The 286859-nt window shown below is 47.2% G+C and overlaps 2 protein-coding genes across 2 annotated transcripts in view; one reads left to right on the top strand and one right to left on the bottom strand.

Annotated features, from left to right (window-relative positions):
* Positions 1–93679: 93679 nt before the first annotated feature.
* Positions 93680–267981, top strand: ZNF618 (zinc finger protein 618). Its single transcript, XM_074161371.1, has 16 exons — positions 93680–93780; positions 109495–109843; positions 179272–179315; positions 196017–196273; positions 203245–203322; positions 210176–210214; positions 229848–229937; positions 232145–232222; positions 233206–233295; positions 240665–240823; positions 244217–244300; positions 245395–245451; positions 253336–253380; positions 259835–259912; positions 265178–265279; positions 266427–267981. Exons 1-16 carry the CDS (start codon positions 93680–93682, stop codon positions 267938–267940), a joined length of 3165 nt encoding a protein of 1054 aa, XP_074017472.1. The 3' UTR covers positions 267941–267981.
* Positions 267982–280518: 12537 nt separating this feature from the next.
* Positions 280519–286859, bottom strand: part of LOC141473760 (cholesterol 7-desaturase nvd-like) — a 14857-nt gene continuing 8516 nt past the window's right edge. The window contains exons 3-7 of the mRNA XM_074161370.1: positions 286698–286859; positions 285078–285203; positions 284673–284792; positions 282084–282260; positions 280519–280680 (exon numbers count right to left, since the gene is read on the bottom strand). The exon at positions 286698–286859 is cut by the window's right edge and continues 17 nt beyond it. Of these exons, the coding sequence (XP_074017471.1) occupies positions 280519–280680; positions 282084–282260; positions 284673–284792; positions 285078–285203; positions 286698–286859 (747 nt within the window). The remainder of the gene's footprint in view (positions 280681–282083; positions 282261–284672; positions 284793–285077; positions 285204–286697) is intronic.

Genomic DNA, 286859 nt, shown 5'->3' with positions numbered 1-286859 from the left:
AACACTTGTGAAACATAAAGAAATTGGTATTTCTTAGTATCGTATCAGCCACTTCCAGACCCCCAGAAGCACAGGGGTTTGTGGTCCAGCTGGCAACCTGCACTTAGTAATGGGTGCAGGCCACCAGCCTGCTCTGCCAGGGGCACCCCAAGCCCTGCCATGAGCCCAGGGCCACCACTCTGGAGAGCTGGGGCCCATCACACAAAGGGCCTGATGGTCCCCTGGTCCCATGAGAGGTTGGCAGTCACTGCCTCTAATGAGCACTGTCATCTGCTGGGAACAAAACCTCAGCTAATGGCAGCCATTAGCACCTGTCAACACAACAGCCCATAATACAGGAGGATGTTTTATAGACAGATGCCCTTAATTACAGAGGAGTTGCTAAGATGCAGGAGCTTAACCGTTTCTGAGCCACGTCAGAACCCCCAGCACTCCTGTTAGCTGCAAAAGAAAAATTACCTCAGTTTATTGAGTAAGTCTCAGTGCTGATCTACATGTTAATCATAACAGAAGAAATAAAAGTGTTTTCCCCTCCTCAAGATAAGGGATGCAGTATATCACAGGTTCTCATGCAGTAATTGCTAGGGTAGGTTAATAATGTAAGTGCTTAAAAATACAGATTTACACTTCTGTTCTGATGTAAGTAACTACTTCAGCAGAGACAGAGGTACAAGCCGTACTGCTTCAGCACTGTAAAACACAGTATTTCAGTGAGAAAAAAAGCAAATATTGCCACTGTCATTTTACTGTGTCACAAATCAGACCCAACAGTGTAATTCATACAAACTAGATCGTGGTGAAACTTCCGTGCTGGTCCCTGGCAGCATCGGTGCTTGTTCCTCGTTTAACTCTTCTCCAAAAACTCAGCTTGTCAAGGCTCAGATAAAAGGTTTGGGAAAGCACAGCACCACTGACAGTCCAAATACTCATCACAGCTCTGTAGAAAAAAATGTAAATAGTAGGAATGCAACAAATGCAAATAACTGAATGGCAGGAAAGCATGCTTTATGCTAGAACCTCCTCTGGCTGGATCTGAAAACTGTCTGCTTTCCTGCAAATATAAGCTAGTAAGAAATGAGAGCAAGAAGGGGATGAAGAGCTCAGCAGCCCTTGGGTACTGCAAAAAATTCTTGACCTTGTGACTGTAAAACCCTCAGAGGTGAAGCTGAAGGCAGTGGCAAAGTCTCCCACTTGCACTGATGACCTTCACATTGCTGCTCTACAACACCCAGTGTGAAGGAGGGAACCAACACAGGTGGTCTAATACGGAGCTATGTATGGTAACGTGCCGTGAGGTTTGCACTAGATAGGTCAGGGAGTGATGCCATGCACATCCAGCTGCCTGACGATAAGGATATCTCATACCATTCAATTTCCAGGACACTCACTCCAGGTTGAAACTGCTGTAGCTGTAACAGCACCACATGGTACATTTGCAGAATTAATGCGATTTCAGGAGGAGTTTTAAAACTATATACTGTAAAAATCTCATTAGAATGCCAATGTTATTGTCTTGAGTGCAGGGGCTCAGGCCTAGTTCATGGTGGGCAGCAGAAGCACACACTTTTAGGGACAAAATAGGCGGGATGGGACAAAATGATTTTGTTTGACCCAAACTGCATCATGAGACCACCAGACAAAGCACCATTGTTGTGCCCTGGTGAGGATCCATTCACTGTTATATGCTGATTCCTGCCTGAGCAATGCCGATGCTGATCAGGAAGGTAGGAGACCACTTCTTATCTGCAGCAGAAAAGACATATGCTGAGCAGGCTGCTCTTGACTCAATACTGGATCTTCCAGGGCTGAGTAGAAAAGAGAGGGTCCATGACTCATATACCGTGGCTGAGAATATAATTCACTGGGCCCCATTATGGATGCTTATGCACTTAGTGGGCACTAAGCAGATGTAGAACCATTGATTCCAGAACAAATATTTCCACTCTGGCTTACTGCAATTGCTGGAGATACCGTCTTTCCTAACGACTCTCAAGGCAGCAGCAGGCACTTTTGTAGGATTAAGCAAGCTGTTGTTTGTCCAGAGTGACCAGGGTTAGGTGGAGGACTGTCTTCTGGGTGCCCTCAGGAAGCTGTCCCTGAAACCTGTTTCCCATCAGACCCTCTAATAGCATACAGCTTCATTTCTGGTCTTATACTGAGCAAAATTCCCTCTGGGTCTCTTAGAAAGGCTGTTTTTCATCATCTTTCAGGGCATTGCAAAGGACCACCAGCATGTTTTCTCTTTTTGGCTTGTGCCATTCTAATGAACCTATTAAAAAAAAAAGAACTAAGCAAAAGACTTCAGCACACCTGGGTGACAGGTAAGAATGAAGAAGCAAAAGGTGGGTTTGTTCTGTCTCCATTTGTTTAGTTGATTGCTCAGAGTTCAGTGGTTTCCAGCAGAATCCATTGTTAGTCCTGTCAATTAGAAGATAATATACTGCAAGAATAACCCCAGACTTTCCATAGCTTACTGTGTGCTGTTCACACCAGTAAATCTGTGCTTGAGGGGGTCTGGCTTGTATTCTTTTGGACAAGCAACATCTGAGGACAATTAAGTAATCTGAAAATCTGCCTCCGAGTTCAGGGAAATCTCCTTCTGGGAGACACGTTAGCTGCTTTGTGCAGAGTTTATGCAACGTGCTGGCAGCACCCAAAATCCAGTGCTTTTTCATGGTCACTATCACGTTGTGGTTTGGGTGATTGTCAGCAAGGAACTGCTGGAGCTGTCTTTCTCTTCTGCCATCCACTGTAAGTAAATAAATTTAGTTAAGTAATAAAGTAATTTAGAAGTATGTTAGTAAATAAAGCAATTCAGGGGATTTAATGAGCAAAGCACGACAACAAATTAAATGTGTCTTGCCCAAAGTCATCAGGCTTAAATTATGAGGAAGAGACAGTGCACTTTTCATGGGAAAAGGCAAGGACCAGCTGTTGCTCTCTGGCATGTGCCCTTGCAGTCCTGATTTGAGTAGGGTTATCCAGCACAAGCTTAGAGGAAGGACTTTCCTCTAAAGTAGGTCCAGCCTGGGGATCTGTGATCTCTCTTCTTGTGGGTGCAGCTATCGGCAAACGGACAGGGTAATGTTAGAATGAATGACCAAGCTCACAGCAAGCCATCTACAAAATAAACACTCCAGGGACTAACCTGAAATCAATAACTCTCCACATAAGCAAAGAAACAGATGGTGTCTAAATCGATTACAATGTACTTAGAGGTGTTTGCCTATCATTTGAAGGGCGAGGAGACAGGATTGTGGGAATCTTAATTTCTCTGTTTAGACAGACCTCTGAAATGTTGGCCATGCTAACAGCTGAGGTTCAATATGTTGGCTTATACAAGATGAGCTTAGGTTAGCCATGACCTACACATGGGGAGAGCTGTTCCAGGTCTCCCAGATGGCTGCATGAGATAAAGTCCTCTCTGCAGGGAGAGGTGAGGGTGGAGGGAGTATCACAAGCTTTATGGTCAGCACATGGACTTGGCATGTCAGGCTTTTCATTTTGCTCCTCGTGCTTTGGCAAGGCTGGTGGGGTGCACTTAGCTGGGTATCTGACACATGCTGGAACTTTAAGGAACACATCATCAGGTTCCAAATCACCTTCCTTGGAGACACTTTTCTGTTGGGATGCTTGTTAGGGTGGCTCTGTGTGTTAGCTGTATTTTGGGACATATATGCTTCCTTTTGCAGCATGCTATCATGGTGTGACTAAGGGAAGGCGGTGGCACAATTGCAGAATCTGGGAGGGGGTTGTTAATACTGAATTCCCAAATGTTCCTGTGTGAGGGTCTGTGTGTGCATCAGCCTCTTCCAAAGTTTGTGTCCAGCCTTGCTCTGCAAAGGAGCTTTTGGAGAGCACAGCAGGACACCCCGAACTGTGGTGAGCTCAGAGGACACAGCCAGGTCCCAGAGGAGCAGCAGGTGAAAGCACCTCCAGCCAAGTGAATCTGTCTGTGGCTGGACTAAGAGGGGACACAGCTCGACCCCCAGGAAAGTGGTGCTGCGCAGCCCCTGACCCCTGCCCTTTTGCTGCTGTCAGGGTGCTCTGCCTGGCTAGGGCAGCCCCATCCGGCTGCCACAGCCCCATCACAGCTGGTTTAGGTGCTCAGGGAATATGGTTCGGGGGCAGATCTGGAGGCTTGGTGCATCTTGGCCAAAGCAGTTTGTCCCCGAGCTGTAATGAGGCAGGGAGGGACAGTTACTTTCTAACTGCATCCAGCACAATATTGCGCTATTAGAGTCACTCATTCGATCAGTAATTAAAATATTTCCATTTGAGTTTCATGTAGCCCAATCCTTTATTTTATTCCAGATCTTTTCATGTTTCGTCTCTGTTTTGTGAAATAAGACTTCAAAGGAAGAAAGACACTGAATCCAGTTTGACCTTTTATGGGTCTAGAAGAGCCAACGCTTTGCTCTTCTAGCCCTCCGAGCTCCAGCAGCTGGAGCCTGGCTTGCAGGGATGGGAACTCTACATCTGCTCTGCTCATTAAATGCAAAGAGGTTGGAAGCTCCCCCTTTCTTGTTAGGTGGGCTGGGTCCTGCCAAGTACCAGTGCCAGGTGCTGCTGAGGCAGAGTGAACTCCCCCCCCTACCTCAGACACAGCAGTCTTCAGCTCCGCAAGTTCATTAAAATCCAGCTGGATCTCAGACTGTTCCTTTGTGCTGATCCTCTTTGTGAAGGAAATAGCATTTTGCACTTTTCTGGTCCCATTCAGAGACTTGTGAAAGAGCTGTGTCTGGCTGTAGCCTTGGCTGCAAGGGATGGAGGCACCCAGCTTCGAGCAGTGAGGGGTTGGCCAGACCAAGGGAACCTGGGTGTGTAGGTCATGTCCTGACCCAGCCGGCACCATCTGAGCTGAGAGGCCCTGCTAATTCCCTTTGGATTGTCTCATATGTCCTGTGTAATGGCCAGTCCTTCATCTCTGTACATTGCTCCTGGCCTGAGAACCGTCCTGATGGAGCTGGAGCAACTCTTGGCTACTCTTTTGAAGTGCTAAAATCCTGAATATTTCTCCCTTCCCGTTAGGTCAAAGGTGCCCATGGTTCTGGTGGTGCCAGGCAAGGCTGGGTAGTAGATACTGTGTCCCCTGGTGCTTCTTAACAGGGAGGGCTTGGGACTAAATGTTGCATTGGCTGTGTTGTACCATCAGTCTGCTGAAAGCTGCCCGCATCCTTTTGAGCACAATGGGACTAACCCCTCTCCTCCACGCATCCCCCTTTGTACATGGTGGTAAACGCAGAGGTCACAAGCTCAGGCTGAAGCCAACATAAGTGAACAAGTCTGCAAGATGGCTGGGGAGGAAAGGACATCCTGATAGTGGTGGTCTTGTCCCTGTCTCTCCAATCCCCATCTCATCTCCAGCCTTTCCCATCCCAACTTCTATCTCCTTAAAATAGACTCCGAAATGTCTGAGGAAATGGCTGGTGGTTTGGGCAGGAGGTTGGCTTGTGCTCTACTCCAGCCCAGACGCGTCCATCCCATTGCGGAAAGACCAGAAGCAGGCATCTGGCTGGCTGGAGGAAGGTCCTTGGAGCTCTTCTCCAATGGCCTGAAAGGACAAGGAAGCCCAGAAATCACTGGTTTGTGAAAGCAGGTACTGGCAAGTAGGAAACAGAACCTGGGGGATGGACAGAAGACAGTGACCTCTCAGTGAGGAGGTGAAGCTCTCAGCAAGGAAAAATAATGATCAGAAGAGAAGAACTGTCATATCAGAGAGAAACAGCGTCTGTGCACAGCTATGGGCTCCTGTTCTTGGGACTATCAGCTGAGACAATCTTATTTCTTTCCTCTCTGAGCAGGCTTTTGTATTAAATCCCTTATCATACGGATTGTGCCAGCACAGCACAACGTGTGTCTGCGCAGCCTGAGCTGGCAGAGCTCCTCGGGAGAGAGGTGTTTCCAAACATCCAAGGGTAGAAATCAACCTTGGAAAAGAAGGTCTGCAGGTGGGTTTAATGAAAGGAGCTTTTGCAGAAGCCCAGAAAGCGGGTTTGCAGCTCCATCGGAGGCTGCGATGTGGAGGATGTGACTCCCTCAGACTCAGAGGTGGGGGAATAATGGATCAAGCACAGCCCTAAAAATCCTTGCAGTAAGGAACACTTGGGCCCATGAACTCAATATTTACCTACTACTTCACACACCAGCCAAGGCCTGTTTTGGCTTTAGGTATAGAAATTTGCACGTATCGATCTACCCCAATGACCCCTCTGCCTGTTGTACACACAAACCCCTGTCGCTTATTCAGCAGGAACCGAGTCCTGCCGCTCTCCCTAGTGCAAGCACGACCCATTAGGGGAAGCTCAAGTTTTCTCAGTTTGCGCAAAAAGTGTTAATAATGAAGCCATTCAGTCAACATAGTTTCCAGCTCCTTGGAAAACTAAAATGTGATCCTTTTTTCTTCTTTATTAAAGCAGCACAAGGATTTATTATTCTATCCCTAAAGAAAGGGCAGGGCAGAGGTGATTAAAGCAGAATTTTCAGGCAGCAGCACCAGGCTCCAAGCGGCAGCCCAGACGGATCGGCCGCCTCAATAAATAAACTGGCTGCAGACAGGAAAGTTGTTGTCTAACGCTCAGCAGTGCCCTACAGAAGATGTGACATGGGGAGTGTATTTGCCACACATATTTCACATCATCTGAACTAAACCCTGACAGCAAGTAAAAATAGCACCGAGGAATCTGGTCACCCTGGGACTGGATTTTGTCAGCAAACGCAAGATCAGGCACCGCGTGTGTGGCAAGAAGTGCGTGTTGTGGGGGCGACATGATGGTTCCTGCCACAGAGGGTCTATGTGGTATCAGCTCCTGCTGGAGATTGTGGGAGAAATCTGCTCCAGTGGAAGAGAGACTTTCATACTTTCATGATAATGTCTTATTCCCAAATGGTGGTGAGCCTGGAGCCCCTTGAGTTTGTCACTCGTGGTACCACTTTAGACTTATCTACACCAGATTTCCTCTCCCATTTCATTGCCTGTTCACACAGTCTGTTAATATCCTCCTAAAGCTAGTCACATTTTGCTCTTCTCCTTACTGCTTTGAGTAACTTGCTATCACCAGTGAATGTTGGCACTTTGCTGCTCTCTGCCTTCTCCAGGCAGGGTCTGCTGGAGACCTCCCCACCATGAGAGTTGACCATTCACCTCTGCCTCCTCTTCTCCACCTGCTATCAACTACCAGTCCATGCCATGACCTTCCTTTGTCCTCTGTTCTCTCAATTTCCTTAAAACTTTTGATAACGATTTTGTAAAAAGCCTTTAGAAATCCAAGCAGACTTTATCAACTGGGTCAGCCTTGATCCACCTGTTTGTTGGCCCTTTTGAAGGTCTTCAGAAGGCTGATGAAGCAGCATTTCTACCCAGGGCAGCCACATTAATTCTTCTCAAGCAGATCGTGTTTACCTAGGTGCCAACTCATTTCTGTCTGAATGGAAGGAGATTTTGGCAGAGAGAGGAAGGAAGGAAGGAAGGAAGGAAGGAAGGAAGGTGTATGGAGGTTTCTCGACTGCAGCCACTTTCCCTCCTCATGGAGCAGCCGTGTATCTCCCCTGTGCCCTCTGGTCTGACTGCAGCCTTGGAAATAGCCTGTATTTCTGGAAAGCATCAGCACGAGTTTTGCATGGCAAGAGTGCCCTCTAGTGCAGACCCAGAGCTCGCTCTCCTTCACCCCGACCTTGGTGCACCTCTGAAAAGGGGCCCTCAAACCTGACCCCCAGGCCTTAAAGTGAGTGAACTCCCCATGGACCATCTTCACTGACCGAGGTGGTGACACCTTTACCACAGTAATGGCAAGAAGGAAGAGGAACAGGGAATAGTTGTTTTAGGAGTTGTCCAATGCTTTAAAAAAATTCAAGTTGTTTTAATACTTTTCAAATAGGTCTGAGATTTCAGCACTGTTATGGAAATGTCCTTTCTGACTATTTCTTCCAAATTTTGCACACTTGATGTCTGGGGAGAAAGCCAGATGAGAAATGTCTCCCATTGGGTGTCACTGAATAGTTAGACAATACCAAAAACATGTCACATCTGCCAGATGTCACAGCAGAAACCCAGATCATCTCCTGAAGGAGAAACTCCCACTGAGATGAGCCCAGCTCATGCGGCAAGGCTTCCCTAAAAAAGGATGGCTGGTGCACCCACGGCAATCACAGCAGAGCAGATCAGGGTGCCAGGGCACCTCCATCCCACTGTGAGTACTGGTATCAGAGGCATCGTGCTCCAGTGACGGTGGACAGGACTGTGATCCTGGGACATAACCTCAGATGAAGCGTTCAGGCACAGGGGAGTGTGTGGCTGTGAACAGGAATCACCCTCTGAAGCACCCCTCACTCAACCAGAGCACGTTGCACCAGGTCAGGTCAGAGTTTTACTGAGACAGGCATATCGCCAGCCTTGAAGCCACCTACCTGGGCCAGGGTAGAAGTCCTCAGGATCAATGATTTGAGTCAGTCATGACCCTTTTTATTTTCTGCTGAAATGATACTTGCAGAATGGTATAAACTCTCCATATGGAGAGTGTCCTCCAGGCTGTTTGGAGGGCATGTGCCAATGGGTGTTATCAACAGGTTTCGGGGGGGGTTGGTTTTCTTTGCCATGCCAGGTGCAAAGTGTGGTGCTGCGAGTGGACATTGCCTAGTTAGAGGAAAGGGAAGACTTTTAAAAAAATGGCCAGGGGAGGCAGGCTGAGGGGAGGTGCTTTTCTTTCAGAGGACCTGTGTGAAGCTCTTTTCTACTGAGCCCAGAAGGCTGACCTCGGAGCAGTGCCATCAGATGAGTTCAGGCGGAATGAGGTAAAAGCAGCCTTTCCCCCTAGAATATGGATGATTTGTCTACACTGATTTTTGACAATTCCTTCAAGCTGAGTTGGCTTTCAGGGAAAATGCTAATTTTCTTTTTTTTTTATCTCTTTAATCAGAGCAAATTCTAGTCTGTTTTCCATTTTGTGAGCTGTTTCTCTGTGGCTATTTCTAATATCCTTCCTTATCCAGCTGAGACAGGACAGAGATGCAGTACCATACCAGCAGAGGTGGTGCTCTCACCCTGGTAGCTGTTGCCTTGGGTCCCAGCCTGGGATTAGGGCAGCTGGAGCATCCCACGGGTAGTCTGCGGAAGCCAATTTCTCTCTCTCTGTCTGCCTCATTTGCAAAGTGGGATAATGGCCCAGTCCCATAGCCCAAAAGTGATTCTCTGCAGCAGGAGTCCAAGGGCTTTTGCTAAATTTCCTTCAAAAATCCCTAAATGCAGCTGCCCTAAATTATACCATTTAGACTAATATGACAGTGTCCGTGAAAATTGCATTTTCCCAATTGTTGGCTCCTCCTGAATTTGGGAGCATGCTAATTTTCTAGAGCAGCTAAATAGTTTCCTCTGATGATTAAAAAATGAATAATAATAGCAGTGCCTGCCTTCCCGAGGCTCATGTAGGACTTACCAGCAAGAAATTAAACACAGTAGGAAATTCCTTGAAAGAGTTAGAAAACAAATGATTGATACAATCTCTCCCTCCCTCCCGGCTCTGTGATCTGCTTTTAGAATGATTATTAAACACAGCAAAATTCATTTGGTGCTGTAACATGAACAAGACAAATTACAGTCTCTGGAGCTCAGTTAATTGCTAAAGAACATACTGACCCTCTGCGGGTTCATCAGTTATGGTAACTAATGAAGAGAAACGTAAGCCGTGCTACGTGGGTCTGCAGCACGACTGCCCTCCTGCTGCACGCAGAGACAGGTCCACCTCATCCCTGACTGCTCTGGGGTAAATGGTGTGAAACAGAGCCTCTGCAGCACCTTACTGGGAAAAAATAAAAGGATGAGGATGCCCAGGACCCATTGAAGGGACGAGCCATTCAGTGAGCAGACTCCCACCCTCAGTGTGCTGCAGCTACCCTGAAGGATCTTGCTAGGACATCGAGTCTTCCTGAGGTGGGGATCATCTCACCTAACTTTAAAATTTTGGAAATAATCCAAATTACCCACTGGCTTCACCAACACCCAGCAAATCCCATGGGCATTTTCTGTACCCTGCCAGCCAAGGGCAGGCAGCAGCTGCTCTGGCAGTTTCACACATTCCTGAGGGTTTCCCAGTGTGATCCCAAATCTCATGGCAAGTTGACCTTGAAAGGTCACAAGATTGAACTAAAAATCTCTGGGTAATACATAGGGTTGGGGGGGTTCAGGCCAAATTCAGGTGATCATTTTGATTTTTTTGGCATCATCACAGAGGTGGAAGTTTGAGATTTGTGTGTGGACTCTCAGAGCTCAGTGCAGGCACTGCATCACAGGAGTCATGATAAATTCATGAGTGCTGACAATGCTGCATGCAGTTTCGTAAACAGACCCATTGCTCTGTTTTCATCAAAACATGCCAAAATTATCTTTTTCTTTTTTTCTTCTTCCCAGTTCTATTGTATTAGACCAAGATGTAAAATTATTAATAGAATAGTCCATTAATTTTATGATATTTCATTATTCAATTATTTCCTCCATTATTCTTCCACATTAAATCTGAATAATTTATTCAGTGAATTTTGCAAGCAAAATGTTCAGTGCATAATTTTCTCCTTTGTTAATATTCTCCCAGTTCTAATTGTCCATGAGAATTTGATCTAATGCTCTACAGAAGAGCAACCTGAAGACAAAAGGCCCAACACAGTGCAGTGCTGAGCACGACTGCTGGTGGTCGTTCCCCATTTAGGCTCTCAGTGCACTAAGTGTGTGCTGTGAAGCCAGCAGAAGGAGGCATCAGGCTGTACCTGGCATGGGAGCCAGCAGTAGCTCACACTGCGTGTGAAACAGTGTTGCTGCCTTTGGGAATGCAGTACAAAGCCTGGAGAACAGCAGAGTAGGAAAGTGGGGATGTGCACAACTCCCTTCTCCCAACATCATCCTCTCTGACCCCATGCAAAGATCTCACAACCCCTGGGGGGAAGTTTGATTGGATATTAGGAAAAATTTCTACACTCAAATGGTTATTAAGCATTGAAACTGGCTGCCCGGGGAAGTGGTGGAGTCACCATCCCTGGAGGTATTTAAAAGAGAGGTAGATGTGGTGTTGATGAACATGGTTTAGAGGTGTTGTTTTTGTCAGTGTTAGGTTGATAGTTGGACTAGATGATCTGAAAGGTCCCTTCCAACCTGGGCAATTCTATGATTCTGTGACATCAAAATGAGAGAGAAACAACTTCTTTCCTGCCCTGTGTATCAGATCTCTGCTGATCTCCACTGGAAACCTTGGGAAGAAGAGGCAGGTTGACTCCCCAGGCTTCCCTGGGGATGCACTCTGCACATTACCTGCAGCCCCCAGCCCATATAGGACCCCAAACTCACCTCATATCACTGAGCTCCCGTGATGGCATTTGGGCACGCTGGAGATCCCTCCGTGCAGTGTGTGTGGATTGAACACCCTGTGCCCAGCCCAACAGACAGCTGTCTGTCCCCTGGTGCCAGCGATGGAGTCCTGTGGTTGTGGAACTGCTGGAGTCTGCAGCTTGGGTTCTCCTACAGCAGACACACACAGCTGGAGCCACGGGCAACCTATGGAGGGTGATGCAGGTGTGCAGGACCATCTCAGAGTGTGATGGGCTACAACTCACCTCCTGCACGTGCAGGCTCAGGTCCAGCAAGCACAGGCTGTGTCCATATCGTACCTAAGTCCTCTCCTGTGGAAAGCAGAACCTACAAGCACTAAGTAGCGATGATGTTAAGGGCAGGATTAGCACTCTCTGTATTTGGCTGCCTGACAGGCTGGTGGCTGCCCAGAGGCCCTTACAATCAACTGTTAGAGAGCAGCTCCTTCTGCTGGTCATTCAGACCATTTGACTCATGTCAGGATGGACTAACAGCTCTCTGCAGGTACATCTGTCTTTCCTACACAAGGAGCCTATGCAGGTGACCAGAGCCCAAACTTTGAGAAGGCAGAAGTCAGGTGACCGAAACCCTACCCCATCATGAGTAACAACCATGATTTCTTTGCTAAAAAAAGCAGGTCAAGTTTTAGCTTCAGTGAAGATTTTTTGCCAGTTTTCTGTTGTGCAGTTCTCAAAAAGACCCTCACTCTGCTTGGTATCTGCTAGCAGTTACCAGTTTGCTTGGAGAACTTCCAGTCCAGAGAGTGCCCGAGAGCAAGGACTGAGCTGGTGGGAGACCGGCAGCACACGGGCTGCTTCCTGACATCAGTGAATGAAATGGTTTCAAATGACAGAGTAGAAAATAGTAAATAAGGAACTTTTAAGTCAGAGTAATCTTTGAGCCAAAATTTTGGGGAACTTTTGGAATTCACCATCATTTCCATGAAAGCCTCAGCCATTGCTGGAATTTTTTTAGCAAATGAGGTGAAGTCTCACAATTTCCCAAATGAAAACCACGAGCAAACTGAGCCCTTTTGTTTTCATTGAAAACCATTGACCAGCCAGTCACCTTCACTGTTTACTCAGCTCAGCTGCCCGTGCTGTTTTGTAGACAATATTCAGTTAAAATGGAACACAGTAAGTCCATGTTAAGAGACTGCCACGATGAACTCAGTGTTGGCATCATAACAGCTACACATCAGAGAACAACATTTTTCCTAGCCTAGCCAATAAATTAGTGGTAGAAATAGTGGTAACATGAAGTAGTAAAAATAGTGTCCCACAAATGCAAGTTTTCCATGGTAAAAGCTAATAACTACTATTTTCTAAAATAACATATTGGTGCTTACCAGCTCAGCAGAAACACATGAACTATATCAACCCATTGCAGAGTTCCCACCAACCCACATGAACGGAGATTTTCCGATTCACTTGCATAAAAGTCTCCAGAAATAGATCTACCTCGAGTCACCTAGAAGTAAACGCACCTGAGACACAAAAATAATGAGGCTACAGTGAAACACAAGTGCTCCAGCAACCCGAGGAGCCAAGTCACCAGTTGGAAATGTCCATGCCAAGTCCTGCAGATTGTGAAGGCAATAACAGCTTCAGCCCCTGCTCTCCAGGGAGGGGAATGTCACCCAGAGACTTTGCTGAACTGCAGCTGCATTGTCCCTTGGTGGTTTGCGGTTTATAATGGCCATTCGGAGGAGCCAACAAAACCCAGCCTGGAGCCTGTATCTCCCCAGGGAACTCTAGTTTCTGCCCAGGGGTGTCTGGCTGAGCCATAACTGGTGTCTCTGGGTTGGTCCCAGTGGGTGTTTCTCTCAGCAGATCTAGGGCTGCCCTAAGCTCTGCCGGGGTGACCCAGAGAACTTCATTCATAAAGGTTTGCTCAGGCCAGGGGAAATAGTCTTTACTACTGGCAGCAAATGTTGCTTCATCCTTGTTTATAGCACTGGAGATCCTGGGCTGGATGGAAAAGAGGGGCAGGGAGACCAAGGGAGGTCTTTCACATGCCCCAAGACAGAACAGCATCTTGTTTTTTCACTCCTGTGGAAGACTCATCAGGGCAGCATTAAAAGTGTTGTCAGGTGGTTGGAGTTCCCCTTCCTCCTGCTGTGTCCAAAACAGATGTAAAAAAAATCAACCGAAGAAAGAATGCTCATTTAAAGGTTTCACACATTGTCCCTGCCAAAAACAAAGTGTTAGGATTGCAATCAACTACAGCCCATACACTAGAGGCACCCAGAAATAATGAGCTGAGTTCCCTTAGTAGGAAGCCTTGTATTTTTAGGAATCGTTAAGAAAACACAAATTGTAGATTGAAAATAATATTTTCCATGCAACACAGAAACCACCTTAATTCTGACCTTGCTGCAAGAACTGAGCAGAGGACTCAGTGGCCTGAGCAAGGAGCAAGGAGCATGATGGAGCAAGGTGTCTGCAGTGGGCCTCAGATGGGGATGTCACCTCTGTCTGCAATACCTCTGAAAATAGTTTTCTTACCCAAGCCTAGACATGGAGCTTATCACAGGGGGGAAAAGCCAAGAAAATAAATGAAGGAAAGATTTTTTTTCCTTAAAGTATTATTTCATGTGCAGAACAAGTGAGACACTGCTGTAATAGTAATGTCTGATGAGTACAACGACCACAGACACAAGGACACTAAAAGGAAATATTGCCTTTTTTTTGTTGAAATCAAAAAGCAGAAAGCAGACTTTATAGTTATTGTATAGTGCAGAGAACTTGGGAATCCACCTAGTACTTTGCAGCCATTAATTATTGCTTAATTAGAGCAAGGAGCATTTGCAGGATATGTGATAGCAGTTAATGGCTGATTCTCCTGAGAGTCACAGATCTGGGTACAGAAATAGCAAGTTCCTTACACAAAGGGCAGCTGATTTTCTTGGGAATGGAAGAGAAGTGGCTGATCAAGTTTGTATTGATGGACAGCCTATATGATCCTGCAGTAGAGCCACATGAACATCCCTGTGCCAACACCAATCCCAGTGAATGTTTTAGAGAAATTAAAGGGAAGAGGAGGTGGTCTGCAGGAGAAGGTGTGGTGCTGGCACTGAACATACATCCCTGTGGAGGACAGAGAAACCTCTCTTCTTATCAAAGATGTCCTTTAGGGAAATTGCCACCAAACACCTGAACTTCTGAGTGGTCACCCCAATTTGGGGCAGGCTCCCCATGCTGGGGATTTGCTGCCCGGCGAGGGGTTTCCATGGGGTGAATCCATAAAGAGCAGCAAGCTTGGGTTTGAACTCATTCCTGCTCAGCTCTCGGCAGTTGCACAAGAGAAAATCCTTTCCAGACTGTCATTTTGGGTTTGCTGGTGGCTCCCAGACCTGGGCAGATCACAGCAGGTGATGCTGGGTTGGGTGGACATGGGACAGGCACAGGGGGCTGGACAACAGACCCCATGCAAATTGCTGGGCTCCAGGGGCCAGGTACCACGCTGCACCCATGAGGACAAGCCTTCAGGGGCTATTTTGCATCTTTTATGATATGGCAATAATGTTAATGTAACAATCAAAGCAGATGATCAGATAAAAGCCTGCAAGGACCAATAAAACAATCTTTCACTCAGAGTCAGCTACAGCTGTTCTCTACATCCCAATGTATAGAGACCATTTGGATTGTGGCCGCCAGGAGATGAAAAAATATTATTTCTTGATAGCCCTCAAAAACCATCCATTTAAAATTGGTTCTCTCTTGCGCAAAAGTCAGACATTTGAGTTAAAACAAGGCCTTGATTTGCTTTTTTGAAGTGTGTGCATATACTTTGCACAGTGTTTTTTAGAATCGGAAGGTACAGCTCGCTTTGTCCCACCTGCTCTGTCTCTAGCCATCACCTTTATCCCTTTAATAGATGTGTTTGAACACAATGATGTGTCCTTTCACCATGGCTCCTGTTGGCAGACTTGACTCCAGCTGTTCAGGACTTTCTTCTAACTCCTCGCCAAATCTGTTCACTGTTGTCTATACAGCTCTGTTCTTGTGCTATCATTGCTCTTCAGAGATCCCTTCCTTCCCTAAAGTTTACTCTGCTGTTTAATTTATAAAGATCAATCACTCCTCTTCCAGCCTGGCTTCACAAGCCAAGCTTTTCATCTCCTCCTGGAGAACAGACTCCTCATGCCCCTTTGTTGCACTTGCTCCAATTTCTACTCACCTTTTTGAACCGCAGGAGTACACGGTGTTTCAGATGAGGTTTGATCAACAGCTTGTGCAGCAATCATAACATGCGAAACCTCCTGTGGAAACACTTTGTCTGTTACTGCCTCATACCTTTCAGGGGTTTCAGTTACATCATGATAGTGGCAACACAGTGACTGTATTTGAGTATTTCTGTACCTCTCTTGCTTCCAGCTGGAAGCCCTATAATATAGCAAAATTCTAGTCCTGAGCCCACAAATGCATGACGTAAAGCCTTACTTGGGAACTTCAATACATTTCTATTGCTCCAGTCCTCAAAGTCACCAAATTCTTCAGATCCTCCACTGAACCACCCTTGCCTTCCAGTTCTGTGTCAGCAGTAATTTCATGACCTCATTCCTGCTTCCTCTGCCGAGGGTACTGAGCAGGAGATCAGTTTGATCCACTCCAAGGCTGAGTCCTGAAACCTCAGCACCCCCCTCCCCAAGCCCGACAGCTCCCCTTTCAGCACAACGCCTGTGTGTTTTTTCCATCTAAGTCTTTAGCTCCTTACAATTCTTGCACTAATCCTCATCTTTTCCAGCTTAAATAATAATTTCCCAGGAGGCACTGTGTCAAATGCTTTACTGAGGTCCATGCAGATGAGATCTGCATTTCCTTTGCCCCGAGTATCTGGTATCCTGTTGAAAGAGGGTACGGGGTTAGTCTGTCTTGAGCTGTTTTGGATAAATAGGTGTCCCTTTTCTCCCGGTCTCTACCTTCACATCTCTCATCTTTCTTTTGAAATTTGTTTTAAACTTCCATGTACTACAGGGGTCAAACAGCACTATTCCTGCAGTTTCCATACTACTTTGTTCAGTTCAGCACAGACATTCAGTGTATTACGTGCTCTAATTCAGGTTTAGCCTCAGGCGTGGGAATGTCCAGTTCAAAACTCTCATTCATCAGCCTTTTCTAATCAAAGTTCATCTACTAGCATGGAGGTGTTACACCTCATCATTTTAAGCCTTGATCCAACCTTACTCTCTGGTGGCCCCACATCTTTCCTCATCCTTCTGCTATTCATAAACCTAACACCACCTTTTCTATTAGGGCCGCACAACATTGCAGCGTGGTGTGATCCTCCTCTGCTGTCTGCTCTTCTCACTTCTCTCACGGAGCCACCTTTACTGCTCAGCCCTTTGCTCCCATCCTCAGACCTCACCACTCACTCTCATATCCTTCCTGAGGTTATTTGTGGAGAAGGGAGACTTCCCGACCATTTCCTCCCCCCTCCACTAAGTTGCAAATTCCATGTTTTTGGACCTTTCACTTAAAGAAACCCCACACTTCCTCCACATTTAACTGAGTCTCTGTGTCCAGTTGATTTCCTTAAATAGTTTTCTTAGTTTCTCCTAACTTGCTCTTTTTGAAACCAAAACCCCACTTATAGGCTTAGTCGTTTTTTTCCTCTTCCCTTTAATTCAAACTGAATAAACTCCTGATCACGCAATCCAAGGTTATTTTCTATAACCAGTTCCTCTATACAGTCTTCATCCCTTGCCAAAACCACATTTAAAATAGCATCCACCTCTTATTGTTTCCATGACTAATTGATGAAGAAAGTGGCCACTGTTCCATCCAGGAATACCTGGCTCCTTCTATTAATAGGACCACTTATCCCCCAATCTATAGCCTATACGATGATGCTTACTGCTATTTTCTTGCTACCAGACTTTTCAGCTCTCAGACTGAGATCTGTAATTTTCTCTACAGAGAATCTTGAATGGATTTTGACTCTTGCTATGTAGGGATACAGGTTTAAGGAGATCCACAAGATCTACAATTGCTATCCAATCCTGTAGATCTATCCAGATGCTAGAAAACTACTAAAAAGCATGTTCAAATTTACTTAAATAACCTGTCTCCCTATTGCAGCTTTGCAGTGAGATAGATGGTTACAGATGAGCTTATCTGTGAAGAAAATTCATTCATCGATAGCTTTGAAAAATTATAAACCATATTTCAGGCTCTGAAATGTGCAGTGATTTTCCAGTACAGCGCTTAAACTAAACATGCCCATGGTTAAGTCATTTGCCCATATTGTCCTGTGTTGGACATAGTCTCTGGGAGAACGTACGGTGTGTTAGTACAGGAAGGGCAGCTGGGCAGGAATTAGCTGCTGGCCTCTGTTGGTATTGTGTCTCTAAATATGGTATTTATTAGCAGCAGTACCAGGGGAAAATAAAGTTCAGGTACAATGACCATGACTGTGTAATTTTAATAGACTCCTAATTTCAGTTTTCCCAGCTTAACAGTATTTTAAATCACACTTTAACTTTACAGTCAAGTGACTTCTACAACCACAGAGTGCAAAACAGAATTAGATTATTATTCCATGTTTACTGAGCCTTGTGGTTTCAGAACGACAAAACAGGGACCGAATCCAGCTTTGTCATGGGATGTCATCTGCCTATTTCCATATTTTCTGAGAAAAGAATCAGTACTTGAGGCAGATGGTGAGACAGTTTCCCAGCAAAGGGCTCAGCAGCTGGAATGGGTTGGGGTGGTACCCAAAGGATGCTGTTGTGGGTATTTTCATAGGTGATCTGCCCACCCATCATCCCCGCACACCAGTGCCTGTGGAAGCCGGATGGACCCAAAACACCCAGAAAATGCTTCACTTTTTGAAAAACTGTGATTGCCTTTGGACCACTAGAGGGAGGTGCCTGTGCTGATGAAGCTCCGAAGCCAAGCAAGCGCTGCAACTTTAAAGCGTTTGTAGATAACATGAAAACATCAAAAAGGAACTTGAATCCGTGTTACTGGGCTGACAAATGGCAAATGAAATATAAAATAAAAGCTGTCAAATAACAAATGTGCTGCTGAGGGTATGGAGAGCTGTTGAAGGAATCGGGCGGGAGGGGAAGGCTGCGGGGCTCAGCGCTGCTGTTGGTGATGGTGGGAAAGAAGCTGGGGGGAGCGTGCCACGGAAGCGGTCAGGAAGGGAGATGGATTTGAAGGAGAAAAGATGCCAAATCCCTAGAAATCGCTCTGCAAATTTCACTCTCTGTCAAGTGTCTGGTCTCGAGCATAGAGGGTCCTCCAAACACCAGGTTTTTTCCTGCCTGCATCCCCCAAGACATGGCAGCAAAGCTGTCCCCCAGGGGTGGGCTCATGGGGTGGCAGGGGAGCTATGAGATGGCTACAGGGCTGGATCAACTTGTGGGAGCAAATGGGCTGTTGGTCCTGCTCTGGTTTATTCTCAGCTTGGAGCAGAGGAGGAACCTCACCCAGCAGCACGTGCAGGGAAATGATTTGGGCAATTGCATTTCTCCCAGCCTCCAGCACAGCAACGCTGAGAAAGAGGAGGAAGAGAAAAGAGGGCTGCAGTGAGAAAGGTCAAGAAGAACTATGGAGAGCAAGTCCCACATTTCAAAACTGCTCTGGGGAAAGAATTTTCCAGTTGTGGCATCTGCCCCTCAGTTTCATCAAACTGTACATAGTCATTCACCCGTTCATGTACTTTACCCCTCTGGCATGGGACAGTATCACTGTCACTGTGTGTGCAGGGGGGTGAAACATGGTGCTGCTGTCACGTGCTGCCTGCCACATCCATCCCAGCACCCAGCCTTTTCCTGTCTGTCACTTTGTTATGGGGAATGTACGGCAATTAGCAGCTCAGGCTTCTGACTGTTTCCTGGTTTTTGCTTTTTCTTTCATATATTATTCATTTTTCCTACTTGTATTAGATGTTTGCAAGTCTTCCTGCTTTGAGCTGCGAAGAGAGTATTGGGCTTGAAATGCTTGATGGTGATGACATCTTGGATTTTTTATGCTAGTGTTTGCTTGAGCAATTTTGTGTATGAAAATGGAATTGATGAGCCAGGACAAGAGGGGTGAGATCTGTGAACCAAGCTGCGTCGCTGCCATGGGCACTCCTGGCTCCCACTGAAAAACGGTCCTGGAGGGTGCTCCCAACCTGCTCTGTGCACAGGCTCCTTCCCATCCCAGGCCAGGTCTACCTGAGAGGTGTAGGATGCTGTGGAAGAATAAGGTCTGAATGTATTAATATGATTAAGAGTTTTTTTGTATACTTTCTGCAAAGTATCTGTCCTAAAAGGCCCCTTGTAATGCAAAATACCCAAGCTTTGTTCACCCAAAATAGAAAAGCCTGAGCTCTGTGTCCCGTGTCATTGAATGAATTTATTAATTGTTTCTAAGAAGATGCCTCTCACTTCTGCAAAATCCTTTAATCTATTCCCATAGGATCTATTAACAAAAACGGATAAATAGTTTTTTTAAAAAAATTATTTTAAATAATTAATAATTAAAAAAAATATATTTTAGCAAGTTAGCTCATGCTAGCTCGCCTCTTAGCATTTCCAAAAACCTCTGTGTGAGCATGCATTTCCATCAGCACCCGAACGAGCTGCTGTGAAGTGCTGGGGTGAAGTATTTCCTGGAGAAGACTGACTGGACGGGCAGCGTGTCCAGCCAGAATGGCTGAGAAGCATATTTCCAGATTCAAATGCCAAAGCTAAGGTGATATCAAAAGGAATATTAACAGCACAGACTCCAATATAACTTTTATTTGGAAACTGCTAGGCAGTGATTTAAAAATGCAGCATCTAAAAAGATGTCTGCCTTTCAGCATTTAAAAAATGATTTTAAATTCAGTTCACACATCAATAACATCCTTTGAACACAGGACCTGGCATTTATTTCACCTGGAGTTGCAAGTGCTGGGCTCTTGTGAAAATAGGTTCTCAAGAGCAGAGCTGTCCACAATCGTATTAAAAAATCTTGCTCTTAAATTTTTGAAACATGCAACATGAGTTTTGAAGCCTTCGGTGCTAGACGTATTCAATTGTCCTTTAAAATCTGATTATGGCCCAGGCATCAACATCCTGTTGTTTCAAACAGAGATTGTTAGAGAATGGAAGATTTTCTCAAAAAATTTTGAGGAAGGAACATACCTACAGGGGCAATTCTTGCTTTTTTCAGAAGAATGAAACCCCAAATTTCAGCAGATTTAAGACAAAGAATGGGAAGTCAGAGCAGGATAACGTGTCTTATTTTTCAGAATAACCAAACCAAATTGCTGCAGGTGACTCTTCTGTATAGTGTTTAATTTGATCAAAACAGAAAAAGAACACCCTCAGTCAATATTTTCCTTCAATAAAAGTACTGGTGGTATTTTTTCCTCTTCCAACTATCCTTGAAGAGTACAGCGCCAATTTATGGCTATAAACCTATTTGTGGTTTTAACCTAAACCTAAAACCTATAAATAGGTTTTAGTGGTATCAGTGTTTTATCATGGGTTTGGAGTGGGTTTGCCCATTCTTACTGAGATTTTGCTTAATTCGGGTCTGGTGGACGCTGTTGTTGTATCCCCAAAACCTCCCCCAGGAAGAACTGATGCCCAGGGACAGGTATGGAGAAATGCACCGAGTCGGTCCCTACACACTGCTTGTAGAAACCTCCACAGGGACTTGGCTTTGGTCAGACCTGTCCTGAAGGAATAATTATTTCAAAGTGGATCAGATCATGCCACGCAGGATGGACTGAGATGCAAGACGGGGATTTTTTTGCCATTCCACAGAGATTCAGGCCTGTGGGGAACCATTTCTAGAGGGGTCAGCAGGCTGACGGGCCAGTGCTGCCAGGCAGATTTGGGAGCAGCAAACATCAGGGGTTTTTGAAGGAGATCAGTTTTATATCTACCACTTGTCCAGATGCATTTTATTACAGTTGCTTTGCAGATCTGTAGGAATTTTAAGTAGGATGGAGACTGGAAGGACCTGGCGATGATAATTAATGTGGGAGCTGGGACTCATCTGTGTGAGAAAACAATAACAAAGTTAAAGCATTTCAGCTCTGTCTGGAGCAATCTGCAGGCTTGGGATAATTCTGTTAAAAGACCTAAAAAATCTTTAGCAATAACGCTCTGTGTCATTGTATCCACACAAGAACCAAGGAGGAGGAAAAGCTGTCCTAAACAAACTGAAACAAAAAACAATAAAAATCTGCATTTGCTTTTCTGATGGAAAATAGTAATGAGACCAAGAGAAATGTGGGGAAGTTTAAAAGGATCCTGCAGTGAAGGGCAGAGGAGGTGAGGCAAGTGGTGAGGACTTCTCTCTGTGTTGTACAATTTGTTGGGCATCACAGGCTTGGTCCTTGCTCTACCTGATGAGTCCTTCACTGACCACACTGGAAACGGTTCCTGGCCTGTTGGGGTTGTGCCCATGTAAGAGGAACATCACCTGATCTTTAGTTTCACGCAGGTCTTGCACCTTCCTCCCACCACCTGCGGAGTGAAAGTCAAGGTGATGGAGAAGGCCAGCAGCAACTCAGCTCCTGAAAGTCCTCAAAATGGAGCAGCAGCCCAGCACTGGAGGGATTCCGAGGCTGCTTTCCCATCGCTAGGAGAAACCTGAGGGGAAAAAACCTGCCTTTATCAAAATGGGTAGGCTTGGTTTGAGTCATGGCACAGGTCCACGGGCTCCATCAAGCAAGGCATGATGGCAAAAATACACCCTCCTCTACTAGGGGAGCCCAAACCTTTTAATATTAATGATCATCAGGGTTTTGTACGCAGTACAGACATGCCTGGAACTACAGAAACAGCTCCAGGGAGTTGCAAGGTGTACAAAAAAAAATTACATTAAAAACTGTCCAAATTGGAATAATTTAAAGAGAGTTAAAAAAGGGTATTCAAGAATAGACTTGTTCTAAATGTCTCCATGCTGATTTCACTGCCTCCAAATGTGAGGTACAGGTATTTGCGGAGTTATAAGTAGGTCAGTTATTTTTGTCACTCATTATTACTTGTGAAAAATGTGTGTAGCAAATGTACTAACATACTGTAGCAGCTGAATTTGGGACGCTAGCATTTCTTCTACACGTTTTTAGGATATGTCTAAATGACACGATTTCCTGATTGCAAAGTAAAAGCCAATTATTTCCAAAGTCCAGTGTATTGGGACATGCCTTATGAAACCCCATTTTACTGTCACCAAACTGCCTCTGAAAATACCTATGTCAATTTGCTGTTCTGTGGCTCTCAAGGGAGCTGGATGCACCTTGCTGAAGCCTGGTGAGCTTGAGTCTCACCTGAGCTACAGGACTGGTTCTTTTGCTGTTATTTACAGAAATGTGTTCAGCCATACAAAGCCCACAGTACTCAAGACCCCTCCTGGCAGGGCATGTGTAATGTCATGGTGGGATATATATCCTCTCGCTTCGTTGTCTGCCTCCATAGTCAGCAGAGACTTGGGCACCCTCAAAGGGGAATCCACCTTGTCTGGACGTGGCAGCTGAACCGTTTCGATGCAGCTTTTATCTCTATGGACTTGAGATGGAGATGGGCATCTTAGATGTTAATGTTAGGGGAGATGAATGTAGGGTCTAACAACATCAGCAGGGATACTTCCACCAGCTGAGTGATGACCTTGGTTCTCTTTACAAAAACCCTGTTGTAACCAGACGCCCTTGTTAAAGCATGAAGAAGCTCAAGTAGCAGTGTCCAGGAGTAATTCCTGAATGTCCATCCACTGCAGAGGCTCAGATATGGCTGGAAAATGCACACATACCTTTAAAATAGGACTGGGTTGGATACAGAGGCTGGAGAGAGCTCTTGGAAGAGCCCTAAGCTGGTAGCGCAGCTGAGCATCTTGGGTAGATGAGGTGCAACTCAGGGATCATCACCCTTGCACCAAGGGACAACGGCTGTAGGGACACGAGGTGATGCCTCCTGAACTTTCCCAGAGCAGAAAGGGACAGATCAGTCTGCAGGGCTGTCCCTACAGCGTGTGGATAGTCAGAGGAGAAAAATGAAATTCTGGGCCAGGTGGTGTGCGTGTTGAGCTGGGCTCATGGGTAGGGCAAAATGAAAATGGCAGATACACAGATTTCAGAATAAATCAACTCTTTTTGGAAAGTTGCTGAATATGCTGACTCATGCTCTTTGTTCCTGCTTCTTTCCAAATGGTAGGTCATCTTCCAGCATCCTGCCTTGAAGAGGCAACTGCATCTGTCTGTTCACAGTCAGGAAAGAAAATTTTTGCTCCTTTTTTATTTTTCTTTAAAGTACAATGGATGACAAATATGTGAGTGTCTCCTGGGTTAGGAGTATCCTGATAGAGAACTCCCTCTTGCTCTCTGACTGCATTTGCTTCCAGCACTGCCAGCTGTGGCTGATACATGGAACATTCCAGCAAGAACAGAGTCACTTTTGGGTACAGAATATGCCTGGAGCTCATGGGGACACCTACGGGAAGGTCAGATCAGGCCCACAGGGCTTCACTGGGATTTCCCTCATGCTCCTTGGAGTGTGCAGGGGTGATGGAGGGAGGATGGGACTGAAGTCCCAGCTTGCACTTGGAAATGTCAGTAGCAATCCATAAGTTCTGTCAGTGTTTATGCTCCTGAGCTGGCAATGTCCCCTACAACAGAAAAGAAAATTTTAGATATTTTCCAGGTAAAATGAAGAATTTTTTTTCCCCCACTTCCTCATTTCAGATAAGCTCTTTGGGTTTTTCTTCTTCCTTGGGGAAAAAGAAAAAAAATTAAAAAGTTTTTTCCACTTCTTGCACTGTAGTCTCTGCTAAAAGTCTGGCCTCAAGGCTAAATTGTGACACTGAGTCCCTCAGAGTGATCATTTTATTGCATTTTCTTTCAGTATTTTTAAATTTCATGTCATTCAACTTCATAGAATATTCTTTGGTGTTCCGAATATGAAAATAATGAATCAAAAAATTACTTCTTTCCTCTAGTCCATTCATTATTTCCCATTACCTTACCTAGTCCCCACTTTTTTGTGTGTCATTCAAAACTTAATACTCCCCATCTTTGAAGTCTGTCTTCACAAGAGAGACCTTCTCTTTCTGCAATACCTGTTTTGAGATGGAGTTCTGCTATTCAGAGATGCCTAAGGGTGATCCTCAAAGATGTTTAAACATCTAAATTCCACAGATATTGAAGGGAATGAGCTTTCTAAATGCTTTTGAAAAGCTGGGGCTTGTACTTCTCACATTAGGTGTATTTGAAAGTCCAGCTCTGAGCAGAACTGAATGCAGCCGCAGGGATGACATGCAGACAATCTGGGCAGTGGTTTTAAGATGTCCTTTGGATTATTTTTTTTTCATTTGCTCCAAAAAATCAGTCAAAAGGCATTTACAGAAAATTGTTGGGTCCATTTGGACACGCTTTCAAAGTGAATCTGTAATTTCATTCTAACAACTGTGTATGAGCAATACTTTGAAATACTGCCTCACTTAAAAATCAGAAAAGTTGACCAAAACCAGAGAAATCACACACAAAATTATAGAAGATATTCAGCAGGCAAACAAGGTGTTTGCTGTTGAGCAGGTAAGCTCTTGTGAGGAATCCAGAGCACTGCTGCCCATTGCCTCATTACAACACTAACCTGTGGATCCAGTTATCCATGGGAAATTTCCCATTCTCCTTCAAAAGATTTCCATCTCCCAAATCCCCCGTCTTGTTTAGACCTTTCTACTCATCTGATTTGATTTTTAATAGGTCTGAGACAGAGAAGTTTAACTCACTTTAAAACCTGGACTCTTAGTGAGGTAGTACAGTGCCAGCAAGAATTGGATTTGGCTAGATATATATATTATATATATTATGTATTATGTATTATGTATTATGTATTATGTATTATGTATTATATAGTATATAGTATATAGTATATTTATATTTATATTTATATACACACACTTTTTTTTTTCCCCAGCTCAAGGAGAACACAAATTACTGTGTGTCCAAACCAGTGGTAACCAACCCCCAATTAAACCAACACAGGCAGGCAAAAAGATAACAAAAGATAAGCACACCTACAGTGCTGCTGTAAGAGTATATTTAAACAAAGCCAGAGGTGCAGGACTGAGAAGTGAACATCACCTGCACAAGAAAGGAAACCTGGAGTTTCTTTATCTGAGCAGGAAAGCAACACTCCTCTTAATTATGTACGAGCCCTGGTTCCCCTGTGGCTTGGTCCCAGGAATTCTATGTAAAAGCAAAAGGTACAGCCCTCTGAATGCTATGGGAAATCACTGATTCCACACAGATACCAGCTTAAATCTGGAAATTACATTTGAAAAAATAAAAAAAAAAAAACAAACAGGAGGGTGGGGAGGTGCAGTGGAATAAAGGAACACTGTCTTTATAAAAACTGCCCTCTTCCGCTATTTGCATTTTTTTTTCTGTGGCTTTTGCTTTGCTGGCAAGGGGCAAAAAGCTCTCACCACCAAGGATGCCCTCTTGGCCAGGGGCTCCGTGCGTGTGTGATGAGTTGGGGGCTGAGAATGCCTCCAGGGGAAGGGACCAGGGCTGCTGCAAGGAGCCTGTGCTGGGCATGGGGGGGAGTGGAGAAAATAACTCCCTTATCCACTCATCAACCCCGCTCTGCCCACAGCAGGGCCGACAAACGACCCCGTCCCAGGAGGAGAAGTGCTCGTGGACCTTCTGTGTGTTACACGTTCCCCACCCGCGTCCCCAGATAAGGGGATGTGGAGGAATGGAATAATCCCCTGTCCAGAGGAGGAATGGGAAAGATTATTTTGTGAAATGCCCACTACTGGTGCCAGGAGACATAACTGAGCAGCCATGTTCAGAAGGAGCTAGAAACACTCTGAATTGTGGACGTGTTATTACCTCGATTTAGTGTCTTCAGCCACTGAGTGGTTTGAAACATGTCATGTCCTTCTGCTGGGCTGGCAGTGTTTAATGGGAGGCAAAACCTGACTTGAATCTGTATTTTGCTATGGGTTTTAAAAATACAAACAGAACAGGCTAATTCCAGACATCATTCCTCGTTTTCAAACCAGGCTTTCCTTTGCTGCAGCTTTACAAACCATTTTTAATAACTGAGATGAAACATCAGACTGTGACCTATCACATCACATTGCATCAGTCAAATTGTGTTACATCCAATAATAAACTATTGCAACTGATGTTACCCAACATGACAAGCCAAATATAAACCTAGAGCTGGAGAATTCAAAGAAAAGTGCAGTTTTGATAAGCCAAGATCTTAAAAATATCTGAGCTGCTTTTGATGGTGATTCTTAGATTTATTCTGAAGTCTAAAACCCTTGGAGAAATTGGACCGGCTGTGAGCAGGCATATTTTTCTACACAGTTTTGAGGATATATGTCCTATAATTACTTTTAAAATAAACTTCAGCTACTGTTTCTACAGAAACAGCACTTTCTTGCATGAAGCAGGAACAACAAGAAAACTAGGACCTAGAACTCCCTCTTGAAATTTAGGGTGATAATTGTATCTGGATTTTATTAATCCAAACATCCAGTTTCAGGATGCTCCAGGCTAGTGGTGAATGCCTGTCAAAAGAAGAATGGGTGAAAATGTATGGTAAAATCAGAGCATTTCTGACTTTTCATTGTCATGGGGTTCAGTTAGAAATTTAGTTGTATGGGAATTTTTACTAAAGGCATGAAAATCTCATCAGTCAAGCCAAACCAACTTGCTCTGGGTGAAACATTTTGGTGATTTTGCATTTGGAGAGCTTTATAGTTTTAGGACACAGAAAATATACTTTAGATAGATTTAGTTTTAGATGGAGTACAATAAAAATACGAAGTCATTCAACTTGGAACTGAAATGAAAACTCAGTTATTTGCAAAGTCCTAATTCTTTTCCAAGAGGTAGCATTAGCTTCTTTTCCTACATCCACTGTATTTCAAGGGTGTGCACAGGAGGATGAATGACAGGCTCAGATCCGTGTGTAGTTCAGAAAAGTCATTTTCAAAATGTGAGTGTCTTGGCATGGTGTAGCCCAATTTATTTGTGGTTACTTTTGGTCTGGTTTAGTTCTATATTTTGTCATGACTAAAAAAATCTGTACTTTGTAGCAGTAGTATGATATGACTTGGAATAATTCCATATCTAGTAGGCATCAAGAATAACTTTTCAGAAGAGGTGCTTATGCATTCAAGTTACAGATACTTACTCATAAATACCTATTAAAAGGTACTATCTAAGAGTCTAAATCTCATCGGCGATACTTTCTGGTCCCTCTGACCAGGAGGCCAATCAGGATCACCAGCTGTCACAAAACCATCATTATTTTGAACTGTGAAAAAGTCATGAGCTCAGTCAATTACATTGGTAAGTGCTGTTTTGGGTCAAAAACTCACGGCAGCAGCTGCTTCCCTGAAAATTCAGCCAGAGCCCAGTTCCTGCTGTTCTGGAGTCCATATTCTCCACATCAGTGTGTGACAAAAAATGCTTTCACACAGTGTAGTTGAAAGACTGGGTGATAAGGCCATAAGGATTTTACATAACAAGTCATGAGTTATTCAAAGGAAAAATCACATTATAGCTCAAAGTATTTTACTGCTAAAATGAAACAAAAATTGGAAACCCCCAAATTTCAAAATATCTCAGTCTGTTTACTGGATGCTTTGATATTAAACAAAACTCTATCAAGTTGCATCTACTCTTAATATTTCTGTGTTCATGGGGAAAAAAAATCACATATAGTATATCCACTGTTTCTTACTTCTTTTCCTTTATTTCACACAGAAAGAGAAAAGAGATTGATAGAGCTGAAATTTGAAGCCAATCTCAGGGGATTAGTTTCATATTCACTTAGTTTCCTGTAAAGCTTCTGCATTTATAGTTATTTTTAAAGAAAAACTAAGCTGAAGGTTGAAAGCCATTAGCAATAACTCACTTGGATTTTAACTCATTCTGATGTTTACTTATTTTGATTTTAATGTATTCTGATATTCTTATCCCGTTTGTTGGCATATTTCCATGTCTTCAAGGAGCTGAATTGTTCTTATTTGCAATACTGCAAACAAGAAGGAATACAGGGTACCAGACCCACCGAATCACCAAGTTCCTTAAGACTCCATCTATCCATTTAATTTCTACTGATAAAGATTTAGTTTAACCCCTTCAGAAATTTTGTCTTTGTCCAGTCTGGGGGATGGCAGGAATCGGTGCTCAGCACAAGAGGTTTGTAAAAACCCTACAAAAGCTGTTTGTGAAATAATACTGCAGGTAACTCAGGCTATCGGTGCTCACCAGCTTCACCAAGAGCAGAGGATGGTGGCTTGTGTCCAGCGCTGTGACTCCAGACCACGTGCTGCTGGAGGGTAATTCCTGGCACTGCTCATGAAAACACCGGGCATTAGAAAGCTGTGGGTCTTGTCACACACTGTGGGCAGCGATGATCTCTTCCTTACTCAAAAGGTACCACAAAGCTCACAGGGGATCCTCAACTGCAGGGCTGACAGACAACGCAAACTCAGCACTGCTCTGCTGAGATGCAGGGGGAGCTATTTTCAACCAGCAAAAATGTTGACGGTGTTAATGTTTAGACAAAATGCTGAGACAAGAGGTCCCCAGACAAATCCTGGGTAAAGGCCTGTGCTTCAGATGCTGTGATTGCATGAGAGTTTTGTATTTCAAGGGAGTTTGAGGCTTTCTCCGCTGCCTTACTGGTGTGCCGAGGGCTGGATTCACAGCTCAGCTCCTGAGGAGGGGCAGAAGGATCTGCTTCTTCTTAGTGCCAGGAGGGTTTGAGCAAGACTGTTAAAAGCAACGCCTCTCCTCCACTGCATCACCCAGAGCGGTTCCTCCCGCTCAGACCCTGCGCAGCTTTCACACGGGTCTTCTCCAGGTCTGCCTGCCCCCAGCATCCCCTCCATGGCGTGTTAGAGGAGAGGGACGTGTGTGTGGCTCATGTACACCATGGGTGCATGTCCATGCCCAGCGCGCACCCTTCCAGACACCACCGATGTGTCTTTCAGACATAGAATAGTAAAATACATTCCCAATGTGCCCATTCGCACCAGCACACATGTGTGAGTACACACCCACCCACCACATTTCCACTCACTGACTCATTCCCACCCAAAATCCCCCAGTTGCCCTGACAGGGAGTAAACTCAAGCCTACAAGGCATCCAGACTTCCCTGGAGAGATCCTTGTTTTCTGCTTGCAATCTCCATCAATCTTCATGCCTGTGAAAGTTACTCTTTTTCTTCAACTAAATAAAAAGCTATCATCAAAAAAAAGTGAGTGGACTTCTGGCTGGAAAGACCTTATTCAATTCCTCTTGTATGAGTGGCATTTCCAACAGATTTCATCAGGATAAGAGCCAGGTTTGACTTTCATCAAGATTTCTTTCATAAAGCACATGGTGGCATTCAAAGTGTACTTGTGAAATCCACCTCTGTGCATGAGGCTGGGAGCGCTTCATGAGACAGCATTAGTGATCCTGAGATGTTGGAAGAGGAATGTCAACATCTTGGAGAGAATCATGAAAAAAAACAGTAAAAATGATGAGAGATTGGAAATTATAACCTCTGAAGACAGGTTAAAAGAACTTGATTTCTGTGGTGTAGAGAAGTGGAACAGTCAATCACTTCTCATGCTGCTTTGGAATAATCTGGTTATCCTCCCCCTCTACTCTGCCCTGGTGAGGCCCCATGTGGAGCACTGTGTTCACTTCTGGCCTCCCCCATTCAAGAAGGACAGGGAACTGCTGGAGAGGGGACAGCAAAGGGCTATGAGGATGATGAGGGGCCTAGAACATCTCTTTTACGAGGAAAGGCTGAGGGACTTGGGTCTGTTTAGTCTGGAGGAGAGAAGACTGAGGGGGGATCTCATCAACGCTTATAAATACTTCAAGAGTGGGTGCCAGGAGGACGGGGCCAGTCTTTTTTCAGTGGTGCCCAGTGACAGGACAAGAGGTAACGGGCACAAACTTGAACATAAGATGTTCCATCTAAACATGAGGAGGAACTTCTTCACTTTGAGGGTGGCAGAGCACTGGAACAGGCTGCCCCAGGAAGGTGTGGAGTTGCCGTCACTAGAGACATTCAAAACCCGCCTGGACATGTTCCTGTGCAACCTGCTCTGGGTGACCCTGCTTTGGCAGGGGGCTTGGACTAGATGATCTCCAGAGGTCCCTCCCTACCCCATATCATTCTGTGATTCTGTGATTCTATAATTTATGGGGAAAAAAAGTTACACTTTGTTTAGGATTTAATATTGAGATGGTTTTGCATTGGACTAGAATGTCTAGAAGACTTACAGAAGGTCTTTTGTTGGGATATTGAGGCATGGGGGAGTGGTACACAGCACTTCTCAGAGCAGTGCAGTGCACCCTTGGTCAGAAGGTGTCAGCTGAGGTCGCACTTGCAGGTTCCCGGCTCTCAGGAGTGGAAGGAGGGTGCCCCTGACTTGCACTATTCTTCAGGAAATCGGGACCAAGTACATATGCGTGGACACCAGTAGCTTGTAATTGGCCAAAGGTGATTTTCCAAGGAGGCAGCCCTGGCTTGGAGACATCAGGAGATGACAGAACCACCACTTTCCACTGTAGTTTCTCCGGTAGTTTATGTGCATCACAGTTAGAAACTTGAGCTTTATTTTTCATTTCAGTTAAGTCTGATTTCATCTTCCAGCCACTGCTCCAAGCTAAGTCTTTGTCTTCCAGGTTCGTAACCTCTTGCTACATAATCTGTCTCCCCATGAATGACACAGTTAAGTCACTTAGCCATCTTTTATAAACTGAGACCCAAATCCTACTGGACACGTTTGCTTAGATGTTGTTCCTCACTGGCACCTACTGCATCTCATCTTTTATTAAAGGAACTGATAACACTAAAAAAGAAAACCCAAAGTTGAAACAAGAATTTGAGCCATCAAAGCCATAAGACACTAAATGTTCAGAACAGAAACCTGTTGTTTGGATCTTTGGCTGTCATTGCCTGTAACCACTCACCATGATCCTTCCCCTGCCATCTCCAGGCTATCACAGCCACTGTATTACTGTTATCTTCCATGATTGCTCAGCATTAGTGATCCTCTTAATACACACTGATATCCCCGAGTGCGGTGCTTCTTTCTGACTGCCACACAGCACTGCAAGCTGCGAGCACGATCTGAGCTGCAATCTCACCTGACGGGAGAGCGGTGTCACCAAAACAGAAACAAAGCTGAGAAATCTGCTTGGAAACCTGGTGAAATACTTACAAGTCTTCCAAGCTGAGCTTCGCTACCAATTCTTCATCTGCTTAATGCAAATTAGCTTCGCTTTGACTACACTAACTCCATTGCTCCCCTGGGTTCCAGTGTAGACACTCTGACACACTCACTCCATCCATGCTGTCAGCTACAATCACCTCTGCAATGTGAGAAAAGGAGGAAATCAGGTTTGTTCAAAATCATCTGTTTTTCCATAAAATCCTGTTGATTGACATTTGCCATATTGTTAGTTCTGCTTTCATTAGCAGCTGGAGCTGATTCTGCCTTTTCCATTATTTTTCCAGAACTGATATTGGGTTGCGGTTTCCTCAGGTATCCTCCCTGCCCTCTTGTCATACAATTACCACTGTTTTCTGGATTTTTGCATTGAATGAGTCAAAAATTAACATCTGTAAGACAGGGACCTCAGTCAGCTCTCTTGGGGCTTTTTGGTACAAGCTACCCAAGACTGCTGATCTTAAAATGTTCTTGCACAGCAGATGTAGCGTAATGTTTTATCTTGGGTTACTGATGGTCTTGGAAATACTTCATTGACTTTATGTGGGAAAAATACATCAACCTTCTTCTTTCCTACCATATAACAAATATTTCTTGCATATAACCATTCTCATTTTTAAATATCCTCTTGACAGTAAATAACTACCAAAGTAACAAGTATTTTTAAAGTGCCACTGCTGGGCAATCTGCTGGAAAATAAGCACGTGGGTGGTTGTCTCCAGGCAGTGTGAACGCAATTAGCTCCTCTTCTTTTTGAGATGTCCAGATCACTGAGGCATCCCTTGCAGAGAACACAAAACTGTATCCTAAGTCTGTCCCACGGCCTCATGCGGTGGTAGAAACACTCTCCAGAGTGGTATCGCCAAAAAACCACCGTGCCTGGGGTCATTGTCTGCAGCACTGATTGCTGGAGACAGAGGAGGATACCAGAATGCAGCATCTAACATCAATAAGGAATAAACAGCAGGGCTGCTAAAAAACAAATTGTGCCAGGCAAACCTGATGGCTTTTATTTTGCTGTATGGCTGAATTGTTCCAGCTCTGTGGCTTTTTTTGCTGGGAAAATGCATCTTTTTCAAGCTTTTTAGAGTGAAAGTCAAAACAGAAGATGTTCAGGACAAGGCTTCTCCATACTGGAATGATCTGATAAACTCAGGGAAGAGAAACAAAAAATTGGGGGGAAAAGCATTTGCAGAGATTTGCTCTTGGAGAAAGAGTGAAGGCATTAACTGCATTAAAATACTTAAATGAATACAGTAGTATCACAGTGTAGATTCTGTCCTCAATATGTGCCTCCAAACACGAGCAGTGAAATAAGTTACTGAATCAGAGTTTTGTGGATTTGCATCATCAGCCTCCCACAGATAAGAGAGAATGGGATTGAGTATCGCTCTCCTAAAATATTGTTTAAATGATCTGCTGCAAAATTCTCTGCTTGGATTTTGGCAGCAGACCAGAACTTGGATTTGACATCAATGACAGCACGATACAATGGGTTTTCCCAGCTTGAGAAGCCAGTTGGAAGAGACAGTCTTTTGTCTAATTGGTTCAAGAGCAAAGACTCACAAGAGACACCAGAGCATACTGATATAAGACGCTCTAGATGTTTAATTTCTGACTCCTTTCTTCCCATTGCATAGTCAGGATGCTCCACCTACTGATAATGGTGGTTTTGCCACAGCAGCTTTAGCGAAAGTGCATTCAGGTACCATGAATGGACTGCGCTGACTGAACATGTTCATGCTGCAGATGAACGAACCCACAAACTTTCACTTAACCTGCAGATTTTCCATCCTCTGTCTATTGTATTGAGTTTGGTTCTGACTAAAAGGGATTTAAACTGTCCTCCTTTAGGCAGCAGCACCTCCGGACAAGCAGGCACCCTATGGAGTTATGTGCATAGCTCCCAGTGTCTTGGTCTAAGATCATACAGTGTGTGCACTCAGAGGCTCCACCAGCTGAAATTAAAGAGGTTTGCACATTTGTGTGGACATCATCATCAATTTTGACCTTGCTCTGTCACTTTGGCATGAATAACGGATGCTCAAATTATCATGAGGAAGGCTGAAACCCATTGAAGAGTCTGTAAAAATTGGATCAATTTAATGAAAAACCATATAAAATTGTGCCTTTCATTGTCAGAGTCAACTCAGCATGCAACAAACCCCACTGATAATGGGATAGACCATGTTGGGGCAAGGATAAGGTGTGTTGCCTCAGAGGTGGTATTTGGGGGCTTCAATCACCTTGAGCAAGTAACAAGTGTCCTCTGGTACAGCCGTCCTGATGTGACAGAGGTGAGGACACGACCTGTTTGCTTTTTTCTCAGAGTCATCCTTCTTATAAGCAAAAAATATGTGACGTTACCAGTTCATGGAAGAAATCTGAGTGTCTGGTTTTGTTCCAATACAGAACATGAACAAAATGTTGAAACATCAAACGAACTGGAAATTTTGGCCAGCTGTGAGGGGGAGCTCCTGCTGGTTCAGTCCAGCCTGCAAGCAGAACCACAGACATGGTGCCAAGAATAAGACACAATTAGTGAGTGGTATTTTGTCTTGCAGTGTGATTGAGGATGTCCCCCTGCTGCATGTGGGACGGTGAGGACGTCTGCCATAAAATAGCATGTCTAGAATGACAATGTCTGTCTCCAAGGTTTAGCAAGTCAGAAAAGGGAAATTCCTGCCTTGACCCATGAAGAGCTCTGTACCTCACCTTTTAATTCAAGGCAGTTTTATACTTCAGTCCCTGTCCTGCTGTGAGGAGAGACTGAAGCTGCCACTCCCAAACTTATCACATCCAAAGAGCTGAATCCAACCTAGTTTCAACCTTCTGATCAAGTGCAATGGGAAGGAACAAGGAAATCACTGCTGTTGGGAGCATATTTACCTGGTATTCCTTAAAAATACACAGAAAATGTACAGTGTTTAATGGCAGTGATCAGCACCAAAGGAAGATTAGGAACTTGCTCAAATATGATGTTTCCACCTCTGATACATGCCAATAGCTTAAAGAACTGTACCTATGCACTACAATGAACGAGCTGTGATCTTCAAGATACTTATTTTGGATGGATCTTGGTCTAATCCATTTTTGTTGTGAATTATCAAACCTTACTTTTTCCTTACTGTCTTTTGGTCTGCTTGTGATCAGCCCTCAACCCATGGGTCATAAAATTCCTCTTCGGGCTGCTGCTATGGGAAATAGTTGGCACACATTCTGCTATTTCTATCTAAAAAATCCCTTGTCTAGATGATCACCTAAATCATAATTGCAGGACTGTCTAGTGACCTGTGACACACTGAAATAAATGGGAATTGCAAGTACCTCTGGTGCTTCTGATCTCCATGACCTCTGGAAAGCCAGAGGAGGTCAAAATGGCTTTGGAATGGAGCAGAGGCACCAGAAGGGCCTTTTGGAACATCTTCTGTCCATATGAACTCTCCCTGTGCTTTGAGCCCAGCTGATCTCAGAATCAGCCCTGGCTGACCCTCCTTTAGGCAGGGGAGTTGGACTAGCTGGTCTGCAGAGATCCTTCCAACCTCAATGGTTCTGTCATTCTATTCTCCTGTATACTTGCACTCTTTCTCTCTCTTCATCCCATCCCTTCTTATCCTGCCTTCTGGCACAAATCAACTAATATGCTGAGATCAAGCCATCAGGTTGCTCTAAGACCCATCCCTAGTTTGTAAAATGAGCATAATAACAGTTTTCTACATGGCAGGAGAAGGTTAGCTCATTACAACAGTGTCCAAGCCACGGTGTCTCTATATCAAAATGTGGAGTAACAGCTCATGCAAAACACTGAGTTGGCACAAAACACTCTGCTAGTTCAAATTTCTTGGAGATTGTTTAGAGGGGAAATTTGCCTTAGCAGGCTTTCTGCCTCATCTGGTATCGCCCAAACCACAGCCAGCAGAAAGACAGCTTTAATACAATGTCACATGGTCTGGTTAATCCAACAGGAATGCAATCAATGCTCATACTTGATCTGGACCAAACTTGGAGTGAATGGTGAGCTGAAACTGCACAGATTGCACTACTACACACAGCCTAGGAAATGTCACTCACCTTCAAATTCAATTAGAGTAAACCTATTGTTTTGTTGAAATATGAACATTGGGAATCCCCCCAAAACATTTCATTAACCCTCAACTGCAATGACAGAGAATTATCAACAAACATCCTGCAGCTGCATACTATTACCTTCAAACCTCCATCATTTTAGGACAAGGTTGGCAGAATGTCCGATCACCCCATGGGGCACCTGTGGTTCATCCATATTAACTATTTCAAAAACCCTCCTGTCACCCAGTCACATGTGGGCAGATCCATCACTCTGATCATAGAATCACAGAATAGTTTGGGTTGGAAGGGACCTTAAAGATCATCTCGTTCCAACCCCCTGCCCTGGGCAGGGACACCTCCCGCTAGACCAGGTTATTCAAAGCCCCGTGCAGCGTGGCCTTGATCTCTGCAAACAATGTAAAAGCTCAGCTTCTCGAAGTGCCCCTTTAGCACACAGGCAAATTTGCTAACATCCCGAAGAGAACTGAAGTGTACAAAATAAAAAGCAAGTCGCAAACCCAGCTGCAGCCGTTGTGGCTGGGAGGATGGTTGAATGCTTTGCTTCTCCTGTGAAGTGCTGTCAGTTCAAACTGAGGCTGGAATCTCAAATAAAATGAACTAGTTTTTCCTGTCTGGAAACACCCCAGGACTTCCAAGTAATCTGGTGTCACATTGCCAGCAGAATTGGGCAAATGATTTATTCCACAGTTTTGGTCTCTTTTTTTTTTCCTCTTGCAACATCTGTGAGTAGTTCAGGATGTCTTCAAATATATTGCTTGATCAGATTTCTTCAATGAAATTATGGCAGGGCTTTTTTCCAGTCGGTGATCGTTATGCTAGGAAAATGAGACTTCTGCCTTATTGTGAGCCCTGTTGCAGTTTCTATTCTTGTATAGTTCCCTGACACCCTTGCAGGCTGCATTAAGAGCCTTTAGAAGTTACCCCAGGTGTGCCGGGGCAATGTGTGCTGGGATTTAGGTTGCCTAATGTAAGCAACTCACAGTTGCTCAAAGCAAAAGGAGCAGTTGTCTGCTTTGGCTGAGCCAAATACTATCCTGGTTCCCCTTGTGGGACCATTTGGGACGCATGGATGGTGTGTACCTCACCCAAAGAGGAGAGCTGGTAGAACTGTAATGGCAGGAGGAGAGCCATGGCCACCTCTAGAGTGATGCCCCAGAGACAGGGGTGTTTGCGCAGCTGGGAGCAGGAGGGTCTGTCCCTCTCTCAGCCTGAAAGGGGGCTGAACTCGTTGATCTTGCACCTCAATATCCTGCCCCAACAGCCAACCTAAGTGTGAAAGACCAGGGCTGCAAACACATTGGGGCTCCAGATGCCTACTCAAGCTTGTGAAGTCCCACTGAAATATTTGCAGAACTGAGATATGCTTGATGGACTTGGCCCAACCACCCATTCAAAAGACCTAAGAAGTTATGGCAATGTTTACTGCACAGCTCCAAAAAAAGTGATGTAAGTACTCAAAAGGACATTTAACGAGTCTGTGAAGTGAGGGACAGTGCACATGGACAGGTGAATATCAAATTTATGTCAAGGTGGGGGGAAATGGTGGAGGCAGCTGGAGGTTGCCAGTTCTAACTCAGAAGAGTTCAGGCTTTAGAACTAGAAAGAAAGAAATGTTACAGATGTGGTGGAAAATGCGCTTCCACACAACAAGGAAATTGCCTTAAAAATAATTCAATCTACTCTTTTAATGCTTGGTGTATCAGACAGTAAGTTGCAGGAGAGTGTTTCAGAAATATATTTCATTGGAAAAAAATAATCATACAGTGCAGATAAGTGTTTCCCTCTTGGCAGCCAAAGAAAATTCACTAAACAAAGACCAGAGAGTGGCCTAGCGATAAATGTAACCCAGGTGAACAGGTTTAAGGTATAAACCAACAATAGCTGCAGGCAGCAATGCCTAAATGTGCTGACACTTCCCATTACGAGACTCAGTTTTCACTTTTTGATAACTTTGCTACTTTAATTCACTTGGGCTTCAGATCTCCCAACTAACATCTGCTTCAGACTTGGGTTTGAAAAATTGCTGCTATGGACCAGGGCTAGGGGTAAGCTCTTTATGAATTTATTAGCCCTGACTCATGCAAGAATGACTCCACTTTTTTTCCTCCAAAATGTTTTAAAAATCAGGAAACTCATCCAAACATTATATTAAAAGGAAAGTGAGGCTCTAAAGGGGAGCACCAAAGAATTTGAAGATGGCAGTGAGAAGGTTGCCCTGATCTGTTTGCCATATGGCCAAAGAGCCCCAGCTTGCCGGCCAGGCAAAGCGGTTGTGTAACATCACTGCAAGAAGTCAAGAGATTATAACACCATATAATACCAGATTTTCCATTTTAGCCTGGGAGAGAAAAGATCTGTAAAAATATGACTTTCACCTTAGAATTTCATTTGAAATATTTATTGCTGTTTGCGCATAACTTCAGCAGCGGAGAGTATCTCCCATTTCAGGTTTGTTATGACTATTTCAGTGGGGGTCATCAGTTACATCCACAAATGGGTTTTGGTGCATAAATGTCTCTTCAGCTGTTTAAATCCAATACGCAGGCTCCCCTGCAGTCATCATCTTCTGGAGAGACTCAGACCTTCTGTGCTTTATGGGCTAACCCACCCCAAGTCCTGGCCCTACCTCTCTGCTTACAACCCCGATTGGAGTCTGCTTCTGGCTGAAACCCGGGTTAATCTCTCTGTCTGATCCAGTTGCATGTTCAGAGCTTTCCCAACTCTGCCAGGAGGCCCTGGACCCAGCAGAGAGAGCTAAACAAGTGTCTTTGATATCTAGAAGGGTGCCCTACTCTGGACAGGCTTTTTTTGGTCTTCCACACTGGACAAAACTGGTCAGGAAGAAAAAAAATCTTTAAATGCTTCTGCTACAGCTCAATGGTTTTGGCTTTTGCCAGGAATCAAGGATAGCCAGGTTGGCACCTTCCTCCTTTGTGACGGTGTGAGTCCATCAACACCGGAGCAGGTTGCCCAGGCAGTATGTGAAGTGTCCATCCTGGGAGACATTAAAAACCCAGCAAGACTTGGTCCTGAGTGCCCTTCTCAGCCTCAGTGATTGTAATACTTCACAGTTATTTCAGACTCCTGTCTCCTGAAGACCTGTATCCCACTGAGGACTGAAAATATGAGATCCTTTATTTTACACAGACTAGATGAATTCTCAAAATTTGAGGTTTTTATGAAAAGCATATGCTAGCGTTAGATGATAGGGTTCTGGGATAATATGAGATAAATTTGATTTTAGGTTAGTCCTTGGAACAAATGCTTTGTGACGCTCAGAAAGCTTTTAAATCATAGGCTGACCTTGCTGAGATTTTCAGATTCTTGCTTCTTTTTGCACACACTCCCACAGTGCAGACGTGGGTGGACAATATGTGACACACTTATTTCCATCGGTTTGTTCTGTGTTTCGGCATTGTTTGGATCAAGAGTGGCAGGATGTGGCCCTTTATAATCATGTTAAGCTGCCTGCCAGTGCTCTCATCTGCAGAAGAGGTCCAGTCCTGTCACTTGTGTGAATATTACCTTTACCTGGCATGTATTCTTAGATGAAGTTTCAGTGCGGATCTCACTTTTCCTCAAACAAACATGTTCTAATCTGTTACTCAGAAGGCTTCTGACCTCCAAATGTAGCTGAGACACTTCTCAAGCAGGTCATGTCCATTAGAAAAGCACAAACTGGTACTTGGAGTCTGAGGTGTGCTCTAAAACACACACACACGCCCCCCAGTAAGAAACAATAGTGGCTAAAAGAGTTGTTAGAAGGTGCTCAATCCTCCCAGAACCTGTTCTTATCACCAGGAAGTCAGAAGAAATCTCAGCACTGCTGCTGCAAATTTCAAAGGAATCCAGGGACACACGGATGTAGGCACACGGATTTAGTCTGCTTGCAAAGGAAAATTCAGCAACTTCACTCTACCAGGGTAATTATACTCCTACAAGTACAACTCCTCACATGAGCACTTGTATTCTGCACCATTTTCTGTTTTATCTTGTGTTGCATTCAAAGCAAAGCAAAGACACTAAACTGTAAAAAGCATCTGTAGGAAGGGACGTGAGTGGGAGTTGTACTGGCAAAATTATAACGGTAGTATAATTATCCTGATCAATTTTCCATATAAAACAGACTTCAGAAGAACTCATTTGTTAAACTATGTAAGCCTCAGCCTTTACTCTAGTGGCGGCTCTGTTCACCAATCAACATAATGAACATAGGCAATTAAGGTGCACCAGAAACCTGGTTACATTTCCTAAAGGCATTTCCCAGTGTCCAAATGCTTGATTTGCAAAATTAATGAGCTGCTAAAGTCCCTTGGTATAAATCAGCACATCTCCACTGACTTCAGCTGAGATCCTTTTATACTTACCAGCTGAAGGCTGGGTCCTTTGTAAGCCATGGACTGCTCTGGGAAGCAGAATTATGGTTATTTTCAATATTTACAATTTGATCCTAGAAGTTAATTTGGACAATGTAACCAGTGATTGAATTAAATAGCAGCCTCGGCACAACTGCAAGCACTTATGCTGAGAAAAAAATGGCAGTTTCCTATGGTGTGAGTTCTGCATAGTGAGGTGCCATTCAATGCCCTGCCATAATGACCAGGCTTACAGCCCCCAGTTTTCATCCAAGCAAATTTCTTCCCAGAAAACTGCATAAAAACTGCAGGATTTAGCCCCCCAGAAATCAGGAACCAGCACTGCCTCCTCATTAGCAGTAGGATATAATAGTAGCTGTGGTACATTTGCCATTTGCTAGGTGAATACCATTTAAATGTATAAAAGATTCTGGTACGTGATTGTTCAGCAGCAGAAAGTGAATGGATGTCAAGTCTTTTGCTCACAACTGTGTTGGCTAATGCTGCCCTCAGGGGGTGAGACTCTTTCTAAAACCTGAAGTGATTTAGGGCTGATTTGAGTGAAAGTGATTTGCTCAAAAACCTCCCTGTATTTAGTGGTTTTAGTGTTAAAGGACCAGCCCTACTCCTACAAAGGATCTGATTTCACTTCTCTTACCAGCATGTTGTTCCAGAAAAGTGTCAAGAGGAGAAAGAGTGCAAGGAGCGGTGTCAGAGAGGCAGCGAGTCCTACCTTGGCAGCAGTGTGACCCCACAGCTTCATCACCCTGTCCACGGTGTGATGACATTCAGGAGCAGCACTGATTTCCAGGCAAAGGTGCCACTCAAGGAAAGGAAGGAGTTTGGGATCTCAATTTGCTCCGTAGCTGCTGGCTGCATCCCTCCCCAGGGCTGCTGGCATTCCTCAGGCTTATGCTTAGGAGGTATCATTAGGACAAGATTGATTATTGGGCCGCCTTCACTGCTCTTTTCTTGCATGCTTATTCCTATTGCAGGGCTCCAGGCTACGCTGTACTAATCAAACATCATGCAAAGTAGGGCTTGTGTATCCTGAGGCAAAATCCCTAACTTTGGAGGCAAGAGTTTTGGCCAACTAAAGCAGTTGTATGGAAATCCTAAAAGAGACTTGTAATTTTAAATGGATGATGAATTATGACTTTCCCATGAACCTGACTATGTGTGACTGCTGGCATGTTGGTCTTGTGCCATATCAGAAAGGTGACTGAAGCTCTGCAGCTGAGCTACTGCCATCAAATTGAATTGAATCAAATCGAATAGAATAGAATATTTCAGTTAAAGGGACCTACAATGACCATATAGTCCAACTGCCTGACCAATTCAGCCCTGACCAAAAGTTAAAACATGTTGTTAAGGGCATTGTCCGAATCTCCTCTTAAACCCTTACAGTCTTGGGGCATCAACCACCTCTCTAGGAAGCCCATTTCACTGTTTGCCAAGTATAGTGAGGCAGCTGGGGGACTTCCAAACTACATTTAGGGATGAACATCCCAAGCAAAGCCAGCAGAGCACTTCTGTTTGCCAGCTCTCAAAATAACCTGAAAATTAGGGTGCACGTGGTGACAATGAAGGACAAATTCTCCTGTGCAGCTGACTGCCCCAAAATATCACCGAGGCCATGGGAACAGAAGACCGAAAAAGAATTAGAAGCTACCCCAAACATTATAAAGTGACTCAGTAAATATGATTGCAATAAGCATCTATGTTTCTCGGCACATTAAATCACATTTAGAGGCTGGTAGAACTTCTCTAATGTCCTCATGGTTGCAGTCATCCTCTTCACCTGGCTCATCTCCTCTTACACATGTGCCTCCTTTCAACTGGTATCAGACCTGGTGGATCAAAGTCTGAAATGTTGGTAAATAGAGACTTACACTGTTGATGTTGGGGCTTATTTCCTATTGAAGAAACCATTTCTTAATTACTTTGACAGAATGTGAGGGGTTGGACTCTAAATCTTATACTAGGTCAGGATATTTTATTGTTTTTCTGAGATACCAGCCACGTTTCAGAGAGAAGTCAGAGCATATTAAAAAAAAAAAAAAAAAAAAAAAGAAAGAAAAAAAGAAACAGTGGCAAAATTTCAGTTTGCTTTTGATAGCAGCTGTTAGATAGACGCTCCGAAGGCCGGGCTATCAGGAATAACTCCATTAGAAAAGATGGGTAAGCTGGTGGAGAACAGATGAGACAGTCAGTGCTAGGTAACAGAAAGACATTTCCCTTGTACATTAGTCATGAGAAAGATCAAGGAAAGGTTTGATCTGCTATTTGAGTAGAGTAGGAGATGTCAATAGGTTACAGGAAGGTGACCAAAACATTTAATGACTCTTTGGCATTCACTGAAAAAGTCAAACACAGTCAGACAGAGATCACAATTAAAACCGATGTTAAATGGAAAGTCCTTAGCCTTAAATATTTGCAAGGAGTTGTAAGAGAAGAAGATATGTATTTGTATTCAACAAGAGCAAATTGTCTGCCATTTATTTAATTTCTTTCTGAAACTGGGAAAAGAGTTGTGTGGACAAAAAAGGAATTGCATACCTGTACTTTAAGGACATGACTTTCAAGTGTCCTCATTCCCATTCAAGGTCAGAGTGAATCCATAGCAGGCGGGCACCCATCTGGGTACTGAGGGAGTTGTCACCACACACAGAGGGATGCACTGAGAGGGTCTCCATTGACATCTGCCCCAGGAACTGGTTGATGAAGTAAGAACGTGCGTTTTAAAGCCATGGAAGATACCAAGTCCAAAGAATCTGTTAATATGTCAAAAGACAGGGTTCATTTTCAAAATTTCTTGGTAAACTTGAAAAAAGGTCTACGAAAAAAAAAAGAGAAAGGGTAATACTCAGTAATGCTTTGGCATCAGTGGTCCTGGGTGGAACAGCAGGCCGGAGAGCAGGATTTGGGAAGAGATGGAGGGATACCTGAGCAGTGATATTCTGCTGCTACAAAAAGACCAAGATACATACAGGAACCTCTAAATGAGTGTTTCACCTTCTAGATATGGATCACAACCCTGATGTTCTTCTTAGCACTGGGGAGGCCTCAGCCAGAGTTGGGATCTAGGTTTGAGCTCTGCACTTCAAGAAAAATGTGGGACAGTTGGCATAGAGGAGAGTGATGAAGGTGACTAGAAGTCTAGAAAGCTGTGGGCTGTTTAAGCTACAGTAGAAAAGGAGGAATGGGAACCATGCTGAGCGCATTTTCAAAGAGGGAGGATGTGGACCAGTCTCTGGGGCAGGCAGGATTGTCTGGGGGCTGAATTTGCTCCAGGGATTATTTGAATTAGCTGCTGGGAAAGCCTTCCTAAGGACAACCCAGGGAAGTGGTGGAATTGCCGTCCATGGAGGTATTTAAAAGCTGGTCAGACGTGGTGCTGAGGCATATGGGTTAGGGGTAGTTTTTTCCAGTGTTAGGCTGATGGTTGGACTCAATGATCTTAAAGGTCCCTTCCAACCTAGGCAATTCTATGACTCTATGATTCTATAACTAAGCACATAAACTGCTTTTGTTGGAGACTGTTAAGTACGTGTCTTCCTTAGCCTTAACAAGAAGAATAAACTTCTCTTGAGTTTCACATAGACTGAGCTCACCTGGCCCTAGGGCAGAGGATGGACCAGGCAGGTCCATGAGGACCCCAATGATCTTCTGACTGTAATTGTGAAGCGCTCAGCAGTTTGCCACAGCACCCTAACATGAGTTTTGTGCTCCTGTCCCTGTGCATAATCGTAGTCATAGACAGACACACTTGCATGTATGGCTTAAGTGTTTGGCTCCACATGGTGTCTTCCAGCAGAAAAACCCGGGAGATCTGTCTGTTCAACAGCAAAGGGACTACGAAGAAGGGTGGGGATGGTGCAGGGAGCAAGAGCAGAGCTGTTGCCCCACTGTGAAAATGCATCCTTATAGTTCCAGGAGAAAGTGAGCCACAGTTTGGCCAAAGCTGTTTGAAGAAGCCTAATCATTTCCAGAAAGAGTTGCATTTCTTGCAGTGCACAAATAGGCCAAGCTGAATGTCCTTCACAGAGCAAGGACACTGAAGTATTTCAGATGCAGGATTTAAGGCATTTTTAATGACCCATTCTTTACTCACATTCATTATTTAGGTCTGTTTCAGAAACCTGACTATTTCTCCTTAAAGACAGACACTGATGCTGAGCTGGAAGTTTTTCTTCTTGTATTTACATTGAGTTGACCTCTGTCTCTCCTCCTAACATGAACACTGAAATACAGGAAGACAAATCCAGGATCCTCATTCTGTTCTGAAGGGCACAGAGGCTAAAGCCTTTCCTATCGTTGATAAATCGGTGTAATACAAGTTATGACTTTGTCGTACTGGGCTTACTGGATCAGGCTTATCTCTTGGTATCATGAATGTCTCATAGCTCTGCAGAGTTCACCCCGCTCTTCCCCTGTGGCACCCTCAGACCTCTTCTAACACTCGTCTGTTTTTGATAAAGCAAAACCAGCTCTAAATAATGACATGTTGTTCCTCAGTGAGCACCCCGAGAGTAACAGAGGGCCCTACCTCCTGGAGAAGGTTGTGCCAGACCATGCAAAGAGCCATCCTGGCTCTGGAGAAGCTAAATCAGGAATGGGCAGAGGAGCATAACATGCTGTACTTTGAATTAACCAGCTCAGTTCATTAGTCCAGCACACGGACTAACTATCTTTTGCTGCCACAGTTTGCTCTTTGCAGGGCTGGGTATGTCCTTTTCTCTTGCAGGGCTGGGTACGACTGCACAGCAAGGTGCCATCAAACAGAGGGTCTGACGCCGCCGAGACTTTGAGATGTTTCATACTGCAGTGACAGATATATTAAATAGTGCCTGCTCAGGAGGGACCAAGCTCAGCTGGAGACATTAATGTGTCATGGTTACCGTAATCATCACACATGCTGAAAGCAAATATTCACCCATCTCTTTGAAAATAAGGCTTCAAATGAAAGTCAGCCTCAAATTTCCTGCAGCAAAAGCTCAACAGGCAGGGATGAATCCTGCCACCAGCTGCACCTCTGGGTTTCTGAGGGTGATAGTGGTTTAAACGGGGCAGAATTTGGTCTCTGACATGCTGTCAGGAGGGGAGCAGATAGAGAGTGACACTGAGGTTTCCATGTAGAGACAGTTGTTTTAGCCCACGTTTCTTATTTTACAGGTTTTAATGTGTTCATTCTAATTTCTTGCTCTGGTAAAGCCTCTAAAGGTTGCACGTCAGAAATGCGTGTAGGAGAATGTCAGTCTTGCCATCTATTCTGTAGATAGAGTTTTCTGACCTGCATCTGGGAGGGAAAGACAGGGACAAGTCTCATCCTGCATCTGCAGGTACGTAAGAAAAAGCCTCTTACCTTTATAACAAGTCTGAGCTGCAGCCTGAATTCTGGAAAAAAAATGACTGATGGGGACCTAGCAACCTTTGGTATTTTAGTTCTCATTTTACAGTATCCATAGGCAATTAACATTCTGCAACCTCCTTTAGAAGCTCTTGTGCTCCTTTAGAAATACTCATGTTCTTTTTGGGAAGCTGACAGGTTCTGCCAAGTCGCTGCGTCACTTCAATTCAAAATGTTCAGAATTGCTCTTATCCAGTCAGGAGAAAATAATAAAAAAAAAATATATTCTTCCTGTTTCTGAGGCACAATCTAGCTCCGGGGGTATTTTTATGGTCATACTCCTAAAAACCACAATGGCAACTGGGGGTACCTACTGTGGAGTAGCATTGACACAACAGCTCCTTGGCTGTTCAAAGGACGTTGCAAAGGGAAATAAATCTATTTGTGGATTTACTTTTTTTTTTGGTGGTGCTTTGGTTTTGTCTCTTCTGTTGCCTCTATTTGTTTTTTATATTAAAAAGTCAAGTCATGTTCAGTCCACAAAAATCCTCTGGGGCATTTGGAAGTAGATTAATAGGTGTAACAGCCTAGAGAATGGAAGTTGAGTGGTCAGGAAAAGAAAGCAACGCTGAAAATGTTTTTCTATGTGTACAAATAAACTGAACTGTGCACTAGACCTTGAGATCAAACAAGAGGAAACATTACATTTTGGTAAAAGGAAAAGAAAAAGGCATTCCCCCCCTCAACTTGTCTCTCTGTGACTAATATTGCTTCTTTGTGTGGGTCAAGTGGCCAATTTGTGACTTTGAAAATGCGTACAATTTCATATCTATGTGGATGTCAAATTAGACAATATTCTGCAAAGTCATTGTGAAGAGGGTGTAGGAAAAACACTTGAGATTCCACAGTCAGTAAGTGGAGGTAAAAAGCCTACAAGAAAATAAAATCTGTAAATAAAATTTAAGAATTTAAAGTTGGTTTTGTTTGGTTGCAAATGAAAATCATGTGGAGGCACTGCAGAAAATGTTCTGTGGATATTTTATTTCTTCTTTTCTTAGGCTAAGTGGTGCTTCAGGATTAAAAGGTGGGGAAGCCCTCATCCATGCATGCAAAAGGGAGGCACCAGCTTTGATAATTTGGGCTGGAGAGGACCATCTGGTGAGAGAAGATGAGGCTGTGGGCAGTACAGGTGGCATCCAACAGCATGAACAGGTTGCTCCCCCGTGTGCTCCCCAAATTACAAGATCAAGGACTGCAGTACCTCCCTGATAATAGATTTTCTGAGAAACCACTATCTTTGCAAAAGGCTGAAGACTTCAGAAGCATAGTTGAGAACGAGACATAGCCTGCTGTTGTCACTTTTTGATTTTGCTTAATCTTCCCAACAAACCTATAGATGCCTGAACCTGTGACTACACACCTGGGGTGAAAGACCTGAAGGCTGTATTTCTAATCTGAGTCAAATGTGGCTGAAGCTATTTCAGTCAGATCCATTTCAGGATCTCCAGCCTGAAATGTTAGGGGGAAAAAAATCCATAATGATTTCTCCTGAAGAAATACACCAAAAATAAAATGAAAAATAGAAGACAGGCTTCACACATGGTGCAAGGAGCTGAATGCTAAAATCCCTTCAAACAATAAGCAAAATATTGCGCTCAGCTCTGTCTCAGTTTTATGTGCTGAGCAGTCAAGGTGTGCACCTTGGTGTGCCGTGGCGGGGCACCCAATGGCCGGTGGGGCTGTGCTCGTGGAGGTGGTGTGTCAAGCACATGTGGCTACAGGATGCTGTTGGTGTGTAGCCACACTGGCACGTCCCTTTGGGTCATTTGCTTTGTGCTGTGGGACCTGAGAGTGCCCAGTGGCCCTCCACCCACCAAGCACCAGCCCATTGCTTCCACTGTGGCAATGACTGGTACTTGGGCAGCTTCTGAAAACTGAAGGTGAGAAATGGATAGAATAACCTCTAATAGGTGGCTTCAGTGGAGCCATCTTCACATATGGATCCATACCACAAAAATCTGGGCTGGACCAGGCAGGTGTTCTCTGGTACTGGAGGCTGCGACCTCATTTTCTTAGACTGATCTGCTGCTCTCCAAGGATCAGTGAGGGTGATGTTCCCCAGGGAAGGTGTAGATGTGGAGTCCAGGCACATAGTGTCATGCAAAGAATTAATAAAGTCTGGGAAAAGCTGTAGAACCCTGGGCCAAGTTTGGTGTGAGTTGTATGGCTTCAGCTTTAGGATTTCTTGGCTTTGGCAAGGTGTTTGCCTCGTATCAGGAGAAGTGTCCTCTCCACCATCCCTCTGCTCTGCAGGCTTCTCAGATTTTCTGTTTATGTATTTCTGGAGTGCCATCTTTTCCTCGAGCTCTGCCTGTCTGCCCTGCTCACTAAGAGAGGTTCCGGAGTTTGACAACCCACAGAAAATTCCTTTCCACCCTGATTTCCTTAGGCAGCTTTCACTTAACTAGGTCCTCATTACAGTGTCTTTGTCCAGACAGCACCTTAGATCCATGCTCATCAGATTCTTCCCCTGACTCACAGGTAATGGGTTTTTTAACCTTTAAGCAAACATTTATATATATAAGGAAAAAAGCTAGGGAGGGAAATGACTTTTGAAGCAGAATTGAAGGGCACAGAGTGGGAAGGGGAGCATTTTAAACAGGTTTTGCCACCAGGTTCTCCAGAAAGTGAAACCTTGCCCTAAGACCAGCACAGAGATCACAGTAAATCCACCCAAGGCATTGCTTGCTGGACCCTGCATCCCAAAGCATGGGCTGAGGAAGCTGGGGATGTCCCTTGATGTGGTGGGGCTGCAGCTTGGGCTAATGAAGGGGAGAAGCAGAGGAGAGAATTGTAGAGGAGCTTGTGAGGGAAGAAATCGAGAGGGAGAAGCTTTAACTTGGCAAATTGAAAGGTCTCGAAGCAAACTCAGATCCTGCTAATCCTGACTCTTGCCTTGAAGTTTCTACCCTGCTCCCCTCTTCAGTGGGCATGGATATCCCTGAGGGAGTCAGAGGCTTTTGACTTCAGTGGCTGCCCTGCTCCTCCAGGTTTGTTTTTCACTTGCTAGAACTAGCAGGGAAGTGATCCAGCAGCTCCAAGCCCCATGCCCCTCTGCAGCTCTGGCAGCATCTTTTCCCTTCTGCCTCTGAGCTACAGAAGGGCATTTTGGCAGCCCAGGGCAAAGAGTGGAAGTGGGATTTGGGGGTGCAAATGGATCAGATGGATTGAAAGTATTTAAGAGTTAGAAACACAGTCAATTCTTGCTAAAGCATGTGTCTGTTTTATATGGGCTTTCTGAGACCTCAGATACAAAGGGAGATTCAAGAAACGAGAAGCCAGGAATGTGAAGTATGTGCGATGTCAGGCAGAATGGCATTTAATACTCTGGACATTTGATGATGCAGTTTGAGGCGAGAGGGTGCAACGCAGTGTTTACTCTGGAAAGAGCGAGGCGGGTGGGAGGCAGAATAAGGGACCTCTCAGCGGTGCCAGGGGAGGTGGTGGCATCGCTGGCTCCAGGCTGCGCTGTGGAGGATGTGCAAACACCAACTGTACAAGCTGGAAACCCCCGTGATGGGGATGACCTCTCCTAGCAGGACTGGGTATCAGTTCTGTTTGTCAGGTGCCTGAGAAGACGGGTAACCCCAGCAGCTTCCCATTTCACGGGCTGTGCTAGCCCAGACCCTGTTGTCAGCCGCCCCGCACCGGTGAGAGCTTTACCTTCTGTTATCAGAGGTGAGTTTTGATGCTGCTGCTGCGTCAGCGTCGGGTTGACAGCGACATGGCATCTGCCTTTGGAGAAAACGGGCTGCATCGCTTCATTAAATACTAACCCGACTTGAATTTGGCTGTTAGTAATTCCTGTACTTTTGCAAGCATGTGCCCCGCGCCAGCAAAGGTGTGGGTTTCCCCCTGTCCCCTCTGCCAGCAGAGATGTTCTGCACCGCCGAGCTCCGCTGCCATGTCTGCTTAACCAGAGGAAAACTGCCCCATTCTCAAGACAGGACTTATTTCAGAGGGAGCACACAGAAGCCCCGAGACTCACCCTGCAGTGTTGTACGTGTGAATTCAAACACAGAAGGGCAGATGCTGAGGTGCAGCAGGGCCTTGGCATTTTGGGGTGAAGCCCAGAGTGGGCAGGGTGCCGTTCCCCCGTGGCCCTGAGCACCCCATCCCCACGGCTGCCCACGGGGGACACCGAGCCCCCTTGGGTCACGGGCAAAATCTGGTCACTGCTGGTCCCAGCCCGTGGGAGCAAGAGGAGCAGAGCACCCCAGGTGATAATCCTTCTTCAGGGGCTGCTCATCCCCAAAACAGACACTCTTTGGAAAAGCTAGATATTTTTTGATAAAATGCTGGTTTTGTCTCACGAAGGTCCGTGGTGCCCCCCAAAACAGGTGCTGTCAGTCGTCAGGTTCACCGTCGCTCTGCTGCTGACACAACTGAAGTTGCCCAAACTAGCACAGGCTTTGTGATTGCCACTAATTGCTGTGCTGTGGTAATCAGAGGTGTTTTGCCTTTCCTACAAACCTGCTAACTCTATTTGCCTGCCTGTTTGCCTTTTTCACATTAAAGTGTTTAGTGGTTGTGCTTTCTAATTCTTACCGCTTTTAGAAAATAGATTAATATACAAAATAACATCATAAGCAGCAGGGATCTGATAAACTCAATTGGCTAAATGACTGATGGCAGTGTTTGTTCCTAAATCGGAAATCATTATGTAAGGTACAGGATTAAATGAACAGTGAGGCTCAATGGTATGCTGTCTATGTGTGTGTGCAAATGCATGTGTGTCTATATAAGCACTCGCGGGTGTTTTTTTTAAAATCAGCTCAGCATGCAAATATATATTTCTGCTGAAATTATGTTCAAACAGTCAAAGTAGAAACAGATGTTTTGAAAATATAAATACAGAGCTTAATAAATATTTTATCATCAAATATTTCAAAAATGTCATCTTTAAAAACATGAAAATTCAGCCTCAGGAGGACCAAAACATTTAATCATTCTCAAGAAATTCTTGAAAGGGAATCTCTTTCTACCATATTCCTTCTAAATAGAAGAATGAATTTCCAGGTGCTGTGAGCTATATTTATTTTAATCAAAATCAGTCACTCAGTTAAAGGAGATAGAATAATCAGTGAGGTCATTATTAAGTGAGATAACAACTTCTGAATGAATGCTCTCATTAATCTAATTATAAAATGGAATAGTATCTTACTAATCAGGCTGTTAATTGAATCACTGAAATTGTAAGGCTGTAATCACAGTTATTTGAACCACGCCAGGCTCCCGACACCGATGCTGTGGGAGATGAGCAGGAATCGCGCTCACGGCAGCCGTGCGGGGACAGCCATCCCCGTTCCCACCGGTGATGCAGATCCTTCCGGTGGGGTAACGCTGGCAGCTCATCATCACGCAGCTGAAGGCCATTTAAAAATTGTCTGAAAACCCAATAATTATGAAATCTGCGGGCAGCAGCGCCCAGTGCCTGGGGCGAGGGCTGAGTTTGGGGGATAGACACCAGATCACGCTGATGGTCCCTTCTGAACCTTCTGCTCCACCCCTAGTGTCACCCCATGCCTTGGACATGTAGCAAGACCTCATGAACGTTCCCAAGCACCAAGGGTCACCAGGACCTCCAGCAAGGCCCATATCTGCTCTGCAGAGCAGGGTTTGTAACTGGGGCACTGTTGGAAAATGCAACATTTTTTTGAGGAAGCAGGTTCAGCTGGGCGCAGTGGGGTGAGGAGGGCTCTGGATGGCCATCTGGACACTGCCTCTCTGCGAGGGGTTTCACAGCCGGGCTTCTGCCACCCCAGCTTCTGTTTAACCCACACACACCTTTATAGGCAGAAATACCTGCATTTAACATTAGGACTTCAAAGACCCTGGTGGTCTTCATACAACACACCGGGCATGTTCATAGAATCATAGAATCATTCAGGTTGGAAAAGACCCTTGGGATCATTGAGTCCAACCATCTTCCCTACTCTACAAAGTTTTTCCCTACACCATATCCCCCAACACCACATCTAAACGACTCAAACACATTCAGGGATGGTGACTCAACCACCTCCCTGGGCAGCCTGTTCCAGTGTCTGATCACTCTTACTGTGAAGAACTTCTTCCTGATGTCTAGTCTAAACCTACCCTGTTACAACTTGAAGCCATTCCCTCTTGTTCTATTGCTGTTTGCTTGTTCAGATCCTCCAGTGCTCAGCTCCACCTACCCCAGCAGCCTTTGCTTCCATTTTATGTCATCTTCCCATTTTCTGTGTATGTTATGCGTTAAATCAATTTCTAAGGGCTTTCATAGTCCAACCACTGTCATCCAGGCAAGCTGTCCCCTTGGTCTCCCTCACCAGGGGCATCCAAACCCACCCTCCCCTGTCTCAGCAAGATCCCTCCCCCCCATTGTTGTGAGAAAACAGCAGAAGGGTCCTGGAGAGCAGGGTGGGCAGCTCTGGGCCGGGCAGGCCAGCATCAGCTTCCCAGGGGCTCTGACCCCATGGGTGCTGCAGATTGAGGGCAGTTTCCTTCACCAGCTTTTCTCTCTAAATTGGTGGTTGCTGGTAATTTACCAGTGTCGGCGTTCCTGGTCCAGGTAACACCAGGGTGAGGTTGTCTCAGCCAGAGTAAGCAGGCACGCGTGGAGTATTGACTCATCATTTCAGTCATATTGAGTCTTCCTCAACCATACTGGCTAGAGGAACTTGTGTCTTCCATTGCCCAAAGCCAGCTGGTCAGTCCTGACCTGGCTGGTCAGTCATCTTGCAAAGTGCTGGCACCTCTGGTTTTTGAGGTGCAAACAGACCAGCTTTTGTGAAAGTCATTGTGTTTCAGCTCTAAACCTGTCCTCCAGCCTTGCACCTGGGTATTGTCCCTCTTCTCAGCTCTGTGCTGTTTGCAGGGCAGGACAGTCTGGAGCAGAAGACACTGCCGGAACATCTCACCCTGATCCGAGTCACCCAGTGACCCAGCAGTGGCGGCTCTCTGAGATCCCTCTGCTCAGGGGAGAGAGCTAAAAACGCTGCATCTCCAGCTGATGCCAGGTGAATGAGGAATGCTTGCTTGCTTTAAAATGTATACTAACAAATACACGCACTGGAGCTTGATGAAAAGCTAAAATGACATACCCCTGAGTGAGCTTTCCAAACAGCATAACAGGTTTTTAAATATTTGAGAAGAAAGATAACATTGTACAAATTGTATAAAATGTATGCAGCTGTACCACTGCACCAAAAGGAATGCATTTTAAGGGGAGCAAAGGTTTATTTCTTGCCTAGGTGTTTTCATAAAACTCACACAGTATCTGTCTGCAGTTTTAGTTCCTAAATTCCTTTAAATTCTAACATAATCATTTATTTCCTTTGGGGAAAAAAAAGAGAGAAAAGATTTTTCTCCTACTTATTAACACCTGCTAAGAATTTTCACAGCTATTAGAAAAAACACAGTATTTTATTTCACTTCAGCAGACAGAGGAGCCAAGTGATGTCCTACCAGACATGTTTTGAAATTTCCAGTAAAAATACTTTGCCACAAATAATATGGAAAGTGCAGTTCATTACAGCACTCTATTTTCTGTTGTCCATATAAATGTTCTACAGCCAAGTGCATTCAGATTTTGAAATATGAGATAAATTTAAGTTCAAATTAAGTAAGAAAGGTTACTTGGAACCTGTTGCAGAAAAAGTCTTCCTTCCGAAAAATTTCCAGTCAGGTCCCCTGGATTATGGGAAGAAGGTTGTCAGGGAAGTGGAGCATGTGAGGAGAGAAGTGCAGGGGTAGGCTGAGAGATCAGGCTGGAAGTTGCACAGAGGTAGGGCTTCTTTTCTAGGGCAGTAATAGACATGGTTATTTTATATTTTCTTAGATTAATAGTAAGAATTACTCAGGTGGTTCAAAACAAGTGCTTGTTTTTGAGACTGGCCAGGACCAGGCACGCCAGATGCCTTCGCTGGAGGATGTATGTTTGCACATGGAAGATTCCACATGACAAGGCAGCAGATCTGGTCCTGCACATAGAACTCCTCCTGTTTAAGGTCTCTGTGTTGCTTCCAAGATCTTTTTTGAACTTTCCATTGAGGGGAAATTTTCAACCCTTCATAGTAGCTCTGCTTTCCGTAATTTCATGCATCATGTCATACTTGGACAACATCTTGATCATGAGTTCAATGGAGGATGAATTTGCTGAGTGACTTAGGGAATTTTCATGAACATTTGGGAAGTCATGTGCCTGAGTTAAGAAAGAAAGCAACCAGTGTCACCCTCCTGTGATACCGCATTGGTGCACATCACTCTCTAATATTGAAGTCGCCGTCACCCAGGCATTTCCAGAGGAGATCAAAGCTACGGTTCAGGAACACTCGGTGCAGTTTGAGAACATTGAAATTCAAGATATGAAACTATGAGAGCATTAGCCAAGATGTAAGCCTGATTGCCCAAATCAGTGCTAATATATAGAGAGAATTATAAGTGCAGGTTTCTCTTGCCAAGCTATGCCCCAGACCCCGCTGAAAGCTTGAATGTTTCCATGGAAAGTATCCAGAGGCAATGGTCCAAAATCCAGGCTGATTTCATTTGGCTTTTTGAGGGAATGGACTTCCAGGCTGTGGCGGTTTCTTACTTACGATAGCTAGAGATGGTTTTAGTCTTATTACAGTCATCTACCACAATCTCCTCGGCTCTTTGGGAATTGGTACCATTTGTGGGTTAATGCATAACACAATATCTGAGGGTGGAAATGTCATCACCCTTAATGAGTTGGAAGATTCCACTCAAAGCAACCTGATGACTTGCATTGTCATCAAGGTGCCATACAAACACCTCCCCCATGTGGTGGTGAGGCTGAACAGACTGTACAAACATCAAAGATGCCTCAGAAGGGATTGCTGAGGCTTGGTGCACTCTCCATCGCTCATCAGCCAGTCTTTGTCCGACTGTTGGAGTGAACCAAGATCGTCTGCTCATAGGTTGGTATCTGCAGTGTCAAAACCCTCATCTATCTAAGCCCTGACTCGAACAGGGTGCTTTTTAGTGTGTTTGTCACCGTGTCCTTTGAGTTCCTCTGCATTGCAGCCCTCATGTTTGGGGGAAACTACGGATTTGGAACAAAGTAGACTCCTCCACCCTCTAGCATGGCCTTCACAGCTGTTTCATTAAGATGTAAACCGAGGAAGGCAAAATTCAAAGCTACTACCCTGGTCAGGGAAGAGCATCCTCGGGCAGCACTGTTCTGGAGGAGCACCCAGCCATGCTGTCTGAGGACACAACACAAACAGAGCCTTCCTACATCATTTTGTGTCTGCTTTGTAAGCAGAGGAAAAGCATATGCCCTGAACTCCCTTGGAACCAATGAAGAAGCCGAGCTCAGGTGTGACACCACACAAAACTACCGCTTCCCTTGTGCAAGATGGAGGCAGCATCCCAGTGTCCATGTCCCAGTCTCTGAACTAGATCACTCCAGTGGCAAAGAGTGTCCCCCAGTAACATCAGCCCCCTCTGGCACATCCCTTTGTACCCTCAACCCCACCAGCCGATGCCTCCAGCCCCACTGCAGAGCTCCATCCTACACCTGAGTTTATTGCCACTTCGTTACACCTCTCTCCTGCCCCAAACACCCTCCACCCATGGATCCCAACCCCTTCAGTGCTCCCGGCCTGCCCCCTCCCCTCATTTCCAGCACAGCCCCCCTGCCCCAGGTACCCCCATAGATGTCCCGTGCCTGTCCTGCCCACCCAGACAACACTCACAGCAGCACTTGGGACATGCATCACCCTCATCTTGCCTCATATCCCCCCCATCCCACCCCTCCCCACAGCACCAACGCACTGGTTCCTGCTCAGAGGAGGGGAACCCCATGGTAGGCTGCACCACAGGGACTGAGGGTAACCATGGTGGGGCTGGCACCAGGCAGGGATGCTCCACCTGCAATGGGCAGGCATCAAAGTAGTGGAAAAAATACTGCAGAAGGCACTGAAAAGTCACTTGGGGCTGAATCCTGGTGTGTTTGCTGCCATCACCTCAGCTGCCTCACTGGGGCAGGTGTGCGTCTGCCAGATGAAGGGTGAAGCACTTAAGATAAAGAAGAAAATCCACCATTATTAAACATTCCCTTCCACCGTTTACCAAATCACATAATACTGATACTCTCACTTTTTTTGCCTCAGGAAAGGCACGGTGGGTTAAAATTAACAGCGATTCTATATTCATTGCAAGCTCCTAATTAACCAGGCTGGGCCGTACTGCTCCAGCCAGATAATTCCCCAATATTTAGCCATTAGTTCTTTCCAATTTGGCCTGCTGCTGCTTCTGGCAAGTTTTGTCTCATAAACAATTATGCTGAATGCCAGATGTCCCAATGGACTGCTCGACTTTCACTGGCGGCTGTCTCATCAGGCCAGTTTTGCTGGAGCTAGGAAGACAGTTTGACATTTGACATCCGTGTGTGTATAAAGCTAAGGGTCAGCCAGAATCCCAGCAAGGACTTTTAATTACAGCAGCCTCACGGGCTGAACACACACGTATCCATATCACAGCGATTTTCTGACAAGCCAGCGCCCACGTTTCATGCTCCAAGGAGACCCACTGCGCATCCAAGCTCCCACCGTCCTCTTCTTCAACTTGAGTCTGATTTGCACTGGAGAACAATTTGGAGACAGTGACCTGGATAGGGGGACAGGGCAGAGTGTGTATCAGTATAAAGATCATATTTTACTCTGCAGAAGAAAATAAAATAAAAACGCAAAAACCAGAGGCCCAGGCAGACTTTTCATTTATCCCCCTGTGTGCAAGAGCCCTGGAGGAGCCACAGCTCTTTCACCTGCAGACCCCAGCAGAACCACGCATAGGGTCATCTTGTGGGCAAGATTTACTCCTCCAGCATGGGAGGTCCCCAGTCCAGCTCCACGTACAGTGGGGCTGAAACTGGAGCTCGGGGGCGGGTGGGGGGGGCGCATCTGAGTGGGGTACAATAGCAGTAGATGGTACCTTTCAAATTTCATGACACCACCCCAGCCAGGCGGATTTTGCTGAGGGTCTGGGACATGTGCCATGGCCATTTCACCCCACAGTGGGAATGCAAAGAGGTGCTGGGATCAGTGGGACCCTCCACTATGCCGTCCCCCGGGAATGTCCTCCATCCATCAGGCTGCTCCCGATCTCCACCAGCACCTTTTGGCCTCATTTCTCTAGCCCTGCTTTGGTGGACCAGGGTGTGTGATTGCAGCTTTTACCTCAGGAACATAGGAGGTGGTGGGCCAAAGAACTGTTTTATTGTTTATTTCAAGGCAAACTTCACTAAAGGGCTGTGTATTACATGAAGAAACTTTTCTAGTTGAAAAGGCTTGATTCACATTAATGCAGAGGAAAGCAGTTGCCAGCCGAAATTCACTGGAAGAGTCTCATGAGATTCAGAAGAGAAGCAAAGAAATGTGTATTTTAATATAATATTCTTTCAGATTCCCACATAAATCGCTGCATGTTTTTATGCTCAACATGGCAGCTTCCTTTTATTTTAAAATAAACAAGTGCAGGTTTAATGGAAGGGCACTTGTTGACAGACACATTAATTTCTCACTGGAGAAACAGAGAAAAAGCACAGGTAAATTCCTGAGAAAAGTGTATTTTCAGATAAAAGCCTAATGACGTTTCATATTGCTGAGTTGCTGGTGTAAGAATCAGAGATGAATTGATCAAGGTGGAATAGTTGAAGCTGGCTCGAGGGAAAATAGTGTAGTGGCACCAATGGGTACCAGCTGTGGAGATGCAGGGGTGGCACCCAGGAAGAACAAACTCTTAAGAGATAGGGTTTGGCTGTGACACTTTGCTGTGATTTTTAAGCAAGTTGAGAAACAGAGGTGCTTTTCTACTCTGTTGTCATTGCTAAAATACTCCACTGGTGTCCACCCCTGTCCTGTCATACTCCCAGCAAACAGAAGTTAGTAACACTTGCTTCTAATCATGAGCATCTCTTAATTTAGGTCCTATTCCTGCTCTTTGTTATTTGCAGAAAAACAGTGAGCCTCTTGAAATGGCACTAATTGCACTTCTGAGGAAATTTAGGTACACTTCTGTGGTCCTTCCAAGCGGCTGTCCTTTCTCTGCCTCTTAAATCAGGTTCTTATTGGAAAGCACTGACGGGACATGACATTTCTTGCTCCTGACACTGGAACTGTTTCAGTACAAGCAGAGAGGTTGGGCACCTTCCATGGGAGTCAGCATCGCGCTCTGGCAGACAAGACACAGTTCACGGCATCTTTCTTCAGGCTGGACCACCCCAGACGTTCCTCCCTGTGACCGACAACACACCTTCTCCACAACTCCTTTATCAACAGGGAGTCATACAGCATTACATTTGGATTTGACTAGCAGAGCCAGTCACTAATAAATTGGTTTATTTTGAGTTATTTTAGCTCAGACTAAATGGAGGGCTCACTTTATTATCTGCAAATAAGGCTCTTGATTTCAAAAAGCAGAGCATAATAAGCCAAATGAACGAAGATGACTGTCCTAAGCAGCTCAGGGACACAGGTGAGGAATCTGTGGGAATGTGTTGAAATCAAATATGCAAAAGTATCTGACACAGGTTTCCAAAGCAAGTGGGAAAATCCTGGAGGACTGGGCTCCACATTTAACACAATGAATAACTTCATCCAAAAGTCTGTTAGGACCAAACAGAGAGGCTGCAAGGACAGGAAGAAAGAACTGAGCAGCAAATAATAAACCTACATCTTGAGTCTTAGAAAGTGTAGAAAAAAAGTGAGAATTAGTCAAGCTGAGCTAAAACTGAATTGAAGCAAATTGTAAAGGACTCATTCGTGTCATGAATAAAAAGAATGACATGGGTTTGCTGATCGGTTACAGTGAAGATAAAAGATCTTCTGGATATAGACCCAAAGCTACCTATATATTTTGTGTAAGTCTTCTCTAATGAAGAAAACGTTGAATGTGGATGCAACAGCAGGACGCTGCCGCCAATGAGGGCATGAAAATGGAGCTGATCACATCCACGGAGGAGCAACTTTTGAACAACTCAATGCACTGGAGCCAGGGGGGCCGATAATCTCAACCTCAGACATCTAAAAATAACCAGAACATCAAACTTCAGGTGCAGTAACGATTATTTCAAATAAATCTACTAAGTTGAGGGTGGCACTGGAGGAACAAAGAGTAGGCAGGGGAGCTCCCAGGGCAAAGGAAAAGAGCGAACCCGCACCTATGAGCCAGCTAGTTTGATCCCTGTGGTATCTGAGCTGTTAGAGCCAATTTGGACAGAGAAGAATTAAAGATGTGGGATAAATGAAAAGAGGTTAGAGGTCAACATGGGTTTATTAAGCTATATGGTGCAAGGCTAACCTGATAATTTTGAATAAAAAAGTGGTTTTCTCAATAAAGAAATGTAGTATCTCTAACCACACACACTGGAGGAAAGCTCTTGATTCTGCATCATATAGAAAAAGATTATCTAAACTACAGTAAGGGATAACCAGGACCAGTCTGCAAAGGTTCTTAGGAGACAAGTTAGGGAAAAGTTGCAAAGGCTGGCTGGAGGGAAGCCCCTAGGGAAATTGTTCTGAATTCAAAAGTATTCAACATCTTTGTTAACAAATAGCACGAGAGCCAGTATGTGATGTGATCATGGAAAAGGCAAATGTGAGGCTGGGATGGTTTCAAGAGAAGTCAGGAATTACAGGTGTGATGTGACCACACACGCTGGTCATCACCCGCAGAGCTGGGTTCAGGCTTTCCCAGAGCCACAGGGGTGACCAGCTGCCTGAAAAGAAGAGATGACACAAACTTGTGTTGCCACAAAGAACAGAAACTGATAAAGGGTGGGGTAATTTTCCCTAAAGACAGTGGGGAAAAATAGTGAAGTAGGAGATGGACAGCAGCTACGGAGCAGATGGACATCAACCAGGGAAATATTTGTCAGCTGTGTACTGGAGAAAGGTTCATTCTGCAAGGACTGAGCTCTGTGCCCCATCCTGGGGAATTGGGGACACAGTGGGGTCTGGAGGGAGATATGCCATGGCACAGGAGGCTGGTGCCTGCCCCATGCTCCCAGAGCCTTCACGAACCTCAAACCATTTACATCACCATCTCATCATACTTCAGCTGGGAACTGCTCAGCCCTCCACCTGGATTTGAACCATTTTCCCTATACTTTCTCACCCTAAGCCATGATCCATGTGTCCCCCTGAACTATTTCCTGTATCTGCTCCATAACCTTGCTGTGGGCTCACCCACACACCCTACTGCTGACACACACCTTCTCCCAACTCCTCACCTTGGACTTTCTCAGCCAGTTCATCTCATTTGCTCACTGTAGAATAATTTTTCTGCTTGCACTAACACTGCTCTTCTGTTCTTTTTCATTAAAAAAAAATGCTCTGTACATGCTTATCAGCCTATTTAGCAAGTCCCCAGCCCAGACCCTGTCCTCTCTGTGTTATCTTCAACTCTTCCCTGGAAGGTCATGGTAGGACCGCTCTGAAAAGCCCCAAAGCCTGTGTTTGTCTTCCACATACTTATTTTGAGACTACCTTGATACGTTCATCATGGCAGCTGAGTTTTGTGAATCTCCTTATGTGATGCTGATGCATTTGTTTAGCAAACCAAATGCAGTATTTATTAATAGTACCTCAAGAAAGAGCTGATCACATTTTTTACTGTATGTCTCCGTATGAGAAATCACTTTGCTGCAGAAGTTGCCTCTGCACTGAAAAGACACCTGGATGGAAAAAAAAAAAATAGCCAGTTCTATTTCCAAATCTGTCATGTTCAGCCTCTGATTATCAGTGTTGCAAATATTTTGACTTCTAAATTTCTCCCTAGGTAGCTCATCTGGCTGCAACACAGTTATGCAGCCTCATCCCTTGATATATCCAGGGTGTTGGGTTTTTTAAGCTGGGCAGAACCCATCATTCATTGATCATGGCTGGTTTCACACCCCTGAGGTTATGGCAGTGTCCAGCTGGTGGAATTTCTTATGAACACCTCTCCAGCTGCCCCAAAATGTTGCTGCTGGAGCATTAACTTCTGCAGAGAGGTGAGTTAAGCAAATCCCTGGACACCCTTGTGCCCAATGCAGGGCAGATTTCAGAACTGCTTTTGATAGCCGCTGTTGCAGCAACTGGAGGAGGCTGTCACCCAGTGGCAGAGGTCCCCTTGGGCGTCACTGATGTCATTACTTCAACATATTCAAAAGAACTCCTGGCTGGATTTTGGGAAACAATTAAAAAACAATATTTTTTTTTTACCCTAGGATTGTTTTCTCCCAAACTTTCTGTTCGTGCTGGTCTTCTGAAACCTTATGCTCAATTCAGGAGCAACTTCCATTTCTCAGTTAACAGCTCCTTCATGTATTGGGAGCATTGAGGGGAAGGAACCTGGAGAAAAGCCCCTGATTTCAAGGGCACATGACCACAGGGCAGCCACCAGCAATGAGGACCAGCACCATCGCAGTGAACTGGCCACAGTAGCTATCTTTGCCCCTGTTTTCTCTCTGTGAATATTATCTTCTTATTAAAAGAGGGAGAAATAATTAATTAACCAATTAATTAAACTTTCTTTGCTCTTTATTCCAGTTCAACTTGCAATTTAGAACTGGCATAGTAGCTAAGATAACAGTAATTAGGAAGGCAGTCAGGTATATACTGGGATTTCAAGATGAACCTTGCGACTTAGAGAGAGAAAAAATTAAAACAGAGGCCCTCGTCTACTTTATCTGAGTCATTTCATTCTTATTCTTAGGGCTCAAGCAGCATTAAAGTACCTGTATCACTACAGGAGGATAAATAGAGAGGGGACCGTATCTACTTTTCTGCAGAGAGGCTCAACAGAGCACGTAGGAGCAGGAAAACTCAGTCCAAGCATTTGGTAGATGTCGGGCATGTTCCTCAGTAAAAGGCTGGTCCCAGAGCTGGGCGCATCCCAGTAGGAGATCCATCCCTGCTCCCTCTCAGCCAGAGCCAAGTGCCCCATTCGCCTCAGCTGGGCACTGTCAGGGAGAATTTCACCCTGAAAATTTCTCTTCAACACCTTGTAATTGGTTCCGTAAACAAATTTCAACCACTACTGCAACCATATGCATTTTAAACATTTTCAGTATCTCTGCAGCTGGAAAAACTAAGGATTTCCCCCTCCCCCCAATAGTTCCATGTTAGGTGAAGGTTCCTGCCGTGTCTGGTGATAATGAACCTATGTCTGTCACAACTCTGATATGCTCAGAGCCGACTCACTGATTAATGTCAAAATAACAATTCCCGTGCTTTTTGCATGCTTGAAAACTTTTCAGAATTATGCTATCATCAGTAATTATTTTCTTACCCTTATATTTATGCAACATATTATAGTGACTTTAAAATTTAAATGAAGATGGAGTTTAGGACATAGGACATTGTATAATATATTCACTCATCTGCATATTACAATTCAGAAAGCAACAAATGATCATTTATTTTTATTACAAGAGGAGTTGGCAGAACTGCTTTACGCTTCAGGTTGCCTGACAGCTCCGTTTTAAAACATTGTTCTGAATTGCTTAAAACCTTGCCAGATCTTGAGCATTTTGTCTGAAACTTTCCAAGTTGAGTTCCTGTCTCAGATTGATGTTTTTGTATATACTTTTTTGGAACCTGAATCTCAAATACGTCGATCATTTCTTCGGATGCAATTAAAAAAAAATATATTGCTATGCTAATGTTTAAAAGCTCTTAAGTTGTTTTGTTGAACAGCTTAATACCTTCCTGGTTTGGAGCAATGTGAAGGTTGGGAGGGATGGCAGTCTGGTTAGGTATGTGTTTTATTGCTCCTGTGGACAACAGCCAGATTTATATGTATCATGGAACACAGGAAAGAAAAAAAAAATCTTATTTTTTACAAGTTCATGAAGGTGCAGCTAAACTGTCTGAAAGTCCATCTGGGCTGTACGTGCTGTCTGCAGAGCTGCAGTGGAGGTCTGAGACTGCAAACCTTGTCTCCAGGGGCAGTGAATGGTGAGGTGAGGATGGGCATCCCTCCCCCTGCATCCCTGCAGTCCCCATCAGGGGGGTGGGACCCCAGGGGACACAGTCAGGACGTGAGCCTGTGGGAAGGACAAGCGTCTGCAGCTCCTCCATGCAGGCTCGCCGTGTTCCCAAGGCACGCAGGACAGGAGCACCATGGAAAACAACAGTGAATGATCACATAATGGAGGTCTTCTTCAAATGGGTGGGGGAAAATGGCAGGTTGCCAATTCCATATCAAAATAGGGATTTTTGGATAGGTGAACTATTCAACAGTCCCCAGTTTCTCGAAGGCTCTGGTCAAGGGAGAAAGGATGGGATTTCTTCTGGAAGCTGCTGGTTTTGCTGCGAAAGCTCCATCCTGTTTTTGTCTTATTGTCACGCAGCTGATGACAGGGTCTTCCCTGTCGAGGCCAGAGTCAGGCTGGGCAATCACAGCTGTCCCTCAGCTTTGAAAACCTTGAGGGAGAAGCAAACACAAGCTGGTGGGTACTGCCAGTGGCTTGGATGCCCACTGCCGTCTTGCTGCCACCTCCACAGGTGGGCATGGAAACCCCCAGAGACCACCAGATAGGACTTCACCACCCTAATTTCCCCGCAAAAGGGAAAATCTTCATTAGCCATTCAAAGCTGATAGAAGCAGTGAAGGGCTTCCTTGGAGTGCATAGAGGGGGACAGGAGAGGGGATGTCTGGGCCAGAATGTGACATGTGGTGGGGATGGCACTGGGACTGCAGCAGGGCACGCACACGTATGGGTTTGCTGGGGATGAAATGCACTCCTGAAGGGCGTACCTTTTTATTTAAAAACGACAAAACCACTAATTAGAATTTTCTTTCTGCATTTGGCTTTGGAAAAAAAATTAAAAATGTATAAGCCCCTCTGTACTGGGTATGTATATTTTATTGCTGTATAATTGGGATCTTCATTAGTTCCCTGGGTGGTGAAGTGACAGGCTTTTCATGTGATACAGACACTAATGCACTGCGATACAGTTCTCTTTTTTTTTTTTTCTGAGATGCTCCTTCCTAAACACATGCAATGCTCCCTAATAAGGACTTATGTACAAAGCCCCTTTTTGGGGAATGTTATCCACTGTAGCGTCACTGAAAGACAAGACTCTGATTGCAGCAGAAGCGGGGGTGGGGGGACATTTGGAGATCGAGAAAGTATTAATCATGTTAATCCCAAACCCCAGGGTATAATTGCTGCTGCTCTCAAACAAAATGCTACTTTTATCTAAATTACTAAAGTGGGAAAAGTGTGATCCGGTTTAATTTAGCACTGGTGCTCCCAAGCAGATGCGCGAAGCCTGGCTGCCATGGGAAAGGGGCTGCTGGGGCTCTCAGCACAAACGCTGCTCCCTTCTCTTCAAGGAGCAGCAATCTTCCTGGTTCCAGAGGTGGCCGACTCAGCTCCATCAGAGACAGGAGGGGGAGATGTGGGTGGAGTAAATTTCCAGGTGGAAGATTATAGAATCATAGAACAGTTTGGGTTGGAAGGGACCTTAAAGAGCATCTCATTCCAACCCCCTGCCCTGGGCAGGGACACCTCCCACTAAACCAGGTTGCTGACTGACCCTGTGAGGAAAAGGATATTCCCAGCCCTCTCCTTTTTCCCTTTTTCTGACAAAATTCAAGACCCTCATTCCCTGAGAAGTCTTTCCCCTGCAAGCTGCGGAGAGCAGCTCTTGACCTGTCAGGTTTCATATTGCTCCTGGTGGCTCATGCCTTTTAGAGGCTGGTCACTGACTGGTGATTTCCCTGTTCTGAGGCAAAATAAAATTATACATATCTGTGGCGCAGAAGTGTGTATTTTTAGGCAGAGGGTGGTGAAAAATTCACCTCACCCTCATAGGGATGTTGAAAGCCAGCTCATAAGGCAGTCCAGCCTGGACTTTGGGCATCAAGTCCCTGGATGCAGCAGCATCTCCATGCTCATCTCCCCGTACCGGGAATGCTGGTGATCCCAACTGATGTCCTCTCTCCAGCTCTTCCTTCAGCCCAGCTCATCAGGCTGTTGCCTCTCCAGCCTCTCGCCCCAGGCCAGGTCATAACTGAGCTCAGATCTTCATAGACCTCATTGCTCATCTCCAGGCATAAAAAGTGGAGAGGACTTTGCAGCTGGGGCAGGCACAAGCTAGACATTGAGTAGGAGGAAAGTGAATTGTGAGCTGGTCTGGTCACAGTTAGAGGTGGTGAAGGGCACAGCTCTGCACATGTACAAGCTGGGTCACCTATACGACTAAGGAGCTTCATCCATCTAAATCTAATAGACTGCTGGGAACGTCAGAGGCAATTCATTGGGTGAGATTTAGATGCTTCCAAGACCCACAGATGACTGACCGACCATGCAAGAATCTGACCCTTTATTTATTATTTCAAGTGTGTTTGAATTTGGCGGGGTTCTGATATCCTACTGCATCAAATTTTTTTCAATTCATTGTGACAAGGTCTTAAAATAAAAGATACAATATGCTTATGCGAGACATACTGTTTTCCTGACCAGACCTGACTATGTCTCACCAGGATCAAACAGCCCGGTAGAAGGAGCTTTCAGTGCAACAAACAGCGTGAGGAGTGAAGAGCAAAGCCAAGTGACTGTGCAGACACTGTCAAGAGCTGGTCCTATCCTCAAAGCATGCGTCAGTGATGCTTGTTCAGCGATTCATGATAAGCTCATTAGAACATGGAGTTACTGGGAAAAAAAACAAACCCTCCACACCAAGAAATACGCTCATGTCGCTGTTGAATCAGATGTGACACCAGCATACATTTTAAAAAGTGCATTTTTTAATTCTAAAAAACTGTTGACAAATACGTGTCCCAGTTTTTTAAGATACTGATCGTATTTTTAGTTCTTTAAACAGAATAAAGATCAGCTTTTTCCTTTGTTGTTAGAAATTCTAATTCACCGCTGTCCACTACTGTAACTTCCATTACAGTCCTTCTGTTAAAACACCCAACTGAGAATCCCTGCATTGTGGAAGTCGCCGAAATTGCACCGGGATGTAATGGAAGAACGGACATCCTGGGTCAGATCTGCCTTCCCCATTACCTGTCCCTCCCAAGTGTCCCCATGGGATGCTCAGAAGCAGCAGGACAAACATGGAGTGGCGTTTCCCTGACGAGCCTCCCTGCTGCCAGCGGAGGGGGGCTCGAGGATTTTTTGCTGAACATTGTTCTGCATCAGTAAGTTTCAGACAACATCCTTCTCATGCATAAATCAGTTTTCTGCTTTCTGAACCTATTTGTACCTTTGGACCCCACGACATGCTCAGACATCATGTTATGAAGTGCAATTATGCATTCCCAGGGGATCTTTCCTTTGCTGGTTTTAGACTTCTTGCCTGATAATTTGAGAGGCTGATTGCAGTGGTTTGTGTTTGGGAAAATAGGGAATAACTGTTCTCTACTCACTGTTTCTGTGTCACTGATGATTTTGTAAGGCTTTGTTCACCACAGTCTTTCTCTTCCTGTGCAACCATCCTTCCAAGTTAAGGAGTGGTAGCCTTCCATGATCTCCTGCTATGAAAGTTGTTCTAAATCTGGTTATCCTTCTTGCCCATCTCTAAAGCTCTTCTAGTTTGCCAAAAAATTTTGGGGCAGTTTCAATAGGAACGTACATCATATTCAAAATGTGGTCATTCCGTGGATTTATACATACAGTAAGTAGTTTTTTCTTGCTTCTAATATTTGCTTTTTTTTCCTAACATTTCCTTCACAAGTGCTACCAAGGATTGCACTGATGTTCCCAAGAGCTCTCTATAAAGATTAAATCTTCATACATCTTCATATTTCACTTTTATGCATCCTTATATCACACCTGGCATAGCTGACACATGTCCATATCTTGTATTAACACTCTTCCACCCTCCAGAAAAGGCTGGACGAACCCACACTGACCATTGGAAATTACCCTGGGATGCACCCACTGCCCTGCGGTGCCTGTGAATTGTTCAGTGCAGTGCGAGTTAGCTGGAAAAAACCAAGCCAGAGGCCAGGCTAAAAATTTAACAGTATAATGTCATAATTAGCGAATTCCACTGCCCAGGAAGGCTCCCTGGCACTATTTACTGTCGTAGGCACATTCCCCCGACTCCAGCATTACTCTCTTGAGACATGAAGGTTGTTATTCCTGCATTTTTTCCATGTCATTTAAGTGGTCATTATACCATACAGGGACCTTTCTTTTTATCCCATAACTGCTTTTAGGGCTAACTTTATTGAAAGCTTTTTAGAAATCCACATACTCAGGGCTACATCCGTTCCTGCCTGCAGGATCTAACAGTGCTTTCTTGGTCAGTTTTGGATGAGACAACATCTTGTTCTGCCTTATGTGCCTGCTTATTTTGCTCTTTATTTTAGTGTCTTCCAGATTTCCTTGTAAAAACATCAGGCTTGCATTTCATGGCTTTCCATATTTCCCCTCCTATTCTTTTTAATAAATTGGCAAGAAATTCTCCACCTTCTATTTTCTGGTACCTAGGTAGATTGAAGCGACAGATTACCCAGAACAGTTAATAGACTGGAATTTCATTTTTTGATTCCTTTACAGCTCTTTGGAAAATACCATCTGGTCTTGATGAATTTTTATTATTCAATTTTTAATTTTAAGCCTAAAATATAAAACAGTTCCTTATACTCATCTCTTGTAATGAAAATTTCCCATGAGGGAACATTACTGAATTCCTCTGTTTATTTAACTTTCCTGCTGTGCCCTTTCTTTCACAGTTCTTCCACTGAATTCTGATCTTCCATGAGCTGTACTAGCTCTATGGTATATACTCACTTTCTAATGCTTGAAAAAAATGTTATCATTAGTTTTCATGTCTTCAGCAAGTTCTTTCTCAAACGCATTTTTGGCCTGTGTTAATATGATTTTACATTAACTTGCCAGAGTTTATTTTCCTCATTTGAAAGATACCCTTTTAGTTCTGGTCACTTCTTTTATGCCGCTGTATAACCATGGACAGAATTATTTTTGTCCATTTAAAGTTTTTTAATAATGTTCCAGAGATTCTAATACAATGTCTTTCAAAAGTATCCCCTCCACTTTCAATCATTTGCCCTTCTAACCAATTCCTTTAAATTCCCTTTTAACTAGTCCCCTCGTGTTGGTTTTTTTTGTAGTTTCCCTTTAAACTTTATCAGAGTGATTTCCGCTTTTTTCCTCCCTCTTCTATAAAGTATTGAACTTCAGTCTATTACGGTCACTCTTATGGAGCCATTTTTTTGATGGTTAGACCTTGAACCAGGTCTCCTGGACTGCTCCATATCAAATCAAAGGTTGCTTCTCCTTTTTCCTATTCTCCGAAGAAACAGTCACTTACTCTGCCTGAAAATGTAGTCTCAGCACCTTGCCCCTTTGTAACAGTCACTAATCACCATGGGGGTAATTGAAGTCTACTTTTATTTTCATGTTTTCAGCTGTGAGAGACCAATGAACACTACTCAGTGCTTGATGACCCCGTGCACCATCATGAAGCTGTTGCCTACCCACGGAGTACAGCGTACAGCCACCGTGCCATTTCTTCCCACATATGCGGGAAATTTCAGTCCACAGGAATTGCACACTGCTTACTGATACAGTGAACTTCTTTACCTTATTGACCTTTAAGATCTCCCCAGGGTCTCTTCTCCACTGACACCATTGTTACTATATGAATGGCGCCCAAGTATGAATGTACCTCTGGTTACTATATCACTGTCAGGTATCTAGAAAGCCTGTTAAGTCAATACCTTCCTTTAGAATTGAATCTTCAGTTCACTTATCTTAATTTTTACAGCATTCAAACAGATACTTGCAAATATTTGGGATTGGTTCAGCTGTTGGTATTTTTACCATATTCTTAAACGCCACCTCCAGCCAAGGTCTGCTTTGGTCATGTGGGAACATGCATCTCATGGGCACATTCCACCAATTCAGAAAATTTATTCAATTTCTAGCAGGTCCAGATTCTGACCCCATACACATTTTTCTCATATATACCTTGGGACTTCAAATTCATCTGCTGCGTACTTGGTTCTGAGAACATTTCGGAAATTATACTTGCTACACAATATCCTCATTAGCAAATTAAAATTTCTCTCCCATTCCTCCTACGGCCAATGATTCTCACACAGACCATTCCCATTGACTTTACTCAGCACAGGAGCCTACCTAGACACCTTACGGGGTCTGCACTGTTGTGTCTCGCCCTGTGGTCCTCCCAGAGCATCTATCTACACACCCAACAACGGGGTCCTCCCTGCTGCATCCTCCATCCAGGACATCACATCCTACAGCCAACATTTTGTTGTGTCCATTGGGCAAGTAACCTTCATCTCTTGGATTTCCACATATATCTCTCAGACAGTGATAATGGAACAGAAATCCAAATCCAAAAATGAAAATTATATGTGTGTTTGGGCTGGATTTGTTAAAAGTTATTAGGAATGAATGTGACAAATCAGAGTTAATCCTCAAAAACGACTAGCTGCAGCTTTCTCAAAAGCACTTGATAAGATTGCTTGAGAATTTTGGTGTCCTGCCAATATTTTTTTTCCAGCAAAAGATAATTTAGAAATTGAGCCAAACCACTATAGAAAACTCTGTGCTATTTCTAACAGTTTTGTGAAGATCAGAACCCTAACCAGTTTCACCAGGGAAAACACTCTTTTCTTGTATCTCTATTTTTATATTTTTAATATTATGAAATGAACTCTTGCCTTACCTGAACCAAATCACCAAGGAGTAGAAGAAATTAAGTCTGGAGACCGAGTACCAGAAACTAGTATGTGTACAGATGACTTACTCCTGATACTAGGGCCTGAGGAGAATCAGATGCAGTGGAGATGGTGGAGGAATTAGATTCCCAGGGAGGTGGAGAAGCAGGAAATGATGCCTTTAAGTGATATAACACTAAGATTTAAAGGGAATTTTTTTACAAGTGAAGGTATTGACACACAAAATGCATGCCCCAGCACAGTGTCAGGAACAGAAATGGTCAAAGACTTGAGCAGGTGGGAGGTTGCCTCTCAAAAACCTCTGCCTTGTTTAAAACAATCCTCTTGCGCTGCCCTGACCTTTCTGCTGCCACCAGCAGACAACTGCAATAGCTCAATCTAGTGGTTAAACACTGTGATACTGCCTTTCTGCGGCAATGGGCAGGGTTTTTGGTAGCTCCCTAAAGCAGCTGGAGTGACACAAGGTTAGCCATTTATTCCATTAATGCTGAATTTCTTTTCCTCTCAGAAATTAACTCTGAACAGTTTGTTTTGTATAAATGTGCTCTGTTACTACAAATGTACTTATCATAGGAACATATTTCTATCCACTGATGGCTTTTGAACTATTCACAGTGGCATTTTTCTTCTACTACTCATTATTTATGGTGAATAAACCATCACATAAGTCACCTGGTATTGCTTTGGCTCTGCGACTGGGTGACTGAAGTGTTTATATGTAGGTGGAGGGATAGCAGAGTATTTTCAAGCTGGCCAAGCCACCACTTGCAGAATAAATGCCAGCGGATGCGTACTACAAAGGGAGTCACGATAACATCGCTGCTTGGTGCTAAAGAAATTGGAAACACTGAAAATCTCACAGCACAACAGCAAAGATAACATCCTGCATACAACTTGGGCAATAAAAGCTTCTTTTCTTGTTTTTGTTTTCAATAGTAGAAGATTTTAACATTAACCAGTATGGAATTAAAAGGGGTCAACAAAGAAAAACATAAACAGGATTGAAGCTGGATCTCCAGGTGGCATGAATAAGCCCAGCTCAGTCCACAGCCACATTGCTGGACTGGCCCTGGTTTACCTGGGCCTTGGCCTTGGGAGTGGAGACGTGTTCATCTTCTTGTAGGGTTCAGGGAGAGAGTCAGCTTCAGAGGACCACCAAACGCTCCTGCATAGAAGATGATGAACCTCTCTGTAAGCCCCAACAGGGATATCTATTGTTGCAAAGGGAAGGTCTGAGCTGGAGAAGACGTGGGATGATGTACCACATAATGAGTGGCCCCAGATGCTAAGCTGCATCACTCCAACGAAGACACTGGGCTGGCAGCTCATCAGCCACCTCCGTAATCCCTGTGGACCCAAATGTGATATTAAAACATCTGTTATTAGGAGAGATCCCTTCACCCTTGGCACATCCAGGTGGGAAAGCAATTTTCCACAGCAGTTTTCAGCCGGGAGTTCCTATTGCGTTGTTGAGATCCGATCCTTTCTATGAGAAAGGGCTTTACCCCTGCCAAAAAGGCAAATCCTTGATGTTTGGGTAGACAACGATTCCCAAAAAGAAGCCTGGGCCTGAAGAGAAGCTATCAGGAGACAGAGGGCTCTCACCTTCCCTCAGGACTTTGTGCCAGTGTTTAATCACCTCCATTGTTAAAACCTTGTGGCTTATTTAGTCTGAATTTCTCCAGCTTCAGCTCCCAGCCATTAGTTCTTATTATGCCTTTCTCCATTAAATTAAAGAGCCCTTTAGTACCTGGTATTTTCTCCCCATGAAGGTACTTACACGCTAATCAAGTCACCTCTCACTCTTCCTTTCTACAATCTAAACAGATTGCGCTTTTTAAAATCATTCACTGTAGGGCATTTTCTCCCATCCTCAAATTATTTTTGTGGCTCTTTTCTGAACCTTCTCCGGTTCCTGCACCCTTTTAGAAGTGTGAACGTCAGATTGGCATCTCATGATCCAGCCTTGATGTGAGCACTTGCATGTGGAGAGAAGAAATCTTTCCTTACTCGTCCCTGGGTTAACACACACCAGACAACATTAACTCTTCACGCACTGGCAGATTATGTTTGCTCACCTGCCCACAGTGGTCTTCACTTTTGTGAGCCACTAGGAGGTCCTTTTTTCCTGTAGATGGATAAGCCTGCGCTTGGCTTCATGTTAATACATGTGAATGGGCCCATGTGATCCCAATCACTCAATTAGCTGCCTTGTCAGGTGCATTGCAGACATCTGCTGCATCCAGGCAATGTGCTTCTCAAATCAACTTCCAATTCCAGAAAAAAAAAAAGAAAAAGCAAATCAGAGTTGTTTGACAGGATCTAATTGCTACAAAACCATGTGGACCCATATTTGTTGATTTTCTAGGTCTTCAGGGGGTGGTGGTACCATTATTTTGCTGAGGTCCCGTGGCAGGCTCACTTGCTTAGAAATAACCCAGAGTAGCCCGTTACCCCAGCTTGAATATCAACACATCACTTGCAACAGGTAGTAAAAATGAGCATCAGAGTACGAGAAATCTCCTCAACCTGCTATTTCAGGATGCTGAAGTATAAAGTGAGAGATATGCCAGTGTTAAAATGATCAGATCTAATGATCAGATCTGCCCCTTCACCAAGGGCAAATCGTGCCTGACAAATTTGGTGGCCTTTTACAATACTGCCACAGACTTGGTAGACAAGGGCAGAGCGACTGACGTCATTTACCTGGACTTATGCAAAGCATTTGACACTGTCCCGCACGACATCCTGGTCTCAAAATTGGAAACTCATGGATTCGATGGATGGACCACTCGGTGGATAGGGAACTGGCTGGATGGCCGCATCCAAAGGGTTACAATCAATGGCTCAATGTCCAGGTGGCGGCCAGTAACGAGTGGTGTTCCGCAGGGGTCGGTACTGGGACCAGTACTGTTTAACATCTTTGTCGGTGACATGGACAGTGGGATAGAGTGCACCCTCAGCAAGTTTGCTGATGACACCAAGCTCGGTGGCGCAGTTGACACGCTGGAGGGAAGGGATGCCATCCAGAGGGACCTAGACAGGCTGGAGAGGTGGGCTTGTGCAAATTGCATGAAGTTCAACCAAGCCAAGTGCAGGGTCCTGCACCTGGGACGTGGCAACCCCAGGCACAAATACAAGTTGGGTGGAGAATGGCTGGAGAGCAGCCCCGAGGAGAAGGACTTGGGAGTGCTTATGGATGAGAAGCTCAACATGAGCAGGCAGTGTGCACTGGCAGCCCAGAGAGCCAACCGTGTCCTGGGCTGCATCAGGAGAAGTGTGGCCAGCAGGTCTCGCGAGGTGATTCTGCCCCTCTACTCTGCGCTCGTGAGACCCCTCCTGGAGTACTGTGTCCAGCTTTGGAGTCCTCAACACAGAAAGGACATGGACCTGTTGGAACGGGTCCAGCGGAGGGCCACGAGGATGATCAGAGGGATGGAGCACCTCTCCTATGAAGACAGGCTGAGAGAGCTGGGGTTGTTCAGCCTGGAGAAGAGAAGGCTCCGGGGAGACCTTATAACAGCCTATCAATACCTGAAGGGAGCCTACAGAAGAGCTGAAGAGGGACTCTTTGTCAGGAAGAGTGGTGACAGGACAAGGGGCAATGGTTTTAAATTGGAAGAGAAGAGATTTAGATTAGATATAAGGAAGAAATTCTTTACAGTGAGGGTGGTGAGGCACTGGAACAGGTTGCCCAGGGAAGTTGTGGATGCCCCATCCCTGGAAGTGTTCAAGGCCAGGCTGGATGGGGCTTTAAGCAACCTGCTCTAGTGAGAGGTGTCCCTGCCCATGGCAGGGGGGTTGGAACTAGATGATCTTTAAGGTCCTTTCCAACTCTAGCCATTCTATGATTCTATGATTCTATGAATAGGTGTTGCTTTAAACAACCCTGACATACTAAGGGACAGGAAAAATACACCTGCACGCCTTGGCATACGTTTGCACTCAGGGATTCAGTGTCCACTCACGCTGCCTGAGTGCTGTTTTGCTGTTCAAATGTGTATTTATTTTGGGCATCTGAAAAGGAAAACAGCCAAATGGAGTCATCCTCTATGTCATTTTTTAATTCTTCACTTATAAAACGAGGCTGAGGTGACGGACTGCATGGCAGAGTGAATGTCAGACCAGCTAATGTGAAGGTGATGCTGCTGGGGCTGAAACTATGAAACGACTTGCTGGTTCTCAGCCGAGCAGCTCCTGGAGAATAAGGTTTTCATGCAGCGCTACCGGCTCAGTCTCTTCAGATTTCTCTCTCTCTCTTTTCAAAAAAAAGCGTATGTATGAAAAGCATTTGTAATTATCATACAGTGCAGCACATTAGCACAGATATAGCTACAGTTCTGTCACTTTGTAGTGATAATAGTGTGTTGTTGGTGTTGTGTTTCTCCTACAATGACAGCACTAAAGGAACGCTAATGCCTGGCAGCCCAGATGCAAAGATACAACATTATTTTACTACAAATATGGTGGTAAATACAACAGATTTATGGTGTGTACAATGTACAGTGTTGGATTAGAGCACAACACAGTCCTTCCTCCTTATGCCACAAGTAAGGCTGTGGGAAGAATAGGTGAATATTCCATGTATTATAGATCCCAATTACTGCAGAATAACACAGTGGAGCAAGGTCTGTATTGACCTCGCACTCAAATTACAAAATAAATGCGTGTTATGCAGCTCACTGTGCAAGGCTGACATGAAAGACCCACGGAGGTGGCTGAACAGGAGAAAGAACTATCACTGCAGAGGAGAAGAATAAACCCAGACTGACAAAATTGCAGCCCTTGGTGCCCAGCAGACCCCCCCTCTTCTCGGATCGGGAGGGTGTGGAGACACCCCACTTGGCCTCTTCCTTCTGCTCTGCCCTTTGATGGACCGTCTCTCCACTTCTTGTGTGTCTTTGACCATCCTTCTGCACCCACTGCCAACCTGGGTGCTTCCCTCGAGCCTGGCTCAGAGAGGAGTCCTCAGGGATCTTCCACAGCAGCCGGTTTGGGATCTCAAGATCCCACCCCAGTGCTAGAAATCTTACTCTTAAGCAGGCTGTGAGATCTTCATAGGATGATGACAGCACCATCTGTGCAAAGTGTCTGCCTCAGCTCCTGCTTTTACTGAAACGGATTATACTGAATGAAAAGCAGCTCCACATGAACGCTGTGTATAAAGCTGCAATAATACAACTCTAACGAGATACCTACTGTGTCCACCAGACTCCAGGAGAGCCCAGAGACAGTGATCTATTCTGCAGCCAGTGCTGGTATTTATCTTACCATCTTAGCACCAGGCATCCTCAGGACTGATGGCGATTATGGTCTGACTGAGAAAATTAAAAGATTGACCCTTTGCAAAGAGGGAAGGTGGCTGCTGGCAAACAGGAGCTGCTGGAAGGAGCAAGCCCCAGCCTGGCTCAGCACCGCTCACTGGTCCCCAGTCCCAGACTGGGCAAGGGCCCGCAGCAGCATTTGTATCGAGTGACCCCCTGGAGAAGGCAGAAACACGGCATGAACAGCCTGCAAGGGAACCCCAGACTGCATTTTCCCAGACTTTCCTTGCTTCTGTAAGCAACAGGGTAAAATCCAGACCGTCCTGAGGAAATTCCTCGTACTTATCTCCATCCAGACCAGTGGCTGCTGTTCCCCATCCACCTGTTCTGCCAAATAACTGAGATACATCAACCATATGCTTTTACAACACTTTGTAGAGACTTGCTGAGAGTTCAACTGTATCGTCGGATGCAAATTTTCTACAGGACCCACCCTGGATCTTCAGCCTAGCATTCAACTCCCTGCTTCTTTCAGCCTATTTCTACACTTTCAGCTGCAGGCAAGGTCGTCAGGACTCGTTTGATGGGCAGGGAGTCACTATTTTCTCCTGAAACTTGGTGCCAGCTGCACTATTTTTGTAATATTTTCAGAGGAAACCCACCTGGGAGCAGAGACAGAGCCCAGAAAAATATCAAACCAAAAGGTGTTCAGCTGTGTCCAGCTACAAGGCTTGGGAACAGGAAGTTGGAAAGACAAGGTATCCATACTCTATGGACTCTGATACCAATATTTGCTGGTTTAGTGACATAAAAACCACAAGGTGTCTAAAAAGAGAAAAAAGAGGTGAATAAATGCCAGACAGCTGCTCTGGCCAGCTTTGTACTCAGTCTTTGATGCCTCTAAGAAAGCCCTCACATAGACATCACTGACAGCTCTTGGGTCTTCACTCTGTTCACAGAACCAAGGAACTGTCAGAGCTGGAAGGGACCTCTAGAGACCATCTAGTCCAATTTCCCTGCCAAAACAGGGTTGCCCAGAGCACATCCCTCAGGAGCATCCAGGCGGGTCTTGAAGATCTCCAGAGAAGGGGATTCCACACCCTCCCTGGGCAGCCTGTTCCAGGGCTCTGCCACCCTCACCAGAAAGAAGTTTTTCCTCATATTTGAACAGAACTTCCCATGTTCCAGCTTGTGCCCGTTGCCCCTCCTCCTGTCACTGGGAACCACTGAAAAGAGTCCATGTCGACCATACATTTCCCTTCAGTCTCGCCTGGCACACTCCAGTTGCCTGATGACTCCATGGGCCATTGGCTACAGCAAACAAAGGGAGCATAAGACATTTTTAAATTATTTGCCTCTGATATCAAGTGAGCTCTCCTTTCTTGTACCCTCTGAGACAGGGTCATCTCTGTGCACCTCACCTGCATGGTGCTCCAAAATCTCCTCTCAATTGCTCCTTCACATGTGTTTTCCTTCCTTGTGGAGCAGATGAGGATGTCTTTTTAAGATCTAGGTAAAACAAGGTGGCTTGGCATCCTCATCATCCCATTGTAAAAGTTGCATTTTCCAGTGGCAAATTAAGAAGACTGATTGATCTGGCATTTTCCAGCTGCTTTATCACACAGGGTCACTTCTTTGCCACCCTCATGCTAAGCCTTCATCCTGAGACACTGCTGCTGGGAAATTCATTATTTAACAAGGGAAATTCAAAGCAAGGTCCGTGGTTCCCTGTGTCATGGCCTCTGACGGGTTTTCCAGCCAGCTGGTGACATTTTCCTCCTGTAGTTCGTCTGAGGAGAGCTGCAAAGGGAAAAACACCAGGCAGCTTTCCTGTCTGAACTGCCACAACCTGCTCCAGGTTTCCAGATTCAGGGAAGACTGAAGAAATGGAGGTGCTCCACACTGGTCTTGCAGACATCCATCCTTCATGCTAATGTGGACGAGCACTGCAGTTCCTTTGCCGTTTCTCTCAGCCGCAGCCTGGTGACCTCTGCATACATTAAACATAAACATTAAGCAAAGAAAGCTCAGATGTACCTACTCAGTGGTCTAGAGCTGCTCTACATTGCTGTAAGTAGGAGGAGGGGATGTCACAATGAACACTATTTGTTTTGCTAGTGCCATTAGACAATGGCTGTTACATTGGAGGGATGTCCCAGAGGCCTTGCCCATCAATATCACCCCTTGCTCTTGCAAACCCAGGTCTCTATTTCAGGGTGCACCCAATGACTCATTTTGCCAGTCTGCGGGGAGATCGGGTCTGTGTGTGTGTCACACATCAATGTGCAGTGCAGGTGAAACCAACATATCCCCAGGACATGTGGGTGTATGAGCTATGGAGGTGGCCAAGCACCCTGGGGCATCCTGACCGACAGTCCAGACGTGTCCCAGCAGGTCTCGCAGGCTTGGTGACCCCCACTTGTTTCAGGACTCCCACATGATGCAATCATCACCAGCACAGCCTCCCTACCAATTTCCTACCCCATTTCTCCCTACCAAGCCATAGCATCACAGTTCTGGGACGTCAAGGAGAACCCATCTCAAATTAACATCTGGATCAAAATGATAGCTGTTTGATGCTTCCCACCATGTTTCCTTGTAACTTTTCCCTCCAGAAAGATGAGGCAACTGCAGCTGAGCTGTTCCAGGCAGTTTTTCTTAGCCCTAGACTGCTAGTCTGGGGAGTAATTGGCCTATATTATGTCTAACTGCTTGGTGTCTTTGTGGAGGGGGTGGTCATGGAGATGCACAGCCTTTTGAGGCAGGCTCTTACCCCCAGGTCTCCCTGTGGGATTTAGGGAGCCAGAAAGAACACTCAGATCTGGGAAGCCCATTTCCTCCCACCACAGGAGATACTCTTAGCTCCTCTTCTCCATGGGATGTCAGGTGAATGTCCCCTTTGGGGCATGTCTGTGCTTGGAATTGTGCCCATTTAGCATAAGATGTAATGCCAACACGATTCAGTTCAACCTGAGGAAAGGTGCAGCATGTACTCTCTTCTCCATATCAGCCGGGCCTCTTTCAGCTCACCTAAGATAATGAGGAAGAAGCTTAAGCTCATTGGAAATAGGTCAAAGCAACCACACTAAAAATGCCTCTGCATTGGTTGAATGGATTTAACTGGATTGGTTTATCTCTACATGCTAACAGCAACCTAAATCTTCCCAAGTGAGAATTTTTGTTTCTCCAAATGTTCCAGAGCAGAGAAAAATAAGGAAAGCAACACATCTCAGTGACCTTCAGACAGATGTGTATCCTGTAAGTAGTCTGTAACCTAGAAGAGACTGTATACTGAGCCATAGCATTATGGTGTCACATTTTGTGCTCCTATAATTAAAGTGTTTCCATTGTAAACTCAATTTTTAGGGGTTTATAACTTTTCTTAAGAGAGTGAACAGCAATGACCTGTTTCTGCATTCTAAGCAGGTTTTAAGGTCATTATGTGAGTGTTAACGTTCCGTTACAGTATATTGCAATGAAATGAGTCTTTCAGAGTAAAAGCATTTCACAGTATTGGCAAAAATGAGCATATTCATCTTAATTTTCACATCTACTTAATTTCAGGAGCTTTTATAATTAAATGTTTGGTTGCACTGGCAAATAGAGGAAGCAAATCCTTGTCATCATGAAAACAATCCTACCCCATCTGCATGCTCTGCTGGGGAGGAATAAAATAGCTTTACATGGAACTTCTCCTTAGAAAGCCAAATGATGATTTTTCTATACTGGAGGAGCAGATGGGTGTTATTTTCTCAATGTACTCACAGGCGTTGGATGCTCTTCCCCAGCTGGTATCCGGCAATCACCTGCCTGAGAACATGTCCTTTCCCAGGTAATTGTATGTTTTCCTGCACTGCTGAATAGAGTTCTGCTACAGCACTGAGCGTGGCCAAACACCCCCAGGGACCTACCACCCTGAAGTTAAAATGGAACATAAGGAGGTGGTGAGTGAGAAGCAGAGTGGTGGTCATGGGCACCAAGCAATGTCCTGCTCCTTACAGCTGCACAGGGGGATCTGGACACACAGAGTCTTCTGCTTCCCATGCGTGAAGGATATGAGACACTACACATGAGCCACCACCCTTCCCACAGGCAGGTGGCTGCCTTCTCTAGGCAACAAAGCTGCTCAAGTGACCACAAAATACATTGAGAAGAGCCTGGCTCACAGTAACTACTTTTTTCTTAGGAGGAGACCATCATATTTTGTAGGATTCCCATTGGGATCATTGCTCAGGTGCTCAGACTGCAGAGTAATTCAGGACAGTGCTTAAGAAGTTTAGCTTCTCTCAGATTCTACCTTCACTCATAATCAGAATTTCTTTTCCTTTAGGAAACCACTACTCCAGAGTGAGGAAAGTGGACTGTTCCCAGGGATACAGGTCTTGCAACAGGGTCACCCACCTGTGACTGGTGAGTCCACAGCTGGAAATCATATCCCATTGGGGTGCTCCTCTATCAAAAAGTTGTTGACACGTTGGACAGGTGAGAGAGAATAAAAACAATTCAAAGGCTGAAAAAATAGTATTATAATTAAAAGTAACCACTCAACCCTCTTTATGAGTCCAAAAGATGTAACTCATAGATTTCAAGTTCTTCCATGGGCAGAGGAGCTTGAACAGTGGATGAGTCTTGGATGGAGTAGGAAAAGGCAGACAGCCAGCCAAAGGTTCAAAACTAAAGGTAGACATGTTCGGGCCAGAAATAAAGTGCAATTTTTAATAGTGAGGTAACTGATCATGGAAATATCAGTTTGGCTGGGGACACAGTGGACTTTTCATCACTTGGAGCCCTTAAATCAAGTCTTGCCATCTTTTCTGAGGCATTAAAGACAAGTTATGAGTTTGAACTATAAATTATTGGCAAGAGTCTTTGGCCTCAGTTAAGCAGACAGGTCCGACCAGCAAATGCGATGGTTCTTTATGGCTTGATGTCCATGAATCCCTGCCTTTCAGCAAATTTTTCAGTCCAATGATGAGAATATTCACATCTTTTGAATACATCTAAGAGAAGCTAAACTTCTTAAACACCATCCTGAATTGCTCTGCTAATAATTAGGGTTGGAAGTAGCTGAACTGAAGGATTTGCAGACACAGATCCAGTTCAGGAGAGCACTGCAGTATGGGTTTCTTCAGAAACATGTCCCTGAATGTACTACAGTGAGCTCAAGTCTCCACCATCTGCACAAGAGAATACACACACCCCGGGTGCTGCTTGGGGATGGGATGGGCCATGAGCTGCCTTCATCCTCCTCCTACATTGGGGCCAACACTCAGGTCAGTGGAGACTGCTTAAAAATTATGAATAAGGAATGAGGAACAGGAGACACAGTGACAGAAAAAAGGGCTTGAATGGTGTCAGATCCGGCTGTTGGGCTGTAGCTGGTTGAACTGGACTATGAGTTCTCCTTGGTCATGTTCAAGAACCTGCACTCACAGCTGCCAGGGAATGGGCAGCCTTTCTTACAGGAATGAGCTAAAAACCTCAGTTTGAGAAGGCTAGCAAAAAAAATGTTTCCTGTTTATAAACCTACATAGGGGACATCAGAGAGGGAGAGTCCATGGTGGCACAAGAACAGATGCTCTGGCCATAGATGGATATATGGATGCTGTAACCTAGAAGGATCCAAGCCCCCAAAGAAGTGGGGTTTGGGTGGGACAGGCAAGAAACCAAACTGATTTCCAGATGGGAAGGAAAACATGTATGAGCAGGACTGTCATGAACATGGTAGAGCCCTTGTATTGAGGGATACAAGCTTAAGATCCTTCCATTTTATGTTCTCCATTCCTAAATTTTCCAGTCGCCATCAACGGAGATAAATCTCACATGAAGCAAAGGGTTTCCTACTTTAATACAGCACAACAGAACAAGTCCACCAGCAAAAGAGAATCACAAGAGACACAGCTCTGACTTCAAAACCCAAGCGTGTCAGAGTTGGGGGAAAAAAAAAAGAAGAAAGAAGAAACTGGACCTGAAGGCAGATATTTCAACACTTCTGCTGAAAAAACACCTGGTGTGCACTGTCAGAGCCAGGTCAAGGATGTACCTGCCCTTCCAGGATGGTCACCATGTAGCAATGCTCCCCCCACACCCTGAACCCGGATCTGGTGCTGATGCTGCTCATTTGTTTGATGTCACCACCTCAGTTGTCTCTCTGTTTCCCATACACACCTGCAAAGGCACATGGGAAACATTGTAAAGGAGATTATGACAGGACATGCATTCCAACATCCTTAGTTTTACCAAGAAAAGCTTAGAATATTTTGACACCTCTTCAAGATAGAGCACTTCCTGAAAATGAAGCGGTTTATTGACACAGATCAACTGGAAGCAGGCAGAGAAACGCTGTTTTTCCAGTGGATAAGAAAAAAAATTGTTAGGCTGGGACAAAATCACTGAACAAATCTGTTTGTCACCTCCAGTTCCACAGCCCCTGTGTTTCTGTTCATGGTGCCACCAAGGTCATAGCGACGATTTGCAGTACAAGGGTCAGCAAGTGGCTTGTAAGAATTAGGATTTTTCCAAGGAAAGTGAGAAGAAAGCTATTTCTGTGCCCTCCAACTCACTGCCTCCCACAACCCCACATTTCTTCCCTTGAGCATCTTTGCTCTCAGCAATGGGCCAGCTGGGTGTTGCTGCAACCCCGCGAGAAATGAGCCCACCGCTGGGGAAGGGATCACCTTTTTCCCAGTGCAAACAGCAGGGAAAGGAGTAAAGAAGAGTCTGTGGGTGAATGTACCAGACTCCTGGGTGCGGGGTGGGGGCTGTCTCAGGGTACAGTCCAGCGTGGTTTTGTAAAAGTTCACGCTAATGCCCTGGGCTGGTGTTGGGAGCAGTGCACAGCACAGTCTCTCCTCAGCCATTTATCAGAGTTCACATGGTTAACTGAAATATTTCTGCTTCTACAGCTTTAATTCATTCAGTGTAGTTCAGAAGCTTCTGATAATAAGACCTAATTTATAATTAGGCTTTATCAGTAATCAGTTAATTTATAGAACCCTAATTCTCACGAAGGTATTTCAGAGGCTTTGCTTATTATATTGTGGAGCTAATGCCCATAGACAACCAAACCACAATGATAGGATGGAAACAAATTTCAGGGTAATCCTGCTCCATAACTACTCTAGTTATTTGCTTCAAATTTCATGCAGTGAGTGTAATACCCTGTATCATTTCTGCAAGCAACCAGGGACAAAGGTACTTCATTCCAAGATGTCAGGAATAGCATATCAGTAACAGGTAGCCTTCCCTGTGCATTTACCCAGCTCTTGCTTCCCGGGGATTTCCAGAGGTGTGATATGTGCTGAGAAGCAAGTCCCACAGGAGGGACGGGAAGATGCTGGTGGGGAGGGATGCAGCCAGGGCTGGATGGAGACAGACATCGCCTCCAGGACTGAATCAACAGCCCATGAAGAACCACAGGAAGCTTCTCACAGGCTTCAGGTCTGATCGTTCCCACACTGCCAGTCCAGATCAGAAGTTCCCCAAAATTCCCAACTTGTGGAATATTTCTGGTGGAGCCAGTTCCCTAGAGGGACTGTCACTGCTCTGTGCTGGCTCTTTGGGATGCATTCCCAAATTGTGCCAGCCTTTCCTACAACCATATCACACTGCAAACCCACCTTCACCTTCCCGTCACCTCTCTCCATGCTTTCACACCTTTCCACAAGTCCAACTCCTGGTTTCTCACCCAGGTAGCACGTTGATCTCCACATCATTCCCTACAATGCACTGAGAAAAAAATCAAGACAAACCCTCTATTTCTACCTCTCTAGGCCCCTTCAAATCATATTGTTGTCCATTCATGCTTATTTCTCTTCCAAATTAAGTGCAATCCACAGATATTCTTGCCACGCTTGCTTTCAGAGAATTGATAACTATTTTAAGATCGAGCCCAGACCCTAATGAGCCCAAATTGTCACCTTGCAGTGCAACACTCTCCTTGGTTGACTGTCATTTCTCCAGCCCGCAAGCCCTCTGAGAGCTGCTAGCCAACCAGTTTCAATTAAATTTCAATTAACGTATCTGAGCAAAATGTTATATGCTACGAAGTCTCCAGGAGGGCTGAATTAAAGTACAAACACGAGCAGCTCACCCCTGAGGCACTCACTTCTGGGACTGTGTGGCCATAAGAAAAATCTCACTTTGCTCTCAGGAACATGGTCATTCCCAGCGGTGGCAGGCTCAATGGCAGGCGTGCGAGGGCAGAGCTGGTGGGAACAGAAAGGGGTCACCATCCCACCAGGGACCTCCTGGCCTGCAGAAGTCCTGGACCAGCACGTTGGGTGATGCTGTGCCTATGGCTTGGTATGGCTGTTGCACCACGGCGCGGTCCTGCCCTCGCCCTGGGAGGATGCAGAGCCCTGTGAGGACAATGAGCCTTGGAACACATCTTCCAGTGCATCCCTTTAGCTCCTGACTTCCCTTCAGTCTTGTCTTGTGGCACTCGTCGCTTCTATTTGTTTCACTGAAACTCCCTTCGTGAAGAGAGCTTTTATTAAGTCACTCAGGTTCTCGGCTCCAGCAGCCATGATTCACCATCCATTTCATCTTTCTTCCAAAGGCACCGCTTTCCCCAATGTCCTTCTCCCACCTCATCGGCCCACGGGATATTTCTGTTCTCCACATGTGCCATGCCACTGCAGCTTGTGCTGTTGTTTTCCAGCCCCTGCCTTCTCCCTTTGAAATCCACTGTTCCTCACTCACATCCCTCCTGGTCCCCAGTCCACTTCTAGGACAGTTTTTCTTTTATCTTCAAATCTATGAGCTGCCTTTTCCTGATGCCACATCAGCCAATTCTCCTTTCTTGTAATTGCAGAGGAGCTGCAGTCTGTTGTGCTTTAATTAAAGTGTATTAGTAGTGGCATGTTATTGATTTACTATACATTTGCATTAGCTGAGTACTTTACACTCTTATCTGATGGGCAAAGGATGGATACGGTGCACTGAGCCTCCCTTGATGAAGCACAAGAGGGAGATGCAGAAGGCCCACCTGGGTAGATCTGCGGAGCGCCAGCTGGTTGGCAGCAGCTCCTGTTATTGCCAGACGCAAACCCAGATGATAAGGCATGAAGCCTGAAAAACAGTTTTATTTAGACTGGCAGAACTTTCCAATCAAAATTCTTCACATTTCATGCTTCTGTCTTTATTTCCCTGCTCACAGAACAGAAAAAATGCTTTGGCTTGTGCCCCTTCACACGGGGTGGGAACTGCCCAGCACAGTAAAATGCACAGAAAATTGCAAGTAAGTTCCTCCCTTCAGAGCAGGCTCACAGTGTGGGGAATCCGCATTATCAAGGTTCATGCCTTATGGTTTTGTGACCGTGAGGATATCCTCTAGGTCTTCAGGGAAACCTGGTTTTGCCCCCACCGAGATGAAAAGGCAGCTCCTGTGTTCCATCAGCAGCACAGCTGAGCCAGAGCCACCTTGGTACCACGCCATGGAATGGAGCTCTCTGCTTCCTCCTTCACCCCAGAGCCTTTGCAGAGATGGGGACACTTCAGTCTCGCCCAGGGAATGTCCCCTCTTTTCTCCATCACATGCCACACTCAGCAACCTATTCATGTGGCAGAGAGAGGAAGGGGAGGAAGGGAAAGGGGACATCCCAGTGAGCTCAATGAACCCCACCCCACACAGATGAGACAAGTTTGGCAAGAGAAAGCATAGAAACTGGTCGTTGCACTGTGATTTAAGTTCATAGATGGGCCAGGGCGTGCCAAGCTGTGGATGGGGATCCGTAAAGGATCCCGGCTGATCAGACCGGAGTACCTGGATCTGGGCAAGTTGCGCTTTACAGCTTTTGTTGGGTGTCATGGACATCTGTCATACCAAGCCAAGCAGAAGGTCCTGGTCGTGTCTGTCGTGCTGATCTGCGCAGCCTCGTGGGAGCACGTGGTGGAACCATGGCTGTTTGACGACCCATGAATGTGCCCAAAGAGGAAGCCAGGAGCACTGGCTCTAGCAGAGAGTCAGTGGGTCTGGTTTCTAGGGGTGGCTAAATTGGACTTTGCTCCATAAGGGTCCGCACTGGCTTCCCAGTCCCACATGCCCTAAGCACATCTATCAGCAGAGGTGGATGATGCTGACCACGCTCTGGAAAGGCACTTCTGCCCCACAGCAAGGTCTCCCCGACAGTCCTTAACATCACTGTCTCCACACAGGCACTATCAGCTCCTGCGTGCCAGGTTCTCTGACTGGAGGTTTAGACTGGATATTAGGAAAAATTTTTACACTGAAAGGGTTGTCATGCATTGGAACGGGCTGCCCAGGGAAGTGGTGGAATCACCGTCCCTGGAGGTATTTAAAAGACGGGTAGATGTAGTGCTCAGCAATATGGTTTAGTGGTGTTTTTTGTCAGTGTTAGGTTGATGCTTGGACTAGGTGATCTGAAAGGTCCCCTCCAACCTCGGCAATTCTATGATTCTATGAGTATATAATTCTATGATCACTTGCTGTAGGTTGAACCTTTCCCCACAGTCTCTTCTGATGGCATCTCAGGGACAGCTTTCATGTGAATCAAGCAGGGACTGGAGCCAAGCAGCAGCACATGGCCATGGTCAGACATTGGTCCCGCAGCCCAGTGGAGCAGCTTTTCTGGTCTTTTCCACTGCTTTGCTACAGGAATGGCCTATTTTGCAGCAGCGGCAGTCACAAGAGGTGCACGGGCTTCTCTGCAGCGTCCAAGGGACCAGCTCACACAGGGCTCAGGTATTTCAGCGTTCCTCTCCTCCCAGCTCTTCTGAACATCCCAGCAACACTGTGAGGATTTTTGCAAGTACCAACAAGGCCTTGTGACCTTTTTACAGCTCTTTATTCTTACTTAATGAGAGATTCTACCTTCTAAAATAAATTTTACCTTCTTAAAAGTACATTCTACCTTCTTAAGGTGCATGAAAACCGCCTCTCCCTGCATGAGCAGAGCCTGGAATTCCCCGTGCTTAGGCTGGCAAAGGTGCTTCCCTGAGAAGTACCCGAACCCAGAGTGATGGCTTTTCTTGTTAATGTTAGAACTGAAAATTGTGTCTTAGAAAGCAGATTTATCAAGATCCAAAAGTGTCATAGAGTTGTATAATTTTCAATAGATATTTGTGGTTTAATTCATTGAAATATTTGAAGAAAGCCATAACTAATTTTTCTGTTCAAATTTACTACTAATAATTACTGCACAACAGCATTTTTCATCTACTGGCAAGGTTTTTTTCATTTTCTTTTTAAAAGGACTACTCATTTACAGTTTTATTTTATACAAGTTGCAATGTACTATTCATTTATAAAATACACCTTATGAAATAGAGCATAGACTAAATAAAAAGCTCAAGTAACAATACTCAGCAAATTGCTAAATTTCTTTTTGCCAGACATTTTTTTACATTTAAAATACTGAAAGGCACATTGCAGGGGAGGTTTACTTGCCTGTCCTGTTGTAGTTACTGTGTTTCCCTGCACGCACATTTCATCTTAGATGGTATTCTTCAATTTTAAGAAATCAAATTTGTTAAATTCTCCAGCAAAAGAGAGAAAAGGCAGCAATTTGCTCTGCACCTGAGCGCTGCCTGGAGCTCTGCCCCAATACTCGGAGCCAGAGCAGGCACGTCCCTCCCAGGTCCACCAGTTGGGGTTTCTGCGCTGTCAGGTACTGCATAGGTCTGGGAGCACATTTCTGCTGCAAGGGACAAAATCTCAGCATCAATTCTTCCAGTGACAGCCACTGGCTCTCGCTGCTCCAGCATGACTGGCGTTGCTAGGAACGGCAGTCTTTGAGCTCTCCATCAGCCCCAGTTCATCCTCTGGTGTCTGATTTTGGGCACCTTGAGGAGCAACGTGACACCCCCCAGGTGGTCCATGGGGCTGAGGTGGACACGGGGCATGTGTGCCGCACCACCCCAGATTTTAATGCCATTTCACTATTGCACACCTGGACAAAATCAGAGCTGGTGATGCTCATTGTACCTTTACCATGGATTTTTTTACAGCTCATTAGATGATCAGGGACAGCATCAGCAGAAAATGCAGAAGAGAAAGCCACCCACAGGACATATCCCAACATTGATATCTCCAGCAAGGACAAGTAAGACTTTGTCTTGCAAGAGGGTTTGCACTTCCCAGCCTGGTGCAAAGTTCAAACTCCCGGGGAAGGACCATGTTCGTGTGCTGCGGCTGAGCCCATCTCCTGAGCTGAGCCTGGAAAAGGACCCAAACAGCCCACGTCTACAGGACCTCACAGCCCGAGACCAGGGCTAAACCCCAATGTTGACTGAATGACATCTTGTGCTCTGGTTCCAGCTGACCTTGCAAGAGGAGAATAACCCTCTGTTAAGCTCCATACCCATTGACAGCATGGGCATGATCAACATGCCCCTCAGCACAGGAAATTTGACCTCAGACTCAGGGAGGGCTCCCAAAAACAGTGTGGGAACAACAGCTTGTCTATATTTGAGGCACGGAGGGTTTGTGGCTGGTCTGGAGGTGGACACCGGCTTTCCAGATAGCACTCTGTGCACTGGTACAAGACTCCTGCTTCGAGCCAGGTTGGTCTGAGCATGTCATTCCCACCAAGAGAGAAGATGAACATTTGACTGCTTTAAATCTTCAGGGTTTCAGTTGTACCTTGTGCCTTGGGGGAACAATTTAGCAGCAGAAGCCAACCCCACCCTACTGGAAAATCCCAACACACATTGGGAAGTCCCATATAACAGGTTATCTGCAAAAAGCTTGTTGACCTGCCTGTGCAATGGCATGGTGGAGAGTCCGCTCTGCTCCCTTACCTGGTGGGCTCCCTGCCCACCTCAGGGCAGCCTCCTGCCTGCATCCATCCACGGCATTTCCACACTTGCTCTCTGCCAGTGCCCGATCAAGCAGTGTCCTGATCTAGTGCCTGCTCCTCGTGACATGACTGAAGTCTTGGCCAGCCCTGCTGTCCCAGTAGGAAGGAGATGGGAGGTGATGCCCAGCCAATAGCACTCCATGATCGATCCCACAAAATTTCACATCCTGGGCTGCATCAGTAGTGTGGCCAGCAGGTCGAGGGAGGTGATTCTGCCCCTCTACTCTGCTCTGGTGAGACCCCACCTGGGGTCCTGTGTCCAGCTCTGGAGTCCTCAGCACAGGAAGGACATGGACCTGTTGGAGAGGGGCCAGAGGAGGCCATGGAGATGCTGGTAGGGCTGGAGCCCCTCTGCTGTGAGGACAGGCTGAGAGAGTTGGGGGGGTTCAGCCTGGAGAAGAGAAGGCTCCGGGGAGACCTTAGAGCCCCTTCCAGTCCCTCAAGGGGCTCCAGGAAAGCTGGGGAGGGACTCTTGATCAGGGAGTGGAGCCATAGGATGAGGGGGAACAGTTTTAAATTGAAAGAGGGGAGATTGAGATGAGATCTGGGGAAGAAATTCTTTGCTGTGAGGGTGGTGAGAGCCTGGCCCAGGTTGCCCAGAGAAGCTGTGGCTGCCCCATCCCTGGAGGGGTTCAAGGCCAGGTTGGAGGGAGCTTGGAGCAACCTGGTCTGGTGGGAGGTGTCCCTGCCCATGGCAGGCAGCTTGGAACTTGATGATCTGTAAGCTCCCTTCCAACCTAAACAGTTCTATGATTCTATGATCTCCTGCCATGTGAACTTTGGGGCTGAATTAGCAGCAATCAGGCACCCTCTTGCCACCCCCATAGATGTTCTGCTGCATTTAGGCAGACCTTTGGGAACTGTAATATCTCCTGCTTGCCCATCTAGGGCTTCCTCACAGCTTGGGCATCTCATCCCTGCAGTCCCCTCTCGCTGCTCCAGCCAACTGCACTCCTCGCTCCTTTTCATAGTTCTGTCAATGCAGAGTCCAACTCCACCTACCTTGCAGCGATATCAACTGAGTGACTATATTCAAATGCTCAGGTAGTTGTAAATAAACAGATCTTCACAGTAATTCAAAAGAAAACTGAAATGAGAGAGAGTTGCCCTACATTAATCTAAACTAGTTTTCAGCAAAAATGTATGCAAAAAGCACAATTCCATATGGAGGCTGCTTCGTTAGTTGACAAAGATGAGCTAAATAACTCAGTCTCTGTTCTTTGCTATGGATGTGGCAGCTATTTTAAGTATTTGGGAGTTCAGAGTTATCTGCTCCTGCACCTTTGTTTAAATTGATTTGCAATGGTGCTTTATTGACCTTGCTGCACAAAGCAGCTCAAAGAAAATAAAAATGTTAGACCCTCACCAGAAGACCCAGAACAAGCATCAGCCAAACTGTGAGCATTATTCATCCCACCACCTGGAGAGAACTTCAGCCTGTGTTTCCATCTAACCGAGATTATCCTTTCACTTGTGTTGGTTATTGCAGGAGTCTCCTTTCGGCTCTGTGGGGGCAGAGATGTCCCACACTGTTCCCCACGGCGATGCCCAGGCTGAGGGGTGAATGCACAGCGAATGCACGGCTGGGACTTGCAATGGACACAGAAACGGGCTCGGGAAACCACCCAGCAAGAAACTCTGCTGGGAGACTCGCCTGCTCTTACACTTCAGCCCACGCGTGTATTTCTGCTTTCTATGATTCTATGATTCTGCTTGTCACCACGCTGCTGAGATCTCTACCTCGTGCTGCATTGGGAGGTGCTGATCTGCCTAGTAAATCCTTGATTACCATCCTCTTTGTTCTGTGGTCCCATTCAGAGGTATTCCCTACCCTAATTTTAATCCCTGCCTTTCACAGGCCATGTGCCACAAATGTTCTAGCTAAAGTAACTACTTCAGCCTCCATGAGAACACTCTGTCTTCACAAACTTGTACCTTTTCCCAAAATTCTCCTCTTGGAATAAATCCGTTTTATGGAAAGTTGGAGGGAAATCAATTTGGCCATATTTGCATTAGGAGAGAAGGGGAAAAACATACTATTTTCCTACCTTGGAAAAAAAAAATAACCTACATTTTTCATACAATTCAAACAGCTCCAAAATCCTGAAAGTCTGCATTCTGCTCAACCCACCACAGCGGGGGGTGCCAATAGGAGCAGGACAGCAAAGGGGCAGAGATGTAGAAGAGGAAGAAAAAACATGGGGCTGAGCGTTCTGACGTTTGTTGGCCACCGATCTGATAAATCAGGAAAAGAGAAGAAGAAACTGTTGAACAGATAAACAGACCTTTACAGGCCCAAGCGGAGCCCTTTTCTTCCAGTTCCATAGTTTCTACAGTTATGTCATCAGTGTATATACCTATTTGTCTTTGTATATTCCATATGTTTTAAAGGATTGGTTGTTCTACCTGGATGCAAGCAAGTATTCTTCCAGCAAACCAGATAAAAATTCCAGTAACCCCAGTCCTTTCCCAAATGTCAGAAGGAAGAAAGCATGGAGAGATTGAGACAAGCCTCCAGTGGTGAATGATTATTTGAAGACACCTAAGTCTTGTTGTACATCATCTGGCTTGACCAGCAGACCAGGACAGGGAGTAGCTGGGAGATCTTCAGGGGTGTCTTTCTCACTTCTTTGCTCTTTGTGTGCTTTTCCTGTGTTTTCACTGCAACAGCAGTCTCATATTCCAGGTATCCCATAAAACCCAGGTGGTCTTGTGGCTTACTGCAGTAGAGACTGTCAAGCCAACTTCAAGCTTTCTTCAAGAATGTGCTGCTCTGAAGAAAAGTTTTATTCTACATTTAAAAATCTCTGCTCAAGTCCTGGGGAGCAGCATTTCCTCTGGTGGTTTAAGAAAAAGACTCCCTCCCTCCATGTTTTCTGTTCTGTTCCTTGGTGGTTATTAAATAATGCTGTTCTCCTCTCACTGCCTGCAGAATGCTGTTGGTGTCTCGCTCACACAAACAGATCTGAGTGGGAGATGAAGGAAGACTTCAAGACTTCAAAAATTTCCCCACTCTAATCTGACCAACCCAAAAATTTACAGTGTTTTGTAGAAGCCCTGTAAAACCCCTCACCTCTCTTATGGCCAATAAGCACTTCATTCAAACAAAGTAGAACAACTTCAACCCAACAGGCAACGCAGAATGGCACAATCGTGTCTCTGGTCACAAAGTTTGTCTCTGATAGTCCAAACTAAAAGCTGATTCTTGGTGTGAGTCAGAGAGCTGGGAGATCTGAGTGGATGTTTCAGCTCCAGCACAAATGTGTGCAAACCAGAGGCGATGTGGATGTGGTCACGGAGACTGTCCCACCACACTGTTATGCCCTGGCTGCATGGGAGCACCATCTCAGATGGGATTGATCTGGCTTACAGTCCCATGGCCTGTACGAGACCTTCTGCTGGGGAAGGAGGCTGTGCTCAGCGCTGGCCAGAAAGAAGTTTTTGTCCTAGGTCCCACACATCCCAGTTTCACCCTGTTTCCATTGGGCTGGGACCAGTGAGATGTTGGACTTGCATCTCCAGAAATGAGCCAGTCCTGAGCCAAAAGGACCAAGAAAGAGAGAGCTCAAACTCTTTCTTAAACAGTTTATTCCAATGAATAATTGCCCTCATTGCTAAAATTTGTGCCTGGTTTCCAATGCAAATTTAACTGACTTCAGCTGTTGGTTATGGTTCTTTTCATGCACTTCTCTACTGAACTAAAAAATCTCTCTAGTACCTGATAGTCCCCGCATGCACACACCAGTACAGAAAGTCTGGACACTCTGTAAGTGAATCAGCTCAGTTTTGGTTCTGATAAACCCAAAATTGCTGCAACCAAAGTCAAATACTTAGCTCACCTCACGGAGTGGACTTAGAGCACACAAAATGGTGTCCTGTCAAATTAAATTAAACCAGAAAATGTGCCCCAGCAACACTTGGTGCTCTCCGTCCACTAATGTGCCACAGGACTATGCTACAGATCGTCCACAATAACTCCAGCAGAACACACACAGTTTGGGTGCTGACTGCTCCGTGCCAGCTGTGTCACTCCAACATCTGCTCATACTGAGCTGCACAACTTGTTGGTGTAACAATTCGCCATGCTCCAGACAGAGAGGAAATAGCTCCACTTTATTTGGGCAGGGTCTCTTGCAGAGTAGTTTTAAATGTTGGCAAACATACAGTGTGCCACAGGACACTAAAACCCTCTAAATATGACTTTCTGACTGGTGGGCAAGCAACATAGCGGTGTCTTGAAGTGGTACTACCTGGGTTTGGGCACAGCATAAATCTCCACTAGTCCAAAGAGCCTGGTTGTGTTTTAGGTTTCACCTTCTGGAGAGGGTGAAGGTCCTGTCTGCATGGCCTTGATAAGATTGTAAGGTTTTTGGAAAAGCTATCTTCCTCTGGTCTCTTCCCTCTTCAGATGGTTTTTTCTTATGGGCATCATCTTTTTCATTGGAGGTTTACTGGCCACCCCATCGGTGCCCACAGAAAAGGCTGTTACAGAAGGTACTGAGGGACTGCCCTGGGTTACAGGTGAGCAATGATGGGGTTTCCTGGCAAGCAAGCGCAGGCAGATGATTACGGCCTCAAGTTACGCCAGGGGAGGTTCAGGTTGGATATTAGGAAGAACTTTTACACTAGAAGTGTTATCAAGCATTGGAATGGGCTGCCCAGGGAAGTGGTTGAGGCACCATCCCTGGAGGTGTTCAAAAGACGGGTTGACGTGGTGCTGGGGGACATGGTTTAGTGATGGTTTTTTGTCAGAGTTAGGTTGATGGTTGGAGTAGATGATCTTGAAGGTCCATTCCAACCTAGATGATTCTATGATGGAAAGGGTGCTGTGGTGTGTGGAGGTGCAGAGGGATTCAGAGGAACCACCAAGGGGACAAACCTTCAGCTGTCTCCAGTCACAACATGGGTGACCTGGGATGTAAACTACCATTGGTAGGCCTACACGGCAGTGTCCATCTGGCTCATCTTTGTGTCTGTCACAAACAGGTATGATTTTGCTTTAATTTAAACCAGTTTCTAATTGGCTAAAAATAAACAAAGGAAACTATTTAATGAAAGGGTCTATAGACAGACATTCATCATTTAAAAATGTCGGGTTTAAGCCACACGATACTCTAGATGACAAGGTTTCATCAGCTTGACACAGTTCAAAACCTTTTGGTATGTGCCCTGTTTGGAAAAAATGGTTCACAAAATGTGATGCTCCAGCTGAGATGTGAGTAAACACAGACCTGCCAAATTACTGCAGCTTAATGAGTTACCCCTCATCAGCTGAGCTACAGGAGCTGGCCTTGTGTGTACCCTCTTTGAAGTGCAACATACTCACGTAAGCCACCCTAAGAGGCTTTAGGTAGGGATTCTTGTTTGGGCAAAGCTTCACAATGGCTGGTGCTGGGATTGTCAAGAATTAGGTGGTTGCTTTGCTAATATTTTTGTCCTGTCCTCGCCTCCAGTTGAGTCCCCACTGCATAGACTAGCTCTAAACAACATCCCTGAGCTTTTATCTGCAGGTGACAAACAGAGGCATACAAACTGGATTGGCAGGAACACAAAGAAGGCTTTCATCTCATCATTGCATGAGGCACTTACAGTAACTTCTCAAGGAAAAAAGAGATTATGCATCAACATTGTGAGCATAAAGACAATTTAAAAGGGATGTTAAGAAACTTCATGTCAGGAAAATATAGAACATCTGCAAACAGACGAGAGTTCAGTAATAAGCTACGTCAACAATCTTGGAGGAAAGAGCCTGTTTTCTTGCAGTGACAGGCCCATAGAATATCCCAAAGGGGATTTTAACAGGCTAAAGTGCTCCTTGTGGTCAGAAAAATTAGCTGGCTGCGTGCCACAGTTGGGGTTCTTTGGCTGGGTTTGTTTCACCTGCTCGAAGCTCTTTCCTGCCACATCTCACAGGGAGGTTCCCCCTGGGTGCAAGACGGTGTGAAGGTCTGCCCCAAGACGGGGACAGCTATCGGTCCTGGAGGATTTCTGGACTTGTCATACACACTACCGCTTGGTTTCGTGGCAGTTTATGGTATTTTGCCCCCACGCTGGGCAGGGCCGGGGTTTCAGTGGGGGGTGAAAGAAGCGGCAGGATAGTCGCAGGCTGTACTGCACTCCCTTCTGCATGACACCGTGACCAGTGGTGCTACGCAGGAGCATGCATACTAATTGTTATTATTATCATAACCCAGGGTGACAGGGAAGACTCCACCATTAAATAACAAGCTGGGTTAACTGGTTACTAGTCCACTAATTAATGGATAACTAATGGTAATACGTATTTATTCCCATTTCTCAGTAAACACTACTTACATTTCTGCAGCTGATGCTTCCATCCACCAGGAAAGCACCGAGCTGAGCTCCTGTGCTTGCACAAACACTGGCAGACCTGCCAGGGCGACACGGTGCTGGGTTTCCCTGGCTGTCGTCACCTTCTCAGGGCTCTGTGCTCTTGCCTCTGCCAGCTGGATACAGCATGTGCGCCAGCTGGTGGGGTTTCCAACTTCTCGGAGATGTGCCTCCATCTGAGCTTCTTGCCTTCTGCTGCGTTAACAGTAGATGGAGAGCTGGCTCGGAGGTTCTCTGTGGTCCAGGCTGTCACCACCGGGCTCAGGTGAGACATCCTGAGGTGGGCCATGCCCCACTGCATACAGCATTTTGCTTATATCTCCACTGATGACCATATACAAGTCAAAAGGGGCCTCCTTGGGTGGAGGTAGCCAAACGGCGGCTGCTTTTGCAATATCGTCTATTTGTGATGCTCTTTTCAAACACCTCCCTGCTCTCCCAGGATGCCAGCTGGGACAGGCTCTCCTGCACTTTCTCCTGCTGGTCTTTTAACTCAGGGCAGCATAAATGTCCTGGCAAATGAGAACCTGGGGAAGCCGGTGGATTTTGACCTGTGCTACCTGCAGTGTCTTACCTCTCGAGCTTGAGGCCAGCAAGTGGGCACTGTCACCGCTCCTCTAGTTTTAAGATGAAACCTTGTGAGATTTGGGACTCAGCACAGTCTGGAGCCCGTCCCACCAAGGTGCGTGTCTGCAGTGCTGAGGAAGGTAGTTAAGTCCAAGGTATATCCTGCTCTTTAACATCCCCATGGCATGAGGCAGTGCTCAGCCAGTACGTTCTTGCCCCAGAGCTCTGCAGTGTGGGCATCTACCACAGCATTGCAAAGCCCACTCTGAACTCCAGGTGCTGAATTTCATGCACTGGTGGTTCTCACGAGATCTCTTGAGTAGTACCTGCCTATTGAGCTCCTCCAAGTGAAGATCCTGTCACCTCCAGCCACTTGTCCCTCCCTGTTTGTCCCTCCCACTGCCACTCTGGTGGCAGAGAGCAATGTGTCACTTGCCTTTGCCTGCCATGGGTTTGGGGGTGACCCCACTGCCCCTGCTTCTAGCAGGGCTGGGCGATGGGCAGGAACCTGGGGAAGTGGCCACATTTTTTGCCACTTCAACCATTTGAAAGCGAGCTCATACCTTGCGAGGCGGACAGGGAGAGCTGGGGGAGCAGCGGGAGGGGGGGGACTACACAGACCATCTGAGCGCAAGCTGCTTCCTGCATGAGTTGGCTCAGCAGAAAGCAATATTTCGACTGAAACATTTTAAACTGCAGTGGGCATGAAGGGTGTGAATTATCTGACTCACAGCAGATGCCTGGTGCTGTTTTAAGCACCTAGATGTTTGGCAGGGTTTCCTCTCGACTACCCCAAACACCAGCAAGATGCTGCTTCTGTGAGTGACTGCGTTTAGCACGCTCTGTGCCGAAAGATGTCCACGCCGTCTGCCGCGGGCTGGCTCTCCGCACACAGCCCAGGGTGAGACCTGCTGAGACTCACCTCCTCGAGGTGTCTCCCAGTCCCTGCTAGTTTCCCAGCCACCTACCGCTGCTTGTCAAAATAGCCATTTCTCCCCAGATCATTTTTTTTTTTTGCTTTAGAAGTGCCTTCTTTTTTGCTTAGGCTGCAAAAAAAAAAGTGATCTTCTCCCTGGACAAGGCAGGCTTGTGCCTTCCCAAGGACGCTCGGCTCACCAAGAAGGCAGAAGCTGTACTTGTGCCCTCCACGGGGTGAGTGTGTGACACTAACCGACCGTCCCCACCCGGCCCCAGCGGTGGTATGGAGCCTGGCTGCAGGAGGGAGGGATGCCCAGCGCACAGCGATGGCAAAGCTGCACCTGATCCTGAGGCCTCCCTCCTGCCACGGTACATGGTGCCAATGGCTTGTGGAGCTTGTCTCATCTGTGAGCCCTGGGAGACACTTCAAAGGTCTGGCAGAAGTGGCTTATGTCAGGCGTGATGGAGGAGGAGTGTGTGGAGAATAGAGTACGCAGGAGACTGCGTGTCCTTGTGTCTGTGGTCTACTGACTTTTGACCACCTTGTGAGCATCTTCTATGTGCAAATTGCTGCTGGTGTCCCCATGAGGCAGACTATTTGGTCTGCATGGGAACCTAGACAGCCGAAAAGCCTTTTGTGGGCCAGGTGGTCGATACATCTGGATCTGGATCACAAACAGGCATCAAGTTTGAAAAAGTCATCTCTGTCAACTGGGAGAAATTCCACCCAAGACAGTTACACACACAGGCACTGAAACATGGGTGTATAAACCTCTTCCCTGATTTGAATCGTTTGGGGCTCTTCCTTTCTAGACTGAAATGACATAGATGAAGATCTTAAGTACGTGGTCCTTCCTGCCATCAACTGCCTTTCCCAAGTTTTGACTGAATTTCTACTTAATGAATCCAGCTTTGTCATTTAGGGGATGTTCCGGCAATAAGATATGACAAGGTGTGAATTATAGTACAATAATTCATGCCTGGAGCATTGTCAGGCACAAGGCTGAAAGCCGAGTGCCGTCCATGCAACTCAGCGTGAATTATTGCACCATAATTCAAGCCCTGAGGAAACAATAAGGGACTAGCCAGAGACTATCAATATGAAAAAAAAATGGGTTAAATATATTAATTTTATTTAGGTTGCTGGATTAAAAGGGAAAAATATGCTCTTTGCAACATTCCTTTCTGCCTGTCCCCATGTTTTCTTCACAGAGAAGTCAAATTAAAAAAAAAAAACAGTTTAATGTGAAGTGGGAGAGAGGACAAGTTGTGGGCTCCTTGGGGGAGAGCGATCAGCTGTAGGCAGAGCAGCTGGCAGCTACCTGCTCATTTTTCCCCATTCCCTGCTTTAAATATTCAACACCTGTCACTGGATCCTAAAGCACTTTACAAACTTAGCCCAAAGTACGAACAGGGATGGCTTCGGCTGCCAGGGAAACGGGGCAGAGCTCCCAGGAGGGGACAGAGGGCGCAGACGGGAGCATGTTGCACGAGATGGGCCCTCAAGTGATGGTTGGTCACGCACAACATAGATGTGCTGGGAGCTGTGTCTCCTGCTGGACCTGAAGCTGACCTTTTCCTTCAACCAGGCAGAAAAAAACCCCAGCGACCCTGGAAAATGGGCTGAGAATCTGCAGCAGCAAAAGGGACATCTCAACAGAGCCCCTGCCTTGGGTCAACTGTTGGGCTTCTTCCGTTTGTTCCTGCTTTTGATGCCCAGCAGGGTAAGCAGCAGAGACTCTAGAAAAGGGTTTGCTGAACATTTTAAGGGCTGGTTTTGCAGTTTTTGTATAGTCAGTCCGTAGGAGGTCACACTTGTGAAATCTTTTTTTTTTTTTTAATCTGAGAAAACAGCCCTCAATTTTATTCAGCCTTTCCTAGGAACACGCTACAGTTCAAAAATAAAACACCAAGTTTTCCAGGGCTCTGTGAGAGGTGATCTGCCACCAGGAGCCCCTAAACCTAACTATTTTGCAGTAGACATGATCCAGCTTGCCCCTGTTTGGAGGCTACAAATCCAAATGCTCTAAAATTTCCTTCCAGGATTTCTTCTGTTGAACAAGGAGGTAAGTCCTCACCCTGCAAGGTGTCCTTCTCTCCAAATGACTCTTGGTTTGTTTGTAAGTGTGTCTCCAGCCCCTCCTCCACAATGACAGACCTGGGACAGCCCTGAACAAGAGGAAGCCCTCTCCTTCCCGTCTCTGAAACCAGGGCAGTTGGTGATTCAGGGTTGGTGCTGACTGTGGTGGACCTCGAGTGAAGGGCAATTTAAGGTTATCCAGGGCAAATTTGAAGTCATCATTTGGACCTCAGTTGCCCAGTCAGTATAGATCTCATTTTGAAATGTCTCCAGGTTAATCGATTGCTGTTTCAGACAGATATTGATTTTCAAATAACTATTCTAATTATTTTTCATCTAGCTACCTTTCTGTCCCTCTGCCCAGGCGATCTGACAGTCTTGAAAATATTTCCTTGCAGAGTCCCACACGAGAGGCTGATTTTTAGTATTTCCATTTGACAGAGGGACACTGAGATACAGCGATGCTCAAGGGCAGAGACCCAGCTCTAACTCTGCCCCTGGAAAGGACACAGGACCCACCATGATGTCTACCAGCAGTGGAGCAAGGGACAGCCCCACATCCTCTGCCACAGGGCTGCCAAGCACCATGCAGTATTTGTCATGAGTAGAAGCGGGTGACGTGTCCATGTCAGCTCTTTGAACACCCAGGACAGATGCTCTGCATGTTGGTTTCCACCGTCCCTGGGAAGACCAACCTTCTGGAAGCTGGAGAGCCCAGATGATCTCAGCTGCTCCTCACCCACTGGGATTGAATGCGTCCCTGTCCACATTTGGACAGAAAGCCTCAGCAGATTCACCCAAGCCTTCAAGTCTGCAGGAGATAGCAGCTCTGTTCCAGCCCTGGTTCTGCAGATAACAAAGGACTCCTTGTGAAACTGGGTATTGCTATCACAGATTTATTTGCTATTTTACTTACAAAGCTATTTAAATATGCCAAACAGGAATGGAGCTTCTTTCCCAGGATCTACACAGATATAAGATGCAATCTGAGCTCCAAAGACTAGAGACAGTCAGTCTTTTTTCAGTCTAAAACCAACCAAGAGGAAATAATAATGGACAGAAATATAATGACAATGTTGATTTAAAAGTCAGTTGTATTCAGTAAGATTGATTTTTTAAATCACCAGTTTTCATTGCACTTCTCAAAATTTTGCATTACCCTAATTGATCAAAAATATTTCAAAACATCTTTATAACTTATCACGTTACAAGTAGGCTTGTAATGTGATAAGTCCCCTCCATTATTGTGGTGGGGACACAGTTTTGAAGCTCTTCCATTCGTGCCCACAGATTTGTGCTTGCCTGGCATTGCACGATGAGGGGGATGGATAAGTTGGAGGGCCTTACGAAGGGTTGGAGGATCTTCATCATAAGAAGAAATGCAGGGGGTCATGAGCATATGGAAGCAAGACAGGAAGGAATATAAAGAGAAGAAACAGTTGTGAGAGCTTACCTGGCCATAAATTAGAGGACATGGCAATTTTCGCTGTTTTGATAAGCTTATTTGCATGTCCCCAGTGCAGTGTGTCACTAACATTGTGGGGAGCGGATGGTTGTGGGCTGGTCCGTGCCATCGTACCCCACGCTGGGGGCATCGGTCTGCGGGGTATCAAAAGAAAACTTGCCCTTTTCCGCGGGACATTGCTGTGGGAGGTGAACGCGGGAGACCTCCTGCAGGCAGTAATAAAACATCAGTGGCATCTCTAAAATTTATATATGATAATTTTCTAACACAAAAAGGATGGCACCTAACGTGAGGTAATTCTATTTTAGATCTTATTATGATGGATAAAGATGAATTGATCACTGAACTAGAAATCGGTGGTTGCCTAGAGACCAGTGATCATGACCTGATTACATTAATTATGGGATAATAAAAGACAGTCCCAAGCAGTAATATATACCTGGTGCTTCTCCCTGGATCTGTGGAGCTGAATAAAGAGATGAGTGAAACTCACTGGGAAGAAAAATAAACACATAAGCAAATGAGTGAAAAATGAAAAGTTCCCACTAAGAGTTGACAGCCTGGCAAAAAAGTTGTATTTCTGCTATAATTTTAAAAGAATGGTGGTTGATTTTTTGAGATGTTTCTAGGTGAAAATGAAAGCAGCAATTAGAAAAAGCAACAGCATATAAAGAATGGGAAAAGAGGGGAAAAAACTAGTAATCAAGATAATTTAACATTTCTGAGTGGTAGAAAATTGATAAGGGAAGCCAAATGCATTAAAGAAAAATGTAGCTGATGAGTTATAGATAATAGGGACTGTTATTACCAACAAGAAAAAGAACCCTAATTGTGGTATATACCGACTACTTGAAAAAGATGATAAAAATGATAAAATTAGATCATAAAATTAATAACAGTGACACAGAGAAGATCCAAAAATGTCAGAGTGTCGTTATCTTGGTCAAGCAGCTCATAAGCTCCTCAAGGCATTAGAGGAAGCTTAAATTTAGAGAATCTACAAAAGACTTTTTTCCTTTGCGGGCTTTATGGCAGTGCTGCGAATGGTACCTTGCACGGGGCCTGGACTCTCAGAAATACGGCATTTCCCACCCTTCGGTCACGGTTGTGAACCAGGCCACAGATTGCCATTTTTCCTGAGCTTGTCCACTGTCATTGTAGTTACAGTATGTAAACACCATGTCTTTAAAAATCATGGCAAATTGCCCTTTCTTACTTTGTGTAGATTTTATCTAGGGACAGCTGCTGGCTGGTGGCCTGCTCTTGCAAAACATTTTGTAAAAAGCAGACAAAATTATGATTACTTTTAATCTAAAACCACGATTATGTGTATAACCACCATTATAGAAATAGCTGAACCGCTCGCAGTCTCTGGTGTATTCATCCTCGCAAGAAGCACTGAAGTGGAGAGCAGGACTGGAGTAGTCTCCACTATGGCTCACGTGGATGAAACGGAGGGTTTGTCTACAAGTAGGACGGGTCCCACTCCCCGTGAAGCCACAGCTGTGTCACCGCCAGCTGTGTCCACGGCCAAGTGTCTACCTGGGCAGAGGGTGGGATGGTGATGGGGTACGGGGCCCTTGCAGGTGTTTTTAGTGGTGTTCCCACACTGACCCAGCATGAGCCAACAGCCCCCGGGCACACAAGGAGCTTGCAAAATGGTTCAATCTGTAAAGCCCACAACCACATCACCCTCCCACTGTGGTGATCGTACAATTGTCCTCCTGCAAAACGAGTGGAGTCAAGGTGAGTCCCGCAACCACAGACAGCCACAGCTCTCCTTTTAAGTGAAAATTTTACTGCTGCCTTATTTATTGTTTGCATTTCTACAGTATCAGGAGACCCTTGTGGGACCAGGGCTTCCTTACCAGCCGTTGCACAAACATCAAATAAGATGGTCCCCGTCTCAGAGAGCCTCCAGTTTCTCCTGCAAGTGGAAAAGGAAGAGAGACAACTGCTTCAGAAATCAGCTGCATTTAGTGAAATTTAAAGTTGCTGATTTTTGCCAACCTGTTCAGCTCTCTGGATAATCCAAATGAATCCAAAGCATTTCAGAGCAGGTTTCAGCTCCGCTTGCCGCAGGTGGAGCCAGTAGCAATGCTGTACACCTTGGACCGGTGGGACAGGTCTCCTGAGCCTGATGGACCTCCCTGCTCAGAGGGAGGTTTTCAACTCAGCAGCTTTGGGGACCTTGAGCTTTTGGTGCCTCCCCAAAGACATCATCTACGGGCCTGACTTTTTAGTAAATACTGAGATGTGCTGGTCTCCACTTGAGTAAACTGACCTGATGCTTGTGTTTTGGAGTCATGCCTTTTTCACAGAATCATTTTAGGTTGGAAAAGACCTTTAAGAGGTCTTTAAGAGGTCTCTTAAAAGACCTTTAAGAGAGAAAAGACCTTTAACATCATCGAGTCCAACCATGAACCTAATGCTGCCAAGCCCACCACTACACCATGTCATCACTAGGTGCCACATCTACCTGCCTTGGCAACACCCCTGGCAGGGGTCCCCAGGACAAACCCGGGGGCAGAGACGCGGAGAGCGAAGCTTCCCGGCCACGGGACGGGGTGATCCCTGTACACACGCTGTGTTGGCGCCTCATCCCCTGCGGGCCCGGGCAGGTTTATAAACACTGCTCATGGCTTCCGAACTCATCGCTCCGTAGCGCTGCAGGGGCAGGAGAGCCCCAGGGCCCTCGGGTTGGGGGGGCCGCAGCCGGGGGGTGCAAACCCCGGTGCCCAGAGGCAAGGGACCAGCCTCGGCTCAGAGGCTGCAGCTCAATTTCAGCCCTCGATTCGTAATTCGCCCCCTAGAGGCGGCGGGGAACCGCCGGGGGCTGCCCGCCCCGTCCCCACCCGCCCGGCGCTGCCCCCCGGCCCGGAGCATCCACCGGGGGGGGTCTGGAGCAGCCATCGGCGGGGGGGGGGGGGGGGGACGACTCCGGGCTTGGCGCCGGGAAGTATTTGCCTTGCTCTGGAATGGAAAATACAGGTTTCCAGAATGCCAAAAAGGTAATTTAAATGTTAAAACATTTGTGATTGCATAAATTGCATGTATTATTCCAATTGAATTGTAGTGGGATTAATCTGACCTTAATAGAATACTACTAATAATTTATATTATTATCTTTAATAATATTAATTCTACTTAATTTTTTTCCATTTACTTTGTTCATTTAAGGGCAGCTCCATTGAGCTCTGGAGCATTTAGCTCTTGGTGTGCGGCAGTCACTTATCATTTGCACAAGTGGGGATTCCACTAGGCAATTTTCAGAGAAATAAAGATCATCTTTCACTGAAAGGAACTTTAAAAAAATTATAGTATTAAATGAGTAGATATTAATGTGTCATATTTAGAATATAAAACAACCCATAATCTGTTCTGAAGTCTCTTCCACCTAAACATATACTTTTTTTCCTTCTAGAGGGATCTTTTATTCTCCTGTTTAACTTATTAGGCACTACCATTCTAACTGTTAAAATAAAATTGTTAAGATCATAATGTCAGGGAAATAAAAACCTTGGCAGTATGATAGTGCCTTCTGAGCAGAGCATCACAGTTTGTTGGTGATGAATTGGAATTGCGCATTTCATTAGAATTTATATCACAAGCCAAGGGATGAAGCATTATTTCATTAAGTATCTTGAAATTTCACCAACCTAATGAAGCTGTCAAAATTCTATTAATAAAGCACTGGAAATATTTATTTGTTTGTTTGTTAGTATGCATTTGCCATTATTTAATGTTGTATTTGCAATTTGTTAATTTACAAGCACAGGCTCGGCGGTGCACGGGGAGGACGAGCGCCGAGGCTGGGAGAGGGGCTGGGGGCGAGGGGCTCCTGGTTCAGGGGGGGAACCAGAGGGTCCCGCACGGCTGAGGAGCTGCTTCATCCCATGGTGGGATGGGGCCACCAGCCCTGCTTCAGAGGAGTGGCAAAAATCCCAAATTTCTGCGCACTGCTGGGGCACAGGTGCTCGGGGAAGGAACGGGACTCTTTATCGGAGGTGATGTTGTCGGGGAGCCAAGCACGGTTCAGTCAAGGAGAGCTACAATCCACCACTTCATTTTTAAAATGCATTTTCAAATGTGCCCTCGACTTACTCAATTTTACCATTTTTTTTTTCCTTAGTTCATCTCTGAGGGGTCACAAACTTCAGTGAGAGCTGAGTAATGTCAGAGACGATCACCATGAAAGAACTCCCAGGTTTTACTGAGTGCCCTTTGGTGAGGATCCGTGATTTTCTGCCAGTTGCACAACTGGCTTGGGCACAGCCCAGGCCTTCCCCAGGTGGGTCAGCAGCCATGGCAGGATTATAAATGACAATATGTTAACGTCTTGGTCAGGCTCTTTGTCTGGAATAAGCCCGTGGAAGTTTACGGGCTGTGTTCAGAGGTGATGCTGTGGCACAAAGGGTTTTACTGGCGTGTGTCTGGGATGGACGCGTTACTCATGGGTGGCGAAGCTGTGAGGGGGTGGTTTGGAGCACCCCAGATGAGTATTAATAAAATTAATTACACCCGTTCAGTCATATATTTAGTATATTCCATTTGTGACGGTAAAAAATAGTCAGGAAATCTTTCACTTCTTCAACCTCCCATCCCACAGCCCACACGCAATGTGCTAAAGGTGTTATAATGACTTTAAATGACAGCGTGTGGTCATTAGTCAAACTAATGCTTATGGCCCGGCTCTCCCATGTGTCTGGCTGCCTCCCGAGCTGCCCCAAACCCCTGGAGCCCGCTCTCCCTGCAGCCCCGCTCCCGCGGAGCAGCTCACGCCGGCTGCTCTTGGGCTTGTGATCCTGCTGTGGGGGACCACAGGAGCTGGGAGGGGGCAAATCCTTATGGGAAACCGAAGGAAAACTTTGCAAACCAGCCTCGCTTGATAAACTTCCAGTTATGAGGTATCATCTCGTCAGAGACCATTCGTTGTTAAAAAAAAAAAATTCTCCGAGTGAAATTTATATATAAGATTTCAGTGAGTATTAATTACGCAGGAAGGTTGCAGGGTCTGCATTATTCTGTTAATAGGATCTTTGGGAAAAAAAAAGACAGGTCTGACACAATGCATTAGATTTGTTAAAGGACCGATTTTTAATTTGTTTTAACTGATAAGTTAATTAATGAATTTGCAAATACATACCCAGGACATGTATTCGATATTCAAAAAGTAGATGCTGGGATTTTGCAGGGAATGCTCTATAACAAAGAGATTGTGTGCCTGCCTGAAGTGCAAAATTCAACATAGCCATAACTACAGATCCTTAAATAGTGATTTCCATAATTACACAATTAAAGTAGAAAGACTCAATTTAAGGCATGCAAATATTCTTAATTCTGCTCTGCCATGACAGTAAAGAAGAGACAGATGAATCTGATTATGGGCCAGAAAGCTGCAACTCCCCTCTAATACCCGGTGGATGGCTGCGTGTTATGGCAGAGCAGGGTTCGGGTTTCCTCGGTGAACTGCGCGCACTTCTTTTAAGTACAACTTTAACTTTCAATTTCTTCCGTTTATACTACTTAGCATGGGGATAACTGCAAATCACTTTAATCTAATTTACCCCAAAATAGCGATGATCCATCTCTCAGTATAAACTCCTTCTTAACATAACATCTCTCTAGGAATATCAATACCACATACGATTTTCAATTAAAGCAGAAACTCAACCTTTTCTGTCTGAGGAACGGTTTGTTATCTTTTTCTAAGCTTACAGCACCTGATGTGTGGATAAAAAATCCGTCTTCTGGGGATTTTCAGCTAAATCTATTATTTAAATCCCGTTTATTAAGGCTCTTTGCTTCAGTGTCTGAATTTTCTTGGACACCTTTTTCCTGGCAAATGCAATGCTCGGCACAATGCACACCCTGAGCTGTGTCCCAAGCACACAGCCCGTGCAGCTGCTGTGACGTGCCAACCCTGGACATCTCCTGGGGGCTTCATCCACACAACGGGATGTTCTCCTTTGGTCCAGCATGTATTTCCCGGGCCAGGCAGATCTGCTCAAGCTCTGCTCACAGCCCTGGCACCCCAACATCGCCGCTGGTGCAGCCCCTGGGCTCCGAGCATCCTCCTCCCACCAACGTAGGTGGCCAAGCAACTTTCAGCTGCCACCGCATCTGGTGGACCCACAAGTGGGGACCTGCTGCCACTGCACCTCTGGATAAAGGCAGCCGGGTAGATTCCGGGGCTGGGAGGTGGCTGTTGCACTATTTGGCGGAGGCAGAAGGAAGCTCTTTGTTGTAGCAATAAACCTCTCGCCGTCAGCAGAAACGTGTTGTGCAGTCGTTAAAGAGTGGGTAAGAGGTGCCCCACCACTTGGGATTTTATTGCTTTGCAGTTTGCTCTGGAGAGCGTTGTGTTTATACAACCTTAATGCTTTTAAAACCAACGGTTTCTTTTTTTATGTAGGTAAAATACACGCTCACATGCGTATAAATGCTCCCACACCCTTGCATTTGCTCCTGAAATTCAGCCGCATCCCGAGACATGCGCCCTTCACAAACCCACTCGCACCAGGGCGAGTAAAGCACCTTGCACATCCGAAATCACACCACCGGCTCCACAGCCTGAGGCTTTCACTGGGATTTTCCCAGGACAGGGGTTTATTGTCATCACCCCAACAGAGCCCATCCTTAACGACTGGGCTGCTGTGATTTCTGAAGAGGCTTTGATGCAAATGAAGAACTTGTTAATCATCCTGCAGGGAAAAGTATCGGACCTAACTGACCTTGAACTGAAAGAGGGTAGATGAAGAGTAGATATTGGGAAGGAATTTTTCACTCTGAGTGTGGTGAGACCCTGGCCCAGGTTGCCCAGAGAAGCTGTGGCTGCCCCATCCCTGGAGGGTTTCAAGGCCAGGTTGGAGGGGGCTTGGAGCAACCTGGTCTGGTGGGAGGTGTCCCTGCCCCCAGGACAGGGAGTGGAATGAGATGACCTTTAAGGTCCCTTCCAACCCAAACCATTCTGTGATTCTATGATTCTAAACCCATGTGTGTTTGGGGCTCCTGTTCCACCCAGCTGGTTGTTCGGTGCGTTGTTGGGATCAGCCCATGGCAGGGAGCACCAGGCTGTGCTGGATCTAAGATCATCGCAGGCTCTTTTGAGGGACCCACAGGACTGACAGCGAGTGCTCAGAGCACACACAGTCCTGGCAAAGGAGGGGACAAACGGGACCACAGCTAGAAAAGGAGGGAGCAGTTCAGTGCTGACAAGGACAAATACAATCCAACACTTCCTTTTATATAACCGTCGCCAAACATCTCTGATGAGCTTTAATGCCTCAGAGTGAAGCAAATAGATGGTCAGGAAGAGTGAAGTGGGGATTTTTATTATTTTGTTTTTGCTGGTCTCACAAATATCTTTGCAGATAGCGGTGATTATAAATAGTCCTTTTGCCATTTCCTGACTGTGGTTTGCCGACTCTGCCTTATTTATGGCAGCGCACGAGAAGCGTTCAGCGTTTCGCCCCGGCGCGGGGCTCAACTTCAGCAGTTCAGGGTTCAAACTTCAGAGTGGGCACCGGAATAGAGGGATCCCCCACGTCCCATCAAGAAAACCTTTGGGGCAGATGAGCGAGCGCTGCGATGGGATTAATGGGATGCTGAGCTCCACATTTACTTGAGCAGACTGATACCAGTAATTTCCTCCTCCAGACTATTGAGCACGTACCCTGCTGAGAGGCTCCTTGCTGGAAACAGCACAAGTGCCTTATGGAGCATCCTCATCACCTCACTGGGCTTCGCCTCCAGCGTGTCCTAACTTCATCCTCACCTGTGCTTTTGGAGTTAGTTGTGCACGTAACACCCTTCTCAGGGGCTAAGTGGCATCTCCCCTTGCCTCGTCCACCCAACGGCCTTCTCCTCTTACCACATCCTTCACACAACAGCTCGAACAGAAGCCTACGCTACAGCATGTGAACTCCCAGAGCTCTCCATTGCCTGGTGACAGATGCTGTGCGGATGCGACACTCGCACAGAATAGAAACTCCTTACGTTGTTGCCTTAAAAACACGCTGAGATAATTCATGCAAATACAGTACGCCGAAAGGTTATCAAGTTTGCAGAACCAGCCCTCGTACATACGTGTGTTACAACAATCTTTAATGATATTGTCACATTGGCTTATTGCAGCTGGGACCTCACCTCCTCCAGCGCATGGAAACCTACATTCCCAGTCTGCAATGACTATAGATCTTCCCTGGGAACAGGGGAGCACTGCTTGACAGGTAGGAAAGCAGAGAGAAGACATTGAGTTACCCAAGGCAAGGCTAGTGCCTTGTGGACAGCAAGGTCCCAGCCCAGGAGGAATTCAAGGCTTCCAGGCTGGGAATCCTGCGGAGGTGTGAGCACCACTGTGCCCTCAACCTGCAGCCACCGGGAACTGGAATAAGAAAAGAGATTGATCTTTCTTGGAAAGTCAGTTTTGAAATGTGGTGGGGAGGCCTCCCAGCTGGAAGAGGCCCATCAGTAGTTGTCACCCAGTGAAGGTCTGAGGGGACTACAGAAGTAAGGATGTGGGTTTTCAGGCTCTGGTCACTGATCAGGGGGAAGTTTTGAAAGATAAAGCAAAAACTTGGTACCAGGCAGGACAGAAGAGCCCACCGAATGCTCCCAGAGTGGCAGGCTGGCACGGCAAAAACGTCTGGCCCTTATGCGCAGGAGAAAAGGCCACCTCATCACGAGGGACGTCAGCCCGAGTGACACAATGGATATCTCATCCTGCCAGGATTAAAACATCCTTGGAATTCCTTAAACCTAATCAATGGAAATTTCCTAACTCAAAATGTCTCTAGTTGCAGAAATTCAGCATTAGCCCTCACTCCACCGGAGGAGGACGAGTTGTCCTTCAGGCAGAAGGGATCTCCATTTGATGGTATTTGTTACGTGCAAATGGCATGAAATCCACGCTCGGCATATGAAACACATGCTGGTTTTGGAGGGGTGGTTTCACAGAGCCAAGACCAACCAGCAGCCAAATCCCTCAGGAGGAAGGCTTCAGATTCCAAGATCTGACCAAGAATTGGCTACTCTCTCCTGTGGGGTCCCAACCCAACCACCCAGTGCCATGGCCGCTGTAGTTGTACAGCCAAAGCAGACTGCAGCCATTGAGAAAATATATATGAAAAAGAAGACCTGGTTGGTGTCTCTGGCAGTTTCCTGGTTGCTGCTCGATTCCGGCATCTGTTCAGAAGGAAAGGGAGAAGGTTGGGGCTGAGGAAGCTTGGAGAGCTCAAATACCATCCTTTCAGAGGGAATATGGACCCTAAAAGAAGGCAAAGGGATGATTTACATACACGGCTCATGGACATGGGATGGCAGGAGGCTCCAACACGTTACCAAACCACGTACCAAACGGCAGCAAAACAGGGTGAAGCTTGAAGTGAGTCACGGTTGCGTCTCTCAGCAGCGTGGGTGAGGACGGGCTGGCCAAGTCACCATGAATTGTGATGGATTCTCCATAGCTGAAGAGGCTTCAAGGCAGCAGCGACCGCTTGGAACAGGCCCTTGGACGTCAGGGCCTGTTCACAGGGGGGTGAAGGTCTTCTCTCTCCGGGCTTTGACTCCAGGAAGGACGGCAGTGAGCAGGTTTCCCAAAGGCCATTGAGGACATCTCTCATCCTGCAAACTCCACATCAAAACGGAACCTTCCTCAAACTATATTATTTGTTAAACACCCTATTTTGCTTATTTCTGATTCGCGGGGGATGCCTTCTGGCTCCTCTTCATGCCGAGTCGGGGGGAGAAAGAGCCTTACGAGTCATTTTTGCCTCTTGACTTCCCACATCCCTTCTAAGCTCATTCGGAAAACATCTTCCCTTGCCCAACATCTCCACCAATTCCCCTGCCCCTTTGTTTTTATTTAGCTCTGTAATTACATTATCTGACTGTACAGCGTTTTGGAATGAAATCTGCATGAAAGATATTAAGAAAAATAAATTTGTGTTGTTGCAATATCTTTGAAGCTATCTTTAGTCTGGGCAGCAAGAACAAAATCAGCCTTCGAATCTCCACAAATTTCTAGCTTTGTGGAGCTCTTGGGAAAGAGGGTTTCATGGGCCGGGGCAGGGAAATCCATGAGTTCAGGTTATTTTATTAATACTATTAATAACTATTTTTTTGGCAGCGCTTCACAAGGCAGAAAAACACCAGGTATGCAGGAGGTGTAATTATGACTATAGTTAACGCTGTGTGTTTTCCAGGGGAAGAAAAGCAATGGTTTTTTGTTTTTTGGTTTTTTTTTTTTTTTGCTTTTTGGGGGAAAACAGCAAAGTTTGCCGGGGCGGCACCGAGCATCGTGAGCACGTGTGGAGGAAGAGCCGTGTGCGGAGGGAGCTGGTGTGGGGCTGAGTTTCACACGGGGATGGGGAAAGACTTCCCCCCCGGTTTTGCACCATGGTGAAACGGGGGGGGGGGACCCCTGGGAGCTCCGGGATGCTCGGGGGGACGGCCCTGCCGCGGGGCAGCGGGAAGGGAGCGATGCGGGAAGCGGTGATGCTGCCCAGGTCCTTCTGCCTCCCCCGCACCCCCTCGGTCCCCGCTTCTCCCCAGGGCCCTTCGCCATCACCCGAGGGCCCGGGGGAGGCTCGGGGGGACCGTGCCGGTCCCCGGGCTTTCACCCCCAGCCCGGCCCGCGGCCGCCGAGGCTCGGGGGGAAGCCGCTCGGCCCGGGGGCCCGCTCCGCACCCCCCGCCCCGCTCCACGGGGGGCGCCGCGGCGGCCCCACGGCGCGGAGCGGCCCCCGCGCCCGCCGGTGGCGGCGGCGGCGGCCGGGCTGGGGCGGCCGCGGCGGCGGCGGCGGGGCCGGGCCCGGCGCGGGGGCGGAGGGCAGCGGCGGGGCCGGTCCGGCGGGGCGGCGGGGCTGCCGCGCTGGGCCAGACTCAGCCCCTTTCTCCCGCCGCCGCCGCTGGCTGCGAGCGCGCTGCGGCGGCTGGAGCTGCCCCCAGAGCGGCTGGTGATGGCGGCGGCGCGGGCTCGGCAGCGGGAGGCGCCCGCCCAGCCCTGCGCGCCGCGCCGCTAGCGGCAGCGCCCGTGCCCGCGGCGGCCGCCCCGGCCCATGCCCCCGGGGGGAAGGGGGGCTGCAGCAGCCCGGCGAGCCGCCCACCCGCGCAGCGGGGGCATCGCCCCCACTCGCCGCTCCTGGGAGGGCGGAAAGGAGGCAGCGGCGGCGGCGGCGGCGCCGGCATTGTGCGCGGCGGATCGCAGGCCCCGGCGGCGCGGGGCTCGGCTGCCTCCCGCCCCAGCCTCATGAACCAGCCGGACGGCTCCGCTCCGGCGGCGGCGACGGGAGCGCAGGTAGGCGGCGGGCCGGGCGGCGTGTCCCCCGGGGGGAGGCGGAGGGAGCGGGGAGGAAGGGAGGGAGGGCGGCCGCCGCAGCCGCCCCGTCGCGGAGCCCCCGCCGGCGGCGCTTTGGCGCAGTGCGCGGGGGGCGCCGGCGGGACGCGGGTTTTCCCCCCCCCCCCCGGGCCCCTCAGCACCGGACCCCGCACCGGACCCGCCGCCCCCCCCCCCCCTCGCACCGGGGCGGAAAACAAAGCGGCGCCCAGCGGCCATGGCGGCGGGGACCGGCCGCGGCCCGGCCCGGCCCGCACCCCCCGGCCCGGCGCTGCCCCCGGGCCCGCCGCCCGCCCGCTCCCCTCCCCTCCGCGGGGGTTTTTCTTCCCTTTCTAATTTTTTTTTTTTTTTTCCCTTTTTTCTCCTTTTTTTTTCCCCCTTCTCTAATTTTCCTCCCGAACGGTAGTTTTTTTTTTTTTTTTTTTTCCATTAAAACGACGCCACCTAGAGGAGACTATTTCGTAAATAAAAAAAAAAAAAAGAAATTAAAATTGAAAAAAAAAAAAAAAAGAGGAAATATTCAGCTATTTCTTATTTTAGGAGAAAGTCGGGGGCGGCGGAGCGGTGCGGGGCTGGGTGTCCCCCCCGCAGCCCCCGCCTCGCCCCGCACATCCCCGGTTTGTCCCTTCGGAGGCAAAGCCCAGCGAATATGTAAATGAAAATTAAGCTGGAATTTGAATGAATTCAGGTTCCCCCCCCCCCCCCCCCCCCGCTACCCCTTTTCTGGAGGCAAAGGGAGCCGGGGAGCTGCAGGGTTGCCGGGGGGGCGAGATCCCAGTTTGAGGTGGGCACCCCCGGATGGGCTGCGGGAAAATGATGAGTTTGGGAAAAGTGGGAGAATTGCTGTTACAGAGCAATTAGGAATTGTACTTCATTGTAATTTTGAACTTGTGCAGCACGCTGTGCCAAAACTGATTTTCTTTTTTTTTTTTTTCTTTTTTTCTCTTTTTTTTTTTTTTTTTTTTCCTGCAGTGCTTAAAGTTATTTGTTTCAAACGAGGAGTTTTGCAGGAAAATTAGAGCATAGAAAATTTGCTGTGGACACACCCAAATTTTTTTTTTTTTTTTTTTTGGGTGATTTTGGATTTCATGCAAAACTGCTCTTAAACAATGAGGTTCTAAACACAGTCCAGGAAAACACGAGGACAAGCAAAATTAAGAGTCGAATGTCAGTTTTATTTTTGAATTTCTTGGCTTTTCGGATGGTTTCTACTGGCATAATTAAAACATAGTTTCCAGCATTTAATTTCCTACTTCTTTTGTACAGAAAAAAATTTCCATAGTAGGGTTTTTTTTCCTTCTTTTTTTAAACACACACACTGTAACAACTCCAGATACTGTGGATCATATAAATATAGTATTTACACAGGTTTATAATAAAGTCCGCCATGATATTATGAATATGCATAATTAACAATATTGTGAAAAAATAATTGCAGATTTAGTGATTTTGTTTTTTTTTTTTTTAAACACTAAAACTAAAGTGCTGTCAAGGGGCTCAGCCATGATTATTTTTCACAATTTCAAAATCCTTTTTCTCTTGGACTCTTACTGTAAAGCCTTCCTGGAGTTTGAATCGAAAAATCTTTTTTCATAATTTTTTTTTTTTTTTTTTGGTTTTGTTGTTTTTTAAATGCTGTTCTGTGCCTCTTCTTTTGCTGTTACGGGGTGCCTGCGAGTTCTGGACTATGCACACACTGGTTTATTATTGTAGGGTTGCCCTTGAATGCTGGGGTCTTGGTATTGATCTTTTTAAAAATAAATAACAAAAGAGCACTGAAACATGCATTGTTTCAAGAAAAAAGCAATATAGGAGAGATACATGGCCTTTCCACCCAAAAGTGGGGGAGGGAGAGGAAGGGAGAGATTAGGTCAACATTGAGTTTTACCAACCTTGACACAGTCTCCTCTCTAAAATGGGGACAAAATAGCAAGATGGCTGGCTCCACAGCTGCAGCAGTTTTTTTTTTCTTTTTTTTTTTTTTTTTTTTTTTTTGAAAAAGGCATTTTTAAATTTTTAACTCAGAAGTGAGTTTCTGGAGCTGCCGGGCACCTACCCGCAAATGCTAAAATCCAGGTGCTTAAAAAAAATAAAATTTCAATCCAAAATGAATTTTTAAATCTGAATCTCAAACCCCTGAAAAGTTTTTTTTTTTTTCGTTTTTTTTTTTTTTTTTTTTCCGATTTTGATTTTTATTTCACTGTAACTTGGTATTTGCTGGAAATTAGGCAGGAGTGGCTGTTGAATTTAGGGTTTTGGGGCTGTTTTTCACCCTCCTCCCCTTTATTTGTTTCACATTTTGGGTTGCTCAAAGTGGGGGGGCGATGGAAAAAAATTTGCAAAGCAGGATAACTCTTGGGTGGAGGAGAAAATACTCTGAAATGTCAACTTCATATTTTTATTTCTGCATTTATTTCCATATCCCCCCCTCGAACCCCCCCCCAAAAGACCCACCCTCTTCCTGAATCTTTTTTTTTTTAGCAAATAATGAGGCGAGCAGTGTGCAGTGAGAGCGGGGTGGCGCGGATGGGTCAAAATTACACACGATGCTCTAAATTGGATTAAACAATCCTGGAGAATATTTTATTCGTGGTTTCAATCCAGGAAGCTTTAACGTGGTGGCTTTTCCATATTCTTATACTCTAAAAATTCCCTTCCTTGAGCTGCATCCCGTAACTTTCACTTACTCTGTGATTGTACCCAAAAAAACTGTTTAGCTGTAATTTTTTTTTTTATTTTTTTTATTTTTTTTTTTTTTAAGGTTTCATAATTTTTTTTCCAAACGGAGATCTTTTGCTCGTGCTTTTTCTCTGCCCAGCCCCACACCCCGGGATGTGGGGAGCAGCAGCGGGGCCGTGCCGTGGGATGGGGCAGGACACACACACACACACACACACACACACACACATTGATGGGTGCTGCATTTTCATTACAAATAACGAGATACATTCAATTTTGGGTCAGAATGCCCACATTTCGCAGGTTGTATCTTTCAAGTTGATCGTGCTATCCTAAAATAGAGGAATTGAAACTTGAAAGGCCCGAGCTTGTGTCTGGTTTAACCTGTTTTCAGCTGTTGTGGGAATAAGTGAATTTTTTGTGGGTGTTTGCGCGTGTGACATCTCTGCAGAGGTGGGAGCGCGGTGCCGTAGCGTGGGGGGACGCTGCGCGCCCGAGGTGTGCCTACCGCAACCTTTCCAATCTTTAACTCTCTCTATATCAGTTTCTTTTTAAACAACGGCTTCCATTATCCCTTCCGCCGGGGATGAAAAGCTCCTGTTGAGGTTATAATGGGTTTGTGAATCTAACCTTTCTGCCTGCCTGTGTCCTTCCAAGGGGAAACCTCCTCCTGCTTGAAAAATTTTTCATAATTTTTCATCGCAGTCTGCTTTCAGGGGGATTAATTTTCTTTTTTTTTTTTTCTTCTTTTTTTTTTTTTTATTCTTGGAAAGTTGATCAATATTTATCATTTTAAAATTTGCTGTTTGGCTGCCTGGAAGGGGGAGGGGGAGGAAGGGAGCCCGGCAGAGCGATACCAACAGATTTCTTGTGTTATGATTGAAATTAAAATTAAATTTTGGTTTTTTTAAAAAAAAATACAAGTCTCTCGTCCTCAGTGAGGATGAAAATAGACGTATTTTCATTCCTGGATGAAAACAGACGTAATATTATTAAAGTAGTAGATAATATTTACAGAAGTGCCGTATAAAACCTTAGGACGCTGTTCGCATAACTCCAGAATAATTTAAATATATGTCACTGCCGTAACGCAACGCTGTGAATAGTTGGGTTCGTGGGTTCCGTCACGTGGCTCTGGTGATGCACAGTCAAGTTTGCAACGATGCCAGTGCGGTGGTGAAATTAGCGTTTGAAAAGTTAGATTAATTTAAATTTTTAATTTTTTTTTTTTTTTTTTTTTTTTAAATTTCTTTGGGTTGAAACCTGCTGCCAGGTTTCCTGATTTTCCCGGATTCGGGATCCGTGCTCGCTTCTTCGGATGCTGTGCCGCGGAAGGGATTATTTGCGTGGGGATGGTGCTGGGGCAGTGCCGTGGAGGGGGATGGTCCCGCGGTGCTGGGGAGTTTTGTCGGGGGTCCCCGTTGGTCCCCGATGAGCCGAGGGGGGAGACCCGGTGCGGAGGCCGAGGGGACGGGGTGCCGGGGCTGCGAGCGCGGCTGGAGGCTGTGGTTCCTTTTTGGTAAGGGACACGAGTAAATGCCGCCATGAGATACTTATTTCTTGTAATTTCTGGATTTCTGAGTATCTAGCGTGGCGTATATTTAGAATTTCGCATTTACGGATTCAGCTTGGCCACACCGTGCTTTCTGGGGAAGAAGTTTCTAATTTTTAAAGGTCTTTTATGGATTAATTGCTAGTCATCTGCCTCCTTTTTGCTTTTGTTTGGTTCCTTGAATGTCTCTTGATTATTTTGTACTATGTGATGCCAATTTAGTGGTTAACTAGTATGCAAACTACATCTGGACGTGTTGACTTTGCATTAACAATCATTGATTTGTCTGGAGCGAGGGAATAGAAATGAATGATGCTGTTTGCCGTGGATGGTATATGAAAAATAACCGTTTGCCGTGTGTCTTTCATCGGTGGCGCTCGGCTCTGCCTCGGGGGCGGTCGCGTGGGAGCTGGGGTGTAAGCCGTGGCACCGGGGGTGGGAAGGGGGGGCACGGGAAGGCGGTGGCGCGGGATGGAGGGTGGAGGGGTTGACTCCGTGCCCTGCGTGGGACAGGCACGGCACAGGGCTCCTGGTGACCTTGGCTGGCTCTGGTGACAGTGGGAGCGGGGTAAAGTTGTAGCAGGAAGAGAGTGGAAACAAATTATTATGTATATAATACATGTAACATATAGTATATAATACACAACAGAGAGAGCGAGCTTTCTCATGGGCCTGTTGCGATGGGACAAGGGGTAATGGTTTTGAACTAAAAGGAGGGAAGATTTAAACTAGATATAAGGAGGAATTTTTTTACGCTGAGGGTGGTGAGACCCTGGCCCTGGTTGCCCAGAGGGGTGGTGGATGCCCCATCCCTGGAAACATTCAAACTCAGGTTGGGCAGGGCTTTGAGCAACCTGGTCTAGGTGAAGATGTCCCCGGGGGGTTGGACTAGATGGTCTTCAAAGATCCCTTCCAACTCAAACTATTCTGTGGTTCCGTGATAATCAAGAGGATGCAAAATTTAATACTTCTAACGAATAAGCAGCGGATTGAGTTGATGGGTGGCTTCAGCAACAGTTGGTTTTCTGCAGAGCCTGTGGCTACAGCGGGCACAGTTGGCTCTGGCTGGAGCAGAGTTTGTTGCTTCCCATTGCTTCCTGGTCATGGGGAAGCTGAGATGGACCTGTGGGTGCTGCACGTTCAGGTGAGTTGTGGGACATAGGAGGCATTGCTACAGGCTTGTGTCTTCTTCAGAAGGGAAGGGGTGGAGGACATGCCCTTTCTGTGGAGCAGGTCCCTTCCCAAGACACATGTGTGCTGAAGATACCAAAGCTGCTTTGCCCCGCTCCTTGGACAGTGTTCATAAAGGCCGGATTGCTTTCCCTGGGTTGATGTGGGATATTTAGACCTTGCATCTGTCCTCCCACAGTCCTGGGCCTTGTTTGCTGTCTCCCATTGAGTGCTTTTGTTGCTGTTGGTGGGACTGAGGTGGTGGGTGAAGTTGAGTGTGAGCGTTGGTCTTTCTTTCGGGCTGGGGTCAGCAATCTGTGCTCTTCCCATGCAGGTTTGCTAGCCTATGAAATGTGCTTGTGCTGGTTGGGTACCAAAATAAGAGATACAGGGGATTTCCTGTAATGTGGGTTTTGCACACCGACGCTATTGAGTGTGTAAATGCACGTGGAGGTGCTGGGCAAGCTGCATGATGGCTCTTCTGAGGTACTAAGGTTTTACTTGTTTGAATCTTTCTTTCTTGCTCCCAAAGTGGGCAGTGTAAGACGTGGCAGAAAAAGGAGGTTAAGTAGAGAAAATCCTCCTCCGTACTCTTTGAAAGCACAACCGCAAAGAAGTTTCTTATTGTATTTGGGGGAAGGAGGTCACATCAAGGGTATGAGCTGTGAGAAGTGGTATTACCAGAGTAGACTTTGGACCCCTACTCGGACTACCTCTGGACCCATAGAGAAGAGCTTTTGTGGTCTACACAAAACTCTTGGATGAGGTCAGGGCAGAGTTTCAGGCTCCTACAGGGTGGTGAGACTTGTGGTTGATGGAGTTACGCCGCCCCCAGAGAAGCTGGAGGTCACGCGGCCTGTTTTGGGGTGAAATTGCAGAACTCTGGGTCACCCCAGCATGCGTGATGCTTTTCAATGGTGGGACCAGTGTCACGGTACCAGTTTCTCTGCTGGGGTAGCTCTTCTGGGGAGTCTCTCCTTTGCCTTTATTCTTCTCCCCTGTGTTGCCCAGACCTTAGAAAGGCTGAACTGCTGTGCTCTACCTGCAAAGATTAATTATATAGGCAAGGCCTTCCTTGCTTGTAATTTACAGTCCTCCTGTTTCTTTTGCATCTATATTTGGCTGGTGTAATGTGAAAAATAAGGCTGGAAGTGGAAAAGCGGCGACTGTAGATTTTCCCTGCGCTGGTAACGAGCTCACCCAGGGGAACGGGAACGTCGGCTGGGGGCTGCCGGAGCTGCCGTGGGGTCAGTACGTGTGTGTACGTGTTGGTTGGTGCATATGGACGTCTCTGAGGGACTTGAGTTGGCGATGGAGAGAGCAGCTCTCCCGTGAGTCTGGGATGCTGCGGGGACTGTCGGGTTGGTGCTGGCAAGTGGCTCGGCAGCGCTGGGGTCAGACCCTCAGAGCCATCAGTGTCCTCCGTTCTAGAAATTCGGGGTGTTACCATGTGAGGTTCAGCATCTCAGCACCCGGTAGGAGTGAGACCAGGCATGTTTGTCAGACCTTTCCACCGGGGGCGAGCTGAGCAGAGCTCTCCTCAATGGCCACGACGGGCCAGACGTGGTCACGACCTGGTGTCCTGATGGCACCACCGTGTTACCAGGGTTTTCAGGTTTTAACACTTGTTGTGATTTCATTTTACTAGATACTTGGGCAGCAAGTCATTTTTTGCAAGTTGATTTTTTACGCTGTGTGGGTGTAGGTATCCTCTCCTGCCCGAAAATAGCAACAGAAGTGAGTTTTCAGAAGAAGTTGGGTGTGCTTGTGTTGAAGGCTCATCATTTAGGTTCTGTTTCCAGTACGTTGAGAACAATTTTAGTACAAGTATTTAATTGCTTCAGACCTATTTTTAGAAGTATTAAACCTCAGTTTTCAAAACTCTGCAACCAAAGCCAACGGCTCTGCCGGGGCGGGAGAGCTGGGAGGGGAACCTGGAGGAAAACCCGCGGCGAGGTGGGTTGACCCTGTTGGGAGCGGAGCCTGGTCGTGGTCCTTGGGGCACCGCCGAGCCTTTGGGGGGCACGCTTGGAATCGAGTTGTCCCTATTTTGGTGAGGGTTTTTTTAGTAGGATTTTAATTACGTGGCTACACAAGGGGAGAATGAATGAAACCCTATTCCAGCAGATTTGTATGATTTTTTTAGATGAAGTCCGTGGACTGTTGGGTGTAGTTTGGAAGCTGAACGGAGAGCACCCCAGTGAGCAGCGTGCAGGCGGCCTCGGGAGGTTCGGAGCATGAAACCCAAGAAGAGCTACTGCTTCCTGGGTGTAAATCCGTCACTCGAGGTCTGAGGCGCTTTAGCCTCTGGGCTGCAAATCCTGAGCTTTTACTGGCATTTGTGATATTTGTAATTTTGAGAGTGGGAAAGGACACAGGATAATTATTTGCTGGAAACAAAATACCTTTTTGAATTTCTGTATGCATTTTTGAAACCGTGTGGGGAGGCACAGCTGGATTTAGATTGGGCTGGTACTGGAGGGGATTTGAAAATCCCCTTGGGAATCAGCAGGATTTCTCTTTGCAATCAGATGATGCCGTCGACAGGAGCCCATGTCGGGCGCTCGAGATGCTCAAGTGCATCCTTGGGATGACGACAGTGGTGGCAGCAACACTGGGGATGCATCGGTGGCCTTGGGGTTGCCGGGTGGGTGCTTGGCAGTGGGCGCCAGCTGGTGGGACTGGTGTGGGCTGGGGATGAACTTTGTCGGTGAAGGAATTAATGATTGAACACTGGGAAGACCATCCCTGGTTGTATTTTGACTGCTTGGGGACATGTGGCTTTGGCTCTCTAGTTATGGTTAATACCACCGAGGCACACTACATATTAACTCTGAGGGAGGGATATTTTTACCTTCTTATCTGTCTTTATTTCAGAGGCCTATAAATTTGGCTGGTTGGTGATAACAGCAGTTAGAATTAGTGTTTCTCCTTAATGGGGTTTGTTAGGACACTGCCAGGGAGACAGCCTCGGAGGGACCCGCTCTGCCACAAGCCCGGGAAGACGCTGGGTGAGAAATAAAAAAATGCAAATATATCTAAATAAATTGCATTAGGTGGTGGCAAAATACAGCTGGAGCGAGTTTGCAAGGTCCAAGTTGGGTCACGCGTGGTCTGAGAGCAGGGATGCAGTTCCTGCTCCCGGAGGCAGCTCGTGGACGTTGGAGGGATGTAGGCATGAGTCCATGGGAGCATCCTCTGTGGAAACAGTGGTGCCATTCGTAAATGGGGAAAAAACACCCCAAAACGGAGAAAAATTAGAGACCCTTTTCCAGAAACCTTGCATGTATTTGTTTTTTTTATTTTTTTTTGTTTTTATACCGTAGTCTTAATTGGTTTGGTTGGTAAGAAGTAGATTTGCTGGGAATGCTCCAGTTGCGTTGGTTTCTGATAGCGTGGGGAGATGGCATCACACCTTGTGGGTGGGTATTTGGATGACTCCTAAATGTTTCTGCTTTCCTCCTTCTACAGAGAGCTCTTTGGCCTTCCTGCTCCAGCATCAACAGTGTTTGTGGTTGTAGTTCATTATGTGATATTTAAAATGTAAAAAATGAAATGTTCCTGTCTACTTTAAGCAGACATATGTCTACGTTTTACAAATTAACCTAATTAAATATATATGCAGAAATTTATGATACTCAGCTCCTAGCATAAGGTACGCAATTAGCATCCATGGAGCCAGGGAGGAATTTTCCATTTGTATCTTGACTTTTCCTCATAGGATGTGTTGTTTGCTTGGGTTTTTTTTTTTTAAATCTTCAATGCTTTAATTTTTATTCTGCTTAGGAATTCACTTAGGGGCCAGTCCTGCAGGGATCTAGGCTTGTGGTTAAATTTTCCCGCAAGGAGCTTTCACTGAAGTCAGTAAAATGGTACCTAATTCCTGTGCTTCAGCCTCACCCCTTGGACTCTGCAGGACAGAAGGATTTTGTTCTGTTAAGAGACTATTATCATGAGCAAAATAGCATTCTGGAGGAAAAATGGCATTAGAATATTTACATTTTTCAAGCCTCTTCCTTCCTCCCACCCAAAAATAGCAAAAAAAAAAAATTATCTGTCTCCTCTGGATTTGTGTAATTTTCAAGTGCTCGGCCAACGTTGTTTCCAAAACATGCGATCCCTCTACCTTAACTCTCTCCATGGCAAGAGAGCCCTTACGCAGTAAATACAAGGAATATATATTCCATTAATACATGCTTTCATTTAGAAATATTCCGGCACTGGGAATAATACATTTTAGTTTCTTTTCTGCCAACGTGTTGAGATATATTTTTTTTTTAAATATTTAAAGTTTAATCACATTATAGTAGTTTGTTATATAAAGAATCATTTGGTCTATTTTGCATATGAATAGTTGAATCCGTTTTATTCGCCTTTTTTCCCCCACAATCATCCCCACTGTTCCATCCCAGAAGGTACTCTTTCTTCGCAAAGCCAACGAAGTAAATGACGTTCCCAGCTCAGCTATTTTAATGATCCCACAAACCCAAAAAAGCAGGAGGAAATTTTTCAAAAGCAAACTGCAGAAACTTTTTTTTTTTTTTTGGTGGGGGGGACATCATAACTTTTAAACTTTTTCCCCAGTTATTTTTCTTAGATTTTTCCGAGTAGACGTCGCAGCGAGCTGTAAACTCAAAGAATTTGGGGCTGTTCTCTCTTTCTGGAAATAGTTTAGGGGTTTCAGATGTGACCTGAAGCTGACTCGAAGAGCATCCCCCAGCGAAGCCGAGGACCCAGCAAATTCGCTGGGTCCGTTACTCATTTCTGTGCGGGAACTATTTAATAGTTCTGCGTGAGGAAGGTGAGATGTTGGATCAGAAACGTTTTTCTCCTCTTGGACACCTCTATGAGTCCATACTCCAGTATTTTCCCTCGACTTTCCGCACTGCTGCGTTTCCCCATCTCTCTGTTTGAAGGCAGAGGATGTTTTGCTCTAAGCCCCGGCTCCGGATCTGTCCCTTTGCAGGAGCTCTCTCCTGGCTCTGGTTGAGCTTGTGGGTTTCTCCCACCCTCCCGAGATGTTTTTGTGCCCTCTCCCGGGCATGGGGGATGCCTTTTTATATGAGGTGCTGAAGCCATCAGCAGCTTTGGTTCCCGTTTCTCCATCACCAGATGTTGAGTGGCGACAGACTTAATAAATTAGGAGAAGAAAACGGTACTGCAAACTCTTTTCTGGGTTTTCTTGTGAGGCTGCAGCCTTGCCAGCAAGCTCTGCAGGGCAGGAACTATCTTACACCCGTGTCCTGTGTAACTCCAGGTACGGGACAGATGATTTACTAATAATAGCTTTATTTTCCACTCCGGCAGGGGTGGCATCCAGCTGTTTCTTTCTCACCTCTGCTTCACAGAGCTGTGCCCACCTTTTGGAGGCTCCTTGTATCTTGTCCCCAGGATGTGCTGCAGCCCCTCGTTATGTGGATTTTCAGTAGCCTGGTGTTACTGACCGCCGAGGCAACGATTTGGATAATTGCAGCGTCTGCAATTTATTTAGGCAAATAGGAGCGTGAAAAAATATTTGCTTTCCTTTGCTTGTAGGGTTTATTTTTGGGGTTTAGCTTTGTGCTTTGGGAAGCAGCAACCTTGCCGGTAACTTGGTGGTGCTAGGTTAATGGCTGGACTTGACGATATGGAGCGCCCAACATCAGAAGGACATGGACCTCTTGGAGTGGGTCCAGAGGAGGCCATGGAGATGCTGGTAGGGCTGGAGCCCCTTTGCTGTGGGGACAGGCTGAGAGAATTGGGGGGGTTCAGCCTGGAGAAGAGAAGGCTCCGGGGAGCCCTTAGAGCCCCTTCCAGTCCCTCAAGAGGCTCCAGGAAAGCTGGGGAGGGACTTTTTACAAGGGCACAGTGATAGGACAAAGGGTAATGGCTTCAAACTGGAAGAGGGTAGATTGAGATGAGATCTGGGGAAGAAATTCTTTGCTGTGAGGGTGGTGAGAGCCTGGCCCAGGTTGCCCAGAGAAGCTGTGGCTGCCCCATCCCTGGAGGGGTCCAAGGCCAGGTTGGATGGGGCTTTGATCAACCTGGTCTGGTGGGAGGTGTCCCTGCCCGGGGCAGGGGCTGGGACTGGATGGTCTTTAAGCTCCCTTCCAACCCAAATAATTTTGTGATTCTATGATCTTAGAGGCCTCTTCCAACCATAACAATTCTATGACTCTATGACCAGCTGTCCTGCATGCCCGTCCTTGGGATGCTGCTCCTCGGGGCAGTCTGTGGACCCCGCGGGAGTGTCCCTGGATCACCCTTGTTGCCCTCCTTTGCTTCCTTTCTTCCCATTTTATTTCTGCAATTGCTTTCGAGATGGGCACACTGGAACGATGCGCAGTGCTATGGACACAGCTTTATGCACCGGCACATTTTCTATTTCTTTACTCACAATTCGTTGTTCCTCGCTGGCTGCTGTGGAACGCCGCGCTCGCGCCGCTGAAGTGCCCTCAGTGCCTCCTCCATTGCTTTTTGAATGCTAATGTCTAATTTAGATACCTTGATTTTGTGTATGTCGTTGTTTTCCCCCCTGGTGTATTCCTTTCTCCAAATCTTATTTGGTGCACGGAGCAGATGTCTGCGGGACCCCACTGTGATAACGAACTATTTCTGCCCTTTATTTTCCATCTTTTAATCAGTTGTTAATCAATGAGATGACTTCTTACTTTATCCTGTGCATATGAAAGCATTGTGAGTGTACTTGCTGTAAGAGCCTTCATAGAGGAGACTTGTGTAAGGCTTTTTGGAAATCCGGGTACCCTTGGAAAAGGGCACCGCTCACTTGCCCTTTTCTGCTTGCACGTTGACCCTTGCCAGGGTCCTCAGCCCTCAGGGAGCTGTGACCCTCTACAGAAGCCATAGCGATTCCTGGTGGGTTTTTGGTTGGTTGTTTCTGTTTTTTTTTTTTTTTAATCTCTGTGAACACTAATTTTTAGTTTTTTCATTTTTTAATTGCTGCTTATATGATTTTTTCTACTACAGAAATTAAGTTCTGCAGTTCCTAGTTCCTTGGATCTCTTCTAAAACGGTGGAATCTCATGCATTCTGATTCTTAGGTCCTGACATTGATACCAGTGATTTTGTAGTAGCTAGGTAATTTTAATAGCTCAATGCCTTTCAGACTTTTGGATGGATACTGTCTGGCCCTGTAGATTATTTTTTTTTTTTTTCCCTGTTAATTTTGCTAGGCGGGTCTGCATCTTACTCTGGTGACCCTGCAGTTTGAGGCAGATGCTCAGCTCATTCCTGATGAAGGAAGAGTCCAGGAGGGGAATTGCTGAGCCCTGTCACAAGTGAGCACTGGTGCAAAGAAGTTGAATTTTTATCCCGTGGTTTTAGCTTTCTTCAGTGCTTGATTTATACCAGAACCTGGCAGACTTCTGGTGCTTGTGTGTTTGATTTTTTTTTTTTAATTAGGTTTTATTCCTTCAGTGACCTGTTTCTCAAAATCTTTTTCTAGATTGGCTTTTTATGGCTTCAGGTGAAACTTCCTTGAGTTTACATTCTCCTAATTTTGATTTCTTTCTGAGGGTGTCTTTTGTTTCTAATGGCCTTTTTCACTCTGTTGTTAAGCTATGCTTATTTGTTTAACAAGCGCCCTTTGGTAGGTGATAACCGTCCTCCCCAAGTTCTCCACTTCATGTGCAAGCCCTTTTAGCTGCTCATTAACACTCTTTTAAAACATTTTCCTATTTAAATATCCTTTTTCTTACTTAAGTGTTAGCGTAATGGACTTTTTTTGTGTGGCTTTTGTGTTCTGAAGACTTTTGGGGTTGGCTGCATGGTGGGCTCTACAGCAGGGCTGAGTTTTGGTGGTTATCTGCTGAGTCACATCTATAGGACCAGCAGGGCTGAGCTGGGGTTGAGGGGCTCCACAGAGCCTTTATCTCCATCCCTGGAGACGCCTGGATTCCTCCTGCTTGCGCTAAGGCTGATGGTCCACGAACAGTAGAGCAGGACTCACAGACAGCCGCATTTCCCAACATGTGGAGGGAGGCCCTGTGTGGGCCCCGGAGCATCATTTCTGCATCATTTCTGCTCGCACAGGTTTCACAGAGGGACCTGCGAGTCTTGTTGGACGGCAAGTTGCCCATGAGCCAGCAATGTGCCTGTGTGGCCAAGAAGGTCTCCTGGGGTGCATTAAAAAGAGCATGGCTGCAGGGCAAGGGAGGCCATCCTTCTCCTCTGCTCTGCCCTGCTGGGGCCACATCTGGAGCACTGGGTCCAGTTCTCTGTTCAAGAAGGACAGGGAACTACTGGAGAGAGTCCAGCAGAAGCTATAAGGATGGTCAGGGGCTGGAGCATCTCTGTGCTGAGGAAAGGCTGAGCGCCCTGGGGCTGTTCAGCTGGAGAAGAGCAGACTGAGAGGGGACCTCATCGATGCTGAGCAATAGCTAAAGGGTGGGGGGCAAGAGGATGGGGCCAGACTCTTCTCAGTGGTGCCCGATGACAGGACAAGGGGCAACGGGCACAAAGTGGGACATGGGAACTTCCATCTCAACATGAGGAAAAACTTCTTTGCTGTGAGGGTGGCAGAGCCAGGGAAGAGGCTGCCCAGAGAGGTGGGGGGGGTCTCCTTCTCTGGAGACGTTCAAACCCCTCCAGGACACGTTCCTCTGCGACCTGCTCTGGGTCTCCCTGCTCTGGCAGGGGGTTGGACTGGATGATCTCCAGAGGTCCCTGCCAACCCCCACCAGCCTGTGATTCTGTGTGATTCTGTGATTCACATTTACATGTCTCTGTGGGATTAACTGAATTCTCCTGTTATTGAAATTGTGTTTTCTGCCTTGGCAGAGATCCGCAGCCTCTCTGGTGTTCTTTGACATTTTGATCATCTCTCCCTGCTCACCGGTGCTGGAGCTGTACTCTGATTTCTTGGATGGGCTTCCAGTCCGTAAACGTTCTGTGCTGCCTACTGGCCTAATAATCACATTTAATTAGTTGGGCTGCACTTTGGTTCTTTGTCAATGCAGCTCCATCGTTCCTACGCAGTTTGGATATGGACTGTAATGCCTTGAGTCTTCTGTTTCCTACCTGAATTTTTATAAAGTTTTTCAGGGATACAGTACATTTATGACCTCATCAATAGAAAATGCTTCACATAAACTGGATGTTCTCCTTCCTTAGTTTGATTTTCTCAGGATTTAGTTTAAATAGGCCTTTATATGCCGGCATCTGTTTTCATTTTGGTTTTGATGGCATCTGGCTTTCTCGTAGGGGCTCCATTGCCTTCGGTATAACCCCTCCTTCAGATCACGCCTTGCAGCCCCTTTAACCTCCCTGCCCGCACTGGTGGGTCCTCACGGGAGTTCAGACAGCCACCTTCTGGGTCCTGGGTTTTACTTCTTCAGGATCTGTTGTCCTCCGTGTCATTCACGGGTGCTTTTTAGCCAAGGGTGGTGGCTGCCATGGAATGAGAACCTTGGTCTGGGTTTAAAATTGCTCTGGGACGGTTGTGCAGGACCCTGCGCTCCCCTCTCCTGCCTCCTGTCCCCCTGGGCCACCCTCCCGCACGAGCAGGCTCAGCTCCTCCGTCAGCCGGGCAGCGCCGCGCTGGTGAGAATTAAGGAAAAAAAAAAAAAAAAGAAAAAAAGGGAATAATAAAAGGAAGAGATGACAGTTATCCTTGAGTTAGAAGTTATCAAGTGCAGAAAATTGATAAAGGAAGTTAAAAACACAAGGGAAAAAAATCTGTGACTGTCAGTGGAAGGAACAGTAAGAAAGTATTTGTATTAGGAACAAAAGAAATTCTAATAATGGTTTGTGTAGACTTATCACAACTGAGGAGAGGTAAAATGCATAATAAAGCAGAAAAACTAGACATGTTTAATAAATATTGCTGTTCCCTATTTGTAAGGAAGAGGTATGATACATCTACAGCCCAAGAGCTCCCGGGTCCAGCGCGGTGCTGAGCAGAGGCTGAGGTGGGAGCGTTTCCCAGCCCCGTATGTGGATGATGTTCACTGGGGACTCCTGTGGGGTCTGGCCATTGGGTTTCCACCTATTTTCTCCCCCTGTGCCACTTGGATATAGTGAGAATATTCCAGGAAAATTGGCGAATGCTGCTGTTGTGTTGTCTTAGCCTGCCAGCAGTCCAGGGCTGGGGACTGACCAAGCGAAGGAGCCCGGAGCGTAGGGGAGGAAGGAGGTGATGGGAATATCAAACCGAATTTGTTCTTCCGTTGAAGTGATGGAGGATGTGTCGTGTGCCAAGCCGGCAAAATGTTCTGGTGTCATGCACCAAAACACCCTCTGGTAGCATGAAGCTGGTGTGAAAGAGGTTGTGAATGGGGTTTTGGATGACCCCATGCAACACCAACAGCCCTGTGGGGTCCAGCCCCACAGGGCTGGTGGTAATGGTTGTGCTTGGGGATGGCCGAAGGGTCGGTGGAAATGGGATAATGAGGGAGTGTAGCTGTTCGAAGGGATTTAGATTATTTTAATACGGTGAATTATAGGATTTGTGGAGGTGGAGGGAGTGCTTTTGGGATGGGGAGACCAGAGAAGGAGCAGAGTTGCCAAACCAGGCTTTGGGGTGGGAAGGGGACAACTGCTGCAGCAGGAGCGATGACACCGAGTGTGGGAACGGGATAATGCAAACCATGGGTGTGCAGAACGAGAGGGCTATGTGAAAACAGCTATTCTGTCTTCTCCTGGTCCTTATGCTTTAATACAATATCCCTGTTTTCAGTTCTGTCATTTTTTTGAGAGATGTTGAAAAGTTGGAGAAGACACAGACGCTGTGAGTGGAGTCAAAGGAAATACTCATTGGTATTTGTTCCTAAACATTTGGGGATGTGCACCGTAATTTGGGAAACTCTCCCTGACAATAAGAGCCTGAAAAAAAAAATCTCACTGGTTGATTTTTATCTTCATGGAACCAGTTCTCCATGGATTTAAAAAAAAAGAAAAAAAAAAAGCAGGTACCAAAGAGCCCTTCGTTCTAGCAAACTGCGTAGCAAGAAACAATACCTGGAAGCTGGATCCAAACATTCAGATGACAAAATGAAGACGCAAAAATATTTTTAAGAGTAGGAGGTGGAAATTTTGAACAGCAGGGGAGATTAGCTATCGGAACACACTACCAAGGGAAACTGTGGACGCTGCATATCTCGATGCCGTTGCTTATTCTCTGCATCTATGGAATATGTGTTTTCAGAGTTTTCTGGCAGAGCTTAACAGTTAGACAGGGAGAATTGCTGTTATGTTACAAAGAATGGCTATTCTGTGGTTTAAACAAAAGATCTTGCTTTCTGTCTCTCTCTTTTGGTATCCTGTTTCCCAGTGTCCAGTAGCAGATGGTTGGGGAAGGATTATAAGGAACAGAGAAAATATTGAGTGAGGCTTCCTTTAATATACCCTCCCGCTGAATGGACCCTACGTTACTCTCCTGTCCAGACCCTAAGGGATGCTCCAAAACCTCCTCTGCCAACCTCGGACCATTGCACGTGCGCACCCTCCCCAGCATAAGCCCTCGCGTGAAACCAAAGCACTTGCAACTGTTTTTTTTTCCCCCTAGTAGAGATATAACTAATGAAATTCATAGGTAATCTCCTGTAACATTGAGCACAAAAGGCTATTTGTTTACTTTTTCAGGCAGGAAATGATAATGAATAAGGTAGTTAGGGAACACATGGGACGCAGTCATTAATAATCTGCTTAATATTCCTAATGCAAAAGCGATAGGCAAAGCAGTGGAGAGAAGTGTGCCTAAAGCAATATATAAGAATATAGATTTTTCTCCGAGTGCTTCGTGGTCTCGAGGAGGCTTCGTTCCCTCTCCCAGATATGAGGGAAATGTGTTGTAGAAAAAATGGGAGGTATTTACAGACTGATGTAGAGATCAGAGAGGAAGTTTCCCCTGGTTAACTCTGAAATCAGGCAAAAAGCAGCAACTGAGCTGAGGTGGCTGAGTGAAGATGTAAACAGTATTAGAAGCAGTAAGCAGTAGGCTTTTAAAAAGTATAAACAGTCTGGTAAGGAGGAGGATAGGAAGATCTATTAAAATAAGCAGAAGGCAGTTAAAAGGATAATTAGGAAGGCAAAAAGAAATAGAGAAGATCTAATTGCTAAGAATATTTTGACTTCAAAGGGTTCTTTAGATACATTCAGAGCAGACAGAAGCTCGCAGAGGAAACTTGTCCACTGAAGCTGATGCTGGCAATTGGAGGCAGGAGTTATGGGAATCGTGTATTGGTAAATGAGCTATTTAGTGCCTCTGGTAGATGTTTGGTGCCTCTGGTAGGTTTTGGTGTACCTGCCTCCAGGACCTGGGTTGTGTCACGTGCTGGAAACTCCATGACCAGCAAAGGGAGTTGCAAAACACTCGGGCACGTTCATTTTGAGTGGATATTGTTTTTAAACTAAGAGGTATGTGCTTGCCAAGAAGCTTGAAGTCTTCTCGTTGCACAACAGAAATGCTTTGTTGCTGCCCCACCTGGTAAGGGTAGAGGTGACCTCATGCCACAGACAGTCCTGGAGGATAACTACTTCTTATGACCTTCACAAGGTACATATATACACATGTGTGTGTATATATATGCATATATTTGTATATATGGTGTGAGTGTGTATATAGAAATATTTTGCACAGAAACACAAAGCTTGTCACCAGGAAGTGACTGGTCAAAATGACCATTTTTGTGTTTGGTGTGTGCTTTGCCTCCAAAATCCTCCCGCTCTGAGCTCAACAGGCACATAAATCAGAAGTAAAAAAAAAAAGGTAATGCCACAAACAAAATGCGTTCTGGCTGGAAGTTCGCAAGTCTTATGCATAAAAACCTGGGGACAATTTATGCGTTACTTGGTAAGCTCGCTGGATTTTCTTTTTTATGGTCTACAGAAGGGGCCTGGAAGCTTTGATTGAAGTTGCTTTTCTCAGCAAGCTGCCCTTGCAGCAGGGCTGCAACTCCAAAGGAGTTACTAACTCCTTTGTATATGTAATTAAAAGCTGTCTTCTGTCTTGATATCACACTGTGGTTAATGTTTCATTTGGAAAAAATGGGTTGACTTTAACGGGCTGGGAAAGTTGGTGATTCTTCTGGTGGCTGCTGCAGGGGCGGCCGGGTCTGTGGGCTCCTCTCTGCCTGCGTACCCTGGTTGGGAGAGGAGGGTTAGCAGTGCCAGAAGAGCTTTTTTCGTTCTGCTTTTTGTGTTTATGAGGATGGATTCCATGTGTCACTACGCTGGATAGTTGTCACAGCCTGCGGCGGGGAGGCTGTCCCAGCAGTGGGCACCTCCTGCTGGGTCCGTGCCATCATCGCTGGCTGGTCAAAGACATTTCTGGAGTCCAGGGTTTTTGAATTCTTCCTTTTCACCCAGCCGCTGCCGTAATCTGAATTTCAACAAATTTGGGAGGAAATTAGCAATGTTTCAGGCGGTGGCTCCTCAGTTCCCTTCCCGGGGAGCTGTGGTTGCACGGGCAGCGCTCGCCAACGGGCCGCCTTCCCGCGTGGGCGAGCGCCGGGCGGCTGGTGTCACATCCTGACTGCAGGGTGGAATTCGCCTCCTTGGGAATGTGACCAGAGCTATTGTTCCTAGATTAGGGCTTGTCCCTTAAAACATGACAAGGTTTACGCAGAGCCTGTCAGACTGGCAGCCTTCCCTGCCTGTGTTTGGCTTGGGGTTGCCAACTCCATCTGCTTGAATGAGGTGTCCAGCTGTGCATGGTGGTGATGCTGCTCTGCGTGGCCCACGCTCCGTGTCCTCGTCCCGGAGAGGCCCTCGAGGGGCCTCCTGGTTGCTCTTCCCCTCCACAACCTTTCCTTCCTTTGCAGGCAGCGGAATTGCAAGATCCTTCCTTGGCATAAATGAGCTGGTGGGGTGGGAGAGCGGGATTCGCACCTTGGGGGGTAACCAGCAGAGTAGTAGTGCCAGTAGTTCTGTGATGGCAACAGGATGGTATTCTTTAAGCTGTTACGTTTCTAATGGAGTGGAGAAATGTCCTAAGTATCTAATACTTAAGTTTTCAAATGGAATTTGAGAGGTTTCATATTGAACTTTATTAGCCCAGATAAGAAGTTATAGTCTTCTAGGAGTGAAAGAGCTCCTCAAGTAGAGAAAGAGCTTAGCATTGATGGTGGGCAAGTTCCAACAGGTCCGGAGTGGATGTTTTCTGTGTGCCCGCGCTGTTTTGATATTCAACCCCTTTATTTTCACCTGCATCAAGTGCTAATGAGACCAGGGTGTCTTTTGGGCTGAATGGGAAATAAAGCAAGACAAGAGCGTGCCCCATCTGTCGTCGTGCTCTGCTTTTTTCCTCTGTCCCTCAAATCTGATGTCCTTCAACTTTGTATTTCATTCAACCAAATTATGATCAGAGGAAAATGGTAATTTGATTCAAGGGGAGAAAAGTTAAATTAAAGTCAAAAACCAATATGTGGGAGATATTTGTGCAAAAGTAATGTAGATCTTGAGGAAAAGCTTTTGTAAACCAGCAGATGTAATCGCTGGCAAAGGAAGTTGTGTGTTTTACTGGGAAAGAAAAGGAGGACTTGGAGTCCTGGAGACATCAGCCCAGACAAAGAAGAGATGAAAGTGGGAGATGCTGGTGAAGGGAAGGGTTTGCTAACGAGATGTGGGTGCCGCACCAAGCCTGGCTTCTGCTGGAGCTGGCACGGCTGCTGTTTTCAAATCACAGCCCGCTTTGGAGAGGAAAGTGAACATATTGCTCGTGCGCGTGCCCGCAGCAGAGGACCTGCTCTCATCCCAGCTTCTCTGAGTGTGTTTGTGTGGGGCATACTCAGTATCGGTAACTCGCTTGGATGGAGGATGAGAAGACCTTGTGGTTAGTGTTCAGATGTGACAGGACGTGGACTCACATAATCCCTGTGTCTCACGTAGCTTGTTAGACCTCGGTCGCATTGCAGGAAAATCAGAAATCAGTCCTGTGAATAGCGAAAACATTTGGCAGACCTGGTCTCAAATTCCTCGTTTGCCTTGCTAGGGGTTAGCTAGCCAGCTCCTTGTGTCCATCCCAGAGCTGTGGCTATCAAACTGGTGGTGCCTGTCTTCAGGCGATTTCCCCTGAGAGCGGGAGTGACCATAGGTGATGGTTTTCACTTGAGACAGGGGCTTAGGTTGAAACAAGAGCAAACCAGATGATGTGACTTGGTTGTAGAAGTGCAGAAGTGAAGCCGTGGGGAAGAAGTGGCAGGGCTTGTTGTGTAGCTTGGCTTGGATGTGCTGGACCCTGCCCTTTCGTATCAACCCTCCTGGTTCATTACATGGGAAAGGAAAAATGAGAACCAACCCTAAAGAAAGTTTTGGATGTTGTGACCTGCCTTTGTTCCTCTTCATGGAAGATAATTGAGGGAAGAAGCTGGAAAATGAGATTAAGTCTGTTGTCTAGACTCTGTGAGAGCTTCTTTCCCTCTTTATAGCCTCCTGGGAAGTTCATCCTTGGTATTTGCTGTGGGATTATGGAGCCACACACGTGCTGTGGAGGGGCACCGTCAGCTGGATGGGGAAGGATCTCATCTGATACACGAAGATGCTTCTCCTGTTACAGCAGCAGCCAAGGACTTGGCTGCACCGGGGCTGGGAGGTTTTATTCCTGTTCACAGATGGGCAGTAAGAGGTGCCCAAGGAATCCTGTGTGGTTCATCAAGACGTGAAGACTCTGTGCCTCAGAGTAGCCCCAACCTGTCCACGTGGCACTGAGCCATGTGCTGTGTCACACACAGGCTGGGCTGCTGGCTCAGGGTCCCAGCTGGGACGAGCATGTTTGCAGGGTCGGTGCAGGGAGAATATCTCTTTCCATGTTGCAGGTTTGCCATAAGCACCTTTCCCAAACCATGCAGACTCAGCTCTGAGGTCGTTTCATCAAGGTCCAGATCACCCCCAAAGCTACAGCTCTTTGCTCTTTGGGGTAAGATCCCACCAGCGTGTTCAGATGGAGGATGGATCTCTGTGAACTTGCAGGATCTTTCTGCTGTTTAAATGTCTGCAGTTGCTGCCTGTGACGAGACAAGATGGGCTGAGTCTTGGTGTAGAGTCTGAGTGGTGTTTCTGCTTTGGCAGTGGTGCCAGTGATACGAAGCAAAAGAAGCAGCAGGAGATACCAGTCTGTTTTCCAAAGGGTTGAAGGACAGGGATGCTCAAGGACCTCACCTCATGGTGTGAGGTATCTCAGAGCGGGCACGGGAGGAGAAGGGAGAACGTTCATGGAGGCGGTGGAGGAAAATCAAGCGTGAGACAGATGGACAATGGTGCTAAAACGTGATGACGTAATTCATGTTTTTGGGGTCAGCCTTGTTGATGGAACTCAGCAATTTGCTTGGCGTTCAAAAAGAATGGAAAAATGAAATCTCTCTGCCGTGCTCGTATCTGTGGTCTGTCCCCACGCACTTCAGAGGGAAATGTCCCTCCCATCAGAGTAAATGCAAACAAAGAGGGGAAGGAGAAGTCTCTTAATGTGCCTTTGGGATCATGGTATGAGTGGCTGCAGCAACATCACCTTGGATGATGGACAAGACACTGTTGGGACTCATTGCTCTCAGGAGACCCTTGCTCTGGAAAAATGTGTCCCTGGAGCTCAGGTCCTGGCAGAGGAGAGGTGGTTGCATAGACCTTTTGCCTGTAGGAGTAGTCATGGTGGATGAGACCAAGATGTTGCCTAAGGTGCCCTCCGTGAATTGTTCTGTCTCTTCTTCTCTGTTTTACTGGTGAGAGATTTTCCAACAGTCCTGTCCTTCGAAGACATTTAGTTTGAGATCTTGCTGGATTCATCCCAGTTACTGGATTTTTAGTGAAATGTTATTCCTAAAAATAAGAAATTCTGTTCTTTCTATTTCTAGAGATTAATCTTATTTCTGTGCTAGTTTTGCCATGGAAGGGTTATTGGGAGCCTTTAAAGGCTGGATAACATAATTCTCACTCCAGTGAGCTTGCAATAGTTGACCTGTTCGCATCAACTCTTAGGAAAGCAAGCGCAGAACTAGCGAGACCCACAGCCTTGTGCATTGCTCGGCGTCACTTGCGCTGCGTCCTGACAGCCATCGGCACTGCGCTGTGTTGGGTTAGTGATTCCTGACCTCCGGCGAACAGCTGATGTGTGTGTCCTCTGGAGATCCTCCTGCCATGCTCCTGGCTACGCTCTTGTGTCTTTTGGCACCCGTCGGCAGGACCGTGGCTTTGGCCGGCTCTCCAGCCCCGTTCCCTTCTTGGCCGCTGCCGCTGGAGCGGCGTAACGACGTGGTGTCAGGGTACCAGATCCAGCCCATCCACTCTTGGCTGGACGTACCTTTGCGGCTGCCTGCTGCATTCGCATTCAGAATCCTCCAGGATTTCCTTTAAAAATAGCTCTGCACTTTTTATGAGGAGTATTTTCCAAGCGCAGTCTGAAGGCAGACCAGCACGTTATAGTCTCCTTGAGTTTGCCGGCAGCGTTACCAAATAGCTCGAGGTGTGAACTCCCTTAGCCCTCGTTTGCTGGATGTTAATGACACTGCTAGTCATGCTGTGGAAGGGAAGAGTGGGTGGCGAGCAGAGCCTGCAAGATGGGGAAGGGAGCCTGGCCAAGAGCATGCTGTTGCCAAAAGACGGAGGTGCTGGTCTTTCTGCCTTCTGTCCATGCTCTTCTGCTGCCGATCTTGTGGGCTGGTGTTTGCTGGAGCCTTCTGGGAGTTAATTTATCTCCCTAACCCAGGAAAAGCACATTAAAAAAAAAAAAAAGCTACAGAGAGGAGGAAAAGGCAGGGCTTTCTGCCAGGTGGGTGAGTAAATTGGCTTATGGAAGGGAGCAGTGAGTGGGGAAAGGCACAGGAGAGGAGGAGGATGGGTGGGAGGAGGAAGGCACCCCACTCTGTACCATTAGACCACTTCAGCTGCTCAAGGGCTCGCCTCCAGCACCATGAAAGGGCCTGAGGATTGTGATATTAAAAGTAAAAGGATGACTGAAGTTCAGCAATGGTGCCTATGTGAAGAAGGAAAGTTCCTTCAGCAGCTCTGCCATGGTCAGCAGTTGTATTGCAGCTCACGGGGACATGGTTGAACCTGCTGTAACACAGCTCCTGGAGTTGCTGTGACTGTGGTGGGGGTGTCACCGCAGCATCGTTCAGCAAAAACCAACATCTTGTGTCTTGGTGACCCACTTCTCAGACAGGCTCTGCTGTCCTTGGACTCGCTCTTTCTCTGCTGGCATCTGGGGACATCTGCCTGTCCCAGCCACAGTGGCCACAGTGCAGAGCAGAGGGCTCAGCTCCATTCCCACCATGTGGAGTAAGGCTTATCATGTTCAGGCTCAGCACCAAATCTGGAGTCATCGTCCCTCTGTCGTCACATCAGGTGTCCGACACCCTTTTCTGGCTCGATTTGATAGTGGTGGCTCTTTGGCTTGAGTTACATCAGCTTCTCAGCATTGCTTTCTGAGGTCAGGTCTCTTGGAGCTGAGCTCCGTAGAGTCACACAGTTTCTGATCTGGTTACAAATGGTTGAAGAATAAACTGTTCCCAGGGGTGCCAGAGCCACGGGCAGGAGCAGGACCTGGCTTTCTCAGCCCTGGAGCAGTCGCGGTGCCATCCACCATACGCTACCTCCACTGAACTTGGACCAGACCTCGTGCGAGCTCCGGTCACGCCACGGAGTCCTGGGACAAAAACATCTCCAAGCCACACAGTCACCCTTCCAGCTGCTGCTTGGCCTCCTCTGGATTTTTGTCACATTAACTGTATTTTATACCTACAGGTGCCACCGCAGTGTTTGGTAATTGCTGCCTTGCAGACAGTCAGCTGTAACCCTGCAGCGACCATTGGGGTCCTTGTTTTCCAAGAAGCTGGTGGATCTTACTCTTAAGATGGAGCCAAATGGAAAACTTGGTTTAGGCACGTGCTATATAGAAATACTTGTGTCTCAATATCTTCCTGCTCCCTGGAGTCATTGACGTGCCAGGGCTTTCCCTGAGCTCCTTCGCAGCTTCAGGGAAGTTGTAAAAGATTCTGAGAAGACACATGGAAACCCTTGGGCTCACTCGCGTCATCGTTGCTGGCCCTCTGCACTCTCCAGACATCTGAGAATCATAGAATTCCCTGGGTTGGAAGGGCCCTTCAAGTTCATGAAGTCCAACCATCAACCTGACACTGCCCAAACCACCACTAACCCATGTCCCTCAGCACCACGTCTCCCCATCTTTTAAATCCCTCCAGGGATGGTGCCTCAACCAGTTCCCTGGACAGCCTGTCCCTGGACAGCCTGTTCCAATGCTTGATTACCCTTCCAGTGTAAAAATTTTTCCTAATATCCATCCTAAACCTCCCCTGGTGCAACTTGAAGCCATGTCTTCTTGTCCTGTTACCTGTTACTTGGGAGAAGAGACTGACCCCCACCTCTCTACAGCCTTACAGCCCTGCTGCACCCTTCGGATGTTGGCTTTGAGCAGTTGCACTCGCTCGCAGAAGTGATTCTGGAACAGGTTCCTCCAGATGCAGTTTGGTTCAGACAGAGCAGAACCGTTGGGTGGCTCGTGCGGGGCAGCCCGTCCCTGTGGGCAGGAGCCCGGCACTCCTGTCTCCTGGCGCTGGCTGCTCCTCCCAAGGATGATGGCTCTTGGCTGTCACCCACGAACTCAGAGGCCGTGGGACCTTCCCTTCCTGTGGCCTGACCTGTCCTCTCCCAAGGGACTGGGAAAGGAGGTATGTTCTGCGCAGCTCCAGCTCTGATGCTGATGTTGGAAAATTTTTCTTTATTTCTTCCAAAGTTTGCAATGGCTTCCCAAGCTGTAGCTCACCGGAGTGTATAAAAGGCTGGTAAGAAGAAATGAGATGAAAGCAAACCTTCTCTTCCCGACTTTGGAGGAGGCCGGTGTGCTGCTGCATGCTCTTGATCGGCACCATACCTTAGGAAAAAGGGTAAAATCCCAGAATTAGGGAAATCGGGTAGTTTTCCTGAGACGCTGTTCTTCTTTATGCGAAACCTCTTTATCAGGAGAGTGTCAATGGAGGGCAGCACCTAATTTCACCTGGGACCAAACTCATTTCTGAGCAAACTCCGCTCTGTTTGCCTGTGTTACCGCAGGGATGGACGTGAACGAACCAGCTGGGCTTTTCTGCTGCGGTGAGAATTTATTACAGTGTTTTATTTAGCCTGGCTTGCAGTGTCAATACCTGCCTTTCCCTGTAATTCTGGCTGTGCCGTGAGGAACTGCTGGTCCCCAAGTGCTGGAGGTGGAGGTAAAGGGCCTTTTGCCTCCTGAATTTTGAAGTAAGGCACTCTCTACTTCTATATTTTAAGGTTTTTTCCCGTAAAATACTAGTGGGAAGAGCTACACGTGGCTGCCCTGAGCATATGGTACCTCAGGTATCGTGTCTGATGGTTTATTGAGACACATCGCGCTGCTTGAATTTAAGTTTCCAGCCTGTTACTGAGATTCTTTAGAGTGAAACTGAAAAACATGAAAATAGCTATTACTGGTTTAAAGCATTATTATGTAAAAAATTCTTTTTAAAAGTTAAATAAATGGCTTGAATATTTAAGAAGACATGTTTTGTACTTCTGTACCCTATTTACCAAGTAACAAATACTTCAGGCTTCTGCCTGAGATGCCATCGCCGTGTCCTCCTGTGTCTCTGCACCGGTCCTGGCAGAAATCCTGGCAGGGCGGCCGGCGGTGCTGGAGCGATGGAATAGTGAAACTCGATGGATTTCCGTTCCCGAGGTCAAACAACGCATAATTCACCCCCGGCTTCCTTTCCCTCTAACTCAGAGGCCGTTCCCCAGCGAGCTGTAACGGGACCGGGTGGTACAAATGCTGCACCTCCCTCCAAGTGAGGCGTCTCTGTTCGGATTGGGGGGCGAGTGGCAGTGCCTGGGTCTGCCCTGGCGCCGGGGATCTGCCCCACTGTGGACGTCAGCTCTGGTCTGTGCCACCTTGGTGATGTCCAGGCTGGAGCCGTGCAAGCCCCAGCCCTCCTGTGCTCACACCTGGGGTGCTGGAGGATGTGTTGAAGCATCTTTTGCCCCATCCTGAGAGGTCCCATCTCCTTTTCTCCCCCGTTGCCTCCTCTCAGCTCGAAGGTTTTGGTTCATCTTAGTTCTGCTGCCCCTGGTTTTACTCTCTGCCTTCTCCGGAGGTGGCCTGTTTTGGGGACCGGGTGGCCAAACCATCAGGCTGTGTTCAGAATGCAGGTGTGGTAGGGACGTGTACACGGCACAGTTGTGTTTTCTGGATATTTTGCCTTTTTAAACAATTCCTTCCCTTCTCTTTTCCTCTCTGACTGCTAACGAGCACTAAGCTGATGGTTTCCCTGCATATCTAAGACATAAAGACAGAGGTCAGGTTTGCCCCTTTCCTAACACAAAGCACAGATCTATTGCTTTTTTTGGTAATTTTACTCTGATTTGAGTGGTTTGCTTGATTTCAGTAGTTTCTGCTCGTTGTCCAACTGGTGGTCTTTGGCCCCCTTGCATCTCCACCTGCAGAGCTGTGAGAAGGTCCCCCGGGGGGGGTGAGTTTACATCTCCTGTCCCCCCGTCGGCACGGGGGATGCTTCAGCCATTTCATGTTTGCTTTGCCCAGGAGGTTTTCCTCAGTCCCATCTGGTCTTGGCAAGTTCTTACCACTCGGTTTATCCAATTCACTCCAAAAGCTTCTTGGCCACGTCATGAAGATCTTTGCTAGTATTTCCATGGGTGTTTCCATTGTTTGTGGGGATGAGGGGGCAGACAAGGAGTGAGCCAGGGGAGTGTAAGCCCCAAAGAGACCCAGACCATCAATTCCTGGGGCGGTTGGAAGGCTAACCAGTTTTGTGAAGGAGAGGTTTGGTTTCCAGATCCCAAAGACAGCAGTGCCTGTGTGGGAAGGAAGCATTTCACACCTTTTAACGCAGTAATTAGAAAAGCCTTCAGGGGGTTAAAGTCTGTATCATAAGCTTGGTCTCTATCGGCAGTGGTGGTGGCATGGGGAGGTGCTCGATACCTGCTGGGTGCCCCGCGTTGCCACCAGTCAGAGAAGGAGTAGCCACATATGTCCTCGATGCTGCTGGAGATCCTGCTGCTCACTGCAGCTGCCTTTGGGCTACGGGAAGATCTATGTGGTGTTTCGGAGCCCATCATGTCATCGAGCTCTTGGTGGCTTCTGGGCTGGTTGTGACCAGGTCTTGTTGATGTCTGGCAGGTAGTACGCGTGGCTGCACATGTTGGCAGCTGCCTCATTGGCTAAGAAGTTTTATTCTGGGGACAAGATCAGCCCTTCCTGCAGTCCCAGGAGACTAGAGAAAACCCCTATTGATTTGTTTGTTTCTGCTTATCCCTGCTTGGGTCAATAAGCTCTATTTGCAGCCTTGGAAGCTGGTTGTTCTCCAGTAACTTGTTGGTTTTGCTCTGGTTGAAAATGTAGATCATGGATGATCACATCAGGTGGTGTCCATCCCTGTTGGGGAGTTGGTGGGATTTACTATGGACAAACAGACCGTCAGTTTATTGAAAACGATGTGGGTCCTGGAGTTCATTCTTGGATTTTTTCTGAAGTATTTCTCTTTGACCAAGCCAGAGGCAGTGGTGTTGGTGTCCTGCTCTGAGGACCTGTTCGGTGGGGGTGCAACTCTGCAGGTGTTGCCTGACTTCTCCCACCTTTGGCACCTCTTGTGTTGGTTTTGAGGCAGCATCTCATGTAGAGTAGGGGATGAAAGCTGGCTTTGACTGCTGCCTTCATTGCTAGCTGAAGCCACCGAGGCTGTGGATGGACATCTTGCTGGAAGGAGCAGTGCTAGTGGAAGAGCTGACTTCACTTAATTTGAGCAAAATCATCTGGGTTAGCGTTTATGTTTGATTTCTGGTCTGAGCTAGCACACCTCGTTTCCTCAGAGCAGTTGTGTGCATGCCATGGGCTACTGACCCCACAGTCCTCTTCCTCGGGCCCTTCTGCTGGACAGGGGTGGCTGGAGGAGCCGTGCTGAAGGCAGCGCGCGAGCCCCACTGCATGCCCTGCATCCCCGTCACCATGGTCCCACCATGGCCGGAGCTGCTGGCCACCGTGGAGGCCACGGCGGAGGCAGTGGTGTGTGAAACTGCCGTCCCGTTAAGCATTAACAGAAAGGCAGCCTTACACCCAGCTGGGCGGGTGAGCCCGCACGAGGCTATTCCTGTTTTCTTGGAAGAGCGGATGCCTGTGCCCGTGGTTGCATTGCTGCCTGCGGTCTGGTGTTTGCCAGGGCTGGGATGCAGCGTGTGCTGGTTGGAGCTCATCTGCTCTGGTTGTGCCCTTCTGCTCTCCCGCAGGGGGGAAAGAGGCTCCTCTGATCTCGGACACCCCCCAGCCGAGGGGGTGATGCTCCGTCCCACTGGCCGAGAGCAGACACCTTGCTCCAGCCGTGCCGGCACAGCTCGGCGTGTGGGACCACGCACAACCCTCACATGAGACGGCTGAGTCTCAGCGCTGGTCCTCTCGATGCTGGAACAGATGCAGTGATACCAGCAGCATCCGTGGGGCTGGTGGCACCTTTCCTGCTGGGAACCAGGCACCCATACTCAATTTGTGCAATGCACCGTCTAGCCATGAGCTCACAGAGGTATTTTTCCCATCTCCTCCTTGCATGGAGGGGCAATTAATTAGAAATATGTGGTGGCTGTCCATAGGAACGGGCTTGGAGAGTGGCCGAAGGGCAGGGGATGCAGGCAGGGAGAGGAGGCGTCTGGCTCCGAGTGGCTGCTGTTTATTTGGGAAGGGAAACGCTCCAGGTTGGGTCGTGTCCTTTGAGAGCGCATCCCCGTACGGGTGAAAGAAACTGGTTGAAAAGTTGGATTTTTCTGGACCGCACTGCAAGTGGTTTGAAACTGTTCTTGAAGTTTTTATTTGACTAGAAAGCATTTAGGAAGTGATTTTGAATCCATTTGGTTGATTCACTGCTATTCCTGCAGTAGGATGCAGAGCAGTGATTCTGTAATTAATTTAATTACATGCTTATTCAATCTTTCCTAAACTAGTAAAATTTCAGAATGCTTTTGAATTCAATGAAATGTGATTTTCAGGGACAGGAGGAAGGCAAGGCAGGGAAACGGAAAGTGATTTTCCCTTGCTCGCTGTGCCAGCCCTCCCTCCCTGCTGTGGCCGTGGACCCACAGTGCCGGTCGGCCGTCGGCACCCCAGCCCCTATTTCGTTTCTTTGCTGAATTCCTGCCTCGGCTCAGTGCTTCCCGGCCCAAGGGAAACCTTTTAGAGAAGCTTCACAAATAAAATAATAAAAAGCCTTTTTCTTTTTCTCCTGTCCCCCACCTCTTACATATTTGCCTAATATTCGTTTCTCTCGCTGCTTTTATTGCCTTTGGATTTGGCCAAAACAGTATATTATGTAATTGGGCTAATGAGTTCCAACCCACTCTCCATCTTCGCATCGTGGTGCAGCAAACAGCTAATGTCTCCCCAGTTTACCTCTTTCCCCCTTTTTGGTTGTTAATTTAAAAGTATCATTTCCGAATCTGCTTCTCCTCCTCGCTAAGTCTCATTTTTATTTTTTTTTTAAACTCTGCATAAGGCCTTGAATGAGTAACCGAGTATCTCCTGGGCTCTGGAATTTAGCAGTCTTTGCCCTTTGTTCGGCTGGGTCAATGCATGAATTCACAAGTTCCTAAATTAAAAAGGAGGAAAAAAAAAAAAAAAAGGTAAATGTCTGGTTGTGGATTGGATTTGTATTTTTTCCCCTGAAGAAATGAAGTACAAAGAGGAACTAGGATTTTCAAATAGTTTAAAAAGTAGCAATTTATTTTAAAATCTAGTTGTACTGAGGCCAATTTTTAATACAGAACTAAACATTGAACTTTTTTTTCTAAAGGGAAGGTGGTAAAATTCGACTTCTTATATTTAAGAAGTTAGAAAGTGTAAATCTACTTACAGCAGAAACACGGGTAGACCGGGCGAAGGTGTGATGGGCAGAGGTTGTCGCTAGAGCATGAAGTTACCACGATGTCGAGATGGTTTCCTTCATTTTTCCTGCCTGAGGAAGGAACTAATGTCAGGTGTGCTTTGCAGGAACTTGGGGCAAAGCAGCAGAGCACCAAGCGCACGCGGGTCCTGTTGGCAGGGACGGGCTGCGGCAGCCGGAGCAAGCCTGGAGAGGCCTCCCGTCCATTTTTAATGAGAGTGTCTTTATAACAAATGAAAAAAAAAAAAAACAAACAACAAAGTTTGCATTAAAAAAAGCATTGAGGGAGCAGCGCTGGCTGGTGTGAACAGGTCTGGTTTAGACCAAGCTGAGGGTTTGGCCTTGGCTGTAGCTTTATTCCTAGATTAGGAGCCATCCCCTGGCCAGGAAGGCTCCTGATGTGGGAGATGGTCTGGGCTGGTGACGGGGGCAGGAAAACAGGGATTGCTCCGTCTTTGTTGCTGCTCTTTGCAAACGTGAGGATGCTTTTCCATACCTTTTGGTGAAGAGCTGCCCAAGCAGGGATTCCTTGGGAGGGACAGGAGGAGCTTCAAGCTGTTCGTAGGGATCCCGCAGTTGCACGAGGTGGGCTTTGTAGTGCTGTCAGTCTCCACAAACGACTTCTTTACAAATAATGGGACTCGCAAATCTCAGCCAGCAGGTCACTGGGTTTGATAATTTTGGGGAGGGATCACTTTGCTTTTCTTCTCGTTCCTGTATGGCAGCGTGAGACGGCTGAGCTTTGGGTTCGGGCGCCCAGGACGGCTGTGGGAGCTCCAGCAGCACCTTTCAGGGCGGCCTCCTGCTTCACGGCTTTGCAATATTTTCCATGTTTGTGGGAGAAACCTCCCACCCTCCTCCCGGTGGCCTTTGAGTCAACTCTGAAACACGCCGTCCTCTGCTCCAGCTGCTCGAGAAGATGTCTCCCATGCTGCCACCGCCTCCTCCTCCTCCTCCTCTTCATCATCTCGGGGTTTTTGAGCTCTGAGTGGAGGATTTCCAGAAGCTGAGCTGGCTGGGGGTGGCGAGCAGAGCTGGTGGCACTGGTGCCTGGTGCTGTGTGAGCCCCGATGAGTGGAAGTTTGACTCCAGGACCATTGGGTCTGCCATGGGAGATGGTTCAACCCCAAACTTTAGTTTGTTTTGTGAAGTGATGGCAGTCTACGTCTGGTAATGTGTGGCAGGAAGAGACTGGAAGCCTGGGTTCTCTTAAACAGAAATGCATTTCAGTGTGTTAAAATTGGTGGCTGTCTCCATTTTGGGAGAGTTTGGCTGTTGGCTCCCTCAGCATTGCCTTTGCCTTGGGAACTTTTTGTGTTCAAAATGATAAATGTGACTAGAGACCTTAAGTGACCTTAATTTCTCCAAATTGGATGCCTCATGCCCAGTGTGACACCCTCAGAGTTAAAATTAATACAAATTTTGTAAATCAGTAGACTGACCTTTTGGTGAACTGGAAAGAAATGTCAAATTTCTGTTTTTTTCCCCCCTGTAATCAGCAGTCTGTAATGAATGAATTATTCCTAATTTCAAGATTGTAGCTCAAAAGGGCACTCAAATGGCTGAAATCCCATAAGAAAGGCTGACCTTTTGGTTGTCTCTGATGAAAATTCAAGATTTTCCCCGAACTTAGCAGTTTGTGGTGGACTGCATGAGATGCTGCTGTGGCTTGGCGGGAGCAGGTCCCCGTTTCTTTTCTTGATATATTTATAGTAACACTCTGTGCTCCCCCAAAGCGCCTTCAGTCTTGTAGGAGCATTCAAGGTATAGTTAAGATTTGGTGCCAAAGCTTCTCTTTAGGTACAAAGCAACTATGAAATAAATGATTCCCCTCCTACTCCATGAAGAATTGATTATTTGTCATCCCCTGCATCGCACACAGTGACTGCATTTTCCCTGCCTGCTCCGCGTCGCTGCGGCAGGTTTGGTGATGCTGGGAATGCACAGGAGGGTCCTTCAGCTCTCTCTTGCTTGAGATGAGTGGACTCTGAGGTCTACAAGGAGCGATAAATCTGTTCCCCACAAGACGTTACCAGTGACTGTAGATCTGTCTTTGCTCAGAAATTGCTGGAGAGAGTTCTGGATTTGGAAAATGCATTTCACAGAATCAAGACTGGCAGGGGCTGGCAGGGACCTCTGGAGATCATCTGGTCCAACCCCCTGCCAGAGCAGGGAGACCCAGAGCAGGTCGCAGAGGAACGTGTCCTGGAGGGGTTTGAACGTCTCCAGAGAAGGAGACCCCCCCACCTCTCTGGGCAGCCTCTTCCCTGGCTCTGCCACCCTCACAGGAAAGAAGTTTTTCCTCATGTTGAGATGGAAGTTCCCATGTCCCACTTTGTGCCCGTTGCCCCTTGTCCTGTCATCGGGCACCACTGAGAAGAGTCTGGCCCCATCCTCTTGCCCCCCACCCTTTAGCTATTGCTCAGCATCGATGAGGTCCCCTCTCAGTCTGCTCTTCTCCAGCTGAACAGCCCCAGGGCGCTCAGCCTTTCCTCAGCACAGAGATGCTCCAGCCCCTGATCATCCTTATAGCTTCTGCTGGACTCTCTCCAGTAGTTCCCTGTCCTTCTTGAACAGAGAACTGGACCCAGTGCTCCAGATGTGGCCCCAGCAGGGCAGAGCAGAGGGGGAGGATGACCTCCTTTGAGGTTATCCTCAAGGATATCCATATGCAGTGTGTCCTCTGTGTGGTACCCAGGTGTGCTCTTGGTGGCGATGGCTTACCTGCCTTACTGCTCAGGTGTGTGGGTGATGGATAGGAGAGGAATCACATGTGCTTCATAGCTTTTTTTACTGTCTGTGTAGCACGGGCTTCCCTTTAGGTACAGAAACATGTTTTGTAATAGAAAACAACTGAGTTTAATTTATGAGTTTAATTTATGGAGAGAAAAAGTTTCATAAAACTTGCCCGTGTTGTGAAATGCTCGGCCCCGCGGGGCCGGTGGAGCTGGCTGTCCGGCTGGCATTGTCCCCGGGACGGCAGTCGGTCCTGCTGCGGTGTTTCAACACCCTCAGTCACCAACCCCCAGGGCCAGGGCCAAGCCCCCAGAGTCCAGCAGAGCCCCCCAAAGTCTCCAGAGCCCCTCGGAGTCCCCTCGGAGCCCCCAGCCTTGCTGGCTGTTCTGCCCGATGGTGCTCCCTGCCCTGGGGCTCGGAGCCGGTCCCATGTGTAGCGGGAGCACGGGGCTGTCGTGGCTGGGCATCACCGAACCTTTAAAATTCCCACATTTATTTGGGAAAAAGGCAGCGCTGAAGTGGACTGGATAACTCCTTCCTGACATTGCTGGCAGAGACAAAGGTTCCTAAAACCAAATGAAGCCACACATCCATCCTATAAAACTCTTTGCATCCCTTGTAGAGATGAAAGCAGCCTGAGATCACTTTTGCTTTTCATTTTCTGTTTCTCCTCCACAACTACAGCACAGTAAAATTTTGGAGGCCGCGATGTGAAAGCAATATTTAAACTTATGCCCAGTTTTCATTTTAATTTTATTAAATCATGAAAATATTTCTAGTGGAAATAGATTTTGAAATAGATTTTGCAAATTGTACCGCCAGCAGCTTTAAAAGAATAAATGTCAAGTGTTAAATTATTTGGCACTGTTTCTGAAGTGTCCAAATGCTGGGTAATGGTTTAAATCCTGCTCTCCTGTCGGCCTTTTCAGCTCCTCTCTCAAATAATGGGGACCACGAGCCGCTCAGCAAAACACATGGCTTGGTGAAGCGTTATCACATTGAGCCTTAAAAAATAATAGAAAAAAAAAAAATAGAGCAGCAGGTCTAATGTCCTTAAGTTTGTGTAATTCGTTTAAAAATTAAAGAAACCCCAAAAAATCCTGATTTTATGTTTATTTACTCTACTGTAAGTTGCAGGTACGTAATAGCGTGTGTAGGGGGACGGGGACTGCTCAGCCCTTGGCTTGCACTGAGGGCTGCCCGCCAGCTCGTGACAGCCTCTCAAATCTGAGCACTGGGTTCAGAAAAGTTCCTTACCCCACCCACCTCCTCACACCTCGGAGACGTTTCTTGGCAGCCAAGTGTGCCACAAAGTTTTGGTTTGTTTTGGTTTTTTTTTTTTTTTGTCTTATGCGGCAAAAAAAAACCCCACTTGCTGTGCTACTGCTTAAAAATTAATTCATATTTCTAATTATGCTCCCGACCAGGGGCTCGGGGCTCGTGCGTGGAGCGGGATTTGTCAAGCCGTGCACCAAGCGGTGGGTTTTGATGGCTCCGCGCTCTCCAAGTCGCCTTTCGGTCGCTCCTTCTCCGTTTCTCGTACGCCTGTGATGTGTTGGCACTTCAGCAAGCAAGGTGCTTCCGATGGTTTTTGTGTGAATGCTTCAAGCTTCTTCCATCCTGGCTGTTTTTGAGAGTCTGGCGCTAGGTTTTATACTTACAAAATAGTAAAAAAGGAGCAACTGGACAAATTCATGAAAGAATTTTCTGCCAACGGCAGCCAAGCGCCTCTTGCCCATGAACACCCTGAGCTGCAGCTCGCTGGAGGATGGGAGATGATTCTGGAGACGTCCCACTTAGGCTTTTCCTGAATTTTTATGCTTTTCTAACCCAGCTGCTGCTGTGGCCAGTGTGGTGGCTTATGCGGACCCATGGTCTGACCCCACTCGGTCTTCCTCACGCAGACACAGGGGTGGCCCAGCTGCCTCTCAGACCTTTTTTCCAGGGCCTGATCCTGCAGGAAGCCGGGTGACAGAGAGAGGGTACAGGAGCCGGGTGACAGAGAGAGGGTACGGGAGCCGGGTGACAGAGGGTACGGGAGCCAGAGGGAGTTTCATGTGTGGAGTGACAGGTCTGGAGCAGGGCCAGGACTGCTGGCATCGTGGAAGGTCGCACCCTGAATGTCTGCCTGCGCCGTGTGAGCTCGGTAACGATGCTCTCCTCTCCGAGAAGGGCTCTGTTCATCTAAGAAATGCCAGAGAGGCGTTTTTCATTCAAGTCTTCTGGGATGTGCAGCTCCCATTGCTTTTCCTTGCCCTGTTCACAGCACTTGGGGAGCGTTGCTGGAATGAGGTGAAGAGCCCGAGCCTTCATCCGTATCCAGGAGAGTGTACCTATGTGGGGTCCACAACCTCAGCTGGGCCCAGCAGCTTTTGTTCTGGTACAGGATGTCTCCATTCGTCACGGTCATGAGAGTCATGTTGGTTATGGATTCAATCCATGTTCAAAACTCTTTGGGTGTTGGCCAGCTGGAAAACATATCTCCTTGGTGGTGTAGATGTGGTGTGGGGAGTGAGGTACGCTCAGGGAGGTGGATGCTGTGCAGAGGGATGGGGCTCTGAGCAGAGGTGGTGGCCTCCGTGGAGGTGGATGCTGTGCAGAGGGATGGGGCTCTGAGCAGAGGTGGTGGCCTCCATGGAGGTGGGTGCTGTGCAGAGGGATGGAGCGGTGGCCTCTATCCACATCCAGGGTGCAGCAGGGAGCCCTCCTCTTCCCTTCCCTGAGATCCTGCTTGCTATGAAATTAGGTTTTGAAAATGGTCTTAAGTTGCCTTTGTCTTTCGGTTGGGGATTGGACGTCACATTTATTCATAGATTCAAAATTTGTGTTTCCTTTTTCCTGTGCCTTGCTGGGCACTGGGAAGCACGTGTCAGGAAGCCGTTGTTACTGGCAGCTTTCAGACTGATAGCATTGCTCTGCAAAGGGGAAAAAAAATGATTACCATCCCTGATCCTCCAGAGCCGGGCACAGGTTTGGGTGGAAATGTTACTCCGAGCCATAACCCACTCTGCAATGTTGTTCTGAGGTTTTACCAGGCACTGAAATCATCTGAGCCCATGGCTTTGAGTGTGTAGACGCAGGATGAGCTCAGTGCCCTGGTTCCCATCCTCCAGGGCTGAATTATGGACAAAAAGTCCCAACAGTCTTACTGGTCTTAATGGGTAACTGGTCCAGCTGAGCCAGCAGGGGTGTAGATGGACCTTTGGCTGTTTCCTGGTTTGTAGCCCAGCAGCCTGGATCATCCCTGCTGTAAACACCGATGTTCGTGCTCCATGTCTGCTGGGGAGGGGATGCGGTGGCAGCGCTGGTTGTCACTGGGATGGCTGTAGGCACCCCTATGGGCTGTACATGGCCAACAGAAGGTTACTGGGAAAGGGAGCTTATAGGAGTGCTCACACCTCTGAAATGTGTGAGAAAACCAAAAAAACCAAAGACAGAAACCTGGCCAAAACCAACCAAAGTGTTGGGCATTGAGCAGAGCAGCCCATGGTGGGGCTGGGATGAGCTCTCTGGGGAGGAGCACTCTTGATTTAGCAGGTCCTCTCCTGCCACCCAGCAGCTTCCTGGGCCTGTCTCTTTTGGCAGTTCAGTTGGTGTAGTTCTGTGCATCAGGAGCTCTCAGTGGGTTTCTGTGGGGTGCTCCAGGTGGAGCCTCTTATTATATGACAGTCTCTGCTTCTCCAGAATTTGAGTTGTCAAAAGCTCCCGTCCTGCCATGCCCCTCTGCCTCCTCTCTGGTGAAAGATCCAACTGTGTGAGTATCTTGAACTTCTCAGGTGTGCCCGAGAGTGATGAGGTATCTGGAGATTGGGAGCTCAACCTTTGCCGTGGTATCACTTGGTGCGTGTCCTGAGAGTGCTGGGCAGTGCAGGCTGGGGCTCTACAAAGGTGGTGATACCTCCTTCAACCTGTGCTGAGCATTGCTTGGAGGCTTTCCTTCTCTGTAAAGGAGAGAGTGTGTCTTTCCTGGAAAGCACATGTCTGTGTGGGAGTTGGTTTTTCCTCTAAGCACTGTGAAAGATGAAGGTGCTTCCACATCATACTTGTATTGTCTGTTCCATAAATGAAAGAAAAAAAGGATAAAATTCCATTTTTTGGTGCTTCCAAATGTATGTCCTTATATGATAAAAAGCTTTTGCTGTCCAGCCCTTGTGCATAACTGCTTGAACATAGTCAGCCTCCAGTTTTCTTAAAGGCAAAGAACTTCTGCTGGATGAGGGCTCTTTCTGTTGGCCTTGCAGCTCATCTGCGTGCCCTTGCAAGGGATGTCTCAGCAGTAACAGAGTTACTGGCAGAAGAACAAGGACCACTCGTGTTATCCAATAGTCCAGACTCCTGATGGTGGCTGCAGGGTGATGGGTTTGGATATCAGAGAGCCAATAAAAGCAAAAGGCCTTTGACCTGAAGTGTCTAATTTTGAAAATGTCTTTCTGGTCATAGAGTCTGTGTTGGCTTTTGTAGGCCACCTCATCATAGAGTTCCTGGTGATGTTCATCTGTCTGTCTTAAAACTAGCTGGGATGGGCAGTTTCTCAGCTAAATGAGTAATGTGCCATTTGAAATAGGATTATCCAATCTGGTATTCCTGAATTTAAAGCTTTAAAGACAGGAGCTGTGTAGTGCTGCAAGTTAAGTACATAAAAATAAAATGTGGAATAAATATTTGGCCCTGAAAATTAGTGCATGGGTAAAATGCTGAAGAGCGCAGGTCTATGTGGCAGGTGTAGTTGCTCTTTCCATCAGCTTATTTTGGTTGCTTTGTTCTACAGTTCATTAAAAAATGAGTTAGTGTTTATTCAGACTGACAATAACAAGGAAAACCCAGCATTGTGGGCCCTCAAAGTTGTGGGTAGTCACAGACAGTGGGAACCGTTTACTGTCTTCAGCAGTGTTTGCCAGTTAGCTCAACGATATGGAAGGAGGTCAGAGAAAAATAAATCCTGTGTTCACCAAAGACAAGTGGATTGAGATTTATGCTTTGCATTCAGTTTTTATGTTTCCCTTTGCTGGAGGAAGACAGTAGTTGCATTGGCTTTGCAAAGACATGGATTAGAGCCTTAAGACCAGAAGTACTTGATCTGGCAGTGTGCTCATCATGCCACGTGTGCTGGCCAACACTCCTTGATGCCCGGCCAACGTGCTTGGATGCCCAGCCACCGCTTCAAGTGTCATTGCCTGCTGTTGCTATAGGAGTACTGTCACTGCTGGCCGTGACAGCTCTACAGTTGCATGGTATGGCTGGGCAGGAACCGAGGATACCTCCAGTTGCCTGAAGAGCAAATCCGCTTGGTTACTTACCAGAATGGGGTGGGAAGTGTCACTTCTGTCACAAGACTTGGAGCCTGGGCTCTGGCTATTTGAAGACTGGCCGTTGGTGGAGAACCAGAGAGAGCTCGGTGGATGGACTGCAGGGGTAGAGTGAGGTCTGGACTCTCGTCTAAGGAGAGGCCAGAACAGGCTTTTGAATCTTGGGCAATCGTGGTTTTTCCAAGCTCAAATGTCACAATTGGTAGAAGTAGGAAACTGTGGGAACTTTTTGATATTTCTGCTTGTTGAGTTTGTGTTTCTGCTCAGCAACTGATCACAGTGTCTGGTTGTATTACCTGCCACGTCGGAACACTTCAGGAAACCTTCTTTTTTTTTTTTTTTTTTCTTTGAGAGAAAGCTAAAGACCCCAAAGAACCATACATGGTGCTGTATTGTAGTTGGTTGCGTGTCAGTCTGCCCAAACGCTCTTTGGATAGTGTTCTCCATCACAGAGTTCACCACCTGGATCCCTCCATCCTGGAACACCCTTCTTAGCTTTGGAAAGCAGTCAAATGACCCTGTTTTCATTTGCTAGTAATTACAGTAGCAGTAAGTGGTTTGGAGTGCTCTTAGAATTTTTTCTTCTACTGGCCAGGTTGTGTCTATTGGCTTTTTGATGTCTTGACTACCCAGGAGAGGCTGGGGGATGACCCAAGGCACTTAGATAATCTCTCCAAAAGGAAGGAATGATTTTTTGAATAAAATGCAAGACTGAAATTCAAGAGATAAGTGTCTGGTTCTCACAAAATCTTTTTCTGTGGCTCTGGGCAAGTTGTATAATCTGATTTCCCAGCACAAGAACTGAAGAGAAATGACTTCATCAGCTCGCATCAAAATTGTCAATAATAACTAGTGTTTGGGAGACATCAGGATGTTTTAGACGTTTTGGTTGGTGTTTCTCATAGCTTTGAATGGTTGGAGTGATTGAGTGAAGTTTACGTGAGCCTCTGGAGCCCTCTTTCCATAGAAGCTATTTTCATTTGCCTTGTTCTTGTCCTCTTTAGAGGTAGAAAAAAATACCATCTCAGCTCCAAAGTGGCTTTGTCCTGGTAGACTTGACCAAATTTTTTGTGGGCTGTAGATAAGCAGCCAGTTGGCCATCAGCCAGTAGGCTTAACAGAAGTGCTGGGGATTTTGCTACACAAGGAGATCAATTGCTGTGCCGCTATAAAGGTGGTTATTTCCAGGTCAGAATTGAGGTACCCCAACAATAAACGCTCAACACCTTGAGTATATATATGCTCAGTCTGTGGATAAACTCCTTTATTGCTGTCCGTCTGCCATCTTTCACTAGCGTTGAATTTTCTTGCAAAGTAGGAATAAATAATAATAAAAAAGTTGCTTCTGTTTTGTTTTTTTGAGTGCTGACAATAGCCTTTGGAAAAGTCCAGTTTTCCTTTCCGAGAAGGTCGCCATGGCTACTCTCCGTGCAGCGTTTAACAGCCACACTGGCTAATGCAGCAGAAACAGATTTGGCTTCTCCCCTTGGATGTAATGAATAGCAAACTGCTGCGTATTCATTAAGAGAAGCAACTTGCAGAGGTTAAGTGTTTCATTTCTGGAGCTGCCGTCTAGGGCAGTAATAAAAAATAAATTGGGCAGCCAAGGAGGAAAAGGGGTTTATAAGACATAAAGTGGGAAGAAAATAATTGCTGCCTCATTCCTTCTTTCTTTCCTTGGGTTCTGCAACTGTAAGTCAGGATCCCTGCGTCCAAGCTGTGCAGATTTTTGTTAGATGCAATCAAATTTGCTGGAGAATTAGCTTTGTTTTTTGACAGGAACCCATCTGACTAATTCAGCAAAAATAAACAGGCTCTTGGACTGCAGTCATCCAGTCCAGGAAGGACTGAGGAAAATAGGGCTGGCTTTAATGTCTGAGCGGCGCTAGTGTGAGTCCAGATGATGCTCTGTCCGCCTTTCAGGGTCTGGTGCCTTTCAAGTGTGGAAGTGCTGGTGGTCATCCAGCCGCAACCTCCTGCAACTCCCGAGTCAAACTCCATGGGTTTTGTTTGGCCCGAAGCTTATCTTTAGGGAAAGGTCTGTAACCCTGGAGACAGTAGTTCTCCCTCCCAGTTTTAGATGTCCATCGTCAACAAGGATGGGCACATTTCACATACTTCCTGTAGGATACGAGGAGTTGGGTGGTGGATGTGCCTCTTTCTCTCCCATCTCGTTTGTGATTGTTGCATGAGAAATAGAAATAGCACAAAATACTATTGTCACTGGTGGTGTCAGTACATTGCACAGCCTCGTTGTCCTCTTCTGTACACCCCTGGCCTTCTTCTCCACGGCCGTACGTGGGCAGCAGGAGTGCCTTTGGCTTTCACCACGACAACTGAGCGGTTTCCAGCCATTCTTCCAGGACACTGTTGATCTGCTGGTTTGGGTTGATTTTTTTCCTAGTTACTCAATCTCATGTTGGGCTGCATAAAAATGCATATTGTTTAAATGAGTCCAGCACACCCATCGATCCAGATGGCATTGTATTAGTGACCTGTCCTCTTTAATTATGTGCAACTAATTTTTAATTTTATGTTCTCTGCAAACATGACTGGGAATGATTTTCTGGCTGCTTGTAAATCATTGATAGATATTGAACCCTTTCAGTGATTGCTTTCTCTTGGAAGAAATGAGGATTCCTCCATTACAGTTAGTTTTCAAAATTTATCAAATAGCTATTTTTTAATCCACTTAGTATGTGTTTACATTGATTTCTCTTCTAGGGCTGATTGTTTTGAATCAACATCTTGTGCAATAGTAAGCCCTGCAAAAATCTAAGTCTCTTATGCTAAAATAGTTATCTTTCTCAACCAAAACTGTAAATCTTACTGGGAAGTAATGCCAAGTCTGTTTGAGGAGGCTGGTTTTCTTTCTTCTTTCCCAGATGAAGACATATGGGCTGAACGTCTTGCTAAGACTTTTTTAGCCAGGTTGGCACAGGGTGTTCACACCTGCAGAAAAATCATTTTGAATCCTTTCCCCACATTTTTCTGTCTGAGGTGTGTTTGTTGTATCTGCCATGGGTACGGAAATCTCTCTCTCTCATCTGGCACCATCACACAGTAACTGCCATTTCTTCGTAATTATATTTTCTCCACCTTTTTTGTTAGGGAGGACAATGTTATGTGATGCTTCTAGAAACAGACTATGAGCTGTTCTGAAGCTCCAGCTGTGTTAAAAGTCCGTGTTACTGTTTCCTTGTGACCTGACCTGTTGATATTTGGTGTGGTAGGATGTGGTAGGGATGTCCATCAAAAACCTAGTCCTTGTTCAGGAGTCTGAAAGGAGTATGAGGAGGAGGACCTGGACCTGGGAATAGTCCAATGGAAACGAAGTGATGGGTGTCTCTCCACACTGCTCGTGGTCATGGCCACATTTTCACAGATGGGTCAGCCCCAGCTGTTTCATGTCCATGGAGTGCCTGGGCGTGGGGTGGCATGGCTGTCCCCAGGGCTCCTGGCAGCAGGGACAATCAGAGCTGTCACCTACAGTTCCTGATTTGAAGTGGGTTGAAAGTGGTGCGGAAAGTTTTAGGTGTCTTTAAGGCTTCTGCCCAGATCCATGTTTTAAAGTGTTTATGACTCATCTGAAACACTGTCATGGAGGGGATGACATGAGTTGGGTCAGCTCTGTGCCTCCCCCTGGTTACAGCTGGGGTCTTTGGTGATGGAGTTTCAGTGGTCGGGAAGGAGTTACCTACTTCCAGCCATGCTGGCAGCACCCATAGGTTGGTTGATTGTGAAAGTCATTAAATCACCCTCCCCAATGAATTTTCCCTCTTGAGCACTGGTGTTTAGGAGTCGGTTGCTTCTCTACGTAGATCTTGCGGTGTTTTCTTGGGGAAGAATGTGGTTGGTGTTGTTGGATAACATTTGATTCATGTGGGCGGTAGACCAGGCTTTGAGGCAGAGCTGCCCTGCTGTCAGACCAAGGTGTTGTCTACAAAAGGTTTTGTTAGACAAGAGCTACGTGTCCTGTGGAGCATCATTAAGAGACTCAATGAGCCTTTTACAGAGGCCATTGAAGTCAAATGAGAGATTCGATAAGCTAAAAAACCTTGAGACAAGATTTAGAGGGCAATAAGACTTTCTGAGTGTCTCTGTATGGGTTTGGGGTAGTGGTGGAGGTGTGAGACCTATTTACCCTCTTCCCTGAGTTCTGGGGCAGGAAGCTGTGAAAACAGCAGAGGAGAGGGTGGGCAGTGGGATCCCATGGATGTGGTTGGGAGGAAGATGAGAAACTGGAGGGTGGAGGGTCTGTATCTACATTATCTGCCTCTTCTGGCATCAGGCTCCTTATTTAATCTGGTTTGGGTGTTTCTCTGGTGATGTTCTGGGCAGGTTGTGGGATGTCTATGTGACTGCCCTTAGCAAATCCACAGCTGTGGAAGGGATGGAGAGCCTGGTTCTGATGGATGTTTGCAAACTGAGATGTGAGTTCATGGGCTGGAGTAGGGGTCCAGGTCCTGCGGGGTCCTCGTAGGTCCATGGTGAGCAGCTGCTCCTACTCCGTGCTGCAGACCTGCCAGGAATCAGCCCCGGCGCTTGATATCTAGGTTTAAGTAGGACCCCAAGGCACCGAAGAGCTCAGCAGGAGGGTGCCCATCCTCAGCACATGCCAGTTTCTGTGAAGGTCTGTGAATATGCATTTGTTTTTCATGCACTGGGCTGAAATGCTTTGGTGCCTCTATGGGTAAAATGAAGCCTGGTGGTGAATCAGTCCCTTTGAAATGACACATAGTGCTGGAGATAAGAGCCTACTGCTAGAAATCAGTGACGATAAGCACATCAGAATTTTTAAACATCTTTATTTGGATGCTGAAAGCCTCTGTGGTTAATATAGCTCAGGTATGAAGGTTTTTATTAGAGAGAGAAAGTTGGGGGTAGAAGCCAGCCACCGGCTGATCAAGTGAAGCAGAAGCGTCCTCATGCATGGGATGGTCACTTCAGAATTTCTTCCCCTCTTTCTGCCTTCCAGCCTGCGGTGGCACTGCCGCAGCCAGGGCATCGCTTCTGCTGCCGCGGCTCGTCCCCACGGCTGGTCTGTGCCGCGGGACAAAGTCTCGGGAGGTTCATTCTGAGGATGCTTTAAAGGGGACAATAATTGACTCGTGGGCTGGAGGGATGTAACGAAAGAGAGGAGTTCGGGTGTACGGAGGTTTCAGAAGAGGTTCTCTGGGTGCCCTGAATGAGCTAACGCAAATGCTAGTTGGGCAGAACTTGTATGGTTCTGAAGAAGGACGGACGGAGCAGAGAGCAGATCGGTGCAGAGCAGCGCGCCGTCTGTGCAGGAGTCACTGTCACGCTCCTTGGGACGTTGCCAGGGAGGTGGGCTGGGTGGCGAGAAGCTGGGATAAAGGCTGGAGAAGGCTTTAAAACCCGTCTTGTAGCATTTTTTTCCGATGAAGCAGAGGGAGAAATGCAAAAGAGTTTTAGGAAAAGGAGAGTTGCAAAATTAGGATGGTGTGGTATGATGCGGGAGAGGGACAGTGGCCTCTTACGGGAGGTGCTCGGGAAGATCCTGATGCTCGGTGAGATCTGAACTCAGAGCTGACGTCAGCGATGACACAGACCAGAAGTCACCAGAACTTGCCCATCTCCTACCCGGTCATGATGGAGATCGGTGCAGATGCTCTTATCCGAGTCGTGAACAATACTTTGCCATATTCAATTTTTGCTTTACTAAAATGGATATCATGGGCTTCTTAATAGTCATAGGAGCATAAAAATCTCAGTGTATCACAATTCATCATCCTTTAAAAATTGAATTTCTGTTGAATTATGCCTTGCCGCTGTAGTGCTGTGGAAAAGCTCTTATTATTCATAACTATAAATACAATGATGTCGAGATTTAACTGGTGCCTGAAGGCTTTATGCTGTACTTTGGTATTGACAAAGCAAACAGTCTTATGGATCGGTTTGAGTTTATGGGATTGAAGGCGGCTGAGCCCTTCCCCTCCGCTGGAAGGAGCAAACCTCCTCCTCTCTGGTCTGGAGACATCTCCGAGTGGACAGGAGGGATTTGGGCCATTTTGGCCTTTAAGGACTGAGATAGATGGCCACCAAAAAAAAAAAGAAATAAAATCCCTATTGGGTGGATGATTGTCCTCCTGGGTACTGGTCTGGTTGGGCTGCTGGAGGACACATTTTGGGACCAGCACCAGCTCGTAGGGAGTGCTTGGGTTTGTGGTAGAGGAGAGCAGGTTGTGTGGGCTGAAGGACAAGAGGGAAGAGCTGAAGAATGAGGAGAATCCCCAGAAACCACCTGAATCTTCCATGTCAGAGCAGAGGAACAATTCAATCTTAATTAAAAAGACTTTCCATAGGAAGGTTCTGACACACTCTCCATGATGGGCATCAATAAATACTTTCAAGTTTGTCCTTGTCCCATCTGAATGTTCAAATAGATGTTGGCCCAGTCCTGCGATTGTCAATGAGGACAGACCTGGCTGGGGAGAAGTTTTCTTGGGTTTACATTTTTCTTTGTGAGCATCTATTTTGGGCCTGAAATGTGGAAAAGTCCCGTAATTCAGCTGGGGCTGAATTTGAGCCATTCTCATGGATTTTACTGTAACACAAAAGCGAAGTGAGTTAATCTTTTACAGGAAATAATTAACATATGGAAATAATTTTTAAAACCGTGATTGGGTAAATTTGGTCTCTGGGGACAAGGTGGGAAAGATTCTGATTGGATTCGGAGGGATTATTTTTTTACTGTGGTTATAATTAGAAATTTACACATCGCGAAAGAAGTATTGCTGTTGGATGTTGGTTATTGTGGCCCGTAGGTTGTTCGGAGTTTTGTTTGTTTTATGATCTCTTTTCTTAATATAGTGATTGGGCCTTGCAGAAGTTTGGCAGTGGCATGTTTCACTTTTGACTTAGTTTGGACATTCAATATTTTTGTTACAAAATAACTCTGCTGCATTTTTCTTTTAAACAAAAATTAATAATCTCTTGGGAACTGAAATTCTGCATTTGAGAAATTGCAAAGGCTCCATTTTGGGCTTTCTTCCACTGAAAACCAGGCAACAAAAATGGTGATCATGGTAGTTGTATTTTCTAACGCATTTCAAAACAAGTTTCCATGTAGCCATTCAGAGAGATACAGAAAAGTGTTAAAAATCAGATTCCTTACTGTTTTGCCCTTCAGCAGGTCTAAAAAACGGACTGGTCCTTAAGTGATGGTTGACATGTTGAGCCCCTGAAATGCAGGGGCTCCACGTCATTTGTGTGCCTTGGAGTTATTTCAAAATCTTGCTGAGTGTTCCAGAACGTTGCTGCCGTCACCGGAGCTGGACTCATGAGATGGGGCTCATCCCATCTGGGTCTGACGTCCCTGCATGGTTTTGGTTGAGGATGAGGATCAGGTTGAGGATGAGGATGAGGTCAGGGTTGGGTTTGGAAGAGGATGAGGATGGTGTCAATGGCAGGACAAAAGTTCCTCCCTTTGTTTTTGCGGAAACATTGGGTTTTTGCGTGGAAATGGCCGGTACCTGAGCAGAAGTCGTTAACATGGCGGAGTTTCTTTCCTAGAGAACACCTTGAACCTTCTGGGTGGTGACTCCTGAAGCAGGAGCAAAGGGGTTCTGTGTGGCTATGATTCTCAATTTATTGTGATGCTGCTCGAACAGGAGGAGACTCACTGGGCTGGACCAGACCTCCTCCTCCTTCTTCTCCTCCTCCTCCTCCTCCTCTTCCTCCTTTCTGCTGCTGTGGCACTGCCAGGGAACAGCCCCTACCCCTGCCTGGGGGGACCCTGGGGCCCTGAAGGCACCGATTTGGGGGGACCATGGGCACTTCCCCAGGGGGGACGGGACACTGGGGCTCCTGGAAGCTGCCCATGTTGGCACAAGGACTTGAGGGTTGGCTGTGGCAGGGGCCAGCGGCCGCTTTGGTGTACCCTCTGCGTGGGGAGGAGAAGAGAGGTGCTGGCGCCAGCGTTGAGATCTGGCACCCAGGGCCCCCCAAGGGCGATTTCGGCAGCATTTCCTAGTGCAAACACCCAGGAGATGCTCCACCACCCTGTGCTGCCTCCTGCCTTTGGTGGTGGTGACCATTAATTTGAAGGAAAACGGGAAAAACTGGTTCAGTGTGCTTAGGAAACTTGAAAATGAGAGGGTGAACATACCTCTACCTCTAGACATGGATGAGGTGGGGAGTCCCCACACCGGCCAGGGTCCTGGACCTTCCTGACTCATCCTGGGCTCGGCCACCCCACATTTGGGAGGTTGAGAGATCAGCTAAATGGGTAAATGCTGCCGAAAGAGGGGCTCCGGCTGCTCCCGAAACCTCACTCAGACATTTTTAGAGGTGCTTTTTCACTAATAGACGTGCGTTTTCTGACTTGGAGGACCCCAGAGCCACAGGACACAAGTCCCAGTGTGGAGGAAGGGCAGGCTGATTAAATGAATCCCAAATAAAAGGGGAGATGTGGCTTGTCCTGAGCCTGGCTGATGACGGGGAAGCCATGGAGGGGGAACGCTCCGGTTCCCGTGGGGGAGATGCGGTGGCAGCCGCCAAGACCCCGGTGGTGGCTGTGCTCGCTTCTTGCTCCCAGCACATTGGGACAAGGTGATGCACTTGTGTTTTGCACGCACTTACTGGGGTTTTTCCATGGGAATAGTCACTTTTATCACTAAATCAGAGCCTCTCGGGCTGGCGAGCGGCACTGGCTCCTGAAGGGTGTTATTTCACATGACTTTCCCCAGGCGCGCAGGTGCCTGGACCCGGCGCCCGTTGGCCTCCCTGGTTAATGATTGCCCTGCGACGGCTCATGACTTGACTCAGTGAATGCCTGGAGCGAGCACGGAGCCGGTCCCGAGCCGGGGGACCACGTCCTGGCGCTCATCCCACATCCCGGCACAGCGAGCTGTGCTCGGGCAGGACAGCATTTGGGTTTTATCCGGCTTCCTTACAAAAATCGGAATAGTGAGCCCCGGTGCTTGGCTCAGCTTCAGAGAGCCTGAACATGAAAGGGATTGGAGAAATGGCACCCTCACCTGCTTTCCAGAGCTGAGCCTGGGGTGGTGACACCTGCGATGCCGCCCTGGTCCCCGGTGCATCAACAAGTAGATGGAGGAGAATGCCCGTTACACCTTGATTTGCAATATCCAGTTTAAATACAGACTTTGCTCACGGCAAGTCTCCCTCTTGCAAGAGAAACTCCAGCTCCAAGAGCCAGGCCCCCAAACGGATTTTTTTATTTATTAAATAAAATGCTTATCGCTAGAGAGACACTTATAATGGTGTCTTTTTCATATATCTCTGTCCTCCTTGAGGCTCTCGGGGGTGCAGATGCGTGCGGTGGGGACCCCTCGCAGCTCAGCGTCCCCCATGCCAGGTCCTGGCTGAAACCAGCCCCCCAGCGCCCAGCTCTGCCTTCAAATTACAGTCACCAAAGCCCATTTTATTTTTGTCGATTTACCAACAAACCGGTTATTTCAGCAACGAGTGGCTGCTGCTGTTGGTCATTTCTGGGTGACCAGTTGGCTCTGCGTCGCATGGTTTAACGATTGCATACTTTGTGCTGGTTAAATAGTGCTCAACAAGGAAACAGGAGAAAAACCACACTGGGATAATCTAAGAAAAACAAGGATTATAAAAATGGCTCCAAGGTGCTGACTGTTGGAAGCGAAACCTATTTTGTGTGTTTGTTGCTGCACCTTTGCTTCAAAAAAAAAAAAAAATCGGAGCAGTTGTTCCACTCGTTTTCTCAGCAGATGGGCTACTCCATCGCCGGCACGTTCACCCGTCTGGAAAGTAATTATGTCGCTTGGCCCGGTCTTGATTTGCACTTCTATTAGCGCGCGCGCTTAACTATTACTGCCTTCAGAAGAAGACTTGGTAGATTAGTTCCCCTTTAAAACCAAAAACGAAAACAAAACCAAGCTCGTGATGCACTGCAGAAATATTTCTTTAAAGAAAAAAAAAAAGAACAAAAAAGCCATTTTGATTCAGAATGTTTCAAAACCTATTGTAAGATGACCTTAAAATTCAGGTTATTGGTGCCAATGCAAGAGGAAATTTAAAATAATATTACTGATTGCTGTGTGCCATCTCCACTGCCTTTTTTTACAACATCGGCGGCCGTGGGAAGTTCTCCTTGTGTAAGTCAAGAAATTCACTGTCGCTCTTTTATGTTTAATTCTCCTCTTGTTATATGGAAGGACACGATTCATGACATGGGCATTCCCATGCTGCCACCATGAGCTGCTGTAAAAAGCTCTGCTCTCAGCATGCTTGGAGGTCTCCAAAACTGACTGGGACTGGGACCGGGACCGGGACTGGGACCAGGACCGGGACCTCTCTGCTTCCCATGGGGCTGAGTTTGCTTTTCTTCCCCAAAAAGCCTTGCAGTTTTCTCTCTGGTGTCAGCCAGTAACTCAAAATCTGGGTGGTGTACCACGGGGGTGAAGCTCCAGTCACTTAATTTAGTGTATTTGCTAAAACTTTAATAGAAACAACAAAAAAAGCTCGTATAAAACCCTAAATGTTTTCTTTATTATTTTTTAAATCTTTTTATTTTTAGTGTAAGACTTCATGAGCTTGAGCTATTAAAGGCTTTCCCAAAATTCAAATGCGCTGGTGTGTGGGATGGGATTTGCAAAGCACCTGTGTGGCGGAGCCGGTGCCCCGGGCAGGCGGTGGGTTTGTGCTGGGGCTGTTTGTTTAAATTCTTCCCTACTTCCTTATTGCCCAAACCTCTATTCTTTTTGTTCTCCTGACAGCAGCGTTGAGAAGGACGCGGGCTGGCGATGCTTTTATATTTATTTCCTAGTTCTGTTTGAAAAATAAATGAGCGGGAGTTGCTGGTGGCTCCTCAAGGTCACGGGGCACGGGATGTGCTCATGATTCATTAATGATATTTCTTCTTCACTTCATCAAAAAAGAAAAAAAATTACCCAAACAGCCCTGAAAAGATCCTTTTGACCTCAGTTTGCTCGATCCGTGCCGTCTTGTGCCACCGGTTGTTTCGTCCTCACTTTGCCCTTCCTCCTGCGAATGGTTAAAGGGATTGGAATTAACTCCCCCGTGTTCAGCCAAATTTTGACTTTATCTTTATTTCCCTGGTACCACTGGGCATGGGACGAGCCGGGGGGGCCGGCCAACCGGGCGTTGGGTGCCGGTGCTGGTGCCGGTGTTGGGTACCAGCATTGGATGCCGGTGTTGGGTACCAGCGTTGGATGCCGGCGTTGGGTACCGGCGTTGGGTGCTGGTGGCATTGGGTACCGGTGCTGGTGCCAGCATTGGGTGCCGGCGTCAGGTACCGGTGCTGGTGCTGGTGGCATTGGGTGCCGGTGCTGGTGCTGGCGTTGGGTGCTGGTGCCGGGTACCGGTGCTGGTGCCGGTGGCGTTGGGCTGCGGAGAGCCCCGGGCTGGTGGCTGGTGGTGGGACGGCCCGTTTATTTTTGTGTATAATAAAAATACGACTTTGTTCATTACCCGGGGAATATAGACCCTGACTGACAGCCATTTTGCTCATCATTAATAGCTCTACTTAATCTCCAAACAAGACTTTTCCTGTGATATATCTGTAAAACAAAGCAAAACAAAACAACCTTTCTTCCTTCAGTATCTCTAACGCCATCCCCCTCCCAAACAAACAAAAAAAAAAATCCTCCTCTCCTCTGACGAACAATGACTCATTCAGCTTATTTTTTTTTCTTTACTGTTTGTTTTTTTTTATTACTTTTTTTTTTTTTCCCTTTTGGCCTGTGCTTGCCTGGGGTGGCCGCCGTGCAGGCAGCGCTGGCAGCCGTGAGCATTGCCCAACTCCGACGAGCCCCTGCGTTCGGCTCTTTATAACTCTGCCAAAACTCCTGAAGTGTTTGGGATGAAATTTTCCAATCCAGGTGTCTGCCTACGGGGAAAAATTTGTGTGGAGAAATTGCAGCAAAACCCACCGCTGGCTGGTGAACGGGGTTCGGAGGCAGATGGGTTTGCCTACGGTGAGCCCAAAAAACTGCTGTGGGTGTTGGGGAAGGCGCGTGGTGCTGGACCCCGGCGTTTCTGGGTCCCAGTCCTTTGGGGTGTCTTTCATCTTTTATTGATCTTTTGGAATTTTTGTGGATTTTGAGACCTTCCCTCCTAAATGGGGTTAAATGACCCGCCGGGCTGGGGCGGTCACCCAGCGCTGGGCTCCTCCGTTGGGCGTCGAGTGGAAAATTTGGAGAACTTTTTAGTATTTCAGGGATGTGGCACTGTGGAAAAACACCCTGATCTGGCTGAATTATTAACCTCGGGAAGGATTTGAGCTGTGAGTGCTCAGCCAAGCCTGGAGGGGAAGGGGCAGCCGGGGTGGCACCCAGCAGGGCTGATGGAGCATCCCTCCTGCATCCTCGGTGTTCCCACATTGCCCAAACCCCAATACGGAGGAAAGCACAAATATAGGAGGAAAAAAATTTAATAAAAATAAATTCCTAATATTTCTAAAAACTATTCTAAAAATTTTAATTCTAAATAAAAAAAATTATGCACAAACACTGCAGAATCAACGACCCAGTCAGTCAGGTCATCTGGCTGGTAGAAATTTTCTTTTTTTTCCCCCTTTCTTTTAATTTTTTTCTAAGTCAGCCTGAGTGCTGGAAGCCTCGAGGGTCCCATGGAGGAAGCGGGGTGGGTTCAAGCATCTCGGGGCTGTGTCAGCGCGGGGGGCAGGCTGGCGGCACATGGCACAGGGTGGATTCCACCAGAGTGTTGGCATTTTCCAACTTCTGATTTTGCAGGTGTGTTATTTTTCCATGCGGTTTCAGTGCGGTCTGTGCACGGGGTTAGGGTTCCAGTGTGGGCTCTTAAACCCGGGTTTTTCCGATGGTGCCCTTGGTCGCTGCTCAGTGGCCGCGGTCGGTTGCACTCGCTGTGGGCTCCCCAGGGGATGAGCCTCTCTCATCCTCTTGTTTACTTTCTCTCGCTTTATCTGCTAATTTCCAAATTCTTTCACATTTTTCCTTTCAACCTAATGTCTTAATTCTGGTGCTTTATTAATCCATCTAATTATGTTGAGTTCAAGTTGTTTGAAATCCACTTATGTCGGTATAGGAAGTACTTACTATATTAATCAAACGATCCGAGGTGGCTTCTTCTCTGAAGTCCTTAATTTGTGCTATACATATTCCTCCTAATAATATCGAACTTTGTAACAACGCACGTTTCCTCTGTGTTCCCAAGGAGACACTGAGATGCATTAACTCCATGATTTTTTTTGAGCGCACCAATAACTCATCCCGGCGTGTGACGTTCCCTCGCGCAGCCACATCAGACGGCATCAGTCTCCAAAGTCCCAGCGACAGTCCCTCTGCGGGGTCTGCAAAAGGCTGTAGGGCAAAGAGCTGCTTATGCCATAAAATAGCTTTCTTAAAGATTTCAAATATAGTTGAAACAATATATTGAGTATTGAATATTTGAATAATATAATAAATAAGTATAATGAAAAGTTTTCTTAGAAAAGATTTGAAAATTTTATTTAAATAAGCTTTTAGAAAGGAGATTAGGCGAGAGAGTGAACCCTGGGAGGGCTCTTGTTTTGGGGTGAAAAACGTCACTTCTGTGATCACCATTTTGTTTCTCTTTCTGGGAAAACAAGAAGATGGTGGCGCTCGGCTTTGCTGGGTGTGTGTTTCTGAGCAGACGTGGTGGATGAAGGTTTGCTCCATCTCTGCAGGAGCAGAACGGTGTTTCCCACGTGTATTTGTTGGATTTTCATGAGTGTTTTCCCTTGCTGGGTCATACGGGCAGCGAAACCTCCTAAAGCTGGCGGTGGGGTTTTCCCCCAAATTTTGTGCCTCCCGCGCGCGCTCCGTCTCCGTGGTGGCCACTGGATGGGGGGAAGGTCCGCAAAAACCTGCAGAAACTGAGTTTCTGAGTCAAACTGGAGGTTCAGAGCGTGGGATTGAGCTCTGGTTAGAGCCGTACTTTAAATAAAGCAGTCGAGCCGGCGAGGGGAAGGCAGCACGGAGAAGAGCTAAGCTTAATTCTAGGTCTAACAAAACCCAGCACCAGTGAAGCTAAATCTATAGGCTTTCGTTAGAGGAACCCAAAAGCGCTGGAGAGGCAGCCGCCAAGACGGTGGAGACACCACCAGCCACGGCGACTCTCCACAGGAAGAGAGGAGAAGTGTTGAGAGTAGAGGCATTTAGGACCACGAATGAAAAAAATCCACCAATTTTTGCTTAGAAGTCCCATCCAGAGCCATGTCATCCCATCGGGGACACGAGGGAAGTGGTGGGACTGGCACATGGCTGGTGGCTCTCCAGCCTCCAAAATCGTCTTCCCGTCAGCAGGCTTTGCCCTGTGTTTTTTGGGGTCTGGCATAAAATTATTTAAACTAGGCATTGTAAAGCTTTGAAGATTTAGTTTGGTGTTTTTAAATCAATACAGAAGAGGGCTGGTGCATGAGAGTGTGGCAGGAGGAGGGGTTGGCTCGGAGGGGCCATGAGCATCCTTCTTTGATACCGGTGACATTTTTTAGACATCAGCTCCCAGAATGAGGGCCGGGTACCAGTTTTTTCCCCCCCCTTGTCCTTTTCGTCCTCCTCTGTGGGAAATGGTTGTTTGTCTGTTGGGTGATTCGGGAGCAGGAGTTTTCCCGGTTGGACTGGTCCTTGCGGCATCGGGCGCGTAGCCGATCACAGCCCCCATCCTGAGCGTAAGTGTGTCACACCATTAATAGCATTAAGGGTTCGAACCGAAGGAGGGATGCTTTTTTTTTTTTTTTTTTCTAGTAGTGGTTAATAATTAGGTCAAATTCTCCAAAATTAGACCGCTGGAGAAGGAACGGGCCAACAGTTTGCATTTTGACAAAACCTTGCGACAGATGGGGGCTGATTCCACCTCCTCCCCCCGCACTGTCCCAGGCCCCAAACTCACTTCTCCCCAGAAGAGGCTCATTTTAAAAATTGTATCCATTAATATCCCAATTTCCTTTTTTTTCCCCCCCTTTTCAAATCTTGCATTAAACCCCTGTAGATTCTGCTTTAAGTAGGCAATTAAGCTAACAACATAATTATATCCCTTAATGCTCATTTTAACCAGTTTAGAGAAGAAACAAAAGGGGAAAGCAGCTTCAAATATATGGAAATAAAAGCTCCGTTGTAAAGATATTTTTGATCCTCGCGATAATTTGTGCGAAGTGCGGAGTTTGCCCATTAGTGGCCGCAGGGAAGCTTGGAGGTCACGGTTAAGAGCCCGGCAGCCACCGTGGAGTTCCACCTTCTGAACGGCCTTTTCCTGAACCTTCTCCCAGCTGCGGATTTGGGGGGATCCCAGGAGACCCGGGAGTGCGTCCGCTTCATGCTGCCGTACAGTGGCTGCGTAGCTGTGGCCTGATAGGTTTTTATTTTTCTGTTATAGTCACCAGAGACCAATGCACCGAGTGGGCAAGCTGCTGCCCTGCCGTATGTATGAGTGGAAAATAGAGCGCTGTGAAGTAACGGTGGTGGGGAATTACTGCAGTGACCGGCTGCCGAGGAGTGCGGCTCCATCATTGCCAGGGCAGACCCCAGGGTTGGCCGTGCCCTGGTGGGACCATGCAGAAGAGCTTTCCTGGTTTTCTGCAGAGCACAAAATGTCCGCAAAGATCTGTTTGAGAGGCACAAAGTTTTAGGAAGACTCTCCAAGCTTAGGGCTTTGGCTTCTCAGATTCTGCCGGGAAACCCAAGGGCTTGGCTGGAGCTGGACTTTCTGAGGTTGGCTGGTGACTTGGGGTGATGCTGCAGAACAGGGACAAGTAACTGTGGCCTTTGCAGAGACGTGTTTGTTTTCTCTCCCCTTTACCCACACTAATTCCACTAAGGACATGGAGGTACCGTTCAGGCAGTTTGGCCCATGTTTGTGGGTCCTGGGGTAAGCATCTCAGAGCTGTAAGAATCATGTCCAAGTGTGCAAGTGGCAGTGATCATCTAGATATTGTGAGGAGCACCAGCTTGACCATGTTTTTTGTATCACACAGGTGGACAGAAAACAATATTTATCTCTCTTAAGAAAAAGAGCTAAAGAGGATAATGAGCTAAACCAGCAGGGATCCTTGAGCAGAGCCACACCATGGTCGTGTTGCCTGTCTGCTCACATTGGCCATGACATGTAGGCGCCTCGGTTTCTGGGAGCAGGGAGCTTAGACAGGAAAATATTCAGACAGTCACTTCTTCAGGAGCTGTGATTAGACCTGCAAGGTGTTTTCTCACACGTTCACCAGGCCCTGGGTGATATCAGCAGATATTCACCTGGACAACACACTCTTGTGCTTCTCTGCAGATGCTGCCCACCAGGAGCACAGTGAGCATCGCTTGGAGCTGTGGCTTCATGGGCTGGAGCTTCTGTGAGCTCAAAGGAGAAGGCAGTTTATAGTTTACTTTTCTTTACACCAATAAATAACCATTAGTTAATAAGAATTTTCCAATTTTGCTAAGGTGGTCTGGTTTGAAACCACCAGTGTAGGAATTAAAAGTTGTCTGTGTCATTCCTAGTGTGTAGGGAGATGGTGTCCCTTCCATACGGGGTTTTGGGATGGCAGTTGGCAAAGGAATACAGTATAATTAACTGGGTATTGGCTCTCTGTCTTTAAAATAAATGCTCGGTGAAGAGGTGAAGGAATTGGATGGAAGGGTGGGTGTTCCTCTGGTTTGGATAACACCTATCGCATGTCTTGCTAATGTGAGAGGAGGGACTGTTTGCAGTGTAATGTCCCAGGTCACCTCCAGTCCCAGTCCGGTCACCATCCCGCAGGTGCTTGGCAGGTTAACATTGTCCCTGGGACATTTACTGGGCTCTTGGGCCTGTGCCCTGACACGCTGGGGCAGTTTGACTTGACTTTTTCTTGCTGGTTCTTAGCCAGGACCCAAGGCCCCGTCTGCATTTTGGGGAGATGATCTCGCCCACTGCCTTCCCTTTCACGAGACTTCACAGCAGCTGCTGGTAGAGGAGTAATGGTGCCGCCTGCGAAATTCAACCCAAAATGGGTCCACTAAGAACATTTGTACCTTTTTTCACATCACATCAGGCTGTGCAAATAGTAGGTATTTTGGTTTCCTTGAAGCTCTGACAAATTGAAAAATTCCTTTTCAGATTGAGCAAAAAAACCCTAAAAATACTGAGATTAGTTTTTGTTGACTGGCAAATAGAGACTATCATTTGGGGTTGCATAGTTTCGAGTTGGAGAGTATCTGGAGTTCCCAAGTTCTTCGTTTAGATTTTGAACAGAGTTCTTGCTTTAAAAAAATAAATAGGACAGATATTTTGCCTGTATGAATCAGAAAATTTTAAATGTCAGACTGTGTCACTTCCACTTTTTGAAAATGAGTGTCATATTCTATTGTGTGAATGGTTCAGCAAAACTGACACTAATCCATGCAATGGCCGGTCTCGCTGTAGCTCCACTTTTGGCTGAAAATAATTCCCTGCAGCTCCGTGCCCTCGTTTCGTGCAGCTCCGTGAACTGCAGAGAATTGAAGGTCACACAGGTCGGGTCCGGGTGATGTTTGTCCCATGCAAAGTGCTCAAAAAGCGGTTTCTTTGGCCCAACCGACTGCTCGGAAAGTGTCGATTTGGGAGTGATGAACGCGGAGGTCGATGGTGGGGAGACACGTCCTGCTCTTCCCAGTGCCCTGCCCGGTTGTGGGTCACCATCCCCTCTGTCCCTGGGCAATATGTGGGTTATCTCAGGGAGAGAAGCGGTGTCTCAGCAGGGTCTGCTGCATCCTTCATGGCTCTACATGTACCCAGGAAAAATTGTTTTTCCTTTTCCCTTATTTTCCAAATTGCCCTCGTTCTCGCTTTTGTGTGTTTTTTGGTCTTTTTTTTTTTTTAAATTTATTTTAGTTTCATTTTTCTTTTTTTTTTTTCTTTTTTTTTTTTATCTTGGAGGTTTGTTTGTTTATTTATTGATTTATATCTGCTTGGGGAGTCGATCTGGTGATATTTATAGGATTTGTGGTTGGCTGATGGGAGTTATTTTGCAAGCAGAATTTCTAAGATTTCTGCTTTAGCCTGCTTTTTCTCCAGCTTCCTTCATTCTCCCCCTTCCCCCTCTTTTCTCTTTTTTTTCTCTTTCCTCTTTTTACTATTTTCTTTTCTGGCTTTTTTCTTTTTTTTTTCATTTTTGAGGGAGCCAGGCAGACTAAACTCTGAATTTTTCCCCCTGTAATTACCGCTCTTTTTTAAGTTTGAAAAAATTACCCGGCTTTGTGTGCCTTCCCCCCTTCTTACTTTTAGATCGATGTGGTTTAACTTTTTTTTTTTTTTTTCCCTTTCCAAAGTAAAATTACCACCATTTCATGCTATTAAAAAAAGCCAATCGTACAAAACTGGGAGAGAAGGTGACGTCCTGTAGTGAACTTCCCAACAGTAAATGTTTGTTTAGTTTCAGCCCCTTAGCCCATCTCTAAATGCTATAAGGGATTTTATTTATAAGGACAAAAATTACATTTTGCAGATGGACAGCCTTCCCTGCTCATATGGGAAAGGATGTCACGTAGCCTCGGGTTCTGTCTTCACAGGGGACCCTTGGCCAATGCTGGACCTCTTTATGTCTATTCCTAACACCATTTCACTGCTGTATTTACCAAATAACGCATTTTTTTTAATTCTAGATACTAATTTTCTGCCCTGGATGATCGTGTGTTTGACAAATGTTGAATTTTTCATTACCAAAAAGCTGAACATTGTCAGCAACTTGCATCTGTGCAGTGCTGTTAGTCATGGAGGGACCCAAAGCATTTTCCAGAATGTAAAAAAAAAATAAAGAAGAGGTAACACCAACTCCAAAATGTACAATTCTGCCCAGGGATCACGTTTCTCCCACTGAAACGCAGATGACTTAACCATGAGCTGGAGCAGCTCCTCTGGGGACATGCTTCAACGCCTCTGCAGATTTAAAGGGCAAAGTTTCAGTCTTATGAAAGCTTCTTCCAAGAAATGCTTCATCGTGGGGCTCCTTCTTGACTCTGAGAGCCACGATGCTGTGGCCGGTGGACGTTCCACCAGTGCAAGGGGACCTCTGAGGTTCTTAACATGGGTTGGTTTTGGTTTTAATTTTTCTAGCGTCTTGGACTGGGGTTTCTTGAAGGTCACAGACTCTTGTGAGGGACCAGCAGGATGATCCATGTAAGTCTCTGTCCTTCTCATGCTGGGAAGCTGCAGTGGGACTTTGGGCAGATGGGAGGTACCCAGTTTGGAGGTGTTTTTTCCTCTAGATACAGGTTTGGCTCCCTCTTTCTCAGCATCCTTTTCAATGCTCAGAGAGCAGGATTCCAGCGTCTACAATAGCTCATGATACAGGTGGGCCTCTCAGGTGTTTGACCTGCTTTACCATGCATCAGGAGCACAGGGTAGTGATGGCAGAAGATGCTCCCACGTGGTGTCCGTGTTGCAGTGTTGCGCCTGAAAGTGCATTTGGATTCGGACATCCTGCAGTCTGAGAGCTTGAGGTGTCTCCTGGCTGGTCTTTGCTTTGGCCAAACCGAGCTCTATGCCCACCACCTCCACACCGGGACTGCCCATGAGGCTGTGCTCCCCGCCACGCATCTCCAACCACTGCAAATGCCTGCTCTTGCTGTGATTGCACAGGTTGCACTATTTTGGGGTAAATTAAACTGTTCCTGGTCAACTTGCCATCCAGAGGGACCTGGACAAGCTCAAGAAGTGGGCCCCTGTGAACCTCATGAGGTTCATCAAGGCCAAGTGCAAGGTCCTGCTCCTGGGTCGGGGCAACCCCCAGTATCAATACAGGCTGGGGGATGAAGGGATGGAGAGCAGCCCTGTCAAGAAGGACTTTGGGGTGCTGATTGAGAAGCTCAACATGGGCCGGCAACGTGTGCTGGCAGCCCAGAAAGCCACCTGCACCCTGGGCTGCATCCCCAGCAGCGTGGCCAGCAGGGCGAGGGGGGCGGATTCTGCCCCTCTGCTCCGCTCGGGGGAGACCCCCCCCCAGTGCTGCCTCCAGCTCTGGAGTCCTCAGCACAGGAGAGACATGGACCTGTTGGAGTGGGTCCAGAGGAGGCCATGGAGATGCTGGGGGGGCTGGAGCCCCTCTGCTGTGAGGACAGGCTGAGAGAGTTGGGGGGGTTCAGTGTGGAGAAGAGAAGGCTCCGGGGAGACCTTAGAGCCCCTTCCAGTCCCTAAAGGGGTTCCAGGAAAGATGGGGACAAACGTTCTAGCAGGGCCTGTGGTGATAGTACAAGAGGTAATGGTTTTAAACTATAATAACATAGATTCAGGCTGGATACAAGGAAGAAATGTTCCACTGTGAGGGTGGTGAGACCCTGGCCCAGGTTGCCCAGAGAGGTGGGGAGGTACCCCAACATTCCAGGCCAGGTTGGATGGGGCTTTGAGCAACCTGATCTAGTTGAAGATATCACTGGTCGTGGCAGGATGGTTGGACTAGATGGTCTTGAAAAGTCCCTTCCAGCCCAAACCATTTGGTGATTTAGTAACTTCTGACAAATTCTTCCATGTGCAGTGGAGGTAAAATGGTTTCTCAGGTTGCCTTCCATGATCTGAGCTGTGGTGAGAGCCCATGGACATTCTCCCAGCGCCTCCGCTTGCCAGGTGGCTTGTCTTAAACTCAACTTTCAGGTCTTTCCCACCGCGTCATGTGGACGGGGAAGGGCTGGACCTCTGCAGGTGGGTGGTTCCTGGTGGCTCCTGCCGGGGGTGGCTCCTGCGGTGGGGAGGTACCGCTGCCCCATCAGAGGTGGCATTTCAGAGCAAAGCCGGGCCCACGCACAGCCAGGAGATGTGCCTGCTCCCAAACGCCTCAACAAAATGTGTTTAATGGCACTTCTGTAGTAAAATGTGTGGGATTCCGTGTGTAAATGAGGCCTTTTTTTTTTTTTTTATTCCATGTGCACTCGTAGCTTGTGAGATATGTTTGTTTTATCAACTTGGAAAAGTGCCTGTAACAGGATTTTTGAAAAATTGATTTCCTGAGAGTTTCCTGTGAAATTGGAAACCTGGAAAATTGGGTGGATTTCTGAAATGCTATCGCGTGGCTCCTTCTCCCCCCCCTTTTTTTCCCCCCACGTAAAAAATAATAATCCCCTCCTCCACCCCAAGGTTTCATTCCATATACATTTATTCTTTAAAAATATTTCCAGCTGTTTCTTTTGCTGGGAAACTCATACCATCTGTAAACAACTGCTTGATGCAGATAATTCTGTTGTTTTGCCCGGTCACTCTTATTTTCCAGCTTTTATAATATGAGAGTTCAGAAGTAATCAGTAATGCCTTTTCTCCTCTTCACCCTCAATTTGATTATTTTTCTCGTAAAGAATGGAGTAAGGAGAGCACTGAGCAACAGGAGATGGAAAAAATATTTTGATTACATTTCAGTTGCTTATAATCAAGGAGTAACTCTTTAAATCCAGACCAATTTGCTGCAGTGATTTAATTCATAATTTTAATTTCGTGACTGTTTTGAAAAAAAAAAAAAAAAGAAAGGCACATCAGGTTGAAGCTTTTTAATACTAGTTTGAACATTTTGTAGTTTTAGGTTGAAATTTATTTAATGTTCCCTTTTTTTTGGTCTGCTTCTGCTGGTATGTGCTACTTGAATTTCCCTGGACTGCCACAGGAGAAAAATTGAAATTCAAAGCACAGATTCTGCCGGTACTTTCAGCAAGTCCATAAAATGACTCCTCTGAATATTCCCTCGACTGGAAGGCGGCTGCTGGCAGCCCTTAAACGTGGCTGCGACGACGTGACGTATCGGGAGCCGAAGCGAAGGGCAGGCGACGGGGAAACCTGGGGTCCTTCGCAGCCGATTTTTTCCCGTTTCGGGAGGGAAAGGCGCTGGCGAGGTTCAGCGCCCGGCCCAGGTGGTGGTGATTTTTTTGGGAAGTCGTGAAAACACCAAAACCCTGGAGGCAGCGAAAAATCCCGTGACGGGATTTTTCGCTGCCTCCAGGGTTTTGGTGTTTTCACGACTTCCCAGTTCACACAACCCCACGTGTGCCTTTTCCAGCAGGGATTCGACCTTTTTCAGTTTGAAACCTCTCCGGAGAACTTGTAATTACGAGTTACTGGGAGAGCTCGGAAATTGGGCGGATGCAGGCAGCACACCCCGGTTATTAAATTAAGATTATAAAATGGGAAGATAATAAACAGTAGGCAAGAAGTAAACACAATGAATCTGAATGAGAATAATTTCTAGATTTTAATTGTGATTTTTTATTATTATTATTCGCCTACTTACAATTTTCCCCTCCGTGCTGCAACTTTCTCTGCCTGAGATAAGAGTTTGGGGAGAAGTTTGAGCAAACCCAATCCTGCCGTTTGCAAAGATGAAACAATGTTGGGGGCGGGGGGGGGGGGGGGAAAGGAAAAAAAGAAGTTAAAAGAAAAATAATTCTCCTGCCAATACAAAGAGAATTGAAATCAGTGTGGAGAGGGCCCCCGGGTGAAGTCAGAAGTGAAACTGCAAGAGCAGAGGGGATCATTCCCGTCTCGGCTTTTCCAGAGAAATCCCATGCTCGGCCTGACCTTTGCGTTGGGCTGCTCAACCTCCTGGCTGGTTTCGTCATTAGTGTTTGTTGCTAATTTGGATTTGGGAGGCACCTAGCGGCTTCGCGGCGACTGGGAACCCGCGGGAAGGTGAGCGGTGAGAAATGTCATCAGTTGTTCATTCTCCCCCCTACTGCAGGGACGGGCACCGGGAGAGGGGGTGGCTCCGTGGGTGGGACTGGAGGAGACCCTTGGTGTCACCTGGTACGGTTGGATGAGGACCAGAGCATCTCCTGGCCGCTCTAGTGGTCTCTTGTGGTGGGAGGTCTTGGGTGTCCATGCTGAGCATGGCCATCCCGAGGTACCATCGCCCTTGGTGGTGGTGTTTGCTGGCTTCAGGTCTCCCTTGACACGCGTGCTCTTTGAGGGTTGGCCACCAGCAAGAAGGGTCATGACCAGGGGCGTGGCTAAACTTGGGTGATGCTGTATTCCCATCGAGAAGCCACTCTGATTTAATTTTTAGGCTGAGCAACTGTCTCCAGCAGGCGTTTATTTGCATGTGTACATGTGGTGGAGGTGTTTGTGTGAGGGAGGTGGCTGCTCAATAAACCTCATGAATTCTTTTCTGCTCAAACATGCTCTGGACATGGGGGTTCAGAGCAGCCACGTGGGGAGTGAGGGGCTCCTCATGCCCCCCAAGGGCCGAGATGTTCCATCTGTCCAACATGGGCGCGCTGGGGGTGGGTTGTGTCCCTGCGGGTCACAGTCACCTCAGCACCTTCCCATGAGTGAACCGGGGAAGTCTCAACGATAAAATAAGTCTTTCTCAAGCTGGGCTTCAAAATGCGTGTGGCCGGGAGTAATGTTCACCCTCCTCTCAGGCTGGAGACTTACCCCTACGCTGCGTTACAGCCCACACGAGATCTTTGGTCTGCACAGCAATGGGTGGTCCATGGGCTTTTGGTACCACCGTGTCTCAGATGTCCCAGGGGCTGAGCGTTGCCAGTGCGTGTCCCCAAGCAGGTTTGGTTTATTCCCATCGTTGGTGGCTCCGTGGCCCTTCTCACCTGCTCGGAAGCTCATCCCTGGCTTAGCTGGAGCCAGATGTGCTTCTTCGGCTGGGATGGGAGTTGCTGCCTTTTTCTTCTGATGACCCGAAGTCACAAACCCTCCCGCTGTTCTCATCTCAGAGGGGTCAAAAATACCAGATTTTTTTTTTTTACTATCAGGTTTCCCCCCTCGCCGCGGGAAGCAGCACTGACCTCAGCCCATCCACGCACTGCTTTTTCCTGTGACGAGGCTGCTGCCAAGTAAAAGGGTGAAACTCCTCACAAATAATTTTGACGCTATTATTTTTTAAAGCTGCTGTGGCATCCCCACCCCGCGTCTCGGGACTGGGGTGTTTGCAGCCCCCACGATGGGCAGGGGGAGGGGGGGAACCTCGCTCCCAGGGCTCAGCTCTGCCGTGGGGCCAGAGAAGATGCCTCTGGTAGAGCTTGGATTTCTCCTTGCAGATATATATATATATATTTTTTTTTTTTTTATCACTATTATTATTATTTTGGTTATTTCTTGAGGGGGAGCTGCAGCTGAGGAAATAGGCAGCGCATTCCTCTGGCCCAAGGAACTTAACTTGTTCCCTGGTGGAAAATCCATCCCTTTTGGAGGCTGCCCGTGGATCTGCGGAGGGAAAGGATGAGGACGGGAGGGGATGCCCTGGCTCCTTTCGGCAGGGGATGCCCTGGCTCTGGGAATCGCTGGGACATGGCTCCATCTCAGCTCCCCCTTTGGCTCAACGTAGCTCAACGTGGCTCCCTGCTCTTTATAGACTTTGGGGGACGTTGTGGCCAGCAGATCGAGAGAGATCATCCTCCCCCTCTACTCCACCCTGGTGAGGCCCCATCTGGAGCACTGTTCTGGGCTCCCCAGTTCAAGAAGGACAGGGAACTGCTGGAGAGGGTACAGCAGAGGGCTACAAAGATGACGAGGGCCCTGGAGCATCTCTCTGATGAGGAGAGGCTGAGGGACTTGGGTCTTTTTAGTCCGGAGAAGATTGAGGAGGGATCTGATCAATGCTTATAAATAAAGGGTGGGTGTCAGGAGGATGGGGCCGGTCTTTTTTCAGTGGTGCCCAGTGACAGGACAAGAGGTAACGGGCACAAACTTGAATATAAGAAGTTCCATCTAAACATGAGGAGGAACTTCTTTCCTGTGAGGGTGGCAGAGCCCTGGAAGAGGCTGCCCAGAGAGGTGGTGGAGTCTCCTTCTCTGGAGACATTCAAACCCACCTGGACACGTTCCTGTGCGACCTGCTCTGGGTGACCCTGCTCTGGCAGGGGTTTGGAGGAGATGATCTCCAGAGGTCCCTTCCAACCCCATAGCATTCTGTGACTCTGTGATTCTGTGACATCAGTGATCTTGGTGGAGGAGGAAGGACGAGGTGGGAGTGATGTAGGGGCCAGTGGTGCCACGCAAAAGCCATTGCTTTGGGTTTCCTTAGCCAGGGGCAAGCGAAGACCCCCCCAAAAAAAGGGGCACAGGCTTATTTATGGGTCCTTGTGCTCTGCAGATGTTTCAATGTGATGCGGGGCTTCTTTTTTTTTTCTTTTTTTTCTTTTCTCTTTAATGAAAATTAAATAGGAAACTGCCAATGTCTTGCCCTTTGTTTAAAAAAAAAAAAAAAATCAGAGGAAAAAAAAAGCACTTCCTGCATTTTCTGTTGCTCTGAAGTTAATAATAACAGACAGCGCAGGTAGGCAGGCCTGCAGTTATTTTTATGGCGCATTCCTTTGTGAGACCTGTTTTCAGTTGCTTCTCCTGTTGCCAAATTTTAATTATTTGGGGTGAAATTTTTCCACACTGGGTGCTGCCGGCTCGTTTCTAAACTGTACGTGTGTTTTTTTATGTTTCGCCGAAAATTATTCAGCTGTTCTTCGGGAAGGGATTCAGGGAAAGTAGGTTGTGGGTTTTTTCTTTTTTTTTTTTCTCTTTTTCCTCAGGTAAAACAAACAATTCAGCCCTTTCACAAAGCATCTGGAGAATAAATCTGATTTTCCCTGCTCTGGGAGAGGAGCTGGGGTGAGCGGCTTCTGCTCCTCCGGCAAACCCCGGGCAGAATTAGGGGCATGTGCCCTCGGCAGGGCTGGGATGAAGTTTGAAGGCAAATCATGGGGGGGGTGGCTGTGTACAAAGAAATAAAGGGATTTAAACACTTTTTTCCCCCCGGAGAAGGCTTTAGTGGTGGTGGAAGGGGGATCCTGGCACCCCCGTCCCGCGCTGGGTGTCACACCCGTAGGAGCAGATCCGCGCGTGGCATACGTGGATGCAAATCCAAGTGATTTGAATAATTGTTTTTAATCATCATTTAAGCGATCGGGCAGAAAGCCCGGGCTTAAATCTTCTGAAATCTCATTTAACATTTTTATAGTTTTTAGTTATTTTGTTGTTTTGCAGTAACTGTTAAAATGTTGGGGTTTTTTCCCAATATAGCGTAGCCCTTTCTATAAACATGCATTTCTCAGGTCAGTTCTACATCTGCTTGGACTCCTAATTTTTGACACTTTATGCTGTTAGGAGATGTTGACTGATACATTTCTTCGTTATCACACAATTTACTTTTCGCTTATGACTCGAGTCGAGGAGCATATGGCCAGAAACCACATTCTGCTTTCGTGCATTTTAATTTAATAGATATTTATTAGCGTTAGTTAAACAAAACTACCTTAAACGTACCCGATAACGTACAAAAGCAGCTTTAGGGAATCGTATTTTGAATTGTAAATTATTTTACGTGAGAGATTGTGTGACTAATTATCCAGCCTGTGTTTCGCAGCCCCGCGCCCACCCTCCCCTGCTCGCCGACTGGCAGCAGACGCAAACTCTGCTTCTCTGCTTTTTCAATTATAAATGAAGAAGTCCCCGAATTAAGTCACCTGGGTAAACTGGGGCGCAGGAGATTTCTCTTCGCCCTTCCCAAAGACGCTACTTTCTCCAAAGCTGCTCTGACACTATTCAGCCCGGTCTGGTTGCTGGTGGTTAAAGGGTGATTTCCAGCAAATCACCCCTTTGACTTGCTTACGATATTCATAGTCCTTAAAACCCACTTTTTAGAATTTAAATGCAACGTTTTATTTCAAATGGATTAATAGCGTGGCCTGCAAAACACATCATCCCTTCACATTTGATTCCAAATGGGCTTACTGCAAAATAAAAGGAAAAAAGCTTATTTCAGCCAGATTTTTAAAAATATGTGTGTAAACCTCTCCCAGTTTTTCCCCATGCTGAAGGTGAGCCCCGAGTGGAGCGGGAGAGGAGGAGGTTGACTTTCTGGAAGGGTTACAGACGAGATGTCCCCATGGTGCCACCACGGGGTGGAGATGTTCTGCTGAACATCAAGTTGGCACTTGCCCAGGTTGGTCCAGGGGGATTCAGCCAGGCGCAATGGCTGGTTCTTTGGGCAGCGGAGTGGGTGCTGCCACCCAGCCCCACACCAAAGACACATCCACCAATTTGAGTCCATCAGTCTTTGGTGTCAAGGTTATTTTTGAGATTTGCTCTGCAATTGCTGAGGGTACGAGCTGCACAACAGGGTCTTGGGCATCACACTGTGGTGGCCCTTCCTATTTCCATGGAGAGCTGAGGGATGTCAAATGGCTCACTTACAAAATCATGGAATGGTTTAGATTGAAGGGGACCTTAAAGATCATCTAGTCCAACCTTCTGCCCTGGGCAGGGACACCTACCTCCCACCAGACCAGGTTGCTCAAAGCCCTGTCCAGCCTGGCCTTGAACCCCTCCAGGGATGGGGCAGCCACAGCTTCTCTGGGCAACCTGGGCCAGGCTCTCACCACCCTCACAGCAGAGAATTTCTTCCTGAGATCTCATCTCAATCTACCCTCTTCCAGTTTTAAGCCATTACCCGTTATCCTATCGCAACAAGCCCTGCTAAAAAGTTTATCCTCATCTTTCCTGGAGCCCCTTTAAGGACTGGAAGGGGCTCTAAGGTCTCCCCGGAGCCTTCTCTTCTCCAGGCTGAACCCCCCCCAACTCTCTCAGCCTGTCCTCCCAGCAGAGGGGCTCCAGCCCTCCCAGCATCTCCGTGGCCTCCTCTGGCCCCGCTCCAACAGCTCCGTGTCCTTCTGATGTTGGTGGCCCCAGAGCTGGAGGCAGCACTGGGGGGGGGTCTCCCCAGAGCGGAGCAGAGGGGCAGAGTCCCCCCCCTCGCCCTGCTGGCCACGCTGCTGGGGATGCAGCCCAGGGTGTGGGGGGTTTCTGGGCTGCCAGCGCATGGTGCTGGGTCACGTTGAGCTTCTCATCCACCAACTCCTATATAGACTTTCCTGCAATAAGAACACGATGGCACTTCTTTATTGTTACACTTTTTCACTTTCACATACCGTGTACAATTGGAGGAAATTTTCCTCCTGTGCCGTGGCTGGACACGCCGTGGTCTCGGGCAGTGCGGGTGCTGGTGATCTGTGATGAAATCATCTCGCAGCCTTAGGACGGGCCGGGATTCCCTGCTCCTGGCGCTGAACAAGTGCTGAACAAAACAGAGCTGCTCTGGAGAGTTTTGTGACCAAGACGAATTGCTGGCACAGAAAATTTGCCAGTTAATTGCGTGTTTGGAATCGGGAGCGTGAAGGTGTCTCCTGTCGGCACCTTTGGTGATGATGGGCTTATTTAAGCATCCAGGAACCTCTAGGGCAGCTAGGTCTGATTTGGGTCAGACTTGCCTTGTTGTTCAGGTCTAATGGATCCACAGGAACTAGTCAGCCGTGGGCTTGCAGCAGCCCAGAACCAACTGCGCCAGCTCTGCCCATCTCCATGGGTGGGTTTTGAGTGTCTCCCCCATGGGAGAAGCCCAGGAGGTGCCTCCTCTCCAAGAGCATCTTGGCTGGTGGGAAACCATCTAGATTGAGCACTCTTACTTCTTGCAGTTCCTTTTGTTTCTTTTTTTCTTTCAAAATAAGGACACCCCCCCCCCCCAATGCTGGTGGAATCACACCGTCGCACATCCCTCTCTGTGCTCCTCATGGACTTCCTGTCCTTTGCACTGGTGTGTGCCATGACTTGAGAGAGTTGCTCATGAGAATTGCTCATGAAAAGAGGTCAAAAAGCTAGAAAATTGGCATTAGAAAAATCCTTTAAGGAAAAAGGGACAGAAGGGGAAAATTGGGCAGGGCAGACACACCCAGAATGGGGAAGGTAAACAAAAAAAGAAGTAAATAATGAAATAGCTTATTGGCCCCAGAAGGTGCTGTGCAGGCAGTTGGTGATGGTCGGGAAGCGCAGAAGCTGCAGTCACCATGTCACCTTGTCATTTATTTCCAGGAATTCACTCGCTCTACTCCAAATACAAATGCGAAAAGGAGCATAAAATGAATTGCACGCGTGACCCTTCGCAGAGTAACGCTTGGGTTGGGTTGGGTTGGGTTGGGTTGGGTGGTAAATCACACCAGGGCACCAGCCAACACCGGTGTGTGACCGGGAGTGAAATACGGCATCAGGACATGGATGTGCTTCAGGTTGGGAGCGTGGTCCCTGCGCGACGTGTTCCCAAAATGAATCTATATGTAAAGAAATCTTGCTTACACGGGGGGTGAATCACTCGGCAGTCTCAGTTTTGCAAAGTTGAGGTTGGCTACCTGCTTCCCAGATGGAAATATTTTAATTTTTGGTAATATTTAGGTAACGTTTGGTGTCATGGCTGGGTTGGTCCCGCAGATGGTGTCGAGGCAGAGTCAAGGTGGTGCCTTTAGCTTTGGTTTCTGCATTTTGGGGCTTTCCCGAGCACCCGTCCAGGTGACCTGTATATTCAGTGGGTGTTTTTCACCTGGAATTGTAATTGCAGGAGCCGGGGCCATTTCCCTGCCATTGGGGAACGTGGCTCCTGGGGTGATGCCTCCGGCGAGGGAGGCTGTGCAGAAAGCTCTTTAAGAGGAGGGGAACCCCGTCTCTGGGGGATCTCAGACAGCACCAATGCCCCAGCACCCCACGAGGTTTCTGCTCTGGCTCTACATTAAGTCTTCTTTTATTTTTTCCCTTTTTTTTTTCCCCTTTTTTTTCCCCCCTTTTTTTTTTTTGTACACACAGATCTAATCTTCTAGAAAATGCCCCGAAGGTTTGAGCAATCTACCAGTTGCAGGAACCCATAAAGCTTTTTTTTTTTTTTTTTTTCCCCCATTGTGTAAGCATGACAAATCATTAATTTTTGATTGATTGCTTTGAATTATGGGTGCTCTGACATCCTTTCTGTAGCTGAACAGCTGTATAACAAATGAACATATCAGTGCTCACAAAAGATTGGAGATCTAACAGAAGCAATTACATTGTCAGCTCCTCCCTTCTGGCTTTTCCCAGGCAATGGAGGGAGGAAATTTTTTAACAGAAATTCCTCAAGTGGCTAACAATAATAATAATAATAATAACAACAATAAAAAAAATTAACTTTTTGTAATTGAATTAGATTTTTATCTCTTCATTTCCAGTGGATTTCTTAAACCTTCAGAAGGCAGGATGTGTTTCTGCTTTGTGTAACTCAGAGAATCCCTTTGAACAAAATTTCACATGAAGAATTAAAAAAATAAAATCAAATTGCAATTTTTGGTTGCTATTCCTTTAAGATTTCAGAATTGCACCAGTGCACTAAATGTGACCTCCATAACTTTTAAATTAAGAATTTATGCTGGCTTGAAATTTATGAAATATTTCAGCATGAAAGAAAGCCTTTTTCCCTCAGGAAAATTGAGCAATAAATCACAGCACTCTCGATTTACTGCCCTACAGCCAGCCAAAGATAGGATTTTTTTTTTCCTTCCCCCCTTCGTTCTGAAAAAAAAAAATATAAAAAAAATGTAATCATATAAGACAGCTTAGCTGCTATCCTCCCACTCTCTAGAATTTTTAATTTCAGCTGTTTCTGCTTGGATTTATTTCCAATATTCCTGCTCGGCTTTTCAATTTCCTCAGTTATTAAATTTTAATTCAGTGCATTAGCATTTAAATTAAAAAAGGGTTTATTTTATCGAAATCGTTGGCTAGCCCCCATCCTGCTGCACATGAATTGCCTGTTTCTGCCATTTGCACAAAATGTGAAATGCAGCTAATATCTTTTAACTTGTATTTGCACAAATTCAGAAATAAAATTTCTGGGTTTGGAATAATATTGTCTTTCCAAGGAAGGCTCTCATCAGAGGAGGAGGCGAAAAGGAGGAGACCCTGGTTACTCCGTGCTGATGGCCCAGAGGGGCTCAATTAGGCAATTCGTTGCTAACGAAGGGAGGTGGGCTGGACCTGCCCCTCTGATCCAGGAGGACACAGCATTGAATTTGGCTATTTTTGCCTTATTTCCCTCTTGCAAATTGCATATTTTTGCATAGGAGGGATCATTACTTTAAACTTCGGTAAAGCGTGATAGAATAATTGCACGGGAGCAACTGGAGGGGGTCGGCTCAGAAAGTGGCCTCTGTGGTGGGGCTGGGGCTGAAGTCCTGCCTTGGGCTTCTGCAGACCTTCGGGGCACGACGTGTCCCACCAACACGGGGCACGAGTGGGACTCAGAATGGAAAAAACCCAGGTATTTTGGTGCAGCGAGCTGGCAAGAGAGTTTGGAGGATGTTCTTGCCTTTCTTCACCTAAACAGCCTTTTTTTTCTCCATGTTTTTTGCCCCTGTAGGCCGACGAGAGCAACAGCAGTGGGCGGAGGAGCTCTTCCAGCAGGTAGGTGGATGGTTTTCTCTGCTGGGGTGGGACGTGGTGGGCAGATTGGGTCTGTTTGGATGGGGCTCTCTGTCTCAGAGGGACCACACAAGAGGGATGAGTTGGGAGCTGTTGGAGCACAGTGTCCACACACCCTTTTTGGATTTTGCTAAAAAGATAGATGTTTTGGCCTTGGGGGTGGCAAGGAGAGGCAGTTTGCATGTAGTGTAGGGGGGGTACGGCTAAGTCCCCCCAGCCCCATGCCCATGCAGGGGTGCAAAGACCATCTCAGGATGAGGTTCTTGGATGGAGACCTGGGCCCGTGCTGCGGCAGTTGTGTGCGGACCCCCCTGCTCCCACAGGAGAGGAGAGGATGAGGGTATCCCCCCACCCCAACCCTCTCAGATCTCACCAAGGGGTATCCCTGCTGCTCCCACTCTGGTGGGTGTGGGACATGTCAGGATCCACAGAGGGGACTCTGCTGCAGGTGTCCTGTTTGCTGCCACCCCTGGTGCCTGGGGCAGTGGGCAGGGTGTCCAGGGCGGTGGGCAGCCCCCCGGCCAGCGTGTCCCGGCCAGAGACACACAGCCCTGGCATGAGCAGCAGGAGGAAAACCCAGCACAGAGGAGATGGAGGTGATGAGGTTGGGTCTGCCCTGTGCTGGGGCCTCTCCATCTCCTCCTGATGCTTTAGGGCATCTGACCTGGCTGGCTGTGCTGGGAGGCGCTAAAGATGGTGCTTCTTGGTCCCTCTTGGTCCCTTTCCTTCTCTGTCTGGTGGAGTCAGTGCAGAGCTGTGACAGCATGGAAGAAGGGGCAGCTTTCCTTCCTTGTCCAGACACAGATTCCCCGTAGCTGGGTTTCCTTTGCAGGGCAGCGCTGGGCACTGGGGAGGTGGTGGGAGCCCAGAGCAAAGTGTGGCTTTGGTGACAGTAGCATTTACCTGGTGCTCGAAGCCCGTTCCTGGTTGTCTGCCATCCACAAGCGAAGCGACAAACTCACCTCCCAGGTAAAAATAGGTGGAGATGTAGGAGATACAGATGCCAGGCTGGGAACAGGAGAAACGCTGAAGATGCACCAGGGAGGGGAGCGAGTGGGGGTTGGGCTGCAGCCGAGTGTGGAAGCATCCACCAAGAGTTGTAGAATATGGTTGGAAAGTCAAGGAGGTGCCACCACGTGGTGAGACAATGCACAGCTCGTCTAGGGGACTGCCGAGCACCTGAGGCACATTTGTGGGTTACATCAGGACAGGGGGACAGGGGACAAAGGACAGCAGAAAACCAGAGCCAGTTTGGCTGCTGTGGAAAAAAGTCCGCGTGGTGCTGGGGGCTCCACCGCGTCCTGGCATCACCTCCATCACTCCATATCGTGTTCTGTGCGGAGCGAGCCCACCGCCGGTGCACCAGACGGGGTTTGCTAGTCACCGCTGCCGGGCTCGGTACCTCTGCCCTGGCCAGGACAGGCCACCGGCGTCGTGGGGAGCGGACCCCGGTGGGACATGGGGTGTTACTCCGGGCTCCCACCGCCCTCGGCAGCGAAGCAGCGACCTCCAGTGCAGCTGCCTCCTGCACAGCTCCAGCTGCATTTCTGTCCTCCCCGTCGCATTCCAGTGATACCGTCTCTCCGCTGCCAGAGCACCCTCCTCGTCCCTCCGGAGGCTTGAAGGTGCTTTATCCATCAGGTGAAACACATCCTTCCACATTAAAACCCTGCCACCGAACGTGCAACGAGTGCTCCCCATGGCGACAGAGGTCCCTGCCCAGTGTCCCGGCTCTGCCGCTGGCATTTCAGAGTGAAATGTCCTCATTACCAGCAGCTTTTCGGTATGGATCGGATGGCTCTGGGGTGCCCGCTGGGCTGGGCTCGGCAGGCGTGGAAGGGTGGGAGGCAGATTTCAGGAGCAGAGCTGTCATCAAGTGTCCTACGTGGACGAAAACGTCTTTTTTCCCAGTTGTGGAATGGCCCATCAGCGTGGTCCAGCAGTGCGGGCTCTCGAGATGCTGGGAATTAGCCTGCACAAAGCACTGGAAGGAAAGCGACGTAGTCTGAGGAGCAAGGGCATAGTTTTCTTCCCCTAAATTCTTTATTCTGACTTTTAACTCAGTTTTGTGGCTCTCACTGGAGGGTTTTGCAGAGCAGGTGGGTGAGCGTGGTCTCCAGGTGGGAGCTGACCCTTTGGGGTGTCCCCTGTGGGTGCCGTCCCTTCCCGGGGTGCGGGATGTGCCCTCGGGGCGAGCACTCGAGCGTCCTCCTGGCCTTCCAGAGGGTACCTGAGCGCCCGTCGAGCAGCGGAGCTTCCTCCCCGTTGTCACTGTCATTTTGTGCCTACGTAGAGAAGAGTGAGACTGGGCATCGGTTTTTCTTTAAGAAAAGTGGTACCAAAATCCACTTCAGCATCTACCTGATTGGACAAGAGATGGTCAGAAAAAGGGAAATGAGCAAGTCTGTTTAAAAAAAAATAAAACAGAATAAAAATTTAACATTCCAAGAAAGCTCTGTCCGTGACTAAAGGTCGAAATTTGGCTTTGGTGAAATCTTTGAGGCTGTTCGTGGCTGGAGACACAAGGTGGATGTTTTTCAAAGTTGTTGCTGCTTGAAACTCGCTAATTGCAAACTACTGAGGAAGCTTTTAACGATTAATTTATATCGGTGAAAAATATAAGCAAAAGGCTGCCGGGACAACTCTATCTTTCTGCAACTTATTTTTTTTTACTATAGCATGCTCGGTCTTAATGTGACCGTGGTATTGGGTCGATACTATTTTTATTTATTTATTGTATTGAATTGATTTTATTCTGTTTCAAGTAAACGTTAAAAGCTCTGAAGGCAGAGGATTTTTATGATCTTATCACCCCACAGCTCTGCTCGGGCCTCTCTGCTGCCTTTGAAATAACAGGGTTCAGTCCGTGCAGCTCTTCACAGCTGAGAATTAGCGGTGGCAGAAAGCGCTCGCTGCTCTCCTGCCTTATTAACTCGCGTGGGGATCCTGTACCTCACCATACGCTTATTAATGGGAAATTTTAAAAAGTGAAGAGAGACTTATTAGGAGCATAGAAAAAAAACCCTTCCTTAAAGGGAGCTGGAAGAGAGACGGCTGTTTGCTTGGGAGAAGATGACAACCAAGAGACAACATAACAAAGCTGTGTGTGTTTTTGAACGCTCCAGAAAAGGTAGATCAGAGACTTCTTTCTTCCTTTTGCAAGGGAAAAAAAAAAGAAGAGACAGTCAACAAAATTAAAAGGCAGCAAATTAAAAGCCAATCAAAGGCAGGATGTTTTGGTGCATGATGGGCAGTTAGCTCTTGGAGTGCGTCGCCAGGAGTCGGGCGCTGGAGAGGGGCTCTCAGGGGACTCAACTGGAAGATGGCACCAGTGGGTGACGTGGGCTCTTGTGGATGTGACACGTCTCCTGGGGATCTCTTTCCCTGCTGCTCTCCACCGGAAAGGTTCTTGAATCTTCTTCTGAAGCCCCCTCCTGCACGTTGTGGACCAGATTCGGTACCACTCGCTGGTGTGAGGCCGGGTGACAGTCCTGGAGGGACCGGAGGGGAGTGTGGGAACGGCGCTGGGAGCTGCCGACCTCGGGGTAATCCCTGGGAGCTGCGTGACGCTGTTGTAAAACTAACTACTTACCAATAATTAATGTCAGCATTCAGATGGTGGGCTCTGGATCTCAACAAGAAATAATTGAAAAACCAAATGTGCAATTATGTCTGACAAGCAGCGTGTGCTTTTCTTGGTCACCAGAGCCTTGTGTAGTCATGTGTTAGACACGGTTTTATATAATTATTATTGTTTATATGGTGGGTGTCAGAGGAAGGAAGAATTTTAGTTTCAAGTCCTCCGTTGGCTATTTATTTTAAAGTCATTAGATTTGTTTTCAGACTTAACTACGCTTAATGTGCGAGACTCCTGCTGAATAAATCAGACCCTGATACAGGAACTGCATCTGTTTGCGGAGGGAACGGAGCCAGCTGGAAGCTCAGCCCCCGTCTGCACCAGGGCTGTCACCAGCCGGGGAACCCGCTCGCAGCACAGATGTAGCTCCACTAAAGCGTGTTCTGCTCCCAAAACGGAGGTAAAATCCCAGAGCTGCTGGGGTTGTGAGCTGTCTGTGAGGGCACGGATAGGTCTCATCAGAGACCCTGTGTCAGAGCTCCCAAAGAGGTGGGAGGTCTCTTGGAGATGGAGGTCCAGCAGAAGGGCTGGCCTGGAGGAAGCAGGGTGTCGTGCCAGGCAGGAGTGTTTTCAGAAGGTCCTTTAAGTTGGGGCATGGAGGTCTCCCAGCTCTGACATGATGCTGTTTCCCCTGGAATGCCAGACCAAGCCATGGTACTGAAGTAGTCTGGGCATTTCAGTCTCTAACTTGGAAGATGGGACTTTCCAGCTGGAGGAGATGGTACTGAGAAGTAGTCTCACCCACTTACTTCCTTCTCAGTTTACCCTTCTCCAGCCTCACTGGTGGCATCTTTCCCTCTCCTCCCCATGTTTCTTGGTCTGCCCTTTGCGGACACATCCTCCCGAGCAGTTCCTGTAGCCCAAGGGATGCTGTGCCCTGGGATGGCACCAGCTCTTCTGCAGCCTCCTCTCCCAGCTGACCAGTCTTCACCAGGGCCCCAGCATTCGGGGATGACAACCTCCATGCATGCCCAAGCTGGAAGTTGTGGTCCTCCTGACTTTGCGAGAAGGCTCCACACCCCGTGGTGGGACAGGCCAAGGGTTGAGTGTTTCCAAGAAGCAAAATGATTTAATTTGTTTCCCCTTTCTTTAAAAGGCCACTTGTGGGATTTTCAGTCCCGGAGTGTGAAGAGCTTCAGACTCATCCTGCGTCAGAAAGAGAAGAAACTATTAATAATTAGGCGAGGTATTTAATAAGCCGTGGTGCTCTCTGAAGTGTTCTCACCATAATCTTCAAAAAGAAACAAACCAACCAGCACAAACCCCCTGCAAAAGTCCCCTCTGGCCGATTTAAGAGAAGTGGATAGTAGGCTGTGTACTATGGCCAGCAGAGAGGCTGTGGGAAACCCAGGCAGGTTCCTTGAAACCCGAAAGAAGGTCAAATGTACCCATAAGAAGAGATGACAGTGCTCAGACACATCCTGGCTCCTGTGGGACCCACGTGTTTTCTGTGCAATCCACACCAGTTTGCCAAACGCTGGAGCCTTGGAGGGCTTCAGATGGCGTGAGGTGGAGAAACGTCCCTTTCTGGAGCCAGAAGGCATTGAGTCATGGTAGCTACAATGTCCTCTGCAAAGCAGAGTTACCAGGAAATCGTTTTCCTTGGGTCACCCCTCTCCTGGCCAGCTCGGGGTTGTTCTGATAATGGCATGGAGCCTCAGAGCTTCTTTGCGTTCAGTGCATCTCCAGCAGCAGGACATCTGCCACCTCAGTTGTATTGCTCCTCAGCTGGGGGGTTCTCCCAGTCCCAAGGTCCCGTATCCTCTTCTGTCCATCTTTTCCTGTTGCTCATTTTACCCCATTCATCTTGCGGCCGGGTCGGTGGCAGGGTCCAGCTCCTCATGGCCATGTTGGGGGGCATTTGCAGATAGTTGTCACCCCCTCAGTCATTTCCTAGTCAAGCAGCAGAGAGCTCTTTCACCGATATAAATAAACCCTTAATCTATTCTCTTTGTTTTTCCCTGAATTTCTTTGTCTCTGTTGACATTTCCACGCTTGAAAATTTAAAGATGCTGGCAGCTATTCTATTATCATCTTAAATTTAGTTTTTAACCTGCATCATTTGTATGTCGCGTTTTTTATCTGACTGAATTCTTTTGCTTTTGGCAAACAGTGCGTGTTTGTTTTTTGTTGGATAAGCCAAATTTTTTTTATATTTGGTTAGACTTTTCAAACCATCCTCAAGATATTCCTAATAAGGACTGAAGGGAATTTGTTTTGCTAATACCTTAGGAATTCTTTGTGGCTCTTGACTATTGTTCTGGTTTGTATTTTAGTGTTCAATTTCTAGAGGAGAGGCAGCCTGATTTGGTCCTGTAGTTTTACCTTTTCTGAAGGATTTGGAGCTGCCCAGCATCCCTTGAGGAATGCACGCACGATTAAATTTCTCTTACACTTACTGAAGCGGTGTTTGTTGTCAGGAAAGGTTGTGTGTTTTAGTAGACCAAGATAATTGGAAAAATTATGCTGCTTTGTTTGTTTGCTTTCCCCAGATTTCAGCACTGACACCGCATCACACCACACCACCAAGTGCCACATTAGTTATTTGGGGGTTTTTGGAAGCCGATGCCCCCTTTTTTAAGAGCTTAGAGACAGTGATCACCAAGTGATCCTACTTGAGGCATCTCCCTTCTAAAAGGCCTTTAGATCCTTCAAAATTTATGAACTGCATAACGATATTGGTATTTATTGACCAGGAAAACCTAAATGGCAGTTACTATTATACTTCTGCCTGCAGGAGGATGTAGTCTCATGCTCTGATTTTGGTTTATTCTGGGAGGAGAAAGCAGAAAACTTGAATGTCTGCCAGATAAGGACAGGGCTTTGGGCCTCTTCTCTTGCCTCAGAAATTTTCCTTGCATGTCTTATTAGTGTGATGGCCCCAAATCTAATTGCTTGGTCTGCAGCATGGGCCTCAGAGCCTTGGAGAATTGCACATTCATCCTGGTTAGCTTCAACTTATTTTGGTCAGTCTGTAAGTGATCAGTGCAATCAAGAAAATAATGTATGGCAAAGGGTGGATCCAACAGCCTTGTGAAGAAAAAACAACCACTCAACCAAGGACACAGCCCATAGGACCATGGACCAAACGAGCAGAGAGATTCGAGGTTAAACTTGCAGCATAGCAGTGACCTTGAAGTCCTTGAAGCATGAGGTTCACATGAGCATGTTGCATGTGGAAGATGCCCTGAAGCTCTGACCAGCTTTTTCTTTTTTTCTGTTCTTCAACAAGTCTTCACTGCGCTTCCACTGGTGGAGGAAGGAATTCTCATTCTCTAAAACAACTTCAGACAATGAGTGCACAGGTTTTTCCTATCACGTTTGCTTTTGGCAGTTAAACCCCACACTTTGAGAATATACAGTGGCATCTTGGAAAGTGATAATTGTGAAGAGAACTGAAATCTCCTGATGGAACATGAGTGACCGTGAACTCCTTATACAACTCTGTGACCAAGAGAAAATTTGGGGTTTAGACACATGCACCAGCATGTGCTGCCACCCTGATTGTCATTCAGAGTGCTGGTGGCACTTTGTCCTGCTCCAGTGTCCATGCTTCGAAGTGTGGGCAGGCTCCCAGATGCTCATGGAAAGAGTCAAGAACTAGAAGGCCTGTTTTAGCCTGTATATGGTGTACATTAAGGAATTGTGTTTGCTTTGCTTCATTCCAGAGACAGCAGAAGATGTTACTCCCTCCTCTGGAGGGGTGATTTCTGGTAACAGAATCCCTTTTCCAACAAACCAGTTGGAGTGTGGCTCAGTGGCTGGAGGCAGCAATCCATGTTGGGAGTACAGTGCCTGTTCTGGAAAATAATTGCTCAGAGGAGAGACTCAGAAATGTGATGGTTACTCCAGCACTTTACACATCAAAATCGAGGCAGAAGCTGCAGATGTGGTTTTAAGAGAGGAATGGCTCCAAGAGCTCTGACACAGGAGGTTGGATGAGTAGGTCGGTCTCTTTGGCTTTCAAGTCTGCGAGGGAAGATCTGAAAGCTGAGCAGGAGGCATGGAGACTAGAAGCAGAGTGTTCAGCTGTAACACTGGAAAAAATAGCTCCCGTCTTTTTTCTCTTTTAATACTGAACTTGAAAATATTTTGCCTGGTAAAGTCTGCAAAATAGAGGTCCCTAGTGAAGGACACCAGGTGGTTCCTCTCCTTCCTGACCTGCTCTACCCCCCTCCTCCCAGTGTGAGGCATGGTGCCCACGCAGCTGGGCTGCTCCAGGGAGCAAAGGAGAGCCATGGGCAGGGGGTACGAAGGCTGCCACAAATAATTTATAAGACAAGCAGATTTTAAATTTACATCTTTCTTTTTCGGTCCCTGCTTGCATCATCTTCATGTAAAATGAGAGTGCATTTACATCTGTTCTGCCCATTCCACATCCCTCAGCTCCAGTCATGGCAGGAACCTTCTGGTTCTTTTAAAACCATGGCAAACATCTGTAAATTGAGCCCAGTTTCAGCCTCCCCCATTTTTTGTTTCCTTTCCTTTCTGACAGCTGAGGCCTTTGACTTGGCATGGGATGAGCCAGCTGCACGGTGGCTTCAAGAAGATGAGTTGTAACATCATACTGATGGTATTGTCCTGGTGGGCTCTGCAAAGCAGGTTCCTTCAAGTGCCCACTGGATGGTCCTTGTTATTGCACTCCTCTGAACCTCTTTGGTTCTGCAGCCCAGGAGAGAGCACCAAGGACCGTACAAGAGTGGGTTTCAGTGGTGTAAATGGGCACAGGGGAGTTGGGTATCACCATCACTGATCTCATCAAGGCATTAGTGAAGTGTCTGGTTCTTTCAGCTTGAGTGGTGTCCAGGAAAAAACTGAAGATGCTCCACATTTGCTACCGGGGCAGAAGAGCCTTGTTTGTAGGTGTTGATTCAGAGCGGTATGTCCTCCTCCACATTTGTTTCCTTTTCCTCTCCTTTTGAGGAGAAAATACACAGGAGCTGACGTTGAAGACTGATTCTCCACTGATCTCACTTTGCCCCTCCCAAAAAGCTCAGCAGGATGTGTGCTATAAAAATAGCCTCATTAGAAGCCATCTGAGTACATATGCAATCACAGATCACTCAAAAGGGAGCACAGAGCATGCATGTTTCTGTTGCTGTCTTCAGAGAATTACATGACAAATTATTCCTAGCTGGAAGAAATGTCCTTTTATAATTGGGGTTTTTTCTCATTCTTTCATAAGGGAGGAGTGTGTGTTTTTTAAGTAGCTTTTAGTCACTTTCATTATTTATGAGAATGCTACTCCAGATCAGAAAAAGCAAACTGCAAACGCGAGTTTCTTCTGGCTGCAGCAGCTGACGGGCCCCATTTGCTTTCAGTCACTGCCGGTTCCACTTATCACAGCCAGGGAGAAACGCTCTCCACAGATGGAAATGGTACCATATTGCAGCTCTTCGGTTTGCACCCCCTTCTCCTCCTTTCTTTCTGTCACAGGAGACCGGCTGAAAGGAGGTCCACTGGCCTCATGGGTAGTGTTGCCCTGCAGAGCAGTTGGATGTGGACAGTCAGCTGTTGCCTTTGGTCCTTCCATCTGGAAGAGCTCCTTGCGTTGCCCTCATGTTGCTTCTTGTGCTGATGCCAGCGAGGCATCATCCAGGCTACTCGGCTTCATCGCCAAAATTGTATCGCTTGCATAGTCACAGAATCACAGAATACTATGGGGTTGGCAGGGACCTCTGGAGATCATCCAGTCCAACCCCCTGCCAAAGCAGATCCACCCAGAGCAGGTTGCACAGGAATGTGTCCAGGCGGGTTTCAGTGTCTCCAGAGAAGGAGACTCCACCACCTCTCTGGGCAGCCTCTTCCAGGGCTCTGCCACCCTGACAGAAAAGAAGTTCTTCTTCATGTTTAGATGGAACTTCCCATGTTTGTGCCCGTTACCTCTTGTCCTGTCCCTGGGCACCACTGAAAAAAGACTGGCCCCATCCTCCTGACACCCACCCTTTAAGTATTTATAGGTGTTAATGAGGTCCCCCCTCAGTCTTCTCTTCTCCAGACTGAAAAGACCCAAGTCCCTCAGCCTTCCCTCACAAGAGAGATGTTCTAGTCCTCTCATCATCTTTGTAGCCCTAGTCATTTGTCCATATTATCTTGCTGCATCATCCATCCATGCTAAAGCTTTTATGAACTATCATGGGCGTAGGACCAAGGGACGCTGTACCTAAATGGGCCCAGGAACCCATTTTCACCCTACCTTTCCGGTTCCCCACGATGAGTCTTCATCAAGGCCTCCTTAAATCTCTTCTGCCTTCACATGCTTGTATTTGACATGAAAGTGGCCGTAACGTCATCGGAAGATGAAAGTCTGATGATCAAAGCAGGCAGCAATGTTGAAATGAGCATTGTGAGATGGCAGAGCTGGTAATACAGTAATTGGCTACGTGGCCTACTTAGTCACAGGAGTGATACATGCGAGTGCAAGGTTTGTTTGCCTCTTTAATGTTTAAAACCCATTGAGTCTGTTCTGGAAAATGAAACTACCTTACCTGTAGGAGCAACCAGGCACGCCATTGAGTGACAGTGTGAGCAGCGTGTGGTCCCAAGGCTTCTGCCTCCTCTCCTTGGCAAGGAAGAGCCTCTTGGATTGCCAAGCTCAACAGCTCATTAGAGACAAGACATTAAACAGCAAAGGAGGTTGATATTCCCCAGGAAAGCTCAAAGACATGGAGCAGAAGTTAGATGCACCCTGTGGAAGGAGGTAGGGATCAAGCCAGATGTGCCTGTGCGCTCTGCTAATCTCTGCTCTGATTCCTCTGAGAAGTTTTTGTCCTGTGCAAACAGTGCTTCATTTGAAGGAGGTCCTGTCCCCAGGGAACATCACGCCATGGATGTTTAATGCAGGTTGGACCTGCAGAGGGACCTGCAGAGGGCAGCTGATCCCTGGGGGGCCACGCTTGAACACTAAAACTGCATTGTTTCATCCAGAAAAGTGATGGCATGAGGCTGGGGACTGCATTCAGAGCCACCAGGAGACGGATGGCTGTAGGTACCCAGGAGTGGGATCTGACTCTGGGAGGTTCTCCCATAGTTCCTGTGCACTGCTGTCTCCACCAAGTGGAGGCTCTGACCACATCACCGGTACCAGTGTGTGACCCAGCAGTGCCCGCAGGAGTTCAGAAGATGGGGCTGATCTCTGGGTTAGCACTGTGTGAGCTCTGTGCCTCGCCAGCGCTCGGAGACATGGTCCACCTCATGGTTCGTGTTGGGGAGTAATTCTGCTTCCAGACCAGGCACCGATATTTGAGTTAGCCGATGTCGCAGAAGCTGCATACTTCTCTCTGTGTGCCCGCGCCCAAAACCAGTAGGACTTCCAGCCTTGGGATCTGCAGAACTGAAAATCCACTCCTATTCTTCCTCATCCTCTTTTTGACACCTTTCCAGCCGTTGTGTATCACCTCCGGCGGTGCTGCGAGCAGGGGAGGGATGGCAGAACCAGGTCTGGACACAGCAGTGCTGGGGCCCGATTTCGTCCCTCCACCAGGCAGAGTGTTCTCTGTCACTGTGGCTCTTGGGGGGAATTTCTGGAGAAGAAGCGTGTTCTGGATCTGCTGCTGCTTTATCCTCATCTCTAGTTGGAAGCTCTTTGTGCTGCTCAGAAGTGCAGCGTCACGGCCTTGCAAGGGATGCAACAAGGGTCCAAAGGGGTGGTAAAGGAGTGATGCTTTCCTGGGTCACCTCTCCTGGCTCAGCGTGTCTGTCCCCTCCTGGCTTGATGCAGTGCTTGATGGAGACTGTGGCAAATGTCTCCTAAGTGAAACCTGGTTCTGCTGTGGCTGTGCCTGTACCCTCTCCATCCCGTCTGAAGTTTTTGAGTATTGATAATTTCCTTTTCTTTCCTATTTTGCTCCCATGATGCTGGTACTGTGTCCTCAGCCAAACCAAGAGGCTTCAAACTCTGCTGCCCCGTGAGGATCATTCCATCAGCCCACCTCCCCCCTGCACCCTGGCAACAATTATACCCCATCTGACACAGCATCACTTCAGCAAATTGAGCTTCAAACCCAAGAAGCCTGAGCTGATCCTAGTTTTGCTCTGATGACAGGAGCACTAACTGGATTTTATGTGGCACCAGAAGAAAGTGGCCTCCATGGATGATGCTAGTTCTTGCTAGGAGAGCTGTTCTTCCACAATTGCTGCCTTCTCTCTCCAAAGCTGCGTAGCCCCCAGCAGAGACCCTGAGAGAGCTTTTCGAGAGTTCAGATGTGCTCCGGGGGGTGCAGTGCTGCTCCGTTGGGTGTATTGCCATCTGCAGCAGCAGCTCTCCTCAGCCCTGCACCTCCTGGCCTGGGTTGGGATCCACCTTCATGCTTGGGGAGCTTTTTGGTTGCGGCGTCCAAGTAGAATGAGAGATAGAACTGTCACTGGACAGTAGCCGTGCGAGTGATGATCACTGTGACACTGTGCTGTTGGGAACCACTTTCTCTGTCACCGCTTGCAAGGACTGGTTAAGAGTTGATCCCATCGCCTGTCAGGAGCTTGTTTTGTAGTCTCCAGACAAGTTCTTCTGGGTAGTCTGTCCATCAGTGTTTTGAAGGCTGTGAAGATAGAGATGAGGAACATACTCTCCACATACAGGGAAGGTTGGAGGGGTCCATCACCTTCACTTGCTGTTACCAACAGCTGGTGATGCTCCTCTCATGCATCATATGAAGTAACCAGGGTCTCCTGGCTCGCTCTCCCCTCCCTTCACCCATAGGAGAAGAAAAGAGGGCTGGGACTGTGCTGCTGTTTGATTACATTTACTTAAAGGTATTTTGCAAAACCGTAGTGTTCCTCTGGACGCTGAGCTGGAGAGAGTCCAGTTGAACGTTGGCTAAAGCTTGACATCAGCCAGTGGCTAGAAAACCTCTGCGAGATAGGAAGTAATGAGTGACATAAGAACACAGCTCTTCCTAATTAAGCGAAACAGCAATGAAAAAGGTAGTTAAAACTACTCTCGGGTGGTGTGGGACTGGTTCCCAGTCTGGTGCGGGTGAAGAACGAAGCTTGTGTTTGGTGATGGTGTTTCCTGCATTTCCTCACGCGGTCGGCACGCTGGGGTCCTTGGTGCTGTGAAACGGGATCTGGCTTGTGCAATAAAGTGCCGGCACCTCAGGGTGTCAGCAGAGGATGCGGACGGTGTCCTGGGGCTGCCGTGGCAGGAAGGGGTAGGAGCGGGGTGCGACAAGGGGGTGCTGCCAGACATGCAAGTACCAGCCCTTCTTATATGTGTACATGCATATATATGTGTGTGCATACACAAACACACATATTTGTGTATATATATATGTATTTTATATTTATAGATACATATAATCCGGGAAAAAAAATCTTAATGCTTATAATTTATTCTCTTTTCCCCACCGTGGCCGTGGGTCTGTGCAGGGCTCTGCTGGGTCCCTGGGCAGTGGGGTGCCGGGGTCCCCTGGCCTGGCGTGGGGTGCCGGGGTGCAGGACAGGGAGCCCTTGGGGCTGCGGGGTCATCCCCTGGCCACGTGGTGGGTACGTCAGTACCCGTTCTGTAACCTGGGTACATCTGCTGGCTGCAGATTTCTTCTCTCCTAGAAAGAATCAGAAGACAGAGAAGGTCTCTGTTTGTTGTAGATTTGTTTTAAGAGTGCTGTAAAAGTCCAGTGGTCCTGTGTTTTTTGTGGTTTTGCTTATTTTGCTTTTGAGAGGATCTGGAGGCTCCTTTCAGGTCATCTGTACCATGAAATCATGCAGAAGACACCTGCTGAGGTATTTGGGGCTGGTTTCCTTCTGTACACCGAGTACCATGGGGCAATGTCAGAGGAATAGTATTGCTTTTAATTAATATCTGCAGGTTTCGGTCCCAGCTGTGAGCAGACAGCCCAGCCGGGAAGTTACTTTCTTGGCAGAGATGGATCCAGAAAGCGAGTGTGACGAACAAAGTTTTTGAGGGTCCATCAGTCTGGTCTAATAATTTATATATTCCTACAGCTTCAGGCCACCAGCTCTGGCCAGTGCACATCTGTATGGAGACCAGTAACCCAGGGCCAGCCAGATATGGACACTCTGGGTTTGAAGACTTGGAGAGATTTGTTCTCCCTCAGTGCATCCTTTGGAAAACAGTTGTTCCAGTGGACCACCATCCATGCTAGTATTTTATGCCTCATTTCAACTGGTTCCAGCTTCCAGCGATGAGCTCGTTCTCTACTCTTCCCTGCCAAATTAAAGACAGACAGTATTTTCTCCCCGTGAAGATGATAATGTGCTGCAATCAAATCATCTCTCAGTCTTCCTTTTGGCATGAGAAACAGATAGAAGTTGTTTGGTCTCACACAAAGTCATAAAATATCTTTTCCCAGTCTCAGACCATTTCAGTGCCTCTTTTTTTGAACCGTCTCCAGCTTTTCTAATCACCTTTTAAAAACGAGGGCACTCAGTCTGTGTGCAGCAGCGCTGGGACTGGCTTCACCACGGCTTTGTACAGGGAGAAAATAACCTTCTTGTTCGATCTCAGACGCATGTATCTGAAAATTGCCTTAGTCCTTTAGGTCAGAGTGTGGCTCTGTGTGGCTGCGGTGTGACCTGCCTGCTGGGATCACAGCTGAGCACCGGGGGTGCGGTTCGTGGGGGCACCCGTGATCCTGGACACGTTTGACTACGCCACAACTTCTGGGTTTGGGCAGAGCCAGGGTACGGGGCGATGGATCCGATGGCATTGGTCCCCCTTTCACTCTCTGTGGGTCACCCGTCATTTTTAGCAACAGCGATGCTGAATTTAATTCTGGAGCGTGAATAAATCTGCCCCACATCAGCCCTTGCAGGTGCCCTGTGGAAAATACCCCTGCTCGGGAGCGATGCCCGTCGAGGAAGGCGTTCTGCCTCGCAGCCCTGTGCCGCATCCTGCTGCTCTGGTTTCTACCCGAATGGGACGCGAGGCAAAGCTGGGCGCTGGCAGAAGGTCTCTATGTTCTTACCCAATTTATAATCTCCTCGGAAAGCTGTGTCTTTAGCCTCACTACTAGTTGTATTAGCTTTTAATTCCACGTCGCTTGGCTCCTGCATTGATTTTTCTGTTGTTTTTCCAAGATTGGCAAATGCAGGTTTCTGTACCGTCTGTAACCGAGGCACTTGCCTTCCCTTTAGGTACAAATCCGCCTTTCAATCCCTGCTTTCACCTTTCTGCCTGCCGATGGGAATTGCACTGCTTTGCTTTTGATCTTCCTCCACTGTTTTTTTTCCCCCGACCCTGTTGCTTTTGCTGCCTTTATCAGTGTTTTTGTGCTTCACACCTCCTCAGTTTGGTTGACTTGCAATTAATCCCACCCTTTGCTGATTGCTGAACGTTTCCTACTTCAGCGCCTGCCTTTCCCTTGGCGTTGGAAGGGGTGCTTAGCCACGCCGCTGTCGGGTGAGATTGATGGACCCTTTGGACATCCAATAATATTACCATAAAGATTGTCCAGTTTTCAACCACATTCTCTCTGTCTTAATTCATCTTTCTCACTTGTAAAAGCCCTGTATGATTTTGGGAGCACGGGTGTGTGTGTGTGTGAGGAGGATGGGAATGAGTGGGGAGGCAGGTCAAGGCTAATTCTCGCTGTTTAGGGGCTATTAATTGTACGTTTCATTCTGTAATGAGAATGAAGGGATGAATAATAAAATATCTGGTGATATGATGTGACTGACTCATTTTGAAATAGCAACTACATGTCCATGTAGGAGGTTGTGCAGTAATTATTGCAGAAGATTCTTCTCTTCGTTCATCTGCTCCTCTGGTCTCCATCCTCCCCAGTTACCCACTGGGCACTTCGCCTGCAGTCACAGCATTTTGATTTCTCTACCAGCTTCATAACCCCTATCGGAAACCATTGCAAGTGTTAGTTTTCTCACATTCATACTTTGTTCTGACTTTTATGAAGTTCCAAGCAATGGGATTTCCTTCTCTTTCGCTATTGCATGGTCTCATAACTCTCATCCATAAGTATTTTTTACTTAATTTTTTCTATTACTTCTGCTTAAAATGTTTTCAAACACCTTCAGCTGTTCCATGTGTTTACATGACTCTAAATATGTCACAGTCTTAAAAGTTTCTGTTTCTGGGTTGTCTAAACTATTGTTATGTATTTAGTTCTTCTGATTTCTGCACAGACTGAACCAGCAATTATTTTATCTTTGCATTGCATGATGGAATTTATTAATAACGAGTCTTAAAAACAGGGAGCCCATAACGATTGGTGGGAAGGTGGATTTGGAAGAGGCTCTACCCTCTGGATCATTACCTGGTCCTCATCTGTCGTGCTCAAAGTCTGACTTTTGCTGATGTTGTTCTACAGCTTGGGGGGGTCCAGTTTCCTTCCTGCTTTTAAGGGGTTTTGAATATTTATTTATTTAGATTGTTTTCTCCCATGAATTTCCAGCCTTCGCTTTCCAAGATGAAAACACACACTTTTTCCTTCATCTGCTTCTAAGTAGACTGGACTCCTCTTTTCTTCCCCCTGCCTTTCCCCACCCATCACGCTTTGTCTGTCATCTTTGATAATTGTATCTGTCCATAACATAATAGTCGCCCTAAATATCATTGTACTAGAGATGATCCCCTTTGATCATCACCGTGTATGTTAGATAAGGCCATACGAATACCATAGGATGTCCAGTTGCTTTGAAGGGTTAAAAGAGAGGATGCGATGGTAGATTAACCCATGGAGGATTGCACAAGGGTGGGGATGGCTCCAGATTAAAAATGTCAGGAGGATATGGCTTTTCTTTCGCGTGTGTGGGCTAGTCTTGGCATAATATTTGATGGCATTGTGCTTCTGACCTGATAGGAACCAGGTGAAATTCTGTGCTCTTGGTTAGTGTGTTAATGACTATAGTTTGTGATGATTAAGGTTATTTTCATTACTAGTAAATGGTTTTATTACTTTTGTCTGGTTAAATTTTAATTACTTACCATATATGACAGACAAGTATACCTACCCATACTTATTTTAAATAAATTGCATTACAAGAAAGTACTTTTGATTATGTCCTAGTGATTAGAAGGTGGGCACGTGACAACAAGGATTCATGTTTTCTCCTCTTTTCTCCTCATTCAGGGAGTGTTTGAAGAGGAGCCCGCGGAGCCCGAAAGCAGAGGGCTCCGATTCGGTGACATCTCAGTCCTCACCCAGTGAAGAGGCTGGAATGATGACTGAGGTGAAGGTGAAAACAGAGGTACCAGATGACTATATCGAAGAGGTGATCTGGCAGGATGACACCAAAGATTCCAAGAAGAACATAAAAGATGGGCCAGGAGACGTGCCCGCGGAGATCTGCGTGGTCATAGGTGGGGTCCGCAACCAGCAGACGCTCGGTAAGCTCGGAATAATGTGTCCCATCAGTCGGTTCCTTGAGTCTGTGGTGTTGGGCAGAGGAACGAAGTTCTGGAGAGCGGTTCCTGGAAGCTTGGCTCTGCCAGGGGTACCAAGAGCCAAGGTGCACATCAACCTGGCTTGAGATTATTGACCTTCTTTAGCTTTTGCTGTCTATTTGCATCTGGTCATCACTAAAGACTCAACCAAGCTCAGGGCAACTGTGAGAAAAAGCTTATTATCTTCTTTTGACGTGTTAAATGACTTGCCCATCAGTCATGTGCAGAATTCATGGTGAACCTAGGGCTGGGGGTAGGTACATGGGGTGTAGATGAGAAGGCAATTGGGAGGAAGGCCTCAGAAAAAGTTGAAATGCGTTGAGGCAAGTTGCTGTGAGGAAAATGGCTGCTTTGCGTGAATAATTAGATTTAGCTCAAAAACAGGTTTTACAGGTCACTGTTTGTTTTTCTGGTTGCTAGTAATGTATGGGGAATAATTTTGACTTTTGGCTGGCTGTGATGTGCCACTTCCAAGATCGTGCTTCCTATCCCACCCCATGTAGAGCTGTCATGAGAAGAAGCTTTTTCTTTCTTTCTGTGAACATCAGACCGTCCTCTCCTCCTGCTCCAAGGAAAGGGTTTTCTGTGGGATCCCAGAGAGGAACTGGAGGAACTGCTCTTGCTAAAGAGACTCCTCTGTTGGCTCTGACATGGAGCAGGTCTCGGCAGTGACTTTGAGAGCCAAAGGCAGTTGCTGATGTAAAGAAGGAGCAGTGGGTCCCATGTTTCCTTTGAGGAACTCAGGAGAAAGCTCATTTGCGCTGCCCAGTGTTGCTGTTGGGGTTGGTTTGTCTTTCAGGAAGAGAGAAAAGAGGTGATGATCTTAGATTTTGTCCTGGGTTTTGATTGATCACTGTCAATGTTGTTGGAAAGAAACTCTGGAGAGTGTTGTTAGCTGGTGGCTGTATCTGGAGCATCGTTTTCCCTCCTGTCCTCTTTTCCCCAGTAGGACAACCACGAAGAGGGGCAGAGTTAGAGGTCTCTGCTACTTATACAGAGTTAAAACACCTAGGGAAAGCCTAAGAAGTCCATAACGATCTTACAGTTTGGAGGAAATACTCTGTGTATACTTAGAGCTTTTGTGCCCACACAGCTCTTGAGAGGTTGGTGACTGCATGGGCAACCCTGAAACGCGGAGGTGTCCCTGGCGCCCCGGGAGGGATGGGTGAAGAGATGACCACTGATGCAAAGGACCTTCTCCTTAAGCTGTGGTCACTGGCTTTTGATGAAAGCATCAGCAGATTGGGACTGTCATGTAGGACCCCATCATCCCCATGGCTTCTGGCTGGGCAGCAGCAGCTGCTCTGCAGATGATGTCCCCTGAGTGTGACTATATAGTAGTGAAAAGGGGGGAATGGGCTTTTGCTATTGGCTAACTTGGATGTACACCAACATGTCCTACCTACTAAGAACTTTGGGGACAGGCTGGAGTGAGAGGCGACACTATTCAAGGTGGAGGCACCATGGGGAGAGGGACAGAGAGTTATTGACAAGTTAACAAGTGGTGGTTGAAAGCTGCAGAAAGTAAACTGGAGAACTTCTATCTGGAAGGGCCTTTTTAAATGAAAAATGTGCATCATATTTGTTATTTTATAGCCTCGTGCTGGGTTTCTTTAAAGGCAACTTGGTCCTGAGGCGATTGGCAGTTGGCGGCCGATTCCTTTGTGAAAAGAGCCCTGTAAGTGCCCCTATTCATCCGCCATTCACATAACTCCTGCTTGTTGGGGAGGTGGCTCTGAATAACTTTTCTGTTTGGCCACCAAATACTGTGCTCTGTGTGGAACCGACTGTGGTGCCCAGATATCAGTTCCTTGTGGTTTCTTGAACTGGCTCCCAGTCAATTCTTCTGGTCCCCTCCATCCCCCCGCAGAAACCAGAGCCAGGCACTATTTCCATTGCTGCAGACATCTGTGGAACTCGCACAAGAACCATCCCTCACCTGCTGCTTCCCTGGCCGTTTTGGCTGCTGCTCTGGAACAGCCTGAGATTGCGAACATCTGAAGGCGCCAGTGCCTCCTACCTCCAGAGCAAGGGCTTCATGCTCTCTGCTGCTGCTCACCAGCTCAGTTGCTCATCCCAGCTCAGTTGCTGCTCTTCGCTTGTAGCGTTTTCATCAAATCAGGCCTTGTGTTTGCCACCGCCTGTTCGGTTCCAGGAGTTTTTCTCCCTGAAGCCTTTCTTGTGATGTGATCTGGTAGCCTTGTATCTAAATCACTTCAGCCATGCAGAATGGCAAGGCTTTGGTAGGATTTTATTCACCTTTATCAGGGAAGCTGAGATTGGAGATGTTGAAAACCGTTATTTTTCATAGTAATTCATGATGCAGGATGAAGTGGTGAAGCGGGACTAAATGAATCCCTCTCTGTCGCGTGGAAATGCCAACCCCCAGACCGTCGCCTTCCGTGGGGTGCTGGGGATGGCCGGTCAAACGGGGGTGTGTTGTCTGAGCCGGGGCCACAGTGCTGAAGGCTTTGGGGACACGTGGCTCCAAGTGACAGACAGCTTCCCTGCGGCGCTCAGCTTCAGGGCTCGGCTGAAATTCACATGAGAAGATTTATGTCTCTTCTCTTGAGTCACACATCTCCTGCAGGAGCGCGTTATATTTATATTTTTAGTTGTTACTTGAGGCAATTTATAACAGGGGTTCCCAGCTCAGTTGCTGCTCTTCGCTTGTAGCGTTTTCATCAAATCAGGCCTTGTGTTTGCCACCGCCTGTTCGGTTACACGTTCACATGTCTTTCCCTGCACTTTGGACTACTCCAGACCCTGTTTCCGTCCGTCTGGAGCAGCCCAAACCCTGCGATGGACAAGAGTGGATGCGGCGAAGGGGGTTGGCTGGTGGCACTGGCTGTGGTTTCCAGCCAAAGAGCTGGTGTTGATGTTTGTGGGTTTGGACCATTTCCCTTTCATCTGCTTTTCCATGGAAGTCTTGCAAGCTTCGTGGGGTCCCACTTTGGGCATCCCAAGCAAGGAAAGCCAACGGAGAGGTTGGCTCTAACCCGGGGTCTGGTCAGCGGCTGCAGACCCCGCTCTCCCCATCCACCCACCTCTACCCTGTGGTACCACCACTCTCCCTGCCTCCTGGGCGGTGTGTTCCTGGCACTGCCCAGCTCTGAGGTGCTGTATTTCCTCTTCTTTTCTTCTTTTCTTCTCGCTAGCTTCACGTGCTGGCCTTGGGCCGGGGTCATCTGAAGAGCTCCACCACATGAACAGGTCTCAGGGCAGGGCTGTCAGGGCAGAAAAGCAGAGGAGTCCACCATGAAGCTCTCTAGAAAGGAGAGGAAAAGAAAATGCCACTTGGGTTGTAAATCAAGAGAAAGAGGGAGAGACTATTTGGCTGATGTGGGTCATTTTCTAATGTTGGGAATATGGTCAGGTCAGTATTTGTGTTTTGGAGGATGGAGTTATCTGCGAGTTGATCAGGAGAAGTTTTATACAAGACTCTCAATCTGGTCTGTGCTTTATGAGAAACATTTCGGAGAGGATTTTTGAAGTAATTCATTAAATCAGAAATGTATCTGAGACAAAGTGAAGAGTGAATTCTTCTGCTCTGAGACGGTCAGTCTAACATGCTCATGTGTGACTCGTGCCATGATGCAGATGTCTCAGTTGCTGAGCTGCTCAGCCCACATAATTCAAGAGCACTTTGGATTCTCCCTAGTTATACCAAATAAGATAGTGCTGCAGAAGCCATAAGAAACTCTGTGTGACCTCTGACATCTTGTTAGCAAGCCACAGGGACACAAGGGCCTTGGAAATTTTCAGTAGGTTTCAGCCATCATTTTTCTTTGGAAATGCATCCACTTTAAGGGCTCTTTTCTGATTTTTTTTTGCACAATTTAGATGGAAAAGCAGTGGAACGTGCCTCTCCCGTTGGATATACACGAAATCGATATTCAGGGACCTGGATTTTTGACCATGCATTGAGATACACGTCCGGTATGTGATGGAAGGGTGTGAAAGTCTAACCAGGGATCAGGGAGCAAGGGAAAGCTCTGGATGCAACGGGTGCATTGCCCAAATTCCATCTGCGAGGCTCAGGAATAGCCTGGCAAAACTGAGTGCACCAACTAACCAAACCCTTCCCATCTCCCCTCCTACTACAGCTTTAACCCGCATGACACATCCTGATGGGGACATGGTCCGATGACCATGGTGGCAGTGTCCAAGGCAACACGGGCATGTTCTTTGTAAGGCCTTGACACGTAGCGATGTCTTTTTTTTCCCCACTTCATCTTTCCTCCACTCTAATAACACATTTATTGTAGGAAGCCATCCCTCCTTTCTCCAATATAAGGATCTGTGCCTTTGCCCCCAAATCATGGTGTGCTGAGTATGCAGTTGTGGCTGTTGAGTTGTTTCTCAGTGCCTGCAGAACTTAGATGTGTATCATAGAATCACAGAATGGTTTGGGTTGGAAGGGACCTTAAAGCCCATCCAGTCCCACCCCCTGCCCTGGGCAGGAACACCTCCCACCAGACCAGGTTGCTCCAAGCCCTGTCCAACCTGGCCTTGAACCCCTCCGGGGATGGGGCAGCCACAGCTTCTCTGGGCAACCTGGGCCAGGCTCTCACCACCCTCAGAGAGAAAAATTTCTTCCTGAGATCTAATCTAAATCTCCCCTCTTCCAACTCAAAGCCATCACCCCTCGTCCTATCACTACATGCCCTTGTAAAAAGTCCCTCCCCAGCTTTCTTGTAGGTGTAATGCAACCTCCTTTACAACCTCCTCAAACTTGCTGTCTCCTGGGGCAAGGCTCTTCCATCCATGTGTAGGAGGTGGGTAGAGGTACCCACCTCAAAGAAGGTGACTCCAGCCTTCCCCTTGAGACCTGGGTGCTTCAGGACACCTGCAAAACAGCACAGGCTGTGGGAGGTGGTGGTCCCTTCAGCTCCTGCCCAGCACGAGGACCATGGCACTCACTCGGTTTCATATTGGGAAGGCACCTACGTGGTTACCTGTACAGGTTATAGTCTTCTTGAAGAAGTGCACAATACCTTTATGTGCCATAAACTATCTCCAGAGGAATGGGGAAATACAAGAAAAATGGGGAAATAAAATCACCGTAGACTTCCTCACTGTTTTTTACCTGTTTTCCAAGTGCCCTGGGTGGGCAGCACTGGTTCGGGGTGTGGGTGAGCGACAGTCACGTTCTGCTGCCGGTCCAGCTGAACCTCGGCTGCTGCCCAGGGCGAGTGGTTGGTGGAGCCCAAGTGGTGGGGAGTGTGCTCGTCTTCTGGCTGTGCTGCTCTGGGGCTCCAGCTGGGATAGTGTTCAGGAAAGAATTTTGGAGGTTGGCGATGAATATAATCAGTCCTTGAGCGTGGAAAATGACGGCTGGCAGGTGCTGCCAACTTGCTGATATCCAGGATTTTGCTTCAAAAAGCCTGTGTGGAGTGACCACGGGTGACGGCTGTCCCATATACGTATATCTATATATAAAATACAATTAGCTACGATAATGAAAAGGCTATGGAGCACATCAGACGTAGTCAACGGACTATAGTATCAGTATTTTAGAGTATTTTTTCAAATGTGTACTCTTGCGTATCGGACTGTAGCGAGTTGCCTTTCTCACATCAGTGACAAAGTGGCCTCCCAAGCTCAAAAGACAGTCCCAAGTGATGTGAACAGTGATGGGCAGGGAATTCAGCGCGGGTATGAACTGGAAGGAGGGTTATTGCCTTCCCAAGCTGTAAGCAATAGGGCAGGGGTTGGGGAAAAAAGAACATGGGTCTAGTGTGTTAAAAAAACCCACAGTTGGTTTTGTTCCTGGAAAGAGCTTGCTTTGAGTGGCGCCAGGTAAGTATTGCTGTAAAATGATGTTTGGGAATATTTATTAGGATGTGGGTGTGTGAATGTTTTGTTCTTGTTTGTGGCTTGTCCCTGAGTTTTACAGTTTTGCATGGTCAGGAAAAGATAGTTTCAAGGTTGTGTGAGGAAGCATCCATGGAAATGGAATGCTACATTCATGCAAAATTACATTCAGCCCTTTTTTTTCCCACCTCCTTTTCCCGTAAGGGCTGCTCTCGCCCTGCTGAAGGGCACAGAGAGGATCACGGATACGGCTGATGGACAGCTGAGAAATGCAGTACATTTTGCAAGTGAGAACTTGAAAGGTGAATTTACAGCCTGTTCACCAATGTGGAGTGGGGGGAAGGAAATAAAAGGTTGAATCAACTCAAATAACAAATCTAAGGAAATTTCTGTCTGTCCAAGAAACAGAAGAGGCTAAATTCATTGCATAATTTCATCATTACAAATGATTCTCCCAGCTCTGTTTCCCTGGTTTCATTTAAATGACTGTTTGCAGATGTGTGTTTTCTGGAATTAGAGACACAAATTGAGAAGAGAGACTACTGTGGTCATGTGCTTTTCCTTAAAAAGGTCAAAAGTTCTATTTGTATCTATTTGGTTTCCTCTGGGTGGATATTTACCAAATCTCTGTGGGTTTCTTGAGAAATTCGTACATTGTGCATTTCTTGAGAAATTTTAAAAACTCCTTGCCTCAAGATAACATATTGCCTTCTTTTTTTCAGTTGAAAAGCTTTTTTTCCCATATACGAGGAACTTACTGAAAAGTAATTCAAGGTTATTTCTGTCCATAGGAAATATTAGTCATTATTATAAAATTATAAATCAGGCTATTTTGAGAGTGGCCCTTTCATGTTCGTGAAGTTATAAAGATATACTGAAAATGTAAGTTCAGGGTAATATGCCGAGGAATCTTAAATAAGGCTGAAAAAAGGACTGAGTCTGGGATAGTGATTTCCTGCATTTATCTCCATGAACCTTCCAAAAATTACTTTGCTGCAAACTGCATTCTTTTGTCCCCAGTTTATGGATAAGTATGCGGTGAGGCTGTTTTTCCTGATCTAATATGGTGATGTACACTTTCCTGTCTTGTTTTTCAGGGTCTTACGAGTGTGGAATATGTGGGAAGAAATACAAGTATTACAACTGTTTCCAGACCCATGTGCGAGCGCACAGAGGTATCTCACTCCTGCTCAAATCTTTGGGAATCCTGGGGTAGCCTTCAGGCTCGGAGACTTATTTTGGAGAAGGGCTAGATTGCTCTTCTGCTTCTCTGTCCATCAATAACGCTTCTTTGGGGTGGCCCATTCACAGGATAAATTTTGGGGCTGCCTCAGCTCTGTGGCAGCAATATTTCTTCCGGGGTCAGGAGCAGCTCTCGTGTCTGGTGCAGTATTTACTGCCCAGGGCTCTCGGGAGTCATTGCTGTGTGTCGGGAGAGCTGCAAATCTCAAAGTTCCTCCTGGCAAACGACAGCAGGGTCCAGCAGCGGAGTTACCCCCCAGGGGCAGACGTCTCCCCGCGGTGCCCGCGCTCCTGCCCCGCTGGGTGTTCCAGTCCAGCCCTGTAAGTCATGATGGGGGGTATCAGGGCAGATAACGGCATTGCTATAATGCTGTGTCTTTATGTTAAAATCAAAATGATATCTTGGACTCACCCCCTGCTGTCGGCCGAGGTCACTTTCCAGATACATTGTTTGTATGAAATATCTCGCGCGTAGTCAGAAGCGACTTTATTTGAATTTTCTATAGGTCTGGCCAATTCAATGTTGCTTAATTGTAGAAATGCAAAAATTTTGCTCGGTGTTTTGTACAATTAGCGTAGTTTGTGTAATTTGGAGAAATACGTATCTGAAATAATAGAAAAACAGGGACTTGAAACAAGCTCCTGAGCCTTTCAGTGGTTCTATGTTCTCTCTCCGGAGCTGAGCACTGAAGTCTGTGTCAGGCTTGGAGGAGCATCTGCTGTAGCTCCGCAGCTGTAACCAGCACTATCGGTGCACGTGGTCGTGGATAAAATGACTGACTGGAGTGTCTAAAGGAGCATAAACTCCCAGTGAAAAGTTTGAAAATCCAGGAATAATGAAGGCTAATGCAATATTACATTTCAAATGTGTAAACTCTCAGAATTCAGCAAATGCACAGCTGAAAAGGGAACATGCATCTTAACTTCTCAGGGTTTTTCACAGTCCCATAATACATCCTTTAATTGCATGGTTGCATTTTTCTCGTATGCTGTTTAACATCAAAGAGCTGCTTCTGTGTTCTTAGATACACGCAGAATTGGTTTTCGGTGCTGCTATTACTTTCTAAACACCAACAAAATTCCTAAAAGTCCTTTAAATGTAACTACAAAGTGGCTTCACTCTGCAGTTTAAGACAAAAAAATCCCTAAAATAATAGTGAGCAGCAGTTATTTGCTGACGCGCAGAATGTTTTACTGTTGCATCACAGCACTGCAATAGTTTTGCAATAATAATTGCAGTATTTAGATTAGGGACAAGGATTGCTTTTATTTTACTTCTCTTCCCCAAGCACTGTGGGATCTTTAATTCAGCTGGAATTTTAGGAGCTGATATTAGTATTATAATATTCGTAGGAGTTCACCTCCTACTGTGTCCAACTGATTTTTATTTATACACTTATTTATATTTTGATCATGAAATCAAGCTATATATTAAATGGTCTGGATGCATCAACATACACATGTGCAATTGATATCCATAGTTTTTTCATTAACTCAGCGGAGACACGACTTTACCTTTTGCTTCTGAAGTCTTTTTAATGTGTAGCCACAGAAGATGGAAGTTTTCAAAATCTGAATGTGAGAATTTATTAGTAATTTTCACATCAGTGGTGGAGAAGCACAATTTGTATACGTGAAACTTAAAAACCCATTGTTTTATGTTGCTGTAAATGGATGCATGTAGTGGTAACATTTAAAGTGCATTTGAATTGCCTTAAGACAATAAAAATCAAAATGAGATATTTACTCATGTACGCTCCTCACAAGAAATCAAACTGAAAACGTGATGCAACTCTGTAAATGTGATTCTCCCAGAAACAGAACCTGAGCTGGCAGGAAAAGCAGTGGGGAAGTACCTGTCTGCAGAGAAACAAGGTGCCAGTGAATGTGCGTGTAATGTGTAGTTAGGAGAAAAAAAGCACAGATTATACGGAGGAAAGCCCTGTGAGATATTAGGCAGTGAGAATCGTAGATGGAACTGGACCAGTAACAGTGGTGGGAATAGCATGAGACTGCAGGACTGAAAAATCTTCGTGAAAGCTGCTTTTATTGCCACGTGTATCTAGGGTTTCATGTAGAAGTGGCTGGTATTGCACCATCACCACAAACGGGGGATAACGTGGGGGTGGCACGTATGCTGAGGACGGGATTCTGCGCTTCCCATGTTCTCCCTGCGGATCTTCAGTTCCATGCCTTGGCTAAAACCCCGGGGCGCTGGCAGGGCAGCTCTGCTCGCTCAGCTTGTCCTCGAAGCACTGAAAATTGAGCTCCCTTGGCATATTACGCGCAATTATCAGCTGCCAGAAACTCAGATCCTGAATCTTTTAGTCATTGCTTTTTGGCTGGGCAAGGAAGGAGCCGTGTTGCGGGGGCAGGACCTGGCAGTCCCTCTGAGCCTGATGCTTTTTCCAAGCATCAGCCGTGGTTTCCCCGAGGTCTGGGCCACCCGTCAGTCCCATAAAGTCTGCCTTGCCCTGAAGGTTTGAGTGATCCTGGGTAGACTCACCAGCTCGGCATCGGAGTAGCTAGAGCAAACCCAGGCCCCTTTTTCTTTAGGTGCTTTCTTCCAGGGCTTTTTGGGCATTCAAGCAGAAATAATCTGCTTTTTGTGATTTGCTGAAAGATACACCCCTTCCCTGGAATAGCCCTCTGCTTTTTCCTTTCTTGTGTGACTCCTGTGTCACTGGTGGTCCCTGGCCAAGCTGTGGGTTGGTCCTGCAGACGGACAGAGCTGGTGATGCAAAAGGGAGAGCAGATAGTAATCGTGTCAATCTGGTTTGGATCTCTGGGGCAGAACAATTGAAAAAAGCATCTGTCCAGCCAGCTCCACTGTCACCATTCAGTGACCCAACTTGTGTCCCTGGGTCAGGAGGTTTGGAGGTCCCAAGTTGTCCTTGCTTTGAAGGAGGTTATTTCTAAGCTGGTTTTTGTACATCTTGGTGTCCAGTTTGGAGCCACAGCAGATAAGCTGGGGGCTTGCAGCTCGTGGCCAGTGCAGGTGGGAGCTCTGTTGCCCTCTCGGCTCTTGCAATCGGTCCTTACTCATCAGTCACTTGTTTTGCCCTGTGCAAAACTTAAATTTCTTCTTACCCTTTGAGCTGTTCAGTGCCACATTGGGACTTTCACACTGGCAAGATCTCTAAAGGTTAAACATCACATTTTTTCTTTGTAATGATAGTTTTTGGGAGAAATTTCCTAGATTGTTTTTTAAACCTGCACTGGCCTCCTCTCTGGATCTCCAGGGCAGAGAAGCTGTGTTGGGAGGTGACCCGTGCTCTTTAGGCTGATTTTTTTTCTTGTCCACCTTCAGGAACAGGTGGTTTCTTACTGGAAAACGGGGCATTTTCTTAGTTTCTTGAGCTTTCCCTGTGGTACTCAGCATTGGCTGGAGAATTTCAGGGAGTGATTGATCTCCTGGCAGTTTGCAAGTGCAGAGGGTTGAGGCAGGTCTTGAAGACGTGCTGCCTCGAAGGGACAGGCTCCTTTGCTGCTTTGCTCCGAGAGCTGAGATGCTGGTGCGGAAAACCCCACATAAAGGGTTCTGCGAAGAACCAGAAACGTAGGTAAGAAGTTTACTCACTACGTTTTGTCAAGGAAGAAATGCAAAGGTTGCGTTCCTGCCCCTTCGCCTTCCCGAAACGCGCAAATAAAAATGAAACCCAACAACAACAACAAAAAGTGATCTTGTGAGGCTGAAAGGCTCCTTTGTGAGCTGATGTGCAGCCCTGCAGGACCCCGTCTCCTTCCTCCATCCGAGCTGCCGGAGCCTGGGGGGAGCAGAAAGGCTGCAGGTTCCTGGAGGCGATGGAAGGCTCGTCCCAGCCATCGGCGCAGACAAACGCTGCCGCTTCACCTACAGGCGACCCAGGCCTTCAAAATTTGAGGCTTACAGTGCTTTTTGTTGAGCTGTGTGGGTTTTTTTGAAGTTATTAAAAGGCTTGGATTCCCTTCAGGAGTTAGTCAGCTAGAAAGTTTTGGTTTGTACGGTTGGGTCATATTTAAGCAACACAAGCAGCAAAACATCTGCATGTTTTGAGTCAGGAAAATTATTTCACTTTCAGATAACTCAAAAAAAAGAAGGCTGAAATTACTTTGTTAGACTTTCGGAAAGTAAATTTAAAAACCTCTGGGCTGAGGCCACGCAAGGGAGATTTTTACCCAAAGGAGAATTTTTCAGAAAGCAAGTGAAAGAAGAGAGCAAGGCTCGAGTTTAACCCTCGCAGGATATATTGCCTCTGTCCTAATAATTGGTGGAAGTTCTCTGTTTCCAGATAAGCTTTTCTGGGCTGAACGATGATTTTGCTCAAGTCGTTTTTCTTCATTATTTATTTACGCTATTTAGTTGGTGCATTGCCTCCCTCTGAGCCCATCAGCTCTCTGTTACCCTCCGGCGTGGGTGTGGGAGTCAAAGGGCAGCTCTGCCATCATCGGAATAGGTGCTGAATGCACTGGAGTAGGAAGGTTCTCTTCAGGCGAAGTTTCTAGTTCAACCAATTGTTCAAAAAACTTCTCAAAGCTTTTAAAGTTTCAGATTAATGTTTTCCAAGAATGGCTTCTGCTCAATTCCAAAAATATGAAAGGGAAGATGACTCGTTCAAACCATGAATATGGAAAAATGTGTTTTTCCAAAGTGCATATTTCTGGAGTCTGAGTTGCAGCAGTTCTGTGACTGCAGCGATTTTGAGGTGAGAAGTTGAAAATTAATAGTGAAATAACCATTCTTGAGGAGAGATGGTGTTTCTGAGCTGAAGAAAGTTGGGTTTCATTTGTATGATTATCAGCTACTGAAAAATCATAGGATTTGGGGGCATCCTTTGCCCTCTGGGCTGCATCCCAACCATCGATTATTTATTGTGTACATTTCCCAGTCTGTAGCAGAATTTTGTAGGAGATGCAGAAAGTTACTCGAGACACAGGAGTTAACTTGCCTATTTCCCAGCTTTCCCGCCAACCTCCCTACTCTCACTTACTTTTGCAACTTTCTCAGAAATTGGTCTTTTGTTTTGAAGCTGTAATTAACTTGGTCTCAGCCCAAAGGTGATTTAGTGTGGGCTGTTAGGGGATTTTTAGGGGTTTTTTTTTTAATTCATGAAAGCTTTACCCTGTCTTATGACTAAGAGTAACAACATTCCTTAACAGAGCTCAGAAATGGCTGCTCCTATAAACCTTAGTGTGTTGCTCGATTCTTGTTAAGTTTGACTGAAGTACTTTTTAAGGCTATTTAAATGACAGAAACGGCCTGGTGCGTGCATAGTACATAGCTTTTATGGTTTATTTATGCCGTTGTCTGTGAATGCCGGGACAGCATTCTGCAGAACTCCATTGTGCCACAGCTCGCTTTTTCCTTGAGTGATAGGTGGTAATTCAAACAAGTAGCAGCTGTGGAAAAACACAGGGGTTTGACTGTCGAGGTTTCGCATACGATACCGAGGGCTGGTGATCTGGCCCCTCAGTTTATGAAGTTGTGCCAAATTAATTACGTTGCCTGGAAAACTGATCTAATCAGGCGGGTTAATCAAGTAGAAATGTACAAATTCACAAACCCACAATCATTTGTTTTTATTATTTTTAAGAAATAAGGAAATTAAATGCAAACAGTGTTCATTACTTAAGGTTGCAAATTTTAAATTCAAAAATGCTGTGACATTCCGCAGCTGTGGTTTTCAGAGCAATGCGAGCATGATTCCAAGAGACATACGGAATATTTTGAAACGTAGTTATGTTATTAGATAATGTGACATACAGTATATGCAATTTAGGATGAATATGAAACACTTCAAAACGGCTTGGAAATCCTAATCATTTATGATCCTTGACTTACTGTAACACCGGGTTTTCTTTTCCAGCTTGCAGCTTTGCGCATTGCGTTTGTTCAGGGCTTGACTGTGATCTTTGCTGTGTGCTTCTTGCCGTCCCACATCTTGGAGCGGAGGGAGCTTTTCCTCCCTCCTTTCCTCATGTCCCTTCATTAAGACCAGGATAGAGTAGCCCCCGGGGGGGGGGATCCTTGTGGCCACCTCTGGTAGAGGTTGTGCCATGTCTGTGGAGCGGAGACACAGCAGTGGAGCTGTGCCCTCCCCCATTTGCTTTCCTGGGTTGACAGAACTTGCCCAGGAATTAAGCACGGGAGCAATTTCAACAAACCTTCAGTAGAAATTAGGAAACACATCGTTACGAGCTCCACTGACGACGGTGGGACCGTTAGGGTGCGTCGGCCCAGCCTGTGCAGACCTTGGCAGGGCCCTTCAGCCTGGAGACATGACAGCAGCCGGCCTGAGGCGAGGAGGGGCGATGGCAGGGCTCTCCCTGGGCAGAGCAGGGCAGTCCTGGCACCCCGTGCCTCTCCAGAGCCCCCCCACCCCGAGGCTCCCTGCGGCTCTCCTGGGGCAGGTGTTTCCCCTCTAGCCATCCCGTTTGGAATCCAGGCCCCTGTGACCGCTCAGGGAACAAGAGCCCCGGTGCTGGAGGCTCTTCCAAAAGCAGCTGTGTTTTATCGAACAGCCCTCGAGGTGGCCTGCGCTGGCCCCACAGCCCGTCCCCGCTGAGGGCTGCTGGCCTTTCGCAGTCCACTCCATCGGCAGCCACCGTCCCCCCGAGGGAGCCTGTGCCTCGCACAGGGCAGCCGCTCTGGGGAGACGCTCTGTGCCGGGTGTCGTGGGCCACCATGGCGGAGGAGAGCGGCGGCCAGAGGAGAGCGAGCGAGCGAGGCACCGGGGCCGGCCGAGGCGCAGCGGATGCGGGGCAGAGTCAGCCGTCAGATCTAAGTGCAGCTCTTTCTCTTTGCAGACACTGAAGCTGCCTCAGGTGAAGGAGCCTCACAAGGCAGTAAGTACTCATGGCGCTGGGGGTGCGTAAGGGGGGACCGGGGCCTGGCGTGTGGGCGCTCTCCCCTCAGCCGTACGGCCGGCCGTACCCCTCACCGCCTCGGGGCTCGGTGGGGCGGGGAGCGGGGCGGCGGGCGGGCGGTCGGCGGGGGCCGGCGGGGCCCTTTCCCCGCAGGCCGGGGCTGCGGCCGGCAGAGGGCGGCCGGCGCCGCGGAGATGGCGGCGGCGGTGGGCGGGAGGCGGCGGGGCAGGGCCGGCGGGGCGGCCGCCTCCCGGCACAGCCTCGCCGGGGAGAGGGGCCGCGGCGGGGAGGTTTGTCGTCGTCCTCCCACCGTGAGGGGAGCGCGGTGCCCGCGGCTGGGTGGGCTCGGGGAGCCGGGCAGCGTGAGGGGACGGAGGACGGCCATGAGGAGACCTCCTGCCCACCTGCTGCCTCAGCCTCTGCAGGGGACACGCTGGGTGCTGCCAGCCCCTCTAGTGTGATAGATCGTGTAGGATTTTTAAACATACAATCTGGGGGGGGTGTCCCTGCCTGAGGAAGAGCGTTAATAAACCAGAGCGGGTTTGGGACAGGCTTCTGGGCTGCTGAGGCGTGGAGGGGCTGAGGCAGTGGGGCCCGACACCAGGGGAAGAGGTGGCATTGGGGGACCTGGTGGCAGCCTGATGGCCCCTGAGAGGGGGGGAATCGGGAAGATGGAGCCAGGCAGTTCACAGTGGCAGGAGAATGAGAGCTAATGAGCATAAAGTGGAAAGAAAAGAGGTTGAGGCTGTGTTGAAGGAAGAGCTTTTCCCCGTGCTCTGGAGCAGGTTGTCCAGAGAGGTTGTGTCTGCTGCATCCTTGGAGGTTCACACAACCAGCCTGGATAAAGTCCCAAGTAACCCAAGTCTGAGCTCAGAGCAGACCCTGCTTGGAGCAGGAGGTTGGACCAGAGACCTCCTGAGGTCTCTGCTGACCTGGATTTTGCTGTGTTAAGTGAGAGCTACGGGTTCCATTGGAAAGGTAAGTTACCAACCTTGGTCATTACAGAGGGCAACCTGGAAGCACCAAACTTACCCTAGGTGGGTATAAGTACGTTAGATAAATAGTAAAGAGAAATAATAATTAAAAAGTACAGCCATGCCACCTTTTTTTAACTGCTGTTTCTTCAAGCCCATTCTGTGATAGGTGAGGAGTTGAGGTTAGCATGGGGGAGTCTTGGCTTTCTGTCTGCAAAAGAAGCAGGATTAACTTCACTGCAGGTGGGGGGTGAGGATCCTCAGCCCTGAGCCGAAACATCTCAGTAGCAACAGCCATCACACAGTGTGTACCCGCTCCTGGTGCCCACTGGAGGGGAGATGGGCTCTGCAGCTGGGCCCTTGCTCTTTCCATTTGACCCAGTGACACGTGGTATCCAGCTCCAGGCAGGGGATGGAGACTCCTTCCCAGGCATCTGTTGCTGCCTTTGCTGTCTCTTTTTCAGTAGGTGCTCTGCTGCCCATTGGTGTTTTACTTGTCATGAGACTTTCCAGGCTCATCTCTGACCCCCTTGCTCTGAATTCTGACACAGGGCCCTACTGTGTTCTGGGCCCGGCTGTGCGCATCCTGGGCTTGTTATTCAGGTATTGAACATAGTACCCTTTTTGCCAGAGCTTGGGAACCACCTTGTGCAAAGAGTTGTTTTTTTTCTGTAGGTCAGCTTTTCTCCTTCTTACCTGTCGCGGGAATTTTTTTGTCTAAGAAAGGCAGGGCAGAGTGGGGTATGGAGAGTAAGGGGAAAACACCCATGAGGGTTCATGCCCCTGCTGTGTGCACGAACCCCTTGTCATTTGAGCCATAGAAGGATCTTCTGTGGACACAACTGCCTCTTCTGCGGTGTCTGGGTTTCAGGGAGCTCGGGAGAATGGAAAGTCACAGGCAGAAGTCGTCTCTGAGAGAGAAGAGTGACCGGCAGCTGCCCTCTGTGCCAGGCATCAGGGAAGCTGCCGTGGGAGCAGAGGAGGTGGAGCAGAGAGCAGTAAAAGAGGCAAGGACCACTTCTATTTTCATGCAGGGCTGTCTGAATCTGGCCTCCTTCCCAGTGCAGGAATTACAGAACCCCCTTTTTACCTGCCACACTCATTGCTATTCCAAAATAGTTTCATCTAGCAGGAAGAGCTGGAGGCAAGACCAAGCCAGCAGAGCAGGGAAGCGATGAGTGGTGGGCTAGGGGGATGTGGAAGGAAGGTCCACCACAGCCATCCAACCTGGTGGAAGAACAGGCTGTGCGTGTCACCTGCAGAGTGAACATGAAACTGCTCAGCTGATGCTGCTGTTCCTAAGTGCAGATGGTTGTAATTTCCTGACAAAGTCATCTTCCTCTTTCCCTCCTCACTGCTGCAATGAAATAGTTCAGCTGTCTTCTTTCCTCCCTGTGCCTTCCCCTCTGGGGCTGGATGAAATCCCTGGCCTACCCTGGTTGCCTCTGCACGGTTCTTCTCCTTTTTCCACTCAATGGCCTTCTTGTTTCCTTGTCAGTCTGTTTGCTTCTCATATATTTTAGGAATTTTTTATTTATCTTTCCTTTCCTGCTATTTTTGTTTTGCCTGCTGCTCCAGTGCTATTCCTCTGTGACCCGATTTGGCTGTTTACACCCTTTCTATTACAGACGTCTGTATTGTTCAAGTCTTCCTTTGCTATTTCTATCTCGTTGGGAACCTCTGGACTCATGAGCTCTGCAGCGATGGTTTGCTGCCTTCTACTAGAAGTTCTCACTATTTAAGGGATACAGCAAGATCCCTTTTTTCTCTCATGCTTCTCTGTAGGGCATAGATTGCATCCATCATAATCTGGTTTGGATGAGGAGCTCCCTTGGCCAGCAGTGAGTCCTTGGCACTGGTTCAAATACCTAGAAGTGTGGGGTTTTAAAAGCTGGTCAAGTTTTCTCCGTAGTGACTTTTTGGAGGCAGCTCTTACTCACGGCCACAGGGGACAGCTGAGAAGTTTTGATGAAGGCAACCTTGTGTGTTAAGTGAGGAGACATCTCGGCTGCTGCCTCTGCAGAGTACAGCAGGAGAACCTTGGCTTGGTCCCAGAGTCCTCGAGCTTTGGTGGCATTGAGCTGTGTTGTGCTCTAAAAACTTATCCTGAGAGCAACGAGTCATGTTTGTTCTTGGGAGGCAAAGTCTGCATCTTGCCTTACTGTGTCTGAGAGCAGGTCATACTTGGCCTGTTGGGAGGACGAGTTACTGATCTGGTGGGTGAAGCTGTGCTGTGACGTGCCCCTGCCTTCAGGTCCGAAGGGCTGTGGTAACGGGAAGGGCTGGCCTGGCCTTTTTTTTCCTGGGAAGAAGGGAGCTATGGGGCAAGCTGGGATGCAGCTGAGGCCAGTTGTTTGCTTGCTGCCTGCTTAAAGAGGAGAAAGCGGTGTTTAGACTTTCCAGCTGGGAAGGCACTTTCAAGATTCCCTTGAGGGAAAACTGTTGCACTTAGTTATTTTCAGCCTTTGGGGTTTTTAGTCCTATAGATTGTGTCTCTGGGACTCCCTTTTTTATTTTTTGACCCATTCTTGAAGAGACACAGATCTGTGGTATTGGGGAGAGGAAGTGCTCATGGGGACATGGTTACATGGCTTTTGGAGATACTTTTCTAGCCTTGGCTCAGGGTCCAAGACCAGAATTCCCACATGTAGAGAGAATAAAACAATGCAACCCACAGTGCTAATGTGTTAATAAAAAGGCTTGTCTGACTGCTACCAACTTTGACTTTCAGGGAGGAGGATGGGAGGAGAGAGGTTTTGAAAAAAACTTTTGATATTTTCTCCTAGGCAGGGGTGGCCAGTTTGACATCTAGGTCACTGGCTGTTCCTGTAGATGAGTCTGGCAGTCCTTGCTGAGATGCTCATGTTCATCTGTGGTTTGCTCCAGACTTTTGGAAGTCCTTGGGAAGAAGGTGTTCAGGCTAGATCTGAGCCATCATTCTCCATGGAAATTCCAGTCATGTTTAGGGGAGTTACAAACTTTGTAAAAACAGTCTCCCTCCTGCTGCTCACATACCATGGGAAATTCTTGGCAGCCTGACAGAGAGCTGAGTAAAACCACTGCCAAGCAGGGCTCCACCAGCCCCGCACCAGCACCAGTGCGCCAGAGACAGAGCTGTGGGAGGCATCACCTCTGACGTGAGCAGGTCTTTGCACTGTGCTGGGTCATGAAGCAGGTTGCTTTCAGCACACATGTCACAGTTTGGGGACTATAGTTTTAAGAGCTAGGCTGGCACCAGTGTTGGATCTGTGGTTGGGTTAGGAAGAAAACCCAGCATGGTCTCCATACTGAGAGCTTGTTTCTGGGCTCATCCCCAGGAGGCAAAGTGGGATAATGAGCTTCCCCCAGCACAGCCCTGGTCTCCAGAGCATGGTAGCCTTTGGTTTTGCCAGATCTGTAACTGCTACAGATTATGGACTGCAATATTCAAGCTGTTGGATTTTGGTATTATTCCTGTTCTTTTCTGTAGGAAAGAGGAACTTATGTACAAGAACATCTCCAAAATAACCATAAGTGGCTTGCAGAGCTCAAAGTTAAACTGTGAATTTTATGGTTGGCCATGAAACCTTAATTAATCTGGGAATGCATAAGCACCCAAGTTTTCATCTGCATGCTCATTGCTGCTTTCTAATAGTGACTCTGCCTCTTTGGAGGACAGCGTAGGACAGAATTAAGGTTGCTCTGGCAACTGTTGATATGGTACTTGCCTAATTGCAACTTACCAATGGCCTTTTAATACCTATTTTCAAAATACCAAATGTTAACAAGTACAGCAAATAGTGTTACTAGTCCCTAGTACTTCCAGACCTTTTGCCTGGATGAGCCTTGGATCATTTACAGGGAGTTTGGGATTCTGCAGGCAGGTGGGGAAGCAGCGGAGAAAGGGACTTGCCAAGGGCAACCAGCAGGCAAGTGGCAAAGGAGGAGATCACAAGTCTCTGGGCTTCCAGCCCAGTCCCTGTCTGCTGGACACAGCCCTCTGCTGTTGGATTGTATTTCTGTGCCCTGTGAAAGCAAGCAGAATAGCAAACGCACAGAGAAGTGGGAGGGAAAGAATTGCTAAAAGCTGAAGGTTTCTTAAAGTATAGCTGGTTTATTAACTTCACGTATGTCTGGTTAGTTATTTGAGACTTAGTGAGTGTTCCTTTTCTTAGGGGAGAAGTCCTGAGCCTGATGGAGCAATACTGATTAGTGTTGTGGGGAAGAGTCTTAGCATTTCTGGAATCTTTAAATAGAATGCTGTTAAAAGTGGGAAGAATCAGCAAGAAGTGATTTGAGGAGCCTTGAATTCATCTCCAGTGTATCAGTCTCATTGGCTGAGTCTAGTGGAACTTTCTGATAGTGGGGTTTCTCTGTTCTCTTGCCCTGGTAACAACTTTTTTGAGGACCATGACAAGCAGGTTGTAGTTTAAAAGCAGGTCATGCTCCCAGGCAGTACTAGCTGTGAGTGTGGAGTTCGCTGTTGGACTGTCAGCGTGGCATCAGTTACTCTCTGGTGTGCAGGAAAACAGCGTGAAAAAGCAGTTCCACTAAAACAACCCAGTTCGAATGCTCCACTTTCATTCCTAGTGGTGTTGCAGTTTGTTACTACGGCAATTCAGTGACATTTGCTGGAGGTTGAAAGACCAGTAATGGTTGGGTTTTGGTAGATCCCGTTTTTTCTGTCTCCATCTCCTGCTTTTGCATACACGCAATTCTGTTTAAGAGGCAAAGCTGGATTTTGTGCTGCTCCTCAAAAGCAGATCCCGGTGCTCGTGCTGCCAGTGGGTTACTCCTGCACAGCTCTTCACTGGTCTCCACCATTTGGGAGATGCCTGAGAGTCCAGCGTACAAATCCTGTCCGTAAGCCCAAGCCATCCTTTGCTTGCCAGAGCCCAACAGCCTCCTTCCCTTTTGGTTTAAATTCTAGTGGAAACAGGAGCGACTTTCCTAGTACCTTTGTGCTTGCCGGGAACAGCTCCATAGGCTGAAAGCTCCTAGGCCAGATCCCACAAAATTCCCAAGTAACAAAATCACCCTTTTCTTTGTGTCTGTTGGCTTTTCTGTTGTGTTGGAGCCCTTTTTTCCTGTTCACAGTTCATCTTTGAAAACTAGTATTGCCGTCTTACAGGTGACGATATTTACCAGGTATTTCAGACCACCCTCTTGAGTTACCAGGTTGTATGGGGGGGGGGCAAAAAGTTACCTTTGCATATTGTGTGACAACGTTAGATCACCTCCACACAGCCCGAGGAGCAGCTCTTCCCAGACCGTTGCATGAAGTTTTTCTGGGGTAGATGGGAAGTTCTGGCACTACAGAGAGTGTCCTGTCTGAATCTCTCCTGGAAGGAGGCAGGAGAGTTTCCATGTTGCCCTTTGAAGCAGAGAGAGAAGTGACTGTATCTACTGGAAAATCCAGCTGACCGGATAGAGTGTTATCCCCCGAGCCAGGCTGGAGACCCCCCAGCACTCCCCTGAGCAGCAGCCTGTGGAGCAGGCATCGTTGGCAGGTGACAGAGCATGGGAGCAGCCACCCAGCCAAGCTGTGGAGCAGTAACTCCCATGCCCTGCTCAGCAGCAGCCTGTAGCCACCCTCGTCTCCTGCAGAGGAGATGGCTTTCAGCTATGCTTTCCTGAGGGAGGGAAGCCATTTCCTTGCGGTCGGGTAAACTGGCATGTGCTGGGTCAGTAATGGATCTCACTGGAGGAGCTGCCTGAGTTCAGGACCCTGCTGAGAGAAGGGGTGAAAAGAGGAGACAAGCTCATCGCCTGCTGCAAGGCGCTGGGTTAACCAGCGTTCATCAGGCTGTGTGTTGAGGGCAGCCAGTGTCTGCTCGTTAGCAGCAGCTGCTGATTGCTGCTGAAACTAGAGTTCCTGACTCTGAACTAGTATTTGAGTGCACTTTTCCTTCTACTCATCTCAAGAGGATTCCTTCCCCTCGCACAAGGCAGGGTAAAAACAACTAGATGAAATTGGTGATTGTCAGTGACAAAAATTTGCAAGTTCTCATTGATAGCTGTGAGCTTGCAAGAATTTTAAAAGTAGATTTGGGCTCCAGAAAGTTTCATTGTTTCATAGATAGAACGTCCTCAAAGTTACTGTTCTAATGTGTTCTTCAGAAATGTGCTGTGCAGACAGTTCTTCAAACTCTCAGTTGTGTGGCCTTTCCCAGTGCTTTCCCTGCGAGCCCTGAGTGGGGTGTTCTGCCTGTGGGCAATCTTAACTCTGCTTTGCTGCAATTAAACTGGTTTTGTCTTTCCCTCTATGGCCAGACTCCACCACCCTTCCACTTCCTTATAGCAGCTTTTTCTTGTATTATGCGTTGCTTTCTGGGGGTACAAAGTTTGTGTTATCGAAGGTTTCCATAAATTCTAGTATCCTACAGAGAGAAAAACACAGGTACGTCCTTCAGGGAGACAGGGCACAGCTGGTGATCTGAAGACTTCGTGAGCTCTTTTGTTACAGTCCAGGCTTTAGCATCCTCCCCAGCTCAGAACTGGCCCTCAAGAAGAGACCGGGAAGTGGCTGGACCACATTCTCTTCTCCTCTCGAGTGACAGACTGCTGTGCTACAGACCAAAACCATACTGCAAACTACAGTTATAAAATGCTGAGAAGCATTTCAACTCCAAGGCCACCAGTTCTGCTGGTGCAACCTAGGGAAGGGAGAGCCAGCCAGCACGTTTTCCTTGGGCTGCGTCACATAGGAGCAACCACCAAGGAAGGCAGGGATACAGTGTCACAGAGTTAAAAATAACTGCTTTTAAGGCTAGATATCCTTATACAAGAGATACCAAAATGGTCTTCAGAAGAGGTGCTCCAGTCCCAGCTATGTACGTGATGAGGCAGGCAGGACAACCCAGTATCTCTTTTTTTCGGTTACTAGCTGAGTGCCATCATCATCATCACCGGTTCAGAGCTTGACTCCAGCTTGGGCTTTGCCATAGCCTGGAGGGAAGCACATGGCTCTGGTCCAGGAGAGGGACCTTGCTGACCTGTTCAGCTTTCTCAGCTCTCTCGCGCTGAACCTTCCACATTGTGGGACATTTTTTTCAAGGTTGCTGTGTGATGTCTGAGTCATTGCTCTTTGCCAGATCTTCAGTCCCTCTTACCAAGTACCCAGGTGTAGTGATTTATGCCTCAATGCACAATATATTTTAGCTTTTGATAATATCCCAACCTCTGGGAGCTGGCTGTAACTTAGGAGACTGACAGTGGGTCAGGAGGCACATCTTTTGAAAATTAAATATAACTGTGCTGTCATCTGTGAGCTTTATTTCCTCCTTCCCCATTCATAGCAGTATCATCCTTGCATATTGTGTGCTAGGTTGTAGCTGGATGCTGGGCTGAGATAGAACATTCGATGTTAGAGAGGACACTGAGTTTTATCTGGGTCTGAGGATGTTGTAGGCTGCAAACAGAATTATGTTTTTCTTTCCAGATTTTTAGCCAAATGCACTCAAACCCATCACCTGTGCACAGGGCAGCATCCATGAGGAGTGTGTCTCCACTGCGTGACATTATTTAGTTACAAGAAGGAAAAAAGAAAATTGCAATTTTTTTTTTTTCTTCCAAAATGGAATACATAGTAAATATTTCACAACCCCATAAATAAAAATGATTGGCCTGATCTTTTAAAAACATATTTCCCTTTGGGCTCTGACTAAGCATGAGAAAGTTCAGCCTAAGAGGGAATTTATTTGCAAAAGCAGTGAAAGGTTAGAAGCAAGGATGTGGGCTGGAATACGCCTTGCAAACGTTAACTGTGGAGGCAGAGTGCTAATGCCTTGCATGTGCAAAAATATTTTGAGGGTTGTGAATTTAAACCATGAAATTAATAAATTCAAAATTAAGATTTTTCTTTCCCAGACATTAGGCCTACAGGGTATGGTGATTTTAATGTTATGAGTGGTGATGGAAAGATACGTAAGTGGTTTGCTGGTGTTAATTTAACATTAAGGATCTTTAGCATCTCCATTTCTTGATTAATTTTAAATATTCAAATTTGCAACCTTAATGTTTCCTTAAAGTAAATTTTAGCTTCTGATTTCCTTGTACTTTTTGAGAGGTAACAGAGCAAGAAATGGAAAGTTCCACTGTTGTGCTTGGTAAAACTTACTAATGCCCTACACAATTGGAAGCCTAATGTAGCTGATGTGTGTGCGCACACCCACGCACACTTGCCAAAGTGAATGGTTAGTCATTTACAACTTTGTGATTAATTTTTCCAATGTTCTTATTTAATAATTCTCCTGCTCCACGGGGAGGGCAATAAAAATGGATTTTATTTTTCTAATGCGTTTGCATTTTAAGTAGGTAAAGTCTCTTTAGATTCCCATTTGCCTAACAAGTAGATGAATATGTTCATCTTCAAATTCAAATGACCAATGGGCTGAGACCAAGAATGATAAATTTCCATGCAGGAGAAGGACATTAAGAAAATAATATGGAACTTAGTTCTGGGCTCTACAGCATGAAGAAAATGTTGACCTTAAGGCCTGAGGTCTGTTCCTTCGGGGCTGTAGCTGTTGCCTTTCACAAAAGCACCTTTGACCTCAGCTCCGGTCTGCGGTCACTCGCTCTTCCCTTTTTCAGCAAGTTCCAGAGCTGTCCCTTGCTCCTTAACACAGGCTACTCCTGTCTTGCTCTGACATCCTCCTTTTGTGAGTAATTGCAGGACAGGAATGGGAGAGAGTTTATCGCTGGGATTTCTCAGGTGTTCGGTAACAGGGAGGCCCGTTTCCCTTTGCCTTTCTCTGCAGCTGTTTGCAAGTTCTGAATCAGAGCCTTCACATTACAGCGACGACGACTTTTTTTGAGGCTGGGTGAAATAGGTGACAGTTCCTGGACCTGTTTTTTAATAGGGTAAATTTGAAGTTGCTCTTCTGACATAACTCACACTAAGGGTTCTTGTTGGATGTTCTCACCTTGGGTATCCTGTTGGGTGTCTTTGCCTTATAACCACGGAAAGCGTGCTCAGGACCACGACACACATCATCATGCTGGAGGGTTTGACATTCATGCAAGCCCTGCACTTCCATAGCTCTGGAGAAGACCAGTTGCTCTGTGGTAGTTTAAATATAAGTTTTTAGAAAAGGAGGCTTTCCAGTTGGCTGTAAATCTGTGGTTTCCACATGATCTGATACAGAAAATTGATAATATACCCATAAAAATTAAATCTCTGCCCCTTTCACAGATGCTGACCAAAAGGATCATGTTTACAGAAATCTGGACGTTAATACTTAGCCGCACATCTCTTACAGAGTTCCTAGGCAGCAAAATTGATGAAGAAATATACTTATTCTACTAAAAAAAGGATAAGAATTTTAGTAATCTCAGACCATTCTGATCATCCGTCAGTTTGTCCTGAAAATGCCAGGAGAGCTTTATTGAAGATGGAAGTACATCCCTCCACTGTTCATTAAGAAGGGACGCACTTTCCATCTTCTGACATGGTTTGAAATTTAGCAAGAGAAGACGTGTACAAACAGCAATGCCATTAATTATTCCAAATTCTTCTTTCAGCCTCAACCTTTGTCTGCTGAGCCACATGTTGGCATTTCAACAGCAGTAAACCTGAATAGCACACAAAAAACCAAAACACCTTAAGTATTTTTTTTTTATTTCTTGAAAACTATATCCCAATCATTTGTAAGCCAAGAAAATGAGCGAAAAGGTGCAGCAGCCTGTAGTGTTGAGTAATTCAGCTTGTCTCACCACACTTCTCAGAATTTGCACTGCTAAGGATCTTAATAACCAGGAAAGGCAGAGAAATACAAGGATTACCTTCTTAAGATCTCTTCCCTTCAACCTAAGCAAAAAGATCAGAGTTCTTGATTACCTTACCTGATTGTAGAGAGGAGGGCTCTGCATCCTTCTTACTTTACTTTAATTTGATTTTGTTCTTTATGACAGTTTATAGAGCCAGGGTCTCTTCTTCAGTGCTTCTCAGTCATTTAACTATCGCTTTTCCTTTCCACTTTGGAAACCAGGCAGTGATACTCCCTGTGAATTCCCGTCTGGAAATCAGTACAAACAAAATTTCTGGTCAAGAAGAAATGAGCAGGAAGAAGTCAAGATGAGGCTTGTTTTTCCTTTATGAAACTCTCAGTGCTACGTCATTTAATCTGAACCGTCGTGAAGTAGATAAAGTAGTGTATGTTGCCAGCCAAACTATTTTGATTTCAAAAGGAGGTTAAAATAAAATGGCCTTTATTGTCTGTAGAGTGTGACTCCATAAAGTGGGCTCAGCTGAGGGTTTTTTCACTTAAGATGGAGATTCAGCATCCTTTTTGATGGAAAAAAATAAATCTTACTCCATCAACAAGTTATGTATGTACAAGTACACTTATTTTTTTAATTATGCAGGATTAATGCTGTTCTTTGTCAAATTGCTGGTTGTAGCGTATTAAATACCTCTTGTCAACATTCTTTATCTTACATTAGTTACAATTTGAATAAAAAAGAATTCAACAGTGCTCTGAAGTGACACCAGAATGAAAACTCTGAAACTAGACCTGCTGGTGTTACATTGTCTGGTGTGTCTGAATTGTGCCACGGAGTCAGAATATCCTGGTTCATAATGCTGAGTTTGGGGATAATCATAGAATGCTGTAACATTTTCACTTTCAATTGCTGATACTTGTTGTCTGTGGACTCAACTTTAACATACTTTTGACTGTGAGAGAAGGAAATTCATTGATGTGTAACATCCTGAGAATGCCTGGGAAGTCTTTTCTCTCTCAACATCCAGGGAGTAGTACCCAAAACTCCTTTTCCCCAAAATGTTTTAAAAAAATACAGCTTGTGGCCATCAGAATATTACGAACAAGAAGACTGTCTTTCAGAAATTAATTCAGGATATTCCCCTCTGTATGGAATTTCCTGCTACTCTGGTGCTGAGTTTCCAAACGTGGAGAGATTACATATAGCCCTGGATGGTCTGCATTTAAATCTCCGTCGTGCTGATACATTCAGCTGACACATGGTTTGGATAAAGCAGCGCAGAATTCATAGAATTCACTGGCCACCTACTTGAAAGCAGCTTAAAAAGTGCTGTAAGGTGAAGTCAGTGCTGTCACTGCTGAATGCATCTGCAGCAGCTCTTCATAGGAGCTGGGACTAAGCTGTGAAATGCTTCAGCAAGAACCCGAGCCCAAGCCTGTGGCTCAGAGCCCTCTCACCTGGCATTTAGCCCCTTCCCAACCTGTAGGTGAGCTAACATCTTACACCATTTTTTGGTAATTTCAAGGGATTTGGCTCATCTGCGAAGATTTGGGATTACCTTTTTCTTGACTTAGTAGTTTACAGCCTGAGGACGCCCCTGCGGGAAGCATGGGAAGCTCCATGCCAGGTAAAGCCGGTGTGTGCCCAGATGTCTCCCGTGTAGGGGGAGGCAAGGCCAAATGTTTGTGGGAAGTAAGTAAATGATCATGAAATGAGTGATCTTGGAGTAGTTTGCCCACAGGGAAGGTTTTTTCCTAGCCCCCACTTAGGAGCTGGCTTGTGCCTTTGTGTGTGAGGGTTTCTGTCCTTTCCAAATTTCTGGATTTTATTATTATTTAATCCTTACTAATGTAATTCTGGATACTTTAATCCTCTTAGGGGATTGCTGACTTTGGGCTCAGTCCTGTTCCCTTTTCAAGGAATTTTGCCATTAGACACCTTTTAAGTTGAGCTGTGATGTAGATTGCAACTGATTTTACTGGCAACTCTCCTTGGCTGTAAAATGCAGGTGTAAAGGTCATAACTGCTGTGCAAGAGCACGGTTTGAACAAGCAGTAGGTGGAGATCTACAGACCTGTGTCTGCAAACTCACATTTTACCTCTCCCCACTGCCAGTCCAGCATCTGGAAGGAAACCCCTAAAGATGCCAAAGGGTTAGGTCAAAGGAATTGTCCATGAACCTGCGCGGGGAATATCCTGCTAGTTTAGGAAGCCATAAATATGTTCCTTTCCATCTAGGTGCCCCTCTGGCTGCGGAAAGGGAGAAGAAGCCTCTCTCCAGAGCTGTCTTTGTGCTGCCCTGGATGGAATCCACAGAAACAAGTGAGGGTCCCAGATGTTTTTGCTCCCTGCTCGGTCGTAAGGAAGCAGTAACTGCACCCTGGGTCTCCTGGGGAGGCTGCTCAGATGGTCTCTGTGCTGGACACGGCCTGGAAAGGTGTTTCCTGGTGACAAGCACGTGCCACATATCTCAGAAAATGCCAGCCTCTCCTGTTTCTTTGCATCAGGTGGTTTAGTCGTGGTGGCTTTGGCTCTTACTGAAGAGTGTTGGAGTTGCTCGTGGTTCCTTTCCGTGGGGCAGACATCCCGGGGAAGGTGGTGCTTTTTCCAGGTGCTGCTCTGCGGCCATTGACCAGCTCCAGCCCTGTGTTTGTCACCAGCAGAACTCATAAGGACTCCAGCATCTGCCAGCAGATTTTCAGGAAACAGTTAAGGAATGTGAAAATGAGCATCGGAGCATCTCACGGACTGTCCTGTGATCCACTGGCTGGGGGTGGAGGGATGATGCTGATACTTCAGTGTCACATAAACCTCACTCAGAAATGCTGTTTGGGGGGAAAAATGTCATAACCTTAAATGGAGAGATGACAGATAAATGTATTGCAATGGGCTTAACTGTAAGAAATGCAGCTCTCCTCCCCTTTCAGAGATGCTGCTGGACTTTATGAACTGTTTGGGAAACTGTTTCCCACTGTGAGCCAGGAATGCGAAATTCCTGGAGTTTGGTGTTCCTTTGCCGTTCTCAGACCTTCTGGTGTAAAGGTGCCACCCCGACCATGGGGCAGGACAAGCAGTGCTGTCCAGACTTCCCACTCTTCATTTTTAATCTTGCTGCTTTTTTCTTGACTGGGACTTGGAACACTGCTGGATTTAGGAATAATTCATCAGGCTATTGCAATCTATTTACATTCAGCAGTTTTGCCCTTCCGCATTTGGAGGCTGTCCCTACCAGACAGGTATTTCTGCAGTGCTGTGTAACAGTGGGATCACTTAGGATTCAAGAGTACCTGCAAAGTGTCTAGTTGTCGTGAAAGCTCCTCTATCAAGTTGCTTTAGTGGCTTCTTCCATTTGAAAGGTCAATATGAATTCTGGGTCAGGTGAAAATTGTTTTTCACTGTGGAGAAATCCTTAAAGAAGCTCCCACAGCCTGCTGTGTGGAGAGCCCATCATTCTGGACCCTTAATGGGATGAGCTGTCATCATTGCAGGGATCTCATCTAGATGGTGTATGTAACTGTTTCCAATTCAGGTTTCTCTGATGCTGCACAGAGCTCTTTGAGCCCATTGGAAACTCGTTTGTACACAGTTTTTGTGATCTCAGATTCCTGAACTTATGATTGAGAGCAGCCCTGAGGAGAGGGACTTGGGGGTGTTGGTGGATGAGAAGCTCAAAACACTCCAACAACATGCGCTGGCAGCCCAGAAACCCGCTGCACCCTGGGCTGCATCCCCAGCAGCGTGGCCAGCAGGACGAGGGTGGGGATTTTGCCCCTCTGCTCCGCTCTGGGGAGACTCCAGCTGGAACACTGCCTCCAGCTCTGGGGCCACCAACATCAGAAGGACACGGACCTGTTGGAGCGGGGCCAGAGGAGGCCATGGAGATGCTGGGAGGGCTGGAGCCCCTCTGCTGTGGGGACAGGCTGAGAGAGTTGGGGGGGTTCAGTGTGGAGAAGAGAAGGCTCCAGGGAGATCTTAGAGCCCCTTCCAGTCCTTAAAGGGGCTCCAGGAAAGATGGGGACAAACTTTTTATCAGGGCCTGTTGCAATAGGACAAAGGGTAATGGCTTAAAACTAAAGTAAGTTCGATTCAGACTAGGTACAAGGAGGAAATGTTTCACTGTGAGAGTGGTGAGAGCCTGGCCCAGGTTGCCCAGAGAAGCTGTGGCTGCCCCATCCCTGGAGGGGTTCAAGGCCAGGTTGGATGGGGCTTTGAGCAACCTGGTCTGGTGGGAGGTGTCCCTGCCCAGGGCAGGAGTTGGACTCGATGATCTTTAAGGTCCCTTCCAACCTAAACCATTCTGTGATTCTATGATTCTATGAAGGTGGGTTAAGGGACCTGTATTTTTAGCTTGTGATATGGAAGTCCTGACCTTTCAACAAATTTCTGATCGCCGTTGTTCCCTTCATGGGTTTCTAGAGCAAAATCCACCGAGTCCCTGGTCCAGGTGCCTTAAGGAAGGAATCCTCTTCCTTCACCTGCCACTGTTGGGCATGTGTCCTCTGTTCTCCCTCTTTCCTGACAGAATGAAATATGTGGTTTCTTCTCTGCTGTTTTGCTGAAGCAAAACAACAACAAAAAAATCTCAAAATATTTAATGCAAAATCTGGAAGGAAGATGACCCGGCTGGTCATCCCTAGGGTGGGGTATTTCAGCAGCTACAAGTCGCTGCTGAACACAGACCGTGTGGCAGGAGCCAGGCAGCAGGAGCCCCTGGAGACAGGCAGGAGAGAGAGAGCAGCATGGTCCTTATCCTTTACTGGAGGGGCACCTGCAGGCAGAGCGGTCAGAAAGGCTCCCAGGTCCCGTGGAGTTATTTCTTGGGGTACTGAGATGGCCTGTTTGCCTTCTCAGTTTCTCAGTCCTTTTTATCTGAGGAACTGCCTTGTAACAAGGCTGTTCTTGCTTTTTTTTCTAATAAGATGTGTTGCTGTATTTTGGTGCATGTATTTCATGAGATTAAATCTGGGATATAGAGATATAAGGCCATTTCTCCTTAGACCTCTTTCTAGAATCTCTGCTCCCCTTGGAAAGACTCATGAGCATGAAGGAGGAAGGGTATTTTCTGGAGTTTGGTTTTTAACTAGATGCCTTTCAAGCATTTTGTAAGTCTAGATTTGCAGCAGTGTAATATGGTGACTGCTCATCTTGCAGGGAGGATGTGTTCTGCAGGACTGTTGCCCAAGTTACCAGTAAAGGGCAGCACTGAACCTCTCTGCCAGTGGGCTAATTGGTAGCTTTCTCTGTATTTTTCCTTAAGTCCTAATAGTGCTTTTGGTGGAGCTGCAATGTGTTAATGTCTGCCTGGGGATAGGAGACAGCTTGAATCTGGTCAGACTTGCTTGAGTAGCATTAGTTTTATGTGTCTGGTACCATCTCTTTATATGTCTGTTTTATGTGTGGTGTCTGGTGTCTTCAGAGGCTTAGGGATGGGGGGATCAGTATGGGCTTGCAGCACACCTGAGCACTCCAGGTCCCCACTGGAGGTGATGTTACGTATATTGGGTACGGTGCCTGGGCTAGAGTTGGCTTTAGTCTGGTAGTTATAACCCAGAGCAGGAAAAGTATGCGTTTCCCCATTGATGCTCCAGGCTGGGGGAAGAGTGGCTGGAGCTGCCCAGTGGAAAAGGACCTGGGGGTGTTGGTCAACAGCCAGCTGAATATGAGCCAGAGTGTGCCCGGGTGGCCAAGAAGGCCAACAGCATCCTGGCCTGTGTCAGGAACAGTGTGGTGAGTAGGACTAAGGAAGTGATGGTCCCCCTGTACTGGGCACTGGTGAGGTCCTACCTCCAGTGCTGTGTCCAATTTTGGCCCCTCATGACAAGAAAGTCATTGAGGGGCTGGAGCGTGTCCAGAGAAGGGCAACAGAGCTGGTGAGGGGTCTGGAGAATAAGTCTTATCAGGAGAGGCTGAGGGAGCTGGGGGTGTTCAGCCTGGAGAAAAGGAGGCTGAGGGGAGACCTTCTCGCTCTCTACAACTCCCTGAAAGGAGGGTGTAGCCGGGGGGGGTCGGTCTCTTCTCCCAAGGAATAGGCAATGGGACAAGAGGAAACGGGTTCAAGTTACACCAGGGGAGGTTCAGGTTGGATATTAGGAAAAATTTTTACACGGAAAGGGTTATCAAGCCTTGGAACAGGCTGCCCAGGGAAGTGGTGGAGGCACCATCCCTGGAGGTATTTAAAAGATGGGAAGACGTGGTGCTGAGGGACATGGGTTAGTGATGGTTTTGTCAGTGTTGGGTTGATGGTTGGACTTTGAAAGGTCCCTTCCAATCCAGGCAATTCTATGATTCTAAGTAGTTGCACACAAGCTAATTCTGGGTGAGTTTCCTGCTAAGGAAGCTGTCACTGGTGAGGACAGCACTGGAGGTGTTGCTGGTTGACAACAAGGACAGCTCTATTGGGTAAGAAGGAAGAAGTCTGGTACTTGGGTGCAGCCCTGGAAGAGTCGTTGTTCAGAGAGGGTGAAGCTTAGCTACACATCGTCAGTCTCCTGACTGACTGAATTCTGCGTAAGCCTCCTCGTCTCTGCGGCTTGGCACCATTTGCTGGGTGTTATCTCTGTTAAAGAGTCCAGGAGGAGTTTAGAACCAGGACCAGCTGGAACAAAAACTTACTTCTCATAACAACTTGTTTCACTATACTCTGTGGAGGTCATTCTTCCTTAGGGAAAACAGTCCCCTAACAAAACAAGCAAAGCCCTATGCTCCTGTGCTGTGCTGCTACTCTGTCGTGTTTCCATTTTCCCCCCCCTGCCAGGAGGAGGCAGTGACCGGACCCATTTGCTGCTCAGCCCTCTGCTGCTGACAGTGAGACCCCACAATCTTTTCCAAATTACAGAGGTACAACTAGCCGTGCCTGTTGGAGTCTGAAGTGGTGCACCAGTGCTTTGTTTTATTCTGTTCTAACAAGTGTCCTTATTTATTGAGCACTTCTCTTCCAAACTAAGACCATAATAGTTTTCTTCCTCTAAATGGAGATACTGGAAGTGCTTGGGGTTTGGTACTCCTCTGAAGGATTAGTCTTCAGTTCATCTACCGCATGGCTTGTTACACTTCAAAAAGGAGGTTGGTTTCTTGTCTTGGGGATGCCCAGCGATGTGGGACTGATTACTGATGACACGTTATGAATTTTTTCTGCTAATAATTGGCTGTATTTTTTTTTTTCAACAGATAGACAGATACTAGTATCATTAGATTCTCTTTGTTGTTGAAAAGGGCCTGAGCCGTTCAGCACCATTGTATGGGCCACAGAAGGAGACTGCATAAGATTTTATAATGAAACATAGTTAAATGTGACCCACTGGTGCTTTTACCACTTGAACGTTCTCACAGCCACATTTTGCTTCTCCTCCTCCTCTTCCTTAAGCACCGCACTGTCTGCAGCAGCGAATCCTTTTCATCTCAGTATGTACACCTGGGCTCTGTCTCACTTGCTCAGCCGAAGCCTTTTAAAACCCCTTAGATGATCTAGCTTAGCATTGCTGTGCTCTGATTAAGATACAAACATTTTTTGGTAGCAGAAAAAAAGTTCCAGTGCCTAGCTGTTTAACACCTTTTATATTTGGCATTTTTCTCTTCTAGATGACCATAGCTTCTACTTTCATTCTGCCAAGCAGAATAAAGGGGCAGAAAATGATTCTTCATTTAGTGTTGAAGCCCCACGTGCTGATGGACTGCAGTAGTGAACCCAAGTGAGCGACCAGTCTGTACCAATGCATACTAGCTTAAAATACTCACTTTATTTAAGAAATAAAATTATTGAGAAGTAAAATAAAATCTTACTTAATGTGGATACTATGGTGTGTTTGAACACAGTGTGAAAGAGGTAAAACTAAGGCTTTAAGTTTTTGTGCTTGTGGATGGATACAGACCACTGAGCTCCTGCAGGTGACCTTGCCGAATGGCAGCTCATCGTGGAGCCACGGTAGCTGATGTGTGCACTCCCGGCTTGCTCCTGTTCTGAAGTAAAACATGTTAGTTTTGAGATCCTTTGTGGCTACACCAGCTGGTGTGTTTCACTCTGCAGTGGGCTGTACTGGTGGTGGGCTGACAAGTGCAGTGCTGCGAGTTGCAGTGGGGTGACCGCTCGTGGGTGTCAGTCTGTACCCCGAGGTGTGTGTCAGGTATCAGACGGTGGAAAAACCCCACTAAGTTGGCAAGCAAATTACTCCTCTTACACTGATGTGATAGTTGAGCCAAAGGCATCCCTTGTCCCCGGCCAGACTAAAATGAATTCATAAGCATCTCGAGCTTTTTGCATCTCTCTTCCCCATGGCAGTGGTGACCGGGGTCTGTTCTTGCTGGGATGAAGGGAAGGGTCCAAGGTACATGAAACCAGGCTCCAGCAGTTCTCCTGTTCACTGAGCACCTTCCTGTCCTGTATGTTTCAGATTGTTGGTTCTCTCTGGTTTGATTGTTGCAACGTGCCCGTACGGGATGTTGGATGTAGTTAGTAACCAGTGAGAGCAGCAGTGAGACCCGAGCGCAGTACGAGCCTGCGGGCACAGCCAACCCATGTCGTAGGTGGCAAATTAAGAGTTTGACTTCTAACAACTCATGCGTTGGCTCGGTGTTTAGTTCTGCCGGTTTGTCCCCAACCTGACCAGTCCTTGCCTACTGTAGCCCTGAACTTCCAAAGGAGGTTTCAGCAGGGCCTGCTGCTCTGTGTCGTCGTTGCTGCGAGGTCTCACAGAGGCTGTGCTGGAGAACGGGGCTGAATAGGAAACAACAAATCAGAATATGTCCCAAACCATACAGCGTGGGGCAGAGAGGGACAATGTGAAGCAGTGGTTGTCTGCTTGCCATAGACATTCGACAGAGCATGTGGGATGAATGGGATGAATAACTGCAAGGGGTGTCTGACTGAGCAGCGTTGTCTGGAGTGCTTGCCTTTTACCTCAAAGTTTCTAAAGTGGCCTGTTTTCTTCTTCCTACAGACAATTTTAGGTACACGTGTGACATTTGTGGGAAAAAATATAAATATTATAGCTGCTTCCAAGAGCACAGAGACCTACATGCCGTGGATGGTGAGTACTGTTTTGACACTCAGATGCCCAAATTAGAATGACAAGTCCTTGGGAAAGACAAAATGTGGTTCTGCAGGACGGCGCGGCCCATGATGTACAGGCTGTTGCCCAGCATGGCCCGCTCGCCTTTGCCAGTGGAGGCACAGTCTGCAGGCGCTGCAGGAAGAAGTTTGCTGCACTTGATTCTCTTTGCGTGCATCAAAATAACACCCTCTGCCGGGCCCTGTGGTCCTTGCAGTCCCGTCTGTCTGAAGGCTCGTGGATGGGACGGGTGTGCTAGAACCGAGTGCCTCAAGGTGAACTGTCGGTCTGGCTACTCGCTGGGCAAGAGTTGCTTGCCTTTTGGTTTTTTTACTTCACAGGTTTGTTCCCAACGCGCTCCTCTGTGAGAAACCACATTTCAGAGTTGAGAAATGTTGTTTCGTTCCTGTTAATCGCTGTGGTAGTGAACTGATTGCAGTTCTCCGTGGACGTTACAGGCCAATTTTTCCTCTGTGCATGTAGATGTGGCCTAGGCTGGTGACACTCGGACAGAAGCAGGCACTCTCCTCCCGAAGCAGTGTTTCTTTTTTTCACATTGGGGAAATAGAAGCAACAACATACTCTCTTTGGCTTGCCTGCACGCTCTTAACTAGGCATCTAAAGCTCCTCAACTCAGAGCCCACAGATGTTCCAAACCCTCGCTGCGTATGCTACCAGCCTGTCCATGTCGCTCCTTACTTGGCCGCGGAGGGAGCCCTGGCAGAGTTTCGGAAAGGCCCTGCTTGGAAAGCGGAAGGTTTTGAATGGCTGGACTCTCTCGGAAAAGCAAGTGTTTTTTCACAATACGTGGTGTCAAAAAAAATTTCTGTTCTTAACTGGAGCATGTGGACATCTGAACATGCTCTAAGATCAGCCAGTGTTCTCTTAGAGCGCACCACTGCAAGCTCCCTTCCTCCCATGGGGAGCCAAAATTGAATTACTGGGACTGAAAGTCACTGTGAGATGGACATGTCTGCTCCTGTCAGAAATGTGTCTTTGTAGCTATGGTTCAGGTAGCTCTGCCTAGAGGTTACCAGAGGGCTTTGGAAACCGCTTCCACGCATGTCTTGCAAGGACACTGTTTGTCTCAGTCCCTCCAAGGGGCTGGTTGTGTCGCAGCAAACACAAGCGTGAGGCCACTGCGCATCTGAACTTCATGTGGGGCTCTGTCAGTGGCAAAACAAAGGCCTTGAGAATTTGTGTATATTAGGGCTGGGCATGCTCAAATAGTCCTGTGTGGATGCTGCTGGGAAGAGGAGGGACTGGGGCACAAAGCCTGGTTTATTCTGTTTATTCTATGAAGCGATGCGTGGAATACAGGAGGAAAACAAGGCCATTTAAGAGGATTTAATTTCTCTTTTGTTTCTTCCCCTCCTTCTTCTATTCTATGTTAGTTTTTAGTGTGGAAGGGGCCCCAGAAAACCGGGCAGGTAAGCTGAGATCCTTCATGTGCTTTATTTCACAAACCTTTTCAGACATTCAGTAATTCAGGCACAGCAGGTCCGATTCTACACTTGTAAGGAGTTTTGTCACTGATTGCAGTGGGAGAGGAGCATCCCCTCTCCCTCTCCCAAAGAGTACAGCCAGTAGGTTGATGCCCAGCCCTAGTAGCTACCAGGCTTTTGTTGTACATACACTTGATCAGGCTTTTGAAGATCAAAGAAACAGATGTTTTACGTCTCTGGTGATTTAGTGAATTGTTCAAGGCATAAATGAAATTATTTTTTAAAATGGGTTGGGTTCTGATTTGGTGCTAGCTGTGCTAGTAGATGGTAGAAGGTTACTGCTCAGTATTTGTTAGGTGGCTTGCTCACAGACTGCGTTACTGTGCCCACTTTCAGACAGTGTAACATCATTAGATAGGAGATGTACTGGAAGAAAATCAGAAAATATGACTCAGGCTTTGCAATGAGTTTGTTCAGTCTTTCTCTGTATTTTTTAAATACTATATACCTACAAGGCATGTTACTGGGCTGGAAGGGGGGGTAATAACTGCCTGGGGCACCTGAGGAGGAGGAGGAGGGACAGGTCAGACAGAGGGGTCATTTGGTTTATAATTCCTGTCTTGAAATCTTGTTACAGATCGAAATGTCATTACAGATGCAGGAGCGTTCAGTGCCCATGCAGCTGTAGGAGGAAAACCTGAGGGGGTTGTCAGCTCTCTTGCTGGTTCTGTTCTCTTGCAGACCCCTATGACCAGGCCGTCATAGCAGCAGATGAAGTGAAGGAGGAGGAGCCGGAACCGTTCCAGAAGATTGGTCCAAGTATGAGTTATTATTATACAGCTTCGCACAAAAGAGACAGTACAGTGGTTTCAAATCTGGCATCAGCTGGAGTACTTCTGGGAAAACCAGAAAGCACTGTGTTACGCAGAGGTGTTGGGACCTTAGGGGTGCTGAAAGATATGTTTAGGTTCAAATGAACACCAAATACCAGCAACCCTGGCCCTAAGAAATGCAGCTTTGTGATGTTCAAGGGCTCTGCAAAGAGAAGAGGAAAGAGGTTCAGGAGCAGAGCAAGCTGGCAGCGATTAAAGAGTGTCTTAAGGTGCATTGGCAGAGTTGGCAGGTGATTGCATTCCCACTGCCTTCGTGGTGGGTTCATCAAACAGATCAGAGGGGAACAAAGAGAGGACAGACTTTGTTGAGGCATTTCTCTGAATTCTCCATTTTGGAAACAATTCATCCCACTGGCAGGAGCGGGAGGTGTCAGTGTATGGTTTCACCACTTTATTATTTCAAGTATTCCCAAAGCAGGAATTAGCACAGTCATTGCAGAAAAGCCTCTCCTCCTGCAAGAGAAATCCACAATGCAATGTGAAAGTTCTGTCGTTAAGACTTACACTTGACAACTTGTTTTTTAGTTTGACTGTTCCTGTTGTCCACACATTACAGATGGTGTGTAACCAGAAGACAAAACTGTGTCATCTGACTTTAGAAATGGATTCTCTCTTCGTTTTGCACTCTTACTTGGCTGTAATTTTGGGATAATCTCTATTATTTTGGGATAATCTTCAGTTCTACTGTACTTTTTAGCAGGGTCCATCACTGTGGACACTGGCTTTAACTGTTTCTTTTGTTGGGCAAGATGATACGGGAATTACAGGGCAGATAAGTTCCAAACACGAGGAATATGCTCTAGTTTTTGTCACCTGGCCAGTTTCTATGTAAAAAGTCAGGAAGCCGGAGATGTGCGTGAGAGGGAGCTGCACTCCTTTCTCATCTTTGTGTTTGTTTCATCTTCACAGAAACTGGCAATTACACCTGTGAATTCTGTGGCAAGCAGTACAAATACTACACTCCCTACCAAGAACACGTGGCACTGCATGCACCTATTAGTGAGTATCCCTCTGGAGATCTATCTCATTGCAGATGCTGATTTACAGTGGTTGGTGGCAGGAGAGAGTCTTATTCTTGGGGATCCTTCCACTGGCCCCGTGGGATGGCAGTTGGCAGGACATAGATCAGGTGCTGACCAGGGCACTCTAAAGCTGGGCTGGAATCTCCTCTCAGAGGGACACTGGTACTGTTAGGTGTTACCAAAGTCCAGGCAATTCTGTTTAGGGTCCTTGGGGGTTTGATATTTTATTTTGTTGTTTAACTGAAGGTTTTGGTACCTACAGTGCACATAACAAAGTGATGCACAAAATTTTTAGACTCCCCTAAATACTAAGTGAATGTACACACGAGGGAAGCAGCATCTTTCTTATGAGCTTCTGAGAAATTATTTCAGACAGTGAGTTAAAGCTGGTTTTCAAAATCATGTATATTACCTTGGCAGCTTGGTACTAAATCACAGGCAATAAAATACTTATTTCAGGGAGCTCAGGGGAAGGCATACTGCACAGCACCACCATCCACACTCTGGAGGGCCACTATGATCTGCACTCCCCAGACAAAGGGGAGGTTTTGATGAGCAGTTAAGTGTAATTTAGTGCAAAACCTTAGTAAAATAGTTGAGAGAAATTCTTGATACAAGCTGGGTTTGGTTGCTTTCAAAGTATGCAGAGAAGATCTTTAGTCCTGAACATCATGCTTTTTCATAGCATCGGCCTGTGCTTTATTGTGATTCTACCGCTGTGAGCCATCGTGGTTGCTCTTTGCCCATGTCCAGCTGCCAGCGTTTTGGCCGATGATGAGAATGGATGAGCTGAGCTCATGAGCTTAGTGGGTTTCTTTAGCTGCTCATCCGTGGCCAGCAGAGGGAGTGCACACTCCTTCCTCACCAAATTCAGCTTTAATTAGGTTTTTCAGGTATTATAATAAGGCATCTTTCGTTTTAGACATATATAGAAATAAATTGGGAACACAGTCCATCAGACTGTCACTTTTAAGGTCAAGGGTTGGTGGCTCCTGGCAGCTCCCATGCAGGTTCTCTGGAGCATGGAGGTGGACCAAGATCACAGTAGAAGGTGTAGGGCATATAAAATACGTCTACTGCCATCATCACAAAGTCTTATTATCTCCCACCTGCCCAAGGGAACGAACCCAGTGCTTATGGATGCACACATAACAGTTATTCCTAAACATCCCTGCACCCACAAAATCCACCTCTTAATTCAGGTGTTTTCAGGTCCTCAGAAAAGCTGTTGATGGTGATCAGCAGTAGGTCAATCTCTTCATATAGATGGGCCCTCAGACACTAAGGCATTGGTGTCTCTGCTCTGCCCCTGTACAGGTAGCTCAGGAGCAGTGTGCTGTAAGGACTGCACTGAATCTGTGCTCAGCAATAGCAGATTCTTAGCTTCCCAGTACTACCCATTTCAAGGGGATTTATCGCTATGGTTATCTCTCCACCCTCCCAGCCATCAGTAGTAATAGGCTGGAGCTGCTGGTTCCAGTCTAGGTTATCCAGCATGAAAAGAAAACCATAACTGTTCTTCTCTGAGAGGTATTTACTTCAGGTGGGCCCTGCAGGTCTGACTGCGGATACCATTGGCCCACACAGATTGTGCCCTTCTCCCAGTATAGACCAGCGGGGAGGTCCTGGTGCCCACTTTTTGACTACCAGAAGCTGATTTTGGAGGAGGAGGCGGCACATTCTTTTGATTCCTGGGGTTGAAGCCATTCTTGCACCATGGTTTCTGCAGTAACCTTTGTGAGAGCAAAAGAAGCTGCCCCTGCTGCAGACTAGCCCAGCAGTCACTGGGATGTGCAGATGGGTTTCCAGTCCTTTCAGCAAATACCTTTGACTTGGAGGACACTTAGGACAGATCAGGATATTTTCATAAGGTTTAACCCCGTCCCCATAAACTTTTCTTTTTCCTTTTTTTTTTTTTAACCTTTTTTTTCTCCTCTCCTAGTTCCTGTGACCAGTAAGATCTATGATTTACAGTGACAAACCATTAGCCCTGATGAGCACACAGGAGAGGGCATGACTAGCTCCCCAGGCAGGCTGCCAGGACATCCCCCCACCTTTCTGGTGCTCACACTCTGCTCTTCCTATAAACCAAGGTCCTGTGAGGCAGCTGTAAACACATGACTTCTAAAAAGCATAACTGGCTTTTCTTATGCCCTAGAAGTCAAGTAAAGCTGAGACTGTGTTTTTACCCTGGTTTGTTCTTGTGGTTATATGGTAAATGCTGAAAAATAGCTGTAGTGGGAGTGAGTAAGAAAACACTTCAGCATTACCAGTTCAACTTTCTGGGTCGTGAGTGCAAGCTTCCCTTCCGGAGCCTGTCTTTCTGGTTTTCTGTGATAATGGATAAAAAATTATTGAAAATGGGCTAAAACAAGGACTCATTTTGGTCAGTGCTGCTGGATACCTGCTGTGTGGAAAGAGCTCTGCTCTGGGGCTCCCTGGAATTGTTAATGCCAAACGTCTCCTTTCAAAGTTCCCTTTTGTTAATGAGGAGTATGGGCTTTCTCATATGCTTAGAACTGGGCTGTTATTCTTTTAAAATACATATCCTGATGCTGTTTCTGTCAGCCTATTCACTCTTTCTGAGAGGGGTGTCAGAGGCTGTTTCCAAAAAAAATGGACTGTAGGCACATTCATTGTCCCAGTTTTAGAAATGTCACTGAAGGGAGGAGCACAAGGGGAGGGCTCAGAGGTTTCTTTCTGTCCTCCTCCAGGCTCTCTCTGCTCTGTAAGACAGAACTGATTTACCACATTTGCAGATGGCTGGGCTATTGTGATTGCTTTTAGATGATGTGCAAAGAAAACCTCATGCATCTGGGACGTGGACTGGCTAGAAAAGCCACCAAGAGTGTGTTTTAGCTTGGTAAGTCCAGGCTCAGGAGTGTGCACTCAGCGCATCCTCTTCTGGTAACTGCAGATGAGGCAACAGACTCCCTGGTCATGGAAGTATGTGGTGATAGCACTAAAATCTGCCCAGCTATGCATGTCTGTTGCTTCCAGGATGAAAATCTAAAGTGATGTCAGGGCCATGAGTGCACTAACAGGTCTTAATGGCCCTGACCAGCCTCACACAGGGCCTCTGCCCACATTCAGAGCCCCTATTTCAGCTCAGCTCTGGACCATCAGTCCCTGCCTGAGCTGTACTTTAGGATGTTGGTCTCCAGGTCAGTTGTAGGCATGACCATGGATGCCATTGGTCTGTACCCCAACCCACAGACTGCCTGCCCAGCCTGACGCCAACCCTGTCGTCTCATCACTCTGGACCTCCCTAAGGGTTGCTGGTCTGTGTCTGGCCCTGATTATCCTCACCAGAGCTGATCCTGCTGCTGACCTGTGGATTGACTTCCCAGCTTGACCACGGCCACGTCTCATGGCCATGAACTTCCCAGTGATCTGGACACCGGGTTGAACCTGGCTGTCATCGCTGGTCCTGCCCTGCTCAACTCTCAAGGGGCTGGGGGATGGTCCCCAGTTCTCGAAGGCTCTGCACTGCCCCGTGATTGTACTTGGCTCCACAGGGCACAGACAGACCTACGCCCACCCTGACACCTGGGATGCTCAAGGAGGTTCATCAAGCCTCTCTGCTCAGTTACTTTTCTTATCATGAAGGACACTGGATACAATTTTTTCATCCAAAATGCTTAAACGTGCTATTTCTTAAAGGCAGCTGCCACCATGGCTTTTTCTCTAAGGGAAAGGGATCCTTTTTGGTAGCACGTCTAGTTTCAACACAGGTCCTGCCTCAGCAAGAAAAAAACAGATCCACATTCCAGTGGGATGGTTTGTCTTTGCTTCCTCCATCTCAGTGAGTGAAATCTGTGATGTGTTTGGATGTTTTTCCCACTCTTAGCCCACAGTGCCTTAGCAGCGAGTTCCACTGACAATATTTGTTTGTATGTATAAAGAAACACATTAAGAATTTGATAGGTTTGAGCATAGGGCTTTTTCAGTGGAAAGACCTGTTTCCAATAGCAGAGGTTTTAGTTCAGCATGTTGAATTTCAAGCCATTGTTTAAGAGTCACGTTCCATCATACTCATTAAAGATCAGTTTTTCTCCAGAGGTGATGATATAATCGCATCTGAACCATCCAAATGGTTCCTTCCCATCCTGACAAGATCTTTATGAAAAAATGTGATACACAAATTATGGGCCAGAATTTTTACCTGGGAAAAGGGAAGTTACTGAGATAATCTTATCTCTGTTCCATTGTGGTGGTGCATCATAATAGTGTGTGGATAGATGTACCTTTAGAGGAGAAACACTGAAATGTCTGCCAGATTTTCTACTTCACTGTCGCAGCTTCCCGTTCACAGAGGAGGTCTTGAAGGTCTTACCAAAGACAGGAAAGCCATGAGGGACCAGTGGAATATCTGGACTGACCGGAGTAATACATGCTATAGGATTATCTTGATTTAGTTGCTCACATATGTTTTAGAGAGACATCTAATCTTGCTGTTAAGTGTGACAGAAAATACAGCAACCTCCTAATTATTTTGATGAATTACTACCCTCACTAAATTAAGACTAAAAATATCCAGCTGTAGCTTTCAGGCACTGGATCCTATTTATAACTTTCTCTGCTGGGTAAAAGAGGACTAAGGTACCAAATTTCTGTCCTTGCTAGACCTGTGTTTAACCTGCTGTCAAGTCCCTTCACAGTGCCTGACTTCCCAGTTACACCAAAGGAGTGGCTTGATGTTTCTACTGCAGAGTCTGCTGTTCTTGGCCTTTAGTTATCTTATTGCCTTCTCATTGGAATATTCTCACCTCTGGTAACCACCTTTGTGAAGGGCACTGGGAATGTGAAGGAACTCAGAGCTAACATTGTTTTCCTGATCCCCTTTGAAAGTACCCTGATTGCACACCCAAAGTACCTTAGTCTTTTTAGCTACACAGTTGCCCTGGGAGCTTCTCTACAGCCATCACACGTGAGAATGGTGATGAACAAGCTCTTTTCCCTGCCTCCAAGGCAAAGTCCCCCATCTTTTCAGTATCACCTCTATCCCCTGTATTCTTTAGCACAGGCCCTGCCGTTCTGGGTGGTTGCAGCACAGAACACTCAGTTTACCAAGTGACTGGAGATCATTCAGTGGGGTTGACCTCTACATGACTCCTCTCCTGCCTTCCCTTCTCCATTGTGTCAGCCTCAACTGGGGCATCTCTCAGATGCTTTCTGAGATAACTTCATCACAGCAGTTATGGGATTGTGTACAATGCTGTCCCTGGTCTTGCTGTCTACCTGCAGATTTTGAGGCAGGAGGTTTTTGTAACCATTCAGCAACTCAGTATTTTCATTTTTGTAAATATCTTGAACTTGGCTTTTCTTTAGCCTGAGGCAGTGAGTTCCACAACAAAGAGGACTTTTCAGGAGCAGAACAGAGGAGCTCCATGATCATCTCTACCTGGGTTGCTTAGTCTTCAGAAGGAATTTGTCATCTGATCAACTGAAGACTAAAACTTTTTTTTCAGTGACTTATTATCATCATCCAGGTGCTAGAACTAATATTCTTTTGTCTGTCGTGCCTTGCTGGCTCCAACTCTCTCTCTGCCACGTGTCAGGTGGAGCAGCCTTCTCTCTGGGGTTGAATTTGAAGACATGCTGTTTGCTTAAGTTGGTAGGAAGAAGAACTAATTTGGAAGGTCTTCATAGCATTGAGGCTTTTTTCTTCAGATCTCAGAGAGCGGTATCTGGACCACAGAGGATTTGCAATGATGCTCTTTGTTTCTGACACTGAATAGTTGGCTGATTGCTACTTCTCTTGGTATGGACGAGAAATAAAGCAACAGCTGGTGGGAATGGGCCTGTTGGGAAACTAAATGACATGTAAGCAGGGAATTGTCGTATCGGACTACATTTTTGGTGGCAGTTTGGCAGCAACTGGAGGAGGATTATCCATGGAGATTGAAGTATAGGAAGCAAAAGCAAACCTCTTGCCTATTCCAGTGGCCAGAGACCAAGCAGAGGAGAAGTATCTTGACCGAAACTATGAGAAAACCTAGTGCAGAATCTCCTGCAGAAGTGCACTAACGTTTACAGAAGTGTCGCCTTGGAGCTGTGTATCAGATCAAGTGAAACAAAAAACTTTTGTTTTGAGTATCTTTTTGCAAGCTGCTGTGAATGTTCACACCCTCACCCTGCAGTGCTGCTGACAGGGAAGATGAGAGCAGTTCACGTTTGAGGTCTATGATGTCTCATGGGATTTGGGAAATGAGCATCCAGTCCTGCTCCAGGTGACTTTTCTCAGCTGTTCCAGAGTCAGGCTGTTGTGCTGCTGTGGCAGTCTGTGATGGAGAACTGCTCAATGCGGATAAGTATTTCTGAATTATCCTATATAGGATGGACAAGCGCTAGTGCTGTCCAGCCAACCTCAGGCGTCCTAAAATGTCACTCTATAGAAACTCCTGTTAGTGAGCTTGGGCTGTGGGTTATGGGAACCTTGTTTCTTTGTGATTCTTCATGGCAGATGGTTGGAGTGGGACCTGAGCTTCAGGAGCCATATCCAAATTTCCATGGAAGAAGCCACTGAGGAATGAAGGGGGTTGTTAGGTTGTTTCTTCATTTTTGTCATTGGTTTTTTTTTTAATCCATGTGTCATAGACAACAGGCTGTCCTCCCAAAGGTTTTTCATTTGACTTTTGGCATTGAAAATTCCTGGTGATCCTCACTGCATTGCAGAGACCAAAATGTAGATATATTCAAAGAGTTTATCCCAGTAAAATTCAGAATTTCTCCACGTGTCACCAGTACTTGTCTGGAGATGAGGGCCAAAAGGCGTTTCCTGACTTGCAGGATGAGAACTATGTCTCCTATTCCCTTCCATTACCTACAGCCCCTTTGTATTTGCTTAATGAGACAAGGAATGTGGCTGGAGATCTCCAGCATTTATGCAAGGCTCAAGTAACAAAGATGTAAACTTCTCCCTGTTCAGAGCTCTGAGTATCACATTAGAAACCTGCTCCCCAAATTCAAACTCTTACACACATGGGAATGAGGACAGACATCAGGTACACCCAGCCAGGCCGTGGCAATCAAACAGTCCTGCTGGAAGGATGGGGTGATTCCTGCTGGAGGAGGAATGGGTTGGTCACATTGCAGTTAAAGGTGTGGAAGGGAACTAACAACTTCAGGAATCTCTCCCCTTAGGGGAGTGGGGAAACCGGTTTTGTTAGGTGGGATCGGTGGATCCACTGCTGCTGCAGGTCCCCGTGCAGGGGCTTCGTGAGCGTGGCTGTTAGAAAGTGACCCTCCCCGAAGGCACAGGGTCTGGGAGCTGACTGACTGTCCAGGCACTAGTTCTGAGTGTTCATATCCAGAGTTCTCTCGATCTCCACTCTTCGTGGCAGTGAAGACACAGGCGAACCAATCCAGCAAAAAAACACCGGCTTCAATAAACCGATGTTCTACCCTCCTGCACCGCACCCCCTCTGGTGTCCCACCCGCATCCCAATCCCAGATGTTCCGCGCTCCAAATTCTGGATCCCCAGGAAGCAAGGCCATTACAGGTACCAATTGCCTTTCTACCATCAACTTTCTTAACTGCTTAGTGTCCAATCCTGCCCTGGGTTGGCTGTTGACCCTTCCTGGACTCAGTCTGCTCCATCCATGGCTGTCCCAGAAAAGCTACTCCCAGAAGCAGTTGAGGGGATTAGATCCTTTGGCATATTACAAACTAAAATTTAGATCAGCAATAGGTCTTTATAACCTCTTCCCAGTGACAGGTTGGTTTTTAAAGCATGATGCTAACCATGAGGTACAAAAGACCCTGTTTCAAATCCTGGTGTCACAAACTGAGGAACTTCCTGACAAGGATTGGCGGTGTGGCTTGTTGGGTATTTTGGGGATTTTGGTTTGGTTTGCAGCTTTATTTGGCATTTAGTGTTTGTTTCCCTCGAGGAGATATTTTGAGGGCTAAGTCTGTGCCTGAGGAAATGAAATCACCATTACAGAGGTGTTAGAAGACTCAAGTTAATGTTGATCCTTCCATAGTCCCCATTTCCTCCTTCCAAACAAGACCAAACGTTAAAAAAATGAAAGGATAAAAAAAGAAGGCAAAGAGCACTGAGAAATAACTATTAATAAATAGGATGTGAGACATAGCATTCACATGCCCAGGCAGCAGGGAAGCAGTCTCTTAAGTCTGTGGGACTGATAGATACATATTCCATCCCAGTACAGAAGAGGGGCTGGTTAATCAGCTGGCATTTAAACGCCCCTGGAATGTCTGGCACGGACAGATGCCAGTCACAGAGGTGGCTGTGGTGGCTCCAGGCCACAGGATGCTGAACAGGGATGTGTTTTGTCAATGACACAAACATCTGCAGCTGTCAGATGTTGCAGTGAGTGACCTGTCTTCTTACAGCCTTTGAGTCCTGAGATGCCATAGTGTTATTGCACCTCCTAAACATTTATGTGATTTTATTACTAATTTGAGGTCCATCCGGTTCAACCAGGTTAGGAGCTAAAGCTGAGAAACCTTTTTCATTATTTACTTAACCTTACAACAGCTTCTTCCAGTTTCAAAAGTGGAAAAACTGGGAGCCCTCCTGGGTCAGAGGCCAGATTCATCTGAGCAGTAACTGGGAGATGTTTTTCGTAAAGTCACTTCTTTCCCACCACTTCTCTAATCAAAAAGAGTGTCCATACCTTGGGTAAAAACTCTGAGCTGTTCTCTTCCTGTATGGAGGAAGGAATCGCGTGATGCTTGAGCCTGATAGATTGATCTTCAAGAATATTAGGCCGGGGGTCCTACCCTGTCTCTCTGGTGGCGTCATTTCCGTGGTGTCTTGTACAAATGAATCTGAGCAGCTTCTGGAATTTCTGGTACAAATGCATTGACCATAACACCTATCAGGAAGACAGTCTCCAGAAGGGATGCCTTCCAAGTGCTGTGGTTCCAGGTGTTCCATGTGGGCCTGGATGATATACCAGGGAGGGTGCAGTGCCACTCCATTGACAGTGTTTGCACAGGCACTTAGTAGGGTGGCAATTAGTTTCTCTGTACAGATAATTTTGCTTTGCATGCAGAAGGTTCAGGTACAAGGAGAGAGAGAGAAAGAACTTTTGTCAGCTGCCCTCTCCTGTGTGGGAAGGACACAGTAAGTCCAAGGAGATGAATTAAACCAGTTTTTAGTTATTACCAGACTTGGGGGAAAAAAAAAAAAAAAAAGAGGGTGAGGACAAAACTACCAAGCATATTTTTTCCAAACATTTTTGGAGACCTCCAACTCACTTTCACTTGTGACGTAAGCCAGGATTTGAACCTGGGTCTCTTAGGGGGTAGGTTGGGCTAATCAATCCATGTCGTCGTAGTTCCTTTTTCCCACTGGGCCATCCGATGTTCTAGGTACTTAAGGCCTCTCGTTCCTATTATTTATCTATCAAGGGGGATGGAATACCTAATGTCTCCAGTGCCTTTTCAGCCCTGTTTTATGTGATTCTGTTTTTCCTGATTTGATTGTCAAGTTTTCCTGTTCTCCTGCATTTTAGAAAGAGTCAGGAATGTGGTAGATGGTAGAGAATTTGAGAAGCCTGTTCAGGATCACTAAGGATTGGCTGGACCAGAATTCCTGGGCTGGGAACTTCACGCAGCTGAGGTCTTTTCTGGCCACATCAGACTTGAAGCCCACGTGTTTGAGCCCACCTTGGGCACAGCAGGGCTGTGGGGCTGCAGGGTCATGACGGCAGTTCTGACCACTCCAGTGTTCTGCAGAGATACATCATGAAATAATGATCTGATACCAATTCTCAGCAGTCCCTGTCACTCCTGAAGGAAAGATTTCTTTCCCCAGTCTCCCTCCGTGTACACCTGGCACACACTGAGCCCGGCAGAGCCTTGCTGAGCCACATTCAGATGAACCCTTAGTGTGACAGTGGGCTCCATGAATGAGTTCACTTGTGGTAAGAGTCTGTACAGCAGAGACCTTCTTACACGTTAGTTTGGCCTGTCCACCTTCCATTTTATTTATTTGTGGTTTGTCCTTGAGTCACTACAGTAAATACATTTGCCCCGATATTGCAAAGTTGAAGCGAGACAAGGCCTCACACTATTTGTGCTGTTGAAGTTGTGCTAAGGGACACCAGCTTGAAAAGGTGGGAGCTCCTCAGCTGTGATGTTTGAGGACACTGCAGCTCCTGCCAGGGTGAGGAACCACCTCCACAGGCTGGAGGATCCTTCCGTTCCCGTTACTGGGAAATAGCCCTGTGCTGTTGCTGAAGTGTGCGAAGACAGTGACCTGCCAAGAACATGGGCTGGTGGCACGTTGCAGAGGAGCAGGCCCTGCCTGCTTGGCCCTGGGGAGGGGTGGGGTGGCGAGTTCACTGGTGGAAAGCACAGAGGACCAGAGGATCTACCGTAGCTTTTCCATCCATCGCAGGCCGGCTCTGAGACAGCCCTTCAGTCCTCCTGGAACCTCTCAGGGCAGGTGCTCAGCAAGGGAGTGCAGGACACTGGAAAGCACAAGGGAGAGCTGGCACAGGGCTTCCGTAGGTGCCATCCTACATGTTGTGGTGAGGACCCGAGTTCAATCTGCGGGTCTGGTCACCTGTGTGAGAGGCTTCAAGGGCTGCTTATTGTCTTAAGGAAAAGGAAGATAAGGGTTGGGGTTTTTCCGCAGGGGAGGAAGCCACGATCCTTCTGGTTCAGTCAGGGCTGGTGTTGATGGGCTCCCTAAGAGCCAACCCAGGCCATCTCAGCCAGAAGGCATTCTAGAAAAGTCTCTGCCTGTTACCCCTTCAATGAATCTGGCCCATTTGCCTCCAAAATGAGATATTTGACCTTTCTGCTGCATTCAGGGTATGCGATTACGTGGTGCAGGAGCACATTGTCTTGCTTTCTGTCTGTGTGGTTCTGTGTCCTGTATTGACCACTCACCATCCCTGCTTTCTTCTCCACCCAGCAGAAAGTGCTTTCAGCAGGAGAGTGGAAGGCAAAGCGCAAAACAACTTTGAAGAAACAAACAGCAATTCTCAGAACTCCAGCGGTAAGTGTGTTCGTTCCCTCCTGCTGTCACTTACCACGTCCCTCTCCAGAGCAGGACTCAGCTGTGACCGGTGATTGTTTGTATATTTGGGGTACCTGCTTCCAGCTTGCAGGCAGCTGGGGTAGTGCCCTCTTCTCAATCCCACCAGGTTCCTGGCACTCCAGAACCTGTGAAAAATGATGATGTGGGGATCCTGCTCCCGAGGTCCCTGTACTTTAGCACAGATTTGTCAACAGGGAGCAGAGATGTAAAGAAAGGGGAATATGGATGGAGATAAAGCAGAACTCGTTCTTTGTCTGTGCATCAGTCCTTGTGAAGCAGAGCCATTCACAAGCAAGAGAAGTTGGAGGCCTATGAGTAGAAGAGCTGTTTGCATATTACGGTGATGCTAAATGTGGCAGTTTATTTACACATCACTGTAGCTGGAGTCCGTCTGTTTATGAGTTTGCTACATGGAGGTCACAGTATGTCAGATGTGATCATGTGGGACCAGAATACATGTGCTATAAGGAATTAAAATTTACCCCATTTCTGGAGTTTCCTTTGAGTTTTAAGTCCAAGTGATAGTAACTAAACAGAACCACTGGCCTAGACACCATTTTTAGAGTTTTCTTCACAAGATTTTTATCCTGCCAGTGTTTTCCCCTGCCTTCAAGTGGGATATTGCCATTCTCTTGTGCTCCCTAATTGGGGTACAAGAGATAGACCAGATGAAATGTAATTTCAGCATCCTGATGCAGAGATAAATAACATACCAGCAGAAAAGGCTGGCCTCCCTCTGTTCCCGGTTCAGGAGTACCAAAACGTGTGGCGTTGTGACGCCATTAGCTGGAAAGGACAAGGAAGGGAAGGGATTTCTACCTGGAGCGGGTACACTGCATCTGGCTGGGATGGGAGGTTAGTCTGCCTCTGAAGCAAATAAGGGGTTTTGTGGAACCATGTTGAAAAAGAATTAAGTGGTGTTGGAAAACCCACGTGTGGTAGCAGAGTGGGCGATAGTGAATGGGGAAAAAAAGTTGTTTGTTATTAAAATACTGTGTATTATGTTTTGGGGAACAATCCTGTACTAATCCAAGCATTCACCACAATTACAGCTGTTCATTCGGGGACAGAAAAGCCTAAAGAAAAGAGGTGTAAGCAGAACCCATCAGGTGAGCTTGTCTCTGTGTTTCAGGCCTTGTACTCTTTAGTCCTGTGCCCCTTGGGCAGCAGAGTCAGTAGTCCATGGGGGCTGCCAAGCCTGTCCTCAGCCAGCCCAGCCGGGCTCTCAGATGTGACAGAGAACAGCAGGTCACCGACTGCCCCGAGTTACTGGCCTGACTCGCTGCTCTGAAAGTGGCCACTTGCCTCTCAGCAGGTCTGCTCCTCATGTCTTGTCTTCTGTGGGTAGTAAGAGTGGTTTGTCTGAAGGGTTTCAAAGCCTTTTAAGTGCATGTCTTTAAGTGCCAATATACTGTTTGGGTTCCTGACTCCTTTGAAAGCAGCAGCCTTAGATTGTTCCTTTTTCATTCCTGTTGAGCCCTGTGGAGCCTACAGAGGACAGAATGGCAGAATGATCTTCCTTCCTGTCAAACAGCTCTTCTGTAAAGCCAAGGAAGCTGCAGGAGGGGAAAAGAGTCTGTAGCCTGGGAGGGGTCCAGGAACCACTGCCAGGAAGCACACACAAAAAGAGTGGCTGTATTGAATAGTCCAAGACTTTAGTTCTGTCTGAAATCCCGTTAAATACTGACCCATCGTTGCTGTGACGCATCTGTCAGATTTTCCGTGCCATCTCCTTGTACCAGCTCGCATCACACTCATCCTTCTGAACCTGTTTCTTTCTGAACTGCAACTTTTAAAGGACATGAGTAAAAGTTCACAGTAAAAATCGAAACAAAGCCAGAAATTCTTACAAACTGAGTAGTGAGTTTCATATGATTTGCTCGTCGTATTTTGTTGCAAGAAGCGTTTCTGTCTGCAGCACACATACGGTCAGGTTATTTTAGTGGCTGAGTCCAGAGCCTGGCGGGCTGAAGGTAGTAGCAAGGTGCTCTCCTAAACCTTTGTTTGAGCCAGGAAACCCAAGAAGCTGGAGCGAGCTGTGCAGGACTGGTTTGAGGGGAGCTGGGCTCTGGCTGGAAGCAATTCTTTTCTGCATTGGGCAGCTGACACACTCCTCAAAGCCAGGCTGGGGCATGGGTATGGATAAGCTTCTGCTCTTTTCCCCCTTCCTGTATCTATTCCACATCCTCTTTTCTCCCTTAGCCTCCTTTCCCCCTTGACTCCATTTTTTGTGCTGCTTCCTCTGTGTCCCATTCAGTGCTCTTTTCCAGCTCTTGCACCAAGCCATTGCTTCTCTTTTATTTCTCCTTGCTCTCAGGAGTCAGTGTAAGTGTTCTCATTGATTGCAGCCCAAGTGAGACTCACCATTTCACACTGGGAATGGCACTGGTCATTAGAGAGGCCATGGGTGTCTCCGCAGTCTCTGTGTGCTGGAGTGTCCAAGCAGAGATCTCGGGAACTTCCTTTTTGAAGAGCTGACATGCCCGTACCTCCATTTTCCTTCTTTTCATGGCTGTGTTTTAGTAGGTGGGACAAGCTCTGGGTGGCTCCGTGTTCAGGTGTGTGAACTCTGGGGAGAAATTCTGGCATTGTTGGCTTGTCCTCTCCGGTGCTCCAGCCAAGGAGATTTCACACGGGCAGGGGAGCAGCTGGTGATGATGTGGTTGAGAATGACAGAAGGATGGACGCTTCTGTCCTCCCCATTCCCATCTGCTGCTTGTCACCAAACTCCTCCTGCTGTAAATAGTCCCCAGGTTTAGGAGATAAATGTAGTTCCCAGTTGCGCAGCCTGAGGACTGTGTGGCTTGGCCCTGTTAAATGCTTGATTCGCTGTGCCGCTTGCTCTCTGTGGATGTGAGTTTAGTGTCATGGGCTCGGTTACAGTGATACCAAACAGAGCAGCAGGAATTCTTTAGGCCACCCGGTTGAGTACATTATGCTCTTTCCCTGTGTCGCCATCTCGACATGCAGTGCCACAGACGCTTTGTGTCAGGAGTGAGGGGGAGAACAAGCAAAGCAGGAAGGTCAGCAGCTAAAACCAGCTAAAATAGACGTGGATACAGTGCTTTAGGTAGTCCTAAGGGGGAATAAGGCAACTAGAAGGAAAAATGTTGGATTTCAGATGTCTCTTCCCTGTGCACGGCCCCAGTCCTTGGCATAGTGAATGCAGGTACCTGGTATCCTTATCTGAGTAACCTGGCATATTACTGCCCGTAAAACAGCAACAATTCCTGTTCCGCATGGCAAACTCTGCTCTGGGGCTGCGTTTGAGTCCCTCTGCTACCAGAAGGTCCTTTCCCAGCAGGGCATGATGGAGCCACAGAGCGGATGGAGAAGGACTGTTCATCTGCCGTCCACCTCATGACTGGGAGAGTCCTTTGTATTCATGGGGAAGAGTCTCCACAGCCCCTTAAAGTGGCTGTTTGATTAAACCTGGAAGTTTCACAGTGTTTAAAAAATAGTATCTGCTAAAACCTGTAGATTGTTTCCTTGTGCCACTTCTGGAGCACAAGCAGCCGACGCAGAGGTCCCAGGTCTCATGAAGCTTGTGATTATTCACTGCTGAAGTCAGCAAAGTCCAGACAACAATGACATGACCTGATCCCGAAAGGTGGAATTGGCTCGTTGTGATGTGTAAGTTGTTAATCATCTGAGATTCTGTAAAGCTGCTTTCAAGAAAACATTCCTCGGTGATGGTTATTTCACTGAGTTTTGACGTGTGCAGGGGTTTTCTGTGCTAAATTCCAAAGGATATTTGCCAGCTTGTGAAATAGTCTTCCTGCAACAGCTGGTGATTATCAGCTTGAGCGTGGGAAGGAAGAAGCCCCAGGAAGGGGCAAATTGTTGTCTTGTGGTCAGTAGTGAAGGTTTCCTGCCTTCCTCTTCCTCCACGTGCAGCCAGAGCAGGGGGAGCGGCGTTTGGCCGGGGTTCGGGGGACGTGGCCCTGCAGTGCCGTGGTGTGTGCTTCTCAGGCCTTGGGGTCTCTCCGTTCCCTCACTCTTTGTCTGACTTTGGAAAGCCTCAGTTAGAACATCTCTGGCTCGGTGTTCACAGTGTGATCCAGCCTTGATCGGTTGTTTTGGACACTAGGGATGACTCCCAAGTCAAATGAAGAAAATGAAGACCACCTGTAGGCCAAGAGGGATGAAGGAAGTTGTGAGACTTTAAGAAGAAAAAAAAAAACAAAGCAAAAAGGGAAAACAAAAGTTCTTTAGTTTAATACCTTAAAATACAGCCATCAAAGGAAAAAATGTAATTGAAATTGACAGTATTTATTGGTGCCTAAACTTGCTGGATGTTATGAATGTGAAAGAGACAAATTTAAAATTATGTAGGGAATTGGGAAATATTTTTAACTTTCAAGGTTGATTTAAGCTGTGTAAATATGTCTCTGCTGCATTAGGTAACTATTACTGTCATAAGTTCCAGTGGAGCAAATTTTAGCATTTACAGTTTTTAAAATGTCAGTGCTTTTCATTCATATTTACACAGGGAAGCTTTTTCCAGCAGCGTTTATTTCAGGCTGGGGAGAGGGGCAAGGGAAATACCTTCTTTTTTGAATCAGTTCATGCCAAGCTGAGGTGAGATTGAAATGAAAAAAAAGTTAATTTCCTCCTTCCGATTTAGAAGTACAAATTTTTGGAAAAGACTGAGAAGTTCCAGTTCTGAAAATTTAGAGGACATAGGAGCACATTTTAAACACACGCTTAGTGGGATTTTCAGATTTCCTGATTTATATGCTGTATTTCTTTTCAGTGAATCAATTTGAAGTGCAAAACATATTTCAGTAGTGCGTTTTATTTTCCTATGTATGTAGCATGCTTAAGGTAGTTATATTTAGCTAGTGAAAATGTACACAAGCAGCTTCCTACAGTATATTATGGATCCTAATTCCCATCCGGTTGTAGCATGGAACTATTTCAAGCAGAAGGATAATCAGAAATGTCTCATTTGCCACTTGCCATGTAGACCCAGTATTTTTAGTGTGTGTTAAACAGTGTAGTCTCTTAAACAGCAATAGGTAGTGCACTGTCTTGCTTAGAGACTGAGCAGAACTAACCTTCAGTTTTATGGAAAGCAGCAAAAAGGCAGAGTGCGAATCAGCGATAAACTCGTGACATCCGTCTCATCTGCAGCTTTGTTTGGGGGCAATGGGGGCAGCGTGTGCTTCCCGCACAGGAGTTCAGTTCCTGCTCTTGCCCTCGTGCTGCCAGGTCCCATAGAGCACCCGAATGGAAGGTCAGAAGGTGCCGTAGAGTGCCCAAATGGAAGGTAAGAAGGTCGCATAGAGCACCCCAATGGAAGGTCAGACTGAGACACCCAGCGGTGGCTACTGCCAGGCTTCTGGGATGAAGCAAATTGCATTGTTGTGTTGAGACTGTTGTCAGTGTTACTGTGTGTTCCTGAGACTGGAGTGGATGGATGGTCTCGCTATAGTGAGGATGTTCAGGTCCTCAAACCGCCAGTGAGTCCAGAAAGGCTGGATTGCACTGAAGGTGCCGGTGTCACGGTGCACATGCGGAAGGAGTCAGCTGTGTGTGTTACAGACACTGAGATCTTCCTCCTTCTCCTCTGTTGTTGGCCACACGTACTCTTCTGCTCATTCTCTGTGGTCCAGTGATCATATAGCACATCCACATCTGGTTGGATTTCTTCTGGGAAGACATGACTTTCAGGCTGGGACTTTTGGGTGAAAACAGCTTCAATGTTTGGGGCATAATAATTCTTGGTTGTCGATTAGTCTGTCAGCACAGCCGGCCCCCCTCTGCCTCCTGAGAGGCACCCAACTGGCCGGTTGTCAGAAGGAATGAAGCACAAAGTACAAATCTCATGCAAGTGCTTCATCTTTTAGTGAATCTCTTTCTCATCTCTTGGTTGGTTTGCAAAGGGTACAAGTCTGCTACTGCTGCCTTTCAGTTCGCTGGGAGATCCAAGCCTGATAATGACCAAGTCTGAGGAGTGAGGAAAGGGGGAAGACTGTCATGTGAGCAGCCTTGTTGTCCTAACAAAGCTGTGCAGGGCACCAGTAACGCTGGCCAAAGGGCAACACAATTGCACATGTACAGAGCTGCATTTCTCAAAGCAGCCTAAAAATGGTGTCCCCAGATGAGGGATTCCCATCTGAGTGCAGTTCTCACCATTAGAAGAAGAGTAACACAGGGAGAGGTTCCAGTTAATAGAGTGTCACTTTGCTCTGTCGCATAAATGGGAGTTGCTGTGTCCACAGGGCATTTGCGTGGAATTGGGGTTTCCGGGAAAGCCAACCACATCCTGGGCTGCATCAAAAGCAGCGTGGCCAGAGAGGGCAAGGGAGGTGATTCTACCCCTCTACTCTGCTCTGGTGAGACCCTACCTGGAATACTGTGTCCAGCTCTGGAGTCCTCAGCACAGGAAGGACATGGACCTGTTGGAACATGTCCAGAGGAAGCCACTAAAATGATCAGAGGGCTGGAGCACCTCCCCTATGAAGACAGGCTGAGAGAGTTGGGGTTGTTCAGCCTGGAGAAGAGAAGGCTCTGGGAAGATCTTATAACCACCTTCCAGTTCCTGAAGGGGGCTACAGGAGAGATGGGGAGGGACTACTGATCAGGGAGTTTAGCGATAGGACAAGGGGTAATGGTTTTAAATTGAAAGAGAGGAGATTTAGATTAGATACTAGAAAGAAATTCTTTGCTGTGAGGGTGGTGAGACACTGGCCCAGGTTGCCCAGAGAAGCTGTGGCTGCCCCATCCCTGGAGGGGTTCAAGGCCAGGTTGGATGGGGCTTTGAGCGACCTGGTCTGGTGGGAGGTGTCCCTGCCCAGGGCAGGAGTTGGACTCGATGATCTTTAAGGTCCCTTCCAACTCTAACCATCCTATCATCCTATGATTTCCAGTGCCACATTTATTTAAGTTGTTTCAGACTTGCCGTGTTGAACAGGCGACTTGTAGACAGGAAGAAGGATGGCTGGATTAAAATAACCACTCAGCAGCAAGTCTCTGTCGGAGAAATCCTGCCAATTGCTTGGGAGTTCTGGGACACCGGGAAGGACATTGAGGCCAGAGTGTGAGCCATTGGCAAAATTGGGAACAAACAGCAGCGATACGAGGTGTGGATTGCAGTGTTCGGGCACAGATACTGTACTGGGCTGGGGCTGGGCAGCACGTGGCTAAAAGGTTGTCTGATAGACTGATACATGAGGAGAAAAAGGTGAGCTCCTGCTTCAGTTTTGCCTGGAGGATCTGGGCAGTGAAAGATTAGCAGATCCCTAAAGCAAGCCAAATTATCATTAATCATCCAAACTATGACACTTCCGTGACTGTTGGCTGTGGTGGAACTGACTGTGCCGAGGCAGGGACATTCCAGTGCATGGATAACAAAATAGCCCATAGTATAAAGACCAGAAAAACCCCAACAGTCTTTCTGCACTTAAAATACCGTGGTAGCAATGTTTAGCGAGTGGCCTGAGCTCCTGTTGCGGAGTGACAGAGGTTTTCATGTGTATAGAAGTCAAGCGTAACGGGGAGGCTATGTTGGCGCTTCTGACTGCGATTCTGTGACTGGAAAGCAGCCCAGCGGGTGTGTTGAGGATTCACTGCGGTGTGTTAAGTGGTGTGTGGCAGCGCTGTGTGCCGCTTCCAGATCAAGTTGACTTCTAGGGGGATGATAAAATGTTGGGTTTTGGCCCTCAAAAGCTTACTTGCCTCTGGGGTGCTGAGAGAACCCTTTAAATCCTGAAGCCCTGGGACAATCCAGCGGGAATCCATGTGCTCACTGAATAAGTATAGCGCCTCCCAGAGCAGGGGCAGAGAGCACGGACAGGGAAAGAACGGTACCCAGAGAAGCCTGCCCTGCTCAGCTGCTCGGTAAGAGCAGATTAGGAACCTGTTTCAGTGAAGATCTTCCTCCAGATACAGACTTCATCAGTTGTGAATGGCGCTCTTGGTGCAACGCTGGGTAATAGAAGTGTGTTCAGCAATCAGCAGCGATCTGTACCCAGCCAGTGCCTTCATGCATTCCCTTCCCATGGTGCTGTCTATTCGTGTATTTGCCGAGCATCATCCATCCCTTCATCTCCATTCCTTACTGGCTGGCCCTGGCAGCTGATTCAACAGCTTCATCACGTTGAAGTATTTAGCACGAAGGCTCGCTGTGCTTGACCTGTGATTAAGTTAAGTTTTCTTTCCAAGCAAACCAGTCCAGGTCTGTCCGCCCTGAGAGCCTCATTCACCGATGTGTCAATTCATAACTTCAGACCTGGGACCATTCTGTAAATACTCTGAATATTTAACCCCCTCTGCGGGGGTTTAACACTAAAGGACCTCACCTGGAAACCTGCAGGAAGCTGCAGGGGGTGTGAGGTGCTGGGAATCACCGCTTCTGCTCCAGTCTGCTGCGGGGCGGATGTAGATGGCCCCTGGTTGACCAAGGGCTCATTGAGCATCCGGGGTTTTCGTTCCTTTCAGTCACAGCTTAAAGAGGGGAGATCTGCAAGGTGTGCTCAGCAGAAAATGTGAATTCTCAGCCCGAAGTACCGTGCACTGTTTAGGAACTCCCTCCTTTGGCTACCGCCCAGTAGGGCTGAAACACCTTGGTTTCCCTTCCCAGCTTCCCTTTGAGGAAGCTGCACAGTGAGTCTGGGAATTTCGATCTAGAGCCCCCAGAAAAGGCATTTGTAAAGGATTTCTCGCACCCTTAGCTTTTCATCTGCTGGCCCTCCCCACATAATGTTCCCATTGCTGTAGCATAGGGTGTACGCTAAAATCTCTGGACATTTCAAAATGGGAAGGGAAGACGCAGATTCCAAGCCATGAGAAACTTCGCAAGACACTGAGAGAGAAAATTCACAGCTGGACTTGTCATAATTTGCAGTAAACGGAGACCCCCATCCTGCCAGAGTTAAATCTGGAAGTGCGGAGTAAGGACAAGGATCAGTGAGCAGACAGGCCGAGCTGTGTAGCGTGCAGTGGGGTCTCTGCCAATCTCAATATTTAAATCTCTTTCTTTTTTGCAGAAACCGCAAGTCCCCTGAATTCAAATCCTTTCCCGCTTTTACAAAGTAAGTGCGATGGATGTCTGTGGTGCACAAAGGCAGGGACTTCCACCCTGCAGCCCTGCTGGCCTGCCCTCTTAGCATTTTTCATGAGTAAATGGGGTTTTTTTATTGTGACTCCAGGTGTCAGAAACAAAATGCCTCACTTCTGTGGGTCTGGTTTCAGATTTAAACGCAACAGAAATCCTTCAGGGTGTTTCTGGGCAGTGTGTGGCTGTTGGGCCTTTTAGACTCTCAGCCTCCTGGGAGTTAAGTTTTGTGAAATATGCCCATAATACGTGTTCTGAGAGAGCCACGGTTTGAAGACTGAAGATGAATCCATGTTTGAGTTACATTTATGTACAGGAAACCTTGTCTTCGTGGCTGAGTTCACTGCACACCTCTGCAGAGACAGTTCCCCCTGGCCTGAGAGCACAGGTGGGGAATGGGAGACCAGGACGTGGTGGGAGCAGCGGGAGGGGAAGGGGAGTGGGTTGGGGATGGGCAGACACCGGTGGTCTCTGCCCAAGGTTCTGCCCTGTCTCCTCGATGCTTCCAACAGGTGGATCTTCTCCCACGGTGTGGTCATGTCACTGCTTGGCTGCATCTGGATTTTAGGGTGACGCTGTCTGTGCCAGCCCTAGGACCACTGTCCCTTGACGTGGGACAGCCCTGAGCGTGCACCCTCAGCGTGACCGCGGTGGCGGAGGGCACTTGTGCTTTCTCCACTTACAAATCTGAGAAAACATGAGAGCTTGAGTCAGAACACGAGAGTTCACCTTGGAAGAGAAATCAGATTAGTGCCAACAAATTTAACAACCGTGATGTATTCAGGACGCCCCTTTTAAAGCTCATTTCATAGCTCCTTCTTATGTAGCACCTCTTTTGTTGGCTGAGACAAGTGGCAGTGACAGAACTTCTGCTTTCAAGAAACTTCCACTTACTTTGGGGTGTGATGGCTCTTTTCTCTGAGACTGCTCCTGATTCTAATGTATTGTTTCATCGGTTTGTGTCAAAGGTAGGGGAAGATGCAATTACACTGTTATTACAGCTAAAGCCAATGGAAACACTGGGCGAAAACACTGAGAGGTTTCCCTTACAGTTCTTCTGCAGTTGTTTTTCATCAAAATGTGGACAGAAGTGTTGAAATGTGGGTCCTTTCTGTTAGGCGAGAGCTGCCCGGGGCTGCTCCCTGCGCTGCCATCAGTTGAGCTGGCTGCTGGGTTTGCTCATGCACAAGCAGCTCAGGGCATTCTCTGTTGAAACTTTCTGTTAAAAGCTCTCAAGTCATGTTCCCTCCTGGCCTCAACCCAGGCTCTGCTGTTTTCTCTGGCTTAGATGTGGCAATGAGACTTAACATGAGAATTAGAGTGATTTATTTAACCTAAGCACAAATGCTGGTTTTTCTCTGTCTTGGCTTACAGCGCCTGCTGCCTTACTCTGGAGCCTTGGTTGCTGGGTATATATAAAGCACTAATAAAAGTGTCTAATAATAGCCCTGGGGGAAGATGTTTTAAATTGTGGAACCAACTGTGAGTGTTAGTTCTGTGAGGCTCAAGAAGCCAAAGAGGCTTCAGCAGCTTCTGGTGCTTTAGGTTCCTGTAAAGGTGTTTTCAGAGAGTTCCTGGGCAGCTGGTAAGGGGGAGGTGCTGGCACGGCTCCCTCAGAGCAGAGGGACCTGGCTGTCAAAGGAGGTCGGTTTTCCTGGGGAAGGATGCTTTTTGGGGAGGAGTGCTTTGTGCTCAGCAGCCAGCACCCGGTGCACCACAAATGTCTTCTTTTTGGGGAGGAAAGCTCTTTGGGGCTGGACAGGAGAATGAAATGCCGTTGCTTGGGGATGCTGCAATGTTTGCGTTTCAGACAGCTTGCAGGAGGTGTTAGAAGGGTGTTAGATGGGTGTTTGCAGCTCCAGTGGAACTTCATGCAGTGGATTTTCTTGTGCTCTCCTCTACACAACCCCTCTACATTGAGGAAAAACCCGGGAATGGGGGTCAGACTCCGCATAGATCAGCTGGCTGGGGAGTAGCCCTTTTCTGCTGCAGACAGGACATGTTCAGGGTGGTTTCTTCCTCCTCCCAAGAGGCCAACACGGCAAGGGCAACCACAGCTCGGGATTTCAGCCCGGGAAGGAGGGGTGCTCTGAAGGCAGCCACAGGGAACTCTGCCTGTCTCTTGTCGCCTCCAGTGGCTGTGTGAGGTGAGCTTTGGGCTGTTGTCACACCCTCCCTCCCCATCACCCGGCTGCTGTGGGGTGAGCTGTGGTTTCTAGGAGTGAGCTGTGGAAACAAAGAGAGGAAGGGAGAGCTTCTCGTGCACCCTGGTGAATTTGTCCTCCAGTCCCTTGAGTTACAAGTGTGAAGGAAGGTTGTGTGAGTGCTTTTGCCTAGTGATATGGTTTAGTGGTGGTTTTTTGTCAGTGTTAGGTTGATGGTTGGACTAGATGATCTGAAATGTCCCTTCCAACCTAAGCAATTCTGTGATTCCGTGGTAGTGCTGCAGCCCTGAGTGCCCGCTGGGAATTGGTGGGGTCTTGGGATGATGTACCCCATGTCCTGCACCAGTTCGGGAGGGCTGAGGTCTCTGGGAGCTGTGGTTGCTGGCGTGAACTGGAATCCAACCCACGGCTTGAGCAAGCCAAGTACCCAGCAAGAGACCAGCTGGCACCAGTGTGTGTTTAACATCTCCCAGGGGAATGTGAATGGAGGAAACTTGGAGAAAGCAGAGCATCTTCCTCCCCAGCACCTGGCAGTGCAAAGAGGCCCATGGGCTCAAGAGAGAACCAGGAGCCTCTCTGAGCACGTGGGATAAATGGCTGGTTTTTCTCATTGGAAGGGGGTACTGTTGCTCCTGCCACAACTGCCACCCCCTCAGATGCGGAGCAGCAAGAGGAATTGGTTCCTGAGAAGCAGTGAAGGGTTTGAGGAGGTGAGGGAGGAAGTTTCCAGCAGCATGAGACAGGCTGGGCAGTCTCTGAGCTGACTGCGCGGCCGATCTTCCTGCTTCACTCATACATAGAAGGCCTGTCTTGGCCACCCAAAACAACTGGGGCTGTTGGGGAGCACGGGTGTTCTCGGGGGGTTGGTGCAGGCAGCACAAATGGGTCCCAGCTTTCCTTGTACCACTGCCAGCAAAGCCGAGAGGGAAAGTAGAGATTTGTTGATTGAAGCAGAGAAGTTTCAACAACTTTTCCAGTTAACTCTACCTTTAAGTTGCAAGGAGAAGTCAAAGGGAGGGGGGATTTACGCACTGTATGTACCAGCCCAGATGAGCAGCTCTTTTCCAGCCGTGGCTTTTGCCTGGTTTCGGGTACAGATTGCCTCTTTCTTCTCACCACTTGCCAGATCCCTCTCCCTCTTCTAGCACTGACACATCCCACCCTCCTTCCAGCCACCCCGACTGTTCCCAGCTCCCTGTGCTGTGGAGCTTAGAAGCTGAAATCTGGGAAGTAGGAGGGTTGAGAAAGCCCTGGGAAGTAAAGCGAGTTCATTCATTCCCACAGGGCTTCTGCCAGTCCTCCCAAGCGTCCCTGCCCTCCTCCCCAGGAAGGACTTTTGAATTGTTGGATGAATTTAAATTTTATCCCTAGTTTTAACTTGAGTCATTTTTGTTTGTGGCAAACTGCAGACTTCTATGGCTCTTTGTCCCAAAAGTATTTAGAGAATGTTTTGGTGTTTTCAGAATGCGAAATTAGTTTTTGAAAGTGGACAGTGGTTTTGTTTCCAGAGGTGAACATTTCTGTGGTAGAACAGAAGGTGAGGCTTTTGGAAATGAGATAAAAATCAAGAGGATATATTCTGAGAAGAATCAGAAATGAGAGACCTTTCAGAGTGACTGAGTGCACAGTGTGGGGCAGTGGCAGAGAGAGGAGCTTGAGATGAAGAACTGTGGAGACCTTGATGGTCACTGCATGATGGACGGAGATGGGAAGAACCCAGAAGAGACTGGTGAGCAGCGAAGGGGAGTCAGGAAAGTGGAGAGCTAGAAGAAAGACCACACAGGTTTATGGTGATAAAATAGCTGAGAATATAATAGGGGGAAGGTAAAGCAGCTCAGTGGGACAAAATCAGCTGGAAAGGAAATCAGAGGATGTAGTGAAACAAGAGAGAAAAACGAATGTGAGAAATGTGGTGCTTGCAGACCACTGGATGTACATGAGGGATTTCCTTCCCAGTGAGTGCCCTGTACCTGAGCTTAGGGGGAGAGTTGTTCTGGTGGCCACTTGGAAACCTGCTCCTAGGGGAATTGTGGAGTTTGTGTGCTTGTCTGGGAGTAGAGACAAGTCGTTGGGCTGCAGCAGGGGAGGGTGAATTGCTTCTCCACCGCTTTCTCTGGCCAAGGTTGCTGCAGGCAGAGATGGCAGAAGAGAATGCATGTGCTTAGGTTGAAATGGCACGTGGAGACCTGAAAGTGTCCCAGGGAACCATGGTGTAACACCTCTAAATGTCAGACTTTCTGAAGCACCTGAGATGTTCAGCACGTTCTGTAGGGGAAGGGGCTCCAGCAAAGCAATGGGACAGAGGACAGGGGGGTGGCTTTGGAGGCTGCCCTGGCTGCAGCACCGCAGCTCTTCTGACCCTGGTGGGAACCTGCCAGCAACATTCCGCAGGCTCTTCGATGTGTGACTTCTTTCATTAGATTAATCAAATGCTAATTTTGACACTTGAAGGGAGAGTCAAACCACTTAGTTTGAGACATTTCCATCTGAGCAGCAGAGGCTCCATAAGCAGCAGAGGCAAATAGGTGCATCTGTAACACAAGTCATCTGACATTGAAATATGTATCTAAGGGGGATGGTTTGCACCCATGTGGGATCTTCTCCTTTCTGATAATTAAAAAAAAAATCTTAAGTGATTAGATTACCTTGTACGTCTTGTGGCATTTTACCACAATTGACTATTTCCTGACTGATGATTTCAACAGAGACAGCCAGTCCACGTTAATTCCCCCTAGTCCTGAAATTTCTAGGGTTGCCAAAATCTTCCCTTTTTTCTCCTTCCACAGTTACTTAAGTACAGTATTTCCAACCCACCTCACTGCAGCAAAACACAGGAGTAGCATCACAAGAACGTACAGTGAGTTAAATAAAGCACTGAGCACAGCTCCTGCGGGCAGGGCTGGCTCCATCGTAGGTTCTATGGAAAAGGCCCAGCAGGGGGTTTAACCTTTGGCATAGAAGTGTAGCTTACATGAACCGTTCATGGCCTCTTTTATGTTTTTCCTCACAGCTTCCTATAGCCATCTGATGAATTCTGGGGTTTGCTCCCTGAGATAGACTTCTTACAGATGACTGCCAAGTCAGGCTTGTGCTTTCCTGTATTTTGGTTCTTCCATCCTGGATGCTGGTGCTTTTGCTTCCCTTGGAACGTAGATAGAGATTTCTGGCATATTGTAGCAATAGACCTTGCTCTGTGTGTGTGCCAGGCTTTTGTATGCAGAATTGTTTATATGCCAAATGCTTGCATTTGTCTATGCCGCTGTTAGGAACCAGAATGCCACAGCCTAAGTGGTGGCCGTGTGGTGGTGTATCTGGAGGTACAGAACCAAACTGCAATGTTAACAGGTTTCAGCCACTGTAGTTTGATATTACATCTGTCAACTAATGCGCTCAACTAATACTGTTTAAACGAGCAACTGCAAATGTTTGCTATTAGGTTAATTCAGTGGAAAAAATGCGCTTTCAACATACTTCTGTTAGAACAGAACTGAACATATCTTTCAGCTCGCGAGGGAGCTCTGCCCCCAGCCCTTTCCTGACTCCAGCTCATCCGTATTACTCTGGCAACACGGCTCTCCTGCTCTGCTCTCGCCTTGGCACAGCCCTGATTCCTGAGCTTCTTCCCCTCCGCCTCTGCTTGTCCCACTGAGCCCAGTGACACCCACCGTTCCCCAGTCTTTCTGCACTTGTGACAGCCACAGAACCCCCAGCTGAGCCCTCCCATGGCACTTCTCCGTGCCCCAACTTCTGAGCAACAGGATTTTTCACAACCCGATGCTCCTTGTCTCACCCGGGAAAGGCAGCAGAGACTGGAATTTGACAGAACTGGATCTAAAATGGATTCACCATGCTTTGCTTCCAGGCTTAAAACAGCCTGTGGCAGCACGAGCTGGCAAACCCCCGGCAGTGTGTGGCCCCTCAAATCTTCATGCAGGTTCAGTGAGATCCCCCCCCCTCACCCTGCAGGTGCTTGGCTTCAGTGCACGGGCTGTCCCTCTGCCACCCCGGGCCGTCCCGTGGCACTAAAGTGAAGCTCGTGTTAAATGCCTGTCCCCAGCCCAGAAGCAATGATGTGTCCCAGCGCCTTCCCAATCCTAGCCTGAGCCCTGTGGATTCAGTTCCAAGGAGCTGCTGTGACGGGCACACGTGGGCTGAGGTGACAAGGACCTAAGGCACTGCCCCGCTACTGTAAGAACTGAAGTATGCACGTGTGCTGCTTCCCTGCATACTCTGTGTAATTCTTCTGAACTGATTTCTCCCAAACAGAGCCTTACACCTGTGGAGCTTGTGGAATCCAGTTCCAGTTTTATAACAATCTCCTGGAGCACATGCAGTCCCATGCAGGTAAGCTGGGCACTTCGACTCGCTTAGAGCGGAGAATTAAATTCTGCGCTGACGCCTGATGTTGACCCCGTTGTGTGTCAATAGAGCTTTTTGTGCTCACCGTTTCCAAAGCCCCAGTAATTTCACCTGCAGCAAAAAAACCACGCAAAGGCTGGAGCAGACACAGCGGCTGCAGCAATGCAAGGCTCAGGGTGTACCGTAACTCCTGCTCCTTTCCCCAGGGAGAGGGGAAACATGGCACAGAGCACGTCAAACCCCCATTCCCTGTATCTGAAGGTATCCAGGGAATGCTCATTGCGTGAGCACTAATGGGTCACTCCTACAGCAGATGAAATCCCTCCTGCAGAAAGGGCAGTTCTCGTTGAAGCAAACAAAGCAAAAACGCTCACGGGGCAGCAGAGCCTTCGCCCACACAAGCCTTTTTCTGTGCTTGTGTCTCCTGGAGTTCTGCAGAGGACTGAAATGTGTTTTCGGGAGAAGAATTTGCTATTTCAGCAGTTGTGTTCATTTCCTTCTCAGCTCTCTTCAAAAGAAAATTCTGAGGAGTAGCTCTACTACTTTGTTCCCAAGCCACCTTTTTTGTTTTCTGTCTTAACTCATAGAAGACAATTTTAAAATTTCAAAGCCAAAGCTGTTTCAAAGACAACATTCAGAATATTCAAAAAAGTAGAAATGGGATTTTTTTCTCTATTGGCAGATTTATTATTTTTTTCCTCTTGAATGAAAATTCAAGTGAATTAACACAGGTTTACAAATTAATTCCCCTTCGACAGACCCGTGTTCTCCAACAGACAGCGGCTCTGTTCCAATACACAGTCAGTGCTTGCCTTTGCCTTCACTTTACAGGTGAGGCCTGAGTGGCACAGAAGGACAAGTGGCTTGAGGAAAAGCATAGTTTCCATTCTGTAGCAGTAATTCTTATCAAAGTTCTTATCTTGTTCTGTGTTTTAGTTTTAGTCCTAATTTTAATGGGTGTCCCTTGAGTTCTACGTGATTCCTCGGTTCCAGTTCAGTTGTCGTTGGCGAGTCTTAGCACAGGCTGTGTGTGTTCTGCAGCAGCTACTTTATTTATCATCTTTGTAATCTTCTGAAGAGACATTCAGGGTGATTTGTTATGAGCTGGGGTGAGCTTTGTGGATGTTACTCTCTGTTAGAGCATGAGATGGTTAATGTGGAGTAACTGGATGTTACACGGGGAAGCGGTGCAGCTTGGGGCAGAGGCTGCTGTCGCTCTGGGGTGTCGGGGTCTGTTCCAGCTCTCTGTCCACGGCCGTTTCTGCTTACCTCCAAGCTGCGTCCTGACCATCCTGTTCCTTCTTCTGCCCTCTGGGACTGGAATGCAGCATTTTGATTTACAGCTCTTGGTGACCCTGAGTAGAGGAGCTGCAAAGGAGGGCCCAGGGCTAAGGTGTCACAGGGGAGAAAGGCAGTTCACTGGCACGCTGTGAGCTGGTGCTGTCTGCAGCTTCTTCCTTCTCTCTTCTTTACAAATGACCCATGGCCTCTGGGCTTGTTCACCTGGTCACTGTGGACCCAGCACAGGGCTGGAGGGAGCAGGCATCTGTGATCCAACTTGTGTTATGTCAGCAGAGATACATTAATGGGTAAATCCCCTCTCCTCGACTCAGGATTACTCCTGTTAAACTCTGTATTTTCTCATCTTTCCCTGCTCTGTTTGTAAGTCCCTGTCTTCTGCTTGGCTGCCTCCCCGGATGTCTCACTGGCACAGTGACAGCAGGCTTGTCCGTGTCTTCTTTAAGTGCTTTCTCTAGGTGTCACCGACGATGCCCCCACTGAAAGCAGCCATCCCCTGCTCTGGCATCTCTGTGGTGGTGCTTCCCAGTCCGGGGCTCGTACCTCTTCCCCCAGAGGGAACAGCAGCCTTTCCTCCGGATCCGTGCAGCTGGGGGCGAGCAGCACAGTATTTGCTGCTGTGGGATGGGGGAAAACCAAAATGAAGAGGTGGGAAAGCTACAGGAAGGTTCGGGGGGTGTCCGGCTCTGGATGTTGTACTTAAGAGAGCAGCAGTGGAGATTACAGGGGGGTTCAGTTACTTGGGCCACAGTTTGTTGCCTTTTAGCCTGTCCAGAGCTTGGGAATGGCTATATCCAAGAAACAGCATCAGAACAACATCTCTGAAGTCTGGGAGTGCAGAGACCTTGCAGTAGTCAGCAGAATTGGTGGCATGGAATCCACATACTGGGGACATTGGCACAGTAGTGGTTTATACCATTCCATATACCTGGCTCAAGGAGTGAGGAAATGGCTTCAAGTTGCGCCAGGGGAGGTTTAGGATGGATATTAGGAAAAATTTTTTCACTGAAAGGGTTATCGAACATTGGAAGAGGCTGCCCAGGGAAGTGGTGGAGTCACCATCCCTGGAGGTATTTAAAAGCCAGGCAGGCATGGTGCTGAGGGACATGGGTTAGTGGTGGGCTTGGCAGTGTTAGGTTGGTGGTTGGACTTGATGAATTGAAAGGTCCCTTCCAACCCAGATGATTCTATGATTACAGGGATGCAGAGATACAAGAAATCCATATGGGTCACATACTCCCCCAGTTATTGTGTTCACAGTCCAGTTTGGCTTATTCTGTCCGATGCAAAGGCCTAATCTCTCCCAACTAAACGTGATGCATCCACTGAGCCCCTCTCCCGAGTGACTGGGGACAGGGAACGTGCTGCCGGCCTCAAGGAGAAAAAGCAGGGACATGCTGGCTCTTGAGTCACTCAGAGGGCTGAGCCTGTAGGCTGGAAGGTAGTAAGGAGAGATTATAGCTCCGTAAAGCCACACAATGAGAAGAAGCAATTAGAATGTAAATTGGATGCTGAAAGGCCGAAATAGAACAGCAGAACACCAGGCAAAGGAATTTGTTCTGTAATTACACTGTACAATACACAGCTCTGACTCCCTTTAGAGTACTTTGTTCAGGTCGAGTGCTACCATATAATGCCCTTCCTACAATCTAGAGCTAAAATAATAAAAGGACGGCTAGGCTGAACCTGGATTAAAGGATTGGAGGCATGAAGAGAAATTAAAGAACCATGATGTGTGTAGTTCACAGACTGCCTGATAAGGAAGATGAGGCTGAAATGCACAAATCTCATTAATGCCATATTGAATGCCAGCAGATATTTGTACATAATGTATCCCCTATTGTTATGAAATAGATAAAGAGCTGGGGGGAGGAAATATAGAGGGTTTCTCCCCACCACACCCCTCATCAAGTCAAGGAAGGCCTGAGCCATGAACGAAGTAGGCAACATCCAGCATTGTCCTTTGCCAGCCCATAGGCATTTGGAGTTGAGAACACTGTTGGCATTGGCTCAAGAGCAGTTGGTGTGGGCAGATGCTGGGAGAGAACTGATGTGTTGTATCTGATCACTGATGTTCACTGAGCACCTCCTGCTCTTCCCGTCTCCTCCACACCTGCAGAGACTGACCTCTGGCTGTAGTCCTGGGCCTGGCAGTGCCCCCGGGCATTGGCCACCACCAGTGGATTCCCTGGGCACATACAGCCCTTGAGGCAGTGCCAGAGTCTTCTCTGGTTCTGTTGTATCCTGGATTGCCCTTAGGTATTGATCCAGTCTGTGGCCAGTGCAGTGCCCAGACCCTAATAATAGTAATAACTGTGCAGTCTGTGGCTGTTCATCAGCAAGGTTTGTAAAAACCCAAGCAGTTAATGTCCAGAGCTGCTCAAATGGGAGAGGACTGGCTTGTAAGGAAGAGAGCACTGGAATTTCATCACATCGTTGCTTGTCCCTAGATCCTTGCTGGGCTCCCTTCTCTCCCGGCTCATTGCCACAGCTGAAGAAGAGCAGCGTTGCCCTCTCCTGTTTGTTCTGAGGGGCTGCCACTGCTCTGCCCAGCACCAGATCAACATGGGCTGCGGAGCAAAGCACCTCTGGGTGCCTTAATAAGGCATTCCGCTAATTGGTGCTCTGCTGTCCCCTGCGCTGGGGCAGGATTCGTTTCACTGGGTACTGGTGTGCTTGGGCTATAGATACTGCACCTGAGCTGGTCAACTTGGACTCCCTTTATAATCAGTGGAGAAGTCATTGACTCCAGGTGAGTTCAGAGCACGATGGATCTTACACTACAAGAGACATCTAGTTCTGATTGGGTGAATGAATCACGCTCTTGAGCCTGTTTTGCACCACTGAGTGTAAAAGGAGCCCCAGGGGACCACTTTGAAGAGAGGTGTGTCTAATAGAGGTGTCAAATTAGGTGAGGTGAGGTGAGGCCAGCTGTGATGAGTAAAGGACCTGCTTTGTCTTCTTTGGTTTTAATTCCATCCTTCTGCTTAGCGTGGTCATCAGTCTTTCCATCTTTGTCCTTCCTTTTCCACCTTTCTTCATTGTGCACTTTATTGTTGCTTCACAGCCTGTTTCAGAGCCCAGTTTCATACTGAAGCATACCAGAACTAGAAAATATCCTCTAGAGGATGGGGAGAAGTTCTTGGGGCACAGGAGAAGAAAGAACATGGATATGATACAGAATTTAGTCATCTTGACTGCATTTCCTTGAAGGATCCCATCACCTTGGCAGCCAAAGAGTTTAGCCCAGTTACACAGAAATGGGAGCACGAACACCAGGACCCCCGGGGCAGTTGGTACTTGCAGCGATACGGAGGAACAGTCTTTGGTCACACTCCAGAATTTCTTTTTGTTCCCAGTCTGAGGCAGCTGTGAGCAGCCCAAGAGGAGGTTATCCTTCTCTACAAGGGAAGGAAACCTTATATGAGGATTGTAGATCCCTAGAGAGGGGTTGAGGATAGCTTGAAAAACACAGTATTTAAGAGCAAAGAAAAGGGAAGGCACCTGCAGCGCAGAAAGAGGCAGTGAGGCAAAAGAAGGATAAATGTTTGTTAAACCTCCTTTCATTTCGAAAGTAAGGAAATGGCACAAGTCAGGCTGCACCAGGAACATCTGTGCCTCCTGGTGTGCAGCTTCACTTGGTCGGGAGACATTTCTCAAGGTGTGCTCATGGCATCAATGTCACTGGTGCACAGAAAAAGCCACTGTCATTTCAGCCACGTTTTGGGAGGTGATAGGTTGCAAGTCCAAAGCCAGTTTTTAAGGTTTCTGATGGTCCTGTGCCATCTCACTGAAAACTGCTTCAAGGCTACGGAGAATGTAGTAGATTGGTGTCACCTTAGTTAAGGGAACCATGAGTAAATGCTAAGCAGATGGGTACTGTTTCCCCCGCTTTGTGCTTTAAGCGTTATTATCTTGTGCTTCTAACACCTCCCTGTCTCTTGCCCGCAGCTGACAACGAGAACAATATTGCCTCTAGCCAGCCCAGATCACCTCTAGCTGTTGTTGAAGAAAAGTGGAAACCACAGCTCCAAAGAAATAACGCCAACAATAGTACGTAGTTTGCTCTTCTGTCCCAGCCTTACCTGTCTGCTTCGAAGAGGTGACGGTCAGAGAGGGTGCAGCAGTGACGGGCATCACACAAGGCCCTTGTCCTCACCTGACTGCTCTTGATTTCCCCCGTAATTCATGTACCACCCTGCAGAGCACAGCAACCGTTCCCGTTACAGGAGCACTCGTATGCAAAAAGTACTGGGAGCCCTGGGGAAGCAGTAGGAAAAGTTTGTGAGGAAGATGCAGTTGGGAACTCACGGAAAAGCTAATTTCTGATCCAATGTCCGACTTCCCAGCCTGGGGTTAAAATTAAACCAGTTGTTGAGGTGTGACATCGGCATAGCTTGTCATGACCTGTGCGGGCAGGCAGCCAGCGCCTGGCTTTACCCCCAGCTCGTCTCAGAGCTTGTGCTTCCCCACGCGAGAAGGTAAAACACGGCCCTGTAGGAAATCGGTCCTGAAGCACTTGAGCAGTCTGAGGAAAGGGTGATACAAAAACATGGTGCTTTTATCTTCTGGTCTGGCCAGAAATTGCGTTCACGTTGCCTGAAATCAGCCACAAAAAGTGGGGTTGCTGGAGTTCAAAGGAGGAAATGGAAACTTGGGCTTCAGCAGTGTTTGAGGTGGTGGAGGAAGTTGAACACTTCACTGGAGCAACTCCTCTTAAAATAACTGTCTTAAAAAAAAGGCTCAAATCACAAAAATGGAAAGATGTCCAGCTTTCCAGCTGGGTTGAGCTGTGACCACCAGCCCATAGACATGGATAGCAAACAGCGCACATGATTATAACTTATGTCGGCAGCTCCTCAGTGAACACCCCAGAGATGCCGTTGGTTAAGGCAATGTGAGTAAATAGTGTGTGCTCTGCCTCGGTCTCCATACCAGGGGAAGCATGCAGATAAGCTCCTTGCTGCTCTGAGCGAGAGCAAGGCCTGTCCCTCGAGGTTCCTCTGTCCAGAAACCTTTGGGGGAAGAAATCCAGGGTTGGAGATGTCTCTGCCATCATCTGGGCATGTTCCACCTCCTCTGAGCAGACCCACACCCTACCTCTCTGGGTCTTAATTGTTTTGTGACTTCCTTTCCTCTCCCGTTGCAGAGGAGCAATTCTCATCTGGTGCTTTCTCTCCCTCCTTGTATTTCACTGCAGCATCGGCGAGTGGCTCAGTAGGGAACAGCGTGATCCCAGAGAAGGAGCGGCAGAACATTGCCGAGAGGCTGCTGAGGGTGATGTGCACTGACCTGGGGGCGCTGAGTGTGGTGAGTGGGAAGGAATTCATCAAGCTGGCCCAGACCCTGGTGGACAGTGGAGCTCGCTATGGTGCCTTCTCTGTCACCGAAATCCTTGGCAATTTCAACACGCTGGCTCTGAAGCATTTGCCTCGGATGTACAACCAAGTGAAGGTGAAAGTCACCTGCGCGCTGGGCAGCAATGCATGCCTTGGCATCGGTGTCACTTGCCACTCGCAGAGCGTCGGCCCCGATTCGTGCTACATCCTGACAGCCTATCAGGTGGAAGGCAACCACATCAAGAGTTACGTCCTGGGAATTAAGGGCGTTGACATTCGAGATAATGGTGATTTTATTCACCACTGGGTACAGAACGTGCTCTCGGAGTTTGTGATGTCGGAGATCAGGACGGTGTACGTCACGGACTGCAAAGTCAACTCCTCTGCGTTCTCCAAGGCAGGCATGTGCTTGCGTTGTTCGGCCTGTGCCTTGAACTCGGTAGTGCAGAGTGTGCTGAACAAGCGAACACTACAGGCTCGCAATATGCACGAAGTGATCGAGCTCCTGAATGTCTGTGAAGATCTGGCAGGATCCACGGGCCTCTCGAAGGAGACCTTTGGCTCCCTGGAAGAGACCTCTCCCCCTCCCTGCTGGAACTCGGTCACCGACTCCCTCCTGCTGGTCCATGAGCGCTACGAGCAGATCTGCGAGTTCTACAGCAGGGCCAAGAAGATGAACCTCATCCAAAACCTGAACAAGCACCTACTCAGCAACCTGGCGGCCATCCTGGCACCGGTGAAACAGGCCGTGATTGAGCTGAGCAACGAGAGCCGGCCCACCTTGCAGCTGGTGCTGCCCACCTACGTCAAACTGGAGAAACTCTTCACTTCCAAAGCTAACGATGCTGGCGTGGTCAGCAAACTCTGCCACCTCTTCTTGGAGGCGCTGAAGGAGAACTTCAAAGTTCATTCAGCGCACAAGGTAGCCATGATCTTAGACCCTCAGCAGAAGCTGCGGCCCGTCCCACCCTACCAGCATGAAGAGATCATTGGCAAGGTCTGTGAGTTGATCAACGAGGTGAAAGAGTCCTGGGCAGAAGAAACAGAATTTGAACCTTCAACCAAGAAGCCTCGGGCAGCAGGGGAAGCCACAGGAGCTCAGGAAGAAGATTGGTTCGGGAAAAATGAAGTCTATGATTACTTGCAAGAACCTCTCTTCCAGGCCACCCCTGACCTGTTTCAGTACTGGTCGTGTGTTACCCAAAAGCATACGAAACTAGCCAAGCTAGCCTTTTGGCTCTTAGCAGTGCCTGCTGTTGGTGCCAGAAGCGAATGTGTAAATATGTGTGAGCAGGCTCTCTTAATCAAAAGGAGACGGCTACTCAGTCCAGAAGACATGAACAAACTCATGTTTTTGAAGTCCAACATGCTTTAAGACTGTCTTTTAATTAAAACAAAACTTTAAAACACTGTTCCAAACAAAGAAAAAGAATTTTAAGTTCTAAACACTGTGGACCTCATTATGAATGCCCCTGGAAACCAAGTGCTTTTTTATATATATATAAAAATATAAATATATATAAAATTAAGTTTGAAAGGAAAGCTGAGCACGGGAGAGAGACAGCCCTCTGCCAGGAACGTGCTCCTTTCCATAGATAGTGTGTGGACTTGACAGACTTTCTAATGTTTTCAAGTGGGCAGACCAATGGGAGGCTGATGTTCTAAAGTCTTCAGGCAGCTGAGATCTAAAGTGACTTGAAGTTTCTTTTGTTTCTCCTCCACCCCACCTTTCCTCTTGTCCCCTGGGCCATCTTGCCATGGATAATCAGACTGCATTGAACAGACCAGTTCTGCACTGGACTTTGCTCCTTTGAATAACTCTACACCTTGAGGGCATTTGTCTGCAGCCTTCTTGACACACGGTGCATGTTATCAGGGCAGCTGTGTTTTATGAACACCAGTATCTTTAGAAATCAGGAAGGGAGACTTTAAGGTTTTTTTTTTTAAATTTATTTTTAACTTTTTTCACATACAGTTTTTGCAAAAAAGAAAAGTTACTCTTCTCTCCCCACTCCCAGTTTTGAGTTTAACATGTTAGCTAGTGATTATAAACTTGATTTAAAACTAAGAGAAATGGTTCATGGCAGAAAATGTCTATAATTGTTACGTTTCTTGGATTTTTTTTTTTTTTTTTTTACAGCATAACTTCTTTTCTGAGTTCCCAGTGTTAATTAGCTTCTCTGTGAGTTCTGTACGTCAGGGGTTCTCAAACTTGTTCTAGAGTGGCCCATTTGCAATTAAATAAGATCCTTACGGGAACCACAGCAGCTGCTTATGCACTAGAAACCAGGAAAAGCGAGCGAGCGGTGACGGCGCAGGTGTCTCTGGGCCACCAGCTTGCTGGGCTCTGCCAGCTGCCCCCGAGAACCCTCGTACCTCAGCTTTTTGTAAACCTTCTCAGTCCACACACTCGAAGTAACCTTCACAAGGCCAAGGACAAACCAAGGTGTATGATTTTTCAGGGGAACAAAGATCATCAGTTTTGTCAAACTGGGGTTTGAAGGAAGCTTAGAGAAGTGCATGGGCTCAAAGATCCTTCTGAATGTAAGTGCTCCTGATTGAGTGCAAAGAATATCTCCCCGTTTTATTTGGAATGGTTTCCTCTAGTAGCACGAATGTCTTTTTAATACCTACAGTGCATTACACTACTTGTTATGTTGCTGAATCGTTCTGGCTAGGAAGGCCACGGGCCCTTAGACATTCACACTTACCCACTCACCCCAAATGCAATTAGAGATCATCGTAACCCAAAAACATCTCAGTCCCTCTGCTGCCCACCACAGCCGGTGCTCTGCTGGGCCCAGTGCCTGTCCTGGGCTGCTGACGGGGTCTCTGCAGGCTCTCAGGTTTGGTGCCTCTTGGACATTTCCCAACTTCTGGTGCCAAACGGTTAATTTTTCATCACTGGGACTTGTATCCCGGAGGCAAATTGAAGCAAATTCTTATTATTGAAGTAGTCTCTCCTGCTTCCAGTAGCGTGCTCTGGAGCTACAGTGACAGCAGCGGCAGAGTGGTGTCGGGGGCTCGGGAGGATGGACTGGCCGGGCTCAGAGTGGGCAGAGGGGGCTGGAGCCCTTCAGCCACGCAGGGGGGTGTTGTGCGGTGGTGGGACCAGGGACCCTCCTGGAAGTGCTGCTGTTGGACAGATGTTAAACCAAGATCCCACCTGCCTGTCTCTGGTTGTAATAGGAGTTGCAAGTCCCAAGACATGAGAAATGGCAAACCCTGTCTCTCAGGCTTTGTGCTTAGACACCTCGAACCTGGCAGGCACCTACTGAGAGCTCCACGCCATGGGGCGCAGGGAGGGGAACGGTCTGCGTGGCTGAGACCTCCCCTAGGTCAAGGTCGCTGAGGATGACTCTTTACGCTCTAAAAAGTCTTGCCCTTTTCAGCCTGGAAACAGGACGTGCTGTTAGCCTGAGTGTAGCCTTGGGGTTGACCTCTCATCACTGGTACTGCCATCAGGGCAAAACCAGGCAGCTCCTAAATGCAAGTTTTACATACGGATATGGTAAAAGACCCAGTCTGCAGCCCCACCGAGAGCTGCTGGGGTGGCAGCACTTGAAGCTGAGCCGCCAGGGCAGAGGCACTTGGAGGTCTGAATTCTGTGGCTTTTGCAAAGGGAGGTGTTGGTTGTGGGGCCAGCATTTCTTCTTGCTGGTTTTATTTTCTCCCGTCCAAATCCTGCCTGCCCAGCCACCACCTGGGCCCATGGTAACACATCTGTTTGTTCTTGCAGTGCAGGAGAAACCTGTAACAAACAATAACTAAGTCTCAAACTACAAACGAAAAAACCCAGGTTTGATGTGTGCTGATGACCACGTGTTTGTGCTGTGCTGCTGTTCCCACAGGAAGCCGTGGCTGAAGGATGAATCCAGAGCCAGGTTAGGCTTTGAGGGTGCGAAGAGTGTGCCGAGCTCACTGTGTGCCAGCCCAGCTGCTGGGCACAACTGGGGATAGGATTGGTAGTTCTTTCTCCTCATGGCACATTACACCTTTTTGCTTGATTCACTTGAGACCCCAAGAGCCCCTCGCAGGCTCCTCAGTGCCCAGGGAATGTGCAAAATCCTTGTGTTCCTTTGAACGGTAGGTGCCAAACCCCAACTCTCCTTTGCTAAGGAACAGGCTGGTGATTTCTGTGGGACTTGCGAACTCCTTGTGCTGTGTGTCTGCAGGACAGTAAGGGTGGGGAAGTGGCCAAAGCAGAGTAGGCACGGGTCTAAAGCCCTGGAATGGAGAATGAGGTAAAATTGCAGTCATTTGTGCAATCATTGGATGCTGTGCACAGCAGAGAGCTGGCCTGTGGCTGCACAGAAAGGCCACAGGCACCATTAGCTCCCAGCCCATCTCCTCGTCCCATTTTTATGGTGTGGTTTTGGAGTCAGATCTGGAGCTTTCTTGCTGTGATGACCAAAGAGAGGGACTGACTGACCCTCTCCCCTGGCCGAGTAACTGTCACCTCCATGTCAACTTTGGTTCTAGTTGCACTAATGGTGGATGTTAAGTAAAGATGCAGTGTTGTCTGGTAGATGAGATTCTCCCAAAGACTTAAAAACTCAACTCAGTAGCTGAAAAAGCAAAACCCCAAGCCCTAAAATGGAGCAATCTGGAAGGTCGGTGGGAAGAGGAGCTGGTTGGCCAGGTGCCTTCTCCAGGGACTCAGGGGAAGAAGCCGCAGCTTTTCATGAGACTTAAACGTAGTTAGAAGGTGTTGTGCTCAGAGGAGCTATTTGTGCTGTGCCTGCTCACGGGCCGACGTGATGATGTACTTGTGCTTCATTAAAAGGAGGGAAGTACATCTGGAGCACATGTATTTACCCTAAATGCCAAACTTCTGCTCATATTTCTCCTTCCCTCTTCAAGACTTGGATTTGCGTTCTAGGGATTATTTACCAAGGTCAGAATTCTGGAAGCTCTTAATTTGCCAGGTTACTCCAACCAAAACTACTCTGTGATTCTCTTACATGGTTGGCTTGGTGGGATGGAGCAGCACCTGTGGCATGCGGAGCGTTGTCTATCCTGGGGTGGGAGACCAGAGAGGAGAGGGTTTCTTGGTTTGGCCAGAGCTGTCATGAGGTTCTATTCCCTTTGAGCTAGGAGGACAAGTCCTCAGAATTGGGATCATCCTCTGGTGGGTCATGTTGGGAATTTGCCTTCTGTTTGTTTGTGTCCTTCACTTGCACTTGAGAAATGTGTTGGGATCCAGAAATGGTGCATGTGTCCTCCAGGCAGTCACGAGTTTTTGCTGCTCACTCTGCCTGACCTCACAGACTTCGCTTGCTTGCTTCTCAGTTTGCTACGGGAGGGGTGGGGAGCTTCAGGTGGGGAGCAAGCACCAGCAGAAGAATAAAGGGCCTTCCAGTCCTGTCTGAACATCCTTGTCATGGGAAAACAGAGAAAGTAGGATGCGAAGGCAGAGCTCTTCAAAAGAGAAGGGTGTTTCCGTGTGAGTGTGGCAGCCAGAGGGGCAGTGGAGACCACGGAGCCCAGATTTCTCTGCTGGGGCTGTCTCCTCCCTGTGTCTCTGGCAGGGGGCAGTGGTTGTGTTCTGGCTGCAGGATGGGCTCGCTCTCTTGTGCCTGGGTTGGTTTTGGACGGAAGTAACTTTTCTTTTTGTCAAAGCTCAATGTCTGTTCTAAGAAAACTGCTTTGGTTGTGTTTGATCTAGTGCAATCTGGAAAACTGTCTGTGAAAGCCGACTGTGGGCTCAGGTTTTGTCTAATTCAGTTGTCTGTTAATTGCTGGTTAAACCAGTTTAACTTTGAGATAAAATGGTTTAAGCATCCACGTGAACTGCCTGCACTGGTTTAACTGCGCTTGCTGGGTGTTCTCCCCTGCTGACCGGAGGATACATCCAGGAGCAGCTCAGGGAGCCATGACCCTTACGTGAAGTTTGCAAATGAAGCCGTGGCAGATCAGTCTCAAAGCTCGGGAATGGCTGAAAACAGAGGGGAGACACTTCTGAAAATGTCTTGGGCTTGAAGTTGTGGTATCAGAGTTAATACAGTGAGATGTCTCAGGTTGGTTGGTTCATTTTTCTCCAACTGATTCCAATATCCTGGAAGGTTTAGCAAGAGAAGAACTTGCCCCAGATGTTCACCTTGGTGGGTGGTTCCACTGTCTGAGCCAGCCTGAGGGACTGTTTCCACCTCCTGGATCCTGCAGAAGGCGAGCCAGGAACGTAGCGTTGCACAGGAGCCGGGTGACTGAGACTTTGGGCTGCTCGGAGAACGCTGTGTGCGTTTCTAGACAGCACCAAGTTCCTGATAAATCAAAAGATGGTGAAAGAGCAGCCAAAAAGTTCAAAGGCTGGGAGTGCTGCTTCGTACCGAGGAAAGACCCAGATCTCTAATTTCTTCTCTCTGGCCAAAGGAGAGCAGCTCCTGTGAGCACACGTGGTAGGGGACAAGTTTACTCCCTATGGAATAATTAGGAGTAACGGGATGAAAATGAACAAAAACACACTAAAGGCAGATTCTGGGAAACCTTTTCAGGGAGGAAAAATCTGTTCATCTGGGAGGAGTCTGTTATGGGAATGTTTATGGGGCCCTATCGTTTGAAACAAGGCTGGACACCCACGTGGAGCACACGCCGTGGGGCACAGGGCTGCTTTGGACCTTGCTGAGAGAATGATTCCTGCATGTTGAGTCGGGTCCTGCCCGTTAGGTCCAGGAGGGCTCACAGAGCATTTTCCTTCACATCCTCCCACTCACCACCGGCACCAGACCTGTCCCAGCACTCCAGTAACTCCATTGACCGGGTTTCTAAAGGAGGGAGGTGGGGCAGGAGGGGCAGAGGAGGAAACACCAGTTGAGGAGCAAACCCTTACACTGCCAAGGTGAAGGGATCGGGGTAGAGGAGAGTATTAAATGTTCTGCTGCTTCTGCTCTGCCTTTTCTGTGCTACACCGTGATCCTGAATCCGTGGGGTCCCTTGGGAATGCCTTGAAACATCGGCTGAGACTCAAGGTCCTGTGTCGTATCCTTCTGAAGATGTGGCCCCATAGCAATAAGAACTCCCTTTTTACGTGTGTGGGACCTGTCCCCGTGCCACAGGTTGCCATCTTGGGGCTTCTGGAAATGTCACTCAACAAAACAAACAGTAACAAAGCCAGGGAGAGGGAAACCCACGCACAGCTCCACGTTGAACGCCTCGATAGTCCTGTGGGAGAGTCTGCTTATGCTAGGCCAGAAATGGTGAACCAATGAGAGTGTATTGCCCTGAAATTTAATTTTTTATATTGAATGTTTGAGGGATTTCTGTTCAATTCTGGTTTTCGCTTGGCTGGTTAGTTGGGTTTTTCACCACTCCTGTCAGAGTCCTTTGTTTTATGCCTTGACGGAAGAGTTTTGCTCACGTTAGACAGCGGCGTGTCCAGTGGACCCCTCGGGGTTTAATGATCTGTAGGCAGCTGAGTTGGGATCTAAAAAATTAGAAGAGCTTCTGCCGTGAGTCATAGAAACGGCTCATTGATGCCCAGCATCAACCACTGACTGAAGGGATTTCCTTCCTTCCCATCGTTGCGGCGCCATCGGCCGTGGGTGGCTCGGCCCGGTACCGGGTGAGCCTTATCGGTGGGAACTGATGAGCACAGGCGCCTCAAACCTGTGCTTTTTACAACCAAAGTTCCTTAAAAACGACGTTTCCAGCCTCATCAGCCTTGAGTGCTCCGTTTCAGTCTTCTGGGGGTTCTTGTGACAGTCTCTGCGATGGGCGGGGATGGGATGGGATGGGATTATTTTTTCCACTGGGTTGGAGGGTGGGAGGGGGGATTTTCTTTTTTTTCTTGCAGTCTATGGAGAGGGACCTTTCAGCTCGAGGAAGGAGGCGTGTGTTCTGGAAGGAACAACACTCTTGGGAGCTGTTTCCCACGGTCCCTTTAAACTTACCGGGACTTTAATTTAATTTTTCTGTTAAATTATTTAAAAGGAAAACTGGTAACGGATGAACTGAAACGTTGGTGGCGGGTGACTGGTGAGGCTGTAGGTCCCGGAGGAGCGTGCCCCGGCCGGGCGGGAGGGCTCTGGCCAGTGTCGCGCCCACGGACCAATCCGTCAGGAAATCCTTGTCGCAGCCAGTCTGAAAAGAGAAGCTGTTCCTCGTTCCTGTGTTGGTTTTTCGAAGCCTCCTGTTGGGAGCTGAATTCTTGTCGTTTCATCAAGCAAACAATTAATGTTCTCCTCCCCCCCCCCCCCCGCCCCCCTCCCCTCAGTAACCGTGTGCGTTTCCTTCCTTTCTGTAGATGCAGATGTTCTAGGCAATACCACAGATGCACCTGCGCGTGTCTCTACCTGCGAGTGCAAGAATCTCATGTCATCTTAAAAAATACAAAAAAAATATACAAAAAATATACAAAAAATATCTTTTTTAGGCCAGAGTTTTCTACAGGTATTAATGAATATTTTTCTTAATCCTTATAAGTTTTATGTGTTTAATATTTCTTAATACCGGTAGCATTAATTTATACTTTTGTAGCAACACAATATTTTTATAAACCGCCACCGCTGGCTTTGTCTTCATAATGGGGAAAAGTGCGGGCAGCTGGCCCCGCGCTGTACCATGTACTGTATTTAAAAGGTTATCTAATGTCACACTTGCTGTGTTAATAAACAAAACGAAACCTGTTTGAAGTCTCATGTATTGTTGGTGTGGATCGAATGACTCAATAGAGAGCAATATTGCACGGGGTTGAGTTGCTGATTTTCATTGTGATATATGAACACTTGAGGCAAACTCAAGTTCTTCTGATTTTTTCTTTTTAGGATTTTGTTTTGTTTTGTTTTGTTTTGTTTTGTTTTTTTTTTACAGCTAAATAAATTCAGTGCTGTTTGAAACTTAGACTGACGTCAAATGAAAAGGATTATTAAAGAAAAAAAAAAATCAAGGTGTTTAAATGTTGCTGTTTTTACAAGTCTGTTGCTGTCTGAATGGAAATATTCCACGAGAGAAGAGGAATAGTTCCACTTAGCTTCCAAACGAGCTGAGCGCTCCAGGCCAGAGCTCGGTCATTTGGAGATATCTTAGAGACATGTTTCTGCAACATTCTTTTCAGAGTTGATGCCAAGGCAGAAGACAAACTGTAACTGTAAGAAAGCATCCGTTGCTTGAGGATTTTCATGTCAGTGTTGTATTTATGGTTTTACAATAAAACAACCTTTAGAAAAAAAAAAAGTGTCTGGGGTTTTCTATTTTCCAAGCACATGGATGGGACATCACCGAGCACCAAGTGTCTTGGGAGGAGGGAAAGCATCCATTAAAATGACCTAAATCTCAGCAGCGGTCTCTTTGATGGACCTCATCAGCTGTAGAACTCTCTAGTGGGATTCTCGCTGCTCACAGAGTCACAGAATGATATGGGGTTGGGAAGGGACCTCTGGAGATCGTCTCCTCCAACCCCCTGCCAGAGCAGGTCCACCCACAGCAGGTTTCACAGGAACGTGTCCAGGTGGGTTTGGAATGTCTCCAGAGAAGGAGACTCCACCACCTCCCTGGGCGGCCTCTTCCAGGGCCCTGACACCCTCAAAGTAAAGAAGTTCCTCCTCATGTTTAGATGGAACTTCTTATATTCAAGTTTGTGCCGGTTCTCTCTTGTCCTGTCCCTGGGCACCACTGAAAAAAGACCGGCCCCATCCTCCTGACACCCACCCTTTAAGTATTTATAGGCGTTGATCCCCCCCTCAGTCTTCTCCAGACTAAGAAGACCCAAGTCCCTCAGCCTCTCCTCATAAGAGAGACGCTCCAGGTCCCTCATCATCTTTGTAGCCCTCTGCTGTACCCTCTCCAGCAGTTCCCTGTCCTTCTTGAACTGGGGAGCCCAGAACTGGACCCAGTGCTTCAAATGGGGCCTCCCCAGGGCAGGGCAGAGCAGAGGGGGAAGATGACCTCACTCCACCTGCTGGTCACACTCTTCCTGATGCACCCCAGGATGCCATTGGCCTTCTTGGCCACAAGGGCACATTGCTGGCTCGTGGTCATCTTATTGTCCACCAGGACTCCTAGATCTTCCTCCTCAGAGTTGTTCTCCAGCAGGTCAGCCCCCAACCTGTACTGGTGCAGGGGGTTCTTCCTCCCCAGGTGCAGGACCCTACACTTGCCCTTGTTGAAGTTCATCAGGTTCCTCTGCCCAACTCTCCAGCCTGTCCAGGTCTCTCTGTGTGGCGGCACAGCCTTCTGGTGTGTCACCCATCCCTCTCAGTTTTGTATCATGTAAGAGTACATTCCATCCCTTCATCCAGGTCATTGATGAATGTATTGAGGAGGACTGGACCCAGTACTGACCCCTGGGGAACACCACTTGTTACAGACCTCCAACTAGATTCTGTGCCCCTAATCATGACCCTCTGAGCTCTGTCTTTCAGCCAGTTTTCAATCCACCTCACTGTCCATTCTTCTAATCCACACTTCCTAAGCTTACCTATGAGGATGCTGTGGGAGACTGTGTCAAAAGCCTTGCTGAAGTCAGGGTAGACTCCTGCGCCCAGAGCTCCCTATGGCCTTTTCCGGAGCGTCTCCTGTCTCTGGCTCAGTTGCCGGCGCAGTGACCCTGCTTCTCTTGCCAGTGGGACATTTCTGTGTGGCAGAAGGGACCAAGACCACTTGGCCAACTGGGGGGGCTGGTTGGTGTAATGCAGTGTTTGCATTCACCCCACCAGGACAGAGCTCCACTGGATTTTGTGCTGCGACAGCAGCGTGAGCTGCTGCTGGGTGAGATAGTCTTGACTCACACATGCTGTGTTTCTGCCCGGCATGGATGGAGGTTTCTCACTTGTATCAGCAAATCCACCTGCAAACTCACCACAGGAGAAAGGAGGTGTTTGGGCTCTGGGCAGCCTCACTCCTTTCCATGAGACAGGGCCCTTGATGGCTGTTTGTGACGATGGCCAAACTAACGAGGGCACAGAAATCTCTGCTTGGAGGCTGTGTCAGTCCAGACCTGCAGCAGAGTCTCCAGGGTCACAAAGACGTGAGGGGGGGGAGCACAGGATGTTCGTGCAGGGCCCCAGTTGTGCGATGCTGGCTGAGCTCCAGGACCCACCTCCAAACGAACCAGATCCCCCTGGGGAATTGTCCCAAGTGGAGCAAGGTTCAGAGGAGGAGACCAGCCCTGCTGCTGGGAAAACCAAGGTACATTCTCCATCACCCTTCAGGTGTCCTCTTCTTTGAGCTGTTTTGCCATCCTTTGGGGCCCTCTAACCTTGCACCCACCACCCACCCACCCCAAAAAAGGAAACAAAAAAACCCCTTTCCTTGAGGATTAGGAAATTTGTAGTGAATTTGTTAGTTTGGGAAAAAACAAAACCCAGAGACATGGAGTGGCGATAGGTCTGGCAATTGAACAAACTTGGCTAGTGGTCAGTGCGAAGATAAGCCACAATAATAAATACAACTATCAGAATATAATAGCAAGCTTGGCTGGAGCTTTGCAGTGGATTTGATGCAAAAAGGATTTCAGTAGACAGTAAGGTTAGATGCCCTCACATCATAACCAGATAGGAGTTAGGATTTGTTTGAAAATCTAAGTATATAAAGTGGATAATATACAGCCAAAAGGCATAGAAGGCTGGAGGACAGTGCTTAGCACACCAGTGTCTCCCATCACTAAATTTGCTAGACCCATTTAAAAGGCTAAATAAGATTGCAAATGGAAACGTAAGCCGCTTAAGCTAATCCTGTCTTATTTCTCGATTCTTTAATTTCTGCCTTAACAGGACACAACTACTTCAGCCTTAGTAATAAAGGAAATGGGAGCTCAGAATTCAGGCTCTGCTGGAGGTATCCCACAGTTTCCTCTCATTTCAGAATTAGCGAAGCTAATTTAACTCACCATCTCTAACCTGATCTTCAAGAATTTGCCTTCCTTGGAGTTTTGTTCATCCTGAGATACTGTGAGTGGGAACACAGTGAAGAGTGGGGGGCAGCAGCCCCGGGCTGTTGTGAGATGTCTGTACTTGTGCGTGTGTCCGTGTGTGTGGTGGCCCTTGGAAGTGTGGGTGACTCACACCATGTAACATAACATCCCTGTCCTTGTAGTGAGAGGCAGAAATTTGCCTCTCACTGCTACTCCATCACCATGAGGGTGGCTGCTCCCTGAGGAGCAGGGTGCTGGGAGCTGAGGGGGTCCCACTGCCCCCAAGTGGGACAGTCGGGTCAGGCCCAGAGGTCACAGCCAGGCTTAACCAAGAGTCCAGATTTAGGAGGAAGCTCATGGTGACAAGGCTGGTCTGAGGACAAGCTGGGAAGTCTATGTGCAGTTCGGGTTTGGGATCTGGTGGGGGTAGCCAGGGTCAGACACAGCCCAGCAATCGCTGGGCAGGTCCACGGTGATAGGACAGGGTGGAGGTCAAGCTGGGACGTCAGTCTGTGGTCAGAGTTCAGGTGAGCCAGGCATGGGCATGTCTGCGGCTGAGCTGGAGACTTCTACAGCATAGCTCAGGACAGGGGCTGACAGTCCAGAGCTGAGTTGAAACGGGTCTCCTGGGCCATGGGCAGGGAGCCGATGAACACACAGATGAAGCTGGTCAAGGACACTAAGACATATTAGTGCTCTCAGGCCCCTGAGAGTCTCAGGCTGTTGAGTTGGACAATGCTCCTTGTCCAAGTTCCTGCCATCTCCTTAAGTTCTTTGCTGGACATCCCCTGTGGCACCTGAAGCAGGGCAGCATGGTCCAGCTGTAGAATCACTTCTCCCATCAAGAACACCCCACAAAACAGTGAAGAGCAACAAACCGTGAACATAAGATCAGTTTAAAAAAAATTTATTAATGAAATATTGACAGTTTGAGAACCAGATGTAAATGGTGAGGACGCATCTTGCACAGGGTTATGTGGGATGCTGTTGGGATAGGCAATGTTCCTGCTCCTGGTCCTGCTCTATGGGTTAATGGTGAAGGAGGAACCAGAAGCCTCAGCAAAATGCAGAGTTGACAAGGCACAGGCATGAGAGCCGTAGCTCCAGCCTCCTTGGAAAGCTGGATTTGAGCATTTGCGCTTGCTAGCTCTTGGCAGAGAGTAACTGCCAGAGTCCTGTGAACTATACAAGGCCTATGGAGATTACAGGTTCTCTAGAGAATGCAGCAAGGCAAAATTTAGCCCTTCAGTACAGACCATGTAGGCACAAAGCACAGGAGAATTTCAACCAATTTTCATCAGATTTGCAGCCTAGTCTCCATGTGTAAGCTTCATTTCTGATCACAGTGTCTGTAAGTGACAGCCATGTTCTTGCCATGAGACAAATTTTTACAGCCAACCATGTACCCAAGGTATTGTTGGAATCCAGGGTCTATCAAAACAGGATCTTATTCACATCTTTGACCTGCAGAGTTGTTGTCAAAGTGACTTGGTCACCAGGATGGTCCCTCTTCTTCTCAACTAGGTGCAATAGCTCCATAAGGAATTGACTCATTCAAGAGCTCAGTAGGCTCTAGGAAGCCTCCAGGGATGCTAAAGACATGGTGGGCAGCCAAAACCCCTGCTGCCCTGCCTGCTGCCAGAGAGAAGGGTCTGTGGGCTTTGCAGTCACCCCCCTGACACCATGCAGACATCGGCCAAGGCTTCCCTGGAGAGCTGAAGCTTGTTCCGGCCAAGGGGATGCTGCAGAAGCAAGAGCAGCGTGGCTGGGAAGGGACACTTCTGGCAATAAAAGGCCACCATGCAAAGTTTTTCATATAACTACTCAAAATGACAGCAGCAGCAAGAGACAAAGGCACTTTAAAGGCAGTTCTGGCAATCTTAATTCATGCTCAGCTCATACGTTACAGGTAGAAGAGCAAGTGTGTTGCACTCTTTGAGCTTTGATGCCCTGGACAGGAAAGGTAGAAGAGGGTTCCCAGGGCTCAGGCTCCTGCCCAAGGCCAATATTTGATCATGCCTGCCCAGCACCACTTCCCACCAGCCAGGGTGGGCAGGAGCCACCTGAGAGCCTCTGGCCACCCTCTGCAGCAGGCAGGGAGGTCCTCACCAGTTCAGGCCCTCCTTCTGCGCCGAGAGGCTCATGCTCTTCTCACTGTAGAACTGGGCGAACCAGCGCCGGTGCTTCTGGATGCTGGAGTCCTCTCTGACCAGCAGAGGCTTGGGCAGATACTGTTTGTTATTCCAGATGGTTATATCGCGCTCAAACTGGGGGGAGAAGGAGAGTCTTGTTCAGGTGGGGAAGCTGAACCAGCAGTTTTGCGTGTGCTGCTTGACACTAGGTTTATTTTTTAGCGTTTGTCCCAAATGGCTGGTGTGGGACTGCTCATGCTATTTGTAACTAGTAACACTATGGCTCTGGCTGCAGTTAGGGGACCTTTAGCCCATCGTAGTTCCCAAACAAGAAGCCACTTTCAGCTTAGACTGCCCCTATCACAGGAGATTCTGGAAAAGGAGTGGATGTTGTGTGGGTAGGAGCTGCTCCACCTGAGATTTTTGATTCGTTAGGTAGCTCCAGCCAAGCAGGGCGTTATAAATTCATCATCTGCATCTTAAACTCTGCTGGGACACACATGCAGTAGGGTTATGGAGTTTTCCTTTGTGAGTATATCTGTGCAGAAATGAGTGCTGCTCATTTGCATTAATAAGACACAAAATATTAAGCCAGCATTGATACAATACAAGCTAGAACAGACAACTTTGATTTGGGGTAGGTTTTTGGCATCTGAAAAAAAAATCATCTTTTGGCAATTTGTACTGTACTGCCGATGAAACCCTCTCTGGTCAGACCAAACATTTTCCAGGCTTGAACCCCTGACAGAAGGGAATGACGCGAACTCTTCTGACTGCGTGAAAGGGAGTTACAGGGATGACTCAGGTTTTTCTTGGTAGAGCCAGTGGGTGTAACAAGGAGTAACAGCTGCGGGTTGAGAAGTTCAAATTGGACATCAAAAATCAAAACTAACAATATGAGCAGAGCAATAATGGAATGGGTCACCCACGGAGCTGGAGAGATGTGGGCATTCTCCAAAGGAGCCATGTTTGACCTGAATTTGGCAATGTCTTGCCCCAACTGGGATTAGAACTGGAGACCCCCCAGAGGGACCTTTCACCACTTCCATGAATCCCTGAGGTAAGGACCTGGACAACCTCCATCAGGAGGGGCAAGAGTTGGCAAATTTCATGATACTTTAACAACAGGAGGATTTCTTGGCATGGTTCTCACCAAAGGAGACAGGATGATCTTAAAGCACCAGCCTGGGATGCTGGAAATCTGAAAGCAGTTATTAGTTCCCTCAAAGACTTGCTGCAGCTCGGGAAAGGCTGGCTAATCCTTGTGCCCCAGTTCTGCATCCACAGGAGAGGGATAGCACCTCTCTGCCACCCTGAACAGATGACCCACTGCAGAGACCCTCTTTACTAAACCTCCAGTTTAGTTCTTTGGGCTACTAAAAATGAAAGATCATACCAAGCACTGAAAGAGTTTTTCCCATGAGTGCTTTGTTCCCATGGATATCTGAGCCCATGTGGGCAACTGCTCTTCCTTCTCACACTTTCTAGCCATGAAGCTCCAGGGGACTACCTTTGGCTGCTCTCCTTCAGAGCTTTACCTGTATACATTCTGCTCTCAGGATGAACTTGGGGATTATGGCCGGCATGTTCTTCTGGTAGTAGATCGTGTGGACGACATTCTGTAGGAGAGGCTTCAGGGGTGTCACTGTCTGCAGGATGATCCCACGGCCCAGGAATGCATGTTCAAAGAGCAGGAAAACCAGCCCTGGCCCAACCTGCAGAGCAACAGAGCACCCTCAGGGAACAGCCTTGGATGGTCTACCCCTCTGGTGCAGCAGCTCCCACAGCTTGAGCACTGCTTGAAATGTCTCCCAGACCGTGCTCAAGTCCCCCTTTACTCTATCTTTTCATCAGATAATAGGCATAAGTTAAAGCTATGCCTCAGGGCCGTGAGTCACATACTGCCCACCAGTGGGAACGCTCCCCAGGGCAGGGGACATTCACAGATGTGTCAGGGCTGGATGGCTTTCCTGTGGGCCCACGGGAATTCATGAGAGTTTACAGAAGTCCCAAGAAGTTGAAAATCTAATCTTCTAGGCAATGCTTCCAAATTTTCACTGGGTCTTGTTGTTCATCACTGAATGACCTTCGGGTCATCAATATCCTTACCGAATGGTTGACACCAGTCCTGCGCTCCGCAGCAACGCAAAACGGAGGTAACACAACATCCCTGCTCCTGCTCTGCCTTTCTCCTTTGCAGCTACAACAGTCACAGCAGGTTTTAGCTGAAATCAGGTTCAGCCTTTCATCTTGCATGACATGAAGTACCTGGTCCCTGCTCTTTGACGTGCACCCAGACATGTGGGTGCATGGTCATACACTCGGTTCTCTGAAGCAATGTAGATATTGCTGATTTGGGTACACACTCTTTGTAAGGTTATTTTAATGTATATTTTCTCCTGTTCATTGATATCAGCGCTAAATAACACTGAACAGAACTGAACTAAATAGCAGTGAACAGAGATACAATCAACATCCACTTTGTGATAATTCCCTCATTACACCAAAATCTATTCCTTATCTCAGTTTTCTGTCATGACTTGTTTTGCTAGTGTTCTGATTTTGTGATAGGGGAATAGGTCAAATGTCCAAGTGGTGGCCAGTGACGAGTGGTGTTCCTCAGGGGTTGGTATTGGGACCAGTGCTATTTAACATCTTTGTCGGAGACATGGACAGTGGGATAGAGTGCACCCTCAGCAAATTTGCCAACACCACCAAGCTCGGTGGCATACTCGACAGGCTGGAGGGAAGGGATGCCATCCAGAGGGACCTGGACAGGCTTGAGAGGTGGGCCTGTGCAAATCTCACGAAGTTCAACCAGGCCAAGTGCAGGGTCCTGCACCTGGGACGTGGCAATCCCAGGCACACATACAGGTTGGGCGGAGAATGGCTGCAGAGCAGCCCTGAGGAGAAGGACTTGGGGGTGCTCGTGGATGAGAAGCTCAACATGAGCCAGCAATGTGCACTGGCAGCCTCATCCTGGGCTGCATCAAGTGCGGCCAGCAGGTCATGGGAGGTGATTCTACCCCTCTACTCTGCGCTCGTGAGACCCCACGTGGAGTCCCGTGTCCAGCTTTGGAGTCCTCAACACAGGAAGGACATGGACCTGTTGTTTCGGGTCCAGCGGAGGGCCACGAAGATGATCATGAAGGGATGGAGCACCTCCCCTATGAAGACAGGCTGAGAGAGCTGGGGTTGTTCAGCCTGGAGAAGAGAAGGCTCCGGGGAGACCTCATAGCAGCCTTCCAATATCTGAAGGGAGCCTACAGGAGAGCCGGAGAGGGGCTCTTTGTCAGGAAATGTAGTGACAGGACAAGGGGTAATGGTTTTAAATTGGAAGAGGGGAGATTTAGATTAGATACCAGAAAGAAATTCTTTACTGTGAGGGTGGTGAGACACTGGAACAGGTTGCCCAGGAAAGTTGTGGATGCTCCATCCCTGGAAGTGTTTAAGGCCAGGCCGGATGGGGTTTTGAGCAACCTGCTCTAGTGGAGGTGTCCCTGCCCATGGCAGGGGAGTTGGAGCTGGATGATCTTTAAGGTCCCTTCCAACTCTAACCATTCTATGATTCTATGACTTCAAAAATGTACCAGAAAAAAAGCTACTAGTTTTGTCAGACAAGCTTAGCATTTCATTAAGAAAACCCCAACAAACAACCACAACCAAAAATGAAAGTGAGGAGATCTAGTTCCCACTGATTTGTGTTTAGTGGCATTATTTCTATTTCCCTTTAATTCCCTGCATCCAGGGCTGATCTTGGGCTACAAGATAGGCTGTTCCTGACCGTTTGCCTTTCCCAGGCATGTCCACCATGGACTGAGAAGGTCCACATGTCTGTATTGTAAAGAGCTGTGACAAGGTGGTGTGAAGGTCCTTCAGGATTGTCACCACTGTCTACTCAGGTCTCAGCTTTTTATTTTTCCAGCTGTTTTGTGGGCAGAGCAGTCCTTACGGACCCTCCCTTTCCTCCCTGCTGTGGTGCAGCCCCAGTGCCAGTGTGTAGGTTCTAGCCCCTGTGCCTGAGGCACTGGGTAGGAAAGGCCACACTGGGCAGGATGGGCACAGATTCAGGCTTTCTGGTGACAAAGCCAGCTTGGGACGCCAGCGGTCACCAGCATGGGGCATACCTGCCTGGCTGAAACCGTCAAATCCATCAAGGAGACGTGCTTCCCGAAGATGGTTGCAGTGTGTTGAAGCAGCAGCCGGGAGCAATGCTCGTTGGGCTCCGGCTCTGGCTGCCACTCTGCCTGCAGGGATGGAGAAGGATCGGCTCAGTCCGAGAGATGGGGAGACAGAAGTGCGGGCTGAGGGGAGGCAGCAGTGAGATGGTGACAAGAGCTGGTTGTGGAGAAGATCTAGAGATGAGTATAGATGAGGGAGTGCAGCCAAAACCCTCAGAGACACAGAAAAGAGACTGGACCTGAAGATGGGGGGATGCAGCAGAGGGGGCGACCGATGCTTTGAGGCAGAAAGGGGACCTGGTTTGAAAGACTTTGACCTTCTTGTGGCTAAGAGGGGAGTCAGGGTTTTACCTTCCAGATGTGCTTCATAAAATCCCACAGCTTGGACCTTGTATATCTCAGATCGGATCCACCCAGAATAGCTGGTCCATGGACGAAAGCCAGGTGAGCTGTGTCAGCCGCGTTTTCAGGGATTTCCTGCCATCAGGGAACAATTTGCCCTTGGTGAGAGCTGAGTTGGGTGGGAGCTGCCTGTATTTAAGAGCAGTATTGCAATGGCACTGCCAGAAAGCCCAGGGCACGTCACTGTGAGCGCAGCAGCAATGCTCACAGGTATGTGACACAGCAAGAGGCAACCGAGTGAGCAGGGGAAGGGGCCTCAGCACAGACTGACTTGGGACTAGTCCTTAACTTGTGTTTAGGAGTAATTTAAACACGAAGCTCAGAAAATTCAGAGTTCATTTTAAGCTCACAGAAGTCTAAGCATGCTAACTTGTGCTGCTGCACAAGCTGGGCCTCCAAATAACTCTTTCCTCTGGCCCTGTTATAATTGTAAGGAATAAAGGATTTTTGTGTTTGTGTTCCTAGACAACTTTTCACACACATTTAAACCTTTAAACCCCATCAGCCTGCCCACATTATGTCACTTTTTCAGAAGTTTTAACTGCTTTACTACCCAAATACACCAGCTTTCTACCAGCTTGGCAAGTAGCACAGCCTGGCCCCAGTGTAGATCTGTGTACGGTGGCTTGCACTGAAAAGCAGAGATGAAATAATTATTACTATCCCATCAATCTCCCAGATTCTCTCTGCTTGTCACAACTCCCCTGCTCACTCCCAGAGCCGTATCTCCCCTGTCTCATGCATTTTCTTCTTTTCTTCTAATAATTCTTCATTTCTTTCTAACCCACTCACCTTAGTCGTGATTTAGTCAGCAGACAGGCACTGCCTCTGCAGAGAAGTGCGCTTGACATTAAGTGTCTTTTTTTGTCACTGATTTTTACAAATAGAACTGTTCTGCTCAGTGGCAAGTAGCTACAAATCTCCCAAGGTCCAAAATCCCAAGGACTGCCTATTTTCAGACCTGCCGCTCCCTCCCACCACTCTCCCGGAGGAGAAGAGGCTGCCCCTGACTCCCCCTGAGGACCACGGCCACTGTCACCCCTGTTTAGTGCCACAGAACCGTGCCCCTTTTCCAGCCCCATTTCTACCGAGAGGTGATGGAGGCAACAGCCTTTTTTTGTTCTCTGAGGCACATTTGTCAGCGTGTGGTGGTGATTATGAAGATTAACAGCAAAATAACCCTATGTTTCCATTGTGGTGATCGATGAGTTGAAAAGCCTCCTGACACTAAGTGCCGCAATTCTTAGAGAATCTGCTTTCTTTTTTTTTTTTTTTAAATTACATCAGTTATAAGTCAAAGCATATTAACATATTCCCTTTAAGTACCCAGAACATCTGCTCTCTACTCAAGAAGCTCACGATCTGTGTTTGGGGAACATATGCTGTATTCTCAGGCTGTGGCGCTGGGGTGTATTTCTAGGTCTGAGCTCTGCCAGCAGCAGCGGTGGCTCTGGGCGCAGGCAGAGCCCAGTTAATTGGGAGGGAGATGTCCCTAAATGGATTAACTGGGAGGAGAGATCCCTGAACTGGACTGTAGGAGAGGACCCAGGAGAGGACAGGGCTCCCTACCTGGATGTGGGCATCCACCAGGTGCTCCGTCTGCCCTCGGAACACCCACTCCTTGGTGGCCACCTCCCGCTGCTCGGGCACTGCCCATGTGGGACCAGCCCCTTCGCAGTGGTACCAGACCAGCAGCATCCCGTTCACCTCGCAGGATGGCCAGGTCCGCAC

This window comes from Numenius arquata, chromosome 19, assembly GCF_964106895.1.
Source record: "Numenius arquata chromosome 19, bNumArq3.hap1.1, whole genome shotgun sequence".
NCBI lineage: Eukaryota > Metazoa > Chordata > Aves > Charadriiformes > Scolopacidae > Numenius > Numenius arquata.
Note: the sequence above shows the minus strand (reverse complement) of the source record. Positions and strands in the feature narration are given on the sequence as shown.

Bases quoted from the DNA above. Each gene is read 5' to 3' on its own strand.
- ZNF618 (XM_074161371.1), top strand. From the start codon at position 93,680: ATGTGCCTCCATCTGAGCTTCTTGCCTTCTGCTGCGTTAACAGTAGAT. The intron at 233,296-240,664 runs GTGAGTATCCCT...TCTTCGTGGCAG, and splicing joins GGCACTGCATGCACCTATTA to TGAAGACACAGGCGAACCAA. The intron at 245,452-253,335 runs GTGAGCTTGTCT...TCTTTTTTGCAG, and splicing joins GTGTAAGCAGAACCCATCAG to AAACCGCAAGTCCCCTGAAT.